This window comes from Mesoplodon bidens, assembly GCF_964165515.1.
Source record: "Mesoplodon bidens genome assembly, chromosome: 14".
Lineage (NCBI taxonomy): Eukaryota > Metazoa > Chordata > Mammalia > Artiodactyla > Ziphiidae > Mesoplodon > Mesoplodon bidens.
The window spans coordinates 88,188,431-88,476,788 of record NC_138170.1 but is presented as its reverse complement, the minus strand read 5'-3'; the positions used below and the strand labels follow the sequence as shown (position 1 = coordinate 88,476,788).

General features: G+C 46.0%; 1 protein-coding gene and 1 long non-coding RNA gene across 2 annotated transcripts; one reads left to right on the top strand and one right to left on the bottom strand.

Annotated features, from left to right (window-relative positions):
• Positions 1–36,204: 36,204 nt before the first annotated feature.
• LOC308627946 lies at positions 36,205–41,003 on the bottom strand. The gene is made up of 3 exons (XR_014017476.1): positions 40,824–41,003; positions 39,399–39,494; positions 36,205–38,532 (listed from the first exon to the last, which is right to left on the bottom strand). It is a non-coding gene; the product is annotated as an uncharacterized lncRNA (long non-coding RNA).
• A 38,992-nt stretch (positions 41,004–79,995) lies between these two features.
• SNTG2 (syntrophin gamma 2) lies at positions 79,996–275,277 on the top strand (the record flags this gene model as incomplete). The annotated part of the gene is made up of 17 exons (XM_081254610.1): positions 79,996–80,109; positions 158,938–159,075; positions 171,859–171,915; positions 172,004–172,061; positions 181,488–181,531; positions 181,644–181,685; positions 191,038–191,125; positions 196,212–196,303; positions 208,834–208,961; positions 224,769–224,898; positions 226,526–226,564; positions 233,587–233,703; positions 244,897–244,968; positions 251,446–251,652; positions 260,723–260,815; positions 268,455–268,565; positions 275,146–275,277. The coding sequence occupies exons 1-17, from the start codon at positions 80,038–80,040 to the stop codon at positions 275,275–275,277; spliced, it is 1,620 nt and encodes a 539-aa protein (XP_081110736.1). The 5' UTR covers positions 79,996–80,037.
• Positions 275,278–288,358: the final 13,081 nt, after the last annotated feature.

The window sequence follows — 288,358 nt, the reverse complement described above, 5'->3', positions numbered from 1 at the left end:
GTGAAGGATCTTTGAACGTGTGTGTTTCTTTCACTAGGCTGGCGGAGAAATGCATAAACTGATATTAGAATTTCTTAAAGGCATTCTAGATAATGAGGTGAAAAACACCAAGTTTGATGTGGGAGGGATTCAGCCCCTGAAATGTTGTTTACGAATCACTGGCTGAATCTTATCACAGGAAAAGAGATTTAGTTTTCAAACACTTCGTTTTGAGAAGCATCTAAAATTCAATATGCGCCGAACCTTCAAACGCTTTTGAAGGAGGTTGTCTGCTGCAAAGCTAAATAGCAGTGAACTTAAAAATGTGCCTCTTCTAGCCCTAAATCAGGCCATCTGCTGCGGAGAAGCCAGCATACAGTGAGACCCCAGAAGCCGCGCGGGTCCTCCAGCACTGAACCACCTTGAGGACTCCTGGCTGGTTTCCCAGTAATTACGTCTTTGGTTCTGCCAAAGTGACTTGATAAATTGTGGATACAATGAGCAGTTTGAAAGGCTAGTGTGACCTTTTCATTCCCAACCACAAAAACATTATAAAATAAAGTTTCTAAAATGCTGGTGAAAATACATAATCTAAATCTATTCCATACCTGATAATGAAACAATAAATTAATCATTAATCATGGTTAAAGATGTTTGTGTATGTGCATTTAAATATATGTAATAAATAATAAATACACACATAGAAGAAGAAGTCACCTTCAGCAGCCCCATGTCTGCTGGCCTCTGTTATGAGCTCTTTAGGTCACAGGCTGTCCGGTTATTGGGAAACAATGGAGGAAGAAGATCACACACTCAGCCCTTAGTTTAGGGTCTTTGCACAGGATGTGGTCTCCTTCTGACCTGGCCTTGAATCTCATTATTGCAACTTGTGAGCTCACATTATCCTGGACGAATGCCAGGGTTCTCTGAGGATGAGCAGAGGGGACCTGCTCGTCCTGGGGATCTCCCACATGGAGTTCCTGTGAGTGTAAATAAACGTATGCATGCACACACACACACATGAAGCATAGGCACGCAGAGGTCCAGCATCTGAGGTCCTGGTCTTACTGGCTCATCAGCCTCACTGTGCTGATGGCCGCATCAGGCCATTTAACCTGATGCTATTACGTATCCAACTGGCCCAATTCTCATTCATTTGTCAGATTTTATGCTCAACAAACTCTCCAGGTACAATTTCGTGGTTACGATCTATTCTCCATTCCATGTTATAGCCATGCAAAGAAGGAGTCTTGCGCTGCCTGTTGTTTGAAGACACACACAGACACACCCACACACACAGACACTCATGCACATCTTCTGAATTTCGAGACAAGCGAATGCTTGCTGCAATGTAACTCTTTGTTAACTTTGTTAACTCCCAGGTTTCTGTGCACAGGACACAAGTTAATAAGTAGCTGGTGTGGAACAACCATCGCTTTTGAATATCAATTTACCCACAGTTAGTTTCTAACTGCTGACCACCTTTAGTTACTTAACTTTGATCTGATTTGCTTCTGTAGACTTTGCTTAGTGTATGTCTCAATTTCATCTTTGTGAAACAATAGATGATTGGCTTGAAACTCTTAATCCTAACAGTGTTTTGTATAATTTACTAGCAAATGAGAGTCAGGGACAAATATTTAAGAATTAGAACAGTAGGTAAGATTACCCACTGCCAAGTCACTCAGCTCCACAAAGGGCTTTCTAACCATCTCTCCTCCCTCCACCGTCCAACAGCTGCTCTTGGTTACTTCCTAGACCGAGATCATTATTCCTTTTCCGGCTTCCAAAGCTTTACAGCGTGTGGCCTCACTTTAGCCAAACAGCCAGCTCTTCACATCTCCCCATCCTGTCTCCTTTGCTTCTGCCCTCACTACCACCTGCTCTCCTGCCCTGGGAGGGTGGGGTGCCCCCAGCCTGCATCCAGGTTTGCAGTCACATTAAGCGAAATAAATAAATTCAACCCAGTCTCACCAAAACATCCAAAGGGCAGAGCTGGACATGGTCAGTGCCTGACGTGGGTTCAGGCCCAGTTCTGTCGCCTTTTATTTGATCCTGGGCGAGTTCCATGAGCTTGAGCCTCAGCTTCCTTTGCCTGGGAGACGGGATCGACAGTTTCCAGGTGACAGCGTGTGTAAGCGAGGCTCACACAGAGGGAGTGCCCGATGCACACCACGAAGCACCCAGTGCAGCCTGACTCCCACCGCGTGGCCCCCTCAGGAGCCTCGAGATCCTGGAGGGACGGGTGGCTGTGCCTGGAGGCTCTGGATCCCAGCGCCTGGGCATGAGGCACCTGCTCAATTTGGCCGGTTCACTGGTGAACTGATCGCCATGCATCACACATCATTAATCCATGTGAAGCACTCAGCAGAGTGCACTTTAGCTTGGCTTTAATAATTTCAAAATAAAAGGAATACAACAAAATTATACAAATAACATATAACATAAGGAATAAAGGATTTCCCTTAGTCTGTTGATTACTTTCAACGTACCCGGTTTACTCACTGTAAGCTACTCTTAAGATCTATCTTAATAATCAATAGTAACAGAAGGGAACTAGCCCGCGTTCATTATTCACTGTGACTCCAGAATCTCTGAGCATCGCCAGAGTGATCTTTGCTGACGGCGCTGAGCGTTGCGTGTCTATTACCGAGTGTGGCCGCTAGATGGCGACATGCACACTCTCCTCACGCTCCTGAGGGTCTGTTTTCATCCGTAGTTGAAGTCCTGTTCAAGCAACTGCATCTTTTTCCTCCCTGTTCCTGGAGCCGTGAATTTTTATAACATTTTTCACTGTCCTTTTAATAATCCTTGAAACTTTTTGTGCCTTCATTTAACCCCAAAGCCAGATTACTATTCAAATGGTCCCATTTGATAAAAGTATTAGGTGTCTATCCAGTAACGACAGCTTAATCCTGCCGCCCCAGGAAGCTGATGGAGCTGCGGCCTTGGGGTTGGGAGGGGAGCAGGCAGGGGTCTGCAGCCGGCAATGACCTTGAGGACGAGCCTCAGGCCCAGAGCACACCTGCTCTGCAGGATGGAAGACAGAGCCCTGTGGGTGGGATGAGAGCCCGGGAGGGGGTCTGAAGCATCCGCCTCTCGGGCTCATTTTACCCTGTCTGTAAACAATCGGTACTCTGGGAAGGGGATTTGGAACTCATCACTCCCAGAATCCTCGGCTTCAGCGATTTGCTCAAGGTCACAGAGCTGTTTAGAGGCAGCTCAAAAGCGATTTCAGGCAGGAATCCTCCTCTTCTACTTGGAGATAAATCATCTTTCAATGACAGCTGTGCTGAGCACTGGGGGTGTCGGAGAGCAGGAGGTTCAAATCCTCTCCCTCACCCGCCGACCTCCAGGCCTGGTGGGGTGGACCCGCCTGTCTCTCTCCCCTCCAAGGGTGTCTGCTCAGCACCCAGGGAGGTGGAGGCCGCAGGGTCCCAGGGTCCACGTCACAGAGCAGCCCGAGCAGGGCTCATCCCCTGCTTGAAAGACGCCTGTCTGCGCTGGACGGCAGTGGACTTGTTCCTGAGACGGAGAGGCGGCGGGTGTGGGGTCAGCGGGGAAGGAGAGGGACACAGGAGGCTGCAGAGCGAGGTCAGGAGCCACCACCGGCCGTCCCTGGTGGCACGTCTGCCTGTTTGGACTCTCTTTTCAGAAGGTAGAGGAGAACAGCTGTGCAGTTTTAAGCTGTGGAGTCCCTAACAGATCATTTTATGAAGTTTGCTCACTGTGAGAATGTGTGGAAGGGGGAGGCCGGGGGTCCCTGACTCGGGATGGGGGCCCGTGGGTGGGGTCACAGTGGGGAAGCCAGCATGGACGGGTCGTCACGACAGCACCACAGGGGACCTGAGGGGGAGAGTCAGGGGGTTCTGGGCACCACGGGTAGGGCGGAGGGGCTGGGAGAGGATTCCAGGGTGGGATGCAAGCCTGGCGTTTCGCCTGAAAGCTCTGAACGGAGGGACGAGCACACGGTGCCCTCGGGAGCAGCCAGAGCCCCTCCGGTCCCTGGGGTGCCAGGCTGCAGCAGAGCATCACTGGAGTGTGAGCCCCGGCCTGGATTTCCGAAGATGGACAGAGGCTGCTGGGCAGCCTGGATTTCCACAGCATGGAATTCGTGCAGGCCCCGCTTGAATCCCGCCGTGTCCCCTGACCTCACTGACTGCGACGGGTGGGTCCCGGGCAGCCGTTCCTGCTCCGTCCTCCGCGGTACCCGGCACCCCTCACCTCGTGTTGTAGCGAACGTGTTACCTTGAATTTCCTGGCGGTGAATCAAGCCTAGAGCTAGAAAATGCAATTTCTCTTTCCTCTGGGAGACCCACCTCACAGCCCCTCTGATGCAGGGGTGTGAGGGCTGTCAGCCTCTCTCTGCAACGTTCTTGGCCTGAGGCTTCCGGCCAAACATTGTTAAGTAAACGCAGAAACAACTTTAAGACTTTTTTTTTAACTGAAGTAAAATTGCTCTACAATGTTGTGTTAGCTTCTGCTGTACAGCGAAGTGAATCAGCTGTATGTATACATACATCTCCTGCCTCTTGGACCTCCCCCCCCATCCCGCCCATCTAGGTCACCACAGAGCACGGAGCTGAGCTCCCTGTGCTGTACAGCAGCTTCCCACTAGCTGTCTCTTTTACACGTGTTAGTGTATTGATGTCAAACCTACTCTTCCAATTCGTCCCACCCTCCCCTTCCCCGCTGTGTCCACATGTCCGTCATACAGAGTGAAGTAAACCATTTTAAGACTTTTTAACCCAAGCTTTCTAGATTCATTCAGAAGTACATGCTATTAACCAGGCTCATGAAACCAAAGTGTTCTCCCGAAACCCCAAATTTCGTACTGAATTTCCTTCGGTGACATTTTTGTTTGTCTTTTTCAAGTCAGATGAGGAAATTTTACTGTCAAGACTCAGTCTTTAAATAATGACCAAGTAAGACCTGCTTCTTCCCGGGGGATCCTGTTCCCTCTGCCTACAGACGTCAGAAATAAAGGGTCTGTCAAGTGAGAAATCTCTGAAGCAGATACAAGTTCCACGTCACTGTGAGGTAAAACCCGCTTTTGTATTTGAGAAAATGAATAGTTACATATCCATTTAGTCCACCTTTCTGTCAACACATATGTACTGACGTTTACCTGTGGAATGCGGGCCTTACTGAGATGATTCTTTTGGTTTGTGTGTGGCCCTCGTCCAACAGATGGGTGAACGGGTTCATGACAGCAAGTCCACACCAGCAGATCTATTTCTGCCATAATCAGAGGTGATTCCAGACACTTGGCTACTTTGTAGTAATTGTTTTGTTGTGTCTATTAAGATCAGGAAGAACTTTAAAGTCAGTCTCATTGCGTGTAGGTATTAAATCCAACAAACAGATTATCTTAATTCTCATAGGTAATAAAATACTTTTTTATCAAAAAATCACTTTCGCCTTTTATTTTATTTGAATGGTTAAGAAAAACACATTCTCCTTTTCCATTAGTTTCTCTTTTAGAAGTCATAATTTTCAGTCCAAATCCAAACTGTTCATTGTTCAGTTAATTAAAAACAAAATACAAGCATGTGCTCAAGCATTTGTGTCTGCAATGTCTCAAGGAACAATAACAACTGATGTGAGCAGAAATGGTCCGGGAACCTCCCAGGCGCCCAGAAGGGTCCAGGTGCCCCTGCTTCTGGAGTCCCCTGGTGGCCCTGGACTCCTGAGGGGGGGGTGTGGGGTGTGGGCTGACATCCTTCCTGTTCAAGCTACTTCCTGCTGTGTTTCTCTCATTTGCATCTAAAAGGGGTCCTGATTACTAACGCTGCCGGCCAAACCGAGAAAACCAAGGACACTTCACTGCTACCTTCAGGGTCAGAGAGAGATCCTCCTTGCCGCCTTTCCTTCCACCCACACCCGGCTCAGATGCACGGTCAGCTCTGCTACCGGACATCTGGGCTGTGTTCCCATCTTCCTCGGGGTCTGCTTATGGATTTATTAGCCCACCTAGTGTTTGCATGGGGAGTTTTCTCCCACTTTTCCTCTTCTGCTTGTATTGAAGCTCCTGGAACCGGGGCCGCGCCGCGTCCTTGTCAGCTCAGTGGACACCCCTCCACTCGACCGCACGCACAGCGCAGTCAAGAAGGGGTGTTTGGGAAGCAGGCTGGCTGGACGTGCCGGTCTGAGCCTCGGAGCCAGCACGTGCTTCAGGGATGCTGGCTGGGGGGGGCGGCACTGCTTCCCTGGGAGGCCTTGAGAGGATGGTTTTCTTTTCTTTTTTTAATTGAGGTGTAATTGATTTACAATGTTGTACCAATCTCTGCTGTACAGCAGAGTGACTCAGTTTTAGACATAGACAACGAGGTCCTACTGCATATAGCACAGGGAACAATATCCAGTCTCCTGGGATAAACCATAACAGAGGAGGGTTTTCTGCAGGAAGACATCGGAGCTGAGACCTGCAGGGTCATCGGGAACAGGAAGCAGAGAGGATTCTGAGGGGTGTCCGAGTCCCAGAAGGGGGTCACGGGGGAGCCTTCTGTACAGGTGTCTTCTGGGCCCCGTGAGGTGGGCCCCAAAAGAGAACTTGCACCAGAGTTCCAGGCCAAGACCCCACTGGCCTTGAAAGGTAGAAAAATCACTGTGCTTTTTTTCCAGCATGTGAGGGACGTGCATCAGGCAGCATCTTGTCAGAGACATTCAGATTTTTAACCCCACTCCCAAATATGAAACGTCACTTTATCTCAGAAAAAAGAATGCTGTCAACATTCAAAAATCAAGAAGGGAGTCTTTCAGGAGGCTGCCTTAGAGACCAGAGGCCTCGCTCCTGCAGGCCTGCCTGACTGAAACGATTTGCCCACAGTTGTCCCCTTAGCTCCAGGCATGGAGCTGGGGTCCCCCACCGGCTCTTCCGAGGTCGATCCAGGGCCGTGTGGAGGTCAGACACTCTTTCCCGACAGAGGTCAGATCGTCTCCTGGGCTTTCCCACACATCCTCTTGGGTAACAAAATCCAAGGCACACGATGCCTAGCTGTATCATTTCTCTGGAGCAGAGTTGTTCTCTAGGACGAAACCACAATTTGGAAGCTTGAAAGGTGTAAAGCAAACAACCAAGAAAGGAAAGGAGAAGGTGAAAACAGACAGGGACGGGCTTCTGCGCTCACTGCCCTGGCAACAAACTTCCAGAAGCCTGACGGTGCCTTGCGATGTGATCGTATTCCTGCCCTTTATGATCGTGAGAGAACAAACCCAGCATTTTCAGTGTGTTTTACACGACAGCGGAAAGAAATGCTGTCCCCCTGTTAATGACGCTGGGAATCAAGATGCAGAATTTTAGTCATCAGAGATGCAGATGATCCTTTTTTCAGAATAATTAGAGTGGGAGCCAAGAGAGTCAGGGCGCAAGGGTCCCCGTGACAGGAGAGGGGGGCATTCAGACATGACAGCCCGCCTGGCGCTGACATGCGTGGACGAGGGGGTCTCCAGAGCTGCAGGGAAGGTTGCAGAGGTTTCAGCCATCACGAGAAGGGGTCCCTAAAAGCAGCATGAACTTTCAACCATTTTCTGTAAAAGCTTGATTAGGGACCAAGTATATTGCAGCAGCAGAATCTCATGCTTCCTTGTCTTCTAAGAGATAACAGTTGTTGTTTTCCAGTATATGAAAGGAGCACAGATTCTGACTTTAGCGATGACTTCCGTGCTGTAGAAAGGAGAGGAGTGATGTGCTTCTTTGGCAGCATCAGCCCTTTAAGATGATGGTGATCTTGAAGCTTCCAAAGAGGTCCGGGGCTTTTGGTGCTTCAGTGAAGGGTGGGCCAGCCCCGCAGTCCTCAGCACCCCCGAGCCATCCCCACCATTGGCTGGTGGGTGCAGACTCAGTTTACACCCAGCACAAGTCATGGTTTTAGACTCACCTGACACAGAGGTTAACTCGATCTTAACACCAACAGAACAACCACACACGTTTCCCCCAGAACAGGTTACGGACCCCGTGACTGGAGGTTTCCACATGTATAGAGGCTCCCTGGACCCCAAGCCTGCACGGACCCCTTCACCCTGCCCACAATGTCTTCACAGGAAACTGCCCCAACACAGAGCCCATGGTGGAATCCAGTTAACCTTCCACCTGATTGCATTTAATTACCAGTCGACAGTGATTTACTCAGAGCCAGTGATGATTTCCAGGAGGGTTAGCTAGGTTAACAGTGCATTATTCTTCCAGTGCTTAGATCAAATATTTTTATCTTCATATTTTCTCTATTTTTTCCTTCCTCTTAATGTGAGAAAAGGAATCTAAGTATTGGGGCAGCTGGTCAACTGGCATGTTTTGACATTAACTTTTGTCATGTTTAAAAGGATGGGTTTGAAAATAATACTTAAGTTTTTATTTGTGCTCTGGTTTCTTCTGCAGAGCAGTTGGAGAAGGACTGCATGGAAACGGGGTAATCTTGCCAGCTCAGTAGAATACCACTGAAGAAAGAGAAGTGACTTTTATTTTAAGAAAATGCTTAGAAGTCTAACAAAATGCAGAAAACACACAAAAGCAATGGAATGTGACGAAAACGTGACTCTGGGAAAGAATGGGTGATTATATGACTTGTAACGGGTCTTGCAGATGGTCACGTGCCTTTCAGATCTCATGGTTCTCTGGAAACAGGTAGGATTTGTCGTGAGTGTCTACAGGCCTGAGTTACACCAGATAACAAGGAACAAAGGAAGCATTTTCGATTAATGAAAATGCATCTTTGTTTGTGCTTTAAAAAATTGATGTCTAAGTCCTGCCTGCCATATGCCCATGGGAACATATGTAATGCTTGAAACTGTATATTTAGTTTGACTAGGTTAATTTCAAAAACAATGACAACTGAACTTAAAAGATCAGCCTATAGGGCCTCCCTGGTGGCGCAGTGGTTGAGAGTCCGCCTGCCGATGCAGGGGATACGGGTTCGTGCCCCGGTCCGGGAGGATCCCATATGCCGCGGAGCGGCTGGGCCCGTGAGCCATGGCCTCTGGGCCTGTGCGTCCGGAGCCTGTGCTCCGCAACGGGAGAGGCCACAACAGTGAGAGGCCCACATACCGCAAAAAGAAAAAAAAAAAAAAAAAAAAAAAAAAAAAAAAAAAAAAGATCAGCCTATAAACAAAAGGAAGTAGGAGTACAGGTTGTTAAAAGACAGGTATAAAATAATGCAGAAGAAGTGCTGCTTCTTTCTATCAATCAGGCTCCAGTGATCCTAATTCAGCTCAAGCTAGTTTTCCATGTTTGATTTCTTTTTATTATTTTAAGGAGCAGATTTTGACTTGCCAGATGGATTTTTGAAAGCAGTTCCAGTCTTTTCTTTTTTCTTCTTGGTTTTCCGCAAACGCAAAGGAACAGATGTCTTTGGGCTGATGTGTCCTTTCCAGGTTACACCCTTAGGATTCTGCCATCTTGGTACCAAGTAAACTTTTAACTCAGTGCTGGGTTATAGAACACAAGGTATGGACGGGATGGGGTATTTTCAGGGAAACTATTTCATGTTGTTAATTTGAAAAGAAGTACTAGGCTGATTGCGTGCACTTGACAAAGTGCTTCTTTTGTTTTAATATGTACAGTGGTAATATTCTCAGAGGTGATCTTTAATTTCTATATTGTGGTAAGTCACTAGCTTGTTCTGATGTAATTGAAATATAAACCTGTATGTTAACCATACTCAGTGAATTCTTTGGTTTAATATCTGCTTTCAAAATAACATGGCATCCCAGAAAGTGATGTATACTTTTCTGTCATTTTGTCAAATTTCAAGGTAATTCCATTTAAATAATGTGAAAAAATGATATATTTATTTATAAAAATAATATTTGGAGATAAGGTATATAATAGAAGCTTTAGGGCATACATTTTTTTAAGATTGCATGGTAAAATAGGATTACTGGGATGGTTTTTAGTTTTGAAATGAAAGTCTCTGATGATAATGCTAAGAGACGTGGTCATAGAAGTGTCTGCTCACAACCCCGTCCTGCATGCTTGCCCAGAGAATGAGTGCATGCTCCACTATGGGAAACATGTGCAGCTATTTTATTTATTATAACTTTTTTTTCTGTGGTATTAAAAGTTGGGAAAAGCTTACGTGTTTGTCGTGAGTAAAATAGAGCCTATGTGTGCCCTGGACTACCACTCCACGATCTGGAATAATGAACAATGCCTTACATGCAGCAACGAATTACATCAGAAATAAGAATCAAAATGATGTGCAATACATACAATAGTAAGTATGTAAATTAAAATACACGAAGAACATCACATATTTTTTCACACACAAGCTGGACTGCCAAGACATTCATTAATTATAATAGAGTGAGTGCTTATTGGAGGGAGAGTAAAGGTAGGGAACAGGGAATAAAAGGAACAAAACAGAAAATACAATCTCATAACCGAGGGACCCAGCCTGGACCTCTGCTGATCGGCTTCCATCAGAGCAAAATACGAAAAATCAACTTTTTCCTTTTAGTGTCTTGTCTTTATAATGAAAAATATAATAAAGTGAAAAAGAACGTAAAATCATGATATCAAAGCTGGTGTTGGATTATAAAAATAGATGAATTACTATTAACAAAGAACATTTTAAATCAGATGTATTAAGCAGAGGCTAATTTTTTAATGCTACCAATAGATAAAGAAGAGAAGTACCTAGAAAAAATAATCATATGTTTTATTAGATGATTAAATAGGGTCTGGACAGTCATTGCACAGAGATGTTAAATCTTCCATTATTTTTTGACAGACTGGGAACTGTAGAGACTCTTTAATTAAAATATCATCAGCTATGACGGAAAATCCACTAAGAATTTGTGAGTCAAAATGTGATTTGAGAAGATGACAATTTCCTTAATAAAATGGCAAACTTCAGCCCTAACATGTCACTATTTACATTAAATGAAAATGGTTTAATACACCAATGAAGTTAGAGGTTGTCAGAATGAATTTTTCAAATGACCGACAAAAGATGTTTAAGAAGAAACTCACTTCAAATATAATGCCATATGTACGATCAAAACAAAAGGATCTAAACAGATGTACTCTGCAAATCTGAATTTTAAAAAGGAGAGGACTTATTATATTAACAACAGATACAGTAAACTTTAGAGCAAAAAAATTACCAGGGACAAAGATAAATATTATCCGTGGATAAAAAGATTGACCTGTGCAGAAGGCATAGCAATCCTGAATGCGAATCACCAAACACTGCCTCCAAATACGTAAAACCAGAGCTAATGGATCTGAAAGAGAAGCGGACAAATCCACGCTCAGAGTTGGCAACTTTCATCAACTGACAAGACTCTCAGAAATTCATCACGGGCGAGGAAAGCTGACACCCTGAGGCAGCGGGTCTAATGGACATTTACAGAACCTCAACTCACATACACGCCATCCTGAAATCCACAGAACACGCACCAAAATACACCATGTCCTCGTGTATATGAAAAGCCAAACAACTTTAAAATACTTGAAACCATACCAGGTGTGCTCTCTGACCACAATGGAATCAAAATAGAAATCAACAAAATAAACATAATACAAAATTTCTGAACATATAAAAGTTAACAAAACATTCCTAAATAATCCATGTGTCAAAGAGAAAATCTCAAGGAAAATAAGAATAAATCATAAATAAAAATTAAAATATATTAAAATACGAGAAGCAGCTAGACCATTGCTGAGAGAGAAATTTTATACCACTAAATGCTAAATTAGAAAAGATGAAATCCTCAGATAAATGGGTTAAGCTTCCAACTCAAGAAAATATAAGAAGATAAACTCAAATCATGAAAAAGAAAGGGAATAGGAGCAGAAATCCATAAAACTGAAAGCAAGAAAATAATACAGATCATCAATGAAAGAAAAAGTTGGTTCTTTAAAACGATAAACCTCTAGTGAGACTGAAAATGGTAAAAAGAGAAAAGATACAACTTACTAATATAGGGAATAAAGCAAGATATATCACTGTAGATCCCACAGATTCTAAAATAATAACATAAACAATTCTGTGCACATGAATTTGAAACCTTACATGAAATATATCATTTCCACAAAAAAACGCAAAAAATCACTCAACATGAAGTGGATAATTTGAATAATCATATAAATATAATGTAAATATCCTATAAATAAATGTACTGAGATAGGCCAACTGACATTATCCAGTTTGTGGAGCAGGAAGAAAAATGAATGAACACACGTGAGCAGAACCTAAGGGTCTGTGAGATACCATCAAGTGGACCAACGTATACCACATACACAAATATATAACACACACAAACATACATACACCATTCACACACAACATATGCATGCAACACACATACACATAAAACATACACACGCAACATACAATAACACAACATACACAAATATATACACATACAAAACACACATACAACATACACAGAATACAAAAGGATACAAACATAAAGGATAAATGAATCCGCCCCCAGAGAGACAGAGCTGGGGTGTCTGATGTAGTGCCTGCCCGACAAGAAATGCTGGAAGGATTCCTTCTGACTGAAATGAAGACCCAGGGCATCACTGGCACAGGGTGTATCAAGATGAGACCTGAGCCATGGGAAGAAGGAGGGACATTGATAAACATTCGCGCACAGGAAATATAACCACCGTTTTGTAAGTCATCTTCTTCTTTCCATGTGATTAGAAAGACAAATGTACAAAAAAGCAATTTTCGACCCAGGTTGAAGGGCACACATGCTAAACATGTAATTTTTGAGGGTAACAACGTAGAGGAAGGGGTGGAGAGATACAGGAGCAGAGGACATATTTGCAGATACCGTCTGAAGTGGGACTTGTGTACAAAAAATACAAAGAACTCTCAGAGTGCCACGTGAAATCGAGCAATCTAATTATAATTAGGAAAGATGCAAAAGACCCGGAGAGATATTTCACCACAAGGATATAAGGATGGCAGATCGGCACACGGAAATGTGCTCACATCTCATCCACAAGTGAAAGGCAAATTAACACCACAAGGAGACCCACTGCTCACCTGTTAAAACAGCTTAGTTTTTTTTAACAAGTGACATTCTAAATGCAGGGAAGGATGTGAAGAGTCTGGTGAGAACATAGAAAGACAGAGCCACTATGGAAAATAGTTTGCCGGAGTACATGATTATTTCAAACTAAAGGTTAAAAAATAAAGAGATAGACAAAAAGCAGTCTTACGGGGTAGAGAATGTTAATATATATTGCTGAAATATTAAATTCATTAGGAACAATAAATAATTCTGAACAATTTGCATCAATTAAGTTTCCTCAGTCAGTCTGTACAACATACACAAATTGATGGAACTCCAAGATTTAAATTTCTCTCAATTTCGTTGAGTCCAACAAATAAAACATTATCAAAGATCCAAGATTTAAACAACACAAAACCTTTATTCCTTGGATATACATATTCAAAATTAGAGAATTGACACTTTACAACGCCATGTGGACACTATACAAAACTTACTGTATATATGCTTTGCTGTAAAACAAGACTGAAAAGGGTATTTCTGACAAAATGTCGTCGTATTACCCCTGCTCTATTCACTGTCTCATGGGAGGGGTTTTCTGTGCAAATGTTAACTTCAGGGCAGCCTCCACCTAGATTTCCACCAGAATGCATCAGCACCCTGCATCCTAGGAACCTGAGTGGTGGGGTACTCTGACCATCCACGATGGCCGGTGCTAAGGACACAGCCCAGGGAGCTGTCACACATCCTAGGTGGCTTTAGTATTCCCTTTTGGGAAGTAACCCAACAGAATCCGGTTAACCTAAAATTCCTAAAAGGAGATTCTGACACATTCCAGTACTTTCCTAAGATGACTGTGGAATCCTTTTCCAGAGACTTTTATTATTATGGAAGATTGAGTAGATATATAAAAATAAGATAATGTCCAACCAAGTGATTAATTTTTGCCAACTCTTTCTCGTCAGCTGCAATCTGAGACATTTTCTGACCCTAACATTTACTTTTCAGAAGCGTGCGTGGCAGCTGTGTTTACAAAGAACCCGTCACACCTGGGTGTACTGATTTCCCACCTCCGTTGTTTCTTGCCTGAGCATCTGTTCTAATTGTTTTTTAAAAAAAACAAGGTTTTAGAATTATTTTAACACCTGGAATATGGAATTTGAATTTCTCCAACGGAGAATTAGGTGTCTCATCATCTGTCCCACGAAATCACATTGATCCCTCTCTTTGAAAAGATTATATTTACTGGTGCCTTAGCTGCATTTTTTAAGCAGCTGTTTTTAATAATATATTTTTAAAAGGGTGTTTATAAATATTTATCAAGAAACTTAATTTGGGAAGTCAGCCCCTCCTCCCTGAGTGAACACTAGGCTTTGAAGAGCGTCATAGAAAACATTTATCTTTCATTTGATTTTCAGCTGGATTTTAACCCATTGCTTGTTGTGTTGGTGTTGGGTAGGGTGAGGTTGAATACATGAAAACAGCCAGATTTACCCTCGATGCCCTTTGCCGATGCTCTACTTTTAGCACTTGCTTGTATTATTCCCCACAAACGATAGAAAATCTTGGTAATTCCCATAGTGCCCAGTGGGTCGTACACTGTCCTTTGAGGTCAGGCATAGCTGAAATAGACCGATGGCGAGACCTCACCTCTGAGGCTGGTGCTTGACCCTGAGACAGGGTCTCAGAAGGGTCAGGCAGCAGGTCGTGCAGGAACAAATATTGTTCAGAAGGAGTATGAGGGCTTCCCTCGTGGCGCAATGGTTGAGAGTTCGCCTGCCGATGCAGGGGATGCGGGTTCGTGCCCCGGTCCAGGAGGATCCCACATGCCACAGAGTGGCTGGGCCCGTGAGCCATGGCCGCTGAGCCTGCGTGTCCGGAGCCTGTGCTCCGCAACAGGAGAGGCCACAGCAGTGAGAGGCCCGCATACCGCAAAAAAAAAAAAAAAAAAAAAAAAAAAAGGAGTATGAATGCTCTGAGGAACGCGCCGGCCCCAGCACAAGATTCTTCATCATCAGAACTTTCATGCCCAAATCAGCTTAAGGCTAATACCAAGTTAACAATTGGCCAGTGGGTCTGCCATTGAACCTCTGGCCACCATGCAATCCGACGGCATCCCAGTCTCACGTCCCTCCATGTGAACAGACAGCCGGGACGAGGGTGAGGGGTGATGCTGCTGCCGGAGCAGGGGCTTTCCTGGGGGGCCTCGAGCTGCCCTAAATTCTTCCAGCGCAAAGCCAGGGCATCCGGCGATGCAGGCTGTGTTTCCCAAGGATCCAGGACAACAGAACGTCTTAGTTGAATCTTAATACCCTTTTGTGCCATGGTGAGTAGAGTCCTTTAGAGAATGGACCTCGCATCAGGCCCAGCCCAGGCCTACGATCATCCTGGGGAGATGACCACAGAACGTTTAACTCTGCCTGTGAATTTGTCACTCAGAGAGATCACGGGTTATTGTTTAATATACAGTTTTTGATGATATCTTGATTTTTTTCCCCAACTAACTATATTGCGATCAAACTTGTTCCTCCTAATCTTTCTTTTCATTGCTGCCAAAGAAGTTTCTCTCCCAACCTGCTTCCTCTGAGCCCTGAAGGAAGGACACAAACATAGCAAATCTGATGCTGTAAATTACAGCTGCCCTTGCTTCTCCCCGACAGTTTTAATTAGCAGAGGGTTTTCCTACAAAGTAATTTATTATTCATAGAAAATCTTTGATGTAAAATTTATTTTTAATTGAGTAGGCATAAATTTTAACCTGGATTTTAATTTTTACTTTGATTTGCTTTCAAAGTATATCAAAGTTGACACCTTGTTAAGAATCTAATCTCTTCTAAGATTTCAGAATCTTGTGATTAATTTGAAGAAAACAAAGAAACTGTAAAAGTCTTGGAGTGTTTTATGTTCCAAGTGACACTATAAATAAGCTCCCCTTGACCCTCACAGCCCCCTAAACACATGTACCTAAATATCTAATGTGGCACCTGGCAAGCCCTGCTCATTTTACAGAATCAGAAAACTTCAGAGTAAAACTTGTATATTCTTGCAACTGTGATTCCAAGAACTTCTGTGCAGAAACTATTCCCTTTCCCTCTACCGTACCCAGCTTCAATTCGACATTTGAAAAAGCCAAAGTGGGCATCACCTAGTGTTACACGCTCGTGTCGAGAGCCAAAAGGAGCAGGGACAAGGCGCTCAGTGAGGTGGGCACCTTCTTCCTGCTTCAGGAAAAGCGGAGTCATCAGTTCTGTTCCAGGCAACGTAGAGTGACAGATTTCCTTGTGTTTGGTACAGTTTTGTGAACTGCTGCTTTCACTGCCTGGATGAAGCAGTAACACAGTTACTACGTTGAATTAGCACCTGCCAGGCCGTCTCTACATTCGCCATCACACCTTCTTAGAGTGGAAGGTGTGGGTCTCAGGTGCCGGATGGAAGAGGAATAACCGAGTGTGATGCCGTCACCGAAGTAACATGCGAGCGTCTTTACGCATGAGATCCGTCAGGCCTCTTACAGGTTCACCTCCTGGAATTCACAGGCTTAACTTTTTCACGTGGGACTGTTTGTCCGAAAGGCATCCTTAGGGCTTCCCTGGTGGCGCAGTGGTTAAGAACCCGCCTGCCAATGCAGGGGACACAGGTTCGAGCCCTGGTCCGGGAAGATCCCATGTGCTGCGGAGCAGCTAAGCCCATGCGCCACAACTACTGAAGCCGGAGCTCTAGAGGCCATGAGCCACGGCTGCTGAAGCCCACGTGCCACAGCTACTGAAGCCCACGCGCCTAGAGCCCGTGCTCTGCAGCGGGAGCGGCCACCGCAGTGAGCAGACCACGCACCACGGCGAAGAGTGGCCCCCGCTCACCGCGGCTAGAGGGGACCCGTGCGCAGCGACGAAAAATCAATAAATTTATACGTATTAAAAAAAAAGGTGTCTTTAAAAAGTATACAGTCCTTCTGCTTTTGGTGAAGGGTTGGAACTCGCTGGCTATTCAGGCAGCGCTGCCACAGCTTTTATGGTGTGTTTAGTGGACGATCGAGGCCTTTTCCAAGTGGAGCAGCTCAGCTGTGACACTTCTGTGAAGTACGGCAGACCAGACAAGGTGCGTCACTGCAGTGGTGCAGCATGTGAAGAAGGCACAGTTTAGAAAGTTGTAAAAACCCCAGTTTCCTTTCTGAATGTGCCTGGACCTCCCAGTTGGCTCAGAAGGTGAATCACAGCCTGGCAGAGTCTCGCTTGGACTTGGTGGCCAGAGTTCTCTGCGGCTTGAAGGATCCTGGGCCCGACTGGCTCTGATGGGGGAGGGGTCTCTAAGGAAGGGGCCGCCCCCGGAAAAGGCTCCCCCCGCTTGTGCTGGGAGCTGCCCCTCCACCGACACCCGCGCCCCTGCCCCCGTGAGCGGACGCCCACGTCCCGGGACTCACACGCCGCCGCGTCTCAGACGGGTTTTCAGACACCCTTCATTTGCCCTCTTTCTTGCCTGAGACGGGATTAAGCACTCAGTTAAAATTTCCCTAAAGAAAGAGAAATATAATGAGGCTTATATGTTCAGTTGGTGGTGAGATGGCTTTAATTTTTATTTCTATACTTCATAATGATTTTCATTTCAGATTGGCAAATCATTGTGCATAATTTTCAGGAACTTATGGGAAGATGTAAAATATTACATAATACTTAAGCCATATGAGCTGGACTGTGACTTTTTTGTGTCCAGAGGTACATTTTTTTCAATACTTCAATTGTAATAAAAAGTATGACTATTCATTATTAAGCACTGGACTGGTGCCTCAGAAACATTAGTGTTTTGTTTGAACTTGCTATAAAGAGCGGTCATTCTCCTATTAGTCTTGGTGTATTTGAGATTTCTCAAATTAGCACAACACCAGCTATGACCTCTTCTTGAAGACGGAACAGCCCAGAGATCATTTTCAAAAGTCAGCTTTTCAATTAGCTGCTTCTCCTGGAGATGCAGTGGTAGAAGCTTCAGAGGTTTTCTTATTACTAAGCTCTGAAAAATGACTGAGCCTTTTCTCCAGTTTCCGATACATTCAGTTACGACAATAATAATAGGGTCTAACAGCTGGGGGCCCTACAAGAAGCAATTATTTTCCAGAAGGAAAGAAAATGTGAGTAATTTTGCCCAAAAGTGAAGAAAAACATGGAATCATTTCCGTCTCTGAAGTAACAATAGAGCGACCATGGGTTGTTTTTTTTTTTGTTACTTAGGTGACTATTAATAACACATTTTTTTTAAATGAAGATTTAAAAAATTTCACACAAAACAGCCGAGAAGGAAACACATCACTGTTAAAGTGATCAATATCACATACAGGTTATAGATTAATTAATGCACAGCTAGTAAGTCAATCAGCTTTGTTTTATTTTATCTGGTTAAATATTTCTAAGTCGTAATCACCTTATAGCATTGCTGAAGGAAATATTTTTAAATGCTTACCAGTTTTTACTTCTGTATGATTCTATTAAAATATGTTTGTATGTGTGCAGTTTTTACATACTTGCATCTACAAAGCCTAGTATGTTTTCTGTATTTTAATGTATTCAGTAAGGACTTCTCCCTGTCAGCAAGTGAACATTATGTTATGTATGCCCAGTGATTTGAATGTGAACTTGGAGTAGTGTGATTTCTGATTTTGCTCCATTTTTAATCTGTGTTGTCAGGAGGTGCAGGATGCTAGTCCAGTGATTGTTGGGGCGCTTCAGCAGGGCTGTGATGGGGAGGAAGATGTGGGAGGAGAGTCCTGTGTGGGCAGCGCCCCGCTGCGGATGCTGTTTGGGGCCCGGGGATGGAGGGGAAAGCGTGGGGGGCTGCTCCCAAAGGCAGGGGAGAAATGCTCCAGCTTCATGGGTTTCTGGGGTTCTGCTCACCCGTTTGCCCCCGAGACAGGCTTGATGTGCTTCCGTATTTGGGAAAGTAACTGCTTCAAAATAGACATTGGCTACCTCAGATCTGTTATAACCGTGTGTCCTGTCCGGTAAGCTACAGCTTACATTTGATGGGAATTTAAAAATTTGAAGAGTTTTAATATCCCCAATTCATTCTAACTTATGATATTTGTGCTTTATCATAAAAGATTGCTGATGCTTTTATGTATGATAAATATTCATGGTTCTTTCTCGAATGTCAGACCAGGAGAAAATACCCTTTCCACAGACATTTTGGCTGTTTTGTTTCATTATCCCATTTCTCCCCTTTGATTCTACCCTATGGTTTACCAGCAGGCCCTCTCAGCACCTTGTCATTCTACGTGCTTAAATTGTGCGCAGTCCACGTGCCGGACAGCTTAGTGGAGAGACGGGGTGCGGAGAGCATGCGGTTCGAAGGCCTTCTGACTTGCGTCACTGCCCTAAGGCTGCACCGGAGGGACAGTCTCAGAATGCAGCTGCTCCAACTCCCAGCTCCATCTCGCTGTAACACGCGAAGCAAATTAGAGAGTTACGAGCACAGGGTGGCCTGAGCACTCACACGTTGTTCTTGAAATGAGGTCGCTTTCTTCAGCAGAAACATGAGTCTGTGTAGAACGATCCGTGTCCCGTGACAGCAGCGAGGACCGAAAGGAACGACGGGATGTGCGGCCGGTGGCTCCTGGGGACAGTGGATGGTGACACTGTTGATGTTAGCGACGTTACACAGGCTCCTGAGGGACATTCCCTAGTGACGTCTGTGCTGCGCGGATGTCACCTGCTCCTTTTACATTTAAATGCCGACCTTCCCTGTGGTCCACAGGTCAGCACAGCAGGAAGGATCACGGGGCCTGGTGCTCACTTAGGCCTTGCCTTCACCAGCTCCAGGCCAACTGGGGCCAGTCAGCTTGGGCAGTGACCACAGGGGAGGTGTCCCCACTGTCCTGAGCTTCACTGAGGCCTTTGCACTTCAGGGGTCCCATTGACCCTAGGAGCATCTGGGGCCTTTTTTTTTTTTTTTTTTTTTTTTTTCGGTACACGGGACTCTCACTGTTGTGGCCTCTCCCGTTGCGGAGCACAGGCTCCGGACGCGCAGGCTCAGCGGCCATGGCTCACGGGCCCAGCCGCTCCATTGCATGTGGGATCCTCCCGGACCGGGCCACGAACCCGCGTCCCCTGCATCAGCATGTGGACTCTCAATCACTGCGCCACCAGGGAAGCCCCTGAGTTGGGTTTTTTAATTTGCAACCAAGTGTCCAAATAGGCATAAGCCCTTCCTCCACATAGGAAGTGGACTGGACACAGTTTAACAGCCGTGGCCAATGAGCATGGCTCTTTCAGCCTCAGGTGGACAATTCCCTGACCCCTGGGTCACATCTGATGGTACCGAGGACTGACAGATGGGGCCGTGTTCACATTCGGGTTCAATTTTGATGATAATAGTGATGTTAGAAGAAACTTAGGCTTGAGAAGGGCCTCCACGCGGGGAATGGTACAGAGTCCCCTGGGTCAGAGGCGCCCCTCTCTCCACGGTTAGGAGTCCAGAGGGATGTGTGAGGCCGTTTGGGGGTACAGCATGACACAGTCCACGCACGCAGGTACCAAGTCATCCTGTGTGGAGCCTTCTGTGCCCCGAGGCCACAGGCCATCCTGAGTCACCAGGCTGGACAGGCAAGGAGATGGCCCTGGTCCCCATGCGGTGCGCTAGCTGGGCCCGGAGGCATCGTCTTCCAAGGGCCGATGAGTGAATGACATCCGGACCCCAGCTCTTCCTGCCCAGGGGCCACCTCAGCCTCACCTGGGACCTGACCCACCTCCCCGTCTGCCACGCTCGTCGGGGGCTGGGGGAGCGGCCGCTTCCTATTTTCACCCCGCGGTCGGGGCACTGGGCCTGGTACTCCGTGTCCAGGGCCTGGGCCGCTGGTGCCCGCGGACCCCCAGCCTCTCCTGTCACAGCACGCTGGCTGCGTCAGAGCAAGAGGCCTCGTCTTCCCTTTCTCCTTCCGCCCCGAGGACATCCTTCTGGGCTGGACCTGCTCAGCAGTCACGGTCACCTCTGGCTTGGGCTGTGCGGGCGGACCTGCTGGCAGCCCTTGTTTCCAGAACCCTGGGCCTCGCCTGGAGCCGCCTAAGAACCACTCCTCGTGGTCAAGTGGCCCCTCCAGGCGATGGGCTTCCCCGTGGAGCCTCCGCCCTGTTGGGGAACTTGACAACTTCGGGGTCGAGTTGGGTTTCCTGACTTCTCCTCCTACCGTTTCCAACACGTGGTGCTCAAGTCCATTACGTTCGGATAATCAGACATGAGTCATAATAGCACAGAAGCTAGTTACTGAGTGTCACGCTATTGACTCTGGAACGTGTAACCAGGCAGCCACATGGGGATGGAGGGGAAACAAAACCTCCCAGGGTGCGTCAGGTGGAGACGGGCTGGGAGCTGTGGGTGAGCAGGGTGCCATCAGGGGGCGTCCGCGGGGATGGGCTTCCCTCAGCTCCCCCACCTCCTGGGGGTCCTGGGTGCTGACTCACTTGGCTCCCTTCTGCCACCAGGACTCAGGAGCCCTCAGCGGAGATTTTCTCTCTCTGGGGCCATAACTTCCCAGCCCCAGGGCTCCACCTTCCAAAGATGCTGAGAGGGAGGGAGCGGAGGCGGAGCCGGTGAAATCACAGGTTTGGGGGGGGGCAGACGAGGGAGAAGCAGCCGGGGGGCAACAAGGCCCTCCTGTCACGGACGGAAAATCCAGGGTGCCAGCTGCCCTCAGAACCTCACAGAGCGAGAGGCCAGGAAGGTGTTGTCTCCTGTGATTCCACCTCTGAGAGAACAATGTGTTAATATAGGAAAGGGAATAAAGGAAAGAAAGTCAGGAAGAGCTGATGTTAGGGCTTCAAGGTAAGACAAGAGAAATCCTCCCTGGGACGTTTTGCATTTGGTGGCTCCCAGAAAATGCTGACCCGACGGGTCCCTCAGATGCGTCAAAGTCATGCAGAGAACGGTCTGTGCAACTGGACGGGCAGGGGGATGATCACAGGAGTGAAAAGATTAATACACTTAGAAACACGATGATAATGGGAGGACCGTGCTCTTAAAATAGGAAGAAGGCAGGCACTCTGGAGGGTGTGTCTTAAGACACATTTTGAAATAGATATTATGAACGTTCAAGGGAATTGATAGACTTGCAACAAATTCTAGGTTCTTTCTATATTTCTGCTTCCAGATTGTCTTTCACTGAATCCTCCACCAGGTTGTCATGTTCCCTGAGAGTATTCAGTTCAAAGGGTGCCCACTACATCAGAAATCCTCGGGGATCACTAATGCAGGGGGCGGTCTTTTCCACATGACTTTCTAGGACTTAATGGGTTATAATTGGTTGGAGGAATGCAAACTGACACTAAATTTTCACTAGGATAACGGTCATTTTTCAGTAATTGCTCCTTCTTTTTAATGGAACTAATTTCTCAGCATTGTTTCTTCCTAGACATTCTATAGAAGGCCAACATGAAGAGAAACACATTAACCGATGCTTGAAATGGTTTCTTCTTTGAAAATAAGTTTCAATAATATCTGCGTTTCCAATAAGCTGAAGGAGTCATGACTGACCAGCAGGAAGCCTTGCTGAGTGACAGCTGCGTGCAGAGCCTACCTTACCTCACTCCTCAATGCCCCACCGGCACCAACGCTGCAGGTCTGCCTGGTTTCCAAGTCTTCCCTCACCCACGTGCTCATCGCTCCTCCAACCAGTGACCTTCTGTGCGTCCCTGCTCCGCTCCAGACGGGCCTTCCTGCCTGCATCGTCCATTTCCTGTTGCAAACTGCCCTTACCCTTCCTAATGATCTAATCTCATAACAAGCTAATCTAATAACCTCATCTTGGCCATTAGAAGCTAACTATGAAAAGAATAAGTGTTGTATACAGATTGGGAAGGCAGAAATAAATTGTGTTTGCTCACAGAAGACAGACTATCTGTGTAGAAAATCTCAAAGAATTAAAAACAACAGCAACAAAGACCTCCTGGAACTAATAAGTGATTAAAGAGTTTTAGGATTTGCACTTAATATACAAAAGTTGATCACTTTCCTTTCTTGTATGCCAGCACTGACCAGTTGAAATCTGAAATTAAAAGCACAATACCAGGGCTTCCCTGGTGGCGCAGTGGTTGAGAATCTGCCTGCCAATGCAGGGGACATGGGTTCGAGCCCTGGTCTGGGAAGATCCCACACGCTGCAGAGCAACTAGGCCCGTGAGCCACAACCACTGAGCCTGCGCGTCTGGAGCCTGTGCTCCGCAACAAGAGAGGCCGCGACAGAGAGAGGCCCGCACACCACGATGAAGAGTGACCCCCGCTCGCTGCAACTAGAGAAAGCCCTCGCACAGAAACAAAGACCCAACACACCCCAAAATACATAAATAAATTTATTTTTTTAAAAAAAAGCGCAACATTACACCTTCACAAAAATTAACTCAAAATGGATCATACACGTAAACATAAAATGCAGAACTATAAGACTCCTAGAAAATAACATAGGAGAAAACCCAGATGACCTGTGGTGTGAGGGTGTCTTTTTAGATACAACAACAAAAGGATGATTCATGAAAGAAAAAAAAAGATAAATTGGACTTAATTAAATTAAAAACTTCTGCTCTGCAAAAGACACTGTTAAGAGAAAGAAAAGGTAAGCCACAGTCTTGGAGAAGCTATTTGCAGCAGACATCCGATAAAGAAGTGTTATCTAAAATATATAAAGAGCTCTTAAAACTCAACAAAAAGAAAATTTATAATTGGGTTGTTTGTTCCACATCATATGTCATCAGGGAAATGCAAATTAAAACAACAGGAGACCACTATACACTTATTAGAGCGAATAAAATCCGAAACACTGACAACACCACATGCAGGTGAGGACAGAGCAGCAGGAACTCTCGCTTGTTGCTGGTGGGATGCAGAATCGTACAGTCACTTTGGAAGATCATTCTGACAGTAAGAGTAAACACTCGGACCATATGATCCAGGAATCGCACTCCTTGGTATTTATATAAAAGGAGTTAAATTTTTTATGTCCATACTGAAACCTGCACACAGGTGTCTATAGCAGTTTTTGATAATTAGCGAAACTTGGAGCCTACCAAGATGCCCTTCAGGAGGTAAATAGATTTAAAGAGCTGTGGTTCATTCAAACAGTGGATTATCGTTCAGCTCTAAAAAGGGATGAGCTCTCAAGCTGTGAAAAGACATGCAGGAAGCAAAAATGCATATTACTATGTGAAAAAAGCCAATCTGAAAAGGCTACACCCTATATGATTCCAAGTATGTGGCATTCTGGAAAAGGCAAAACTATGAAGACAGGGAAAAGGTCTGTGCTTGCCAAGGGGTTGGGGAAGGGAGGGGTGAGTAGATGGAGCACAGAGGATTTTTAGGGCAGTGAAAACGCTCTGTGTGATATTATAATGGTGGATACATGTCAGTATACATTTGTCTAAACCCAGAGAATGCACAGCACCGAGGGTGAACCCTGGTGTAAACTATGGACTTTAGTTAATAGCAATGTCGGTATCGATTCATCAGTTATAACAATGCACCATAGTCATGCAAGATGTTAATAACAGGGGAAACCGAACGTCTATGGGCGTGAGGGGTATGTGGGGACTTTCTGTACCTTCCCCTCTCTATTTCTATGAATAACCTTACCTCACTCTGAAAAATAAAGCCTATTAATAAGAAATAAAACGAAACAGAACAAAGAAGCGTATCTAGCATAGACCTATGTACTCAGCTTATATCTAAAAACATTGCCCAGTGAATATTTTTCCCTGTTAATTTACCCTGCAAGTGGACCAAACACACCCATGACCAGATTCAGGTTCAACATCAGCTGTGAGGCATCAGCGCCTCAGGAGGCAAATTCTGCTAAGTCCTAACACGCCTCGGGAGCTACGTGTCAGAAGGACAGTCCCAGCTCCAGCTGGACTTAAAGGTCGCGTCTCTAACAACGCAGGTTTTCTGGAGATCCTGACACATCTTGTAATCCCTGGTTTTGTGTTTGAAGTGACCTGAGGGGTCTCAGCGTGCGAGCAGCAAAGAGGGGAAGGGATTTCAAAGGTCACAGTTCTGATGACAAGATGTGGGAGTGTCTGCTTACTTCTGCACTGGGGTCTGGGGCTTGGGAGTCATCGCCAAGCTCACACCTGCACCCTCTCCTCCTGGCCCCTCCTAGGGTCCCTCGGCACCCCCCAAAAACCCTCCCTGGTGCACCCACACTTCCCACCCAGTCTCAGCATTGGCTGCACCAGTGTCTGTCAGACTGTCTACGGGGAGGACTATTTTAATTATTATTTCCGATATGTCACGGGCCGATACATGTGTCAAAGACAGCAAAAAGAAATGGCTAAAAATCTGAAACTGAAAATAACAGACATACAAAATACAAACTCAGATATCTTTTGCATTTTAATACATATATAACAAACAGAACATAGAAAAAAGAAGCATTTTGTTTAAATGTATATATTATTCAATTAAAGCTTTCATATAAGTGATTAACATAGAGAACTGTTATTCACAATCCCAACTTTCTGCTTTCACATTTTTAACTAAAACATTACTGGAGTAGTGATTCTCCACTGTGACCCCTTATAAGCTCACTTCGAAGGGAATGCACGTATATCAATATTTAAAGCATTAGCTGACAAGTGAGCTTGCTTCTTACTTATGAATTTATCTTCTCTTGATTGAATAGCAGTCCTACAGCAAGGGCAACGGATTTCTAAAGGACTCCTGTGACTCGTTTTAATGTCCCTGTGTCGAAGCTGGTCACCGGTTATGCTAACAGGAACAGAAGGGCAGATGTGCAGGCAGTTTCTTCAAAGTTCGGGGACTCATGTTTAACATTTATCCACATGAAGCCAGGGTGACTGCATTTCCAAATATCCTTTTCAACCGTTTTTCAGGGGCCAGTTGCAACAAACTCTCCTGTAACATCGTAATTGATTTAATTATCTGGCAGTGAAAGACATGGATTCTATATTTTGTACACTTCAGGGTTAAAGTTGACAAACTCACCCTAAATATCGCATCTTGTCATCTGGTCCTCCAGGCACAACCAGCACACAGCTCGTGCTATTGGCAGATGTCCTCCTGAAGTCCCCTGCTCTGGAGGGGGGCTGGGAGGAGGGTCTGCTGCCCCCAGGCCTGGACACTCCCCCCTCGTCCCTCCTCCACCCCCTGGGGACCGAGAGCACAGACACACATCACCTGTCACGGAAACTCGACTGTCCAAGAGAAGAGAGGCTGTGGAGTACTGGACAGTGACTGGAGAGCAGCCTTGGTTACAAGGTTCTCACATTTGCAAGTGAAGAGTGTGAAAACAACTACCTTCCAAGAAGGCTGGGGAAGCAAGGGGGGAGGGGTGTAAGGTGTTGAGAGAATATGGAAGGAGGGAGGGAGGGAGGGAAAGAAGGAGGGAGGAAGCTCTATTTATTGTATGAAACTTGACCTGAGAACCACGTCATCAAAAAATAAGGGTTTAACCTCATTTTCAGTCTGAGCCTGTACTGGTGACAGGTGGCCCAGGGCTGTGAGGTGTTCTGAGGACGCAGCCCCGTGAGGGGTAGCAGGCAGGCTCCAGGCAGGGAGACCCCAAAGAAACAGAGGAACCCGCTGCCCCCGCCCCACACGTCCTGAGTCAGGACACCAGCGGGTCCAGAAGCCTTGACCGCGGGTCTGGGGGGTCAGCACCCCCGTCTCACGCACATCCGTAGGCACCACTCTTGACACTGTGCGTTGTGTGTTGAGGACTCAGTGATGACTCTCCTTCTAAGGGGAGGGGCTGATGGCTGCTTATTTACCAAAGTAGTTTTCTGATGCTGACGAACCAACAGCCAAGTTTGGGAGCCTTGATTAAGTTTCTACTCAGCGCCAGAGAAACGAGAATTACTAAGAAGGACAAAAACATGCCTGCCTTTCCTAATGGTAGAGGACTCTGACCCTGATATTGCTGTGATGTTTCAAATGATGGATTAAGAGAATCATTCCTGCATCTGAGATTCTATTCATTTACTGTCATTTTTATTCCCAAGTTGCATGTCTGAAAGTTTCCATTTCTCTTTAACACTAGGTCCCTTGGAATTCTGCTTCCTTATGAAGATTGATTACCTACAACTTGAGGCAACTATTTCTCAAACAAGTAAAGACAAATTTTTAAAACTAGCTTTGCTCTTAGAAATCCCCTCATTATCTCATTTCCAGAAATACGAATAATCTCCTGAGTAATTTATGATCTCAAATATTAAGACCACGTAGTTTGGCTGATTTTAACTACACAAATTTGGTTATACAGATATTTTAATTATAGTATTTTGAGAGTGTGATTGATACCTGTTAACGTTTAACAGAAAGTATCTGAAAAAGGACAGGTAAGAAAAAATGCATAATGATGGGTTTTCACATAATAAACTCATGATATTAAATAGGTTAGAGTTTGCATTTAGTTTTTAATTAATTTCCTTATTCCTATAGGATAACAGCAGCCTGAATCGGAATCTCTTTACATACCTTCCCGAACCACAGAGCTCAACGCAGACAGTAAATAAAACCCTCTTAACGAGGTCGCCTTGTTACCCTCATATGGGAAATAGTTATGAAGTTTGGTCACAGATTTTATTTTGCTGCCTCTCAATCATTTAAAAATGATTATCGAGGTGGGAATATAAAATGGGTTTCAGGCACCAGTTTCCTCCTTGATGTACCCTTTGAGCATCTAGACATGTGGATGGCAGGCTTAGTGGCAGCCTGTGCATGCTCTGAGGTTGAGGGGAGGGCTGTGCACCCAGGCCTGATCCCCGGAGACCTGGGCAGGCAGCGACCCCCTCACCCACTCAAGCCTTCAATCACATCCCTTCAGTCAGTCTCCTCCCTGCACTAATTATAACTTAATCAACACCCACAAAGCATTTACTATTTACACTTGCTTCAGGCATGCTGTGTCCTATAATCTTTAAGAAAAATTTTGATCTGGTGATTATCATAAAAGAGAAAAGTGCAAAACCAAAATACACAGTCTGGAGGCTAATTTAAAGGCAGCAAACTGCAGTGGACCCAGAACCCTAACTTTCAGCTTCAGACCACCCTCCCTCGGGGGCACAGCTGCGCAGCCCCAGGGACCCTGCCTCGGGGGGGATCCTGGGACACCCCGTCCCCTGGGTCCAGCTCTGTTCCGTGTGCCTGTCTCCACCGGCATCTTGTGTCTTATGTGGCTCCTGTTTTAGCAGAGAAAACGACTTACCGTGGGGGCTAGGCTTAGTCGGCTGGACTGTGGAGGGGGACCCTGCAGAGGAAGGTGGGTCCCAGGCAAGGAGTCCAAACCAGAGGAGTCTGGGTGGTGGGGGAGGGAATGAGCGGGAGTTTGGGGTCAGCAGATGCAAACTGTTACATCTAGGATGGATAAACAACAAGGTCCTACTGTAGGGCACAGAGAACTGTATTCGATATCCTGTGATAAACTACAGTGGAAAAGAATATGAAAAAGAATGTATATGTATATGTATAACTGAATCACTTTACTGTGCAGCAGAAATTACCACAGCACTGTAAATCACCAATATTTCAATAAAATTGAAAAAATCTATGTGCTATTGCCAGTAACAGGTTGTAAATCTAAAACAATGATTTCTAAATAAAAAATGCAATCTTAAAGAAAACTAAACAGAAACCAGAGGATTTTGACACATCAGAGCTCAAGGCTGTGGCTGGTCCCAGGGAAGTGACGGCTCTTGGTCTCGAGGGGCCACTGATGCTGTGAGACAGGAAATGACAGCGCTTCCTGCGGGGCAGGTGGGGTCACAGGTGAGCCCTGAGAGGCCAGGTGACGGGCAGGAGGAGGGTCAGAGGCCCGCAGGGATGCTGGGGATGCGCTCACGGCAACCGTCCCACCGTCCCTCCCCACCGGGGGCTTGAGGGGAGGCCGCTCTCGCCCCAAACCTTTACCCTCCTGGTGTTGGGGGTTTGCAGGCAGAAGGCAGGTACAGAGGTCAACCCTGGCCCTGCCCCCAAGCAGCGGGAGACGGGGGTGCAGGTCAGGCCCCCGGGCCTGGGGAGGTTGTGTTCTCTGGGCACCCAGCTCAGGATCCTTCCTGAACCAGCAAAGGGACAGGTAGCTGCAATTTCCTCAGGGCGACAGCTTTCCTCCACCTGTGCATGCATCAGGGTCATGTCCACGTGGGGTTAAATTCACAGTCTAGAAGGACAGAAAATAACGATAATAAAGTTACTGAAACGACAAGGGTTGAGCGGTCTATCCACCCCTACACCCTCAGTGTCCTGAACGGAGGAAGTGGGTCTTTGTCAGATCCTGCCTGTAGCTTCCATTCAGCTGACACATGGTCCACAGTACATTTATTTAAAATACTCTGAGTGCCGTGAAGGTGGTGATTATAGCACAATGCCCGCAGCGTAGATGACAGGCTGCTCATTTTCTGCACAGAGGAGTTACTTATTTTGGAGGAGCTCTTTTTATTCTCTTCAGAGGGAGGAAAAGGAACGTTTTGGGGACCCTGGAAACCAGATGCACCGTGCTCTGATTCTCTTAAATAAATAATTTAACGTGTGATAATATAAGCATTCTGTTTTCAAAAATATTCCCTCGTACTTATGCCTGCAATTCACTGCCAACGTTCTCAAGGTTCCTATTTTTTCATTTCCACCTCAGGGATGTGACTTGAATATAAATTGTATTTAGGATAATTTGTGAGTATGCAGTGTAATTTTTTCCCTTGTCGATTGGCGCTGTTGACACACACAAAATCGGTGCTTTCGTGTGGGGTCCATGGGGCGGATTAAACTCGGGGGGAACCAAGGGACCACTTCCTGCCATCGCTGGGGCCAAGGATTTGCAAATGTCCAGGGGTCCTCTTCTCTCCAGACCCCGGGCTCTCAGGGCAGGGCGGCACCTCTTCAGCCTCTGGGGACAGGCGCCCTGTGTCCTGTTCCTCGGTGCCTCCCTTTCAACATCGCGGCTTGTCCTGAACTCTCTGATTGGGAAGCTTTACCTCCTTCTGAGGACCTGCCCGGCCCGCTGTTTTCTGGCTTCTCCCGAATCCCGGGGGCCGGCGTCCAGGGCTCGTCCACCACGGACCCACCGTCCTCCTCACACAGCCAAGACCAGGTTTAATCTCTGCTCTAGTCAATAGCCTGTTTGACTCTCACTGATTTTTGTCGCTGCTAAGATCCCACAGAATTCGCAGCCTGGACCTCCAAAGAGGAGGGCAACTTCTGACTGTGTCATATTTGGCTTCTTCCCTAGATGCCCACCTTTCTCCACCTGTGCATCCCCAGGACCCATCACAGGGTGAACTGAGAGGCCTGGAGAGGGCCCATGTCTCTGGATTTCAGCATGGACTTCGGCAAAGTCTCCAAAAGTAGCTTTACTCCCCAGAAAGGTGTATGAGCTGCCTGGCAGCACATGGGAAAGTCGTGGGGGGGCAGATGCTGACGGGGGGGAGCGGGAGGCTGCTTCTGAGACCTGGGGTGAGAGCCCGAGATTTTCACGTGTCCTGATCCGTCGTGAGGAGGAAACGTTTTCACACTTCTCAGGCCCGTCATTGAATGCGCAGCTTCAGGGACACTGGCTGTTACTCGGTTCCCCGTCCTGCTCGGGCACCTTGGGTGTGACGAGACAGTGACGTCATGAGGCTGCACCGGGAGGAAGCTGCCCTTGGCCGTGGCCCCGACACAGCCGCCACTCCTGCCCTGCAGTCACCCCACGCGGCTCCGTCCCCATGTCACGCAGCCCAGCAAGGGAGCGTCCTCGCTGGAGGATCCTTCATGACGGAGGGAAGACAGAAGCGTGATCGGAGGCTGCGCTCCTGGCCAGACCACATCTGCTCGGGGAGAAACTTGTCTCGAGATGAAAAGATGCCTTTGGACATGGGAGGAGGTGCTGACAGCCACGCCGCGGAGGATCCGGGTCCTTCACATCTCAGCCGTGAGAGGCTTCTGGGATGCGTCTGGAGCAGGACAGCAATGTATTTTTAGCCTCATACGTCTTAGACTTAAATAGATCTTTTAAATTAGAGTCAACATAATGGATATTACTGATTTCTGAGTCTATTATGTTAAATTCCAAATTATACTGTGGCTGATTATTTAGGTTACAGCTGGGCATGATTTAAAATTTACACTTGTTAGGTTTAGCCCCTTTGATAATTAGGACTGAGGAGTCATGTTGTGCTTTATTTCCGTTTTGGTTTTTTTTTTTTTTTGATGGTGCCTCAGGGCCTGATAAACAGTGAATTTGGAAATTCACATTTCTATCAGGAATGTTTGAATGTGTCTAATGCTACACGCTTTATTGCCTTCTTCATAGTTGATTTTTGATCATGACAGTGATGTGCAGGTGGGCCAGGCCGTAATCTGCACACCACAGGGGTTATATTTCAATAAAACAGTGAATCCGTACCCAGGCCTTCAGATGACAGGCAAGCTCAGGTCCCAGAGGATTTGCTGAAGAGCCGGAGGTGTTGGGGCAGGAGGGGGCGGGGCCCGCAGGAGTCAGAACAGGGATGAGAAACACCCTGCTGAGGGATGGTGTCCGCAAGGCTGAAGGAGGGACCCACCTACAGGGCTGGGCAGGTTGCCGGAGGAGCATCAGTTACTGAGAGCGGTTATTTTTTATGGGATAGACACTGATATGGCAACTTTTCAACGGAACAGTTACAACAACTGATAACTGTCATTAGATCACTTATTTATCAGAACTTTTGCATCAACATCATTGTGATCGTCCCAGTCAGGCCGCTGCCCCCAGACCATCAGAGGGGGGGGTCGTGCGTTAACAGCTCAGCAAGGAGAAGCCCTGGGCTTGGAGGACACAAAGCACTTCACATGGGAAGAAAAGCTTTATTTTTATTATGTGAATGCTTAGATTTGATTGCATGGGAGATTTTCAGTGATTTGATGTTTTAGCTTGGCTTTGAAGAAAAAAAAAGGACTTTTCAAAGGCAAAGAAATAGGAAAAAAGTTGTTAAGTGTGAGTGAAAGGAAAATGAAAGTGGATGTTTATAAACACACCTTCCTTCCACTTCTCCAGCCAGGGGCTTCCATGGAGACAGGCTCCCAGGCCCACCCCCCTTCTAGCCTGGTGCCGACCCCACCACCCTCTTCCTGCCCCTCAAACCCCACAGCACGTTTCCTCCTGGGGCCTCTGCACCTGCTGGTCCTTCCTCCCGGCTCCTGGCATCTATCCAGGTCTCCACCCAACAGCACGAGGAGGTCAGAGCAAGAACGAGGCCTCAGCCCCTAAGGGCTCACCTCCTCACCCGAATTTCTCAAGCTCCAGCCTGGATCTGAGGCCTCTAGAAATAAGAACTTGGCAGATGTCCCAGGTGGTGAGCATGGGTCTGGGAGTGGACGGAGGCTGCAGCTCTCACGTGCGGGTGGTGGGCTGAACGTGCCTCCTGGTGGACCTAGGAAGGGAGCCGAGGCAGCCATAGTCCCCAGAGCTGACCACAGCCTCCGCCATGTCCTGGCCACAGGAGCCGGGTCTCAGGATGTGCTGAAGCCTCCCCGTCACCATAGCAACAGGAAGAGCTGGCTACGCTGGGTGAAAGATGGGGAATTTCAGGTAAGACCTGGAAACTTAAAAGGAACCAAATTGGATTTCTAGAAGTGAAAAATCAAGTACCAGATATTAAAAATTCCTTAGATGGGAGGGTGGGAGGGAGGGAGATGCATGAGGGAAGGGATGTGGGAACAGATGTATATGTATGACTGATTCACTTTGTTATAAAGCAGAAACTAATTAAAAAAATAAATAAATAAACTTAAAAAAAAATGGAAAAAAAAAAAAATTCCTTAGATGGAATTAAAAGCAGATTGAGCAAGAGAAAAAAGAACTGGTAAAAATTGAGGCCTATCTGTACTTGTTACCCAAACTGAAACACAGAGAGAAAAAAATGAGAAAAAAGAACAAAGCCTCAATCCCCTGTGAAGGAACAGTATAAACAACTCAAACGTGTTGGTACTTTACGCCCCAGGAAAAAATATCAATGAAAAAGAATGGACAGAAAATATATTTGAAGGAATATTGGCAGAAAATAACCCAAATTATCTGAAACAGCAATCTGCAGATCCAGAAAACACAGCAAAACCTGAACAGGATAATGACAAAGAAAGCCACCCAAGGTCCCTGGGAGCAAGTTGTTGAAAAACGAAGATAAAAAAGCAGCCAGATACAAAAAGGGATTTATTCCACATCGGGAACAATGATAAAACTGTCAGAGGATATTTTGTCACAAAAATAACAATAGCGTCAGAAGAAAATGTCACTGAATAAAAACTCTGTCAAATTAAAAATAAATCTAGCAAAACCATCTTTCAAATATGGAGAATAAATAAAGATATTTTAAGATGAATTAAAGCTAAATAAATCTGTCCCCAGCAGATCCGCACCTCAAGAAATGTTAAAGGAGGTCCTTCGGGCTGAAGAGAGATTATACCGGAAAGAATCACGGTGCCCGGAAGTATAACGAACACTAGAAATAGTAAATCTGAGGACACGGGAAAGCAATTATTTCCCTTTCTTCTGTTACGTTCTTCAAAAGTTAACTGACTATTTAAAACAACAATAGCAACAAAATATGGTGAGTTTTACCACCTAAAATGTAAGTGGAGGAGACCAGCAGACAGGGAAGGAGAGCCTGAGAGTGATGTACAGCGTCCTGAAGGTCTTACGTGACAGACGTATAAGGCTGCCTCAGAGAAAACCGTAAAAACACAAAGATGAATGTCGTGGTTTTGAGGGACACCACTGAAAGGGAACTAATACAGCCCCAAAGTCAATAGCGGGACAGAAAGGATAATAAGGGGACACAGGAGCACGACTGCGAAAGGACACAAGCGCTGGATGGGGAGGAAATCCCGCCATACTGAGAGGGAGGCTCCTTGGCTGTGAGCCCCTGAAAAGGCGCTGGGGCTGCAGACTTGGCTGTTGACAACCCCCCGCCCGCCGAGCCTGCGCTGAGAGCTTGGGAAGCGTGTGACTGAGCCCCGGGCAGGGAGGATGCTGGGGTCTCCCAGCTTGTCACTTGCATCCAATAAGCCACATCTGAAGAGTCTTTAGACGTGTATTTTTGAGCCAAAAATGCCCATTCTAAATGAAACCAGCACAGTTACTCAATTCCTCTGCCCCAGAACACACACACACCTGTGTCAGATTCACACCAACACAAGTGCCTGTGATGTGAACGCTGAACACATTTTCAGATCACGTGCAATCTCCTGTATAGTTTACCCATGTGCACTTACAACTTCACCACGAAATACAGAAGGTTTAAGTACGTTTGATGACAAACCGACACAACACGTGAATGTCCTGACACGGATACGGAGCAGCTCCCTCCCAGGGTCTCCACACCATCCTCTCAGGTCACATCACTTCCCACAACTGCTCACCTTATTTCCGTCAGTTTATTTGCCCATGTCTCGCTATTTAGATATCTGAATTGTTTCCAGTTTCCCACTCTGACCAGTTAAGCTGCAGTGAACGTCCTCTACGTAGTTCCCCGTGACTGTGCTGGTGTTACTCTAAGGTAATTCCTACAATTGGAGCTGCTGTTTGAAAGCAGGTGCACATAACAGTTGTAATGGACACAATAAAATAGCTCTTCAGATGGGCTGTGTAAATTTATACTCCAATAGCCTGTTCGTAAGATCCACATCCTTGACAATTCTACGTTCAGATTTGTTCATTTTTATAAAATGATGGGCTATGAACTGAGAAACTATGAACTGAGAAACTGGAACTGAGAAAAACTTTGGGCAAAAACTAAAGAAATTTGAAAAAGTATGGACTTTAGTTCATCATAATTACCAATGCTGTCCATCAATCATAACATACACTACCCCACTGCAAGATGTTAATAATAGGAGAACCTGGGTGTGAAGTGTATAGAAACTCACCCAAAGATCTTTGCTACCTTTCTGTAAATCTAAAATTATTCCAAAATTTTTAAAAGTTTATTTTCTTTTTTTTTTTTTTTTGTACGCGGGCCTCTCACTGTTGTGGCCTCTCCCGTTGTGGAGCATAGGCTCTGGATGCACAGGCTCAGCGGCCATGGCTCACTGGCCCGGCCACTCCGCGGCATGTGGGATCTTCCCGGACCGGGGCACGAACCCGTGTCCCCTGCATCGGCAGGCGGACTCTCAACCACTGCGCCACCAGGGAAGCCCTAAAAGTTTATTTTCAAAAGTGGTTTATGATCTATAAAATACTTTACAAATATAAAGTACTCTATAGCCCATTATAAATTGATATGGAGTTTATAATCCCTTATTGTTTGTTTTTGCTATAAAATCACAAATGGATTAGTGTAAGCTTTCTTAAAGTTTATCTTTTTAATGTACTGATTTGAATTTCATTTTACTGTTACTTTTCCAGAGGCTGACAAGGGAAAAAGAAGAATTAAAATTTTTGTATATCTGCAATTTTCCATAAATCGCCAAGTAATAAAAACAGCAGCAAAAAATTAAAGATAGTAATTTAGTCTAGCTTTATTACTAATGCATGAGAAATGCATTTAAGCAATTTAAATTAATAGCATAAGTGTTACAGCAATAAAGCTGTTCCCTTCTTTCTAAGTCAAATATATACATTTTATAACAGAACTGTAGCATTTAGAATTCATAGTAGACAACTGTTAAAATCACTGTGGAGCTGCACCCAGATTGGATAACATTTCACTCCCTCCCCTTCTCAGCCCTGCCATGGACTTGTCAAATGGCCTGGCCTCTGGATTTCTATGATCTTTGCTCTTATAACTTAAGAGCAAACAGCTGGGTTTAAATTTATTAGATTTCTTGAATTAATATAATTTCTCTCTCCTATGCAAGCTAATAGGTCAACAAAGAGAGGAAATCTTCCAGAAAGTCCAAGTGGAATGTATTTGTGTGCATGCATGTTGACACCCACAAATGTTACTGCACACCGTGTTTCTTCCTTTACGGACGTGCCTTCAGCCCCTCCGGATTTACAAAGAGCATCAGGAGGCCGGCTCTGCACGATGTGAGTTAACAACTCTGACGAAGAAAAACAAAACAAACCTCCCTCTGCAGCTGAAGTCAACAGAGAGCAAACTGCTTCCTGGCTGCCCTGTGCGTGGCTGTGTTCTTATAGGTGGGACAGAGACCCTCCTCTAAGGCCCCACCTCCAAATACAGTCACATCCCGGGGTTAGGACTTCAACACACACATTTGGAGGGGACACGATTCAGTCCATAACCCTCTGGCTCTCAAATTAAGGCCAAGAATCCATTTTTAAAAACAATCCCTGGGCTTCCCTGGTGGCGCAGTGGTTGAGAGTCCGCCTGCCGATGCAGGGGACGCGGGTTCGTGCCCCGGTCCGGGAGGATCCCACATGCCGCGGAGCGGCTGGGCCCATGAGCCATGGCCGCTGAGCCTGCGCATCCGGAGCCTGTGCTCCACAACGGGAGAGGCCACAACAGTGAGAGGCCCGCGTACAGCAAAAAAAAAAACAAAAAAAAACAAAAAAAAAACAACAATCCCTGTACAGTCGTGTTTATTGCTTCAAACAGACAGATGTTGCCGCTAAGTAACAGTTCCCACTAAATATTTAGAACTGAAAACCAAAATGTTATATGCTTCTGAATACAGCTATTTTACAAGCAAAGTATCATTTCTGGTTCCTTGTGGAGATCAGATCTGTTGTACAATGGGCTCATTCCTTCTGTGAATGGGGCTTATTTACAGCCAAATGACAGAAGGCGTTGAAGAGAGACAAATAGCAGGAGGACAGGTGTTCTGCCCTAAATCAGATACATAACAAACACGAATGCTGCCTACATTCATCAGAAGCTAAAGGTAATCTTCTATTTTACTTTTTTGACATAATCGCATGAAGTAATAGTAAACAAAATGTTAGCATAAAGACAAATGGACTCAATAAAGTATTAATTCCCCAAATGCTGATGCTCTTTACCCTCTTCTAACAAAATGCGTGTTTCCCTTTAAAAACATAAATGAATATATGCCCAGCTTTCAGGCTCCTCAGTCAGCCAGCGACCTGGGAAGGCATCTCGGCCTTTCAGAGACCATCCTGACACTAACTAGCGGACAACGTGTGGGTCTTAAGATGCCCGCAGCCTGTCGCCTGCCATTTCAATGTACTCCTGTGAAACAGATACGAGTGTTTGAGAAGATATCCTTCTGCTTCCACTTTAAGGTGAATTCTGATACATTTGGGAGAAAACATATCTCAGTTTCATCAGGGCATTTGGGAGAAAACATATCTCAGTTTCATCAGGGTTTCAAACTCCAGTGTTCAGAGCCTAAGTGCAAGCAAGACAACTTCTGAAGCCTCATCACATCTTTAAAGCACACCCATCTCTGCTGCGGTGATTGCACTGAGCCCTTGGCTTCAGCCCCAGTAGAGGCTGTTTGTACAATCACCACGGGTGGAGAATCTACACGGAGCCTCAAGCTCTCAATTAGAAGCACATCTGCCATAAGGAAGCACCCCCCCCCCCGAAGTGCTGGGTCCCAGGGATCCTTCCAGAGAACTAGGAACATTCACAGAGGAGCATCCTCCCCAAACAGAGACCACGAATGGACACACCAGTGCTGCTGTCCTGGAGGTTCTCTTCAGAGGATATCGGGATGAAACTAAGGCGCCCAAGTCCTAGATTGAATTCTAACAGGAATCATTGAACACCTGAGGGCTTCCAAAGTCAACTGATAAAACCACTTGGATGAGAATCTGCCACAAAGAGAAAAGAAGTCCAGGAATCGAATGTCGGAGAAATCTGAAGGTCCTGCAGAGGACTTACGCTCCCTCGTTTCCACACGCCCACAGGCAGGTCCTGCTGCCACTCCATCCTCACGGACACCCAGTCCAGCCCACCTCCCTGACACGCATCCACAGCCTCCCTCACCCCTCCCTGGATGGGGTCTCTTCACCGTGCCCCTACCTGCAAGTGTTCCACAAACCAAGGAGAGTGAACAGAGCCATCAAGGCACGCCTCTCCCACGTGCCAGATCCAGGCAGCCTTTCCTGAGCCATCAGACACAGGCTAAGTTCATCACCCCACCTGCTCAGCCCAACGCCCCCTATTTTCTGCTTCACCCCAGCTTCTTGCTGATGTGTGTGTGAATCACCGACCTGCTCCCAGTCGGAGGCTGAGGTTTGCTGTCCCCTCTGCCCAAGATGCTCTTCTCCACCACTCAGTGGCTCCCTGGTTTCCCAAAGGTCCCCTCCTCCCAGGATCTGGGCATGAAATGCGAGCTCGAAGTCCTAAAGTGGTCGCAAAGCCACTGTGCTGGCAGCTTTCTGTCTCACACACATGGCTCACGAGAGCCATGAACTCAAGTAACTCTCCCAAGATAACACCGCAGTCACAGGAGTGTGATGAGAAAACGTGGGGTAACCACCTTGGTGCTTCTGAGGCACCCCCCTGACGCTACTAAGACAGGGATGTGTGGGTAGAGGGCAAGCAAGTCGACGGCGTTGCTGCAGGTGAGACGGGCATCTGGTCTCCACTGCATCCCATGTCCTTTCCTGCAGCCTCTGGGTAACACTGCCATGACCAAAGCATTTCCTCTTGTCTTTCTTCCTAATGCAGTTTTCAGTGTGGCTTTCTGTACAGGCACGGCTGCTGTGTTCCATGGTGCTCTGTTGAATGGGGTTTTATATATAAAAACAATATATGTATGAGTCAGGAATTGGTAGCATTTTAAAGGCTGCCAAATCTCACTCTAACCAGGAAGAGCACTGCTGGAAATTTCAATGCGGAAGAGAAATACACTGATGAAATGATTCTCTCTCCTCAAATGTACACTCAGTATTTCTTCTGCGGTAGAATTTGTCACAAAATCACTAATGTCCTTCTGGAATGACTTACTCTCCATCTGTCTGCATCTCCTTATCCCTGAAAGGCTAGACCAGAGGGAACCTCTGAGGGTCCGGTGCAGAGAGAGGAGGGCGCACCGGATAGGAGGCTGCTTTGTGCACAGAAGTGGGGGGCTTGCCCGTTCTGACCAGGACCCTCAGCCCAACAGCTGTGGCTGTGCTGAATGTCAGGTGGGTCTTCAGGTGTAGGAACGAGGCGCCCCCAACCTAAGGGTGTAGGAAGGCGGCCCTGCCAGCATGGGCTAGCGCAAAGGGCCAAGCAGGTAACTGGATGGAAAAAAAACGCGTTTGACAAGCCTGTGTGTGGTAGGAGAGTAATGGCCCCCAAGTATGACCAAGTTCTAATTCCCGAAACCTCTGAATATGTCACCTTAGGTAGCAAAAGGGAATTTTCAGATGTCACAAAGGATACGGACATGGATACGGGGAGATTATTCTGGTGGGTGAGTTTTAAAAGCAGAGGTCAGCTGCGGTCAGAGAGAAGTGACCACAGAAGAAAGGTCAGAGGTGAGGGGCGTTGTTGACTCAAAACAGAGCCAGGGACTTGAGCCAAGGCTGCGGGCGCCACTGGAGCCCAGGAAAGGCAGGAAGACACCCCCAGAGCCTCCGGGGGCCAGCCCTGCACACACCTTGGCTTTAACCCAGTGAGACCGAGTCCAACTTCTGACCTCCATGACTGTAAGATGACAAATTCGTGTTGTTTGAGCCACTAAGTCTGTGGTTATCTGTTAAGGTAGCAAAAAAACAAACACACATGATGCGAAAAATACCAAAAAATACATATGATATAAAAGAAGCGGGTACTTTGTCTGATTTTTGCTAATGCAAAAACAGAGGCTAAATTTCATCATGAATCTAGATTTTTAGAGAGGTCATAAATATAAATTTTATATGAACTACCTCAATTATTAAATATTGGAGGAACGCTTTGGGAAGGATCAATCATGATGAGAATCAAACAAAACACATTTGCACAGGGTTGGTTACCAAAACCAGGAAATGTCTGCTTCACGGTCTTAGTACAGTCCCTACTTTGTGTCACTCCTTGACTTTCTTCTCTTAAAAGGAGAATATTTTTATCTAAGTGCATGCAGAAAATCTGTGAAGGACTCTTCTTTGTAACTTGGCACATCTGTTGTAGTAAATGAAACTCTCTGCTGGAAAAAGTTCTAATGCCTTTGAAATTAAAACATTTGGTCAAACCTGCAAGAATCTTTAGGCGCTGTCTTTAATCACAGGAGTATAAGATGGTGTATGCAGCTTACAGAAGGATGACAGAGCCCCAGGGATTCTTATAAACTGGGGACTCCAGGGACCCAGATGTGCCTGACCCAGGGGAGAAACTCATCTCCTGGATTTTAAGGAACACGTCTATTAGCAGGTGCTTAGCTAATGAATTTTAGTAAACATGTTTATCAAAATTTATTTTTAAAAGTGTAATATTTTGAGAACTTGTCATATCTAGTTAATGACAGACTGCTTACGCCTCCTGCAAATTATGTGAATATTGCTTCAGTGCACATGTATTCTCTTATCATAATCTCACTAAGAGTGGGAACTCTGTCTCTTATTCTTTTGGTTTCTCTTGAAGCGAAGGATGTGGGGTTCTACCTGAGATGTGTTAAACTGCTTGGTCACTAAACACACGTGCACGCACATGACCTCTTCCTTCAAACATTTTCTTGACTTTTCATTATCAACAGTTAATTAATTCTCTCTAGAGCGGCCATGAGGGGCCTAAATTAAACCCTCGGAAGGAACTAGTATTTACTGCAAATCAAGCCTTCGGCTCTAAATCACAAACACCATAGCAATTCCCCATCATTTGGGATGTGACGTGTAGTTGATTCCCAGTAGAATTCCCCTCTGAAGACCACCCTCCGCTTCTTCTGGCCCCTCACTCCTCCCTGCCCTTTTATTTCTCGGTCAAGGGCACAGGGTGCTCCCCGTGACAACGGCTGGACCCCTCAGAGGCATCGGCTCCCTCCCTCTGTGCCCCCAGCGGCAGCTCACGCATCACACCTTTTCTCCCTCTCCCTCCCAGGCGGCCTCACCGCTCACGCGGCTCCGTAGCCCCTCCAGAAACGATGCGGGTCACAGCCACGTCCTCCAGGGAGCTCTCCTGCCTTCATCAATGATTTCCAGGGTTTTGATTATTTTTGAATGAATGCTCACCAGCTCAGTAGCCTAACGGATAAAACCAAGAGAAGGAGAGAGCCTCCGGCTGAAGCCGGGACGGTGGGAGGAGGGCTGGGGGAGGGGGTGGGAGGAGGGTCAGGGGAGGGGGGTCACCCCCCCCGTCGGGCCGCCGCACAGGCCCGAGGCCCCGGGGTAAGGCCGGCCCTCCGCTGCACTCGCACCGCCCTCTGCCTTCCGCCCCGCCCGGAAGGTCCCGCCCCGAACCGGGCGAGCAGGGCGCCCGCTCCTCCCCCTGCGCCTCCGGAGAGGAGACCTGGCGCTTCCCGCTGCGGAGTCCCGGTCCGTGGAGCTCGCGGCCGCCCTGTGCCTCCCCGGCCTCGCGTGCGGACCCCGGACACTCAGCCTGTTAGAGCTGACTCCGGCGAGACGGGGCGTGAGTAACAGGCGTTCTAAATGTGAGGAAACGGACACACAAAGGGATGTTCCGACCGCAGAAGGAGGCTGGTGCGGACGCGGGCCGTGCGTTCCGAGTTGCCCCAAGTGCCCTTCGTCCTTCTGCAGCGTGCTTCTCAAATTCTTGCACCGGAATTGCTCTTCCATTTTCCTGGCCACGTATGTTCAAGGCGTATGGTGGAAACGGGACGTTACATTCTGACACAAACTGTTGAGGGGCCCCTCCTGCTGCTTCTGCACCGTTCCCGGCATCCCAGCCGATGCCATGAGAGCATTCCGGGAGCACCGTCACGGAAACACGCCACGTGGGCGTCCTGTCCAGGGTGGAAGTGACAACGCAGCCGGGATGTGAGCCGTTCTAACGTCTGCACGCCGCACGCCAGGCCAGTGAACTGGAGACGAGGTGTTGAGCAAGGAACGCGACTTCATCCGGAAAGCCGGCGGACCGAGGAGATGCAGACCAGTGTCTCTAAATAACCGTCTTAGCGGGGTCTGGATGCCAGTTTCCTTTACAGAATCAGAGAGGGGGAGGAGGTGAGGAAGTAAAGTAAAAAGGCCGTAAGTTTTGCAAATATCCCCTGGAACGGCCAGCCTCGGGGAGGGGATGGGTCCGTTTCTTCTTTCTTGCAGCCATCCGCAGGGGGCAGGGTCCAGATGTTTCCCTGAACAAAGACACTTTGGTTTAACATTCAGGCAGAGGGGCGGGGTTCCCCGAGGCAGGTCATTATGTATAGACAGTATCCTTTCAGTGAACAAAAGCCGCGGAAAGCAAAGGATAAAGTAAAAGAAACCGATCCAGCATGTAGTCAGATTGGGCTCTTCCCTGTTACATAACTAGTAACCAGATTTACACACATTTATGGAGATTGTTTCCGCTCGGCACCACAACTGCACTGGCTTTGATTTATTTCCTTTGCTGCCCCTCTTCCTGCTTCAGTGAACAAGAGATTAGTTGCCGTGAAAATGAAAGTCAACAGCATCTTTGCTAAGGTTTTCATTAAACTCACGACATATGGTGTAGAATGTCTACAACTTAAAACTATCAGTATATAAAACCAGTTTCCTTAGGTGCTGATTTTAATTTGAAGAGAGCTCACCCCTTTTATTTTCATGTAGGAAATGGAATTGTGGGATCAAGGTACCCCAATTATCCCCTCCTGAGTGGCTGAGGGACACAAGCCTCCCCCAAGGTGTGAGAATGATAAGCACTCGATCCTACAGACACTTCAAATCAAATGTTAATCACGTTCCATAAACTATTTTGAGTTGAACTCTATTTCTCAGTAAAAAGGAAGGAATTTCAAGGTGTGGCAACAAGTTGGCAGTATATGTCCTTTTAGGTTAGGAGCCGATCAGTTGTACTTGGTCAAAATGGTGACGTCTCCATAGTGATCTGTGAGCCCGTCGTCTGGACCACACACAGCAGAGAGAAGGTGGACTTAAGGGTCAGCGCTCTCTATCCACCCCCAACGCAGCACCTCCAAGATGTGTGACCCTGGGAAGTCGTGTGACCCCTTTCGCCTCTAGGTTCCTGGTGGAGAAGATGAAGTAGCAGCATTTGTCCCGGTGGAAGATTGAGAGAATTAGGTAGTGATGGAGGGGAGCATGTGCCTGACACAGGGCTTAGCACAAAGCAGGGACTCAGGACCTGTTAGCAGTCGTCATGACAACCCTGATTTCCACAGGGGCAGCCGTAGGGCTCCCTCTGTCTCTCTCTGTCTCTGTCTCTCTTTATCTCTCTCCCACTCTGTCTTTGTCTCTCTCTGTCTCTCCCCAGGATGGGCTCTGCTTCTGCACAACTTCATCTGAACCCTGAGAGAAGCAGTTTAGAAGCTCCGAAATGGAAGGTGGATTATGTAGGGGCCACATCAATTAAACGTGTCACAGTTTCAAGTTGCTCATTAAGCAACTTCTGTTCTAGACTAAAGTTCTATTTCAGGAAATAAAGGAAGAAAGGGCATTTTATTTCAATCTAAGCCAAAGTTGTAACCACATAGATACAAATTGATTTCCTTTTTACCGGGGGAGTCCTTCATTTGCAGCCAGCCGTTCACTGACATTCTCAAAAGGCATTGAAGAAAATGTTTAATCAAAGAAAAAATGGTCATAAATATGGCTCTAGACAGGCTTTTAAAGAAACGACTTCATAACCAGTTAAATGGCTCACAAACTTATTTCTTTATATACAAACAGAAAATTACCTTTTCCAATTGCATTCTAAAATGTAGTCCTTTTTTTCAAGCACAAAGTATTTTTGTGAGCAGTGGTCCCAGTTGCTAACACTACACAATTGGCCGTGTGCAACTTTAAAATGGAAGAGAAAAACACATTTTAGTTTGATTTGAGCATTTGTTTTCTAGTAACCTATAAACCAGATTAAACATTTTAGAGTATTTCTTTTTTTGCAATCTCTGATTTATTTTGGACTTGCAATCGTGTACATGCAATTTTTCAATAAAAATGAAATTTCCAGCCTTCTGGACAGTGACCACTTCAACTACTTAAGTGTGACAGCCTGTGCTTCTGCCCCAGAACGAAGCTTCGTAGTAACTAACACTGGTTAGAGGTGGCATCGGAGGCTGGTACTCAGATACCGCTTCAATCGGCTTCCTCGCCGCCCATCCCCCGCCAGCTGCAGATCCTGCTTCCCCAGCAGAGCTGTCAGCCCTTTACTTGCAGATTCTCCACAACCTTATGCAGCATCTCACACAGCCTGGGTTGGGTCTAAATACGCATATATTCATCGTCACAGTAAGAATTCATTAGCTGGGGGGAAATGGGAGAAAAGACACATGAAAGTCAAGTTTAAATGGTTACAAGGTCTAGAAATTAGTGAATTCTAGAAATGCCCCCAATAAATTAGTAAGTGACCAGCCAGAGTCCATGGAGAATCACGTTAGAAGTTTTAAGAGTCTGCAATGATTGCAACATGCAACAGTGCATCTTATTCAAATACTTATCGTCCGCAGGTTTTGATTTACCCCCATCTGCCTTGCAGGCCTCTCTGAAAACCAGAGATGGTCTTGTGGAGGGAGCACTGTTGCCCTTGACCCCATTGGACCCAGTTGTGCAGGATTCGCCATCCACTGTGCACTGGCCTGCGCCCTGGGGGGCTTCCTGACACCCAGAGTCCTGAGGCTGGGAACGGGGTCACCTGGGGTCATTTGCCTCCAGTTTGGTCCACCAGACACAGCAGTTGGGTAAACCATCTAATCCTTGGAAACTTTTTGTTTAAACTAGTCAGAGTAGTTTCTGTTGCCTGGAATTAAACACAGTTCTGTTTCCACCTTTTGTCTGTCATGGATACCTTTCCGTGGCCCCGTTTCCTGATAACAGGAAGCAGTAAGGCAGCAGCACTAGACGCACAGAGATCTAATCTCTAGGACACCGAAGTCCCTCATCCCCAGAAGTGGGTTAAGTAGGAAAATGTGTAGACATAAATTACAAACAGACAATTTTCTAAGAGGATGCCAGAAAACATATAAGTTTTTTCTTACTTTACAAGAATTCCTATCCCAGTGTTAAAATCTCAAAATTTTGAGTACTTCTGGCCTTGAGAGATTCTATAAAGGAAAAGAGAATGATAGAAAGAAAAACAAAAAGGGCAAATAAACATCCATCCTTGGTGTCATTTTGCAAACGAGCTACACAACATGAGGTGTGTTTCTTCTGTTCTTCCGTTTGTTTGTTTTCACCCCGGTCCCCTGATGCATAGCCCCAGGTGAACCCGAGCCCTGTTTACCCAGAAGAGGCCCTCGGCAGGAAGGGGCGAGGGCCCTGTTTACCCAGAAGAGGCCCTCGGCAGGAAGGGGCGAGGGTGGAGCAGCCCCACACTGTCTGCAGGCCGAGGGTCGCGTGGTGACACAGGCCCTGAAGGCCGCGCAAGGGTCCTGTAGGAAGACAGGCCTCTTGGTGCCACAATGGCGTGTCTGCCATCGAGACACTTCTCCAGCTGGTCCGATTCCATCCTTGTCTGGGAGCTGCAATTACTCTTTTTTTTTTTTTTTTTTAACATATTTTAAATATCTTTATTTTCTTTCATTATCAGAAGGCAGATTATACCAACAAGCATTGTAGTATTTGTGTGTTCTGGTACATTACAATTCTCAAAAGAGATCATCCCAAGTAGTAATTTTTTTTTTAGAATGGGATGGGTTTACTTTTTTTAAGTTTTTTTTAATTGAAGTATTATTGATTTACAATGTTGTGCTAGTTTCAGGGGTACAGCAAAGTGATTCCATTATATACATAGATAGATAGATAGAGATATATATTATTTTTCATATTCTTTTCCGTTTTAGGTAATTACAAGATATGGAATACAGTTCCCTGTGCTCTACAGCAGGTCCTTGTTGTTTATCTATTTTATATATTGTAGTGTGTATCTGTTAATCCCAAACTCCTAGTTTATCCCTCCCCCCACTTTCCCCCTTTGGTAACCATAAGTTTGTTTTCAATGTATGTGAGTCTATTTCTGTTTGTGTATAAGTTCATTTGATTCATTTTTTAGATTCCAGATATAAGTGATATCATATGATATTTGTCTTTCTCTGTCTGGCTTACTTCACTTAGTATAATAATCCCTAGGTCCATCCATGTTGCTGCAAATGGCATTATTTCATTCTTTTTTAAGGCTGAGTAATATTCCATCGTATACATACACCACATGTTCTTTATCCATTCCTCTGTCAATGGACATTTAGGTTGCTTCCATGTCTTGGCTATTGCTGCGAACACTGGGGTGAATTTATCTTTTCAAACTTGAGTTTTGTCTGGATATATGCCCAGTAGTGGGATTGCTGGGTTGTATGGTAGTTATATTTTTAGTTTTTTAAGGAACCTCCATACTGTTCTCCATAGTGGCTGCACCAATTTGCATTCCCACCAACAGTGCAAGAGGGTTCCCTTTTCTCCACATCCTCTCCAGCATTTATTATTTGTAGACTTTTTGATGATGGCCATTCTGACTGGTGTGAGGTGATACCTCATTGCAGTTGTGATTTGCATTTCTCTAGTAATTAGGGATGATGAGCATCTTTTCATGTGCCTCCTGGCCATCTGAGTGTCTTCTTTGGAGAAACGTCTGCTTAGGCAATTGCTCTTATCCTTCCCTTGCACTAGGATCCCTCTCGGGTCCTGAGACAGCACAGCAGTGACCTCGGCCAGCACTCTTGGCCTCGGTGTTGGGCCACCTGTGCAGTGCAGACGTCCAAGGGGGCCAAGTTCTTAAGGACAGAATCACCCAAAAAGGGCAAATTCCTAGGGACACCTGTGGACCATGTGTGCCCCCAAGGGTGGAATCACGAGCAGCTTGCTGGAATGATCATGACTAAGCAAAGGTCCAGGGGCAGTCGATGGAAGCAGGAATTAGGGTCAAGGAGCACAATTCACATCCTGGGTCCCTGCTTCTCGGCTCCATAATTTTGGACAAGCGAGGGGGCGCCATGCTCTCGGCGACCAGTTCTCCTCTCTTGACCTTGGCAAGTCAGGGTGGTGAGAAGAGGGGCAGAGATCCCAGCCCCCCAGACCCTGGACCTTCTGCAGCCCTGGGGCTCCACCTTTGGAAGACCCAGCCTGGACCACTGCCCCAGAACATCTCAGGGTCCACAGGCTCTCAGATTCGCCCTCCACCTCATCCTCATCTTCCTTTCCTGAGGACGACGGTCCAGGCCAAGACTGAGCAGCACTGCCGGCTCTTGGCAGATGCAGAGCAGCGGGAGGGCACCCTCAGGGCATCCTCGCCCGAGCCCCGAGCCCTGGGGACGTTGCTTGAGGCCTGACCCTGTGACCACCTGGCCTTCTCACCTGGATGGTAACAAATAAGACAAAAGCCTCCAAAACTAAGTGGTGACACAGGAGCTCTAAGCCTTGAAGGGCTGCTGTCCTATTCTTTAAAGTCCTATTTTATTGGGTTACTTATAAGAAAAGACACTTCCATTTTAATTACAATTGCTTTATGGATTCACTATCACAGTGATTACATGAATATTTAATGCAATTTTATGGTGTTTACCGACAGTATCTTGAAAGTTAGCGGCTGTGTATCAATAGGCCAATGTTAATAATTTATATTCATAAATGCAGCTTGAGTCTCATTAGCAGAAAAGGCTGGAAAATATGTGAGCACGTCACTGACAATGTGTGGGCGCTGGGAGTTCGTCGACGTAATTCTTTGCACAAAATCCACAAACAGCTTAAATGCATGAACATTTCTTAGGTAAAAACTTCTTCTGTGTCATGTTGATTTTTGGAGTGTTGGCAGTTTTAGAAAATTATGTTTCCATTTGTCATCTACTCGCCGCTCCTGGTCCCTGAGTCTGTGTTCGTCGCACGCAGGCATCAGTATAATTAGATACCCCGTGCATTGGGCTTTGAGTGGCTTGATTTCAGTGTGGTTTTCCATTAATGTTTCAGCCTTGTAAGAATTTCCGGGGTGGATAAAGTTTACTTGTTTGAGCCTCGGTGGTGTTTCTCCCGCGTGACAGCAGAGGCGCCCATGAACTTCCACAGAACTGGATGCGGGTCAGAACGAACGTGGGTGTCTGCCCACTGCGCCAGCGCTCGGGGTCACTGCCGCCCGGGGCCCACGTTCTGACACCACCTCTGTGTTTGCAAAGCCAGTCTGCCCTGCGTGTGGGGAGCTGCTCTGTGTCACTGCCTGCAACTCCGACTGGTCTCCCACAGCCCGTGCTGACAAACTGACAAAGGGGCAACGCTGTAGGACAGGCCGTTCGGTCCCGGTGCCCGCTTCCCCGGGGAGGGCATCCCCGCGGCCGACCGCGGTGCCCTGGCTCGGCTGACAGCACAACCTCCACCCCACCCCGTTCATCCCCACTGCACAGCACGTCCTGGCCAGGCGCGGCCTCCGGCTCCAAGGGCCCACCCCCCAGGGAGATAGAAACGGGCCACACAGGACATACAGCCGCGCTGGAGTCTGCCCTGTGACAGCGGGGGCTCCCGAGGCTGTTTGGGGGGTCACCGTCCCCTGAGCAGCTGCGGGATGTGGTCCCACTACAGGGACCCCTGGGGTCACAGTGATGCACTGACACCAGCACACGTTCAGCCCCTTGGGGTCCCCACACCGATACCCCGGCCCCCTGGACGCTCATCTCAGGTCCAGATTTCAGACCAAAGTCTGAGAGTAAGAAATAGTCACTTAGCAACGTTCACATTTTTTTCTGAAGAAAGGTGGGGATAGAACGAGATAATATAGATAAAGTGCCTGCCCCGTACTATGTGCTTAATAGATTTTACCATCTGAGGTCAATTTAGAGGTTCTCTGTGAACAGAATCCCTGTCTTCACGTTATCCAGCCCCCCAGGGGGCCCCAGTGGAGGGTCCCAGGGTCAGCGGAGGACATGGCACTGGGACTTGGGCCCAGGACTTCTCAGCGGACACGTTTCTAAGGAAAAGTCAGTGAAGGATTGACCTGAACCTTCCCTTGGCCCGGGTAGGGAATATTGATGACCTTGGGCTCCATCCGACTTGGTCACTGCAGCGACTTCCCAACCTTGATGGGACTGCCAGTTTAAAAAGGCAAGAAGTACTTCTGCATATTTCCTGTTTTGTGCAAGTAGCTACATCTCTTTCATTTCTCTGTACTTTCTTATTCTTTATTGTTTTCATTTTATTTCAAGAGATGGAATACATTCATGCTCTGTCAAGAGAGCCCCAAGGAATTTAGAAGCCTTTTTATGTGAAGGAGAAAGGCAATAGAAAATAAATAAATAAAAACTTGGGAAACTTTAAAATTCTACTTTTATGATGAGAGAAGCTGAGAGAAGCTGAGAGCAACGGTACAGTGAAGTTTGCATCTCTGTCCGTAAGTTATGCCATGTTTTCCCCCATGTCCATAATGCAAATAATCCAGCAAATTAACATCTCACAGGAAGGCTTGTTTACCTTCCGTTGAAAATCTAGCAGCTCTCATGCATTTTAAGTGAAGCCTCTGGTATTCTGTCATCAAGCTCCGCTCCTCACCACCCATTCATCACGGGGCATTAGATAAGTTTACTCCAGCTGCCCCCCTCCCCACCCCATAAAGGCTGACTGTGTGCTTCTGACCAATGAGGAGTGTCCTCTGAGGTCTCTGAAACATCCTCTGGTGGTGAAGCCCTTGTAGGAGCTCAGGTAAGTGGGTTGCAGGCCACGTTACTGATTTATATGTGCTCTTTGTTTTTATGGGATCTGATTCCATTTTGGAAATTGACTTGTGGGGCTGGGTTCCCGCACAGACACGAGCTCTCAGCTGCAGACTAGGGTCCTCCTCCTCCTCCTGGGACGCCAGCCCATGCTGGTCATGTAGGGCAGGAGACCCAGGCCACCACAGGGATGAGACATCGCAGTCCACACCTTGGGAGCCCTGCTGTTTGGGGAGATTTCAAACTGATACAAGGAAACGGTGCCCCATACACGGTGAAGGTCCGTGCCCCGGGCTCAGCCCTGGTGGTTGGCGAGCAGGCCAGGAGATGCCTTGGCCAGGATCTGACTCCCAGTCCCTGTGACCTGGGCACATCACCCACCTCCCCTGGCCTCAGGTTCCTCACGTGTGAAAGGGGAGAACACCCAGATCAGCTCCGTAGCAATAATATTCTTTCTGTTTAATCGTGTCTGTTCAGGTTCAGAGCCAAGACGGGCACAGCGGGATAGCAAACAACATAACTTTCTTCCCAATGTAGATGACACTCATGAACAGATGTGGAGCATTTCAAGGAGAAGGGGGTGGAAGGGAGCTACAGGTCCCCGGGAGGACCGAGGGAGAGTCTTGAATTGTGAGTCTGATTAAAAAACACGAAAGTGCTGGTGACACGTGTGGTGTTGGTGCCTCGATGGCATCGGGTTTGATCGCAACAATCATCCTGCAGGGAACACACAGACGGCCGCCCAGACCCCGGGGAGCCTCTGCCCTACCCAGGGACCGAGATGCACGTGAGCAGCGGCTGGAGGCCCCGTTCCCCCCGGACTTGGGGAAAAGCCCCTGAAATAAGGAAGATGAGGGCACCCAAGACGATTCACGAGCTTCCTGTTTCTGAAACCTCCCCAGGGAATATCTCTGGCTTTCACAGAGCTGTGGTCTATGCTGGTTGTTACTCTTTTCTGAGTTGAAAAAAAGCCCTAATTTCAGTAGGAACAGAGGACCCATCAGCATCAACACGAGATGCCTGCAGAAAAACAGGCCGAGGGTGTTTGCCCCCAAAAGAAGCAACTTCCTGGATTTCCCTTTATAAACCAAAGAGAGGGGCCCCAGTGTCCCCCACGAGGAAACCTTTAACTCCTATTTTCTCTGGAAGAGGATCACATCTCTGTGGAATTCTGGATTCTCCTGAGACCGGTTTGCTCTTCACTTAGGGTGAGGGACACATGGCCACCTATTAAGGAATTGTTTGGTAATACCTGCTGGTCTGCAGTCTTTTCAGTGGAAACTCACGCAGTAAGTGAACATCATAGATACCGTGTCTGGGCCGTGGTTACCCTCGATGAAGCTGCAAGGCAGTGGGAGTTGATGATGTTCTCCTGGTCTGTGCAGCCCCGTCAGATACGCTGCAGGGGCCTGAGTCTCAGACATTCTTCAGTGTTTTTGTTGGAAAACCACGTTGCCTTTTCCTGACAATAAATACCTTTATTTCTAAAGGATCCTCAAGGTTAATATTTCCGACTTTTCTAAGACAACTATAAAATGGGTCTGTCATTAATAAGGAAGGTGACACTTCATTAACCAGTCCTGTCACACACCTCAACCTCAAAGATCCCCCCTCTTCACGGCTCCCCACCTCTTCATTCTCCCGAGCAGCCAGGGTCAGCGTCCAAAGCACAGGAGAGGCTGGAGGGCAAACCGAGAGCTGGAGCTGAATCCTTGTCAGGTCATCAGACACCCACCCGCAGCCAGAACGGCCAATGGTCAAGAACATTCCAACATGACAGACAGCACAGCAGGGACACGGGGCCCAGATAAAGCCCTGTGCCCAAGCGCTGGCCCTGCTCCCGGGCAGCAGCGCAGAGCTCCTCGGGGCTCTGCGTCCATCCCCGGCACCCGGAAAGCCAAGATGTGCCGACGTGCCCATTCTCTGCTTTCCAGGGAGAATGAACTCAGCCTGCCCGATATTCTAGGCTGTGTGACCTGCGGACAAGAACACAGGAAGAGGTCAGAATGTTCCTGTTGTTAATCGCATTCTTTTGCTCACTTGCAGCAATCGTTCACTCGTTTGAGCCTCACAACAACATAAGTTTTGTGGACGTAACTTTATCGCCCACTTTAGGCCGAGGCCCAGAGAGGGGAACTAAGTGCCCAAGGTCAGGGCCGGGTGGGGTGTGGCCCTAAGCCCCAGGGCTCTCTGATCCGGGCACCATGACAGCCACCGAGGCTGAGGCTCTCAGCTGGTGAGGAGAGGTAAAGGTGAGCGTTTTGAAACACTAAAATGAAATTGAAAACTGAGAAGAAGTTTTTTCAGGTAATTAGGAGGCGTTTGGCAGATCAATGCAATAAAACGGGTAGGGTCTACTTCGCACACTGTGTCCTCGTGATCACGATGAAACCCCTCACGCGCCTTTAAGGCCGGGTGGCGTGAGGGCTTCTTTACATCCCAACAGCCAACTTCTCCCTTCATCTTGAGAGCAAAGGATATCACTGCTCACACATCCTGCGATGAAGACATAATGAAGCCAAGGCCATTTCCAGGGGACTTAAAGTCTGAAATGCATCAAGTCCTTTAAATGGAAAACTTGCCCTTTATATGATAATTAGCTCAGTTCAAAGAACAACTCCACTGTCTACAGGATAAGAAATAATTGAGAAGATATATTAGACACTTCACGGCTTAAAACGAAACCCCTGGCTTGCAGGGGACTCGGAAGCCTGTCTCTGCTCCTGCCGGCTAGAAAGAGCATTCCATGGAATAAAATGAAATTGGTTTATGTTTCCTCAGTAATCATATCTGACAGAATAATTTTTCAGTAGCAAATGGAAATGGTAAACATTTAGGCGATATAAACAATTCTGAAGTACCTACCCACAGCGTCACCCTCCCTCCTTGGAGGAGCTTTGGCTTCTATTTTAGAGCCACAAGTGAAGTAAATTCTTTATAGAAAGTCAGCTCACAATATCTTTATTAATTATGAATGGTAAGGTTATATTAATGTTTTGTGTTTCAACGTATTACAAAGATATCTCCACTCTAAGAGAATGTTTCTGTGGATGAACTTGGACGTCCTACAGCTACTTAGTACTTGGAAAGAAAGCATATGTGAGCCTGTGCCTGTCCTGCAGGAAACCCAGAGTTAGAGCTTGCTCTGATTTCAACAGCCATCTTCACCCTGTATTTATTTTTAGAACAACTGGTTTTCTTTTTTCACGATGTGATTCTTAGATTCTAAATAGCTGAATAAACTTTTACTGAAAATAACGTGTTATAACATAAACACATTTACATTTCAGCACCATGCAGCACACGCTCCTCCGCATGGAACCTTCCCGATCCCACAACAGAGGACCAGTCCCGTCTGTCCCACTGACCGTGCTCCCTCCTTGGGACATGCCTGCCCGTACGCAGCTCTCCCTGTAAACTGCTTTATGGGAGCCTTTGGATCTGGCCCTTTTCTGATGCTCTGGCCAGTGTTCTTTCCCCTGCGATCAGAGATGATTGTGCCTTTTCTCCTTCCCGTCCTGATTCTCTGGAATCACGTGTGTTAATCAGCATCCTTGGAGAGACCACCTCTGTCATCTTAATCCTGGTAAATCATGAAAATCCCCTCTTCCTGCGAGGTCTGTCCCCACGACACTGATTCTGTGTGTCTGCGGTAGGACTCGGGGACCTATTTTAAGAACAGGTCTCCTCGGGGCTTCCCTGATGGCGCAGTGGTTAAGAATCCACCTGCCAATGCAAGGGACAAGGGTTCTAGCCCTGGTCCAGGAAGATCCCACATGCCGCAGAGCAGCTAAGCCCACAAGCCACAACTACTGAGCCCACGAGCCACAGCTACTGAAGCCCGCACACGTAGAGCCTGTGCTCTGTAACAAGAGAAGACACCACAACGAGAAGCCCGCGCACCACGACGAAGAGTAGCCCCCGCTCGCCGCAACTAGAGAAAGCCCGCGCACAGCAACGAAGACCTAATGCCACCAAAAATAAATAAACAAAAATTAAAAAAAAAAAAGAATAGATCTTCTCGTCAAGGCGGGCACTTCACAGGCGGCTACAGAGCCACCTTAGCCGTGATTAAGCGATGATTCTCATAAGTGGACACTGCCAGGTGGCTTTCCTTTTCCATCTAACTTGCAGCGAAATTATTTAAGTTTGGAAGAAATACAATGATTTGGTATAAATATGTCTTTTACTACTTGACAATGAAAATGCAAGTGACTATTTTAATGACTATTTTATTAGTACTCACACAAAGATTAGAATTCCCTCAGTCACTGGACGGTGTCACCTGATTATAAAATACAAGCAGGATTGCAGGAGTTTGGGGATCAAAATCCCGAGCCTTCTGGGGTCCAGGCTCAGTGTTTGCTTCTCGATACCCTAACTAATAGCCACACAGGCTGAAGTGCATAGATTTCGACAATTGTGAAATTAATTTTCCCTGAAACTGCCCAGAAGATTACTTTACTCTATCAATTCTTCATAAAAAGTCATTATGATTAACTTTTCCATTTATTTCTAGCTGTGCCTGATGCATATTTCAAAACAGGCGCTTGAACTGATTTTGTCCTATGAAGCCAGCAGTACTTCAAAAAAAATATGTAATATAACCTGTGAATGTCTATTTTGGGCCATGATTTCTACCCTCAGAAAAATATGGTGCATTCAATATGGCTCTTGAAAGCATTTTTAAAAGTTCTTTCTCTCTGGAAAAAAAATCTCATAACTATGAATAATCTCTTTTTCCATTACAGTGGCATGACATCTATCTTTGCAGATTAAAAATGGGAAACAGCTGGCAACACATTGCTCAGGCAAGACCACAGCTGTTTTAGCAGAATGTCATTTGCTAAGTTTGAGCAACAGGATCGGGCCATCGGAGCCAGTGATACCCTCCCCCCGCCCAGAGCATCAGGAAGACCCCACTTCTACACTGACTCACCCCACTTCCCCCATCAAAACAATAACCAGTAAGAGTCCTCCATGGCATTGAGGTGAGACTTTTTTAGGCTACTTATACAAAATGAACATAAAGTGGTAATACTTTTCCACCTGTAAAGTAAAATACTTTCTGATGTTCAAAACTAGTCTTTGTAGGGCTGGGATTGCTTGGGGCTTTGTGGCTGTACACACTTTTCCTGCAAATGGATTTTGAATGTATTTTAAGTGACTCTTCAACCAGGAAGAGCTACACCCTCACAGTGCACCTGCCAGAGGTGTCAGGAGGAAAAAGCCTGATTCTTGACCCTAAAGAGTCACCACGATCCTTGTGGGGAAACAAAACGTTCACACACAGAGAGTCACAGGTCAAGGTGCAGTAAAGAAGGAGGGGTCTGCTCAGCCAGACGGGTGGGAACCACCAGTGCTTTTCACTGAAAGCTTTACTGGCCGTATGGACATTACGAATCCTCTAGACATGACCCAAAGTCTCTGATAGAGAGATAGACGTCGATAGATCAATAGGTCGATAGGTAAATAGACAGTAGGTAGATGATCAACAGATGATAGCTACATGGGTGGATAGGCCGCCATAGGCACTGATGTACCGAACCCCACGGATGCTGAGTCGGAAGTGGCGCTGGTCTGGGCCTTCCGCAGCCACAGCGCTGGGCAATCTGTTAACGGGAGTTTGATCCCAGGTCTCCTAATTCCGCGCCGAGTTCTGGGCTTGGGGGAGGTGAGGGAACCTGCCCATCCGGAGCCTCCCCTCCCGCCGCCCCACCATTCCCTCAGGCCTCCAGACCCTGTCCCCCGCCCGGCCTCCTCCTCCCCTCCCCTCCCCGCTCCGTGTTCAGTCTCCTCTTTCCTAGCTCTGCACCCTTTTCGGCACAACAGGCCAGGAGGCAGTCAGGTAAGAGGCCCTCCAGGAGAGCCCCCTGCAGCGCAGCCGCGGGGTGACCGCATCTCTGCGCATACTGTGACGTCCGTCCAGATCCCCCATCTCCTGCGGACTTTCCCCCTGCGGCGGCTCCAGGATGCCCTCCAGGCTGTGCTGACCAGGATTGCGCCCGGTCTGCGCCACGCCAGGAGCACTGAACAGGCCACGGATGGGCTCGAAGTGTCTGAGCCAGAACTCAGGGCACTGGGCCGTCCCACCCCCTGCGAGGACTGCAATGCGGGGCGCGGGCCTCGAGGGGGAGCGCCCCCCATGGACCCCGAGGACAACGAGGGAGCGGAGGGATTCCACGCGGGGGTCGCGGGCGCTCTCCTCTCGCTCAGACGAGTTCCCGCAGTGACGCGCACAGAGGAGCCGTGGGTGAGCCTCAGCCGTGCCTGCAGCTGGAAACCCGCTCGGGGACCTGGGGGCCTCTGGGCCTCCCTGTCCTTCCCTAGAGCGCCAGGCGCTGCAAACGACTCTGCAAATGTCGGCAATGTAAGGTATTAAAAAAAGGGCGTTTTCCATGTGTGTCACCTGTTCTCTGTTCCCCCTGTGGAGACCCCGGGCCCCCAGCATCCCACCCGTCCAGTCAGCCCAGGGCCCTCGGCCAGAATCAGACACTCTCCTCCCAGACGTTTCCAACACGCAGCCCTCGATTCCTGTCCTAACAGGATATTTGAAAGTTACCACAAGACTCTTGGACCAAGTTAGGCTAAATTTCATTGTGTTTAGTGTTTCAATACCTCCACACTTTATTTGCTCCCTGTGTATTTACTATATAATCTTCCTATTTTTCCACGTCTATAGACTAAATTATTGCTAAATCACTTCAAGTCACAGCAGCCTAAGAATTGACTTTCATCTTTGGACACATCTCCCTACGGAAGGGTCCACATTTTCCCATTTGGGCTCAGTGATGGCGGTTTGGCTGATATACACGTGTTGGAACAACTGCCAGGAGATTGTTGTGCAGAATTAGGGTCATTGCTGCAGTTCCCTTGGACTCCTTCTGAGCTGTTCACTCACTTTGTCCACTCACTTTTGTGAACAATTTCATTTTAAGCCATGGTCAGCACATTTATCCAGTTTTCAGTAAACACAAAGCTGGGAAGCCTAGTCTATATGTCAAGTGACGGTTATCACTCATGAATTTTGTTGCAGATTAGAAGGATGTGAGAAAATGAAAAGATAAAATAACAGGGCAAATGTGAAATCCTATGTTAACATGAAAAAACACACAACTACAAAATGGAAGAAGCTGGGTTAACTCACATTTCAACTAAAAGAATTCATGCTTTTTTTAAAAAGTGGGATCAATAGAAATAAAGGATGTTGTGACAAGAAAAGGAGAGTGCCGGCCCTGCCCATCTTAGACCCAAGTAACAGAAATACAGATAGAGAAAATTCAAGGAGAGGGTGGCACTCAGCATGGATCAGTGAGTAAAGCCCTCGGCAAAATAATTAAACAGGGACGCAGGTAAAACGCCATGAAAAGTGCTTAGTACAATGTCTTGGAACCCATGATCCTCTGGGTAGATCTCCCTAGAGCCATCTGAAGAGGACTTCGTCATGAAATTCTCATATAAAAGACTAGTGCTGGGATCTGGTGGTATTCACACGATTCCAGCTGTCATGCTGGTGATTTGAAAATTCATCTGGTAGTGGAATACTCAGGGGTCTTAGACCGGGAAGACCCAGGAGACAAGGCAGCGTCACCTGAGAAATGCGACGTAGAGCCTTGCAAATGTGTTCCCAGGACCATAGCTGCTGTTTTCTCGAGAAAAAATGCCATGACAAGAAACAAATGGAAAAACAAATCCTTTCATGACAAAGAAAACGTTGCTATTTTAGCTCTACCACCAGCATTGCAGAAGCCATTGCAAAGCTCCCCCTGTGCTTACATTTGATATTTTGTACATAAGGCCCTTGAGAGCTGTATTTTTGGTTCCTGAGTTACTTAAGATGTGGCAGCAAATAAGCCTCAGTTCTGTCAAGGATGAATTTATCCAATGTGACTTAAACAAATCCATTTTAAAGTGTAGTCATACCTCCAGAGGTAGCTTCCAAAAACCAGTAACTTTTTAATTTATCTGCAGTTGCATAAGTAAAGTCACCTCACTTGAATTCTGGAGTTTGCACTATTCACTCAACAATTCAGCAGACAGTTTCTGAGCACCGACTATGTGCAGAGTGTTTATTTAGTGCAACCAACGATAGAACCACAGGTGCTTTTCCTTCCGGTGTGGTATAGAATAGATGTATGTATACAAGTAATATCAAACTAGAGACAAAGGGATAAATAAATTTAGAGAACATGAGATCCGCTTGAAAGGAAATCTGTTTCTGGATGAAATGCCCTGAGCAAGGAATTTAAAGTATGAGCAGCTCCTGGACACACAGAGGTACTGGGCAAATGTCACCTAAGACTACTTACTTGGAATGTTCAAAGAATCACGCCTAGGGATTCTCTCTGTAACACTCCTCGAAATTGCCAAGGGCTGGGCCCACCTAAAGCCTCTGTATTAGGCAGAATCCTCGAGAGAGAAACAGAACCAGTCGCTATCAGGACACACACAGGATACACATGACATACAAAGAGCTGTAAGGTAAGGAACTGGCTCGTGTGATTTTGGAGGCTGACGAGTCCCTGGATGGTCCGGGTGAGTCAGCAAGCTTGCGACTGAGGATGAATGGATGTTTCAGGAGGAAAAAGCCCGTGTCTCAGAGTGAGGGTCGCCAGGCAGGAGGGACTCCTTCTTACTTGGGAGAACATCAGCCTTTCTGTTCGGCCCAGGCCTTCAACTGATTAGATGAGGCCCACCCACACTGGGGAGGGCCATCTGCTTTACTCAGTTAACTGTACTTAATATCATCCAAAAACACCCTGCCAGAAACCCCCAGAATTACACTGGCCCAAACATCTGAGTACTCCAGGACCCCATCATGCTGACATGTAAAATAAACCATCACAGTATTCAACAATATAAAATGAGTTAAATATCTCATGTACATCCTAAAAAGGGAATTTTATGTAGCAGTGAAAATGACATAAACTTAGAATCACATAGACAAATGTTTAACTATATTTTAGTTGAGAAAGCATAATAGAGAGTGGGCTTCAATGTATAACAGCACACCTGTAGTATAATCATATATATTATATTTAATGTAAAGTATACTCACACTCACAGGAGGAATAATATTTGAGAACATTTACACCAATGGTTATAGTTGTGTAGCAGAATTTTGAGTAACATTTCTCTGCATTTCAAAATATCTGGATTGGCTCATTTTTCTTCAAATACCTTGGATGACTTATAAGAAAAAAAAGGGGCTAATTAGGTAAAGATAACCCAACCTCCTCCATGGACACTGAGAGACATGGAGGTTTCAGAATCATTCCCTGGGCATCAAGATTTGATGAAAGCAGAGGACAGACGATGTTCCAAGGAGGGATTGGAACAGAGAGTTGCTACGGACCCTAATGGAAGCTGGAAGAGGTGCAGAGCCCAGATCCTGGTCCAGACAACGGTAGGATTAACTGTGTCCTGGAAGAACCTTTTACCAATTTCCTATGCTTTGCTCTGTACACAGCCCTGCTCTGTAACTAGTCCTGTGTCAAGGGTTTATTTCTGAGGAAATATATTCCAAACTCCTACTGAGCGTCCAAATGTGCTGAAAAGATATCCTAGTGTGAGTTCGCAAGGGCACAGAATCTTCTCAAGGCACCAAAACATTGTAAATAATATATTGCTCATTTCTGTGGTACTGATCTCACCTCCATCTGGTAAAGATAACTCATCCTAATAAAACAGCCCTGTGGCTACATCGTAAGCTCTCTAAGGGTAAGGACACAAATCAAATCAATCTTGCTTCCATTGGATCTGTACCACCGAAAACCACTCTCAGCACAAAGTAATTACTTTAAAAATATGTGATAAATTAATACAATATATTTTTAGTATTACTGTTTAAGCTCTAGATTTTCTAAACATTTTATTTACTTTTATTTCAATTCTCACAGTCCAGATGTAACAACTTGCCTCATTAATGTATGAAAAAGAAAGAAATACTATGTGTTTATTTATTTAACAAATATTCTCTGTGATTTTATTTCTGTGTTAGGTATATGCTAATTAATGAGTCTATAAAGATGAATTCAAGGGCTAAAATACTTCAAAGGCTTAGTGTCCTGAGGAAATCAACACATAAATGAACAATTACAGCACAACCAAAATCTCTTACTCAGTTCTCAGGCTGCTCAACAAATGGTACACGTTGGTTTTCTGCTTGTGTCCAAGAATTGGAGAACGGTACTGAGATGAGTGATAAGATTGCAGTTCATCCTAATGGAAGGTCTGGTCTCGCCTCCTAAAGAAGGTGTGTACGTGTGGCAGCCCTGCCCCAGTGCCTGTGAGGACAGATGCATCCCGTCCACCACCACCTCCAGTCACCTGGACCTGGTAAAGCATCAGACCAGAAAGAAGGAAATTAGTGGCACTATTTCAGGTGGGGCTTCAGGAGGTGATATGCGCGTTCAGTTTATAACTCAGTGTTTGCTGGTAAAATACCCTGGTCTTCCATCCCCGAGGGCTCATGTTCTTAACATGCTATATATCTCCTGTCTGTCTTTCTACGTACATCCGCAAGCTGCTGGAAATATATAATGAGATAAGATATATGAAACGGTTTTGTATGTGTGTGTGTCCATAAATTTGACATTTTCCAATAGTACAGATTTGATATTTTTATTTTTTCTTTGACATTTCCATTAAATCAGAGTGAAAACCTCACACTGATTCTTCTATTTATTTATTTATTTATTTATTTATTTATTTTTGTGGTACGCGGGTCTCTCACCATTGCGGCCTCTCCCGTTGCGGAGCACAGGCTCCGGACGCACAGGCTCAGCGGCCATGGCTCACGGGCCCAGCCGCTCCACGGCATGGCATGTGGGATCTTCCCGGACCGGGGCACCAACCCACGTCCCCTGCATCGGCAGGCGGACTCTCAACCACTGCGCCACCAGGGAAGCCCTGATTCTTCTATTTAAATGTTGATACTTTTAAAATAAAGTCGTGCAAAGCATTTGTAGTGAAGTCTTACTTAGTAAGGAGATCAAACTTCCGTTTGCATGAGATGAGGCAGATGGAGAGTTGTAGGCATTTTAATAAAGCCAGATATGCTTCAGGGCAGTTGGCTAATATTTGCAGAACTCCTTTTGGCTTTGGGAATTTCTCCTAGCAGTTTAACTCTATGTCTTATAACAGCAAAATATCATCAAATCAATCTTTTTGGAACAGTTTCCTTGCTTTCCTGGAAAGGGAACAGTGTTACAACAGTTACTGGTTGTAACAGCCGCTGTCAAAGGCCCAGGAATTTGACATAAAATACCTTGTGTTGGAAAACTAAAGTGAAAACATAAAGCCCTTGTTTGTTAAATGGAAAAGGTCAAAATGCTTGTGAGGATGTAAACAAAAAACACATATTAGAACATCAGGCAAGTAAATCAAGGGTTAGGGACCTTCCTTGCTCTGAAGGATATTTAGCTTCAGTGAAGTAAACTTAAGGGCACTCAGCGTGAAAGAGAGACATTTCCTTAATATCACATGGTTAACAGAAGCGGCATAACAGAAACTTCCTTCAAACATCAGCAAAAAGCCAATTTCTCCCCTAAAATGCTGTCCTGAGCAATAATAATTAAACAAGCTCAGGATTTAGGCTTTTTTTGTGGCTACCAAATAAGACAAATCAGCCTTCAAAAATCCTTGTCGAAAAAGTAAGCTATATTCCCAGATTGAGAAGGTTTATTATCAAAAAGCCTGAAAGTTATTGTCAGTTCTGGGTAAATTGTACGCCAAATTCAATCATTTGGAAAATTGTAACCACTGAACTGGGAAATCCATCCCAGCGATTGGGAGACTTGTGCTCATTGTAAGCTCTGATCCTGAAAACTGTTCACGCTGCTGTGGGGAGACCAAGGTCTACCCCCGCTCACACTGTTTCCATATTTCAAAAATGAGCTTCTACTCTGACATTTCAGTGGAACTGCCAAGTGGGAACTAATCAGGAAAAGAACCCAACACCAGCACTGCCGCCCTGGACCTCGGAGGACACCCCGAGGCAGCCGTTCCTTCTCCAGAAGGCATCGCTATTCACTGTCACCACGATGGGAAGAGACACTGATTCCCCATCTCAGCTAGATCACGATGCTGGTCCAGCGAGTTCCTCCACGCTCCAGGGCAAATCCCCAGCAGTGCAGAGGATGCAGTGAAGTCAGGATAACCCTCAAAACAGAGTCAAAGGGGCTCTCTCTCTCTCTTCTGGCCCTTAAATCTGGCCTTCCTCTGTCCAAAGCATCATGTCACTTTTCAGTATCAGTAAGACCTTTGAAGGGTTAACTCTCCTCTCTTCCCGGCTTCAGAGTTCGGGAGGTGGTGAGTGAGTCTCAGCGCCCCTGGACGGAACCAGACTAAACTCTACCAAGAAACCATTACACTTTTCCTCCCCAAAGACAAAATAGCCCAAATCAATAAACTTCCTTCCTATGATCCCCTTTGCCCAGTGAAAGAACATCTATTTCTGTTAGTCTTATTTGCAAAGAATTACTGAACAAACAAATCAGTGATTTTATCATAAAACATAGGGAGAGAAGAGCCACAAAAATTAGGGGAATAGAAAATAGCAAATCCATCAGATTCTTTCCAGTGAGGCTTTAAAACATAATATTGGACATTTAATTTATCCCAACTTTTTTGAAGAGATGCAAGTGGCAACCATACGTATATACTGCATATGTAATCAGACCAACAGCGGCAGGAGGTGTGAGGGCTGCTGACATCTGAGCACTTGCTCCATGACACGCTTATTTCATGGCTAAGTGCTTTGCCTGCACTCTTTCGTGTCAATATTTGAAAATCTCTATGAAGTGGATTTGCCTCCATTTTACAGGTGATAAAACTAAAGGAGAAGATGTGAAATACATTAAGAGCACAGAGCTGATAAGCCGTAGCCCTAGGAAGCAAACTCAGGCCCGACTCCATGCAACTTACCAGATAGAAACTGTAGTCTGTGGTGAGAATGAAGTAGCACAGGCCAGCAGCCGGGGTTGGGGGTTTCAGGGAGAATTTCTTCTTCTTTGGGAGGCCTCCCACCCACGTTACGGAGGAAGGTCTCCGTCACTCAAAGTTCGCTGGTTGCGGACAAAGGGCCTTGGGAGCCACAGCCCGAGCGACGCTAGGCCTGCCCTCCCCAGGCTCCCTCGCCGGTCCTTGGTCGGGTGTAGCTGATGAGTTGTTCTCAGCTGGGGGCAGCGCAGGACGAAGAGCCAGTTTGTGACGAGGTCCGTCGGCAGCGACAGTTGAGGATTTGCGAGTCTGCTGTCTGGTCTGTGTCTGGGCAAGAACGTGTCTGGACACTGCGGAGAGGGATGCGGACCTGCCTTGCGGTGTGTGTGTGTTTCTCCACCCCAGGCTGAACTTGAGGAACCGGAGCCGCTGCAGGTGCCCTGCGAGTCTGCACACCTCTAGTCGGAAAAAGGCCTCACCTGCCAGTGTGAGATCGTCCTGCCTCCAGAGTAATCAATAAATTAGACTATGGGGCACCTTGAAACAAAGGAGCCCTTCTGTGGCTGGTTTTAGACTACTAAGTGTTTGCATAAATCTAATATTCCTTGAATTCCAAGAACATTTACAAAAAAAAAAAAAAAACGGAACTGCTGACGCCTGAAGTGTACTAGACTTCAACGAAAAAAAATAAAAAGAACAAACTTTTGAGAAACTGCTAACACAAAAGTATTTGTTCCTATAAGAAATTGATTCAAACATAGATAAGCCTTGGACAGATCAATTTGGTTTGATAATTTTGATTTAAAAAGTCTGTGCAGGGGGCTTCCCTGCTGGCGCAGTGGTTGAGAGTCCGCCTGCCGATGCAGGGGACGCAGGTTTGTGCCCCAGTCCGGGAAGATCCCACATGCCACGGAGTGGCTGGGCTCGTGAGCCATGGCCGCTGAGCCTGTGCGTCCAGAGCCTGTGCTCCTCAACGGGAGAGGCCACAACAGTGAGAGGCCCGCGTACCACAAAAAAAAAAAAAAAAAAAAAAAAAGTCTGTGCAATATATTATAATTTTTCACTTAAGCTGTCATGAGGTCTGAGTTTTCTCATGACAAATCTAGATAATTTAAATTTTCTAAATTTCTTACACTGATTTACTCTGGATAAACTAATAATACACCTATATCATCTTTAAGATTAAAAAAGATGCACACTTTCAATTAAATGCAGTTATGATTCCAACATACGCTTTTATGGCAAGAGTAATTCTGTATTGTGGTGCGTGACCTTCAAAAGAGTTGTCAAGATCATCAGTTAAGCAAAGATCTTGGAACAATAGAATTCAGTTTGCGTTTGTTTTTTTTATACTGTAAAGGGGCTGTACCTCTGGGTCATGCTAATGAATGCATTCACTTTTCTGTTTCAAGTAGGTATTAACAAAATGGGTTTGGCTGTAAAGAATGAGATTAAGTGAAGAGTTGTCCACATTCCAGGACATTTTTGCTGATCTTCCCATTTGTGCATCTGCAGCCCTCTGTGGTTTTCAGAGTCCTCACAGCCACACCCAGCGCTCTGCTTGCTTCCCCACCGGCAGCCTCAGAGGCACCAGTTAAAACTCAGGTAGGGAGAGTGGGAGGGAGACGCAAGAGGGAAGAGATATGGGGACATATGTATATGTACAGATGATTCACTTTGTTATACAGCAGAAATTAACACACCATTGTAAAGCAATTATACTCCAATAAAGATGTTAAAAAAAAACCAAAAGAAAACTGAACTGGACAATGATAGCTCTAAAATTTCCGAAACTGAATTGAATGCTTATTTCGACTGTGTTTTGAGGCTTCCAAATATTATCAGGAGCCTAAAATTGTCTCTCTGCAAAATAAGGTTTTAAAATTAACTGAGGTAAACAAATGTTTAAAGAAAAATAACATGGCTTCCAAAGCTTCAAAAAAAAAAAAAAAACCAGACAAGCTGTGCAGGGTCCAGCCTCGGCCACGGATGAGTCGCCAGCCTCTGTGTTTCAGGATGAAGTTCTCGCCAGTGTGTTCCTCACCACAAATCACTTGATGTCAGTGTTAATCTGGTATCTGGAAATCACCACCTTGATGTATGTTGTGGATTGATCTGTGTCTCCAGGAGAGATGTTGAAGTCCTCGCCCCTAATATCTGTGGATGCAACCTTATTTGGAAACAGGGTCAACGGAAGTGCTGTTAGCTAAGATGAGTCACACTGGAGGGACGTGGGCCCTAATCCAGTAGGTCTGGTGTCCTTACGAGAAGCCGCGTGAAGCTGGAGCTATGCTTCCCAGGAGGTGTCCCCAGAAGGTCGGAAGGGGCGGGTCGGCCCTGCCTACACCTTGATTTTGGGCTTGTAGCCTCCAGACTTGTAAGACCTTAAGGTCTGTTGTTCTAAGCCGCCCAGTGTGTTGTGCTTTGTTAAAGCAGCATGAGGACACGAAGCCAACACAGAAGGCAGAAGACAACCATTTAGAACAGGCGCCTTTTAATGAAACCTCCCCTCCCAGAGCCTGGGGTGCGGAAGTTTTCTGCTTTCTTTAAAAGGTATTGCACAAAACCCTTGAAAGAGATTCAGTCCAGGGCTTGTTCCCAAAGAAAATTTTTGGTAAACAACTTCCATTCTTTATCTTTAATGTCTGTTCTCTCTCTACGGGTCTCCTCCTCCTCATTTCTTACATCTGTGATGTAAATTTGTAAAGCTGGAGGGGTAAACTTCTACCCACCAGGCCGTGGATCATGCAGTAGAAATGACTGTTTCAACATGGCCACTGTATGAGGGACCATGAATTACATTATGGCAAAGGTTAGCTCCTTCCCTAAAGAAAGAACAAGCTGTGATGAAGAGAAGTAATATCCGTTAACTACGTTTTCCGTATTCACACATAAAAAAGAGTTATGTAAAATAAAATTCAAAGTAAAGGTAATTAGTACAATTTGAAAATAAGAGAAGTAAGAGCATAATAGATTCACAGTTGGGTAAAAGAGAAATAATAATGAGATCTAAAGTAAATGAGCTTCAAGATAAAAATCTAGGAACTCAGTAAATAAATGATACAATATTATAATTAAATAGTTAGAATATTAATGAAAGAAACATTAAAATGAGAACAGTGGGTAGAATTAAAGATTAAAAACAGGAGTTAAGAACCTTACAATTAAGACGGATTAAGGAAAACGTACCTGAAAAAAATAGAATAAGAAATTTGAAGATTCGAGAGATCAGTATACTAATTGAAATCATGTTATGAAAAAGAGAGAGAAAATAGAATAAACTGACAATAAAATCTATAACGAGAGCAGAATGATAGTTTTAAACGTTACTTAAAGAACTAAAATATTGTCTTAGCAAAAACAAGGTGCCAGATGTGGTGTCATTAGTGTCAATGTCAGATGGTGGCAGAGGGGCCCATGACCAGATCTGGGCAAGGATGCGCATTCAGGGCTGGTGTGAGTGGTGTCAGGGCTGTTTTCCTCTGGTGAGGCCCACACGCATGTACATGCAGCCGGATCAGGAATTAAATCTTCATTGTGTGAGGGATGCAGATTTGGGGGTGGTGGTTAATACTGTAGACCTACCCTGACTGAAATAGAAAATGGGACCACAAGTGGGCTGTCCATTGAGTGTGGTCAAAAAAATATATATTTTAAAAGCCTGGAGGGAAGGAAGCAAGTGCAGGTGGAATAACTGGTCCCCAAACACACCCACGTCCTGCTCAAGCCCCGTGGTTATGTGTGTAACGTGGCAAAGCAAGTGAAGGCTGCAGACGGAGCTGTGGCCAGTAGTCAGCTGACCTCGAGAAGGGAGGTCATCCCGGACTGTCGGGGAGGGGGTGCGGGCAGTGTGATCACAAGTCCACGTATGTGATGAGAGGGTAACATGTCAAAGTCCAGGTGATGCAGGTGAGGCAGCACTCCTGGCCCAGGTGGGAGGAGGGCCAGGACGCAGACAGCACGGCAGCCCCTGGGAGCTGGACCCTCCCCTGGCACCTGTGGAAGGAGGGCAGCCCACCAACACCTGGCTATTAGACTGTAAACCCCCTTGGACCCTGGCCTGCAGAACTGTAAGAATTAGATCTGTACTGTTTCAAAGCTGATGGAGAAGGTAATTGAGAAGCCCTAGAGTTGTCCCGGGCAACTGGGGCCCCTCACCTCTGACCCTGGGATGTTTGCACCAACCCCACCCTAGACACAGCCTCAAGGTCGAGGCCGTCTTGACAGTGAACCTGATGGAACCCAGGTAAGCCCTCTATAAACTTCTAAAATCTGGCGGTGGGTGCAGATAGCCACTTGTCTTGGGGTCTAAGGCAAGCCTCATGAGTAAGCCCCCTGCAGGTTACACCTGCCACCCTCCCCGTCTGGAGGTCTGCCAGTTTCTTCGGTCTCTCCCTGCCCTCTTGGGGACGGGGCCAGTTTATGAAGCAACGAAAGCCACCAAGGTTGTGGCAGTCTGTGACGGCGACCATGGGAAATTGTTCTGCAGTGATGAATGCTTAGAAAGACCGTCACTTACAGAAGTTGGAATATAGATAATTTTAGCGGCCAACCTGTGCTGCACAGCCTGGCAGGGAGGTGGTTAATTTCAGTAGGTTGGGATGGTGCCCTCTGAGTCTCCTCAATTACACGACTGTCTCCAGGAAACGGGTTAAGGATGTGGTTCCCACACACCTGCTGGGTGGCCCTAATACCAGAGTGTGGCTATTGTCGCAAGGATCCCCAAATAAGAAGCTCGCCAAGTTTGAAATAGTTGATTGTAAAAGAAACCCTGAGCCTCAAGAAGGTCTGTGAGTGCCAGAGAATTTAAATGATGTTCGATCCCTCTCCCACAGCGGGGCAGGCTGGGGGGAGGCAGGTTGGGGGTCACAGGCCGCGCCGGAGGTGAGGATGCAAAACCAAGGGCATCTCCAAAGTGCAGCCACAGGTCACATCCAAAAGGGAGTGTCTGGCAGGGAACAAAATGGGGGCTCATTGAGGACATTTCCTCCCGGGCGGAGGGCCCCGACCTGGGTGCTTCTCCCTCTGAGGGTGCTCAAGGCAGTTAGTTTGCTCCTGTCCGGCTGCACAGAGAGGAGGGAAGGGAACCTTCTCCTGTAGAAGCAGATCCAGGTCTGCAGGCTGAGAGCTGCCACAGCAGGACCTGAACAAGAGGCAGCAGCCAAGTCGGGCTTCCATCCCCGGGGTCTGAGGGGCCGTCCCGCTGTCCTGGGATGTTCAGGAGCCCGTTCAGCCTTTGAAAGCATGTGAAGCTGTGCTGCGCACCTGGGCGACTTTGGAATTGGTCACTGCCCCTGCCAGTAGGGGACAGGGCCGTGCCCGCCCGTGCAGGGAGGGGCCGCAGGACTAACCGTGGACACTGAGTGTTGGCAGAAGTGGTCGGGGTTCCTTTAGGATGAGCCTTTGATGACACTGTCAGAATCCAGTCTGTCCTCACCTCCAGGCCTGTCTTCACTTCCAGGGCACGTGACTGTGTATGTATGTGCATCCGTGCGTGTTCATGTGTGTGCATGTGAGTGTGTGTGCATAATTTACACTAACACAAGATCATGTTTAATAAGCACCAGCCTAAAGGTGTTTACAGATGGCCACCGAATGAGGGAACGAGCTAACGGTGGGAGGAGGATTTCTTGAAACCAGCCTGAATTTATCCTGAATTTCTATTCTCAATTTACAGAGCAAATGTATCAGCCATTTTATAGTTATGTATTTATTTCTAATAAAAGACCTCTCATTTATTTGTACTTTGGGCAATATTTGCCTTCAGGACAGAGCTGTGTGTTATAATCTACAACCATATATTGTATGCTTTTTCAGCTGGACTTAGGCTATTATGAAAAAATACAAAATCAAACAAATCCACAACAACAAAAACCCTCTAGGGCAGTAAAATGGCACTCCCCCACACTCACCTTAACACATGCCTACTCGGCACGTACAAAGCGTGTTGAGAAATAACTGTGCTTCGTAGTAATGCAACACCTGAAGAAACAAGCTGATGGCAATATCTAGCTCAAGAAAAGTATAGCTCAGTCCTTTCTATTTTTTCCACCATCTTAACCAAGGAAATGGGGAGAAAATGATTTTTCAAAGGTAATTCTTAAAATCAGTTAAAAAATATTATCAGGCGGGCTTCCCTGGTGGTGCAGTGGTTGGGAGTCCGCCTGCCGATGCGGGGGACACGGGTTCGTGCCCCGGTCCGGGAGGATCCCACATGCCGCGGAGCGGCTGGGCCTGTGAGCCATGGCCACTGAGCCTGCGCGTCTGGAGCCTGTGCTCAGCAACGGGAGAGGCCACAACAGTGAGAGGCCTGCGTACCACAAAAAAAAAAAAAAAAAAAAAAAAAAAAAAAAAAAATATTATCAGGCAATTAAAGAACATTAAAGGTCTCCAAATTAATCAAATCCTGTGGGGGTTGGTGCTCTGCTTATAAGCTTATCAACTCTCACAGAACAGGCTGCCTTTGTGAGCTCCAGCCATAACTAGGTAGGAGTTATACTCACAGCAGATCAGAATTACTTTCAATAAAGTAGAAGGGGCTCTAATACAGAGTCTGAGAATTACTATTAGGAAAACTTGTTTGCAAATCTCGTGCCAAATAGATAGTTTTTTTGGTCTGGTTGTACGCCAGAGGCTAATTTTTGCTAAAGCAAACACTACTTTCTTCTATTGAGTTTTCACATTATAGTTTACTGAAGGCCGAATTAGCAGAATTATCATAATACGTAATGAAATGAAGAGCCCATTAAAAGCAAAGGATTGTGGGCAACACTGTAGATTGATTTCTTTTTAACGTTACAGTACACTTTCTGAGGGAGAAGTCATTTGTGTTTAAGGGGAGAGGATGTGACACTTCTCTGAGTCAGGTCAGGACTCCCAGTCTATCTGTGATGGCAGCTATTGTGTCTACAATACGACTAATTGTCATAGCCATTGATGAAATTTGTAATAATTATAGTGAGTAAATTTATTGAGCTCCTTTTATGTTCCAGGTGACACCAGACATTTTACAAATTAGTCATTATAACAACTCTCCAAAGTAGGCGTTAGGATTTTGGCTTTGAAATCGAAGTTCAAGGAATAAAGTACGTCGACTCATTTAGTCAAGCATGCTGTCAGCACGTAGGGCTCCGTGCTAAGGCCACACACTGTGCTCCAACCGCAGGTCCCTGCTCACCAACCCTGGGCCAAAACAGGCCTCCACCCCTCATCTGTAAAGTGGGATGAGACTGGCATTGAGCTCACAGGGCTCCAGAGAAAATACGGTGAGCTCATCCACAGAGGACTCTTAGCTTCTGGCGCATTGTATAGAAAGCTCAGGAGAAACTTAGTGGACCCTAAAATCAGTTATTGTTACCACTGAAGGTATCCTATGGGGTGGTGACCTTAGGTCCACGCAGCAACAATTTCTGTCCTCCCCAGCACACCACTATCACGCATCACACCAAACACTCTGCAAAGTTTTGAAAGAGCAGTGCAACATTTCAGGCTCCACTTTTTAAATTCAAATCATTGACCACTTAAGAAAAGGAGTTAAGATTCCATGTTCTGAAGTCTTTTCACAAAAACTGTAAATACCTTTCAACATTCAAAATTCATGTCCTCCTTCTTTAGAAATAAATTTGCAACGAGTTTTCCATTGCTCTTTATTTGTTGCACTGACTCACTTTACAATCAAAGTTCCCATTATCTGAAATTCTGAAGTCTAGTAATTTGGAAGAATGGCAGCAACAGGCAAAAAGATCGCTGGGCAAGCAAAGTGATTGTTTATGAGACAGATTTGAAGGCTGGGTTTGGATTTTTTTTAATGTGTGGGAAGGATGAACAACAATAATAAATTTTGTACAGGATTTTCTGTGTAATTTGTTAATACTAAGTGATTTACCTGTTTCAAAGATGCTCCTCAGGCATCCACAAGGAGAAAAAGTGAAAGGGATTTTAATCACAATGTTGCTACGGCAGCAAAATTCATAGATAAACTACAGATTTATCCTTTACTTATCTGGCAAATAGAGAAGTAAAATAGTGGAATTTTATGAAGTACTTGAGATAATGCATTGTTTATATGTCATATTAAAGCAGCCCAATATAAAAAAAAAACAATCAGAAAATGGGCAGAAGACCTAAATAGACATTTCTCCAAAGAAGACATACAGATGGCCAAGAGGCACATGAAAAGATGATCAACATCACTAATTATTAGAGAAATGCAAATCAAAACTACAATGAGGTATCACCTCACGCTGGTCAGAATGACCATCATCAAACAATCTACAAACATTAAATGCTGGAGAGGGTGTGGAGAAAAGGGAACCCTCTTACACTGTCGGTGGGAATGTAAACTGATACAGCCACTATAGAGCACAATATGGAGGTTCCTTAAAAAACTAAAAATAGAAGTAGCATATGACCCAGCAATCCCATTACTGGGCATATACCTGGAGAAAACCATAATTCAAAAAGACACATGCACCCCAATGTTCATTGCTGCACTATTTACAATAGCCAGGTCATGGAAACGACCTAAATGTCCATCAACAGAGGAATGGATAAAGAAGATGTGGCACATATATACAATGGAATATTACTCAGCCATAAAAAGGAATGAAATTGTGCCATTGCAGAAACGAGGATGGACCTAGAGACTGCCATACAGAGTGAAGTAAATCAGAAAGAGAAAAACAAATATTGTACATTATTGTATATATGTGGAATCTAGAAAATGGTATAGATGAACTTATTTGCAAAGCAGAAATAGAGACACAGATGTAGAGAACAAATGCATGGATACCAAGGGGGGAAGTGGGGTGGGATGAACTGGGAGATTGGGATTGACATATATACACTACTGATACTATGTATAAAATAGATAACTAATGAGAACCTACTGTATAGCACTGGGAACTCTCCTCAGTGCTCTGCAGTGAACCAAATGGGAAAGAAATCCAAAAAGGAGGGAATATACATAGAGCTGATTCACTGTGCTGCACAGCAGAATCTAACACAACATTGTAAAGCAACTATACTCCAATAAAAAATAAAATAAAATTTTACTAGGTTTAAAAAAATAGTTCTATAAACATAGTAAGGTGAAGAATGTTAGAAATAGAATGATTTCTATAGCAAAATACCACACACACACACACACACACACACACACACACACCCCACTACATATTTCCAAAGAAATACATATATAAATAAATATGCATGTAAGATAGGGGATGGGCATGGAGATAAAAGAAGAGGAATTATTGTGATATAAAGAAAGTCCCTTAACAAACCAATGTCGATTATTTAAGAGGAGTTTTCTATTACCAGCTCAATCCTGTCAACCTAAATCCTAAGCAATAAAAACAATGCTAGGATATGACAGGGTGATCATTCACACATTTTCCATCTTTTTAGAAATCCCACTGAAACAGAACTATACGTAGATTAGAGAAAAATTATAATTGTAGAAATAAAATAATAAAAAAATAGTGATGTACATGTCAGTAAATAAAGGCTGGTAAATCTCTCAGGATTGAATGTGGAGAAAAGGAAACTTTTGTGCATTGTCGGTGGGTATGTAAATGGTACAGCCACTGTGTAGCACGGTATGGAGCTTCCTCAAAAAATTAAAAATAGAAGTACTATAGGATCCAGCAATTCCACTTCTGGGTATTTACCTGAAGAAAATGAAAACTCTAATTCTAAGAGATATCCACACCCCAGTGTTCATTACAGCATTATTTACAATAGGCAAGATATGGAAGCAACCTAAGTGCCCATCAACAGAAGAATGGATAAAGAAGATGTGAAATATATATATATATATATATATATATATATATATATATATATATTTATATACGCCAGACTATTAATAATGGAATATTACTCAGCCATAAAAACAGTGAAGAATGAAATCTCACCATCTGTGACAGGATGCATGGTTATAAAGAGTGTTATGCTTAGGGAAATAAGTCAGACAGAGAAAGACAAATATGCTGTGTTCTCACTTATATGTGGAATCTAAAAGAAAAGCCCAAAGCAAAACAAATGAACAAACAATACAAAATGAAAAAAGACTCATAGACACAGAGAACAAACAGACGGTTGCCAGAGGGGATGGGGGTGGGGGAATGAGTGAAGTAGGTGAAAGGAATTAAGAAGGATAAACTTCCAGTTATAAAATAAATAAGTCATGGGATGTAATACACAGAACAGGGAATATAGTCAATTATATTATAATAACTTTATATGGTGACGTATGGTTACTAAACATTGTGGGGATCAATTCGTAACGTAAATAAATGTCAAATCTCTTTGTTGTGCATCTGAAACTACTATAATATCATATGTCAACTATACTTAAAAAAACGAAAAAAAGATGTTAAAAAAATTTAATGGGAGAGCAAAACAACTGAGTATTTGCATTTGGTATATTTGGCATACATTTTATGACTTTTAAAAAATATTAATTTATTTTTATCAAAAGGACTTTTAAAATAAAAATAAATCTACTCTCACTGTCATTTTTAAAAGAGAAAGGGAATTGTCTCTTTTAAACCTCACAATTTCATGTTTAAAAATGCGTGTCCTCCATGGTCAATATTGAGGGGTTTCAGAGCCGGGGCTCCAAACGTGACTACTGGGTGTGACTCCCTCCCTGCCCTCAGAGCCGGTGACCTCTGCAACTTACCTGCATCCTTCTTCCCAGGTCACCTCACCAGGGAAGTGGAAAGTGAGGGATCAGCTCCAGGACCAGGTGGGGAATAAGCATCATGGCTGGGCCACTTCTTAGGTGGGAGTTACTTCTGTGGTGGTGATTTGTATAGTCTCAAGAGTATTTATTCAGTTGGGTGGATTTATGGGTAAATTAACCTTCGGATGTTCACAGGGGAATCAAAGTTTGTCAATATCTTGTAGCCGCTCACCATGGATCAGAGAGTTCAGAGTTTCCCGACATGCTCCAAAATCTTTGTTTTTGGAGAAAATCCCAATTGATATTCACTCTCTGTGCAAAAACATTCATGATGTGATAAATACTTGCCACTTTTCCCATATTATATATGTGTGTGTGTGTGTGTGTGTGTGTGTAGAGAGACTTACAAAATACTGATATTTTAATGAAAGTCAAAGAAAGAAAATAAATGACTTGAAATAAAAATCTGTATTTTACATAAAATTTCATAAGGAATTGTAAATAATAGTCCCCAATGAAACCGTATGCGTACTAAATCATGTTTGGAAACTTGCTGTAGAGTTCAGTTGAATATAAATTCACATGTATTTTTTCCAAAGGAAAAAACTTATTTCTGCATAGTGTTTATCATGTAGTATTTACCATATGTATACTACATATAAAGCTATATGGTACTGATAGCATATAGAACTGTATTGATATACAGGTACTAGCTTTTCTCTTTGAAAAGTGAAAACTACAAATTTTATGAAGAATGAAATAAAAGTATTCTTCATAATCACATATATTTCCAAGGCAGCCACCATCCTCTCGTCTATGCAAGTACAGATGCAAACGCGCATACACACACCACCTTCTCAGGCGCTGGTACCCTGACTGCGGCCAGGCTGCCAACACGCCTCTCCGCACCTGGAGGACTTGGGGTTCTCCTGAGCCTGCCCCAGAGCACAGCTCACTTATATGAGTTCTCTATTACATAAATCGTACTACGTTTTTTCATAAAGTGTATTATTCAATATGTACATTTTATAACTGTTTTCTCTTAACATATTGTAGACTTTGTCTACTAGACATAAATGTAAATATACCTCATTCTTGGTAACAGCTTCATAAAATATGTGTACAGATGACATTTTATTTAATGAATCCCTTTTTATGTATAAAAATGGTGTTCTGATATTTTTCTGTTTTAGTAAGGCTGTAATGAGCAGTCCTGTATCTACATGTGTGTGTGTGCACAATTATTTTTATCATGTACTATGATAAATTCTTAGATGTGGTATTGCTGAGTCAAAAGCTTACATATCAACCTCTCAAGCCCTGGTTTTTTTTCCTCAGATTGGGACTACGATATCAGCACTGAAAGTTATTGGAATGACTGGGTAAGTGCACGGCTGCCCACAGAGCTGTCCTGTGAGCAGATATGGACGCTACCTTTTCTGCCACTGTGCCTTCTGAAGACCCAGAGACCAGACCTTCTTCTCTAAAGAGGAGCAGGGAAACACCACTGACCTGGCTTAGGATCAATGGAACTGAAAGTGTGTGTTTCCCTTTGTCCAGGTTAATCCTGACTGTTGGTCCCTTTCTTAAAATTTCCAGGAAAAAGAACTCTGGTTTTCATTTTCTGAGGATCAAATTGTAACTGGGCCTTCAAGTAACTACAAAGACTTCGTCCTTTTTCATTAATTGATTATTCAGGTTGATATTCACTCAAGTTTGATCAGATCCGTGCAGGACCCTGTTGTGCTGACCTCAATGTCTGGGTGGAGGGGGGCTGTCACTGGAGCCCTGAAGGAGGCTGACTCCTGGTGGCAGGTAGATAAAGCCAGCTGGAGAGGATGGAGGAGAGCCTGAGGTGGGGAGTTAAAGCTCTTTGAGAATCTGGTTTGGGAGGGAGCTGAAAATGGACAATTCCTCCGGAGGATGAAGGAGCGGGTATGGGGGGAGGAAGGGATACTGCAGGAAAAGGCAAAAGTGACAGGTTCCTTAGCAATTGGGGCGGGGTGGACTATCTTCCATAAGGCAGGGCATGTCCCCTGAGAAGGGTAGCAGAAAGTGTTTGTGGAGGGAACAGAAGGTGGGAGACACATGAGGTAGCTCCTATCTAACTGTTTCTAGTTTCTCTTTGAATTAGAGAGAATATCTGCAGCAGAGTGAATGGAGGTGGAGGGAAAGGGAGAGAGAGAGAGAGAGAGAGAGAGAGAGAGAGAGAATATGGGAGGAAGGGAGGAGGGAAGTTGTTTTAGAGCCTGGAAGTCAAACCCACCGGGAGAGGTGGCTGAACCACAGGAGTGACTGGGCGCCTGCTTGAGATGTGGTCCTGGATGGAAACAGACCAGTCGGCAGGGCTCTGTGGTTTTCCCTCACGGGGTTCAGGTGTTTGGGGAAAGGCAAGGGACAGGTGGATAGTTGGGCTTAACCAGGTTTGTGGTTTCACGAGACAAGTATGACAGCGAGAAAAACTGGGGGAAGTTAGGAATGCTTGTAAGAGACTTGTAATGCTTGTAAGATGTAATGTAATGCTTGTAAGATGACAGTGGTGGATTTTATAATTTAAATGGAATAAGGAAGAAATTGAAGTCATTTTTGAGGGAGGGGTCAGTGGCTGCCAGCAGATTATTTGGCTGTAAGTGTAGAGTGAGACACAGGGGACATGCAGAGGAAATGAGCTGGGGGTAGGGGTACTGACAGTGGGACTGCAGGTGGTTGGTTCCTGGGGCTGGTAGGGCAGATGTGGGCGGTGAGGACCATGGCGTTGAGGGAGGGGAGACTGAGGAGACTGGACAGAATCTCGGCATCCCGCACTCACTTGCCAACTAATGCCAACCCCCTTGGCTCCCGCTGTTTCTGCTTATGCTTCCTGTGTTGTATTCTGCACACTGGACCAGAGCATGTGGTCTGTGTTACCATCGTGTTTGTCCCGTGTAGCACAAGCCTGATACATAACACAAGTCCAGTGCATATTTTTGAATAAATAAGGAAGGAGGTAAATTAATGATTATCTTATTAAATTATGAAACAAAAGAATCCCATATTCTTGGTTGTAGGTCGGTGTTTTACTAAAGCACTTTCTTATTAAAAAATATGTAGATTGCAAGCAATTTTCTGCAAGAAAAAGTAAATAAATCAGAAATTCAAACCTTTCAAAATTCATACACTTTGTACATTTCTAATGTACTTATTAAGAAAAAGAAAGGTTAAATGAGAAATTAGCCTCATAATTGTCTTTGTCACAGCAAAAGTTGAGGAGAATCGTATCATGTTGCTCAAATTTCTATTCATTTTTCTTAAGCCTATGAGAATCGAAGTATCTTAGTGTTCAGAAACGAATTCTCTCCTCCGAGCCTCTGTACACTTATATAACTCTGAAAATAAGATTTGGGACTTGGTTATGAGTCAAAACTAAATGTATTCATGGTTTATTTCTATTTGGAGACCATTCTAAAAATGCAGGTACATATTTGAATATTACAATGCCTACTGGATATATTTAATATCTTCTCCAAATATTCTTACTCAGGTAAGGATACAGTGACATAATCAGTTTTGAGTTCACTCATTCATTCTCAAAGATATTTAACACGTATGCTAAGAACCTGATTTGGGAAGGACATTTTTATTACATGGGTAATAAAATGTCTGTAATCCATCAAATAAGGGAGGCAGTAATTTTATGTCCGTGACCCACTAGACTCTGAGCTCCGTGAGGACCTGGTGGTCTTACATTCATCACATCCCCAATATCTACTAAGGCATCTAGACATCGGTCAGCAATCAGTTGTTGTTGAATGTGTGAATGATTGAAAAAAATATTGACTATTGAAAGCGGTAAAAGATATAAATATTTACATACAGTTAGAGGCATTCACTGATCACCTGCCTAAAACCCACTCTTGGACCATGACTTAAAAGCCCTTGCGTTATCCTGCACTTGCACAGGACCCAGGACCCTGGTGCCTGCCCTGGTCAGTTTCCGAGTCCTCCGAGGATCTGCCGATTCTCAAGGGCCCCCAACAGCCATGGCTCCCCTGGGAGAGGCTTCCTACAGGAATCCCCCTCCACTGCTGTGGAATCTTTCTCCCCTTTCTCCTTCTTCTCCTCCCTTCCTCCCTCCCTCCCTCCTTCCCTTCCTGTTCTTTGAGTAGCATATTAGTGTTGATTATATCACACCATCCTTTTTAATGTGAAATGTCATTTTTTCCAAAAACGTCTCAAAAATAGTACTCACTTCAACTCCTTAGCACACAAATATTAACAAGTTTCCAAAACAATATTAATTTAGCAGTAAAATTTATTATCTGAAGACTGGGAAAAAAGTGATACCTGCACTACAATGTAGTTCTTGTGAGTTTTAGTTGTAATTCATATTAATATCAGGTTTAAAAATAGAAATATGGTAATGATCATGTGATGTTTTTTTTCTTAAATAGTGTTTTTACTCTTTAGTGAATTTCTAGTTTAGACAACATGGAGAAATTATGGCGTATGCAAACACACTTCTTTTGTAGCAAATATGGTTTTAAAACACACACACAAGGAGATTCCCTGGTGGCACAGTGGTTAAGAATCCACCTGCCAATGCAGGGGACACGGGCTCGAGCCCTGGTCCGGGAAGATCCCACGTGCCGCAGAGCAACTAAGCCAGTGCGCCACAACTACTGATCCTGCGCTCTAGAGCCCACGAGACACAACTACTGAGCCCAGGTCCTGCAACTACTGAAGCCCACACACCTAGAACCCATGCTCCACAACAAGAGAGGCTGCCACAATGAGAAGCCCGCACACCACAATGAAGAGTAGCCCTGCTCACCGCAGATAGAGAAAGCCCGCACACAGCAAGGAAGACCTGATGCAGCCAAAGATAAATAAATAAAATAAATTTTTAAAAACCCTCAGTTAAAAAAAAAACAAACAAACCCAAAAACACAGTAGTTTTCTGCTCATAGGAAGATGGAGAAAGCAGTATGGAAGTACCTCGAAAAATAAATAAAATTATTATTATACCCAGCAGTCCCACTTCTGGGTGTATAACCAAAGGAAAACAGGATATCGAAAAGATATATGAACTCCCATGTTTACTGCAACATTATTCACAATAGCCAAGACATAGAAACAACCCAAGTATCCAGCAACGCATGAATGGATAAAGAAGATGTGGGGTGTGTGTACCTGTGTGTATGTATATGTACTGTGATATATATCAGATATATATGTATATATGTGATATATATGTGCCTATGTGTATATGTATGTATATTATATGTACATATAATGAATATTATTCAGCCAGAAAGAGGAAATCTTGCCATTTTGCAACCACATGGATGGACTTTGAGGGCATTCCGTTAAGTCAGAGGAAGACACATGCTGTATGATGTCACTTAAATATGGAATCTAAAAAAGCCCAACGCAGAGAAACAGAGTAGATGGGTGGGTACCAGGGGCTGGGGAGTTGGGGGCTGCAAAGATGTTGATCAGAGGGTACAAGCTGTTCAGTTATAAGATGAATACATTCCAGGGGTCTAATGTAGGGCATGGTGATTATAGTTGTCAAGACTGTATTATACACGTGAAAGTTGCTATGAATATTCCCACTTCTGAAAAGAAATGGTAATTATGTGACCTGGTGAAGGTCAGCTAACCGAGGGTGGTAATCACACAGCGGTGTAAGTGTATCAAGTTAACACTTTGTACACCTTAAATTTACACACTGTTATCCATCCATTATTTCCCGATAAAGCTCGAAAAAACCAGGTTGCCGTCAGAAAGAGCAGCGGCTCTCGTGTCTGTTGCACCGCCACTTGTCCGCCATGCGTCAGGCGTTCCATTCGCAGAGACGGGTCGCGCCGGTCCCGCCACCTCGGCTTTCGCGCTTTCCCGCCTCAGAAGGACAGCGAACGGGCTTCCGCACATGAAAGGCCGCGCGCGTCTGCGCCCCTGAGAGTTTGCGGGACCGGGAGACGCGGGACTTGGAAAGGGAGGAAAACCCACGCCCTTTGTAAACGTTGGTAGCTTGTGTGTGTGTGTGTGTGTGTTTTCCTGAGATTTATGCCAAACTTTCGTTTACGCTTGAACGAGGATGACTTGAGTCTACGCAGCCCGATACTGTCCTGAGAGAACAAGGGAATCGCCGACCGGCTGCTGCCCCACTGCCGGGAGGTGCGCCCAGCCCCGCGCCCCAGGGCGTCCCCGGGTCCGCAGGGAGGACACGGGCGCCGCCGAGCCGCCGGCCCGGGCGCGGGTGGGGCGCGCGGGCGCAAGAGGCGTCCTTTCCTTTTCTGGACAGTCCCCAGGGTCCAGCACCAGCTCCACGTGACGGGGAGACCCCGGCGGAGGGGTCCCCAGGGACCCGGCGGCAGCTGCCCTGCGCCCATCCGAGGGCGGGGAAGGGCCGGAGGCACCCGACTGCGGACGGGGGGACGCCCCAGGTCAGATCCACCGGGGAGCAGGGGTGGGGAGGAGCCGCCGAGCGGGAGGAGAGCTCGACCCCGGCCCGGGGGAGCGGCAGCACCCAGAGGCTGTCACCTCTCCCGCTCTCCCCCGGAGCGCCGCAGCCCCGGACGCGTCCCTGCCCCTCGGCAGCCGCGCTCCCCTCCTCTCCCGGCGGGTCGCGTGGGCGGCGATCAGGGCGGTGGGCGGTGGTCACGGGCGGTGGGCGGCGCTCAGGGCGGTGGGCGGCGCTCAGGGCGGTGGGCGGTGCTCAGGGCGGTGAGCGGCGCTCAAGGGCGGTGGGCGGCGCTCGGCTCCTCTCGCCGCTGCCCGCGGAGCCCGAACCGAGCCCGAGCGGCGCCGGAGCGCAGAGGGGCGCGGACGTGGCGCCCGCGGGGCCCTAGGAGGCTCGCGCGGGGCCTCGGCGCTGAGCTCGCGCGGCCCGGAGCGCTGGGTCCCGCCGAGTGGGCGACGATGAGCGCCGAGGGACCCTTCTCCCCGGCTGCCCCCCGCGGGCGCCCCGGCCGCCTGCTAGTGCCCGCGAGGGTGAGTGCCGGCCCTCCCGGCCGTCTTTTCTGCGCGCGCCCCCTTCTCTGCACCCCATTCTCCCTCCAGGCCCTCCCCTTCCCAGCGCCCCTGTCTCTCCTCCGCGCCCCCTCCTCACCCGGCGCCCCCTTCCCTCTTGCGTCCCCATCCCCATCTCCCGGTGCGGCTCGTGCGGGCGGGCGCAGACCCCCTGACCCTCCATCCTCCCGATCCAGCATCCCAGACGGAAACTTATAGGGTCTGCCTTTCCCTGTCGTGAAGGTGCAGCGGCTCCGTGGTCCGTGGGAACCAGGTTCTCCAGGGTTGGGCGTTCGGGGTTCGCCCCTCCTGTCTCCCTGCGAGCGGCTCCTGGCCTCGGGGGCCGCGGCGGGCGTCCTCCTGAGCTCAGCTCCGTCTTGGGGGGCCTCTGCCCGGTGCTGGGGTCCCCCTGGCCGAGCGCCCCGCTACTTAGGGGACAGCTCAGCTCTGGACGCCCCCTTCGTGATACCGATTCGTGCGTGCGTGTCTGTGTGACATCGCTTCTTATCCCTGCCCCAGACGACTCCCCTCCACCCTCTTACTTTTAAATAACTTAACTGTTGGGGAAAAACAGAAATGTGGCTCAGTCAAAAACGAAAAGTTCTTGGAAGCCTTCGCGTCGCCACCCGCAGCATAACCGAGTGTTCTGGAAACAGTTTAGGAACCGCAGCCGAGGCTCCCCGACTGATTGACTAATCCGGCTGTAACCGCCTCCCTTCGGGTTTGTCCTCACAGACTCCCTAAGCCCGGGAGCGACAATAAAAACCGGCGTGTGTCTAGCAATCCTTTTCAGGATAACTGAGAAATGTTTCGGAGACTATGGGTTGAAGGCTTTTATAAATTCTGTGTGTCAGGATGCTTCTAAACCAGGGCAGTAGTACTAATGACTGTATGACTTTCTTAAAAAAAAAAAAGCTTATGTAGAGACAGTTGCTTCTTCCATCAAGTTATACAATTTTGGGGTGTTTCTACAAAATCTTGAAATTACATTTCATGTAAAGTTCCGTGCTGATTGTGTAAAGCACTTTGTCACAGAGTAGTTTTCCAGCTACTGCAGGTGGAAATTAAACCGGGAAGATGTGCTTGGGGTAATCGGAAGTAAACTGCTTAAGAAAGAGAGGCTGGGAGTTCTGTCACTGCCTGGAGTCTTGCAGCCATGCCCTCGCTGGTTAGGAGCTGCCCATCTGCTTGAGGTGTTCTTGCAGCCGTCCTGTTTATAACCACTGTAATTATAGAGGAAGAACCAAGTGGATTGATCATACTGCATAACTGACCCAGTGGACGAGTTATTGGCAATAACTTAAGTTTTTAAAAAATATGTCAACTGCAGGTACTCAAATAAGTACTGTCCAAGGTGCTAAATGTTGACTACATTAAGACACTAAATTGGGGGCTCAGAAAGGGGCTCCATACCCCATTTGCTGAGGCTGTAATTAGTGCTTACTTGTAATAAGAACCTTGATTATAAGATGCATCCTATGTGCCTCATACTGGGTTTGAAACGACTTTCTTGTGTGTCATCATTTTTCTAATTAGAAGCACTAAGTTCTCCTTCTTAACGGAAATGATTAAATAACTATGTAAACTCAATGATGTTATGGATAGTTACTGACAAGAAAAGCATCAAGTGTGCATGGTTGTCTAGGTTCCAAGGATTCAAGTGAAAAATGTGTGGCCATCAGAGGTCCACAGTGCAAAGACGTTTAGGGCCATTTTCCAGCCAAGGTTCCAGCTGTGATTGTGTTCCAGCCAGGAAGTTCTGTCAGCACCAAAGGACAAGTGTTGGAATAGTAACATGGATCCCGTAGTAGCAGGAATGGTCCCTCCGGTGTCCTAAGTAATCAGGTGTGCTCAGATGCCGCGTGCTCCAGCCTACAGCAGGGCTCAGCTTCTTGCTCATTTATAACAGATCTGTTAACTGTTCTGTCTACACATGTGTCTTTTAAAACAGGAATGTTCATAGCTCACAATCATGGCTGGAACCTTGGCTGGAAAATGGCCCTAAACGTCTTTGCACTGTGGACCTCTGATGGCCATACATTTTTCACATGAATCCTTGGAACCTAGACAACCATGCACACTTGATGCTTTTCTTATCTGTAACTATCCATAACATCATTGAGTTTACATAGTTATTTAATCATTTCCGTTAAGAAGGAGAACTTAGTGCTTCTAATTAGAAAAATGATGACAGACAACAAAGTCGCTTCAAACCCATTATATTTCTAGTTGTAAACATTTTATTTTGAAGTCAGAAAAACAACATGTTCTTTATGACTGCTGGTTTGAATCATGAGAACTTGGCCACATTTGAATGTCTCTTGCTCAGGATTGGAACTTCTTTTTCCCTTTCGTTTTAGGTAGCCGTTCCCTGTTACTTGTATTCCCTAAGTTAAGCCAGTTCATATACCTGTGTCCCTGAGTCTCCTGTGTCCCTGTGGTTAAACCCCTGGGTGGAGAGCTGCCAGTGCAGTGTGTAAAGGTGTCCTGCTTTCCTGTTCAACCACTGCTGTTGGTTTGTGCTGAACGCAAGTTTCTGTTTTTAATTAACATCATTGCTTCAGTCCAGGGGCTGGAAGCCTGGGAGAGCCAGTCATATGTGAGTTCTCACGGTGAGCTTGGCGACTGGAAGGTGAGAGCATGTCAGGTCATTTAAAGTGTGCATCTAAGTAATGTCACCACTTCGTCATCTAGTTAGAGATGTGAGTTATCGCGGGAGCTAAAGGAAACAGGTAACCTCTGGGGAAGGATGTCCGTTTGTTCTATGCTTTTGTCACATGTTTCTCATCCTTGCTGACTCATCTTTGGTTTCAAGTGTAGAATTTCTGATGGTCTCTACGATGTCATAAGCAAGATTCACATATTTTAAGATGGGGAATTACCTGATTTTACCAGGAGATAGGTTTCCTATCTTGGATTGGTTTCCAAGATCCAAGTTTAATTTAGTTCCATGTCCCTAGATGTCCCAGGAGACACACTTAAGAAGGGTGACAAGAGGGCAGCACTGATGTGAGTTCCATCAAGGGAGTGAGTGGCAGATGGAGACGTTGAGCTGCTTTATCATTGGGTGGCGGGAGGGGAGCTCGTGTCAGTGAGTTTACAGCCGGGTTCCCTCTCGGTCAAACGGGTACCCCAGCGGCAGAATTACTAGAGCAGCTCGCCTGCCACCACAGGAAGCAGGTGGCGTCAGGCACGTGAGGTCTGTCTCTGTACCTCTGGCCCCTGTGCTGTCCTTCTCCGAGCAGACAGTCGTTCTGAGGCACGTGGACACGGGTGATGGGTGGCCGCTCCAGGCGGGACGGGGACGGGGAACCGTGTGTCCCCTGCCTCCCCCTCACCCGAAGAACCTGTGGTCTGGGTTCTGAGTCACTTCAGACCTGATTCCGACATCCTCAGAAACTCGCTAATTAGAATCTACCTGTATTTTTGCAATTTACCAAGGCAGGTTAAAGAAATGCTTTGGGGAGAAAAGTGCATGCGAATTTTGTGGAAAAAAATATTTGTGTTTAGACTGGCGTGTGCTTTTCCTTAGTACCAGCTGGTTACTGCATGTTGTCATTCAGATGGTACCTTTGGAGAGCTTTGGGCTTGTTTTCAGCGAACACTGGATGTCAGTTTCCCCCAGGCCACTGAGGTCCCCACTCATTCTGTGCTGAGCAGCAGAGGCTCTGCGCCCTGGACGCCCACCCTCTGGGCCTCCCCGCAGCCCTCACCTCCTTCCTCTCTTGCGTTTCATCTTCAAGGCTGTTAAAAAAGTGTGGCGAATATTATGCTGTTGTGATTTCTCAATTAAAATTATTGGTGAGACAGTTTCTGTTTTCTACGGAGGCTGTAGAAATCCATAAATTTTGTTACATCCATAAATATTGTTAACTAGCTATGTTTTAATTAAGCAAAGAAGTAGGACTTTTAAAAAGTGAATGTGTCTCTTAGCTTGCTTAGCGGACAGCTCAGCAGGCCCTGTTGGAAACCGTTAGAAAAGGCCAGTTACGTGTGGGCACCGAGCTGACCTGCCGTGGAGCCCTGGCACCGGCAATGACCTGCTTCTCCTGTGAGAGTTTCCAGAGCGGCTGTGTCTCTGCGCTTTGCACTCAGCACTGTCTGCAGGTTATTTACAGTCACACTTATTATTCTGAGTGAATAAATCTGACTCTAAACGGTTGATATTTGACATCAATTGTAGTTTTGATAGGCACCAAAATTCATTTGAAATTTGGATGAATATCATTGTATTATGGCATTGAATTGTACTATTATAAATACGATCATATAAACAGTAAGGTTCGGTGTTGTAAATCTCATGGTGTTATTAGCATTCATACTGCTTTATTTCTCGTGCTGATTTTAGTTGAAGGCTGACTCCCCTCCCCTTTGCAGTGAGTGGTAATTGCATTTAAGCGTTGACTAAAAGAGAAGTAACTGTAATTATTTATATTTTAATCGAAGTAGTTTGAATGACAAATCATTGTAAGAATCCAATTCCATTTCTAGAATGACTGTGAATGCTCTCAGCAGGTGTCTATTTTATTGTATTTTATGAATTAATATCAGTAAGAATATAACCACATGAATGCACCCAGATTCTACATTAGGACATTTTTGTTCATTGAGCTAGTGCTTAGGAGAATAATCTGTATTTATAAAGTGTGACATAACTGCCAGTTATTCCTATCAGGAATTACAACACTTTCTATTGACAATAAATGTCGCATTTGACAATGTTCGCACACATTTTGCATGACACAACTTTCAGAAACTAAGTGCGGTGGCCGTCGGGTCTTTAAAGGGAGAGCAGCTTCCCTTGCTAAGTCAGAATCCAAGAGGTGTAAGGGGAGCTGGACCCTCCTCCCTGACTCTTTCCCTCCGAGCGTGTTGCCCCTGGAGCTGTCCCTTCGTGGTCCCTGCCCCCAGCTGACCATCTTCACCTCTGTCCCTGGGACACTCAGGCCGCCGTGTCCCCAGGCCCGAGACCTGCTGCCCCCTCCTGGCTCCACCTCTAAGTGGTCTGAGCTGCTGACGGCTCACCTGGCACACCTCCCTCCCCGACCCTCTGCTTTTCCTCCTTCCGTCTCCGGCTCTTTGGGGACCTAGTTCTCTGCTCTGCCTTTCAGAGTGGGGGGTACAGACCTTCTGCTGTAGGTTCTTTTCTCACTTTATGTTTCCAGGCGGCCTCACCCGCCTCTGGTTAACCCACTGATGCCCAACACGGTGCCTCGGTGAGCCCTGCTTGGCTGTTCAGTTAACACTTCCAAGATCCTCTGCCTAATCTTAATCCCGAACCCGTTCTCTCTCTGTGTTTATGTGTCAGACAACAGCAGCACCACCCACCCAGCTCAGGTCTTTGTCTGATGTGCTCGTGTCCTTGAGGCCGCCTCAGGGCCTTTGCTCATGCTCTCGTCTCTCCCTGGACATTGACCCCTTCCCTGGCCTCTGTCCCAGCCTCCATCAGCCCTGCTTATTCCCAGTCACAGTCGCGCCCCTTCTCTCCTGCTTCCAGAACCCACCTTTGTCTGGGTATCTGGTGCCCGTATGTTTTTTGGGCCTCATCCCACCCTCAGGTGTAAATATGGACCAGCCTAAGTCAACGCTTGCCTTTGGAAAGGGCATGATTGCAGCTTTGCCAGTGAGGCTGCTTGTGAGTGAGGAGGGAAGTTCCCCTTTCTTTTAGAAAGAGACGCAAGACTGAGTAAATAAATGACATGCCTGGTATGTAACAGCTGATACTCACTGTTGAATCATAAGTATTTATCTGAATTAATGGTATGTCATGCTGTAAGAGGGAGAAAGTTCTGTTTCTGGCTCTTGTACTGAGAATTTATATTTATGATTAGCTATTTTGTAAATTTATTTATTTATTTATTTATTTTTGGCTGCGATGGGTCTTTGTTGCTGTGCGCGGGCTTTCTCTAGTTGCGGCGAACGGGGGCTGCTCTTCGTTGCTGTCCGCGGGCTTCTCATTGCAGTGGCTTCTCTTGTTGCAGAGCACAGGCTCTAGGCGTGCGGGCTTCAGTACTTGTGGCACGGGGGCTCAGTAGTTGTGGCTCACGGGCACTAGAGCGCAGGCTCAGTAGTTGTGGCGCACGGGCTTAGTTGCTCCGCGGCATGTGGGATCCTCCCGGACCAGGGCTCGAACCCGAGTCCACTGCGTTGGCAGGTGGATTCTTAACCTCCGTGCCATCAGGGAAGCCCTGATTAGCTATTTCGGGTTTGGATAAAATTGTGCCTTTATATTTTTATAATAGCTGCGTTTTGATGTCAGTTGTACAAATCAGCACGACTGTCCCTGGTAAAATGCACCGTATCCTCCTCTCGTCTCTGTCCTGTTGAACATTATCCTTAATGACTTCTCTTCAGATAACTACACTTTACCAAATGGCTCCATTCGTTGACTCTTCACGTTATAATTATCTTAAGCTTTTGTTATGTGCTGAGGAGTGTGAAATCACTCCTCATCTGTAAACCTGGGGACATTCGGACCCCATGCGGCGGCAGCAGTGCTTTGGGGAAGGTGTGTGGCCTCGGCACAGGCAGTGCTAGTCCTGTCATTGGTGACAGATCCAGGCTGTCATGGCTTGTGTGACACGGTAGACAGATAGCAGCTTCTGCATTTGTGGCCTTAGAAATGCCAGAGGTTTCCCTGCCTTCCTGCCGGGGAGGGCAGCCAGGAGAAGTGGCGCCAGGCTGGCCTTTTTCATAGCCTTGAGGCCTTTCCTGAAGGGGTCAGGACTTTATGAAGGTAAAATTAAATGTCATTTGGAAAAAAAGTGCTGTGTGGTTACAGATGTGTACACACCTGCACCTGCGTGCACACTGTTTATGCGTGCACATCGTTAACAGAGCAAAGTCTGAGCACCTGCTAGGAGCTGTGTTGGGAGCTGAGAGGACAAAGCAGGGCAGAGGGGTCCAGACACAGGTGCGTGCCGGCGAGCACCCCCCAGCTCCCCGCCCACCCCCCCTCCATGACCACTAGAGGAGGTAGATTCTGGAAGCGCAGGCTTTGGGGCGGGGCAGGGGGCCACGAGTGGTGGGCGACAGGTGCTTCCTCCCTGCCCCGAGTGGTGACTGCTGCTTGTTGCTGGGGGTACGACTGTGGCTGTGTGCACAGGAAAAGAGTGGCACATGGAAAACATGATCGCGGACGTTTATGGCTGTCTTGAGGGAGAGAGACACGACCTTCAGAGAATACCGTGTGTGTTAATCATAAGTGCTCAGCTTGGCGTCTTGGGAGCTGCTCTGGACCATCAGCTGCCCGGTTGTACCCTGGCTCTGTGACCCCAGAGTCTGGGGCCTGGATGCTCTCAGGGGACTCTGTGCGACCGTGCGCAGGTACCAACTTCTCTGTGACTCACCCGTAGGTCGGGAGAAAAATAGGGAGGATACTCATATCTCTAGAATAATGACTATCAATTAATTCTTTTTTTGGGGGGGGTTAATAACAAAAGATCCAGGTGGGATATAATTGATTACAAACAGGAGCCAGTGTGTGCGTGCATGTGTGTGTGTGTGTGTGTGTGTGTTATAGCACATTTGGAAAAATCCTTTGCCCTTATTAGTTATCTATTTTATACATATTAGTGTATATAAGTCAGTCCCAATCTCCCAGTTCATCCGACCACCACCACCCTGCCCCGCTTTCCCCCCTTGGTGTTCGTATGTTTGTTCTCAACATTTGTGTCTCTATTTCTGCCTTGCAAACCGGTTCATCTGTACCATGTTTCTAGATTCCACAAATATGCGTTAATATACGATATTTGTTTTTCTCTTTCTGACTTACTTCACTCAGTATGACATTCTCTAGGTCCCTCCACATCTGTACAAATAACTCAATTTCGTTTCTTTTTATGGCTGAGTAATATTCCATTGTGTATATGTACCACATCTTCTTTATCCATTTGTCTGTCGATGGACACTTAGGTTGCTTCCATGACCTGGCTATTATAAATAGTGCTGCAATGAACATTGGAGTGCATGTGTCTTTTTGAATTATGGTTTTCTCTGGGTATATGCCCAGTAGTGGGATTGCTGGGTCATATGGTAATTCTATTTTTAGTTTTTTAAGGAACCTCCATACTGTTCTCCATAGTGGCTGTATCAATTTACATTCCCACCAACAGTGTAAGAGGGTTCCCTTTTCTCCACACCCTCTCCAGCATTTACTGTTTGTAGATGTTTTGATGATGGTCATTCTGAACAGTGTGAGATGATACCTCATTGTAGTTTTGATTTGCATTTCTCTAATAATTAATGATGTTGAGCATCTTTTCATGTGCCTCTTGGCCATCTGTATGTCTTCTTTGGAGAGATGTCTATTTAGGTCTTCTGCCCATTTTTTGATTGGGTTGTTTGTTTTTTTTAATATTGAGCTGCATGAGCTGTTTATATATTTTAGAGATTAATCCTTTGTCCATTGATTCATTTGCAAATATTTTCTCCCATTCTGAGGGTTGTCTTTTCATCTTGTTTATAGTTTCCTTTGCTGTGCAAAAGCTTTTAAGTTTCATTAGGTCCCATTTGTTTATTTTTGTTTCTATTTCATTTCTCTAGGAGGTGGGTCAAAAAAGATCTTGCTGTGATTTATGTCAGAGAGTGTTCTTCCTATGTTTTCCTCTAAGAGTTTTATAGTGTCCAGTCTTACTTTTAGGTCTTTAATCCATTTTCAGTTTATTTTTGTGTATGGTGCTAGGGAGTGTTCTAATTTCATTCTTTTACGTGTAGCTGTCCGGTTTTTCCAGCACCACTTATTGAAGAGACTGTCTTTTCTCCATTGTATATCCTTGCCTCCTTTGTCATAGATTAGTTGACCATAGGTGTGTGGGTTTATCTCTGGGCATTCTATCCTGCTCCACTGATCTGTATTTCTTTTTTGTGCCAGTACCATACTGTGTTGATTACTGTAGCTTTGTAGTATAGTCTGAAGTCAGGGAGTCGGATTCCTCCAGCTCCGTTTTTTTCCCTCAAGATTGCTTTGGCTATCCGGGGTCTTTTGTGTCTCCATAGAAATTTTAAGGTTTTTTGTTCTAGTTCTGTAAAAAATGCCATTGGTAATTTGATAGGGATTGCATTGAATCTGTAGATTGCTTTGGGTAGTATAGTCATTTTCACAATATTGATTCTTCCAATCCAAGAACATGGTATATCTCTCCATCTGTTTGTGTTATCCTTGATTTCTTTCATCAGTGTCTTAAAGTTTTCTGAGTAGAGGTCTTTTATCTCCTTCAGTAGGTTTATTCTTAGGTATTTTATTCTTTTTGTTGCAATGGTGAATGGGATCATTTCCTTAATTTCTCTTTCTGATCTTTCATTGTTACTGCATAGGAATGCAAGAGATTTCTGTGCATTAATTTTGTATCCTGCAACTTTACCAAATTGATTGATTAGTTCTAGTAGTTTTCTGGTGCCATCTTTAGGATTCTCTGTGTACAGTATCAGGTCATCTGCAAACAGTGAGTTTTACTTCTCTTCCAGTTTGTATTCCTTTTATTTCTTTTTCTTCTTCCAAAGAAGAAGCACTACATGACAGCAGTATTTACATAGTTTCTTCCAAAGCTATGTTGCATAGGAGTGGCAAGAGTGGGCCTCCGTGTCTTGTTCCTGATCTTAGAGGAAATGCTTTCAGTTTCTCACCATTGAGAATGATGTTTGCTGTGGGTTTGTCATGTATGGCCTTTATTATGATGAGGTAGGTTCCCTCTATGCCCACTTTCTGGAGGGTTTTTTTTTTATCATAAATGGGTTTTGAATTCTGTCAAAAGTTTTTCTGCGTCTACTAAGATGATCATATGGTTTTTATTCTTCAATTTGTTAATATGGTTTATCACACTGAATGATATGCCTATACTGAAGAATCCTTGCATCCCTGGGATAAATCCCACTTGATCACGGTGTATGATCCTTTTAATGTGTTGTTGGATTCTGTTTGCTAGTATTTTGTTGAGGATTTCTGCATCTATATTCATCAGTGATATTGGTCTGTAATTTTCTTTTTTTGTAGTATCTCTGTCTGGTTTTGGTATCAGAGTGATGGTGGTCTCATAGAATGAGTTTGGGAGTGTTCCTTCCTCTGCTATTTTTTGGAAGAGTTTGAGAAGGATGGGTGTTAGCTGTTCTCTAAATGTTTGATAGAACTCACCTGTGAAGACATCTGTTCCTGGACTTTTGTTTTTAATCACAGTTTCAATTTCATTACTTGTGATTGGTCTGTTCATATTTTCTATTTCTTCCTGGTTCAGTCTTGGAAAGTTACACCTTTCTAAGAATTTGTCCATTTCTTCCAGGTTGTCCATTTTACTGGCATAGAGTTGCTTGTAGTAGTCTCTTAGGACCCTTTGTGTTTCTGCAGTGTCTGTTGTAACTTCTCCTTTTTCATTTCTAATTCTATTGATTTGAATCCTCTCCGTCTTTTTCTTGGTGAGTCTGGCTAAAGGTTTATCAATTTTATTTATCTTGTCAAAGAACCAGCTTTTAGTTTCACTGATATTTGCTCTTGTTTTCTTTGTTTCCATTTCATTTATTTCTGCTCTGATCTTTATGTTTTCTTTTCTTCTACTAACTTTGGGTTTTGTTTGTTCTTCTTTCTCTAGTTCCTTTAGGTGTAAGGTTAGATTGTTTATTTGAGATTTTTCTTGTTTCTTGAGGTAGGATTGTATTGCTATAAACTTCCCTCTTAGAACTGCTTTTGCTGCATCCCATAGGTTTTGGATCATCATGTTCTTGTTGTCATTTGTCTCTAGGTATTGTTTGATTTCCTCTTTGATTTCTTCAGTGATCTCTTGGTTATTTAGTAATGTATTGTTTAGCCTCCATGTGTTTGTGTTTTTTATGTTTTTTTCCCTGTAATTGATTTCTAATCTCATAGTGCTGTGTTTGGAAAAGACACTTGATATGATTTCAGTTTTCTTAAATTTACCAAGGCTAGATTTGTGACCCAAGATATGATCTATCCTGGAGAATGTTCCATGTGCACTTGAGAAGAAAGAGTAATCTGCTCCTTTCAGATGAAATGTCCTATAAATATCAATTAAATATATCTGGTATATTGTGTCATTTAAAGCTTGTGTTTCCTTATTAATTTTCTGGTTGGATGATCTGTCCATTGGTGTAACTGAGGTGTTAAAGTCCCCTACTATTATTGTGTTACTGTCAATTTCCTTTTTATAGCTGTTAGCATTTACCTTATGTATTGAGGTGCTCCTATGTTGTGTGCATATATATTTATTATTGTTATATCCTCTTCTTGGATTGATCCCTTGATCATTATGTAGTGTCCTTCTTTGTCTCTTGTAACATTATTTATTTTAAAGTCTATTTTATCTGATATGAGTATTGCTACTCCTGCTTTCTTTTGATTTCTATTTTCATGGAATATCTTTTTCCATCCCCTCACTTTCAGTCTGTATGTGTCCCTAGGTCTGAAGTGGGTCTCTTGTAGACAGCATATACATGGGTTTTGTTTTTGTATCCATTTAGTGAGACTGTGTCTTTTGGTTGGAGCATTTAATCCATCACATTTAAGGTAGTTTTCAATATGTTTGTTCCTATTACCATTTTCTTAATTATTTTGGGTTTGTTTTTGTAGGTCCTTTTCTTCTCTTGTGTTTCCTACCCAGAAAAGTTCCTTTAGCATTTGTTATAGAGCTGGTTTGGTGGTGCTGAATTCTCTTAGCTTTTGCTTGTGTGTAAAGCTTTTGATTTCTCCATCAAATCTGAATGAGATCCTTGCTGGGTAGAGTAATCTTAGTTACAAGTTCTTCCCCTTCATCACTTTAAATATATCATCCCACTCCTTCTGGTTTGTAGAGTTTCTGCTGAGAAATCAGCTGTTAACGTTATGGGAGTTCCCTTGTATGTTATTTGTCATTTTTCCCTTGTTGCTTTTAATAATTTTTGTCTTTAATTTTTGTCAGTTTGATTATTATGTGTCTTGGTGTGTTTCTCCTTGGGTTTATCCTGCCTGGGACTCTCTGCACTTCCTGGACTTGTGTGGCTATTGCCTTTCCCATGTTAGGGAAATTTTTGACTATAATCTCTTCAAATATTTTCTTGGGTCTTTTCTCTCTCTCTTCTCCTTCTGGGACCCCTATAATGCAAATGTTGTTGCATTTAATGTTGTCCCAGAGGTCTCTTAGGCTGTCTTCATTTCTTTTCTTTCTCTTTCCTTTATTCTGTTCCACTGCAGTGAATTCCACCATTCTGTCTTCCAGGTCACTTCCAGGTCACCGTTCTTCTCCCTCAGTTATTCTGCTATTGATTCCTTCTAGTGTATTTTTCATTTCAGTTATTGTATTGTTCATCTCTGTTTGTTCTTTAATTCTTCTAGGTGTTTCTTCTTTAATTCTTCTAGGTCTTTGTTAAACATTTCTTGTATCTTCTCCATGTTTGCCTCCATACTTTTTCCGAGGTCCTGGATCATCTTCACTATCATTATTCTGAATTCTTTTTCTGGAAGGTTTCCTATCTCCACTTCATTTAGTTGTTTTCTGGGGTTTTATCTTGTTCCTTCATATGGTACATAGCTCTCTGCCTTTTCATCTTGTCTATCTTTCTGTGAATGTGGTTTTTGTTCCACAGGGTGCAGGATTGTAGTTCTTGCTTCTGCTGTCTGCCCTCTGGTGGATGAGGCTATCTAAGAGGCTTGTGCAAGCTTCCTGATGGGGGGGACTGGTGGAGGGTAGAGCTGGGTGTTGCTCTGGCAGGCAGAGATCAGTAAAACTTTAATCCACTTGTCTGCTGATGGGGGGGCTGGGTTTCCTTCCTGTTGGTTGTTTGGCCTGAGGCGACCCAGCACTGGAGCCTACACCGGCTCTTTGGTGGGGCTAATTGCGGACTCTGGGAGGGCTCACACCAAGGAGTACTTCCCAGAACTTCTGCTGCCAGTGTCCTTGTCCTCACGGTGAGCCATAGCCACCCCCCACCTCTGCAGGAGATCCTCCAGCACTAGTAGATGGGTCTGGTTCAGTCTCCTGTGGGTCACTGCTCCTTCCCCTGTGTCCTGATGTGCACACTACTTTGTGTGTGTCCTCCAAAAGTGGAGTCTCTGTTTCCCCAAGTCCTGTCGAAGTCCTGCAGTCAAATCCCACTAGCCTTCAAAGTCTGATTCTCCAGGAATTCCTCCTCCTGTTGCCAGACCCCCAGGTTGGGAAGCCTGACGTGGGGCTCAGAACCTTCACTCCAGTGGGTGGACCTCTGTTGTATAAGTGTTCTTCTGTTTGTGAGTCACCTACCTAGGGGTCATGGGACTTGATTTTATCGTGATTGCGCCCCCGCTACCATCTCATTGTGGCTTCTCCTTTGTCCTTGGATGTGGGGTATCTTTTTTGGTGAGTTCCATTGTCTTCTTGTCGATGATTGTTCAACAGTTAGTCGCTATTCTGGCACTCTCCTCAATTAATTCTTGAAGACTAAAGTTTTAAAATATTTTTCCTTTTCCCTCAGAACTGTATTTCTAAGCATCTTTGTTTCAGCGTATTGAAAAATTCAAGTTCAAACAAACATTTTCAAATTTCAGTTTAAAATGATAAGATCAGTTTAATAAATTTGGAATGGAACTTTTTGGACAGTTTCCTTATTATTATATACTAAATATCTATTTGTAAATAAAGTATTTTTGTTGTTTAACTTTTACTCTCCATCTCATTGCAGTGATAACTGGTGAATACATAATGCAAGATTTGGATGTAAAATGTGGCTTTTTTTTTTTTTTTCGGTACGTGGGCCTCTCACTGTTGTGGCCTCTCCCACTGTGGAGTACAGGCTCCAGATGCGCAGACCCAGTGGCCATGGCTCACAGGCCCAGCCGTTCCATGGCATGCGGGATCCTCCCGGACTGGGGCACGAACCCACGTCCCCTGCATTGGCAGGAGGACTCCCAACCACTGCGCCACCAGGGAAACCCACATATTTTTAAATTCTGCAAAGAAGTGACATTTTAGTGAAGCTGGGCTGACTGAAGCTTTGTGAATTTCCTGTAATCGCTTTAGAGAAAAACTCTAAAGCCACTTATCTGAGTTGGTGTTTAGGATTTGAAATACAGTGGGAACCAGGATTTACAGCAAAATTTTCTTGTGATTGAAATCAGTGGCATTTAAAAAATAAATTGGTCCATTTAACATCCAGAGAGATGTAAAAAATTAATTTGAGCTTACACAATGTTTTAATTTTAACTTTAAGATGCAATATAAGTAAAATGTATGTATTTTATATTTTGATGTTAATATAGTTAATTAGGTCAAACATTCTAAATTGACATTCATGATTCTGGAATAATATTCACCTAAAACCATTGTATTTCTCTAAGATTTAAGAAATTAAAATCGAAATCTGAAATTGCTAATAACAAAATATAATAAAAGATGAATGATGACATGATCATTCACATACTCTTTCTCTGTATATAAAATAGATTTGTTCTAACTACCAAAATGAAATAGGAAAATGTAACTAATGATATAAATGGGAAGTGCAATACTTAGATAAGATTTAATCACATTTTAAAAATTAATTTTTAAATTGGATAATGTAGTTTAACTATTAATTTGATATGAGCATATATAACATGGTATGTTACATTAAGTAGCAGATTACTTAATAGAATGAAGAGGGAAAAGCTGGTAGCTAAGAAAGAGTGGAAGTAAAATTGAAAAGCTTTCTTGTCAGGACAAGATACAAAACCTTGGCTGCATCTAAGAGTGATGTGCCTTGTACGTTCTCTTCCTGATGTAGGTGGGAACCAGCCCAGATCTTTGAAATTTTAAGTGCTTTGTGCATTAAAATTATTTCCTTCCTACGCTTTATCAAATTCCATTGTGACCTATAGGTTCTTTTCACTTTTATCAGGTGGAATCAAAATGCTTTTAGATTTGTAATTTCCATTTTCACAGGTGGGAAGGAGGAGGGGCAGGTTTGGGAGGAGTCTGCACAGCTGGTTCTGGAATAAGGAGCCCAGTCCTGGGGAAAATGAGACACAGTGGCTCAGCCGGGAGAGCCCCACGGGACGGACACGTGGTGGTGTCACCACGTTGGCTGTGAAAGCCTCAGGCTGTGCTTGGGTTGGAGGGAGGAGGGGAGGACTGAGGTGACAGGGGATGAAGCTGGACATCAGAAGTGGGGTCACAAGGCCCCGCGTGGCAAGCATGTGGACGAGGCTGCATTGAGCCCCCTCTCTGGTCCTTCCTTGTGGGATTCTGGCTCTTTCTGTTACCTCCTTTGGTTTAAATACATTTGTTTCACATTTTGGCATTTGTGTGAATGGTAGCATAATATTCCTGCCTCAGTGTGGAAAGTGTGTAAAACATTGAACAGCCTAAGAAAGAGTGTGACCTGGACATATGTGTATGGCTAGCATTTCATACACCTCTTCTGGCCTTTTTTCACTATGTATCCTATTAGCTAAAACCATCCTTTAGATGCACTTTTTGTCCTGCATTTAAAATTTTCTCACTATAAAAATGATAATTTTCACACTTTTTAGACACGTTCGTCAATATTGTTGAATCTCTGCTCAATATTCTATTGTATCAGCAGAGAAGCTTTGTGGCTATTCCCATAAGAAGGGATTTAATGATGAATGTCTGCTTTTGTGTGTGGAAATCAGCACCAGCCCTTCCAGATCCTTCTTGCTGGCTCACTTATCTTTGGCTAAGCTGACTGTTCCTTAGGAATCCATGTTAGCACTTAAGTTTACTCATGGTTTATAATCCCATGAGGAGAAAATTACATATTTCTAAATCCCACAAGGCTCACCAGTTCGCAAGCTGTTTGTTTTCATTTGTCAGAAATGCATCAATAAATTATGTTTTCAGGGTGGATTTGTGTGGTTCATTTTCTGATTCTGACATCTCACCACTGACTATGGAGGGAAGAAGGCAGTGGGATGGTGCTTTCCAAGGTGCTGATGGAAGAAGAAACATCGTTAGTCCCACCTTTTATACCCAGTGCAACTGCTCATCAAAGCTGAAGGTGCGATAGAAGCAGGTCCATGTGGACGAGAGGGGAGAGAATAGGTTCCTGGAAGGAGACCCTCGAGGCCACGGGAGACGAAAACCCATCGGCTCCAACCCACTCGTGCCCTGCTTTTGACATGATGTGTGCTCTCTCCTTTTCTAACTTCAGAAGTCAGACTTAGGACTGCTTTTTCTACAAGCTCTTCCCACATCTTGTGGTTTTCTCTGTGCTGTTCCTTTATTATCGCAGGCATTCCTTCTGGGATCCCTGTTCTTCCTGAAGAACATCCCTAAAGGTTTCAGTGGTGAGGGTCTATTTAGGACTGAAATCGCTCATTTTACCACACTCTCTTCCTGAAAAAGTTACAGAATTCTTGTTGATTTTTCATTGGTATTCTGAAGGTACTATTTCCTCTGACTCTCACTGTTGCTGTTCAGAACTCGGCCATCAGTGGACTTGTCCTTCTGGTCAGGTGACAGTTTACACTCTGTGTCTGAAAGGCCTTTTCTCCTTCATAGTCTTCAGTATCGTGGTGCTGTCTGCATTAGTTATGAGCAATCCTCTAGCATTTTCTCTGAGAATTCTGCCCCTCCCCCCAGTGCCTGTTCTCTTTGTGGGGAATTCCACCTGAATGTGATGGGATCTGAAGCATCCTCCCTGTCTGCGCCCTCTCTGCTTGTCCATGGAGCTGGGCCCTCAGCTCTTCCCTCAAGAGCACCTGGCTTGCTGCCTCCCCGCCAGCAGGGGTCCTGGGGCAGGATCCCCTCACAGGCACCTTTCTCAGGTGCCCTGTTGTCTGGGATGTTCAGAGAGCTGTGCTGGGGTCCCAGGCTCGTGCTACCCACCCTCCTTCCTTCACCCCTCGCCTCACAGCCCTCAGACCCTGACTTCACACCAAGCCCTCTCTGCCTGCTCTCGCTCCTCCCACCCCTCACAGGTGTACCTGGACCGCTGGGTGGGTGTCTGCTTCTAGAAGGGACTGAACCAGCACACTGTCTCTTTTCCCCACTTCTCTGTCTCTCTGTGCTGTGTTCTATGTAATGTCTTTAGTTTTACTTTCCTGGTCGTCAAAACTGGTTGGTTTTGATAATTTTTTATTCTGTCATTTCACTTACAGTAACTTCTTTTATATGTTTAAATCTATAAATGTACTCATTTTATATTCTGCACTTAATAATTTTAACATCTGTAACCTTTGATTGCCTGATTCTGCAGTTTGCTAATTTTGCTTAACTCCTGGGTTATTACTTATTTTCTTGTGTTTTTAATAATTTCTCTGTGTTTCTTGGAAATCTGATGGTGAGCATTCTTTGATGAATATATTCCTTTAAACTTTGTCTCTGAGGGTTCTAAGATTTGGAAAGGCTTTTATAATGTAGAAGCCATAAGGAAAATGTGGACAAATCAGATTACGAAGAAATATTTTTTAATCTTTTAGGAAAAAAATAGATAAATTAGAAAATAAACAAATTCAAAACAATGAAATAGAAAATTATTTCTAATACAAATGATAGTTGAAGAGGTATATTTTAATTTAAAAAGACCTTGTGAAATTGCAAAAAAAAAAACCCAAGAGAAAAAAATGTACAAAGGATTTAAACTTGCCTTTAAAAAAAAAGAATTATAACTAGTCATAAATATATGAAAAGACACATGCTGTCCCAACCAAAAGAGTGGGAGAATCATAGATTCTGTGGGACTTTTTTTGTTATATTGATGATCGTGTTGTCTACAAGTAAGGATACTATTATTTCTTCCTTCAGAATCTGTACTCCAGTATTTATTTATTTTGTCCTAGTACAGTGGGTGGGACACAGGTACAATAGTGAGCAGAAGTTGCCTTGTTTCTGATCTTTAGGAAAAAGCTTCAGTTACTCATCATTAACTATGTTAATATATGCCTTTTGTAGATGCTTTTTTCGGGTTGAGGAAAATGCCATCTCTTGGTTTATTGAGATTTTTATCAGAAGTGGATGTTGAATTTTATGGAAAGTCTTTTTCATCTGTTGAGATGACATTATGCTTTTTAGGCTGTTGATCTAGTGAATTACATTAGTGATTTTGAAAGTTGAACCAACCTTACATTCTAGGAATGAATTCTACTTGGTCACTATCTTATCCTTTCATTAATCACTACATTCAAGTTGCTAAGATTTTGTCAGTGTATATTTGTGTCTGTGTTCACGATGGGTATTGGTTTGTATTGTTCTGTTCATATAACACCATTTGTTTTTTTGGGTTTTTTTTTTTTTTTTTTTTGGTTTTGGTATCCAGGTATCAGTGTAATCCTGGCCTCAAAAATGAGTTAGGAAGTGTTTTTCTTCTACAATTTCATAAACTTTCTGTGGTTTTGTATTATTTTTCTGTTGAGTAAAATTCATACTGAATAATTCATGTGAGCCTGGGGTTTAATTTGTGGGATGCTTTCTGACTGCAAATTAAATTTCTATAAAAGATAAAGCAGTATTCAGGTTATCTGTTTCTTCTTGGATAAATCGTGGTAGTTTGTGTCTTTTAAAAAATTTATCCTTTTATTTAAGTTATAAAATTCTTTGCAATAAAGTTGTTTGCAGTATTTCTTTATTAATGTTTTTGAAGTCTGTAGGTTCTGTAGTGCTGTTCCCTCTCTCACCTATAATACTGGTGACTTGTGACTTCTCTGTTTTTTATCGATCAGTCTCTCCAGTGTGCTATCAATTTTAATGTTCTTGACAAAGACACAGTTTTAATTCCATTTTTTTTTTTTTTTTAATTTTGCGGTACGCGGGCCTCTCACTATTGTGGCCTCTCCCGTTGCGGAGCACAGGCTCCAGGCGCAAAGGCTCAGCGGCCATGGCTCACGGGCCCAACCGCTCTGCGGCATGTGGGATATTCCCAGACCGGGGCACGAACCCATGTCCCCTGCATCGACAGGCGGACTCTCAACCACTGCGCCACCAGGGAAGCCCTCCATTTTGTTTTTATCTTCACTGACATGGTTCTTCTTATTTTCTTCCTAGAACATGATTTTAGGCTTCCTTTTCTTATTTTTTCTTGGTTCTTAAGGTGGAATCTTAGACTGTTGATTTGAGACATTTTTTGGCTTCTATTATAAGCTTTTTATTCTACACATTTGCAAGTAACCGCTATTTTAATTGCTTCCCACAGGTTTTTACATTTTGTGTTTTTACGTTTTACAAGCGTCAAGAGAGCAGGTCTGAGACTTCTGGTCCCTAGAAAGGTCTTCTTGCAAGAGAATCAGACCCCTGCTGGCCCCTGGGGATTTGTATTTCAGGGTGTTGCTACCCTTTTCTTGCTAATAAGGGCAACTCACTGTTTCTGGGCTCCTTGTCCAAACAGCACGACTTCTGTTGAGCACTTGCTCTCCTTCTGGAAATCTGGAATTTTGGTGTGTGGCAAGCAGAGGCTGCCTACGTGACCTGCCCCCATAGGAACCTTGGGCTCCATTCTCTAATGTGCTCTGGATGCAGAAGGGTCATATGAGGGCTGCATCTCCTTTGCTGGGGAAGAGAGCATACCATGAGCCCCTCGGGATGGGGAGAGTATACGGGGGTCCTCTGCACTGTACCTGTGTGTCCCTGGGACCCAGCTGTGCATCCTCCCAGCCCCGCCGTGATGCTTCTTAGCCATGAGCATGACTACATCAATACTTATGGTGAACCTTCCAACAAGAGTGGTCCTTGGGTATGCAACACATGTGCATTCAGCCAAAATATTTTCTAATTTGCTTCTTGATTCTGTCAGTGACTTACTGGTTTACAAGGAAATACATAGTTCACTTTCCAAATATTTGAGGTTTTCTTGATACTTATTTTTAGCTTAATTCTGTTGTGAGTGGGGACATACTTTTGTCCACCCTTTGTCAGTCCTTTTATATTTGTAGAGATTTGTCTTAGGGTCCAGAATATGGTTTATCTTAGTGAGCACTCCATGTGCACTTGAAAAAATATATATTCTGCCGCTGTTTGTTGATGGTTCTGTAAATATCAAATAGATGAAGTTATTTGATAGCGTAGTTCATAGGTTCTGTTTCTTTTTCTGTTTGTTCTAGTACTTATTCATCTCTGGAAATAATTCTTATTCTGAAGTCTACTTTTTTGGTATTAATGTATATACTGCAATTTCTATCAGTATTTGTATTATATATAATTCCAAATTTTTCACTTTATTAAATGAAAATTATAAAATGAAATCCATTCATTATTTATTTATTTTTTGATTAAAGTTTTTATTTATTTATTTATTTTTTAATTTTTTGCTTTATAACAAATTTAATCAGTTATACATATACATATGTTTCCATATCCCCTCCCTTTTGTGTCTCCCTCCCACCCTCCCTATCCCACCCCTCCAGGCGGTCACAAAGCACCGAGCTGATCTCCCTGTGCTCTGCGGCTGCTTCCCACTATCTATCTACCTTACGTTTGGTAGTGTATATATGTCCATGCCTCTCTTTCGCTTTGTCACAGCTTACCCTTCCCCCTCCCCATATCCTCAAGTCCATTCTCTAGTAGGTCTGTGTCTTTATTCCTGTCTTACCCCTATGTTCTTCATGACATTTTTTTTTCTTAAATTCCATATATATGTGTTAGCATACAGTATTTGTCTTTCTCTTTCTGACTTACTTCACTCTGTATGACAGACTCTAGGTCTATCCACCTCATTACAAATAGCTCAATTTCATTTCTTTTTATGGCTGAGTAATATTCCATTGTATATATGTGCCACATCTTCTTTATCCATTCATCCGATGATGGACACTTAGGTTGTTTCCATCTCCGGGCTATTGTAAATAGGGCTGCTATGAACATTTTGGTACATGTCTCTTTTTGAATTATGGTTTTCTCAGGGTATATGCCCAGTAGTGGGATTGCTGGGTCATATGGTAGTTCTATTTGTAGTTTTTTAAGGAACCTCCATACCGTTCTCCATAGCGGCTGTACCAATTCACATTCCCACCAGCAGTGCAAGAGGGTTCCCTTTTTTCCACACCCTCTCCAGCATTTATTGTTTCTAGATTTTTTGATGATGGCCATTCTGACTGGTGTGAGATGATATCTCATTGTAGTTTTGATTTGCATTTCTCTAATGAGTAAAGATGTTGAGCATCCTTTCATGTGTTTGTTGGCAGTCTGTATATCTTCTGTGGAGAAATGTCTATTTAGGTCTTCTGCCCATTTTTGGATTGGGTTGTTTGTTTTTTTGTTATTGAGCTGCATGAGCTGCTTATAAATTTTGGAGATTAATCCTTTGTCAGTTGCTTCATTTGCAAATATTTTCTCCCATTCTGAGGGTTGTCTTTTGGTCTTGTTTATGGTTTCCTTTGCTGTGCAAAAGCTTTTAAGTCTCATTAGGTCCCATGTGTTTATTTTTGTCTTTATTTCCATTTCTCTAGGAGGTGGGTCAAAAAGGATCTTGCTGTGATGTATGTCATAGAGTGTTCTGCCTATGTTTTCCTCTAAGAGTTTGATAGTGTCTGGCCTTACATTTAGGTCTTTAATCCATTTTGAGCTTATTTTTGTGTATGGTGTTAGGGAGTGATCTAATCTCATACTTTTACATGTCCCTATCCAGTTTTCCCAGCACCACTTATTGAAGAGACTGTCCTTTCTCCACTGTACATTCCTGCCTCCTTTATCAAAGATAAGGTGACCATATGTCCGTGGGTTTAACTCTGGGCTTTCTATCCTGTTCCATTGATCTATCTTTCTGTTTTTGTGCCAGTACCATACTGTCTTGATTACTGTAGCTTTGTAGTATAGTCTGAAGTCAGGGAGCCTGATTCCTCCAGCTCCGTTTTTCGTTCTCAAGATTGCTTTGGCTATTCGGGGTCTTTTGTGTTTCCATACAAATTGTGAAATTTTTTGTTCTAGTTCTGTGAAAAATGCCAGTGGTAGTTTGATAGGGATTGCATTGAATCTGTAGATTGCTTTGGGTAGTAGAGTCATTTTCACAATGTTGATTCTTCCAATCCAAGAACATGGTACATCTCTCCATCTATTTGTATCATCTTTAATTTCTTTCATCAGTGTCTTATAATTTTCTGCATACAGGTCTTTTGTCTCCTTAGGGAGGTTTATTCCTAGATATTTTATTCTTTTTGTTGCAATGGTAAATGGGAGTGTTTCCTTGATTTCACTTTCAGATTTTTCATCATTAGTATATAGGAATGCCAGAGATTTCTGTGCATTAATTTTGTATCCTGCAACTTTACCAAATTCATTGATTAGCTCTAGTAGTTTTCTGGTAGCATCTTTAGGATTCTCTATGTATAGTATCATGTCATCTGCAAACAGTGACAGCTTTACTTCTTCTTTTCCAATTTGGATTCCTTTTATTTCCTTTTCTTCTCTGATTGCTGTGGCTACAACTTCCAAAACTAGGTTGAATAAGAGTGGTGAGAGTGGGCAACCTTGTCTTGTTCCTGATCTTAGTGGAAATGGTTTCAGTTTTTCACCATTGAGGACGATGCTGGCTGTGGGTTTGTCATATATGGCCTTTATTATGTTGAGGAAAGTTCCCTCTATGCCTACTTTCTGCAGGGTTTTTATCATAAATGGGTGTTGAATTTTGTCGAAAGCTTTCTCTGCATCTATTGAGATGATCATATGGTTTTTCTCCTTCAATTTGTTAATATGGTGTATCACGTTGATTGATTTGCGTATATTGAAGAATCCTTGCATTCCTGGAATAAACCCCACTTGATCATGGTGTATGATCCTTTTAATGTGCTGTTGGATTCTGTTTGCTAGTATTTTGTTGAGGATTTTTGCATCTATGTTCATCAGTGATATTGGCCTGTAGTTTTCTTTCTTTGTGACATCCTTGTCTGGTTTTGGTATCAAGGTGATGGTGGCCTCATAGAATGAGTTTGGGAGTGTTCCTCCCTCTGCTATATTTTGGAAGAGTTTCAGAAGGATAGGTGTTAGCTCTTCTCTAAATGCTTGATAGAATTCGCCTGTGAAGCCATCTGGTCCTGGGCTTTTGTTTGTTGGAAGGTTTTTTATCACAGTTTCAATTTCAGTGCTTGTGATTGGTCTGTTCATATTTTCTATTTCTTCCTGATTCAGTCTTGGCAGGTTGTGCATTTCTAAGAATTTGTCCATTTCTTCCAGGTTGTCCATTTTATTGGCATAGAGTTGCTTATAGTAATCTCTCATGATCTTTTGTATTTCTGCAGTGTCAGTTGTTACTTCTCCTTTTTCATTTCTAATTCTATTGATTTGAGTCTTCTCCCTTTTTTTCTTGATGAGTCTGGCTAATGGTTTATCAATTTTGTTTATCTTCTCAAAGAACCAGCTTTTAGTTTTATTGATCTTTGCTATCGTTTCCTTCATTTCTTTTTCATTTATTTCTGATCTGATTTTTATGATTTCTTTCCTTCTGCTAACTTTTGGATGTTTTTGTTCTTCTTTCTCTAATTGCTTTAGGTGCAAGGTTAGGTTGTTTATTCGAGATGTTTCCTGTTTCTTAAGGTGGGATTGTATTGCTCTAAACTTCCCTCTTAGAACTGCTTTTGCTGCATCCCATAGGTTTTGGGTCGTCGTGTCTCCATTGTCATTTGTTTCTAGGTATTTTTTAATTTCCTCTTTGATTTCTTCAGTGATCACTTCGTTATTAAGTAGTGTATTGTTTAGCCTCCATGTGTTTGTATTTTTTACAGCTCTTTTCCTGTAATTGATATCTAGTCTCATAGCATTGTGGTCGGAAAAGATACTTGATACAATTTCAATTTTCTTAAATTTACCAAGGCTTGATTTGTGACCCAAGATATGATCTATCCTGGAGAATGTTCCATGAGCACTTGAGAAAAATGTGTATTCTGTTGTTTTTGGATGGAATGTCCTATAAATATCAATTAAGTCCATCTTGTTTAATGTATCATTTAAAGCTTGTGTTTCCTTATTTATTTTCATTTTGGATTATCTGTCCATTGGTGAAAGTGGGGTGTTAAAGTCCCCTACTATCATTGTGTTACTGTCGATTTCTCCTTTTATGGCTGTTAGTATTTGCCTTATGTATTGAGGTGCTCCTATGTTTGGTGCATAAATATTTATAATTGTTATATCTTCTTCTTGGATCGATCCCTTGATCATTAGGTAGTGTCCTTCTTTGTCTCTTCTAGTAGTCTTTATTTTAAAGTCTATTTTGTCTGATATGAGAATTGCTACTCCAGCTTTCTTTTGGTTTCCATTTGCATGGAATATCTTTTTCCATCCCCTTACTTTCAGTCTGTATGTGTCTCTAGGTCTGAAGTGGGTCTCTTGTAGACAGCATATATATGGGTCTTGTTTTTGTATCCATTCAGCCAATCTGTATCTTTTGGTGGGAGCATTTAGTCCATTTACATTTAAGGTAATTATCGATATGTATGTTCCTGTTCCCATTTTCTTAATTGTTTTGGGTTCGTTATTGTAGGTCTTTTACTTCTGTTGTGTTTCTTGCCTAGAGAAGTTCCTTTAGCATTTGTTGTAAAGCTGGTTTGGTGGTGCTGAACTCTCTCAGCTTTTGCTTGTCTGTAAACGTTTTAATTTCTCCATCAAATCTGAATGAGATCCTTGCTGGGTAGAGTAATCTTGGTTGCAGGTTTTTCTCCTTCATCACTTTAATTATGTCCTGCCACTCCCTTCTGGCTTGTAGAGTTTCTGCTGAGAGATCAGCTGTTATCCTGATGGGGATTCCCTTGTGTGTTATTTGTTGTTTTTGCCTTGCTGCTTTTAATATGATTTCTTTGTGTTTAATTTTTGACAGTTTGATTAATATGTGTCTTGGCGTATTTCTCCTTGGATTTATTCTGTATGGGACTCTCTGTGCCTCCTGGACTTGATTAACTATTTCCTTTCCCATATTAGGGAAGTTTTCAACTATAATCTCTTCAAATATTTTCTCAGTCCCTTTCTTTTTCTCTTCTTCTTCTGGAACCCCTATAATTCGAATGTTGGTGCGTTTAATGTTGTCCCAGAGGTCTCTGAGACTGTCCTCTGTTCTTTTGATTCTTTTTTCTTTATTTTGCTCTGCAGCAGTTATTTCCACTATTTTATCTTCCACCTCACTTATCCGTTCTTCTGCCTCAGTTATTCTGCTATTGATCCCATCTAGAGTATTTTTTATTTCATGTATTGTGTTTTTTTTTTTTTTTTTTTTTTTTTTTCTTTTTGCGGTATGCGGGCCTCTCACTGTTGTGGCCCCTCCCGTTGCGGAGCACAGGCTCCGGACGCGCAGGCCCAGCGGCCATGGCTCACGGGCCCAGCCGCTCCGCGGCATATGGGTTCCTCCCAGACCGGGGCACGAACCCGTATCCCCTGCATCGGCAGGCGGACTCTCAACCACTGCGCCACCAGGGAGGCCCATGTATTGTGTTTTTAATCGATGCTTGATTCATCTTTAGTTCTTCTAGGTCCTTGTTAACTGTTTCTTGCATTTTGTCTATTCTATTTCCAAGATTTTGGATCTGGGAAATAGAATCTTGGATCATCTTTACCATCATTATTCTGAATTCTTTTTCAGGTAGACTGCCTATTACCTCTTCGTTTGTTAGATCTGGTGGGTTTTTATCTTGCTCCTTCTCCTGCTGTGTGTTTTTCTGTCTTCTCATTTTGCTTATGTTACTGTGTTTGGGGTCTTCTTTTTGCAGGCTGCAGGTTCGTAGTTCCCGTTGTTTTTGGTGTCTGTCCCCAGTGGCTAAGGTTGGTTTAGTGGGTTGTGTAAGCTTCCTGGTGGAGGGGACTAGTGCCTGTGTTCTGGTGGATGAGGCTGGATCTTGTCTTTCTGGTGGGCAGGTCCACGTCTGGTGGTGTGTTTTGGGGTGTCTGCAGACTTTTTATGATTTTAGGCCACCTCTCTGCTAATGGGTGGCGTTGTGTTCCTGTCTTGCTAGTTGTTTGGCTTAGGGTGTCCAGCACTGTAGCTTGCTGGTCGTTGAGTGAAGCTGGGTGCTGGTGTTGAGATGGAGATCTCTGGAAGATTTTTGCCGTTTGATATTATGTGGAGCTGGGAGGTCTCTTGTGGACCAGTGTCCTGAAGTTGGCTCTCCCACCTCAGAGGCACAGCACTGACTCGGGGCTCCTCAATTTGGGATGATGTGTTGTCTATTTATGTATTCCACAGATGCAGGGTACATCAAGTTGATTGTGGAGCTTTAATCCGCTGCTTCTGAGGCTGCTGGGAGAGGTTTCCCTTTCTCTTCTTTGTTCTCACAGCTCCTGGGTCTCAGCTTTGGATTTGGCCCCGCCTCTGCGTGTAGGTCGCCGGAGGGCGTCTGTTCTTCGCTCAGACAGGACAGCAGGGTTAAAGGAGCAGCCTCTTCGGGGACTCTGGCTCACTCAGTCCGGGCGGGAGGAAGGGGCACGGAGTGCGGGGCGAGCCTGCAGCGGCAGAGGTCGGCGTGACGTTGCACCAGCCCGAGGCGCGCCGTGCGTTCTCCCAGGGTAGCCGCCCCTGGATCCCGGTACCCTGGCAGTGGCGGGCTGCACAGGCTCCCGGAAGGGCGGTGTGGGCAGTGACCTGCGCTCGCACACAGGCTTCTTGTCGGCGGCAGCAGCAGCCCCAGCGTCCCACGCCCGTCACTGGGCTCCGCGCTTTCAGTCGCGACTCGCGCCCGTCTGTGGAGCCCCTTTAAGCAGCGCTCTTAATCCCCTCTCCTCGCGCACCAGGAAACCAAGAGGGAAGAAAAAGTCTCTTGCCTCTTCGGCAGCTCCAGAGTTTTCCCGGACTCCCTCCCGGCTAGCTGTGGCACATTAGCCCCCTTCAGGCTGAGTTCTCGCCGCCAGCCCCAGTCCTCTCCCTGCGCTCTGACCGAAGCCCGAGCCTCAGCTTCCAGCGCTGCGCGCCCCGGCAGGCGAGCAGACAAGCCTCTCGGGCTGGTGAGTGCCGCTCGGCACCGATCCTCTGTGTGGGGATCTCTCCGCTTTGCCCTACCCAGGTATGTGGGGGGTTTCTTGCCTTTTGGGAGGTCTGGGGTCTTCTGCCAGCGTTCAGTAGGTGTTCTGTAGGAGTTGTTCCACGTGTAGCTGTATTTCTGGTGTATCCGTGGGGAGGAAGGTGATCTCCGCGTCTTACTCTTGCGCCATCTTACCCGGAAGTCTCCATTCATTATTTTTAAAGTGGCCTCCTGTAGATATGATAGAGTTGAATCTGGTATCATTTTTTTTAATTTTTTTTATTAGTTTCCGCTTTATAACAAAGTGAATCAGTCATACATATACATCTGTTCCCACATCCCTTCCCTCATGCATGGTATCATTTTTATTCAGTCTGATAATCTCTGCTTTTTAATTGGAGTGTTTAGACATTTTGCATATGATGTAATTTTTTATATGGTTTAGTTTAAATTTATCATCTTGCCAATTTTCCATTTGTCCCAACTGTACATTTTTCTCCTTTCCCCAACTTTTCTTGCCTTCTTTTTGATTAAATGAGTATTTCATGATTTTACTTTACTCCATTATTGGATTATTAAGTATACCTTTTTTTTGTATTGTTTGTTCAGTGCACATCTTTAACTTCTCAGTATGTACCTTTATGTGATGTTGTGCCATTTGGGGTACGGCGTAAGGATCTTACAAGTCTACTTACATTTCTCACCCCTCTTTCCTTTTGCTTCTATATTTTTAGGAACCACACAGTATATTATTTCTCATCCTTTAACAGTTCTTGCAGTGCTGGTTGGCTGCCATTAAATTCTCTCAGCTTTTGTTTTTCTGAAAATGTCTCTATATTATTTTGCCTATGTATTTGAAAGGTATTTTTGCTGAGTATAGAATTCTGGGTTGAAAGTTTTCATTTCGGTTTTTCAGTAATTTAAAAGTGTCTTCTGATTTGCTTAAAATGCTCTTAACTTTGTTCATCTGTATCTAATCTTTGTCTTCTTCTTCTTTAGATACATTCAGGGATTTCTCTTTACCTTTGGTTTTCAGGACTCCCTTGCATATAGGCTTGGTATTTTTTTGGGGGGTGGGAGATTATCCTTATTGGGACTTTCTAGGTTTTTGGGTATGTGGCTTATCTTTTATTAATTTTATAAGATTTCCTTCATTAACTTCTTAGATATTCCTCTGCCTCTTTCTTTTTTAACTCTACTCTTTCTGGAACTATAATTACATGATGTTACACAGTTGGATATTTTCCCATAGCTTGTGCATGCCCTATTGTTTCCTTCATTCTTTTTTTTTCTTTTTTTGTCTTTCAGTGTGTGTAATTCTGACCTGTCCTCGAGGTCACCGACTCTGTCCTTACTTACCTGTGTTCATTTGACAGATAAGCCCTTTGAAGGGATTCTTCATCTGTGATGTTATGTGTTTCTCTCTTGCATTCCCTTTTGTCTTTTATTTTACATTTCCCACTTTTTGCTGAAACTCTCCATCTATTTGACAAAGAAATCATAACAAAGAAGGTACTATGGGCTCTCGTTTGATGTCTCATGTCTTTATTTTACACAAAAGACAGAAACAAAAGCAAAACTGAGCCCAAATCCAAAGCTAATCTCTTCCAACTTCTTGACTCTTACATTTTAGTTACTCTGCACAGAGAGTGTGTGGAGCACACGTAGGAGGACAGCCGCTTGGGTCCTGGTGCACACGTGCACGTGCAGAAAGTCTGTTCTCTAAATCGTAGGCTCTGAAAATTCTCCACGAATGATGTCAAATACATCTAAAATTTCATATATAATAGGCTCTAAAAATTGATAAATTAACGAATAAGCAAATAAAACCCAAAACAAACCCTAAACAACCTCTTCTACACATGCACATACTCCCACAGTTTTATTGTTGACAAAAATACACAATTTAAAAAAAAATAATGAAATAAACATGTTCAAAGACTAGAATTCATTGTGTGTTCACCTTGAACGTATTTAGTACGTTTTGGCCTTAAATATGTCAAATTTGTTTTTCAAACCAGTAAGTTGATAAGAAAGGTTATTACTCTCTATGGGCACAGCCCTCATTATTACTCATTTATTCTCCGAAGATATTCTTGAAAATTTTATGTTACTGGCAGTAACCTTTATTAATGTGCTATAAAGATGCCCTAGTATGTGACAAAGAAAGTACAATGGTCTCTCATGTAATCTTGCACATCAAATGAAATCTAGACAGAAGTTGTCTGGGTTGCATACAGTCATATCACACACCAGCAGAATGAACAACTTCTACTACTGGCATTTTTTTTTCTCGAAAGAGGAGCTTTTGGCTTGAACTAAGAATAAATTGGAAGAGTTGTATGCAGTGGCTTTGGGGGCACAGAAAATGGACCTGGTGTCTGTGGTTATTACTATCATTGAAATAATTAGAGGCAGAATATATTTAGGATAAATATAAGAAAGAAACAGTGAGTCTTCTGAAAGGGAAATTTCTATAAACTCTAGAAATGTTAATTACAAAATAAACATTTTTTGAGTAGTATTTTGTGGTATCAAGATTTAAACCATTAATAAAATGGTTCAGGAACTTTTTGAAAAGTTCCTTTCTACAGAATTGTGAAATTATCACTTTTTCTTTTGAATTTAGTGGGTAAAAGCCATCTGATGTTTTTCAGGGACCGTATCCAAAAGGTTAACTCTTGTCCAATAGGGAACTTGTCTCCAAAGTTAAATAAAAGGGGCGATTTTTGTGGATGTCATAAACTTAACGTAGCCTGAGTTTACCCTGCCTTTTCTTTAGTTTTCCACCCCAAAGCTATTAAGATGCGAATCTTTTGCCTGACATTTTTACCCTGCTTTTGGCTAAGCAAAGCTTCCCTGTGGTCTGTGGCACTCACATGAGCTAAAGGTCATTGGGAAAAGACTTTTAAATTATAGATATTTTGACCCATGTGGACGTTTGTGTGTGTGATGCGTGTGGTGTGCACCAGTACCGTTGTCCTGAGATTCGAACACATCTAAGCAGAAGGATGAATGGGCACTGGGCAGGGCGGGAGCCCGGACCCTACACTTACGCTCTCCACTCTTGTAGACAATCCCGCAAGCTGGGCTAGATCCCTTACCTTAGCTGTGCTAGCTCACTCATCTGTAAAGTTGTTTACAAGGATACACCTGGTTGGTGGTGTTAAGTTGGACTGTTGAAGGCTGCGTGTTCACGGGGCACCTGGTGCGTGGCTGCTCCGTGCCAGGCGCTGGGGATCCATCAAGGGCCCTCTCATTACCTCCATCTCAGGGGAAAGGCCTGAAGCATAACTCAGAGTATCACCAGAAACCTGTGATGCGCTGGTCCCCTGGCTCCCAGGGCAGATCCGCGGGAGGGAACAGGCTGGTTCGCTGCGTGAGCCGATCCTTGTAGGGTCAGTGCTGTGCGTGGCCGATTTCAGGCTGCCAGGGTTTAATTCCAGTCGGCGACCTGCCTGCTCTCCTCTGCCGGCCCAGTGACGAATTCAGCAGGATCATCGGCCACAGAAGGGGCAGGGGGAGGGCCAGGTGGGCTCCCTGGGTCTGGGGGCAGGTGGGAGCCTCCTCACCCGCTCTGTCTCACCGACCCCTTGACCCCGTCGTCCTGCCCGCGACTCCTTGTCTTCTGGATTGTGGACTAAACGGGGTATCTCTGTCACTTGCCAAGTCACCTTTGGGCAGCTGGACTGTGTCTGAAACATGCCCCGGGGTTTTGTGCTGAGCAGTATCTTCTTCAAAAAGTGGTTTTAGGAAAAGTGCACCATTGCCTGTCATTTTTTTTCTGTTCTCCTTTTAAAAGATATTTCCCTTTCTCAAAACTGCAAGAATAGGAACAAATCAGTCCCACTTATTATGCAGATATGTGGGTTCCTTTCAAACAGCTGCTAGAGCAATTTTCCACTTAAAGATCTTTTAACTCTTAATGTCATATTTGCAACTTTCTAACCCATTGAATGCCCTCAGAGTGCTGAAGCCTTTTAACCAGATTTTTGCTGAAATTTACAGAAAGACTCTCATTCGATTTAAATTACATTCGATTAAATAACTTTATGAAAGTATTGTACTACTTTTTTGTTAAGGATTAAGTCCTTATTAATCCTTAATTATAATCCTTAGTTATATGTCATCATTCAGAATTTCTAGTGGGAGAAATCTTTCGGAAGTCAGATCATATGATGTGATGCTTCGTATGCAGTGTCCCTCACCTCCATGGGACTTGCAGGTTTGAATTACAGCCTGTCTCAAATCCAGAGTGATCAGATTAGCTTCCTTTTTATTTATAGTTAATTCTTAATCTCTCACACACACACCTACCAGTCTAACCAAGTGTTAGTGTGTTAAATGCTCTGGACCAAGTTTTCAGTCACAGCTCAGGCTTAGGGTCCCTATTTATAGGTGAACAGATGAGAGAGGATGATTTTCATAGTAAACACTGAAAACAGAGAAAGTGTCTAGGAGTAAAGCAAAAAACATCTGAAGATGAATAATTCATGGAAAGTTCTCTGTTTCCTACAGATCTGGGGGAAAGGCATTACCTGAAGGAACTGTAGTGTTTTTGAGCCACTGGGACTCCAACACAGAGAAAACAATACATTTTGGATGATAATATCTGCCTTTTCATCCACTGTTTTATATTTAAATTTAAGATAAAGTGAAATTTTGGTTTATCCTCTATTTTACCAAGAATACAGTGGTTTCTGCAGAGCTCATATTTTCTACCAGACGTTTATCTGGAATTTTAGCCTCATGAGTTGTCTGATACAAGTGTAATAAATGGATTAATCTGGTATTATTTACTTTTTTTTTTTTTTTTTGCGGTACGCGGGCCTCTCACTGTTGTGGCCTCTCCCGTTACGGAGCACAGGCTCCGGACATTCAGGCTCAGTGGCCATGGCCCACGGGCCCAGCCGCTCCGCGGCATGTGGGATCTTCCCGAACCAGGGCACGAACCCATGTCCCCTGCATTGGCAGGTGGACTCTCAACCACTGCGCCACCAGAGAAGCCCTATTTACTTTTTCATAAATAAAAATAAAGGTATGTAATGAAACCTTGACTTAATATTTGACATCACAAAGGGAAAATACTTCTGGTTTCTCTTGGAAGGCATTAACAGACGAGGTGCTGAAGGATAGCAAATTGGTTACCAAATCCATCTTTCCCTCCAGGCCCTGGACTAAAGACTGTTTCATTATCCTGACAGCCGGTCAGTGGCCTGGCTCTTTCCTTGTTTTACATATGGTTTCCCAAGGTTAGAGCTGTGGCTTTCAGGGCTGGGATTCCAGCCACCTCTGCCCCGTCCTCAGCTCAGCTTTACCACCATGGCATCTGCACCCACCTGTGGAGTGAGACCCTGGGCAGCGGGCGTGAGCAAGTTATGGGGACAAATTCCCGTTCTCCTTGAGAACCTGCGGCATCGTGGAAGGGAGTGACGTGGCCTGGACAGGCTGCTCACAGGACGGATACTTCCCCTGCTGGTCTGATTCCTGTGTCCAGTTCTCTTCTCCCCCCGCCTGCTTTTTCTACCTGTTAGGGCCACAGGCATGCACACACATGTGTATACACAGGCATGCACACACAGGCATGCACACATGTGAACACAGGCATACATACATACATACATGCACATGCAGGCATGCACAATGCATGTATAATGCACACACGCACACACGTGCACACACACATACAGGCACATGGAGGCATGCACACATGCACAGAGGCACACATGCATGTATACATGCACACACATGCACACAAATACACACATGCACTGCAGACATGCAACACATGCACAGACACACATGTATGTATACATGCACACACAGAGACATGCACACAAGCACACATGCATGCACATGCAGGCATGCACACACGCACAGAGACACATATGCGTGTATACATGCACACACGCACAGACGTGCACACAGGCATACATACATGCACATGCATGCATGCACACACACGCACAGAGACACACATGCATGTATACGTGCACACACACATCCCCAGACTTGTCCTTGGGCTCCTCATCTCCTAACTGAACAGCTGTCTTCAGACATGAATTCCAGTCTTTGCAGAATCGAGCAGGGTTACTCGCCTGTGTTGGCATCACCCTGACTAGAACTCCAGTCTTCTCATTCCCATGAGTTTTATTTTTAAAATTCACATAAAAGTCACTATACTATATACTATATATATATATATATATATATACTATATTCATACTATATAAGATTGTTTTAATATAAAACAAGGCTTAGAGTTACTTAAAAGTTAAGGGGGGCTCCCCTGGTGGTGCAGTGGTTGAGAATCCGCCTGCCGATGCAGGGGACACGGGTTCGTGCCCCGGTCCGGGAAGATCCCACATACCGCGGAGTGGCTGGGCCCGTGAGCCATGGCCACTGAGCCTGCGCATCTGGAGCCTGTGCTCTGCAACGGGAGAGGCCACAACAGTGAGAGGCCCATGTACCGCAAAACAAAACAAAAATTAAGGGAATTAGAGTTGACCCTTGAAGAACAAGGGTTTGAACTGCATGGACCCCCCTTTGTGGGAGGCTCTTCAGCGGTAAACACTGCAGGGCTGCGCAGTCCAGGGCTGGCTGGATCGAGGATGCGGAGCCTCGAGTACAGGGGGCATCTGTGAGTTACACTTGGAGTTTGATGTGCAGATGGTGGGTCTCCCTAACCTCCAAGTTGTTGAAGGATCAGCTGTAGTTTCCCCCACTTTTCTTTGAGAATAATGGACGGTTCAGAGGTGCGCTTCCTTGGATGCGTTGTGTACACCTGGGTGTGGGGATGATGAGAGCTAAGCCCAGCGCTCAGCTCGCTGGTACCAGTGAGCCTGCAACATGCAGGAAAACCCTGTGGGTCTACGCTGCTTTTCTAGATCATCTTTGGTCCTGTTCCCTCGGGGTTGGGAGTAAAAGTGAGGAGGAAGTAACACACTTATGTAAAGTAGAAAATGCTGTTCCAGCCGAAAACTTCTTAAAATCGTGAAGCTTACGCCTTAAACACAGCCTATGACAAAGTCAACAGTTCATACATTTCGGTTTCATTCTTACATTTCAGCCTGGGAGGGGTGCTTCCTCCATGCAGGCTCCCAGATTGCTCTGACTCGATGGCAGCCTTGCTGTTCTTGTCGAGCTTGCTGTGCGGCCCCTGCTTAGCCCGGCGTGGCTGTAATCTGGTTACTCAGGGTGGATTTGGTCACTTGGTAGCCGGCTCCCACCTGAGATGGAAGCCCCCGGCGCAGGAGCTGTTTTCAGATCTGAGGCTCTGGTCCCTGAGGCTCGTCGACCTGTTCCTCGCACTGTGGGGAGCATAGTGAGGGGAGAGACCGCGGTCATGCGCAGATGCTCGTTCCGTCTGCTCGGTCTAGGGAGCTAACTTGCTAAAACCCCTGCGAGCCCCCAGCGGGCGTGCTGCGGGAGCCCCCAGGCTCAGAGGACCAAGAAGAAGGCCGGCGTCCTGGTGCTTCTGCCCGTTCAGCCCACAATCTAGAGGAAGCAACCGGAATGGGACGTAGCCTCCTGAGCGGGGCCGGGGAGGCGCCCCATTTCCAGCTCATTTCCTGCCGCTCAGGCAGGACCTCTGTGTTTCTGTCTGTTCGGACCACAGTTGGGGCCTCCTTCCTCTCTGCCGGGCATGACCCACCCCCTCCATTCTCAGCGCCTTGCCCCCTGCATCACTGGCTGTTCCGTGCCCCATGGCTCTGTGCTCTCACCCCGCATGGCCTCCTGCAGACCCGCCTCTGCTGTGGGCATCCTCTGTAACAGGCAGCGTTAGGTGGGCAGAGCCTTGTCCTGAGGATGAAGGACAGTGCTGGGTATGTCAGCAGTTCTGAGCAAGGAGGCAGAGGACAGGGGTCAGTCACATGGTTAAAGCTGAGGATATAGTAACGGAACATCTGAAGATACAGGAAACATGAACCTCGTTTTCAGTTCCTGATCCCAGACCTGAAGTCTGCAAGTCCAGTGCCGATTTTATGATAGGAGAGAGGGAATTTTAGTATCAGAATTTAACAAGGATTGACGTGGACCTTTTTGTTCCTCGTACAGGGTTTTCTTCAGTAACAGTAGAAAAGAGATGTTATAAGCTACACAATTTGCTGGGAGAGATTTTCTGGGCACAAGTACATTATATGTCATTTTTGTTCCCAGGAAACTTCTGTTCATTTTTTCCTGAAAGCAGTCACCTCAATTTGTGAAGACACAAAATCCAATCATCAAGTGTTGCCAGAGAACCAAGTGTATATAAATCACCTTCATTCTTGGACACAATCTGGTTTCTAAAGAAAAGAAATGTCTCCTGAAGAAAACTCCAGCTCCTATAGAGTAATTGCCTTTTCCTCAGTGAATATATATCAGATTCCAAAAAAGAAAATCTACCAAAACATGTGTGCCTGTTTCCATTAAACATAAAGGCTAGTTGCTTTTCTTTTCTTTTCTTTTTCTTTTTTCTTTTCGGCACATGTAGAAACTGGCAGGAAAGCATTTCATGCTACAGCAGCTTCTGTAATTAAGATATTTCCTTCCTCCAAAATAGCATGGTTTGTGTTCACTGACAGATGTGTCTTTCTGTTTCTCTCAGTAGACCTTTTTTTTTTCTAGGATGTGGCAAAACCAGATTCTCGACTTGAATGTTGGGGCCAGTGCTGGTGACAGCCATCACCCCTTCAGCTCGCACAGTGATGGTTCAGGCAGAGATGTCCCCCAAAGGACTGAAATCTAGCACCCGAGGCCATTGTGTGATTTAACTTCAGAGCATGTCTACAGAATAATTTTCTTTTAAGACAGAGACTGACTCCTGGTAAATTGGCCTCTCAGGACTCCAGTCAGAGCCCGGCTGTCTGTGGTGATGTCACAGGAAGGCTTGTCCGTCCCCACAAGCCTGCGATGACCCCTCGTCTGTGCAGGACCCGGGGCCTTCCCCCAAGGAGCCCTTCTTGGAATTGACATAAGTGTTGCTGCTTTATCATGAACCCTCGTAACTGCTTACCTGAATTTTCTCACAAGAATTATTAATACTGATGCAGGCAGGTGTTATCAGAACTTCATGGATGGGAAAGACAGAACAGAGAAAAAGGTCGTGTTCAAAGACCCAAACTAAGCAAAGCTGAGGAAAGAGGAGAGAAGGGAAAGTGCCTCTTATCTGTTTGTTTGCATCATTTCCAGTGTGTGTGTGTGAGTGTGAGTGATTGTATTATGCATTATAAATTATAGATATAAAGTATGTGTGTGTATTTTCCTGCAAATAACAATAAAATCATATAATTTTTTTTTGAGAGAGAGATGGAGCTGAGAGAATTTCGTATTTGCTAAATGTCCACTTTCCTCTCACACCCCGGGCTGGAGCACTGGGGCAAAGCGCAAGGACGTGTGGCCGCGGGCAGGGTGATGTCCGCTCGCTGCCCCCTCGGGCATGAGCTCAGCCAGGGGATCTCCTGGGATCTCATAGCAGGGATCTCCTGAGATCTTCTACCACGGGATCTCCTGGGATCTCATAGCAGGGATCTTCTGGGATCTCCCAGCCACCCTTCTCACAGGCTCTAACAGGGTTGTTTTGGAGAGAGGAACTTTACCCTCGGAACAAGAGAAAATCGCACATGGGATCAGGTTTCTGTTTTCATTTTCATGTTTGTGAAGACGCCCTGTACATGAGTTGGCCTGGACTCAATAGCAGATAATGTAAATAAAAATAATTAAACAGTGCTTTCCATGGAGAGGCTGGTGTTTATCAAATGCTCTGAGTGAGGCCACCGTGCTTAGTTACAAGGAAGGAGACGAGATGAAACACATAGAGCAGTATTTGGGCAGCTCAGGACGAGGCAGGAAGAAATCCATTGGCCGGGTGGTACCTGGGGCGGGCATCTTTTTAAATAGCCCCAGATCCTTAAAGACGCTCAGTAATTCTGTGAGAGATCCAGGGAAAATTGCTTCCTTACTGAGCGGGACATTTTTTTCTTCCTTAAATAAAGGATTCGTTCCTTCAGTAACGACAAAATGTAGCACTGTTCGAATTAAAGCACAGATTGTGTTGTTTAAAGAAAATGTCCTTGGCATTCCTGAAAGATAAAACATGTTAGAAAAGCCAATAAATGCTTAGCATTTTCAGAGTGAATAGCTAAGGGCTAAATTTTACAGAATATTCCTAAAATACAGTAGCTCTTCCTCATTAATAGCTTTATATTAAAATTGAAATTTTTTTTGTAGTTAGTAAATGAGTGAAATATATTATACTATACTATATAATATATATATAGGTTTACATATATATATATATATATATATTTTTTTTTTTTTTTTTTTTTTTGCGGTACGCGGTCCTCTCACTGTTGTGGCCTCTCCCGTTGCGGAGCACAGGCTCCAGAAGCGCAGGCGCAGCGGCCATGGCTCACGGGCCCAGCCGCTCCGTGGCATGTGGGATCCTCCCAGACCGGGGCACGAACCCGTGTCCCCTGCATCGGCAGGCAGACTCTCAACCACTGCGCCACCAGGGAAGCCCCACATATATATTTTTTTGACAAATAATTTTTGGACACAAAATTTTGGAATGTTGATTATTTACTTAACACTGTGCCACATGGTTTGGAAAATGCACAAGTTATGGAAAATATGGTCTGCATCCCCCGGGAGATGACACTGCCTGGCCAGGGAGGCATGTCTGAGTGACAGTCAGTGACACAGGCTCAGTTGGCAGGGCCAGGATGTTCTGTGTGAGTCAAGAAGAGTTGGAGTTTTGAAGCCAGGAATGGTTGTGTAAGGATGGTCTGAGAAGGGACTGTAGGGCCAGGTGGTAGGTTTGATGAGGGACGTCCACGTCCTAATCCCGGAACCTGCGAATATGTTTCTTTACGTAGCAGAAGAGTGTTTGCAGCTGTGATGAAGGATCTTGAGTTGGAGAGGCCATCCTGGACCATCCAGGGACCCGAGGTCACAGAGTCCTGTCACAGGGGAGGCAGGAGGGTCAGAGTCCAAGAAGGAGAGGAGAGGATGGACCAGGGCTCGGAGTGAAGCAGCCGTGAGCCGAGGGATGCGGCCGCCTCCAGACACTGGAGGAGGCCAGGAAGGACCTTCCCCTAGAGACTTTAGAAAGAACAAGCCCCCCAGTACTTGCTTCTGGGGCTTCTGTGCACACAGGAAAAATTGTATAGTTTTATAAATTCTGACAAATAGATTTGGGGAACCACACCATGACCAAGATAATCCCCGAATTCTCTTGTCCTTTGCAGTTCATCCCCTTTCTCCACTTCCTGGCCACTGTTGACCTGGTTTCTGTCCCTACAGTTGTGCCTGTTTCATAAGATCATATATGTAAGAGTCTGACGGTGTGCAGCTTTCATGGTTGTTTTGGTCAGGGTTCCTTCACATAACACAATGCTTTTGAACTTCACCCAGGAGTTTGCAAGTATCAGAAGTTCATCCCTTCATTGCTGGGTGTCTACCACTGAATGGAAATACCTCACTTTATCTTTTCACCAGGTGATGGACTTTTAGTTGCTTCCAGTTTGGAGCAGTTACAGATAAAGTGGCTGCAATTCTTCACGAGCAGACTTTCTGCAGACACACATTTTCGTGGTTCTTGGGTAAATTCTTAGGAGCATGATGGCTGGGTCTTTCCTTCGATGCATTTATAACTTTACAGGCAGACTCCAGGCTACTCTCCACGGGGCTGGACGACTCTGGTCCCCAGCGATGTTTTCTGCCAGAACCTGACCCTTCCAGCTTCTTGGTTTCAGCTCTTCCATGTGGTGCGTTGTGCTACATCCCTGCGGTTTTAATCACGTTTCCCTGATGAACTATGACGTTGAACATATTTTCAGTGTAAGTTGGCCACATGGGTAGCTTCTTTCATGAAGCATGTTCACGTATTTGCCCATTTTGTGTTGCCTTTTTGTAATTAAGTTGAAAAATATCTTTTCATATTCTGATGAAAACACTGTATTTGATTATCTTTTACTCATTTTTTATTGGTTTTTTTTTTCCTTATATTGAGTTCTAAAAGTTGTCTGTATGTTCTGGATGCAGCTCCTTTCTCAGACCTTTATTTTGCAAAATTTTATTCCAGTCCCGGTCTGGTCTTTTCATTTCCTTAACTGTGCCTTTCACAGAGCACACACTTTGAATTTTGGTGAAATCCAATTTATCAGATTTTTTTCTTCTCTTTTTTCTTTTCTTTTCTTTTCTTTCCTTTCCTTTTCTTTTCTTTTCCTCTCTCTCTTTTCCTTCCTTCCATCCTCGTGCTCTGGCTTCTCTTTTTTGTGTCATGTCTAAGAAATATTTGCCTCACCTAATGTCATAAAATTTTCAGTTTTGTTCTTGAAATTTTATAGATTGAATTCTTATGCTTAAGTCTGGGATCCAGTGTGTGCACTTTATGTATAATTAATGAGGTGTGGATTGGGATTCTTCTTTCACATATAGCTCTCTAATTGTTGAAGCAGCATTTTTTGAAAAGACTACCCTTTCCTCATTAAATTTCTTTGCCACTTTTATTAACAATGTATTAGGCACATCTGTGTGGGTGTGTTTCTGGCTCTGTCTCACTTGTCTGTGTGCATTTTCTGATGCCAGTAACACACACTGCCCATTACAGTAGCTTTACAGTAAGCCTAGAAATCACTTAATGTGAATTATTCAAGTTTATCCTTTATTTCCAGTATTGTTCTGGGTATTTTAGATTTTTTGCATTTCCATATAAATGTAGAGTCACTTTCTCCATTTCTACAAAAAAAAAAAAAAGCCTGCTGTAATTTTAATTGAGACTTTTGTTGAAAGTATAGCTCAATCTGGGGAAAACTGATATCTTAAAAATACTTAGTTTTCCAACTAAGTAAGTGCATGACATATGAACATGAAATAGTTCTTATTCAGGTTTTTCAAATTCTGCCAGCAATGTTTTCTAATTTTATGTCTATTCAATATACTTCATCCTATTGTAAATATTTTTTAGTTTCAATTTACAAATTTTTCTTGTTTTTAGCATATAGAAATATAACTAATTTTTGTATATTTCCCTGCAATCCTGTAACCCTGTTAAATCAACTGATTAGCTTTAGTAGCTTTACTTTTAGATTGGTGGGGATTTTCTATGTAGGCAGTTATATTATCTGTGACAAAGACAGTTTTAGTTCTTCTTTCTTTACCAGTGGGTGATTTTTTTTTCCTTCCATGTTGCAATGGCTGGAATCTCTAGTAAAATGTTAAAAAGAAGTGAAAGGGGATATCAAAGCTTTATTTCTGACCTTGGGGATAAATACTGATTGTTTTCATCATTAATTATCACATCAACTATACAGGTTTTCTTTATCAATTTGGGGAGGTTCTCCTTCCATTCCTAATTTACTGACCATTTTTATCTTGCATGTGTTGAATTTAGTGAAAAACTGGTTTTACGTCTGTTGAGCTGTTCGGATGGTTTTAATCTTATAGTCTGATGGTCCATTGCACTGATTTTCAAATGTTTATGGAAACTTGCAATACTGGTATAAATCCCAGTGGACATTAGGTATTATTCTTTTAATAACTGCCAAAATTGATTTGACATTAGTTTGTTGTGGATATTTGCAGCTGTGCTTATGAAGGATATAAATCTAATTTTTTCTCTTTTAATATATTCGTTTGGTTTTGATATCTGAGTAATTCTGGCATCGTAAGATAAGTGGGAACATTCTATTCTGTTATCTTCTGGGAGCTTTTAAAAGAATTTACCAGTAAAACAACTGGGGCTTAGAACTTTCTTTGTAGAAGTAACAATTCCTTTAATAGACATAGGGCCATTTGGGCTATCTGTTATTGAGTGAATTTTGGTAATTTGACTCTTAACAAATTTGTCCATTTCATCCATGTTATTCAATTTAATGGCATAAAGTTGCTCACAATATTCTCTTATCCTCTCAGATCTTTGGAACTTCAGTTATGTCCATCTGTGAACCCTGACTTTGGTCATGTCCCCTCTCTGCCTCTCTTCCTCTTCCTCTTTTTCTGGATCATTTAGCTAAAGGGCTATCAATTTTGTTGATCTCTTCAAAGAACTCTCTTTACTGTTTTTCTCTATTTTCTAAAAAATGCTGATCTCTGTTTTATTTTAACTTATTTACTTTTTGTTGCATGCTTTAGGATGATTCTACTTTTAGTTTCTTTTTTTTTTTTTTTTTTTTTTTTTGCGGTATGTGGGCCTCTCAGTGTTGTGGCCTCTCCCGTTGCGGAGCACAGGCTCCGGACGCGCAGGCCCAACGGCCATGGCTCACGGGCCCAGCCGCTCCACGGCATGTGGGATTTTCCCAGACCGGGGCACGAACCCGTGTCCCCTGCATCGGCAGGCGGACTCTCAACCACTGCGCCACCAGGGAAGCCCCTACTTTTAGTTTCTTAAGAGGAAAATTAGATCACTGATTTGGGACTTTTCTTTGTTTTTAATTTAAATATCTAATTCTATTAATTTCCTCTAAGCAGTGCTTTAGTTGCATTTCACAGATTTTGATACGTCATTTAAAAATTTTTATTCCATTCAAAATGTTTTCTAATCCCCCTTATGATTCCTTCTTTGAGATATAGGTTGAACATGGTCCTTTTTGGTTAATATTTCACGTGCACTCAAAGGAATGTTTGATGTTACTATAGCCGTTCAAGCTTTTGATGGGTGTTTGACAGTGTACACATTCCGGTCTTTAACAGTGTGTTACGGGAGGACTTATTGAAGGCGTTGAAGGTTTGAAAACAGTAGTAGGGAGGATGGGGGAAGGGAAGGGTACTATTTTAAGGTTCTTACATTGTATGTGAGGTCATATATTACCTGAAGGCAGACTGTGAGATGGTGGTAAGTTACAGATGTGTAGTGTAAATCCCAAATCAGCCACATACACATTTAAAGAAAGAGTTATAAACCTGAAAAGCCAAAAACAGAAATAAAATTAAATAGTAAAATTACTGAATCTAAAAGGCCGGAAAACAGGGATAAAGACAGATGGAACTAAAAAGCAATTACAAAACCATCAGGATAACTACGTTACATTCCATTTTAATGGCTTCAACTCGTAAATTAAAAGACGGAGAATGACAGATTGGATAAAAAGGCAAGATCGACTGCTTTTGCTTTAGACAGTTATCTGTTAAGGAGATTATAAAAAAGAAAGCCATAGCTCACGTATACCCTTATTTTCGTCTTTCTGGTGCTCCGCATTTCCCTGTGTGGATCCACATCTTCCGGCTGTGAATTCTCCACTTTGTTCAACTAACACAGCTCTGCTTTGCCTTCACTTTGGAAACACACCTTCCTTGTGTGGAATCTGGTTTGATGCCTCCTCGTTTCCTTTCTGTGCTTTGATGGCATCGCTGGGTCATCCTCCAGCCTCACTGTCTGGGGGCCGTGCTGTGAGTCTCATCTTTGTTTCTCGGAGTGGCACTCCTTGTTTCTCTGGATCTTTGGGTGTCAGCAGTCTAACTATGATGTATCTGGGTATATTCTGCTCCATTTTTCCACCTTGGTGATCTCTCTTTAAGGTCACAGATTTTTCAACCTTAACTGTTTAGTGTGTTGACAACTCTATAGAAAATTTTTTTTAAATCTGTATTACAGATTTTTCCTAGAATTTCCAGTGGACTTGTTTTTTTGTAATTTCAGTTTTTTTTCTGCCGAGATTCTCCTGTTCATGCACGCGTCCAGCTTTACCAGTGGATGTTCCTAACTTGTTCACCCAACTCCTTTAAGGCCTCGTCCACACTCACAGGCACGCGCCTGTATGTTCCACTGGTGACTTTATGTGGTGACAATGGCTTGTTTAAATCTCTTGCTTCTGTTGGGAGGAGGGCGGCCTTTTTCATGGACTGCTAGGTACTGAGCAGAAGAAACCGAGATGACTATTTCCCTTTCCCTGGGCTTGGCAAGGACAGGGGAGCTGACCCAGCCGGGGTTCGGCTCTGGGTTTCCCTCTTGCCATGGTCACTCGCTCTGAGGGCTCAGCCAGCCTGCGGCAGCGGTGGCTGTGCTTCGCGCCGGGTGTGATGCCCCAAGCGCCCCTCCCAGCTCCCACCAGGACCCCGCTCGCTGTGCATGGGGCGCCCCCCCCCGCCTTTCTCTGTGGTTTGCCTCCTTGCCGTGCTCCTTCCAGAAGTCTCTCGAGGGGTCTTTTCTCTCCCTTCTCCTTCACCGCACCCGCCTGCAGCCCCAGTCTCTGAAGCGCTGTGCTTAGACCCCCTCTTGGTGTTGCGGCCCTTCCCCTCTGGCAGCAGCATCGGGGGTGTGCTTCCCCCAGAGGCGGTGGCTTCCCCGGGACGGGGGCGCCTGGGAGGTCTTCCTGTCCCTTCACCCAGGGACAGATGGTTCTGCTTCAGGGGAGAAAACAGATGCCGGGGGCTCCTCATCCGCTTAGCACAGCTGGGGTTCAGGAAAGCCCTGGAGGGCACCCCTCCCCTGCACCCTGCTCAGCTTTATGCCCTTGTTGGCATTTCTGGGTTTAGTTTTTCCTGGTTTTATTTCCAACATCTTTCTTCCTGGTTTTTGCCAAAGGCAAAAAGTTGATGAATTCCACCTGCACCCAGGGGGGCCTGTCATCCTGCAGCTTGGTCCCGGGTGCCTGGGAGCCTCAGCTTCTGTGCTGGCGTCAGAGCCGTGGGCTCGTGTGTTCTACGTCCTGACCAGAGGGGATTCTGTCCTAGTAAGCTTAGTTATACATAGTGGGCATCTTTTTCCTTGGTCAGTTCCATGCATTGCTGATGTGCATCTTTTTATTGAAATTGAAGACAGAGCACATTGCTAAACTACATCCAATAAAACTGCTGTATAGTAACTTGTTTTATAATATTATTTTGGAAATGTCATCCTAAGCTGGAGGAAAAATTTGGTGCCCTTTTCCTAATTATGTACTTAATAAATTTTGTATATCCTTTAGAGTAGTGGTTCCCCAACGCCCAGGCCACAGACCGCTAGCAGTCTGTGTCCCGTTAGGAACCGGGCAGCACAGCAGGAGGTGAGCGGCGGGCGAGCGAGCGAAGCTCCATCTGTATTTGCAGCCGCTCCCCATCGCTCGCATCACCGCCTGAGCTCCGCCTCCTGTCAGATCAGTGGCAGCATTAGATCCTCATAGGAGCGCGAACCCTACTGTGAACTGCGCATGTGAGGGACCTAGGCTGCGCGCTCCTTACGAGAATCTAATGCCTGATGACCTGAGGAGGAGCTGAGGCGGTGATGCTGGTGCTGGGGAGCGGCTGCAAATACAGATTATCATCAGCAGAGAGGTTTGACCGCACAGAGACCATCATAAGTCAATTCCTTTGTATAATTATTTCATTAAATATTACAATGTAATAGTAATGGAAATAAAGTGCACAATAAATGTAATGCACTTGAATAATCCCGAAACCATTCCCCCTCCTCTGGTCCATGGAAAAATTGTCTTCCACGAAACCGGTCCCTGGTGCCAAAAAGGTTGGGGAGCACTGCTTTAGAGACTCCATGTAGATTGAATTTATTTTCTGGCATTTGACTGACTAATGAGGAAATCTGCTTTTAAAGTCATCGACTTACTTTTTATTTCTGCAGACCAGGAGGAAGGTGTAGCTTATTTCATAAGTGAGATTTGTATGGTTTTTCATTTTACCACAGTTCACTGTCCTTTTTTTCTCTCTCCTATTTACTCATTGAATAGTTACCATCCAAAGACTAGTAACAACCTTCAGATATGCTGATGGTACATGCCTCTTGGCGTGCTGTTGAGAAATCTTGCTCTGAATTTGCATGTTTCTGCTAGTAATCAGATAATTTTATACTAAACACAGAGAAAACTAGATGATGGTTTTATTGTTCCTTAGCTTTAGGGATTAGAGCTAGGTCTCCCTGGAAGTGTGTTCTAGCTATTAATATCTAATGAATTTCAGGGATGAACGCGAGTACCTCCGAGAAGTGATTCAGTTTCCTAAGTCAGGCATAACTGTTCAATCCAGGCAGCATGTTAATTGAAGTTCTCGGAGAAGTGGGGCTGGATGAGGGAAGGTATCATTTCTGTAACATCCGAAAACACAAAGCTGTGACTTTAATTCCAAACTGACGGGAGAATATAATGCTTCGCTCTCACATCCTGCCTTCTTGTACTGGAATATTTATAATCAGCAACTCACTAGAGTCCTTCTGGCTTATTTTCCACACCCCTCTTATGGCTTTTGACTTAATGATCATGTGTTGGGTTGTGAGACAGTTTTCCCCCGAATAATGACAGTCGCATGAACCAGTGCTGTGCGGCTGTGAAAATGCACCTGCTGTACGTAACATCAGAAACAGTACAGCCCATGAGAGCGGGTCCCCTTGGCCGCTCACATAATGTGTGTTCCCTCTAGAAAAGGAAAAACACAAGCTTCTTCTGTTTTCCCAGGAACGAATTTCCTTGCTGTCATCATGAGACCAGGCAGCAGTTGTGAGAAACTATCCCCCTCAGTTGATTATAACCACTGATAAATGATGAGAAATGTCCTGAGAGATTGTACACGTCACATGACCCATAAGCTTAAATTTGGGAGGGGATTCACTTTGCACTGAGACGGACTAGCAGGGAGAGGACGGAGCCCCTGGCTTCATTCAGCTCACCCACTGTTCAGGGAAGGAACCAGAAGCAGGAGTGACTTTGACTCAGTGGGCATGTGTCCACGGTCAAGGCAGGCCATGCAAACGCCAAGGAACATCCAGCAGGATTTCCCACAAAACACGACATGCTTTTATATAAATGATCAACACCAAGTACCAAACTGAGAAGCAGACATTTGACTGCTTTATAAAACAAAAAACTTAAAATGCAGTAGCAAAAATAAATAAGCAGAAAACAGACAGCCGTAGAAACTGAGTTAGAGATACTGAGAAAGTTACTGATTTCTGTCAATATGGAGGAAAAAGATATACACAAATATGAGAAAAGTAAAAGATATGGAAGGCAGAACAAATGATAGATATTCCTGTTGAGAAGCTCTAGTAATGGGACAGATGCAAGAAGCTAATTATAATTATAATTATAATTAATTATAATCTAATTATAATTACAAAACGTTCTTGATTCAGAGTTTACTTCTGGCATCTTCAGAGATACACTGTTGACATTAGGAATCTCAAAAATAAATAGAACACTTGGGGAACTCCTTCAGGGCAAAATAAATAGATCAATAAGATAAAAAAGGAAATAGATTATCATCAACTGAACAAAATTCACCTTCCCTTAGAATTTGCCTGTGAAGCCGGACCTTTCACCTTCAATCTCAGCAGCTCTCTGCTGTCCCAGGGCCTCTGCTCGTGCCCCTGCTCTGCCCCCAATTCTCCTTCCTCTCCTCCTCTGCTCTCAGGTACCCGCCCCTGCTGCTTCCTCAGAGGAGCCCGTCCAGGACTCTCTGACCTGGTCTTTCCCTCCCAGATCCCACAGCAGAGGCCGGGAGTCAAAGGCACGTGTCTGTGAGGTCATTCTAGTCGCTGGAGTCGAGCCCATGGGGAAGCTGTGCCCTTTCTCACTCACCTTGGTGCCTGGCATGCCCTGAACGCTCGGCACATGCTGACTGCATAGAAATAGTAGGTCCCATCCTAGTAACAGACCACTTTCCGGAGGTCGACACTTAAGAATGCAGATGGCATCAGAGGAGGTGAGGCTGGAGAAAGGTTTACAGAGCAGGTGGTCCCGGGCAGCCGCTGAGGTGTGAGGTGCTGGGATGAGGGCTTGGGCGTCCTCAGCCGTGAGGGCGTCAGACCCATGTGGTCCCCTAAGGCTGCACAGCTGACGTGAGGCCAGCACATCAGCCAAGAGCCCAGAAGCTCTCGATTTTCTTGGGATGGTACTGCCACCTCTATTTCTGTTTTTTTTTTTTTTTTCTTTTTTTCTTGCAGTACGCGGGCCTCTCACTGTTGCAGCCTCTCCCGTTGCGGAGCACAGGCTCCGGACGCGCAGGCTCAGCGGCCATGGCTCACGGGCCCAGCCACTCCGCGGCATGTGGGATCCTCCCGGACCGGGGCACGAACCCATATCCCCTGCATCGGCAGGCAGACTCTCAACCAGTGCGCCACCAGGGAGGCCCTCTATTTCTGTTTTAATGAAGTACAAAGACATTCAGCATTTCTGTCCACGTTTGGACAGGCTTCCTTTCTTGTGCCTTAGTTTGGGTGTTTTGACAGGTGAGAGTGAGGGAGATGACACTCCCAGGGGTTTCCCGCTTGTGAGGGGGCCGTGCCCTGATCCGTCAGTGGTCGCCCCCACCCCCCTTGTGATGGGCTTGTACACATCTCTGTAATGGTGCCTCTTAGTTCAGTTTGAAAACTTTATTGCTCAAGATGCACACTTAATGTAACTTTGTTGAAACACCATTTTTCTTTGTACATAGCCTTTTTATTTATCAAATAAGCAATTGTGAATTGTTATGCTTCTTGCTTTTATTTACCCCTCAATGTATACTGTACTGCACGCTTCTAAATTCCCAGTGCAAACTCAATGCTTCATTTTAATACCTGCCATGACCTAAATGGCTTTGTCTAGGAAGTGAGTTATTGCAAAGCAGATGTTGTTAGAAATGAAACTCTGCTGCATAGTAATACTCATGCAAACCCCCCCTGAAAGATACAACATATATTAATTTTAATTTTTAGAAAATGATACCTTGCTTTATATTTAATAATAGTGCTTGACATTACTGTCATGTGACAGAAATTACATCCTTAGTCTCTGTAGCAGGGAGGTGGTTGTTCATAGGACTTAAATTTTAGTTTTAACTACTGAAGTCCTTAGGCTTTTGTAGCAAACTCAAAATGATCCGTGCTCTTGCCATGTAACAGAGGAAATTTTCTCAGTAAACCAAGTTTGCGAGGTAAAAAGCTTGCATTACACTCATGAATGGATTTCTGAACAGTTTCTCTCTGCATGGACCAGTCATGTGGTGTTTCAGGTCTGTTGATACAGTTTTATTGTATCTGTCACTTGGTCTCTCTGGTTAAACACTTAAAGGCTGATGTGCTGTGATTATTGTGGCTCTGAAATCTCCTGGGGGTGTGTGTCTTATAAACACCAAACTCCCATCTTCAGTTGCCCTTTAAAAATAAAGGTGAATTATTTCCTAATATGCTTGAAATCTCTGCTTAAAAATAACACCTTTTCTTAGAGACACAGATTTAGAGAGCAAACGTATGGACACCAAGGGAGGAAAGTGGGGACGGGGTGGTGGTAGGATGAATTGGGAGATTGGGATTGACGTATATACACTAATACTTATAAAATGGATAACTAATAAAAACCTGCTGTATGTAAAAAAAAGAAAACTCCTTTTCTAAAATAATTACATGAGATTTGCAGTCTAAGGATTGAAACCTAGTTAGAATGACATTGATCCTATAATACAAGAATTTTTTTTTAAGTTTTACTAGTTATCGCCGACAATGTGAGTTTTTAAAAATAGACATAGCACTAACTTTCCTGATATACTAGTTGGTGGTAGGTATGAAATTTGGTTGTGAGTGTTATTGGACTTTGGTTTTAGGTTGTGGGTACTTTGTGTTTTACTTGAGCGTAACTGGGTCTGCACTGTTTATATTGGTGAGCCTGGTGTGTGGCCCGTCCACTGCAGAGTGGACCTCAGGACTGTTTATTACATTCAGGACAAATGACAGCTAATAAAAATGGATGTTAAGTTTATCTTACAGTGATTTCCAAGGAGGATTCTGAATTTTATTGGAGAAGCTTCCTTGCAGCATTTTTTTCTTTAAAATCCATTTGTATTGTGCCCTGAGTCAAATCTAGGTCAAACTAACATATTGATCTGTGTTTCTGTAAGTAAAGTTACTTTAGTTATTTGGAATTTAGTATGTTTATAACCTTCACAATCTCTAAGTGGATTCTAATAATCTTATCTCTTTATTTTATTTCACATTGGTAGATTAGTATTGAGTATTTATAGCCATTCTTGATTATTTTCAGTGCTTCACAAAAACTATAGTCATTTCTGTAACAGTTTTATCACTTTTTTTGAGATGCACAAAGAAGGATGTTCAGACAGCCCCCATATAAAAATCATCACTTACCAATATGTAGCTCTAGTACTGTGAATATTTTCAGTTCAAAAACACAAGCTATACTGAATCAAGTACCAGAATTACAGACCAAATGCCTGGGTGTCTGCATGACTGAACAGATTTTATTTGTTATTTGTCAGCTTCACGGACCAGGGATGATGTAAATCCTCATTTAATGTTTTAGTTACAGTTTTGATTGTGGAAAAAAAAATACAATGATAAGAAAGGACATCTGATTTGGAGAAGATTTGGATAGTAATTATTTTTTCTTTTACATAAAAATACATACAAGCTTATGAATTACATATATTTAAAATTGTTCTTAAACTTGATTTTTTAAAGTTTCCCACTCAACATAATTTTCAGTTCAATCTTTTTTGACAGACTCTAGGTGATATAATAGTGCATGTGACAGAAAGCACTGTTTCAAGTTAATAAATGTCAGTGTGGCAGGAAAGAACAGCATTTATGACAACACAAAATTGCACACACATAATTGTCTTTCAAATTACCAGCCTTAAGAAGGAAAAGACACACTGTTTAGAAAAAAAAAAAAAGTACCTAGGAAAATCTGTTTTTACAGAGAGACTACTGTTGCCGGGCAGTCAGCTCTGTGGCTGTCACACCTGGCCCTGGGAATGTGTGTGCCTGAGCCACACCTGTCACCACAGAAGACTCGGCTGCCCTGATATTGTCTTCAGCTACACACATGCGCGCACACACACATACACACGAGTTTATCTTCATTTCAGTTTTCCTAATCTCAGGTTTATGGTAGGGAGTGAGGGTCTCTCCTCCCACCCTCTCTTCATTCTTTCAGTTCTAAATCGGATGCTCTGACTAGCGGGGAAGAAGCCCCGTTAGGATGGTCCCTGTTCGCCGCCGTCGTGACTGGTAGTGAAGCGAACTTTCCTGGCTGAAAGGCCAGGGCTTTTGCCGATGTCGTTGTGTCTGAAGTAAGAGGTGATGGATGCGCTGTTAGAAGACAGACGAGGGAGCGGCCGGCTTGAGGCGCACAGGACACGCGGGCTGGAAGCAGGCTGTGTCCCAGGAGATGCGGGCCGGCCCCTCAGCCCTGGACCTGGTTGTCGTAGGCACCAGCTCCGGGGAGATAGCAGACGCCATCACACATGCCTTTTAACAGAAAAACACACACATGTGTGTACATCCGTGTTTATGGTATCAGTGGAGATGTCATAAATCTAGTGTTGGATAAATAGACACACATCATAGTTTTAAAGTTTGCCTCTGAGCTCACACATACCTGAAATAATTAACAGAAGTCAGTGGCTTTGTCCTCCTAGGTTTTGTTCCCCATCACCGGGAAGCTCTGATCCCTGGCAACTGAATACTGTCTAGTAGGATTGTTACGAGCATCAGAGATAAGATACACGCATAACCTTCCAGTTTAGAACACGTGGCAGGCGTTCTGGGAACGGCCGGGTGTGAGTCAAGTGCTGCGATGAAGAGGCACGTCTGTGTCCGGGCGGGAGGTGCCCCCAGCCCCACCCCCGAGCCCTGTGCACCCTCACCTTCCTCTTAGTACCCTGATGTGTTTCCTGGCGTGTATACGGCTTCCACACATAAGACATAAGTAGCTACTTGTGGGTCAGTGTATTATTTGGAACAGACGTGAAGCTGTGTGCAGGGGGAACCCTCAGTTGACTCCCTTGTAGGACTGCTGGGCTGTCAGGGTTTGAAGACGACTAACTCACAGGAGCTTTTAGAATCCCCTTAGAGCGGGCTGAATTCTGAAGAGGCTCTTCAGTTCTGCTGAGAGCACCAGAGAGAAGGAGCCAGGAGGGGCGTTCCTGATGGTCCCACAGAGACGGTCTCCCAGCCCCATCTCAAGCGTCGCTGCTCCTGAAGGATCTCCTGGGATTTAGGGAAGTGGCCGTGGATGTGCGAGGAGTGGAAGTTGGGAGCAAGGGGTGTCAGGTGCCTCTTAGGACCTGCTGGTTGGAGGAGAGGGGATGGTGTGGGGGGATGCCCAGGCTTTCGGCCTGAGCCAGGCTGGGGTCCTGGGCCAGTCTCCACAGCACAGGCTGCAACCGCAGAGCCGGCGGCGGGCCTGGCTCTTCCGACCCCACACCTGGCACCTGGATGGGCCAGACGGCCACTGAGAACACGCCGGACGGGTCAGACAGCAGCACGGCTCTGGAGGGCGTCTCCGCAGGGCCACGGGGTGACTCGCTCTTCCATGGGAACTGCTCACAAAGCGTTCCTCACCAACACCGTGTAGACGGGTCTGGTTGTGCTAAGTCCACGTGCCGATTCCTGCGATTTTTCTCCAAATTCGTGTCGATGAATATTTGCTGAAACAGAAACGTTGAAAAAATAATCCCAGTAAATGCCCGTAAACCCACCGCCCAGATTCCACATCCATATTTGTATATACTTTCTTCATCCGCGTGCGTGTGTGTTTTGCTTTGTTTTTGCTGAACTGTTGAAAAGTCATTCACGTATGTTGTGAATTTCAGCCACAGTCAGGTCAGCCTGCCCACCTCGCTGGCAACTCTCTTATCCCTGATCTGAATTCCTGACTTGGTTCAGGGCGGGACTCTGATTACTCTGGCTTTAACAGTACAACTTTTTTTCTTTTTTCTTTTTTTTTTGCAAATACTAAGTGGTGGCACCATGAAAGCATACTGTTCGCCAGCAATTTTTCAATGAATGGATTTATCATTTATTGATGATCCTTCTGATGAGCTAATCCATTGAATTTGGCCAAATGGTGGTTTTCTGTTCCATTTATCAATGGCCTCTCTCCTCTAAAGAACAGCTTTCTGTCGTCGACTGGAGAAGCACCACTGTCCCTCGTGAAATGTCGGGGTTGGTGCTTGTTTCTGTCTCCTGAGTCACAGCTTTCACGGGAAGGAGTGGAGATGTGACCTGACCCCTCCCGTGGTGGTGCTCACTATCTCCTGTGTCTGCCTCTCCACCTCTTTCTCTTTAGCCTCTGAGAACCATCGTGGGTCCAGGTCGCACGTTTTTTCCGTGAATCACAGTCAGGTACATCTCTATGAGATGGTCATTGGAGGGTCCGCAGGCTGGTTTCCTTTAACCTTCGGGCAGGTAATGCTTGTCGTTTTGACGATAAAAGATTATCTCAGGCTCACCCTTGTAACCTCTTCATGGATCTCCTGTTTCCTAAGGACTTGGAGTTGCTCTTTTTTTCATTTTAAGTTGAGTTTTTAGAAACCAAAAGCTTCCAAGACCATTTCCTGGACAGAGTAAGAGAAAATATTTTAAAATTTTCATGACATGATATTAATAGTGTTTACTCAAATTTCACATGACAGGTTTCTTCCCTAGACTAGGTATTTTTCTTTTCTATTTTTTTTTATTTCTTCAATGAAGATCTTGAATTCCATATATATGTGTTAGCATATGGTATTTGTCTTTCTCTTTCTGACTTACTTCACTCTGTATGACAGACTCTATGTCCATCGACCTCATTACAAATAGCTCAATGGCTGAGTAATATTCCATTGTATATATGTGCCACATCTTCTTTTCCATTCATCCGATGATGGACACTTAGGTTGTTTCCATCTCCAGACTATTGTAAATAGAGCTGCAATGAACATTTTGGTACATGACTCTTTTAGAATTACGGTTTTATCAGGGTATATGCCCAGTAGTGGGATATATGGAATTTAAGAAAGAAAAAAAAAAAAGTCATGAGGAACCTAGGGGTAAGACAGGAATAAAGACACAGACCTACTAGAGAATGGACTTGAGAATATGGGGAGGGGGAAGGGTAAGCTGTGACAAAGTGAGAGAGAGGCATGGACATATATATACTACCAAACGTAAAATAGATAGCTAGTGGGAAGCAGCCTCATAGCACAGGGAGATCAGCTCGGTGCTTTGTGACCACCTAGAGTGTTGGGATAGGGAGGGTGAGAGGGAGAGAGACGCAAGAGGGAAGGGATATGGGAACACATGTATACGTATAACTGATTCACTTTGATATAAAGCAGAAACTAGCACACCATTGTAAAGCAATTATACTTCTTACAATAAAGATGTAAAAAATAATAATAATAATGAAGATCTTTAATCCTAATAACCTTTTCATCCTTACTTATTAACCCCATAAGTACATTAAACATTTTCAAAATTATATCAAAATATGAACTCTAAAATTATTGATCAAATATTTATTTATTGCTCATCTTTGATCTTTGGAATGTAATCAGTTATGAACATACAGGTCAGTATAGTGTTCAAATTTTTTTGAGATACTTATTATCTCTCTGTAGTTTATTATGCAATTGGCTTTAATGTTTAAATTATTTCTAATATTTGAGTTTTAATATTTTTCTTTTCACTTAATTTAATTTTTGAATTTGTAAAAATTTACATTGTGAAACATTAAAACTATAAAAAAAGCAAACTCAGAGAATTCTCACTTCAGTCCCTACTCTCTCAATCCTGACACTTCCTGCACCTGTTGGTAATCATTTTGCTTATTTTCTGGGTAAATTTATGTTTATGATACTTACTTTTGAAAAAAGTAAATATGTATTTTCTTCCTTTTCTTATATGTTCCTTTTCTTCAGATGCAAGGTTATCATACTCTGTCGACATTGCCCTGTGCCTTAGCATGTCTTGAACTTGACTCCATGCTGATATGCTGGTGTCCCCTCATTTATGCTGGGCTGCACAGTAGTCATTGCGTGACGGTACAGTATATGTATTCATCCAGTCCCCTATAATAGACACTTGTATTCTTCCCAGGCTTTTGCAGATGCAAACAGTGTTGCAGTCAGTATCTCCGTGCATATATTGTTTTCTGTAGGTGACGGCATCTTGAAGTTAGAATCCTAAAGGAGGTGTTGCAGGGTCAAATGATAAATGCGTAGTTTGTTAGGGGATCGAGTTTCTTTCCCTGGGGTAGTAGGGTTTGCACTTAGCTGAACAATTTATTTCCTTCAGGGGTTCACCAATGGGACTGTGGTCACATGTTTATGTGTTTATGAATCAGAGCTTTGATACATGGCTTTTCAGGTGTGGGCACAGGGTTTGTGCTTCTGGCTGAATGTGTGTATTTTCACCTTCCCATGCAAATGTACATTTACAGTATTATCTGTCTCCTAGTTACGCTTCAGATATGGGCTGTGGGTAATTTTACCTGCTCTCCTTGTTAACCTCTAAAGTTTTTGAAAGATGTCTATCAATTTAAATTTTAAAAGCTACAGTTTTCTATTGGGAATCTGAGATTAATTCTCTAACTTCATTGTGGAAAGGGGTTTTCCCATATCTATGGTAGCATTGCTATGATACTATCATTTAATTAAATGTTGACCAAACATGGCTCTGATGATAAATGTCATTATAGAAGGTATCATCTGAGGATTCTGATGGCTAATTCACTTCCGTTGCATCAGACAGCAGGGAATTCCTGCTTCTTGTAAGGCCGCTGTGGAGTGCGGACCACAGAGGTGATGGAAATCCGTCATCTTCCAGGGAATCTCGGTAAGAACTTCCCAAGGTGGCTTTTGCTGTCAGCCTGTGTTCTCTGCCAAATATATTCTCAGGTACGAAAAGTCTGCTCTGTGCTACCAAGTCGAAGCACACATTTTAGAGTTGGTAATTATGTTTAGTGTACCGTTAAGGAATTAAGAAATTTCATTACAGTATTATCTCTGGATAATTAATTGAGCAATGTTTTAATTTATATCATAACATTATAAGCGATAAAGTACAGTGAAGTGGTTCCAAAACTTGCCATTAAAACTTCAATTTGCATTAGGTAGTAATTGGTCTCTACTTAAAAAAGTGTTCAAAATTTGCTATTTTTTGAATTCTACTGAACCACTGTTTTTAATACTAAATGATAATGAATTATGCAAACCCATTTTTGGAATTCAAAATTATGGTGATTTGCTGACACATAGTCATACATAATTAGTAAATTCCTTTGAATTTAGACCGTATGATTTTTTGTTGTATACTGTCTCATAGGAGTTTTATTTACATCACACAAAACAAGCTTTCAGGATGTTGGGAATGGTTTGGGCAATCATTTCTAGAACATAGGGAGTTTGGGGATATCCAACCCCACCCCCGTGTTTATATAATTAGCTGGCACAATGAAATAATTTTGGCATCGATTCTACATTTGTACTTTGTACTTGAATGACATGTATTTGGAGAATAAAAGCTAGTATGTTAATTTCATATCTTATATCCGATTTATGTCCATAATTTTTGTTAAGAAAGAGTGAGTTCTCTAGTAAGAAGCATGATATTACATGAAGGAAAAGCCCAAGACTACAAGTGTTACAGTCAGCGCCCTGGGATATTGAATTTTATTTTTAAAGTAAACTAGTGAAATGAAATATGTGTGGTTAGTACCACGTGGGCACAGTGAACTATTTAAATGGTTTATTGAAAGTTAAGGGGGAAAAATGTCTAACATGAAGTTCTCTAATTCAGTGTCCTGAGAGATATGATAATATCAGTCTTGAAAATTAGCTGGATTTTCTCATGTAAATTTTCCCAAAGAAATTAAAGAAACTGTATAGAAATTTAGTGACAAGTGCTTGCTTCTAAATATAGCAAAGGTTCATAACTAAGACAGTGTCTCCAAAAGAAAGAAAGCTATTTTTCATGACATTATATTAGCTCACATTATCAGCACTTCAAGTCAGGGGTTGTAATGATGTTAATTGGGAAAAAGTTATTCCTTCTTCCTTCAAGTAAGAAAAACACACATTAGATTTCCTTCCTTGGTTCAGTTCTGATTTTACAGATGAACAGACCGAGTTTTTGCAGAGCAAACAGCCAGTTCAGTGGAGAAGCGTCAGCTAAAGGTTGCTGAGTCAGAGCAGGTGGGTCCTGGCCAACAGCGTCCTTCAGGCTGTAACCCCGGTTTCCGCCACGTGGCCCAGGTCCCCACTGGCCCACGAGAAAGACCCCTGAGTGTCTGGGATGGACTTACCTGCACGATGACCCAATTTGATCAGGCAGCTCACCCTTCTAGGAAGCAGGGTCAAACCAGGCCCCCTGAGTGGGAAGGGAGGGGCGGTGGCCCTGGCTTGGTCCTGGGGGGACAGGGCTGTGTTTGGGCGCGTGTGTCGCGCCGTGTGTCTGGAACGTGGGGAAGCTCCGGCGTGTTTAGATCAGCGCAGGGTGCGTGCTTGGGGAGCCGTTTCCCCGTCGTGCGAGGACCACACACCCTCCTCCCTCCTGGCCTGCACTTCCTACCCTCGGGTCCCACCTGCCCCCCAGAGTCTGGGCTTGACGAAGCGCATCTCTTCGCCATGGAGGTGGAAATAGACCTGCAGAGCGAGCCGCCAGGGCACCTGCACAGTCAAGGTTTCCTTTAGGAAGAGAGGAAACTAGAGGAGGAGCCCGGGGACCAGCTGGGCCCGTGGGGCAACAGGTGGCCCTGTCTGTCTGCTGCCGCCACCGCGTGAGCTTGGACTCTGGTGGCGGGTTTACTGTGTCACTTTATGTCTAAGCCACTACCAGTGACGACGCGATTCGCTTTCCTTGCTTCTACCACCTGCGCTGTTGCACAGGTGGGCGTTGGGCGGGGTTCACCTTGCTTTTCCGCTTGGACTGAGGAAGGAGGCTTGAAGTTCGGAGCCTGGATGGTCGCTTGGCCCGGGGGTGTCCTCCCCTCAAGAGCGCCCCCCCCCAGGGAGGGGAAGGGGGACCAGTCTCACTCCTGGAATGTTCTTCTCCATTTAAACAGCAAGAGGTACTTTAAATTGGGTGACTTGCCCGGGTGTGCTGGGTGTGCATCTGGACGGTGGGAAATCTATTTTTAAAGCAGTTCTCTGCAGTCAGAAAGTGCACATAGATGGTGCTGAGTCTTTGTTTTGGAACACGGAGATTAAACAGCTTTAATTTTTTGGTTAAACACAATGTTTTGTTAAAGTATAAAATATAAATTTATGCTTCAGGTAGGTAGTAAGTTACTGTTAGAATGTTCGTGGCATCATAAATCTGAAAGTTTGAACGGTGGGTCGTGCCCTCAATCCGATGGCCACTCAAAGGGTTGGCCTCATGGGACAAGCTGTCAGACCGATGGCCCCGACCCCAGTGATCATCCCACCTGCGGACAGCACCACTCGGGTGACCCACGTCATCCGGGCAGCTCTGGTGATGATGCTGTGGGACCAGCGGGCTCAGTGTCAGCGGTTCCCTGGGAAGCCCCCGTCACTGTGCCCGCACAGTGTCCCAGGTGTGACTGCATCTCAGCTCCACGACCTCTGCTTCCCGACCAGACCCAGAAGATGCTCTTGGAGGTTGGTGTGCGAATCGGTAGCTGGTGATGTGGGGAAGGTAGCGTGTGGTTTGCATTAGTGGCAGCTGTTTAGGGCAGGGGTTGGCAAACTCTTCCAGCAAGGGGCTGGATAGTAAACATTTCCCGCTGTGTGGCCTCTGAGGCAGGGACTCCACCCTGCTCCTGCAGGGGCACAGCAGCCGCTTTGGATGGAGAGTGAATGAACAGCCGTCCTATGTGCCAATAAAACTACTCACCCGTGAAGTGCGCCTTTGCTTAGCGTTGTGTGCAGCGAACTGAGTCAGCCAGAGAGAGTATTTTCCGTGAGTTCTCTCTTATACATGGGATCTAAAAAAGCTAAAACCAAATACACACTCATAGATACAGAAAACAGAGTGGTGTCCGCGAGAGGCCGGGGGTGGGGTGGGGGAGAAGTGGGTGAACTTGGTGTTTTTTAATTTAAATAAATTGAATAAAAATAGAACAGGTGAATCCTCACAAAGGTACAAAGCAGAAGGTTTTCAACAGGAGGATGAAGAAAAATTGTAACATTGGAAAGGTCGCAGGTAGTTGGTCTCTTCCCAGAGTGAACAGGGATGAGTTGGTGGAGAGTCTGGGCACTGCTGTGCGGGGTTCATCTCCTTGTTCTGCGCAGGCGTCTCGGACCCCTGCCGGGCAGACGATGTCCACTCCTCCCCGAGGCGCTTCTGTCCTTCATCTCTCCCTCCTTTGACAGGTTTTAAATTTCAGTTAAATCAGTCTTTAAGAGTTTGTTAAAATCACTGCTGGTGTTCAGATGCTGTGTCTGAAGGCTGGATCTCTGCTGCTTCACGTGTGTCCTTCCTCATGTCTCAGGAGTTAAGGCGTCAGGGGTCACAGTCTTTCCTTGTGTTTGCGTCAGAGTTTCTACCTTATCCTTGGAGACATTTTATCATCTTTACAAAAATATCCAGGGCCTCAGGATCGATTTGTGTATATATATATACAAATATATGTATTACATATATATATATATAAATCAGGATCGATCCAGTCATCAAAACCTTTACAAAGGGAACTGTTGTCATCTTACTGTAAGGATATTTGTGCATTATTTATTTCCCTTAGAAAATTTAGGCAAGATTGTTTCCTTTGTAACTACATTCTCACAGAGTGAATCTGTAAGTTTCTATTACCAGATTGGAAAAAATACAATACAATACATTATTGTGGCATAAAATACAATACAATACATTATTGTGGCACAAAAAGCAGTTGGGGCACGGCTGATTCTGCATCTGAAATAGATGGCGACTTCTCAAGTATCTTCTTGGAAACCCTTCCCTTGGAGGAAGTCATGTGCTGCCCTGCCCTTGACCTCAGTGCTCGGTGGAGCCGGTCCTTCCCATCAGCCATTCTCGTGCTCACGTTTAGTAGCGTCCAGGCTAGGCATTTGTGCCATTTTCCTTTGTGATATTGTGAGTTAAAATGTAAAGAAATTCAGTATAGTAAAGATGGGTCTTAGCTATTATACAGGAAGATCTGTCTTCTGAAGAACTCGGTTATTAAATGTCTCAGCTGTATGATGTTTTGACACGTGCAACTCAAGTTTGCTTTGTAACAAGTTTACAGAACGTTCGAGTTGATGCCGCGAGGACTCTGCTAAATTCAGTAACTAAGGTTTTTGTTATTTAAAGTGAGAAGCGTGTACCTGATTTATTCAGATGTGAAGGACATCTCCACTGAAATGCGGGGCACACGTAAAAAATTTAGACACATTGAGCTTTTTCTCCATCTCCACCGGCTGTTTGCTCTTCCCACATGAGCCCGTATTTGTGTGTTCGTACCTTTTTGCAGAATGAAGTCTTCACTCAGACTGTTCACCTTGACAGTCGGCTCCTCTTTGCAAGTCCGTAAGTTCCTGTAAAGTGTGCAGAGCTGGTGCAGACCCCTTGCTGAAAGTGCCAGTCTCTATCTAACGCGGTAACGAGAGTCTTCACTGCCACTTTTGGACGCAGAGATAAATCCCCTCTTAAAATACACAAAGACTTGTTTGGACAACTTTGGGAACAGTGTCTGAGGGACTGAGAGCTGAATCTGGTAATGAGAAAGGGCGATTCGTTTATTTTGTTGTGATTGTTCTAATGTCTTTTATGACTTTTATATGTGTATACAACGTTTCTTTTTCCTAAGATTTTTTTCACAATTAGACTTCATTTTAAAATACAGTTTAAGGAAGTAGATATCTATTTTAAATAACGTTGAAATGTTTTTTGTGTGTCAAATCCAAGTTATTCAAATGTTATGCCATTTTGTTGCGTCTTTTGATCTTTGGGGCTCATTATAGCAGTCTATTTTTGCAGAATTAGAAATCATTCAACAGCATGGAGTCCTACCTTTTTTCCCTCAAAAAGTGCATCCTAAGTAGGTCATTATTGACAGATCTTGCTTGTTTCCTTTGATGGCTATAAATTCACTGGGATGATGGAATCAAGCAGACATCTGAGTGGCAGTTTCAAGGTCAGTATCACTGATCAAAGTTTGGCCCTAAACAAATTTTCAAACAGAAGATTAAAATACTTAACATGACCATATGACCTTTTCCCTGGATTTTGGGAAAATATAAGCCCTGCTTCTCACCGCCACTGTGCAGCCGTGTCTCTGGGCACCACTCTTCCTACCGAAGGACCGGGTTCATGTTCAGGTCTCCCGCGACCTCGCGTAGACTGCTGGGGGCACTTGCTGCTCAGCCCTGCGGCCCGTCAGGCCGTGTGGGGGGCTGTCTGGATCTGAGCCATCAGGTGGATGGAGGGCGTGTCACGGAGGAAGTGAGGGTGCTTCAGTCAGCCCAAACCTTCCCCGCGGGGCCCTCGTGCAGACCCCATGCCCGTGGTGGCCATCCCCCTCCTGCTTTTCATCTCCAGCCCCCTCGGGGGACCTCTCGCCGCCTCTTCATCCTCAGTTTCCAGCGGGGTCGTTCTCAGACCTTCCTGCCCAGTAGAGTCACCCAGGGAGTTTGCAGACCCCTCACCGCTGCCTGTGAGGCCAGGCTCTCTGGGGGGCCCCCGGAGGCAATGGTTTCCCAAGCTCAGCCGGGACCCCCCCCAGCGCCCTCTCCTGAGCTTCTGGCCTCAGCTCTTCTCTCCGCTCTCCTCCTTCAACAGCTTGGCTCCCAGCCCTGCCAACTCGATCACCCCCAGCCTTTTCCCTGTGGCTCCTGGGGGCAGCCCCGAGGGCTCTTTGGTCCTACAGCTCAGAGAAGTGCGGGGGCTCCATATGGAGTTTCTATCGGCCGTTGCCGAAGTCGGGGTGGATCCACGGATTGCACGAATCTATCGGTGATAGGGAACCGTTGTTTCCTAAAACATTAATTTCCCTTTTTGTGTCCCAGATTAAAATAATTTAGAGATTTTCTTTGAAATTAATATCGTACCTGATGGCATGTCTCAGTTCACAAGAAGTGATGGAAACCCTCATTTCTGAGGAGGCTGGAAACAGTGAGAGTGTGGGCAGTGGAGTAACTGCGCGCTCCTCATCCGGCCCCCTTGACCTTGACATTCTTTATGCTTCAGAAGTGCGCCTGTGAGACTGAGCACGGGTGTGCCCACAAACGAGCGTTTGGTTTCTGAGTTTGCTTCGTGTTCACTTCGCTTTTTCTGTCGACTTGCAGTCAAGCGAGTGGGTGGATTTTCAGCAGAAACTGATATTAATTTAAACTCAGAGGCTTTCAGAAACAAAAGTGAGCATCTGTTGTCAGGTGAATCCTGGGAGGTAGTCGGGGTGAGCTTCCTGCATTGGTCCCGCAAACCTGCCCACCTGTGCCGTGTGTTCCAGGCTGAGTTCTCTCCTGGGTCATGGTCCCTCTGCCCAGGGTTGGTTTGTGTCACCATCAGCGGGGTCCTTGGATGAAAGAACATTTAACCGTAGTGTATGCAACAGTTTTTCCCCACTTAGTTTTGGGTTTTGTGCCTTGTTAGGAAAGCCTTCCTGAGTCCCAACCGTCCAGAAGATATTTATTTTAAGTTTTCAATTTCATCTTTAAGGCACGCAGCATAAATAAGGGTCCAACTTACAGGTTCCTTGTGGAGTTAATCCGTTGTCCCAGCATTCTGTATTTTTGTTCCTCACTGTCAGCGGTGCCGGCCGACATCCATTCTCCGTGTTCAGAGGGACTCTGGGCTCTCCTCTGTTCTTCTGGTCATTTTCTTCAAACCCTGTATCATTTTTTCCACAGTTTTAATTGTTATAACTTGGTGATGCCGTATCCTTCAATTATAAGATGCAATTAACATCAACGTACCCCGTTATTTTTTGTACCACAAAGAACATCCATTGTAATATACACCTTGATTTCACAGATGCTAAATTATGAACAGAAATCCATGTTAGATCCAGTGGCAAACTTCAGATACTGGTATTTGACAGGGGGAGGGTCCCACCACTTCTTTTTCTAGTGATGCTCTAACTCTTCTTGGCCTTGTTTTCCTTTTAATCAGCGTCTTTCTGTCAAGGTCTAAACTGATTCAGATTCTGGTTGGAATACAGTGACTGCATAGACCGATTTGGGGACAGTTTTCCCATCTACAGGCATTTCTCTATTTAATCATTATTTCTTTAATGTCTTCAATAAAGGATTACATTTTCTCCTTTGAAGTCTTCAAATGTTTTGTATATTCCTGGGTATCTAATGGATTTGAGGAAGAAAGATTATATTCTTAAATTTTTTCTCCTGGTTCTATTGTATAAATACATGAATCATATTGATAGATTGCAATTTTATCCAGCCATATTGCTAGATGTTCATGATTTCTAATATGTCCATAGAATCTTTGGGTTTATTTGTGGATATGAATACCATCTGTGAATATTGATAACGCCATTGAATTTTTATGCCTTTTTTCTCCTGTCTCATGGTAAGCGAAGGTAAACAAAATGATGTTTACTGGAGGAGCTGTAACCAGCTGCTCTATTACAGATTCACAGAATTAGTATTATTCGTCCTGATTTTGGAGTTCTTTATATGTTCTGCATCTGAGTCTTTATCAAACATGTGATGCCGAAATCTCTCACTCTGTGGGTTCCTTTTTGCTCTCTTAGTAATATGTTTTATTGAACAGAATTTCTCAATTTTAATGCAGAACACTTTATCAATTTCTAATTTATGGGTAGAACTTTTTGCATGATGTTGAAATAAACTTTACTCCACGTTCATGAAGATATTTTCATTTGTTTTCTTTTAAACATTTTATTATTTGCCTTTCATTTAGATCTTAAGTCCAATCAGATTTTTTTTTTTTTTTGGTATGCTGTGAAGCAGGGTTCCAGGTTCACTTTTCTGTGTGTAGCAAAGATGATTCTTTCCAGACCTCACTGCAGGGCCACGTTCACGGCCCATGACGTGATCATGTGTGTGTGTGTATCTCTTTCTGGATCCTGGATTCTCTCTTTCCCATTGAGCTATTTTCCTTGAGCAAATGCCCCGTTTGCTCTTGTAATAGTTCTTGATATCCGGCAGTGTACGTCTTAAGCTTTGTTTCTCTTTTCCAAGATTTCCTTGACTGCACTTGAGTCTTGTATTTCCATTTAAAATTCAGAATCACTTTATCAATTTCTAGAAACTTGCTGAGGTTATGATTTTCTATTGTTTTGAATCTTAGATTAATCTTGGGAGAAGTGACAACTTGACGATATTAATTCATCCACTTCATGAGCACGATCTATTCTATGACATTTAGGTCTCCTTATATCCTGTTAATAATGTTTTTAAAATTTTCAGAGACCTTGGACTTCTTTTCTTTTTTTTTTTTTGGCTGTGTTGGGTGTTCGTTGCTGCACGCAGGCTTTCTCTAGTTGCGGTGGGCAGCAGCTGCTCTTCGTTGCAGTGCGCGGGCTTCTCATTGCGGTGGCTTCTCTTGTTGAGGAGCACCAGCTCTAGGTGTGCAGGCTTCAGTAGTTGTGGCACGTGGGCTCAGTAGTTGTGGCTCGTGGGCTCTACAACGCAGGCTCAGTAGCTGTGGCACACGAGCTTAGTTTCTCCACGGTATGTGGGATCTTCCCAGACCAGGGCTCAAACCCATGTCTCTGCACTGGCAGGCAGATTCCTAACCACTGTGCCACCAGGGAGGCCCCAAAACCTTGTACGTCTTTTATTAAATTGATTTCTAGATGTTGGTGACTTTTTTTGTTAATATCTTTATTGGAATATAATTGCTTTACATTGTTGTGTTAGCTTCTGCTGTATAACAGAGTGAATCAGCTATACGTATACATATATCCCCATATCCCCTCCCTCTTGCATCTCCCTCCCACCCTCCCTATCCCACCCCTCTAGGTGGTCACAAAGTGCCAAGCTGATCTCGCTGTGGATATTGGTGACTTTTAATGCTGCTGTAAGTTGTATCTTCTTATATCTTTCAGTTGTTATACTTATTGCTGATGTGTTGACATGTACTTTCAAAATACTGACATAGTATACCATTAACTGATACCTTTATTAATGCCATGACTAATCATTTATCTATTTTCATACTTTAAGATTATCTCTGTGCTCAGTAATGGCATCTGTGGAAAATGCTTTGTTTTTTCCTTTCCAACCTTCAGGCCTTGTAAGTACACAAAGGCAGATGCTGGCTGGGAGCTGCAGGGCGTGGCTGCGGGGAGGTGGCGGGGTGAGCATCTATTTCTCAGTCCCCAGGAGGAAGTTCTCCAGGTTCAACACTGAAGGCCACAGATGCTCTGAGTCTTTCTTAGAGGTTTTCCGGAAGGTCAGGGAAGGTACCTTTTATTAAAAGGCTTCGTTGTGAATGACTTTTATCAAATGGCTTTTTGAGACTTGCTCACGGTCACGGGAGTGTCTCCGTGTTCTGAGCCTGTGACGGGTTGCCTCCCAGGATCCCTGTCCGCCTGCCCTGTGTGGTCCTGTCCCACTTCTGTCCAGGGCTAGTCTGCGTGTCCATAGTGTTGGGCTGATGTGGTGATACTCAGTTACAGAAACCCTGCTCCATCTTGGGGGCAGGTCCTTTCTGTCTCGGATCACACTTTCTGGGGGATGCTGTGTTGTGAATGGCCAGCTGGAGAGGCCCCAGGGCCCAGACGGGGAGCTCCCGGCCGGCAGCACAGAAGCGGGTGGCGGCCGACCTGTCACCCGGAGCCCACTCCCACTTGACTGCTGCCCCCATGGCTGACCGCGGCCGCAGGGGACCCGCATCCAGATCCCAGAAGCTGTGAGGTGTTGGATGTCTTATTATGCAGAGGAGGTAGGTAACTGTTACATGGAGGTACAGTTACTTTCAGATGAGGAACTACATTCCCTTCCTTGATTCACTTGTTCAAAAAGTATTTTCCTTTCAATATTTTTCTGGATTCAATTTGGTAACATTTTCTTTAGGATGTTTACATTTATGTTCAAGAGGGTGTTTGGTAAGTAAATTTACTTTATTATAACCTCCTTACCGTGTTTTAGAACTAGCTTAGCTTGGGGTTATAAATGAGTTAAATGGTGTTCCTTTTTTGTTTTTCTGGAAGAGTTTGTATAATAGCATTATTTTTTCCTGAAATATGTGGAATTAACTGCTGAAGCTATATAGGCCTAGAGTTTACTTTGTGAAAGATTTTTAATAGTGAATTCAGCTTTTAAAACATGTAGTAATATTTGCATGAAAACAGTGATGAACAGGAGTAACCTGGTGGGTGTGGCTATTCCAATAAAACTTTATTTACGGAAACAGGTCTTTGGCTGCCCTGTGACTAGATCATTGATTTTCAACAGCTTTTTAAAAGTAAATAATGCATTAAAAGATGTAAATTTTCTTTGAAACACATTTCAAAGAGTTGTAACTTCATTATCCATTCAAAGTACATTTCCACTGTGATTTTTACAACGTTGATCTGTGGTAATTTGGAAGTAGATTGCTTAACTTTGAAGGAGAGGAGATTTTATGTTATCTTTTTTGGCTCATTTTCCACTGTAGAGTATGTGAAAAGGACACAGTCTGAGTGATTTTGACCCTTTGACCTCCTCCCCCTCCTCTGTCCCCCTCCCCTCCCTCCTCTATCCGTTCCTCCCTCCTCCCTCCCCCTCCCTCCCCCTCCCCTCCCTCATCTCTCCCTTCTCTCCTCCCTTCACCCTTCCCCTACTACCCCTCCCCTCCTCTCTCCCCTCCCCCTCCCCTCCCCCACTTCCCCTCCCCCTCCCTCCTCTCCCCCTTCCTCCTTCCTCCCTCCCCCTCCCTCATCTCTCCCTTCCCTCCTCCGTCCACCCTTCCCCCACTACCCCTCCCCCTCCTCCCTCCCCTCCCCTCTCCCCTCCTCCCTCATCCCTCCTCCCCTCCCCCTCTCCCTCCCTCCTCTCTCCCTTCCCTCCTTCTCCTCCCCATCCCCCCTCCAGTTGTCCACATCCCCATGTCCCCTCTTGCTCTCTGGCACTGCACTGAAGCTCATCCTTACAGGGTTTAACCCACACTTTGTTGGCCTACAAGCCCCAGATCATCAGATTACCCTTCAGGACTGTGTGCTTATATTCAGAGAAACATAGAGTTCCAAGTCTGAGGAATTCTATGTCAGTTGTCAGAATCTTTCCTCATTTTTTGCTCAGTTTCACAGTATTTTGAGAAAGTCCGTCTTGTGCTGTGATCTTCAGCTGTGCCATTTCTTTATTTCATCGAGGAGGGAGAGGGCTCGTCTGTGTGTTGCTGGTGGTGGTTCTGAGGGGGGAGTGGAGCCAGGTGGTCCCTACGTCTCCTTTAGTGACGCCTGCCTGCTGTGTAAGTGCTGCGCCCTCACTCATAGGCGGCAGTGGGCAGTGCACGCCCACCTCCCTGACACTCTGGGCCCCCTACTATGAGGCCAGTGATGTGAACAGATGTGGTGCCTGACCCTCTGGTGCTGACCTTGTGGTCAGATGCGGGGACCACGCAGGATGAGGAGATGCTCCCCGGAGCCTGTGGTCCTGAGGGCAGCACCTCTGGCCCCAGCCTTGCTGCTGGCCCCCCCGGGAACCACCGTCTCCTGGAGGCTGACCCGGGTCTGTGCCCTCTGCAGCTTCTGTACTATGAGTTACCTCCTCAAAGGTATTTGGAGGGCAGCCCTCCTGTTGCCATGGAAATGTTTAATTCTTCTGGGATCCGAGTTTTTAATGCTCTGACTCTCTGTTATAAGTAGAGGGCTGGGGTTTTGCGTACAGACAGCACTTTGATGAGCTGAAGGATCCTGGGAGCAAACCTCAGCCCCCACTGCAGTTTCCACTGGTCCTTCCAGCAGGACCTGAGGTGCAGCCTGAAGCGGGTGGTGATGACGAGCCTGTCTGGATGTGAGCCTGTGTGAGCCCTGCTGGGCCCTGCTGGGTCCTGGTTGTTGATTTCATGAGGGATTTTGTAGAGGTGATGTGTTTCCGTAAATCCTCAAGTACAAAGCAGCATTAATGACCCCCGTAGCAATGAATAAATCTTTTATACAAACAAGTAGGCAGTAATATCACATTTCTTATGTTATCTGAGGTTGAATTGATGTATTTTATGGATTTTCTTAGAAGGTACATTTTCAGTTGAAGAAACTAAATTAGGAAGACAGACAGGGTAAAACTGAATCATATAACTCATTTCAATTCAATAAAAGTTCACCTGAAATACATGTGATAAAAATTAGGCATTTTCAAAGTTAAAACAATAATACCGCCAAGATGAGCTGTTTTTTCCTTCTTCTTGATCCCTTTCATTTTTATTTCATTAAAAAGATGTTTGTTTCGCTTCCTCTCTGTCTAGCCTGTGTAGGTGCCAAGTACCCCAGACTGTAAGTGCTGTCACAGGGTCCTCACGTTATCAGACATAATCCAGGACCTCACTTAGACCGTGCATGTGCTGACTTTCACTGCTAACCAGTGAGAGAAGTGTGTCTCCTGTCTTCCACCAGCATCCATGAAATCCCAGCAGGTCACTTTGCTATCTTTCAAGCTGGGTCGAACCTCAGAACCTCCATCAGCGTCAGTGATAAATTTCCTGAATTTGATCATTAGAACGGAGTGATATAAAAAATGTTCATTTTAGTATTTAGATATATAATTACACACTTATGTATTATTTCATAATGTCTTTGTGTAACCATAATGAAACATAAATATAAATTAAAATAGTACATAGATAAAATGATGTATTTTGGGGTCTGTGACATGTGGAGGTGACCCATGGGAGACCACAAAGGACAGGAGGGAGTCGGAGGTATTACATTCTTACACTGTTCACGAAACGATACTGCTTGGTGGTAGATGGTGATACAGGAAGACGTATGTTTCCATATCCAGAGAAAACACTTAAAAATAGAACAAAGCTATATGGTTAAAACAGTTTTTTTTTTTTAATTGATGAAATGGAAAACTAGCACATACTTAAAATTCATCCAAAGATGGCAGGAAAGAAGGAAACAGAAGGATGGAGAGCAGATGCCCAAACAGAAAACAAGACCAAACATGGTGGAAATAAGTCAGACCATGTGGACAGCCATCTCCAGGGCGAAGTCTGAGGGTTCATTTAAAAAGCTGGAAACTTGACAAGACCCCACTTTGCGCTGTTTACAGGGATCGCATTGAGAGAGACACAGAATGAGAGAAAAGGGTCTACTCAGACTTAGGTCCAGCTCCTCTGAGTAGGATGGGGCTGGGGGTGAAGCTTCAGCAGGGGGAGGGCACACACACGGGGCCTGATGACCTCTGAATCAGTCTGTCCTCGCGGGTGGGGAGGTGGCTTGACAAACCCAGCTTATCCTGCTTCTGCTGAGAAGTCACCTTGGTGCCAGCGGAGGGCCACTCCCAGGGTCACGTGTTCAGGAGCTGTCGGGCACCAGGTGTCCGCACACCGCAGGGAGCCTGGAACTCGCTAGATTGGCCTTTTTTTAAACAATACTTTTCCTGCCAGTTGAGTTTACATGTAAGTAGATGAAGAGTAAGATATTCCTCTGCTCTCTTGAGTGCCCTTCCTGTTCCACACGCTCAACAGGCCCCAGGAACACGATGGAAATTAGCATGCTTTCCACATCCAGGGTGTTGCAGTCAGATGAGTGATTAAGGTTATTATTGTAATTGCTAGTCCTGGATCCATCACGGCATGACTGTTCCTTATGTGCTTAGTCTATACTGTTAGTGATAAAATGCTGTAAAAATCAGAAACACAGTAAAGACAATGGCAATTAGATGTTCTAATTTTCACAGCCATTTTCTGTTTTGTTATTTTCTATACATTGACCTACTACCAGGTTTCAGCTCCAGTGTTCATAACAAAAACCGTTTTGGCATTTGCTTAAAAATACACACCACTTACTTTAAATTCTTCTGCTGACAGTACTGGTGGAAGGCATGACATGGAGACTTAATGATTTTATTTATACATTCGGAGCTGCACGTGGATGATGGTAGTGGATCATGTGGAATTAGCTTGTGACCTACTACAGCGTTCATGGTAATTAAACAAGACATTCGCTTTCCAGGCATTAAGATCATGTAGCTTGAGAGCCAGCTGTTTACCACTGAATCATTGCAAGGACACTGCCTTCACTGGAAACGGCAGGGGTTTTCCTTGGGGCTGTTAAGAACGAAGCTTCTGAACCAAAATGTGCATTTTATTTATTTATTTTTACATCTTTATTGGAGTCTAATTGCTTTACAATGGTGTGCTAGTTTCTGCTTTATAACAAAGTGAATCAGTTATACATATACATATGTTCCCATATCCCTTCCCTCTTGCGTCTCCCTCCCTCCCTCCCTCCCTATCCCACCCCTCTAGGTGGTCACAAAGCACCGAGCTGATCTCCCCGTGCTATGCGGCTGCTTCCCACTAGCTATCTATTTTACGTTTGGTAGTGTGTATATGTCCATGCCACTCTCTCGCTTTGTCACAGTAAGCTGTGACAAAATGTGCATTTTAAAAGACAGACATTGTAATATCCATAACACCTTTATCAGTGCCATTACGTCTGTTTTATCATTTTGATGAGGAGTGTTCTGCAGAAGCTTTAAGGTGGAAAGTGCTTATTGTAGTTGATCATAAAAAACATATCTGTGTTTGAACTTATATTCAGTATTTCATAAAATGCTAAATACCTTAACAAATAAGTCATGACATAAAGTCCCATCCTGCGACAAGACTGTTACTTTATCACATGCTGAACACAGACAGATGTACCCAAGTGTATGCGATGGACATTCAAATAGCCTGAGTGTCTCTTTATATGTTTAGAGTTTTTTATGTAAGTTTATGCAAGTGGAAAAATCTTTGTCTTCTAGTTTACATCCTAAAATTGTCTGATCTGTCTGTGAAAATGAACTATATTCCCATCAAAGTCCTGGCCACCGATTATGAAAGTGGGAATGGTGAGTGTGGGCTCGTCCTGGAGGGCACCCTGAGTCTGGGAGAGCACCACGACCCAGGCCCCTGGAGGAGACTGATACCACTGTGGCCACCATGGGAGGGCGGATGGGTGTGGCAGGTGCTGGCTCTGGGGATGTGGTACCCAAGCAAGCTCTCCTCTCTCTGCCCCACTTTTCTGGATGAAGGAGGAGGAGGTCGTTGGCTAGAGAGATATCCAGCTGCCTGGTGGCAGGTGTGAGGCAGGCAGAGCTGGGTCCATCTCAGATGAGTGATGCTTCCATGTGCCTTACCTGTGGGAAGGGTGGTTTATGGGGGTCTCATCTGCAAAAGGGGCCCTGCACACCTCCCGTTCAGCCTGGGGCCGCCGCAGAAGACAATACCTGTGAAAACAGCACATTGTAAGCTCTAAAGCACTGTGACCTCACCAGCTTTCATGGGTTTTTTTTTTCTCCTGACATTTCTTTTTTGGCCAAAATATACTAAGTTAAGTCTGTTCCCCCTGGGAACTTGGAAGGAGTGGTTAAATGAAGCGATTTTAGGAGTGTCTCTATTTTGTAATTAACTGCCTTTAACCTATAAACATCCCTAAAGAATTTAAAGGTTACTGTATATATAAAATGCCAAACACACCCCTACAATTTTACATTATAACTTTCTCAGGAAACATTTTTCAAGAGTAAGTGCAGTGTAAATTTAAAGCAGCTCAAATCCTGATTTAGCAGAACTTAAATAATTATTATAACAGGTACTGCTTAAATCAAAAGTCTAGCTTCAGCAAGAATGTCCTAACAGAAGCAATGTTGACAGTGTATCCCTTTAATTTTTATTGTACTTTGAAGTGTTTGAACCACTTTTATGTGTGTGATCTTATTTAATTCATTATTGCATTGCCATGTGGGTCAAAGATAATGTCCTTTTAAATCAAAATGAATAAAATAATCATGGAATCACATGTTAACACGCAGAATGGACCATAAGGGTCCACTTCTCTCCCAATATAGATGCCAAAACTGATGGCCAGAGAGGAGTGATAACTTACAGAAGGTCATGTAACCAAGAAAAATAGGTCAGGTGAGCATCTCCGATTAAAGCTGCAGATGTAGCTTGTGTGTGTGCATTTGTAAGTTAAACCCCACCTGTCCGAGGCACTGCTCGAGTGATGAGGACGTGACCTCATGGTGATGAGCTGCCTGGGGCATCCTCCACAGCAAGTCTCAGCACATGACCCAGCTTTCCTGGGGATGTCGTTTATGTCTTTAAACTTCAAACTGTTGCTTTTGTGGGGCAGAATATTATCTGTTATTCCAGTGTAAAGCTTTCTTTTCTGTTGGTTGGTATAAAATGAATGCCTTAAGGTCCGGCTTTTCTTTACCCCTAGGAGGCAAGCAGTAGTTGTTTTGTTGTATTTTTAGGGGAATATTGCCTGATTGTCATTTTTTCCCTCCATATCTGAACTGTTTGGGGACATTTGTTTTTTATTTAGTTGTTTTACAATGTTGTGTTAGTTTCTTCTGTACAGCGAAGTGGAGTTCCCTGTGCTATACAGCAGGTTCTCATTAGTTCTCTATTTTATACATATTAGTGTATACATGTCAATCCCAATCTCCTAGTTCATCCCACCCCTCTTTCCCCCCTTTTCTTTCTAAAATCTTGGTTGTGGATTTTCCTGGTGCGGATGCTCTTCCTGGTTGTCTGCCCATTGATGCCTTGATCCTTTCATTTTGTGTGAAGAGCTGCAGGACTAACAAAGTCGATTTTTTCTTTCTGGTACCGAAAGTGGCTTCATTTTTACTGATATGTAAATACTGTGAAAAGATAACCTACTAGGAAAACCCCTGGATTGCATTCACCTTCTGCTGGTTTGAGACAGGCTATTAGAAACTTTCACAGGTAATGTCTCCTTGACTCATTCTATCACCCAGGGAAGTTGGAATGATCTAATTTTACCCATCAGGAAACGGAGGCTCAGAGGAGGAAGATGGATGGTCCAAATGTGTATGGCCAGCATGTGACAGAACTGGAATTAATTTTTATGTCCTCTGATGCTTTTTCTATGGCATCACTGGACTTCTCTACAGGAACTTTCCATTTTTCACATATTGCAAAAGTAATTGCTCAAAAGTACATAAACCTCACGGTTTCAGTTGTACCGTGTATAGAATGTCTACAGCCTTTCAGGGAATATTTTGTATGATCTTTCATATTTGTTAGACCCAGTAAACCAAGATCAAAGAGACAATATTAGAAGTTTAGAATTCTTTGTAACAAAGTACTACTTATAATGCCCTTAGGTATGTATTGCTAAAAACTGGACTAAATTAAAAATCTATCCCTGTCTTTCTCCCTGTGAATAAACTGCTAAGGGATACAGATAGACTGTCTCCCTCCTCTGTGTGTTTTCATAGCTCTTTGTTTTTATTTTATTTTTGCACTTGATATTCATTCTTTAATTTATTTGTCAATGATTCAGTGAAGAAAATATGCTTATTTCTGAATAAACAAGGAAAATGCATTAAGACTTCTTGTGAACATCTCTGTATTGTAACTTGTGTACAGTGCTCTTTGGTAGAATAACCATGAGCATCTGGTGAGTGAGAGGTTGTCCACCGTGCTCTGTTACAGAACAGGCTTCTGTTTTGCCTGGTTCTTCTGGAAACCTTCAGCTTTGCCGCACTCCTAACACATACATCACGGAGTGGTTTGAGAGGGGTGTTCTTGGTTGTATAAGTAAATTAAAAAGCTATAAAATAGTTAACTTTAGTTTTTATGATTTTTAAAAAATTAGCAGGCAGACTGCTTCATGCCACCTCCACTCATATGAAGGGCAAGCCATTTTAGCAGTGAGTGTAAGAGTGGCCAGATTAAACCATCCATAATAGGTGATACATATACGTATATGAGAATTGTGGACGTTTACATAAAATGCTGGTTTTTTGTTTGTTTGTTTTTTTCTCCTTTTTTAAAACATCTTTATTGGAGTATAATTGCTTTACAATGGTGTATTAGTTTCTGCTGTATAACAAAGTGAATCAGCTGTACATATACATATATCCCCATATCTTCTCCCTTTTGCATCTCCCTCCCACCCTCCCTATCCCACCCTTCTAGGTGGTCACAAAGCAGCGAGCTGATCTCCCTGTGCTATGCAGCCGCTTTCCACTAGCTATCTATTTTACATTTGGTAGTGTGTATATGTCCATGCCACTCTCTCACTTCGTCCCAGCTTACCCTTCCCCCTCCCCGTGTCCTCAAGTCCATTCTCTACGTCTGCATCTTTATTTTTGTCCTGCCCCTAGGTTCATCAGAACCTTTTTTTTTTTTTACATTCCATATATATGTGTTAGCATACGATATTTGTTTTTCTCTTTCTGAGTTACTTCACTCTGTATGACAGATTCTAGGTCCACCCACCTCACTACAAATAATTCAATTTCATTTCTTTTTATGGTTCAGTAATATTCCATTGTATATATGTGCCACATCTTCTTTATCCATTCATCTGTCAGTGGACACTTAGGTTGCTTCCATGTCCTGGCTATTGTAAATAGAGCTGCAATGAATATTGTGGTACATGACTCTTTTTAGATTATGGTTGTCTCAGGGTATATGCCCGGTAGTGGGATTGCTGGGTCATATGGTAGTTCTATTTTTAGTTTTTTAAGGAACCTCCATATTGTTCTCCATAGTGGCTGTATCAATTTACATTCCCACCGACACTGCAAGAAGGTTCTCTTTTCTCCACATCCTCTCCAGCATTTATTGTTTGTAGATTTTTTGGTGATGGCCATTCTGACCAGTGTGAGGTGATACCTCATAGTGGTTTTGACTTGCATTTCTCTAATGATTAGTGATGTTGAGCATCCTTTCATGTGTTTGTTGGCAATCTGTATATCTTCTTTGGAGAAATGTCTATTTAGGTCTTTTGCCTATTTTTGGATTGGGTTGTTTGTTTTTTGATATTGAGCTTCATGAGCTGCTTATAAATTTTGGAGATTAATCCTTTGTCAGTTGCTTCATTTGCAAATATTTTCTCCCATTCTGAGGGTTGTCTTTTTGTCTTGTTTATGGTTTCCTTTGCTGTGCAAAAGGTTTTAAGTTTCATTAGGTCCCATTTGTTTATTTTTGTTTTTATTTCCATTTCTCTAGGAGGTGGGTCAAAAAGGATCTTGCTGTGATGTATGTCATAGAGTGTTCAGCCTATGTTTTCCTCTAAGCGTTTTATAGTGTCTGGCCTTACATTTAGGTCTTTAATCCATTTTGAGTTTATTTTTGTGTATGGTGTTAGGGAGTGTTCTAATTTCATTCTTTTACATGTAGCTGTCCAGTTTTCCCAGCACCACTTATGAAGAGGCTGTTTTTTCTCCATTGTATATCCTTGCCTCCTTTATCAAAGATAAGGTGACCATATGTGTGTTGGTTTATCTCTGGGCTTTCTATCCTGTTCCATTGATCTATATTTCTGTTTTTATGCCAGTACCATACTGTCTTGATTACTGTAACTTTGTAGTATAGTGTGAAGTCAGGGAGTCTGATTCCTCCAGCTCCATTTTTCTTTCTCAAGATTGCTTTGGCTATTCGGGGTCTTTTGTGTTTCCATACAGCTTGTGAAATTTTTTGTTCTAGTTCTATGAAAAATGCCAGTGGTAGTTTGATAGGAATTGCGTTGAATCTGTAGATTGCTTTGGGTAGTATAGTCATTTTCACAATGTTGATTCTTCCAATTCAAGAACATGGCATACCTCTTCACCTGTTTGTATTGTCTTTAATTTCTTTCATCAGTGCCTTATATTTTTCTGCATACAGGTCTTTTGTCTCTTTAGGTAGGTTTATTCCTAGGTACTTTATTCTTTTTGTTGTAATGGTAAATGGGAGTGTTTCCTTAATTTTTCTTTCAGATTTTCTATAGTTAGTGTATAGGAGTGCAAGAGATTTCTGTGCATTAATTTTGTATCCTGCAACTTTACCAAATTCATTGATTAGCTCTAGTAGTTTTCTGGTAGCATCTTTAGGAGTCTCTATGTATAGTATCATGCCATCTGCAAACAGTGACAGTTTTACTTCTTTTCTGATTTGTATTCCTTTTATTTCTTCTTCTCTGATTGCTGTGGCTAAAACTTCCAAAACTATGTTGAATAATAGCGGTGAGAGTGGGCAACCGTGTCTTGTTCCTGATCTTAGAGGAAATGGTTTCAATTTTTCACCATTGAGAACAATGCTGGCTGTGGGTTTGTCATATATGTCCTTTATTATGTTGAGGTAAGTTTCCTCTATGCCTACTTTCTGGATAGTTTTGATCATAAATGAGTGTTGACTTTGTCACAAGCTTTTTCTGCATTTATTGAGATTATCATATGGTCTTTATCCTTCAACTTGTTAATATGGTGTATCACATTGATTGATTTTGTGTATATTGATGAATCCTTGCATTCCTGGGATAAACCCACTTCATCATGGTGTATTATCCTTTTAATGTCTGTTGGATTCTGTTTGCTACTATTTGTTTTTTGAAATCCTGTCATTCTAAATTTTCTCCATGCATTTCTGTACATTTATATTTATGTACGAACTTAATTTTTTGTATCTTAGGTACTGCGTGCTCTTTTGCTCTTCAGGAATTGATATCTGTGGACAGTTTTCTTGCCAAGAGGTACAGAACTGATATTCTAAGTCCATCAGGTGTGTTAAGTCTGTTAGGCTCATGCTTAGTGTCACATCAAAGGGTGACGCACTCTAACCGTGAAGAGAGTGGGGAACAGTGGTTTGCATAACCCCCAGGGCAGCTGCCTGGCTGCGCCTGTGGGTGGATTCCTGGAGGCAGAGACACCCGATTTCAGATCAGGTATGACAGACGCCCTCGTTATCCCCGGACCTTTTCCAGGAGGCAGGTGGCACCTGCACCAGCCACACGTAGGCCACCTGCTCCTCCAGGTCCTGTCCACACTAGGTACTGCTGTTCTCTTTCAATGTTTGCCTATCAAATAGTTTAAAAATCATGAATCATTGTTGAGTAATTGTGAGTCTTTGGGTTCCTGGTGAGCTGGCATCTCTTTTCAAATGTATTGTTCATTTTATTCCTTCTTTTGGGAATTCCTTTTCATGTCTTTGACTCAGTTTTTATAGGATGTTCACTTGTCCGTCTTCGGTTGTAAGACTCTTCCTGTTAACCTCGTGTCTACTATATGCATATATTTTTGTATATGGAGTCCTTGTCATACAAACTTTTATATTTCCATGTAGTGAATTCCATGAATCTTTTTCTCAAGAATTTCTGGCTGTTGAGTTAAGCTAACCTGGTAGTTTTTCCTCACACACACTAATATTTTCTTCAAGAAATTTTGTTTTTCTATGTTTTTACAAGGGTTGATCTCTCTGGGAGTGTTTTTGAAATAAGGTATGAGAACCATGTTTATAATGATCAAAATCACTAAGCAATAGTCTTAGGATATTTTTGGGAATTCCATGGTGGTCCAGTGGTTTGGATGCATCACTTCCACTGCCGAGGGCCTGGGTTCAATCCCTGGTCAGGGAACTAAGATACCGCAAGCCATGTGGTGAGGCTACAAAAGCAAAAGAGATTATGAACTATTTCCAATGATGTAATTAAACTTTCTGGAGCCTTCCTTTGCCTCTTGCATCCGACTGCTTAGCACCACAATATGTGGTGAGCTTAATGTTTCATGGATCAATTATCTTCCTGCAGCACCAGTCTTATTTCACAAAATGTAACTTTAGTGTTATCCTGGTAAATTTCACAGTCGTCTTCATGGATTGTTATTGGAATTGCATGGACGTGAAGATGCATTTGTGGGAAGAGGGTGGCCTTCCTATTCCACTTGTTTACAGAGCATGCCCTGTGCCCCTGGCCGATGGCTTCTGCTGTGAGAGCTGGGAACCCGGCAGTGAGGCCAGGGCCCCCCGCCTAGGATGCCTGGCTCCGGCACGAGGCCCACAGTCCCGTGGGCTGAAGGGAGAAGATGAAGCAGGGGGCAGGGGTTAGGGCCCTGTGGCCGGTGGGGAGGTCTGTCCACAAGGCCAGTCTCAGCCAAGACCTACAGGTGACGAGAGGGGCCGCGTGGGACTCGGAGGGACCAGGGGATGCAGGAGCCGAGGACCAGATCCTGGGCCAGACTGGGGGCCACCGCCGGGCTGGGATGAGGACCGGGGCCAGAGGGAGAGGGTCTTCAGGCAGCGAGCGGCCCTGCGGTCCTGGGAGGCCCTGTCCGGAGGATGGATGGCCCGTGTGGATGGTGGGCTGACAGGGTCAGCCTGGGTCGGGCAGGGCTACAGGGGAGAGGGCGGCAGCCCAGGTACTGACTGCAGCGTGGGCTCTGGACGTTTCGTAGGCAGAGGCTGCGGGATGGGCCTCTGGACTCACCGTGCGGGTGAGGAGGGCAGGGCACAGGGGCCGCCGACGGGACAAGGACACAGCGAGGACTCACCCCTCACTGAGGCGGGGGCCCCGCATGGGCAGGCGTTCGTTTTGTTCTTCATTTGGGGGGAGTTTAGGTTCTTAACATTTTTGCTTTGGGGTATAGTTTTGTTCTTAATTTTTTGGCTTTTGAATGGCAAAGACCAACATGTAGTTTAAAGAAGTTGTTTTATTTCCGAGAAATGTGTGTTCAGTTTGTAAAGGGGGGACCTGCTGACCGTGTCTGGTGTGAGGGAAGAGCCCGGCTCGGCGGTCTGTCTTCTGTTCCTGCCTCTGTGCCTCTGGGCGGGTCCCCTGAGGACGGTGGTGCTGGGATCCCGGGAAGGGGGCTGCTATGTTTATATTACGGGGATATTCATCTCTGGCGCACTCATGTCATTTGACAGAAGAGGAGTGATTTTCTAGAAGAAAGTGATGAGAAGAAGATTGTGATTTTGAGTGGAACGCTGAATGCTCTCCAGTTTGTTCATGGTCCTGACTTCATTTTTCAACATTTTGAGCAGCAGTTGGCTTTACTTCGGGCAGCGTCACGGGGTCAGATGGCACCTTAAGACAACAGACGACTCGCCTTAGTTCTCCACGGAATCCCTTTGCTTTCAGTAGCTGACTCGTTAAATGTCTAGCACAGTTTAAATACTGTGTTTAACTTGTTAAAGCTCTGCCACCCTTCCTTTCGCCTCTGACCTGCGTTCTCCTCGTGGGCCGGGTGGAGGGGGTTTCGTCACCAAGACAACTGACTGGGAGAAACGTGGGCTGGCCGTGCTGAATTGGCTGGAAGTGAACACTGTGAGTGAGCGCGCGCTTTACACGTCGATAGAAATGGGTCGAAGTTGAGCCTCTTTGATGTGAACCGGAAACGGTTCTCCCTCTAAACGACATGCAGGGATCAGCCCTCTCCCTGCGGGGCTGTCCTGGTCTCGGGTTCCCTTGGGTGCTGGGTCCCTCCAGCCCTGGCCCCGCCAGCAGCCACCCCGGGTCCTCTCCTGAGTGTCCCCACCGACTCCACGTGGCCAAGGCCCCCAGGGAACGGCTGTTCCGTGCGGTCAACCCCACAAGCGTGTTCGTGGGCACATCCGTGACTTGGGAGCCGGCGAAACTCCTGTTCCCACCGAGACGCCACGTCCTGCTGGATTAAAGCTTGTTTTATAAAAGGATGCATGATGACCTCTGACCCCGCAGTAGGAAAAAAAAACGCCTCCTTGCAGACACTGCCTCTTAGTCTTTTTTTTTTTATCAGCCTTTGGTTTTACTTTGAGTTCAGGTTTCCTAGTTCACAACTGAAGGCCTGTCTGTGTGAAGCCAAACCTCATCTTCCTGCCCTGATTGCTGCACACTGACACAGATGCTGCGTGCCTTTGCACATTATGTGTGCGTGTGTGCATGTGTGCCTGCTTGGACGGCAGGGGGAGAGGCCTCACCTGGACACACCCTCACTCCAGTGAGCCCTGGGGCCGTCTGGTCCTGGCCTGAGGACCAGACACCTGCGGCCTTTCCCCGCATCCCGCCCCTCCTCCCCTCCTCCTGGCTGCAGGGCTGTGTCCGAGGCCGTGTTGGCCGGAGCCCTGTGCAGGCACAAGAGGGACAGGAGGGCCGTCCAAGTGCTCGCCCGGGACCCGTGCCCACCTGGGACCTGTGCCCACCTGTGTGACCGGGCGCCGCTCAGCCGGGGGCGGGTCCATGACTTCACGCGGACGAGGTGACTTCTAATTTATCCGAAGGTGCCTTTCTGACTCATCCGTTCCTCACCTGCTAAAAACATGTTTTATGCAAATCCTATAAAGACTACTCAGGAAGAAATATTTAAAATTCCATTATTTTGTGTTAAATTAATCAATTCCTAGTCAGATGCATGGGTATGTGATAAATACACAGGCGTGTTTCAGGAGGTTGTGAACAGGGGCAGGCGTGTTTTGTCAGGGTCCGTGCTCTCCCATCCTCACACCCTCTTCGCCTCTTTTGTTTCAGACTAAAATCGGGACTGCCTTGTTGCACGATGAAAGGTCTGGACATGCCTATGACATTCGCCTGAAGCTAACGAAAGAGGTACTGACAATTCAAAAACAAGATGTCATCTGTGTTAGTGGCAGCAATCACAGTGCAAATGTAAGTGCTTCTGCGTCTGCAGGCCCCAGGGGTTTGTCTCTGAGTGTGTCTCGTAGATCAGCCCAGAGGTCTCCCCGGACGAAAGCCCCCTAAGAGTGGTCCTGCAGGACGTGGCCTGACAAGGTCCTCAGCCGTATCTAAATGTCCCCATTATTGCAAAGCAAAGCATCTTTTCAAGTTTGTATTGTTTACACTCCCCCTGACTTTCTTAATTTCTTCATTAATGTATTTTCCTTGAGCAGCTTTATATTAAAAATATCCCCAGACACCACAGCATGAGATTGGACATATTCACATTGGAAACTAGAAAGACGTAACTTGACAGATAATCTAATTCCTGAAAGAATAATAACTTGAGGGTTTCCATCTAGAACGACAGGCAATGAAAGATACAGCAGGTGTTTTTCAGTATCAACCTGGTCCCTGCCTCTGTGGATACAAATAGGGATTTTCACGTAAAGCTTGGTTCCTTCTCAGCTTCAGTCAATTACAAGTGAAATTTTCTTAAGGGTAAGACACTTATGTATTAGATGTGTTCGAATATTGAATAAAGATGAGGGGAAAACGCTTTTGCAAGTTTTATCTCCAAGTTTAACTTGGGACTATTGCAAATGATGTATATATGTATACAATATATTATACTTGAAATTTCCTATTTTCCTCCCAGTGGACTTAAATGGCTGTGGATATACATGTGCATTTTGTGTTACATGTCTGCATACATGGTTATATATAGAAATTATCAACATCAGTCCTTACTTCTTCCTTTTAATAGACCTTCCCATTAGCTATAAAAATGATGAGCAAGAAACCATGTAGAGGATAGGAGGTTCCCTGAAGCTCTTCCATCCCCAGGTCACGGCTGGCTCTTCTGGAGGCTCTGGAGACCCTCATTTGTGTGGGTTTCTGGGTCCTCATGACCTTTATGTTGGAGATGACATAAACAGGTGCATCCGCAGTCCTGCAGTCAGCGTGTCCTCAACAGGTTCCCTGACATCAGGTGACCTTGCCTCTGTGTCCACACACACACGGCACTTTATGACCCTCAGCACTCATGTCTCCACCTGGATGGCATCCTCCTCCTTCTGTCCTGGAGCCCAAGGCCAACCTCCACCCCCCGTCGCCCACCTGCTGCGCCCATTCTGGCCGCCGGCCTTGATCAAGGGCACCCCTCTGGGTCCAGGACAGTGGAGCTACACAAGGAGGGCGAGAGACAGGACACCATCTTTCCCAGGGCTCCTCCCTGGAACCTCAGGCCCGGATCCTGCATCCCGACCTCCAGAGCCCCCGGTGCACCCTGCAGAACCCCACCCCGGCACCAGCTCTTACTAAGACTCCCGCTGGCCCCAAGTCTGATCTCTCTAGGACAGATAGAGCAATTTTGTGCTCACCTTCTCTGACCCCATCACTGACCTTCCCTTTGCTAATTTCCCTCCACGTGTTCTAAATACCACACGGGATGGGGGATAGTGGGGAGAGGGAGAAGCAGGGGCGTTTTGTAAACACTTAAGTGTCACCCTTCTTAAGAGTGAATTTGTACTCTACAGAGAATCGCAGACAAGTTACAGTAAAAGCAGGTAATGTTTCTGTGCTGTACTGTCCAGGAAAAATAAATTACACTTTTTAGGATTCAGCGTTGGATTCTCTGCCCAAGGTTATATTCTTGATGAAAATTATCAGCTCCTTCATAAGAAAAATGGGTGAGTGTTCAGACCTATAAATTTATGTTTACAATTTCAAGTGATTTATTGGTGCCTAAAGCTTGATATTAGAACTCCCTGCTCTAAGTTAGAGGGTGGGTCACGTGGATTTGTTCCCGGTCTCTTCCGGCTCCATCTTTACTGGTCTCTGCTGCTTCCTTAGGAAGCCCTCCTTTGTAGGAGAGGAGTGAATATCTCCTTGAATAAACATGCCTATCTGGGCTGGATAATTGGGGGGGGGGGCGGATTCCGAGGACATTTTTGTACCTAGAAGAACATACTCAGCTACTGAGATCAGAATGTCTACTCTACCCCAGATACAGAATCACATTGGGTTCAATCCCATTACTTTGAGGAACAGTTGAAACCCTGTGTTCTTCAGATGATTATAAAAATAAAGCTAACCTGGACATGGGGGTTTATCATGTGTTTGGAGAGTGAGAAAGATGACTCTTAACAAAGGCCACGGTTGTTGGTACAGAATCAGGACACCTCTAAGGGGGTCGGACCATAGTGATTCTCTTATATTCATATTGTTGAATGTTTCCACGTTAACCTCCACCAGAGAACCTGGTGGAAAGTGGTTATTTTCCATTTAAAATATTCTGAGGAGCAGGAAAGGAAGATGTAATGATGATGATTCCTCAGCTGATCAGCAGAAGAAACGAGTGTGAATTTTACTTCTCGCCAAACCTTGAGTCCCTGGGATCCCAGGAGATGAAAAATGTATCATCAGATTCAGTTCAACACACATTTACAGATGGTAAAGTCAAGCAGTACCTGGCTTGTCACTGGGACCCCAAGGCCCAATTAGTGCCTTAGAACAGGCACTTCACTGTCGTGTGGACGGCTCACACTGGTGCTTTGATTTTCAAGATCAATTTTCTTAATAGAAAATAATACTGATGATCGATTCTTACATTTCGAGCTCTGTTCTCAGTGGGAGGTATATGCTTGCTTCAAAATCAACACACTTTGTGATCCAACACTTACTCACAATGTGAGCCTGGAAGGAATTTGGTTCTCTCAAAACCTAAGACCGTTTACACTGAACTTTACACCTTGGGTTGCACTTATATTCTTTTTTTTTAAAATTATTTATTTATTTTGGGCTGTGTTGGGTCTTCGTTTCTCTGCGAGGGCTTTTTCTAGTTGTGGCGAGCGGGGGCCACTCTTCATCGCGGTGCACGGGCCTCTCACTATCGCGGCCTCTCTTGTTGCGGAGCACAGGCTCCAGATGTGCAGGCTCAGCGGCCATGGCTCACGGGCCTTGTTGCTCCGCGGCATGTGGGATCTTCCCAGACCAGGGCTCGAACCCGTGTCCCCTGCATTGGCAGGCAGATTCTCAACCACTGCGCCACCAGGGAAGCCCCTGCACTTATATTATTGATTGTTTGAGAAGTCAGGATTAAGGAGTAGACTTGTATTTTGTTTTCTTGAAACTGCTGAAAAAATAAGCATTATATCAGTTAAGGATGGATGTTATTCTTATCAGGAAAGAGGGAGAGGAAACTCAATTTATTCTTTAATGAAAACCAATAGATTCTCAAATCTGCTGATTCATTATCAGAGTTTAGAATCGGTGACTTCATATTTCATTTATATTCCTATCTGTTCAGATCACCATGGCACTTTGAATGCTTAGTAGAATCTCCGGGTTTTCTAATTATCTCCTAAAGAGAGTGTGTGCTTTGCAGTTTGAAAAAGCTGGCTTGTTCTCACATTTCCGAGTTTCTGTTTAGGTTGCTTTATTTTTGACATATTTTATTTTTCTAAACTGTAAGTTTACATTTGTGGTTTGAGTGTAGTGAGGGAGTTACATATAAAGAAAAAAAATTAGAAGATCTCTGTGTTGTATTTGGCCCTTTAAGTCATGGCACATTTATGGTTGGAAGGTATTCTGGAGAATTCCATACCCTCATTTTACTGTTTGGGAAATGAAGATTCAGGAAGAGGAAGTTGTTGGTCTGAGTTCACAAAGTTAATTACAGAATTAGGCAGCATCTTAGCTACTCCTCTGCTAACTTATAGTCCAGGGATGCTGCCTGGTAATTTCTCAGCACAGAGCAGTGCAGACCGTCCAGGGAACCACAAGCAGCACTGAACCCTGAAAATGCTGGGCGACCGTTCACACAGTGTGAGCTGGACTGGGTTTGCCACCCCACGCGAGCTGGGTACGGCCGTCGGAATGGACATCAGGAGGCAGCCTGGGGCCGAGCCAGAGGAGGGGACACACCGGACTCTCCTAAGCCCCGCCTGGAGGAAGAAAGCCCCGGGTTACAGGTTTAGAGTGTGAACTTGAAGGGGCAGTGAGAGTTCTTGCCTGGCTGGGATTGGCTTCAGAAGGAAGAGGCCCAAACCAGACGAATGTCCCCTGAGGACCCCTCCCCGACCTCCGCCCACTTGGGTCTGGTGCTGGCCTTTACACCTCCCATGCGGCATGAAGAACCTCAAGCTGAAAACGAAGTTCGAGGTGGTGTCAGGTGTGAGGGTCCCCAGGTCCACGCGGAAGGAAGATGCAGGTCCCTTCTGGAGGGACACACTTTTAGGTCTGAGACGACTCCCAGCTGCGGGTTCACAGGGACCTGCGGGGATGAAGCCACAGGGAGGAAAACCACCGTGAGCCAGAGACGCAGAGATGGGCCTGTGGCGACTCGGGGTTCTGAGAGGCTCAGGTGCGCTGCATGCAAGGTGCACGTTCATTACATTTGAAGACTAAACGGGAGGTTCTAACAGTCGGACAAAGGAAGGAGGGTTGTAAAAAGTGAGCCAGCCAATGCGAGACCAGCCACAAACGGTCAGTGAAATCGGAATTTCAACGTCCCAGTTAAATAAGAAACAAATAAACGAAGCGTCCAAGCTGTGAAGTAGATCTGAAGAAATCTCCGGAATGAAACATCAAGAGCTGGAGCACATAGGCGAGTGGTGTGGAGGCCCCGCGGGCAGCGAGGGAGCTGGTGGGTGGATGCGTGGAGACGCAGGGAGAAGATCGGGTGAGGGGAGCCAGGACCAGACGCCCCGCGAGTCCCTAGTTGGTGAAGGACCTGGATCTGGGGTCTGGGACCCCAACAGATTCCAAGAGGCGGAGGCCTGCTCTCCTCTTCTGTCCCCTGCTCCTCTGGTTTGTGATCAGGGGCCTCGCACAGAGCTGGACGTGTCTGCTCTGGTCTCTTTCTGGAAGCGTGTGTGTCCTGTCGGTGTTCGGTCTTCTTCACGGATCTGTCTGGCTAATACCACGAACCTGCGAACTGATTGTAGAATTCAGAATCGGGCCTGGAAGCTTTTTGCTCTGTGTTCCAGGCACTGCGTACGCTGGCCCTGACCTGACCTCACGTCCTTCCACTTGCTTGTTCCCTGTGAACACACGTTGGGTCGTGGCCCCTGTGCTGCTGACATGTGGGCGTTTGCAGACGTCTGTGTGCTGGCCCTGCCTCTCTCTGGGGCTGTGTGCACCCTCCCATCCAGGAGCTGGCTTGCTCCCTCCTTGGTTTCCCACTTGCATCTTTGCACCTGTGTGGCAAGTGGTGTTTGTGCAGAAGTAGATGCATTTCCAGTCATGTTCGTGAGGATCGCTGAGCGCAGGTGATGCACCGATTGGTGGCCATGTGGTCCTGAGCCCACAAGAGGCCCCGGTACATCCCAATGGTCCATGGAGCCTGTTAAAAGCATTTTTAAAAATTAGGTTTATGGCTTATGTAACAAGTCCTGTGAAGAGTATCAGCAAATTGCTATTTTAGTGTATTTAGTGTAGTGATTAAAGAACTAAACTTGGATTAAACTTTCTGAGACAGATGAATTTGTTATCGTGACAGTGCCCAAGTGATGGCAGTTTCTGATAAATTCTGTACATAGTACACAATACACACAATTCTATACTTGCTTTTTTGTTGTACAATAAATGCCTTATTACTACTTTTATCCACTTAAATTGATACCCTTTCTGTAATCCCCTTTTGCTTCCTATTCTTTGGGTCCATAAATCAGGAGTAGGTACCACCTCTATCTATTTTAGTATCTAATTAAAAATTCTTTTGAATTCTTTAATTTGAATTAAATTAATTGAATTTAATTTCTTTCATTGAATTTAATCTTTATTACAGTATTGTATTTTCTTACACTAGTAATTATTGATTTCCCATCAGGCGTTTTGTCATTCAGCCAAAGTACCAGTGACCTAGTAACAAAACACTCTTCTGAACTCATTGGATACATTTCCTCAGCTTTATATATTTCCCTGTTCTTGATATCTGTTTACTGACAAACATTCATTAGTTTCTTAATTTTTTCCATTTTTCCAGGACCTCAGCTGAAAATCCATTTCCTTTTAGTTTTTGAAAATTGGTTTCTACTTGTACATTCACACTGTAAACTGGCTCTGGGTCTCTAAGTGCTGCCTCCTGGTCTTAGTGAGTTACTGGTCCAAAAGTTTCCTGCATTATCCTGCTGGGGAGGAACGAGCCCCAGTTAGGCCTGTGAGATGCAGGTCACTGGACCCCTAGGCCATTGCTCCAGCCAGTTCATTGATGCAGGGCAGATACTCCTACTTGCAAAGTGAAACACCACATAAGAAGGATTGGCGATCGTTCCTATAAACTAGGATAACAAAGGCAAAACCACCTTCTGAGCTTTCATTTTTCAATGATTAACCCACTAGTTGAAGAATTATATATGATCTTTGGAGTGGGCCTGTATGAAAAAATTAATATGAATTATTCACTCATTATTAGTACTGTTTTGTCCCAGAGGAAATCTCTCTCTATATATATTCTTGTGATTGACTGGCTTACTTTCAGTTGGAAGAAATCCTGCTTATGGAAATCACTAACTAGCCCTCTACACGTGTTGGTGTTAACGATTTGTTCCTGTTTGAAATCTGTGTGTAGTGGAAAGGCCGCTGCCTTTTTTCTCGGGAGGGTCGTTTCCAGAAGAATCCTTTCCATAGCTGAGGGCTGGGTGGTGAGAGAGGGTGCCCTTGTGTGGAGACAGATCCAAGACACAGAAGGAGCCCTGGAGAGTGCAGGTCAGTCCTGAGAAGTGACCTGTGAGCCGTCTCAGGTGAGGAGGTGGGACCCGTGGAGTTTAACCAGTGCTGCCAAAGTCGTACCCTCAGGAGGAGGGTGGGCAATCTCTTCCAAGAGGCTCCCAGACAAGCACCGAAGTGCAGTTGTCAGCAAGTAGCCAGGAATTCCCTCTTGCCGCCAGGACAGTGGCTGACTCCTGACTCTTGTGGAATTCTCTCGGGCCCTGGCCCTCAGTGCTGTGCGTTTGCTCATTAAGATGCTTGCGGATTTGACCCGTACTCCACTTCACCGCAGTAGGATAGTTCTGGCTTTAAAAATATGAAAACCTTGAATTAGAGAATAGATGGGGCGAATTCGTTACAAAGGTTTATACCACGACTTAGTTGAATAGTAGAATAATAATTTATACGTGTTTGTTTGTGTTTGTGTGCACACAAGCCACTGTGTAAGGAAACTGAATGCAAAAATATGTCATTCAATGAAACTTTGAATAACTAAAATCATAATAGCAGTGTATTTTGCATAACCTACTGAACATTTTTATTATTCTTTCCTTTAATTATGTAATTTTTCAACATAGAAAAAGTTGAAAAGTAATAAGCAGAACCCCATGTAATTATCATCCATATTTACCATATACCAACATATTTGCTTTAAATCTCTCCACTTTTTTTAAAGAAATGAAATGTGCAGATACCTCTGAAGCCCCGCTATACTGATACTCGAATATACTGTTCCATTTAAAATTTCCACAGCCAAATGGTGCTTTTCACATTTATATGAGCGGAATAACATTGTTCCTTCATTTGCAAATATTGTGCTTTTTACACTTACCCGTGATACTATGGAGACATGATACCTGTGGATGGTTACTTCATCCCTGTAATGACTGCAGACTCCCCTGTCCATAACCCAGAGGTGATTGATGCCTTTCCTGCACATTCTTATTTGGATTCAAGCCCCCCAAGAAGGGTTTGTGTTTTAAATTCAGCCAATATTTTGATCTCAGGTAACCTTACTTCCCAATAATTCATACATTCTCTCAGAATCCATCTTTGACCCCAGTGCGGTGAACTCTCTTTGTTGAGGTTTTGAGGGATGAACAGGAAGACGATGGTGCAACGTCTGCTCAGCTGCCCCTCAGCTTCGTGTGAATAGTAACCAGCCGAGCTCAGAGGAGCTGGCCAATCGGATGCCAGGGCTCAGAATAGCCAGTCAAGGCAACAAGTGGACAGTGACGGCTGAGCCTTTATCACTTGCTCTGATTGCACAGGCAGAGCTGATGGGGAGGAGGGGCAGGGCCCCCCATAGCTTCTGATGTCGGCTGGCTCTGGGAGGGTCAGGTGGATGAGCCCGGGGTGGAGAGTCCCTGCCCACTGGAGCCCTGAGCAAAAAGCTCCTGTGTTTCATGGGTCCCGGGGGTGTTTGGGGTGGGAGGGTCCTGGGTGCTGGGCCAGCCCAGGTGGAGCATCTCCAGGGCTCCCTCCGCCACAGCAAGGCCTGGCCGAGGCTTCAGATGAAGGGCCCCCGCCGACGTGCGGGGCAGGGCGTGCAGAGTTGCGGTCGTGTAGGAGCCCGGCCTCAGGGCGCCGCCGGTGCGCGGGTCTGGGGGGTGGAGGGCCGCTCTCCCGTCATTGCCGTGGTCAGGCCTGAAAGATCACACGTAGCGTTCTGGCAACTCCTCCCGAGGCTGGACTACTATAGGGGTTTTCGGTATTTTTAAATTCTAGGAATTGCGGTACATTTTTGGAAACTCCGAGTCTGGTATATTGATTTTTAAGTCCTCCTAAGGCGGATTTGAGTCTGTTACCGAATTGAACAAATATGCACGAGAGTTTTCAAATAACTATTATTGTTTTGAAATACTTACCACAACCCATGGAGGAATAATTTACTTACTTCAAGTGGCAAATCCAGACTCTTCATAGATTGAGGGAATTTCGCTTGAGTGGATGGTTTAAAAAGAGTGGAGAGAGGCCACGGCCCTGTCCTGAAAGACGTCTTCCAGGTGTTTGCTCCCTGGAGAATCCCAGCCCTGTGGACGGAGGCCCCTGGGGTCTGACACCCCTCCTCCGAAACCCTCCTCAACATCAATGTCCAGTAACACTTTATTTCCTGGAAAAAAAAATAATTTTTAAAGTATTTATGTTTGTGTGAGAAATAAAATACTTCAGAAAATTCTTTCCCTAAGTTGCTAATTTTAAAAGTTGCTCTTTCAGGCCCTTCAATTATGTCATGGAAACTCAGGCTCATGCCTCTGTCACTGTTTTCCCACCTGCTCTCTCCTTTCCTCCTTGAGCAGCAGATGTGGCTCAGGTGGTCCCGAGGGGGTGCAGGTGGGAGCCCCTGGGGAGGGGCACAAAGGCCGCCCTTGGAGTCCTCCACTGATGGGAGGTTCTTGAGTGAAGAAAGCCCAGGCCGGGGAGAGGGTATCGGGCCTGCTGGCACAGCCCCGCAAAGGCAACTTTTATTTTAACAACTGCCTGAAACCCATCTTTCTGGAGACGGCAACATTCAAATCTGAACATCTGTTAACAGCTGTAACAAATTTGAATTTAGCGTTAAGTCCACACTTTAAATGCCTGAGTAAAAACGTGTGGCCAGATCGTACATATGCTGCAGCAGTACCTGAAGATCAGTATTTTAGAACAAGACAGAGTAGGAAATCCAGCTTTCAGTGTCCCCAAGTCACTTTCTCTTATAATAGGTAAGAATTGTCTCAAATTGTTTACAGTCAGCAGATAACGTGGGCGTAGCGGAGTCTTGCTACAGTGATGGCAGCTCCAGGATGCAGATGTGAATGACCATCAAACATAGCTGGGGATTAAATGATAAAGTGCAGAAGAATATTTGCTGAAGGACCTTACTTATGTTTGTGAAGAAAGAAGAGCGGGACTGAACTGAAGAGAATTGGTTGGATAGTTACCTTAGGTTCCACAGTTCATCCTCCAGAAGTTTCATCAGTGAGTCTGGTTGTGCGCTGGACCCTTGGACTGGCGGAAGAGCCCGGATTACAGGGAAGACGCATCTGAAGGGAGAGGAGGCCCCTCCCACACTGTTTCCTCTTAGAACTGAGCCTCTAGTTGGGTCATATCTGGCTCCTGATCTTTTGGGCAGTTGACCCTGCAGAGTGTGTACTGAGTAAACTAACTGAAGAATGACTGCTTGGTTTAATTAGAAGATGCCTTTGATAACATGAGTTCTGTCTGGATCGCTGACAGAACCACGATGGAGCATTCTACGCAGGACCTCAAGTCAAAAGGATCAGCTCTGCCTTGGCTGTGAGGTCTTGAACGTCAGGACACAGAAGGAAGAGTGCCTTTGTCTGGGCTGTGGTGTAAAAGTTTCAATTAAAAGCTGCAGAACTTTTGTTTCCTATTTAGTTTTCACCATCCACTAATTTTTACAAATGGTGTTTTGAAAAATAAGGTGCTTGTATGTGATAATGTCCAACTCTTTTAGAGCCTTAGTATCGATAGTTATGGAATCTTCATTGAGGAGAGCGTGGATTAGCTGAGCCTCTCCTCCCGACTTTAAAATGTTAGAATCTGTGATGCTTGAATGAGGGGGTTTTAAAAGATAAGGAAGAACAACTTTTCATAGAAGAGACTCAACATCCCGGTGTTTTTATGAAACTCGATGGTTTGCAACATTCCTTCCCACAATTCTCTTGCTTGGCCTCTGTCTTGTCAATTCAGGCCACCCTGACAACATACCGCAGACGAGGGGGTAGACGAGGTGGGGGGGGGGGCGTGGAGCTTGAACAGCAGACGCTTCTTTTTCTCACCATCTGGAGGCCAGAAGCCCAAGGTCAAGGTGCCGGCCAGGCTCCGGCCAGGTTTCTGGACGCCCTCTTCCAGACGTCTGTCCTCTTGCCATGTCCTTTGTGTGTGTAGAGAGGGCTCGGGGGGCTCTTGCTCTTCCTGTACCGGCCCCAGTCCTGTAAGACCAGCCCCTCCGTGCCTCATTTAACCTTAGGTTAAGCCTCTGAAAGACCCGATCTCCAAGTACAGTCAGCAGAGGGGTAGGGCTTCAGTATAGGGATGTGGGGCACACAGTCCGGTTCACAGCAACTTCCTGTGTAGGAAACTCAGAAGCGTGCAGAAACTCAGCTTTGCCGAGCTTTAGATGCCAGCACCACATGTGCTTGGAAAGAACATCTCAGCAGGTTGCACAGAGCAAGTATTTGAATAAGCAGTGCTCTGGCTTGGCCGGAATAAGCAGCGGTAGGCTCTTTGAGCTCTCTTAAACACACACTAAAGAGCTTTATGGCATAATTTCCTTTCCTGACCAGTTAGGCACATTAGAACAGATTTTTGGTGTGCATTAACACACTTTGCCACAGTTGACCATTTCTTGACATTTCCTTTAGATTGTCTTCCCAAGATCGATACATGAATAAAATGATGGATTTGAAAGGTCATTTTTTTGGTGAGGTCAGTTGAGGCAGAAACCAACTTACTCCTTCTCAAAAGATATTTTCACCAGTATTTACTCTCAGTGAGGTTCAAATGCTTATATTAATGGCTAAAATGAAAACCATTATCGAATGTTTTGAGAAATGCCGTAGGGATTCCTGGTTAATCTCTTAGCTAATCCAACTTTCTCATCTTCTGATGCTCAGGAAGTTTCCCTTGGAAGCATCGGTGTGACTGCATCACACGTGGGACTTCCCTGTCCCCACTTTGGGCACAGCTGGACCCAGAGGCCCCCCTCTGCCCACCGTGTCGGCTGTGCTTTGCCTCTGTGTAGATGACAGGAGTATTCCTGGAACGTGGTCTCGATGTCACATGGCGTCCCTGTCACACGAGTGTCACCTGGGAGTCCAGCCCAGGACCAGGGAAAAGGCAAAACGATTCTTCCAATGCAAAAGTCCCGAATTATAGCTCTTTTTCCGTGTATGATTATATAAGCATTTCACCAGTTCAAAAAGTTACATGTGCGGAAGAGCTCAGAATTATAAAATGTGTTCCCCGTATACACTTTAAAATAGTTTTATTTGCTCTAATTTTTGGTTTCTTTACTTTAAGCTTATAATGTATCCACTCCTGAGAATAAAATTACAAGTGGATTTTAAATACTAAAATAATAAATAAAAATAATATGATAAATATAAATAAAGCAATACAAATAAAAATTTGTAATAAGATTACAAGTGGCTCTACAGTTTCCGCGTCTCTTCTCACTGGCGGTGAGCAGGCCCCAGGCTCGGGGAGGACCCCCGGCTCTTCCCGGACCCCTGACTCGCCCTCTGCTGTTGCTTTGCAAACACACAGGCTTTAGAGTCATTGGGTCTAAAAGCGCTTATGCTTTCCCTTAATAATCACAGCAACGCATGTCCCTGTTTTCTTCCGATAGTACCTTTTGGAGGTAAACACACTTTCTACACCCCTTCATCTAACCCCAGGCCGCCCTATTCACGCCCTCAGCCTCACAACTAACAAATAGTCAGTTGAGACCAAAATAAAATACATTACATGATTGAGCATATAAGAGATGGAGACCCTGATCAGCCCATCAGCCCACAGGGGCAGCGTGGATCTTGGCTTTTCATCAGCAGCGACACCTTTAAGCAAGGTCGGGACGTGAGATAATCGATCGTTCATGAGTTAACATTGATTTCTTAACAAGTGGACTAAAAACGACTGAACTGTACAGAGAAGTGTGGTGCAAAGGGAGCCCGCTTTGGGATTAGTGGAAAGACAGGTTTGAGAAACAGAGCTGAGCGCGTGCTCTGCAGTCTCACCATCTGTTACCTGGGGAACCAGGGCCGGTATTTCCCTCGGGGGCCTCAATTCCTCAGACAAAATGGGGGTAAGACGACCCCAGCTTTACAGGAATTTTGTGTAAAGAATGCACCTAATAGGGTCTGTTTTTATCAGTATCTTTGTTTCCGTGTAATACTGCAGGTTGGAGACTTAAAGTGGTGTAGTAGTTAAGCAACATCCCTTTGGAAGTATAGTCACTAAAGTTTTAATTAAGAAGTTATGTATACATTTTGCATTCACTTTCTGATTGTGCATTTTAACCTAAACTGGGTTTGTTTTCTGAATTTTTTAAAGCACAGAACTGTTACGCTTCGCAGACAGCCCGTGGGCGGCTTGGGCCTGAGCATAAAGGTATGAATGCACTGGATTTTCCTCGACACGCTTGTCCATGAAGGTTCCCGCGCTGATCTTAACCGCGCTCCTGCTTCCTGTCTTGCAGGGCGGCATGGAGCACGGGGTCCCGGTCGTCATATCGAAGATATTCAAAGACCACGCAGGTAAAAGCCTCTGAGTGACCGTGAGCATGGCAGCACTTTGGAAGACAGTGCACGACCTTAAATGAGAAGATAGCGGCTGCGTGTGTTGCTCGGTTATCTGCCTGCCAGCTTGCTTTGTAGCTGTCCGCTCTCCCATCCCTGGTGCCATGCCGCCCTTTTTCATTTCCCCTGATCCCGTGAGCCCTTAAGAGAGATACGGACTCGCAGCGTGGTGTCAAGTCATCCCCAGGAGACACGGACACGGCAGTGGTTTGAGCTCTGGTTTCTCAGGAAAGACAAAGCACTGGGGGGATGCAGTGTGCACATGCGGTGGTGATGAGGTTTCTGGTGTAAAATGGCATCACAGCCGTGAGCGAGAGGCCTCCGCGGTGCTGACGGTAGCTCGTTAATCGCTGACACAGTGAACCAATGGCTTTGGGAGCAGATCAGTGTGTGTAGAAGTGAGAGTGGGGACGGGATTCCTTCTTGTAATGGGCAAGTGGAAAGTTGTACAAACCAAGTGCAACAGTTGTACAATCAAGCACTGCAGTTGTGGAATCGAAAAGCTTGCAGGAGCTCAGAGGTCCCTGCGTTTAGAGTGAGGGTCTACGGGGAGAATGAATCAATTCGTCACTGAACTCTGAGTGTTTAATCATTTCTGCGAGTCCATAACCACCTGGCTGGCTGATTAACACTTGAAGGAAGGGTTGCTCGAATCCGCTTCTGCTCCTATAATCCTTGTGAGCATCCTGAGTTCTTTTTTATAAGTAAAGTTTTAAATCTGTGGATATGAATATAAGTTTCAGAAAAGAAAGGGAATAAGATTAAAATCAGAAAAGAATTTCATGCTCAGTTCAGGAAGAGCATCTACCTTCTCTGTAGAGGTGTGAACAGGCCAAGGAGGCCGCACACGGTGACAGGTGACAGGCTGCGCCTTCTCCATGGGCTGGGGGCACACTGGGCTCCCGGCCCCCTCAGCAGAGTCCAGTCGTGCGGATACGACTCTCTCTTCTGAAACGGAGATTCTGCTCTGCATCGTCTGGGTCGCATCTCGAGCAGCTCAGACCCAGCGAGTCCCCAGACCAGGTCCCCATCTCCCCCTGCGTCTCCTGGCCCCTTGTCTCCATCACCATGTCCTTCCTGGGGCCAGGCTGGCCAGCAGGCCCTCCCCCTCCCTCTGGGGTCCTCTCCATCCGCTGCGGCCAGAGTTAAGGTGTTTCCCACTGATGTCTTCCTTTCTTCACTGTGGGCTTCTTCTACACCCGAAACTCTTGCGTTAAATGCTCAGTGAACTGTGAGCTTTCAGGGACCCGGGCTTGGTGTAACTTAGTTCGTATGTTCAGGATCTGGCTCAGGACGTGTGTCTTACAGGCAGGGAGCCCCTTGGCTGAGCTGCCGCGCACGTCGGTGTCAGGAGGGACCGTGGTGTGTGGGAGCCTGGGCTCCGGGAAGCTGGCCACACACGGGAGGGAGGCGGGGCGCACGGCACTGGTAACCTGACAACCATCACCCCAGCCAGCAACCCAGGTGTCAGGGTTTCTCCTGGGAGGCGAAGCGCTCAGGGGAGGGGACGGGAACTGGGGTCCCTACTGCTCCTGCGGGGGCAGCACCCTGCTTCGCTCCCCCCCACCCCGAGGAGGGCAGATGCCCAGTCGTCCCAGGAGAACAGTCCAGAGGTGGAGAGTTTGCCTCCAGCGCTCACCGTGGGGACCAGCGAGGTCGGCGGCCTGCTGTCCACCTGGCGTTGCGTCTAGGAATCAGGCGGCCGTGGACCGTTAGAGCAGAGCAGAGTGTAACCCCTTTATTCAGTCATTCATCCACAGACGGACCTGGCCGCCTTCGGCAGCCACCGTGCGGAGATTAAACTCTGGTCTGGGCATTCAGGGCGAACGCTGCCCGTTTTCTCCCACCCGTGTCCCGTGGGAGAAAACAGGCGGTAAATGAACAGATCATAGTACGCGTTCAGACAATACCAGCTGCTATGAGGAAAATTAATCAGTGTTGGGGTGCGGAGTGATGGATAGAACATCGCGGTTTTATAGGGCGCTCGGTGGGAGTCTCTCTGTGGGCGACATTCAAGCAAATATTTGAATCACCCAGAGTAAGGGGTGAGCAGGCCCCGACACGGCATCCTGGCCCCGGAAGGGAGGAAGGGTGACAGCTCGGTGCAGGGAGGGGCGTGCTCGCTCAGAAACAGGAAAGCCAGCGGGGCAGGGGTGACTGAGGTGGGAGGCGAGGGAGGGGCGTGAGATTCGGGGTGGGGGGAGCTGCAGCAGGTCCTCGGGCCTCGCGGTCCTGGGGCAGGACTTGGATTTTCTTAAGGAGGTAGAGGGGTCGTTTGAGGACGTCCCAAAGCAGGGTCATAAGATAGGTCTTACGTTAAAAAAACACTCGGGCTGCTGCTAGGAGAATACGTTCCAGAGTCCCGGGTGAGTTAGGGCACCAGCAGAGAACTGGCCTTGGAGTCTTGAAGGAAAAGCCCAGTGAGGCCCTTTGCCCAGTTGTGGCTTCACACTCCTCATTGCAGGGTCATGTTTGGGTCAGGTCGTGGGGTCCTCCTCGCTGAGGGCAGGGAGGCTCCCCATCTTGGCCGGGGAGCCGGATGTCGTTCCTGGGTCCTCAGGCATCACAGAGGCTCTCAGATGGCCTTGTGACCGTCCACCCAGAGACTCTGCTGGAGAAGCAGGTGATGGTCTCGTCTTATCCCCGTGAGAGCTCGGCCCCTGGCCGGGCTCTGACCAAAGGCTCTGCCCGTCCAGGCCCTGCTGGTGGTCCGGGGTCCTGCTGTTTCTGGAGGATTCCAAGGGGTGCAGAACTTGTTGCTGGCAGTCCTGGGTTCTGTGTGAGGTCCGGCTCAGCTGCTGGACCTGTCAGTTCTCAGGGGTGCACCCTACACACCTGCAGTCCCGCTCCTGCAAGGTGCTGAGCGCACCTGCCCAGGCCCAGCTGCTCCAGGGACAGACGTCCTTGTCCACCAGGGTGTCCTGCCCATGTACCCAGCAGGGCCAGTCACCAGGAATGCTATTAAAACCCTAGAACCACCAGGGGCCATAGGATTTAATGCCAGTCTAGAAAGGTCACTGCCTAGGTTTTGTGTGATTGTGGTGCCCATCCTAAGAACGCAGGCTTATGGCCTCTGTCCACATTCTTTGAACTTAATTCTTCTGTGTGGCTCTTCCGTCCCCTTGCCCAGAAGTCTCCCCTGACCCTCTGCTGCTTACATGTTAAGTGCTCAGGCTGGACATCTGAGCCCTTCTCTGTGTTACTGGTGATTCTGCAAACCCAGACATGAGCCCTGCCCCCGTGTGAGGCCTGGCACCCCGGTGCCCCTCCTATCCCCCGCCTTCGTGCCCACAGGGAGCTCTGCTTCCCGCACACCCGACCTCACCTGCGAGGCTGCATGCGTGCTCTGTGATAAGTACACGACGGGCACACACACACATGCACACGTACACGTGCACACACATAGGTGTGAGGTACCTTGAGTTAGACACACATCTTCTTAATAACATTTTATGTTTCTGGAAAGCAAAAGCAGTGTTGGGCCGTTCTCCAATCCTCCTTTTAATCGTTGGTCACAGCGGCTTGCTGTTAGTAATTACCACTTTGTACTTTATAAAAATAAGCAAGAATGAGGAGATTTTCTACAATTGAATGAAATTTAAATATATTATTTCTAATACTGCAAAAACGTAGAAACCCAAAACAAACTGTATACAACAAATAAACGATGAAGAGAAACATGGATGACAAAGAGGCTTAGAGTTAGAAATTGTCATCTTAACAGCAATTTCTTACATTGAAATAATGCTTGTGTGACTTTCATTTTCTTTTTTTTTAACTTTTATTTTATATTGGAGTATAGTTGATTAACTATGTTGTGTTAGTTTCAGGTGTACAACAAAGTGATTCAGTTGCACATATACATGCATCTATTCTTTTTCAAATTCTTTGTGTTTTCATCGGGTCTTCATGACTGGACAAGGCAGGTGTGGCTGGCTGTTCACACTCGTAGGTCAGGGAACAGAGAAACGGTGGTTCGCCCAGTCTCACTCTGCCAGGAAAGGGAGGCTTAGTTATAAACCAGATTTTTCTGTCTCTGAACTCAGTTCTTCCTCCATACCATGTCATCACATTACGTACTAGTAAAATCCGTTCACAGCCGAGGTTTAATTCAGTTACCATCATAATGTTTCAGTAAGGATTTGGATGGGCAGGCTGCACCCTGTGACAGGTTCGGTGCTTGTATTCAGGAGACAGATGGGACAATTAGAATATATCCAGAAAACTGAACTAAAAAGTAGGGAGGGGGGAAGTTTGTCCCATTAGGAGGGTAAAAAGAATTAGGATCCTTTAGCCTTTTTTATGTGGAGCAGTCATCGTTACCTGCAGCTGGATGGTGGGATCATAGAGGACATTTCTGTGACAGCTGAGTGTGGATGGAAATGGGGCGGCTGTGTCCCTTGTGAAGACGCTGCACGTTTGCACAGAATGACCGTTACTATCGTCCAAACACAGGTATCACCCCAGGGTGAGGGGACCAAGCCCATGCCTAGGAGCTGCACGCTCACCCCGACCGGCACAGGGCCGGAGGGGGGAACCTGAGTGCAGGGGACCCTCCGCCTTTTGAAGCCACAAGATCCGTCGAAACGGGACTCCTCACACTTACTGAGCCAATTTCAGGGTGAGGTCGGAGCTTCCTGGGGTGTGAGGTCCCCTGAGACACCCACTTTTTATTTTTCTCTAGAATATTCACCTGTATTTGGTGTCTTACAGCCGTGAAATGCCGCCGTTATACAAGATTTGTGATTAACTTCTTTTCACATCTATGACATTTCATTAATTTGATTTTGCTGAATTCAGTGGAAACCTTTATCTTCCCCTTGATCCTTGCATCCCTCTGGTTCCCTCTCCTCCGTCTACACGTCAGCCCCTCATCTGTGTTAATTCTGAGGCCACTTAGCACCCCTCCCCACTGCATAGTCCAAATGTGTGGTCCAGGCTTAGGGAAGCAGAGGTTGCAGAGCCCGGGCGACCTTTTCAGAGAATGCGACCGTCTTGCTGCCTGTCCCACTGGTGTCGGGGGTTCAGACAGCGGGCCTTTGCCTCTGTCCGTGTTAACTGCAGCCCCTGACCCCAGCAGCAGGGCCTGCTGTTGCCCCATCTCATTTTTGTGCTGCAAAGGACATGGCTTTGGAAACGTAAGATCTGACGCAAATATTCGGGCCAGTGTGTCTCACCAATAGTTGCTAACTTCTTTCTAGACTCTGTTAATATTTAACAGAGTCCTGTTTTAGACGGTGTAGCCTGAATCTGACTGAATTTGTGTAGAAGTAGAGAGAAAGTCCTTTCACCTCAGGAAGAGATTGTGGAGCCAGATTTGGAATTTTTAGGTCAGGCTTTCCTGACCCTGCTTCCTAGAACAAACCAGAATCTGCTCCTTTTGCCACAGGAGCTGGCTATAGGGTGAAAGGAGACCCTTCCCACACCCTGGATCCAGATGGAAGTGCAGCTCCTTGAGTGAAGAATATTTCAGCATTCTTTCTCCTTCATTGTTAATGAATCAATGAAAAATGTGCTTTGAAAGCTATCAAAGTAAGTAGAACTTGGAACAGACAATAAAAATTGACTTTGTAGCTGAATGAGGAATGTTGGAACCTGGACAAGACATACTAGATATATCAGAATCTTGGAAGGATGCACATTAAATGTTGCAGGTTTAATTTAAATTCCACGTGGGAAGAGCCTTCATCTTCGGTAGCTGATTGCTAAGAGCGAAATGCAGCAGAGAATTTGGCTGCCAGGCTGCCAGCATGTTCTTACTGTTGAAGGATCACTTGATGTTAAGATCAGAGGGAGGCAGGTTGGCAGCAAAGAATCCAGTTGCTATGGCTACAGAAGGTGTCTGAGAGGCTCTCCATACAAGTCCTTCTGTCCTGGACCCACTTTGTCTTTGCTCCTTGAATCCTCCTAACACCATCCACTGTGTCAGCTTCCACAGTTGAGGGCCATCCTGGAAGATGGAAGTACTTTTTCTTTTTTTTTTTTTTTAAAGCTTTGCTTATCTGCTGGTGCCTGACTTTCGTCCTCCCCTATGTGACAGAGGATGTCACAAGCCTGCATCTGATATTAATTTATTTTTTATTCATTTTTGCTGTGTTGGGTCTTTGCTCCTGTGCGAGGGCTTTCTCTAGTGTGGCGAGCGGGGGCCACTCTTCATCGTGGTGCACAGGCCTCTCACTATCGCGGCCTCTCTTGTTGCGGAGCACAGGCTCCAGACGCGCAGGCTCAGTAGTGTGGCTCACGGGCCCAGTTGCTCCGCGGCATGTGGGATCCTCCCAGACCAGGGCATGAACGCGTGTCCCCTGCATCGGCAGGCGGACTCTCAACCACTGTGCCACCAGGGAAGCCCGCCCCAGTACTTTTTAATTTTAATTTACAAGATGCTTTGAAATGGCTGAAATATCTTGAGTTACTTAAAGAATTTAACTCCCCCCATTATCAATAACACGTAACCTCCCAGGGCCCCTGTAAGATGGGAAGAGAAACCTTGTTAGCACTTCCATGGACCAACATTTAATCCCCACTGTCCAGTGAGGTGATAGGATTATCTCCCTGTGCAGGGGCAACGGAAGGTTGCAGAGGTCTAGGGATTGAACCAGAGCAGAATGTGGAAATGAATCCTGTGCCCCCGAGTCTGCTTCTGAGGCAGAGTAAGCGGCTGGCCCCTCGGAGGTCTCCCCAGGGTGGGGTCAGCCCCGTCTCTCTTCCCATGGCCCGCTTGGTGGTGACAGTGTCCACACGTGGCCCGTTCTGGGGCATAAAGGACTCAGTGCTTGTAAAGGATGATGAAGAGGGTTTTAGTCATTATTAATCCAGGTGTTCAGTGCACATGAGACTGTTTAAGAAGTGTTCTCGTTTTCTAATACTACCCAGAAGTTTATGTGAATGAATATTTAACAAGCGTCTGAATTTTACAAAGACTAATTAATTTGCAAAAAGAACAGTTTCCGTTATAACACAATTGTATTGCAAACAATGATTAAATTTACACAGTCTCACATAACACTATAGTAATAGCGATTAATTTGACTTGAAAAGGCAAATATAACAAATAGAAAACATCTCATTGTAGCTAGTTTGCATGTTTGAATGTTTATGTGGGTTAAAATACATGACGCTGTATTTCCATCTTACATCCTGATGTAATGGCAGGATTACCACAGAAATAAACTAGAGCCGTTTTCCAGCTGAAATCTCCGAACCTAGCTTCATCTCACCAAAGAGTTTATTTAGGAACAGTAATTAAAATTTTAAATTAAAATCAAATTTCCGTGGTTTTATTTTATCATCCACTTTACCACTTTTTAATTTGTTTCTTTAGAACTAAAAGTGTCCAACAAAGAGAAAACATTTCAAAGATTTAACTGGGAAGTCTTTTTAATTAGCTTTGCTTTAACGACAGAGAGACAGACAAGAGACAGAGAGAGACAGAGGCAGAGACAGAGAGAGACAGAGTGACAGAGGCAGAGAGACAGAGAAGACAGAGAGACAGAGACAGAAAGAGACAGAGAGACAGGCAGAGAGAGATAGAGACAGACAGAGGCAGAGAGACACAGACAGAGGCAGAGACAGAGAGAGATAGAGACAGAGGTAGAGAGAGACAGAGGCAGAGAGAGAAAGACACAGAGACAGAGGCAGAGAGAGGCAGAGGCCAAGAGATAGACAGAGACAGAGAGAGATAGAGGCAGAGATGGGGGAGATTCTGAAAGGGCCCCCCTGTGGAGCTAGAGGGAGTGTAAATCTCACCTAATGGGTGACGGAGGTTTTCTGGGCAAAGGCTCAGTGTAAATGAGAACTTTATTAGTTACCTAAAACCATACCATTAAATTCATTAATATAAAGACTGTACTTTATTTTCAACAAAATTTAATACTAGTTAATGACTAGAACTAATATTAACAATTGACATTAAATATTTACCTGAAATTTAAAGAATTCCAGTGTTAATAACTTATTATTTGGTTTCGAATATTTAACCAAAGACCTTATAAATTAAAACAAGTCTAGAGGAAGGCAAAAATACCTGTGAAAATGTGTTTTCTACAGGTCTCAGCCTGTCTCTAACCCGTGCTGTGGCTGGACCAGCCCTTGTGGCTCTTATGGTCATACGATGCCTTCAGCAGTAGCCATGAGGGGACTGAAAAAATAAAGGTTCGTTGCTGACAGGACCTGGAAATCACACAGCACCCCTGGGTCACACAGAAAGAAGGAGGCTGCCAGCAGAGAGTGAGAGGCCCGGGGTCCTGCTTTCACTGGGGTCGAGGCCGGGGTCTAGGGTTTCCCGGGATCACTCTTTATTGGTGAATTTAAACATAAAGGTGGGAATTTAAAGCACAGGAAGAGGAAAAACAAGGGGCCAAATGGTCAGTTACTGAAGTCAACCAAGGTCTCTAAAGTGCAGGGGCCTCACTGCGGCTCAGGGGCCGGGGCCCTGGCTCCGTCTGCTGTGTGGTTGGCACTCGTTGAGGGGAGCAGTGCTGAGGTCAGGCATTTGCGTGACAAAAGAGGAAAAACAGCTGTCAGGGTTTACACTGCAAAATGCTTTACGTTTGGTGCGAATTCATTCAGTCTTATTATTGAAAGGAGTTATCTTTCTGCCCCTATGAAAATAGAAAAGTGAAGTGGAATAATGTTGTGGAGATTATACTCAAACTTTACAATACAAAGGTTTTCTTTCCTTTTTCCTTTAATATTCTGGGCACATTTTCTTTCATTAAAGCAGTCTATGTAAATGTGTTACCGAGAAAGGGGAAAATGCTGAGTGGCTTCTGGGATTCCTATTTTATTGTCTGTGTCGACTTAGTGAAAAATGGGGATCAGACTTTCCACACATGTAATGAAATCCTTCATTAGGAGGAAGTGACATTTGTGCTTCTCATTGAACAAGGCTCTGCGTTTACAAAGTAACTCTCTTAATGTGCTTAAAATTAGCTGAATGTTTAGCTTCACTGGCTGGGCGAGGGGGTTGCTGGGGCTGTGCTGTTGGCATTTACCCACATTGTGTACACACGTGCACACGCACACACACAGAGACACACACGTGCTCACGTGCTCACATGTCACACATGCGAGCATGTGCACACACATATGCACATGTTCACCCACAGAGATTCCTGCATGCACACACATCCACGCACATGTGCACACACATACTACACATGCACACGTGTGCGCGCACACACACGTGTGTGCACACATACTACACATGCACACGTGTGCGCGCACATACCCACACTCCCAATGCACACGTGTGTGCAGACTCACACTCACACCTGCACACACACAATGCCAATTGCTGCAAACTCTAACCCTAAACCACTGCCAGGAGGAGCACGATGTCTCTGAATCTCTCTTAACACTGTTGCCCCTTTTGCGACCCTGCAGCCCACCAGACAGGGATGTTATTCGTAGGGGACGCCCTCCTCCAGGTCAGTATTTTAAACTTCAGTCCTTGGCTCTGTTGCATGTTAGTTCATGTTAGTGTTGAATTAAGACTCATCAATTATTATCCTTAAAATTCTTAATTTGTCATCTTTTCAGGTTAATGGCATTAATGTAGAAAATGCAACCCACGAAGAAGTGGTAAGTGTATGATATTTTATGGTTTTTGTTCTTTTTATTAGATAGCCTCTCATTCTCATTATTTTTTTCTCTGAAAGTTCATTTCACGGAGTATATTCATAGACACAGAGCTTCAGAAAAGCTTAGAAAGTTTAGGAAGTTGTGTTTCGAAGGGGCCTCTGTGCCACGTCCCTTCACAATCCACACGTCATGGGTCCTCTCTGATGCTGTAAAAGATAGATTTGGTGGCTGCTATTTTAAAGATGGGAGGGTTAAAATTCAGGGAGTGGGGACCCCGCCCAGGTGACCGGAGTGGAGCCTGTGAGGGTCTGCGCACCGGCTCCCTCTGGCTTTGTGTGCTTGTCGCCTTGGAAGACGTCTCAGGACGCTCGCCTCTGGTGTGTGTCTGGGATGCTGGCCTGTGGACATGGGGGTCACAGGCTCTGCCCCAACGCCCCTTTCCAGACATGAACCTTGCCCAAGGTCAGGTCAGGCTCCAACACGGCATATTAGTAGGTCGTTAACTAGGTGAAGAATTATTTTAACTTGCTCCAGGCACAGAGGAAAGATTCGCAGGCGGGATGACCTGTTTCTTGGCCTCAAGGGACTTGTAGTTTTAGGTTTAGGTTCAAATGGATGATGTGCTCTCATCTATTTACTTCCTAAACTTAACATTTGGGTTATTTTTCAATCTCTGCAAAAGTTTTCTTTCTTAAGGTAAGAAAATACATAGTAATTCAAAAAGAGACAGTGTACACCTAGGTAACTTTATCCCAGCCCAGGGAAAGTGAAAAGCATTCATCTGAAAAGAAAGACTTTTCACTTAAGTAAACGATGTGTAAAGCTTATAAATGGAGTTATTCCAATACTTGACTGATACAAATATACTTTTTGGACCAAATTATCAAATTACAAGTCTACAGTCTTATGTGACACACAAGCCATGATTGGAGCACTGCTAATGACATACAATCTCAGCTTTTCAGACTTATGAACTTCATAAAAATATTAAATTTGTAAAAGACCTCATAAATCACAGTTGCACACTGTGAAACTCATTTTTCAGAGCAAATTCTAGATTCACTTAATCCTAAAAGAAAAAAAGTCAGTTCTGGGCTTCCCTGGTGGCGCAGTGGTTGAGAGTCCGCCTGCCGATGCAGGGGAAACGGGTTCGTGCCCCGGTCCGGGAGGATCCCACATGCCGCGGAGCGGCTGGGCCCGTGAGCCATGGCCGCTGAGCCTGCGCGTCCGGAGCCTGTGCTCCGCAACGGGAGAGGCCACAACAACGCGAGGCCCACATACCGCAAGCAAAAAAACAACAACAACAACAAAAAGTCAGTTCTGCTCCACACAAAAGATCTACAAAATGAGCCTCATCCTGTATATTTTCTCCTGCTTTGGAAAATTTGTACTGCTTTTGGGCAAAGAAAATGTGTTTATTTCCCCCTTTTTAATACACCGTGTGTCCTCATACATATCGTAGCCAACGTAGCAGAGAGTAAACTTTCCATAATTTTATTGGGCAAATTCTGAGACATCTCACTATTCAGAGAGGAAGGAAAAATGATGTTTGGAAAATCACTCAGTGTCACCTGTGTGCAGAGGTTAGTGATGCCTGGCGGGAGGTGGTGTGGGGGCAGCTGGTCCCCCTGAGGGACCCCCAGGCCCACACGTATGGCAGGAGACCTGGAAGCAGGGTCCCCACAGCAGAACCCAGACCGATGTCCAGTGAGAGTCAGAGCAGGGTCAGCACTCCGTCCTGAAGGGTCTCAGAACGAGAAACATTACAGAACTTCATTTTTATGCAACATGCTCAGAATTTCTTTTTAAAATCTCAAATGTTAAATTAATTTCTAGTCCAGAATGGCAGGCCAGGGTTTTAAGTCCCATGAAAACCATTGATTAAAAACTGCCCTAACTGATAACACTTCACAGACTTGTTTTATGAGGCCTCCTTTTCAAGTTGAAATGAGTCCTTTTTATACACATTTTATTCATGCCCAGCAGCTTGGTTATCACTAAGATCTCAGGACAGATTCTGAGTTCTGGTGATTTTGAACTCGAGAACGCTTAGAAATAAAGTCTTCACTCGTGTTTAAAAAATGGTAGAAATGGAACCTTCCAGGTCTGCTGTTCCAAGCAGCAGCCAGGCCGTCACACCCCCAGAACCCCCGCTCACAGCATCTCGTGGGCCGTCACTCAGCAACTCGCAGCTAGAAGGTGTCCTGAGGGAGCTGAGGCCGGTCGCCTGTTTCTCCAGGTCTTTCGGCAAGTACGTGTGGACCCTCCTTACCCTGAGCATCCACCAGGTGTCAGCAAGGCCTCTGCCCTCGAGGATGAGCCTCCGCTCTCGGTCCCTGGGCTGTTCGGGCTTCCTCTTCCCCGCGGCAGCCGACTTACTCCCGGCCCCCCACCTCCTCACATCTGCCCTCCTTGGGCGATGGTCACCTTCACTCAGTCTCTGCTCATATGAGAAACTGTCCCGAACACAGGAGGTTAAGGCAGCGTTCCATCTTGTTGGAAGGAACATAAGTGCTATGGAAAGGCTGGACTAAGTAGGTTAGGTAGAGGGAAGATGGATGGATAGAAGGTAGGTAGATAGACAGGTAGACAGACAGACAGACAGGTAGCTGATAGAACATGGGTGGGTGGGTGGATGGATAGAAAAATAGAGATAGAGATAACCGACCAACAGTGTTTTCTCGTGCACGAGTTGGAAAATTGTTCAGAGACATGATTCTCAACCCCGATGTGCACGAGAATCACCTGACACCCGCAGAGGTTTCAGTGGATAGCTTTGGTTCAGCATCACTGCTCCCTAATTCCCGGGCCTCGAAATTAGCAGGGTTCACAGTTGTTGGAATGGGAATCTAAACTCCCAGTAAAGCCACCGGTGTGCTTTGTGGGGCGTCGTTGGTGCAGTAGCACCGGGGGCAGGGGAGTCTGGCTCTTGTTCACGTGCTCACATCCTCCCCTGGGGCCCGGTCCAGGTCGGCCTTGTATAAACTGCTGACCTTGGTAGCAGAGATGCATGTGTCCAGCCCCTATGGCCTTGGGAGGCAGAGGACACTCAAACTCTGACGCACGGGACTCTGTGTTGTAGCATTGACCACAGTCGAGCATCCAGACCCTACCTGAGCCCAGTAACCAGGTAGGAGCTTTTCCACGAGGAGAGCAAACACAAAGGTATGTGTGTGATTATCCCACTAGCCTCCTCCAGACACTACCTAGAATCCCATCTGCCACGGACACTTCCGGCGCCTGAGGTCTTTGGGCGGCGGGCCCGGGTAGCAGGGCGCCTGCCTGGGGCAGCGTGGATATAGTGCAGAGCCATCTCCGCGTCAGTAGCATGATGACCGTGGGGTGCGTGGGAAGAGCAGCGTGTCCAGCTGTGGGCCACGCCCCCATCGGGATCCAAGCCAACCACCAGCGGGCCTTCCGTCTTGGTGGCAGGGGCGCTCCTGTGGCAGCTCGTTCTCATGTCACAGGTGACAGGCCTAGCCCCCGTCTGTCTCTTGGGCCACTTCCTGCTCTGGCACTCCTGCGTCTTCACAGACTCTCTAGGGTGTTGCCTTATGTCCCCTCAAGTTGAATACACACAATGTCATGATGCAGCTGACCAGCCGGGGGCCGCGAGGGCTGGTGAGATGCTGGGGGCGGGATGACAGAAAGACGGATGACTGGCCTGGCCTGGATGCAGGAGAGTCAGGGTCCACTATTGCTGCTGCTTCTGCTGGCGTTTGCTGACAGCCAGAACCTCCAGGAAAGTGAAGCTTTGGCTGTGTCTGTAGTTGTAACTCAGGTACCAGGAACGTGTTCTATTTGTTCTGGGAAGGAGAACGCATCTGGAGCCATGGTTGTCATTGTAGTAAAAGGTGTTTCCCGACTCCTGGAAGGACTCGCTCCTGCTCTCAGACCAGGGCGGCAGTCCTCCAGGACTGGAAGGGTGTGGAGGGTACAGTCCAGGCGAGAGAGTTCACGGGTCCTTTGATGAGGGGGTGAGGTCGCTCACTCGCCTGAAGCAGTTCTCTCCAGAACCGCACATGAGTGAGTCCCTTGAGCTCCCTTGCCAGCCAGCAGGACGGGCACCTCGGCCGTCAGACACTAGGCAGCTCACCTCCCCGTGGCGCTCGGGGTTGTGAGTGGGGTTGATGCTGGCTGCGGGGGGCCTCAGCTCCATGAACTGCTGTGCTTTGTCTCAGGAGACCTTCCTGCTCACTGTGGCTGTAAGTACAGACGCCGAAATTACTTACAGCAAACCAGCCTCAATGTTTAAAGTGTCCTGGTTCTACAAATGAAGCATTTGAGAATTCATATGGCAAAGAGGCAAAATACTGTTGAGAAAACACCGAGCTGCATGCGGTTCACCACGCCAAGCAGCTGGGAGGATCCCTGGGTTCTCACCACAGGCACTGCCACCTGCCGCTGGGGGCAGAGGGTGTGTTCAGGATGATGGCTGGGCCCCTGTACATCTGCAGAGAAGGTCCTGGATGCAGATGGGCAGGCGGGGGAGGCTTGATGAGCCTCAGGGCCCACGTCAAAAGGCCTGTTCCCAGGAACTTGTCCGTGAGTGCAGAGTGGACCAGCCCAGGGGTCTCTGGGTCACTGTCAGGTAGAAGGACACTCAGACGGGGCTGAAAGCGCGTGTGCCGCCAAGGCTCTGGGGACAGATCTGGGGATTTAGTGGAATAAGGCGGTGCTGAGGGCATCGGCACCATGAGGGCCGGGACGGCGGAAGTTACCGGCAGGCGGTAGGTCTTGGTGGAGCCAAAGAATACGTCCGTGGAGCTGGAGGTGAGAAGGGCAGGCGTGGGCATCGGGGCTTGGCGCGGGGCGTGGAGGCAGCGGTCCTGACGTCGACAGTGGCGGTGTTAGTGGGAGGGTCGGGGGGGGACCCAACCCCGCAGATGACCGCCAAGGGGCTGGCGGGCCGGCGGGTGCAAGTGTGTGTGTGTGTGTGTGTGTGTGAGTGTGTGTGTGGAAGCCTCTGTATTCGTATGTGAGTGTGTGTGTGAGCCTATGTATTTGTATGTGAGTGTGTGTGAGCCTATGTGTTTGTGTGTGTGTGAGTGTGTGTGTGTGTAAGCCTCTGTATTCGTATGTGAGTGTGTGTGTGAGCCTAGGTATTTGTATGTGAGTGTGTGTGAGCCTATGTGTTTGTGTGTGTGTGTGGAAGCCTATGTGTTTGTGTGTGAGTGTGTGTGAGCCTATGTATTTTTATGTGAGTGTGTGATCCTATGTATTTGAGTGTGTGTGAGCTTATGTGTTTGTATGTGAGTGTGTGTGAGGAGGTGTGAGCCTGTGCATATTTGTCCCACATAAAACCCACATTCTCTCGAGAGCATGTGGAACATTCACAGCAATTGTTCAGGCCACAGAGGAAGCCAAGAATAAGAATAATATAGGTTATGTCCTCTAAGCAAAATGAAAACTGCTTTTAAAACTTTTCTACATATCTGGAAACTATAAAAATAGTTATACTTGTGTAAAAAGAAATGCTGAAGGAAAAAATACAGACACGAACAATGTTGAAACACTTCATATAGAAATTATGGGAAACAACTAAGTAATGTTTAGGGGGAAGATTAACAGTTTTTAAGTATGTTCATTAGAAAGCAAGGAGGTAAACAAAAAAGAGCCCTTTTTTACCTCAGAAGTTTGAAGAAAGAGCAACAGAATGACCCACAAGGGTAAAGAAGGAAATAATAAAGATGAAGGTGCACATTTTTAAAGAATCACAAAACGTAGAGGACAAGTAAAAGAGACATTCAAGATACCGAAAGTTTATCCCAAGTTTGCTCTTGTAATAATACAGGACAGAGAAGCTCTGAAAAGAATTCTAGAAATATTAGTGAAGGTGCAGTGGGGCTAGTGATGCAGGGGGTTGTGACCCTCTCAGCAGAGACACGCGGGTGGAGGGTGGAGGGGGATTAGTCACTGGACATCCGTGAAGTGCAGCCCACCACCCGTGTGAAGGAGCAGGACAGGTCTGCGTGCGGACAGGGGTGAACTGCAGATTTGAGTTTAGGCAAAGAGAGTGATTCGGCTAGTGGACATGGTTCCACTGACGTGAAAACAGGGCCAAGAAGAGGACAGACAGCACACGTGGTGTAGTGTGCTTTCCTGTGTGTGCCTCTTTGTTCCCACATGGTCCTGTACCTACACGTGTGGGCCCGGGGCCAAAAGGCACACAGATTGTGAATTCTGCTAGATGTCACCAAAACGCCCTCAAGAGAGAAGGCATTCTTGCAAATGCATAGATGATTTCTGGAAGGACACGCAAGATACACCAGTAGCCATGTGTCTGAGGTGTCCATCCAGGGCTCTGGCATGTGAAAGACACCCACGCTTTCATCGTGTATCTGTTTGTTACTTCCTGTTCTAAAATATCCAGTCATCATATTTCAGTTACAACATTTTAAAGCTGCACTGGCTCCTCAGACATAACCATATGGGATGATTTCTTCACTCCTTGGAAGGCGTCCCGGGTGAGACAACTTCGGAGACTCCCTGGAGAAACTCCTCTGAGGCCGCAAGGCTGCCAGCCCCTGTCCTGGACCGAGTGTCTGTGCCCCAGATTCACAGGTTGGAGCAGTAACCCCCGGGTGATGATGTCAGGAGGAGGAGCCTTTTGGAGGAGAATCCAGGGAGATGAGGTCATGAGGGTGGGGCCCTGTCCAGTAGGATTAGCATCCGTGGGATGCTAGGGGAGGACACCAGAGCTCGCTCTGTGCCCTGTGAGAACACAGTGAGAAGGTGGCCGTCTGCAGCTAGGATGAAGGCCCTCACCAGAGCCCTGACCCGGCCGGCACCCTGACTGCGGGCTCTGCCTTAGAACTGTGGCAGAGAGTGTCTGTCATCCAAGCCGCAGCCTGTGGCTTTTTTGTTGTGGCAGCCCAAGTAGTTTACCTGAGACCCAGCAGTTTAAGTGGCTCGAGCGGCATTTTAAAAGCTTGGGGAAGATTCATATGAGAGTTGAATCATTCCTAAAAAAGAAATATGTCTGACTCACCGGTAAAACTTGGCGGCCCAGCAGGTGAGTCAGAGGTGGGAAATAGGAACCTGCACCTACTTTGTCAGAGCAGAGCAGACGTGCCCGGTGACGGGGACGCAGGCGGGAAGATGCCGGAATTGCTGGTCTTAAATAGATGCAAAAGCAAGTCTGTGTCGCTCTGAGGCAGAGTGGGGGCCCCGCCATCCAGAGCCGAGCGTGGAGTCAGGCTCCCTCCCGACACCCGTCAGTCCGAAGGTCGTGGTCTGAGGGGTAGACATAGCTTTGAGGTCATTCGTTGAATTCGGAGGCATTAATGGTCAGTAGTCAAAATATTTTCTCAGACAACACATACATACTTTGAACTAAATTGAAAAAAAAGAAACTGGTGATGAAGTAAAACCTTTTCCTTGTCCAAGCATTTCAAAGTTTGGAAGCATCAAGGCAGAGTAGACACTTGGGATTTGAAAAATTATAATACATTGAAGTTAAGCCCACTGTTTCATCAAAGGTGCACCTGCCTCACGGTTTACTGTTGTTCCCGGATAAAATTAACTTGTCCAAAGTGATGTTTCTTCAAGGGCCTGAGGAACAACGCTGAAGGACTGAGCCATGTAAATATGTGAGCAAGTCTTCTGGGGGCTAATTAGCCTTTATTAGATAGATTTTAATGCTTTAAACTCCATTTTATCTCCAGGAAGACTTGTAACGTTAAATATATGCTCACTTATTGAGGTAGGGGTGTGTGTGTGTGTGCGTGTGCGCAGGCACGTGCGGGCAGACCCGCATAACAGAAGCAGCGGGAGAACTTGACCACAGAGCGGGGCACACATCCCAGGCTCGTGCTGTCCACGTGACACCCTGGTCTTAAATTTAAAGCTCCATGAGCCCCCAGGACGAGGCAGGTTCTTTGGTGGCCGTCCCTTACTCAGATGTGACCCACACCCTTGCAGCAGCCACATCCTAAGAGGACGGCGCTGCAGCTCGGGGTCCCTTCGATGCAGGAGGAGAGGGCACAGTGACACCACAGTTTTGTGAGACGCCCTGGGTCGCCCTCGGAAGAGGAGGCGCGTGGGCCCCGTTGCCCTTGACGGCCTGGAGGAGCTGAGGCGATGGCCATTGTCTCTGGGGCCTCGGGCCGGCTGGAGGGTGGTCCTAGCTGGGCCTCAGCTGTTGAGTCGTCCAAGCAGAGCGTCCGTCTCATGGCCGCGTTGCTGGGTTTGGTGGGAGCCTTTGAGCCCTTCCCTTCTCCCTCCCGTGGGCGGCAGCCCTGACTTCAGGAAGACAGCCCCTGGGGCGTTTCATCCCATGTCTGCACCTGCACCCACCCAGCAGGAGACGAGGGGGCTTCGGGAAGGGGCGCTGGGGTAGGCCCGCCTCAGGGTTCCCGGGGCGCCCGCCTGGTGAGGCGTGAAATGGAGAAAAGGCCTCAGGGTCACGAGATTTGATACGTGGAAGAGACACTCCAGCGCCCGTGGCGCAGGAGGCTGTGGACGCAGGGCCTCGGGGAGAGGGGGACAGACGGGTGCGTGATGAGCCGGGGGCGCCCGTTCACGTCGGCTGGCCCGGGCTGGGGCGTTTGGCGGGTTTCATGGGCCGAGGCAAAGGGGAGGAGCTCAGGCTCGGGGGACACGGAGAACATCCCCGGGGTGACGGGAAAGGCCCTTCTGTGGCTCTCCAGGCAGAAGCAGGTCGTCAGCAAGGGTGTGTTCAGGGGAGGGCCGGGGCCGCGTGGAAGCATCACACGCGTTCCCAATGGGACGCCGGGGGCGCGAACACGTACAGCTTCTTACTCCGGGCTTTGGCTAATGTGTCTGAATCACGTTTGCTTAAACGGGGCAAAGGTTGAGCATTAAAAGCTGACCCTAGAGCTAAAGGAATGAGCTGTTTGGGCTACAAGGGAAGGGCCTGAACCGTGGGGACGGTGACACTGCAGCCGAGAAGGGCGAAGTGATGCCCGTTGATTTCTCCAAAATTAAAATGTCGTTTAAATTTTGAAGCTCATATTTTCGGTTTGCAGTGTCACAGTTAACCAGCTGGCGTGTGTTGCCAGCGTCTGAAATTTGTCAGTTTGCGCGCCACGTGGGTTTCTCACGTGACCTGAGTTTCCGGGATGGCGGGGGTTGAGTGTGCAGGGAGCCTGGCCTCTGACCTCTGCTGACATGTGAACATGTGTGTAGCTGAGGCGCCGGAGTCCTGTACCTGGGGACATACAGCCATCCTTTTGTTACGGCGGGTAAGGCTCGCAGGACTTCCAGAGTTTCGAAGGTAATCGTGAACACTGAATTCTCGGGAGACAGACGAGACGTGTAGGGATTTATTTCTATTTCTGTTCTGGTCACTTTGTGATGGTGAAGTAGCTGTCTTTTGTCACATTCACAGGTGCATCTTTTGAGAAATGCTGGCGATGAAGTGACCATCACTGTCGAGTACCTCAGGGAAGCGCCATCATTTCTGAAGCTCCCATTAGGTAAGGGGGAGGGGAGAAGTTCAAGGGTGTCAGGCAGCACATTATTTATCCAAACGATATGGCACTGGCAGGAGTGTAGATCGTTTCCTGAGCTCACATTCTGAGAGAGGAAAGACACGGAGGGCGCCTCAGCATTGCATGTTCCTAAGACGTCCTGCCCTTTAATCCGTCCACAGACTTTTAAAAGAGGGTGTCCCCAGATGGCGCTTTGTCAATGAATTAACTAAGTTGCCTTCCTCAGGTCTCCTCACTGTGACTGTATTTACCTACACACACACATGCACACATAGAGGAAGGAAGTCTGTATTTAAGATATCTATGTTGACATGAGAAATGTTTAATGTAAAAGAGGAAAGAACAGTAAATCTGCACTGTGACGTGTCACCGTCGCCCATGTTTTCCTGCAGAGCTTGTAATTCTCTATTATACCTGATGTGATCCAGCAGGGAAGTGGATCAAAACAGGTATTATGACTGATTCTATTCGGGAGGATGGCTTTACGGAATTTATAAAGTTACTGTCCTTCCTTGATTTGGCGGCAGGGCCTCTGTTGGGTGCTGACCTTGGAACCAGAGGGACTCTGGGCTGAGGTTGGGCCCAGGGGCTGCAGCTCTGCCGGCGGCTCAGCTCTGTCCAGGCTCACGGGGAAGTGGGGCCCCCTCCCCCCGCGGCAGCCCCTCTCTTCTCTTTTCCCTTCTCTCTCCGGCTTTTTCTCTCACATGAAGGAACAGCTTCTCTCTTCTGGGCTGACCTTACGGCTGGAGTCTTCTCTCTCTTTTCCATCGTTCCCCTGTTGTCGGAGCCTCTGCTGCCGCCCCTGGGCCTGGCCCAGCTCTCTGGGGCCACGGCAGCTGCTGAGACCCGATCTCACCTTTGAATCCACGGTCACAAAAAGGGCCATTGAACTTCTGGCCCTGCTCCCCATCCATCTTCCTGAGTAACCGAGCAAATCGGTTTCAGCAGCTCGATTTTTGTCCCCATCAGACCTCAACCTGGAAACCATGCTGCTCACTGATCTAAGAAAAACTGACGATCCCCCCATGGGTATGAAAATACATCAGTAGGATTCATCACCCGTCCTGACTTCTAAAAAGACCAACATGAGAAATCAGGCCACAAGTTCAAAGAGAAATAAATGCTATACACAGCACAAGAGATTACTGGGGTTTCACAGTGATTCTTCCAGAATAGGGTAAGAGGCCCACGGACAGCCAATCCCAAGCGTTCGCCTGGGGCCCAGGTGTTTGGCACCTGTGAGTTTACAGCGTCGTGTAGCCGTGGGGGGCGTGTGTACAACTCTGCCTAGACATCTCTCCTGCGGGCACCTCTGTGTGTAGAAAGCGGCGTCACCTGACGGTGTGTCTGGGAGGGCACAGGAGGTGGGAGGGGTCTCCTCTGGAGACAGTCAGTGCCGACTTTGATTATTTTGCATAAATTCAGACTCAGACTTTTTATGAAATAGAATTCACATAACATAAAATTCACCATTTTAAGGTGCATGCTTCGGCAGTTTTTAATTTTTCACTGTGCCGTGCAGCCATCACCACTGTCCCATTCCAGGATATTTCCATCACCCCAAAAAGGAACTTTGTACCAATCATCCCCTCCCCCAGCCCCTGGAAACCATGAATCCACTTTGTGTCCCTGTGGATTTGCCTGTTCTGGACGCTTCACGTAACTGGGGCTGTGCAGTGTGTGGCCTTTCGTGTCAGCTTTCTTCACTTGGCATGTTTTCCAGATTCATCCACATGGTACCCCGTGTGCAGGTGTTTCATTCCTTTTTTTAACTGAATAATTTCCATTATTTGGAGAGACCACGTTTTGTTTCTCTCTTCACCAGCTGACGGGCAGGTGGCTTGTTTCCATCTGGGGACCGTTGTGCCAATGCTGGTGTGAGCGTTCATGTATAGGTCTATGTGGACGTGTTTTCAGCTCTCCCGGCCACACACCTGCGAGTGGAGGTGCTGTGTCATACCGCAAGTCTGGGTCGGATTGTTGAGGACCTGCCATGCTGCCTCCATGGCGGCTGCACCATCTAACACCCCACCAGCCCTGCACGAGGTCAGTGTAGCTGCTATAGATCACGGCTCACTTTTTTAGGTTACGTGTTTTTGTAAATACTCATTGAAACTATTTGTGTTGTATTCTTGTCCAGTAGTTGTTTTTTGACACTAACTATTTTTATTATTAATAATTATTGACACTGATTTTTTAAAAAATAACGGGTTTAAGTAGTGATAAGCAGAAACAAATATTACAATGTTCAGATCTCTCTTTGGGGATGTAGATGAAAGGATGCTCATTCACCAGCAGTAAGTTGATGGGAACCTAGAGCGCATGAGTGACGGTCAGGCTACAACCCACTCACTCGCTTGCTCGCTCAGCCCCACCTTGGGGTTGACTTGGCAGAGTTAGTGTCTCCAGTGAGAGCATCTGGAGAATGAAGGAAATTAGAAATATTTTGATTTCGCTCCCAAGTCACTGATGAGCTAGTTATGGAAACAACACATGTGCCATCAGGAAGGAGCTGCAGATGGAAGAGGTCGTAAGAAGTAGGTGGAGCTGCTGGCAGAGCAGACTCTGGGTCCAGAAGCAGTTCTGTGCGTGGGGAGCTGGTTGCAGGATGCGTGGGGGGTTAGGAAAACGGGCAGGAAGCCAGGTGGTCAGATGCAGTGAGAACTAGTGTTCAAGCAGAGTTAAGTTGCTGTCATGTTCTCAAACCTCCTTGGAGCTGTTCAGTCCATCTCTCCGCCTGCAGGGATGCGGTATGGGGTGTTTTACAGACGTGTCGGGCCTCACAGACACTCTGGACACGGGGGTGGGAGTGGGTGCACGGAAGTGCATCCATCGGATTCCACGTCAGCTTCACGTGCTTCTTTCCTTAGGAGTGTGGAAGCGGGAAGCATTGCCTACTTGTTACGACTTGTCCTGCTGCCGGGCCGGCCTCAGTGTTTCTTTCCCCTCCTCAAGCACCCAGGTGACGTGTAACAGGCCCTGGTTTTGCTCAGGGGTCAGTAAGGGTCTCCTTTACTGTATTTCCAAGATGCTTCTGCTTCTCACAGCAGGGAATTTGCACAGTCAGGGTGCCAAGTGTGTCGCAGCACCCCAGAGAGAGTGGACGGAATCCTGCCCACGCTCATATTCTGGCCAGAAAACATTCGGGTGGGGTCGTAAGGACGTAAAAGAGCACAGCCTCCCTCTTGAAGCTGTTTGCCGACATTGGAGGTGGCCTGGAAGCATCAGTATGAAGACCCATGAATTTATCTGATTTTGTTGAGAGGTTGAAAGCTCTGGCTGTCCTGTCTAGTGTTTAAAGGGAAATTAGGTTGATGGAGCACCTGCTTTACCTGAACTGTGCCAGCTGCTTTGAAGGTGAGCCCATAAACGCATTCACGACTTTTCAAGGAGAAAACTGAGATCACAGAAGTAACTTGCACGATATCCCACTAGTTTTCCTCATCTGTGAACTGGTGATGATAATAAATAACAACCACACCTGAAGCTTGTGTGTCAAAGTAGTAAACACAGCGACATCGCGAGGCTCTCAGTTCCGTCCTCAGTGACACGGATGCTGGTGACACGTGTGCCGCAGACCCTCAGACCTGACGGTGAAGACTGGGCAGGACAGGACGAGGTGGGCCCGGGGTCCCTGCTGTGGAACCCCCTCGGCTCCAGCCCTTTACTCTCATTTGGGAACTTTACCCCAGTAAAGTTTTTTGTCATTTTCCAAGAAAGTGAGAAATCTGGATTTTTAATGCAGTGTCTTGGCTTTGATCAGACAAAACCGATCTGCAGATCAGACTGAGCTTCACCTGCCAGTTTGGAACCTCTGCCTAATGTGATTTATCCCCCGAGTAGTTGGCTTTTGAAGGCTAACGCTAGCTTTGAAATTTTTCAAGCTAAAAGAAAATGAAGGGCCCGTGTATCAGGCTGGCACCCGCTTCAGCCGGGGCGCCCCTGACCCTACACATCCCATCGGGGTCCTTCCCGTCGCCCATTTTGATAATGGGAGATGCGGGGTCACTGGCTTCTCCCTGAAATTGCTGACTGAGTCAGGAGGGCAGCGGGTGAACCTGTCCATGGCGGCACCTGGGGCCACCGAGTCGGTCTTGCTGGTGCGTCATGGTCAGGAGGAGGGCTCCCTACTCGCGTAGGGGGCACGGACTTCCTTCTGCCTGCTGCACTGGCGCCCGTCTGGTGTCCCGTGAGGGGTCCTGGGCACGTGGTCAGGGCCGATGTGCACTGAGGGCCCGCTGCCACTCCTGCTGTCCACCTGGGGCGCTGGTCTTTCGGGCGAGGCTTGGGGGCAGCTGGTGCTGCCCCACCTCACCTGGCGCATCCAGGGCCGCAGTGGAGGGCAGGGCGGGGGCTGAGCGGTGGCGGAAGGGTGGGGACAGGACCTGCCTGGTGCTGGAGCGACAGGACAGAGATCCCTTTCCATCCTGTACTTCCTGAAAAGAGGACTGTGCTCGGGAAGGGCCCTGACTTGCCCGAGACAGACACTCGACTCGGACCCTCTGTTCATCCAGGACCCGTGTTCCAGGCCCAACGGCAGCTCCCTGCTCCCTCCCCAGTCCAGAGCTGCTTCCTCTTTTTATAAATATCACTTTCCTCAAACTTACCTGATTGGTCTTTCTATTTTTCACTAAAGCAACTTGCAGTGCAAAGATAATCAGAAAATGTCAAACAAATAATGTAAAAATTAACATCGGAAAGTCAAGAATTAGTGTGGGAAATTAGCATCGTTATCCCAGCGGTGGGGAGGGCAGGTTCATGGAGCCCCCGGGGCCAGCGGACCGGCTTGGAGAGGCCGTTGTCTCTCTGCACCTGGACCTGGTGCAGCCCCGGCAAGAAGCCGGTCCTGCCCTCCTTCTGCCGGGCGTTTTGCGGGGTGCAGACGGGGGCGTCCACATGGTGGGCGGGCGGCGAGGGGCCAGCGCTGGCTGCACAGCCCATACCAGCAGCTGCTTCCCCCAGGAGCTTGTCTGGGGACCTCCCTAGGTGACCCCCGTAGGTGGACCTGCGGGTAACGTGCTGCGACTCCTCTGGTGGCTCCATCTGCAGTGAGTCTCTGTTTCGTTTTCAGGGTCCCCAGGACCGTCTAGCGAGCCTGGCAGCGGGACCTCCTCACCCCTCTTTGACAGCGGTTTGCATCTGAACGGAAACTCCAGCAACACAGTAAGCTCGCTCCTCCTCACCTTTGATTTAACCAGAAGCTCCCCTGGCAGATTTAGAAAGCCCTCGCTGCCCGTTTCAGAGGGAGATTCGAACATGGGTGTAGGATGTGCTTCCGTGTGCGTTATTCCCACGTGGACGCCTGGTCTTTCACCGTAGGGTACTTTCAGCTCCGAATTCACAATATCTCGGGAACAGGCCTGAGTACATAATTTTGAGGTAGAATGCGGAGTCGTGGCTCCAACTTTCATCGGAACGTGACGGTGGGAACTGCCAGGGTTTGTCCTCAGGAAGCTTCCTCCAGACTCACAGGAAAGGGGTTCATTCCCAAGTTAATGGAATCACCTAGGAAGCGTGATGCTGTGTATTTACAGTGAGTTTCCATCATCCTCCAAATCTTCACCTTCCCAAGAAAACCAGAGTTGAGCAGAAAGAGAGGGCTGCAGGTGACCTGGGTTTGGACGGCTGCCCCCTCCCCCAGGGAGGCCTGGCCTGACCCAGACCCCGGCTGGGTGGGCCCTTAGAAGAGCCAGCATCCAGGGTGTGGTCTCATCAACCACTGAGCCGTTAGTGGATACAGATTAGACTCCTGTAAGCAGCTTGAAAAAATGTTTTCTTGGAAATCATATCCACTCGCACCTTCCGACCACCACCTACCTGACCGGCAGGCGGAGCCAGAGGAAGTGATTCATGTTTGCACAGTCCATTCTTAAAATACCATTCTTTTCCATTTTTAACCCTTTAATATAGTTCTTAATATTTAAAAATTGCGTTTAGGGTCTACGTGAGTTATGAAACAGAATAATAAAACAAATGTCCCTGACCTCAAGACTCAAATCGGTACTAGGAACATTGTCCCCAGCTTATACGGCCGCCTGTGTGTCACTCCCATATCCCATTTTCTGGCCTTCCCAAAATAAACGGCATCCTGAATCTCGAGTTTGTCACTGGCTTGATTAAAAAAAAAAAAAAGTTTATCCATATGTATAGATCCCTAAAATATACCATTTCATTTTGAGGCTTATGAAATGTTATTCTGTCATAGCCTTCTGGGATTTACATTTTTACCTGCTATTATGTTTTTGAGACCCACAGATGTTATGTATGTCCCTGGTTCTTTTCTGCTTGTTTGTTTTTTTCTGCATTACATTTAATTGTGTGAATATACTGCAGTTTATTTACTGATTATCAGTCATCACTAGACACTTGGCTTTTGTTTCTTCGTTTACTCTAGCCTGCTGTCACTGAAACCAGGCTGCCATGAACATGCTTATAAATATCTCGTGGCTACAGACCTAGAGCTAGAATTTCTGGGCACAAATGATTCCAGTGTCTGATTTTCAAAACAACGACAACTTATTTTCCCAGGCGGCTGTCCCAGGTCACCATCCCAGCAGCAGGAGGCATTCCAGGTGGCCATGGCTTCTCAGGTTTCCATGCTCTGGGTGCATTTTTCCAAGCACAGGGGTATTTGGTGGCTGCTCCCGGGTTGGCTGAGGAGGTCTGTTTGCCTCTCCTGCTTGCGGTTACTTTGCTTTCTCCCCTTCCGTGACGTGCGTCCACTTTCACCCCTTTACCTGTAAAGCTGTTTGTCTTTTCCTTCCTGATCCCTTGGGAATCTCCATACACACTTGGGATTAATATTTTGTTGAATTTGGGTCTCAAATCTCTGCTCACAATTTACAGCATGCGTTTCGTTATATTTATGCTACCTTTTTTTTAAAATTATTTATTTATTTTATTTTAGCTGTGTTGGGTTTTCGTTTCTGTGCGAGGGTTTTCTCTAGTTGTGGCAAGCGGGGCCACTCTTCATCGCGGTGCGCGGGCCTCTCACTATGGCGGTCTCTCTTGTTGTGGAGCACAGGCTCCAGACGCGCAGGCTCGGTCATTGTGGCACATGGGCCTAGCCGCTCCGCGGCATGTGGGATCCTCCCACACCAGGGCCCGAACCCGTGTCCCCTGCATTAGCAGGCAGACTCCCAACCACTGCACCACCAGGGAAGCCCCTATGCTACCTTTTGATAAATGGAAGTTAATCTCTGTGTAGCCAAGTGTGTCCATTTCTTTCTGGTAGAGGTTGTGGTTTTAGGATCTGGTTCAAGACATCCTTTCTTATCCTAAGATCATAAAGATGTTTCCTTGTATTTCTTTTTCTAAATATTTTTAAGCTTTGTTTTTCACTTTAGGTCTCCAAAGCATATGAGGCTTATTTTTGTAAAACACGTGAAAGGCTGGGACTCAGATTCATTTTCCAGGGTAACCAGTTGTTCTAACCCATGTCCTCAGTCACTGTGATCACAGCACATGTTTCCTGGTCTTGGGTTTATTGCTGAGACCTTGGTTGTATTCTGATGGCAATATCAATACCAGAACCACACTGCTTAGTTACTCTGTATTTATAGTAAATTTTGTCACTGTAGCCTATGCTGTCTCACAACGTCCTAAGTCTTTGTATTTTTTTCCATTCTCTCTCACTTACCTTTTTCTTGTGGACTATATGTAATCCACATTGAGTACAAGGAGTGACCACAAAGTTTTAGTATTTGGAAGACTAGGATCTACCATATCTCTGGATTGGAGAAGAAAATGGGCTCCACTCTGCAATTTGTTTTATCAAAGGAAATGAGTTGGAACCTTCCTCAGACACAGAGGGTTTAGGCAGTTTTCGTTGGCTGCACTTTCAGACATGCTCACATCACTTTCCTTCTCCCAAGACCAGACGTGATGGAGCAAGAGGCAGAGTTTGCCAAGTTCAGAGCAGCTTTACAATCACAGGAGCCCTGGAGACTGGGTTTCCCCTTCATGACTGTGTGCCCCTGACCCCCAACACATTTGTAACCCCTGCTTGTGGAGTTGGGGGAGCCGATAGAATGCGTTTTCACTCTGTCTGGGATTTCCAGAGCCACTCCCAGTGCTACCTTGTGTATTTGACAACTTCCCTGGGTTCTCATTTGACACTAAATTATTAACTGCTCCCTCCCCAGGTGCTACATCTTCTCTGTCTTCTCTACCCTCCATGAGAAGGAGTCTGCTCACGGCTTCACCCCCAGGCCCCACATTCTCCTCCAGACCCAGGAACGGCTCACACACCTTAAGATTCTAAGTTCATCACTCATACTGCACTATTTTCGTGTCAGAAAACTTACTGAATATTTATAACAACAAAAAGTCTCATTCACATCAGTGTCACTCATCTCAACTGAACGTGTATATCGTCAGGTCCTTCTCTCCCTCTGCCCCTGTTTCCACACTCCTGCACGTCCCATTCTGGCTCCCTTGTTAGTGGGTTAGTGTTCATGTTTTCCTTCACAGAGGGAACATAGAGGGGTTATTCCTTGATTACCTGGTTGTCCAAAAATGTTTTCCTTTTTCCTGAGAGATAGCTGGTGCTTTCACCTGGTGTGCTTGGAACTTGGGTGCTGACCCGGTCCTTTGAGGGACTTCAGATGCCATTGTCTCTGCTTTACACGTGGCAGATGCAAGGCTAAATTGTGTCTGACAAGTTTCCCTTTGTCAGAAAACTTTACCAAAAATAAATAAGGAGATGCAATTAAAAAAGAAAGAAGTTATGACAGTAAATGCCTGATTTTCTGAGTTAAGAATTTCAAGAGATTAACTCAGAAGATTAGGGTCATTACAGAGAATTGAATGCTCAAAATTGTACAGGAACTATATATCAAAACACAAAACAGGGGCTTCCCTGGTGGCGCAGTGGTTGAGAGTCCGCCTGCCGATGCAGGGGACACGGGTTCGTGCCCCGGTCTGGGAAGATCCCACATGCCGCGGAGCAGCTGGGCCCGTGAGCCATGGCTGTTGAGCCTGTGCGTCCGGAGCCTGTGCTCCGCAACGGGAGAGGCCACAACAGTGAGAGGCCCATGTAACGCAAAAAAAAAAAAAAAAAAAAAAAAAAAAAAAAAAAACACAAAACAGAAACAAGATTTTACAGAAATTATAAGGAAACAGATACGAAACTTATAAATAGTAGTTGCAAAAGAAAAGCAGATATAAGAAAAATAAACAATATATTTTAAAATATTAAACAAATAAACACATAAGTTAAACATGGAATTGAGTCTTCTAAATGGAAGGAGGGATGGTCTCCCAGGCAGAGATAATGAATGAGTGAATGATATTTAACTGTTTAATTAAAGTATAAGGCACATGCAGGGAAGTGTACACCTTTGGAGAAACAGCTCAATAAATGTTAGAGCACCCTGGTCAAAATATAGCACATCACCATAATCTCAAACTGCTCTCTCCCTCAAAAAATTACTATTATTTTGACCTCAGTTACCTCAATTAGATTAATTTTACCTGTATTTGACTTTCATGTGGATGGGGTTGTACTCTTCTGTCTGACCTTGTTGCCAAAAGTCAATCTTAAAATCAACTAGAGAAAGCATAGATCACTTTGAACAATGACAATTTTATTAACAGCAAATTTCTCAATAGCGACAATGGAAGCTAGATAACAGCCCAATAATATTTTCAAAATCATGGAGACAAGAAAAATAACTATTAGTCTATCTTTGTGTTCCTCACAAAACCATCCTTCCAAAACAAGGTAAAAATAGACTTGTTCATAGGAAGAGAATCTGAAAGAGTATATCACTAACAGAATTTCTAAAGACCACATATCAGGAAAAAAAAAAAAAGATCCCAGAAAGGCAGTTGGAGATTAAAGGAGGGGACTATGTATGTGAATCTAAACAAATGTTCTCCGCAGAAAGTAATAACATCACTTAAGTTAATGTCTAATATCTTAGGTTAAGATAAGAGAGCAAATACAGAATACTGAAAACAATGTATGTGGTTCAGAGTGAGTGGACGAGATGTAAAGCATTCTAAAGTCCTACTGTTGTTAAGACACTTCACAAATTAATAAAACACCAGTAAAAATAAAACATCAAATGAAAAAAAGCAAATCAATAACAAAAAAATCCTTAACTAAAATGCATTAAGAAAAAAAGAATAGAAAAATAAGACAATGAAAGAGCCAAACTTAAGGATGTAGATACGAGTACAGACATAGCAGTAATAAAATCAATATACATAGACTGAATTTACTGGTTATAGTTAAGAACCACAGATTTACTTCAATCTTTAAAATGATTCAAGGGCTTCCCTGGTGGCACAGTGGTTGAGAGTCCACCTGCCGATGCAGGGGACACAGGTCCATGCCCTGGTCCGGGAAGATCCCACATGCCGTGGAGCGGCTGGGCCCGTGAGCCGTGGCCACTGAGCCTGCATGTCCAGAGCCTGTGCTCCGCAACGGGAGAGGCCACAACAGTGAGAGGCCCGCGTACCGCAAGAAAAAAAAAAAGATTCAAGTCCTGTCAAGCATCTTTTCTGACCACAGTGGTATGAAACTAGAAGTCAATTACAAGAAGAAAACTGAAAAATCCACAAATATATGAAGATTAAACAGCATGCTACTGAACAACCAGTGGGTCAAAGTAGAAGTCTCAATATCTTGAGACAAATAAAAATGGAAATACAGCATACCAAAATTTATGGGAAGCAGCCAAAGCAATTCTAAGAGGGATGTTCATAGTGATAAATGCATATGTTAAGAAATAAGAAAGAGCTCTTATAAATAACCTAAAACTATAAATCAAGTAACTAGAAAAAGAAGAACAAACTAATCCCAAAGTTAGTAGAAGGAAGTAAGTAACAAAGGTCAGAATGCAAATAAGTTCAATAGAGACTAAACAGACAATGGAAAATATCAGTGAAACTAAGAGCTGGTGGTTTTTTTTTTGAAAAGATAAACAAAATAGGCAAAGCTTTAGCTAGACTTACCAAGAAAAGAAGGCAACACTCAAATAAATAAAAGTAGAAATGAAAGAAGAGACATTACAACTGATACACAAATACAAAAAAATCATAAGAGACTTCTCTGAACAATATTATGCCAACAAATTAGACAACTTAGAAGAAATGGATAAATTCCTAGAACATAAAATCTAAAAAGACTGAATCATGAAGAACTACAAAGTCTGAACAGACCTATTACTAGTAAGGTGATTGAATCAGTAATCAAAAATCTCTCAGCAAACAAAAGTCTAGGACCAGATTGCTTCACTGGTGAATTCTACCAAACATTTAAGAAGAATTAATACCAGTCCTTCTGAAACTCTTCCAAAAAATTGAAGAGGAGGGAAGAATTCCAAACATATTTTACAAGACAAGCATTACCCTGATACCAAAACCAGACAAATATGTCACAAAAAGGAAGTTACAGGCCAATATCCCTTATAAACATAGATACAAAGATTCTCAACAAAATATTAGGAAACCCAATTCAACAATATATTAAAAGGATCTTATGCTATAATCAAGTGAGACTTATTCTGAGAATGCAAGGATGGTCCAGTATCTCCATCAATCAACATGATGTACCACATTAACAAAGGATTAAATCATATGAGTATCTTAATACAATAGATGCAGAAAAATCATTAGACAAAATTCAAAATCTTTTCATGATAAAAAAAAAAAACACTCAGGGGGACTTCCCTGGTGGCACAGTGGTTAAGAATCTTCCTGCCAATGCAGGGGACGTGGGTTCGAGCCCTGGTCCAGGAAGAACCCACATGCTGCAGAGCAGCCAAGCCCGTGCGCCACAACTACAGAGCCTGCGCTCTAGAGCCCATGTGCCAGAACTACTGAGCCCACGTGCCACAACTACTGAAGCCCGCTCTTCTAGAGCCTGTGCTCCACAACAAGAGAAGCCACAGCAATGAGAAATCTGTGCACCACAATGAAGAGTAGCCCCTGCTCACCACAACCAGAGAAAGCCTGCATGTAGCAATGAAGACCAAACGCAGTGCCCCCCAAATTAATTAATTAATTAAAAACTCAGCAAATTGTATATAGAGGAAACATACCTCAATATAATAAAGGCCATAAATGACAACTGCACAGCTAACATTGTACTCAATGGTGAAAAGCTTAAGGCTTTTCCTCTAAGGTCAGGAACAAGAAAAGGCTGCCCACTTTCACCTCTCCTATTCAACATAGTACTAGAAGTCCTAGCCAGAGCAATTAGGCAAGAAAAGGAAATGAAAGACACCCAAAGTGGAAAGAAAGAAGTAAAATTGTCTTTATTTGCAGATGACCTGATACTATATTGAGAAAACCTTAACGACTCCACTAAAAAACTCTTGAGTACTAATAAACAAATTCAGTAAATTTACAAGATGGAAAATCTATTACAAAAATCAGTTGTATTTCTATACACAATAATGAGCTGTCAGAAAGGGAAACTATGAAAATAATCCAATTTATAATTGCATAAAAAGGAAAAAAATACCTTGGAATAAATTTAACCAAGGACATGAATGATCTGCACCCTGAAAACTTTTAGACATTAATGAAGGAAATTGGAGACACACCAACAGAAATCTGCCCATCTGAAGAACAGGAAAAAGACTGGAAAACAAGGGAGCACCAGTGACCTGTGGCATAACTCAAGTGGACCAAGGCTATGTGTACTTGGAGTCCAGAAGGAAAATGGGAACGAAGACAAAGCTGGATGAATACAAAGAAAACTATACGTCAGCAGATCCCAGTCAAACTGTTGAAAGTCAAAGAAGAGAAAATCTAGGTAGAAACCAGATTTTTTAAAAAGACATATTATTTACATAGGAACAGAGAAATGAATGAATATCTATTTAGAATTCTATATCCAGGGGAAAATATTCTTCAAAAGTGAGGGGATACAAACATTTCAAAAGAAATTTAAGCCGAGAGAAAATATCACCAGCAGACCTGCAGTACCTGAGATACTAAAAGATGCTCTTCAGGCTGAAAGGACAAGACACCAGATGGAGACTTACAGATACAGGAAGAAGTAAAGAGCAGCATAAATGGGAAATAAGTGGGTGTGTGTATAAAATATCTATTTTCCTTATAATTTCCTTTAAATATAAATACTTCAGAGGACAAAACGATAAGACGGTAAAATGGAGTTGATAATGCATGTTGAAGCAAAAGGTGTAGCAAGAATAGCACAAAGGATGGGGTCAGGTAAATTGAATTATTCTGCTGTAAAGTTCTTATATTTGTGACATGAGGTGTAGGAACAATGATGTGTCAGATGGGAAGTTTGCAGTGATACAATATAATAAATAAGCATTGATAAATTAAGAATATGTATTATGATTCCTACAACTAATGAGAAAATAAAAGAGAATAATGAAAAAGTATTGATCAACCCCTTAAAAAGAGTATGTTCAACAGAGCAGAAAAATCAAGAGGAACAAATAACAAATAGGAATTAAATAGTAATTAAACCTAGTGACATAAGAATTACAATAAATGTAAATGGACTAAATGTTCCAATTAAAAGGTACAAGTTGTCAGACTGTTTTTGATAAAAAGAAAGGTCCAACTCTATGCTTTCTACTGAAATTATAATTTAAACATAAAGATGCAAATAGGTGGTGATTAAAAGAGTGGAGAACATATATTTTATAAACAGAAACCGAATAATTGTGGCTATATTAATATCTGACAGAGTAGTCTTTAAGGCAATGAGTGTACAAGAAACAAAGAGGAATGTTGCATTATGATTAAAAGACCAATTCATCAGGAAAATGTAATAATCCTGGATGTAGTCTGCACTTAGTAACAGAGCTTCCAAATATAAGAACCAAACCTGGCAGAAATGGCAGAAAGAGACAAACTCATAGTCATAGTTGGAGATTTTAATCCTCTTTGCTCAGAAGTTGATAGGACAAGTAGACAAAACATCAGTAAGGAGGTAGAGGATATATCCAACCTTATGAGCCAACTAACTGACTCACAGCATACTGTGTCCAAAGTCTGTAGAATCAACGTTCCTTTCAAGTGAACATGGAACATTCATCAAGATGGATCACATACAAGGCTATGAAAGACAGTTCAGGGCAACAAAGGCTTATAGAAAACTCAAGTATTCTGTAACTGGTGAATCCTATCAAAGAAATAATATGTCAGCTTCACAGACATTTTCGGAAAATAGAAGATTTGATGCATCCCAGCTAACACTATGAGGCCAGAATAATTTTACGAGAATCTTTCAAAGGCGTTACATGTAAAGAATATTACAGACCAATGACCCTCATAAATGTAGATGCAAAAATCTTCAAATTTATGAACAAATCAAAGGAAGAATAATGTGTCATGAGCAAATGAGGTTTATCCGAGGAAATGCAAGCTTGGCACCCAAGTTTAACCGACCATACAGCACTTTGATTTATATTGTTCTTAAACTGGGAACGATTCAGATCTCCTTCAGCAGGTGAATGGATAAAGACATGCAGACAGTAGACGACTACTCAGTGATGAAAATGAATAAGCTGCTGAAATACTCAGTAATGAGGATCCTCTCACAGACCTCCTGCCGAGAGAAGGAAGCCTCACACACAAGTATGTCCTGTATGATTCTAGGCATAGAAGTCCTAGAAGACTCAAAGTAATCTATAGTGACAGAAATCAGATCAGTGGCTGCCTTGTGCAGGAGGGGAGACGCCTATACACAGGTGCAGGGAACTTTTCTTGGTGGCTGGCGTGGAATTATTCTGTATTATAATTTAGGGCTTGGTTGTGTGAGGTGGATACATTTGTCAAAACTCATCAAACTGTGCACCTAAATCAGTACATGTCATTATATGTAATTGACGCCTCAATATAGTTCAGTTAAAAATAGAAGAATAAAGTGGAACGTCCTCAACCATTCAAAGCAGAAATAAGGTAGCAATACCTAAAAAGTTGGCTTCAAATCTCCTAGTTAAACATCAAGTATTGAACAGTGAACATTTTTCATGAAAAAGATGACTTAAAGACGTATCCCAGCACCCAAGAAAGGAGACAGGTGAGGAGTGGAGGATGCACAGGTAGAGCATTTGAGAGCAAGGAGGTCCGCCCTCACTGGTTTGCTGCTCATATTCGTGACTTCGGGGAAAGCATGATCGTGGCTGTAATGCAGCATCCTTGGCTGACACTCACTCCTTCAGAATCCTCTGTGGTGCGTAGCCCTCTGCAGGCAGTGAGTTCCATGGGGAGCGTCCCGTCATGCTAGGGATCCCCCAAAAAACAGGTGAGATGCTGTCCCACGAGGTAGAACCTCCATTGAGCCATCTCAACTCAGAATCTGCAGCTCAAAGAAACTAAGGTGTCCTCGCGTAAATGGTCCTGTGAGTTGATGGGTCACGTATAAATGCTGTAGAACCAGGACGGCCTTCTCTTCCTCCCTCCTCTGACACCTTTGACTGCATCATACATCAAATGGAAGGAAACACGTCTTGTCCCGCCTCCTCTAAAATCGATGACTTGGGTGGTGGGTAGCAGTAGATGGTGTCATAGACCTGAGTTCCCTGGGCTGTGCCGCACGATCAGGAGAGCTGACGGGTACAACCCACGGCGTTTTGGTTCAGCTGGGGGGAACACGCCTCGTGATCTCTGCAAGCTCTAAAGCTGATGTACCACTTCGGGCTGAAATTAGAATCGTGATGTTCTGCTTCCTGTGGGTGGTGAGCCCCCCTCAGACGGGGACTTGCACACACAGGGGAAGCCTGCCCAGCCCTCGAGCGGCCCCAGCCTTGACCACAGGTTCTGGAAGGTCTGTCCGGGCACAACTTTACTGGTGTCCCATCAGGCGTGGCAGCTCCGGGCTCCCGCAGTGCTGGGGCCCCCAGTCCGTTTTACCCCAGACCCCAGGGCTCGCAGCTAGAGAGGGCAGGCAGCTTGTGTCCTGCAGCCCATGGCAGGAGTCCAGGGATGGAGCAAGCTTGGAGGGGACCCCAGCCAGGCTCCTCCTCCTTCCCCAGGCATCCCCTGAACCCACCATCAAGGAGGCCATGTGAGCATCACAGAAAACCCCACTGATCTACGGAGACCTGGTGTCCTCCTTCAGCCTCATGGGTCTCAGGATTATACAAAGTATTTTACCAGAGGAAACACTGGTCAAATCTGACATGAAACTCTGGGCTTGTCAGTGGCCCCTGAGGTAGAAGCTCTCCAAAGCAGAGGGAACAAAAAGCTTCCTTTATAAAGTTATAGTCTGTTGCTAAAATGTGCCCAATAGGTTATGAAATGCAACCTGATTTTATAAAGGAAAAACTTGTTTTCCTTAGTGGGGAATCGCTTTTTATCCTACATTTTGAAAAGTAAATTTTATAAATTTATTTATTTTATTATTTATTTATTTAGGCTGTGTTGGGTCTTTTGTTGCTGCACACGGGCCTTCTCTAGCTGCGGTGAGCGGGGGCTACTCTTCGTTGCAGTGCACGGGCCCCCCACCGCGATGGCCCCTCTCATTGTGGAGCACGGGCTCTAGGCACATGGGCTTCAGTAGTTGTGGCACACAGGCTCTAGAGCACAGGCCCAGCAGCCGTGGCACACGGGCCCAGCTGCTCCACAGCATGTGGGATCCTCCCAGACCAGGGCACGAACCTGTGTCCCATGCACTGGCAGGCGGATTCCCAACCACTGCACCACCAGGGAAGCCCTGAAAAGTAAATTTTAAATGATTTTATTTAATAACTACGCAGCCTTAGCCGTCCTAGTAAGAGCCCGTTTCCAGTGCTCACCATCGCCGCCCTGCAGGCCCTGCCTTCCTCAGCGAGACCCTTCCCCCATTCCCAACGACCCCTGGCAGGACAGCACAGAAGTGGCCTCCCTGAGCTGGGGGCCTTTCCAACGCTCTCAGGCAGATCCAGCTTTGCCGTCCTAACTAGTGCGTCTGTTTGCCTGTGCCCCGGGGATTCGCACCGTCCCTGAGCTAGAAGGTGCCGGGAAAACCTGCCCTCGTGGCTGGAAGCCACGGCCGCCGCGAGGATGCTTCCGTGTGAAGGAAGCCGGCGTCCCGTGAGGCGCGGCCGCGCGGGCCGGGGCTGTCTTCTCCGCGGGAGGCGAGACGGGCCAGCGTCCGACCCTGTGACTAACTGGGCACGCACGGTGTCCTGTCTGGCGACCTGGCTGTTTGCGTGGCTTCATTCAGGCGTTCGAGCGTCTTCCTCTTCCCTGCAGGCCCCGCCGAGGAGGGACCGGGCCACCCCTCCCCACGGGCTCCCTCTCTGCTCACCTTGGACAGACAGTGGGGACTTCGCCACTGATGAACAGGCAAGGTCTTGTGACCTAGGCACCCGTTAGCATGTCCTCAATATTATTATGCATTAAACTCGCTCTGATTTGACCTTCCAGGTGGAGGTGGTCGTTCACAGCCTTCCTGGACTCAGAGCCTTCGTCGTGTCCCTCAGGTTCCTTCCAGTTTTAGCCTCTCTCCCTGTCCCCTTCCCTGGGACTTTTCTGTCTTGGGAGCAGTATGTTGTTTAAAAAATAGAGGAAGAAAATCGTTTACGTTGAAATAGAAGAGCACTTATTTCTTTCCAGAGCCTTGAGAAAACGATCACATGTGCTCTTGCAGCAGTTGAAATGCGTTTCATTTGGGTTTGGGGAGCGTGACGTTTGGGCCTGTCGGGGCCTCCCCCTGGATTTGGTGCCTTCACCTGATCCTGTGACCGTTGATTCTCGTCTGTTTTGCGCAGGCTCCATCCTCACCTTCTTCGCCCATCGCGAATGAACCAAAATATGAGAAGCGCTGGCTGGACGCCATGTCGCTCCCTCTGTCCATGGCTCGGGTCTCACGGTGCAGAGCTGGCGCAGAAAAAGTAAGGTGTGTGACCGATGTGTGGAGTGGGAAGCGCCGATAAACCCCGAAGTGCGTGTCCTTGTCTCCAGGTAGATTTAGCATTTGCAGAAATAATCATAATCATAATAAAAGTCAAGCATCATAAGAAAGCACTAGTCAGAGCAGGAGCTGATTTGTCGTCAGGAGGGTTCTGTCTGGTGGTGACTGTGTCTGTTCTTCTGAGACATGGTCGTCAGAAGAAGAAATCGTATTTTCAGTTTTAACTGTTAACAGAATTAGATTGGAAATAAGACTCTACTCTTATCCACGCTGCATACAATCACAGAAAAGTCATTTCAACCCCACGGGCCTCGTTTTCTTCATTAGTAAAATGAGAAGGTTAGACCAGCACCAGTGTTCAATAAATGCTCACTAGTTTTCGAGCCCGGTTGATGAAGTAATTTCAGAGTTTCATCTGTAAGGGTTGTGTGTCCATCACTGTTTTGTGGATAAGGTAGCATTTTCCCTCCAAGTTGATACAATGTGTCCTCTGTGGCCAGCTGTGCAGTCTGGTCCCTGTGGAAAGGCTGAGAGGTAAGTAGGTGGTGAGTTTCCTTTCATTCTTAAGAAGGTGGGAGAGAACGGTGTGAACAAAGGAAGAGTGCTTGTTGTCTTGGAATTGAGTACTTTCTTGATGAGACACGTGTGCCCACGGAGGCCGTGTTCATGTGAGCACAAAGCGTCGGAAGAAGGTGCCCCTGGGTGGTCACATGCCCCTCCTTTGCCCTGGGAAGAGCTGTCAAACCCTAACAGCAAACCCAAAGCTTCCATGTCGTTTTACGGAAACAAACATATCTTATGAGCTTTGCTGACTCTTTCATGATTTTAATATGGGCAGGAAGGTGCAAAAAGTAAAATGAATGACTAAAATTCTGCATTTCATCACGTGTGTGTGTCTGACTCACATCAGTATTAACGTGCATGTTTAGAGGGGATGCTGTTCCCTCCCCTGCCCTGTAGCCCTCTGGTCCCACGTTGAAGAGGAGGAAGAGGAGAGGAGGCCTGAGCGCTTGGCCTCAAACAACCGGAGTTACTTCTGCAGCTCCTGTGCTCTCTCCCGAGGGACCCTCGCTCTGGGGTGTGCAAGGAGCTGTTTAGAAATTGCCAACTCTAAATCAAACGCTTTTTAAAAGCTAAAAGCCAAAGCTCTACTATAGCTTGGGCAGGATTTTTAGGAGATCCTTTGAGTGGATAAAAAACAAGTGGGATGAGCATGTCAGAGGTCAGTGTCCTGGGCTTCCTGTCATTGTCCAGTTGTAGGACCAAAATTTGTCACCAGCTGCTCTGCGCTTTCCTTTTTTTGAAAGTACAGTAATTCAGCCAGTGGTGGTTGAGGTTCCTTCATTTTCCGAAAATGTTTCAAAAGATTCTCTAAAGAGTAGACACGTATTTAAACCTAATATTTGAGATACGCATTGAAATGATAAAACTCAGTTGTAGTGAGCATGACGGTTACCATGTCCCGTCGCCTCCGGGGCTGCAGGGTTGTCCTCTGCCGGGGGCCTCTTGCACCTGTTTGCTGTCAGGTGGACGTTAGTGTCAGCGGCTCTTGGGCACAGTGGTAACTAAGCTTTTACATAAGTTATACGTGACTATTAATGAAGGTCGAATCATTGACTGCCCAGGACAGGAAAACATGGTTCCATAAGAATTTGAGGGAGAGCATCTTGATATTAAACGAAAACAGGCGTAAAAACAGCACGATGCCCCGTGAGGGTGACAGGCGACGCCTTACAAAGTAGGGCTGCTCCTCGAGTGCTCCCGTAGGAAAAGAGACCATGTCTGCAGACACTGGGAAGTAGCCACGAGACATCACAGATTCCTCAGCAGAAGCTCGTGCTTTTGGCTATTAGGTAGTTGTTAGCACATTTCTCTGACACTGCGAGGAGGAAAGCATGCTTCCTGGGGTGACTGACGGTTGTGAAGAGGGCGAGAGTTTTCTGAGCAGGACCTTCTCCATTTTCCGTTGCTACATAACCGGTTAGTGCAAATTTAGCTTCAAAAGTGTGAGCGTGTCATCTCACAGTCTCCACGGGTCAGCTGGGGGGTGTGTCCCGGGGTCTCCAAGCCGATGCTGGGGTGTGACCTGGCTGCACTCTCACCTGAAGCCGGGGCCCTGCCCAAGGTTCTCGCTGGTTGGTGGCAGAATTCAGGCCCTGCGCTGCTTTCTGTGGTTCTGCTCAGATGAGCCCTTCCCAGGGCTCTTGTTTGATGTTGGCTTGAAAAAGTGTAAGGAGTCACTTATCTCGTTCCTTTTTTCAAAGGGATGGAAGGAAACGAAAGCTTTAGTTCTATTTGTCCCACATCTTTCATATTTGTGAAAATAACTGTGAAATGACGTCTTTTCACTGACAGTAATACCCCATTTTGCTTTGTAGGAGGTCCACTTAGTTCAGAGTAAAGAGCATGGAAGGGACCAGGTGGGCTTTTCGGCAGCCATACTGGAGACGTATTGCAGATAAGCACGTTTTCAAAAATGATGCTACAAGTTATCCTGCTAAATACTCTGATGTGTTTTGCAAAGGATGGTTTCATATTTAGATACTTGTGCCGAAACCCCCCTCCTGTAGTTGGGAAATCCTCAAAGTGCAGCTCTCTGGATGCCGGGGGTCGAGCAGAGCAGGGTAGACAGAATCCCAGGTCCGTGGGCGTCTCCACAAGAAGAGGGGCTTCTGCGGGGTGGGGTTCATGCTGGGGGTGCCATAGCAGGGTCAGGAGCTCAGGGTCTGCTCTGCACTGGGTGCTTGGAGAGTGGGCCCCCGGGGTCATCGTTGAGTTTGACTTCATCCGGGAGGATGCAGGTTGGGGTGTCTGGGCGCAGGGCCGGGCCTGTCCTGGGGGAGCCCGGTCGTCAGGGTGGGATGAGGGAGGGTCTTGGTGGCTGGACACCCTTTGTGTTTTCGTCTGCTTGGGCAGGAGTTTTTCGATTTTCTGTCTTGTTCCTGGAGTTCAGGCAGAGCCCTCGCCTGCTGTGGGCGGGCTCGGAACTGTTTATGCTCAGCAGAAGAATCCCACAGCCAGTCTGGGAGCTGTCGGGCGTCAGGCTAGAGTGGAGCGGGACCCTGTGGTCCTTCCCCAACCCCCGTGTCCTCCGCCTACCTTTTGTCTGTAGAAAAACTTTAGTCAAAGAATAAGTTTAATCAGATAAGTGAGAAAATGCAGAAGCAAAGGAAAACAAACAGGACAAAATAATAAGAGTCTAGTCATTAGCAGAGTCAAGGACCTTTAGTCCCTCCTCAAGGGCTATAGATCATATTCTGAGCCGTATCCTGGGAGCCGTCTTGTAGACACTGAAACACCGCCAGTGTCTGGTGGAAGAAGTGAACTCCACGATGACCAGGCTGTAGCCATGACAAAAGCTGCCACAATTCGGAGACTTGGCCTCAAGGGAATGTGAACAAACCGACCCTGGAACCGAAGCTTAACTGTACTTAAGACAGTCAAGTTGATGCTGGTCAGACCACGGCAGCACCAATTTCAAGATGACCGTCAGAGCGGACCGTGCTGTTTCTGCAGGTAGCCCCTCCCTCCGTCTATAAAAGCTCTTGCCCATGATTGTCGGTGGGGAATGGGGGGAAGTCGCCCTTTGGACAGGAGTCCACCCTGCCCCCAGGTTGCCAGCATGCAAAATAAAGCAAGCTTTCCTTTCCACTTTCCTGGCCTCTTTATTGGCTTTTGAGCAGCGAGCAGCCAGACCCCACTTTCAGTAACAAGGCTGCTGTCTTTCTCAATTCACTGCGTCTTTAGTTTTTTCTGAAATTTCCACCGTGGGGAGAGAAGGTTAGGGCGTGTGTGCTTATTGAGAGGGAATGATGCCCTTCTAGGAACGTTCCCCAAACGTCCGGGCTCTGGCCGCGCCCTGCACACGGGGCATGGACGGCCTGGGAGCATGAGGTGGGCCAGCTTCTCTGGGGCAGGAGCCGCCTGGTCGGCCGTGTCCGCAGAGTTGCGGGGAAGCCCGGCCTTGCGACAGGGTCGTGATGGGACAGTGGCTGGGGTGCCCGCGGGGCTGCGGCTGCTGCAGAGGGCAGCCTGGGGAGGAGAGCCTGCTGGGGCAGCCGTCCCGCCGTGGGTGTGGACAGAGGACGCTGCCCCTGGACGCCGGGGGAGAGAAGTGAGCCTTCCACTTCACCGTGCGTTCTTGGTCCTTGATCACCGGCTTTAACCCTGGAGGCCAGCCTGCCTTCTCTGTGATCATCTCCAAACCACGGGCCACGTGAGTCGCCTCCGTGTAGACGTGCTGCCCTGGGGCGGTGGCTTCTCACCACGGCCGGAAGGCACGGCGGGTCTGGACGGTCCCCAGCGGGAGCGGTGACTGTCTAGGTCACTGGCCGGCCCTCTGGGGCTGGGGGCTGCCGGGGGGGCCACTGCTGACACGTGAAAGCCTCAGGGCCCCTCCCTCTGTGGTTCGTGGGAAGCTCTGCCCACTTGACCCCCGAGGACTGTTCTGTAACCTTCCCTGGTCTGTGCTGCTTAGGACTCGTGCTGGGTGACCCGTGCGGCCAGGCCCCTCCTGGTGCAGCCAGTGCAGAGCAGCTCCGAGTCGCCGTCTTCGGTGCAGGTGGCAGGGCTCCCGCTTCTCTTCGCTGGGTCTTACACTTGTCCCCGGCCCGTCGTTCCACACGTGCGGTATCGAGACTTATCCTGGGAGATGCTCCTTGTCTCTGCTGGATTCGCTGCCTCGGAAAACGTTGTTTCTCTCTCTCTCTTTCCCGGTGCATCAAATGGCCGTTTCTCAATGTAGCACCTCTTATTTTACCTCCGAGGATTATTCATGGTGACCGTGAGGGGATCAGAGCCCCAGCTGCTGAGAGATGCCTCAGAGTCTCAGCTCTCGGAGGTTCGGGTCTTTTCTTCTTATCTGAGTAGGGTCGGTGTCATCACAAGTCTTCCCCTTGGAACGTTACATTGATTTTCCTTTCCTTTGTGTATAGAAATTTAATAGGCTCTCAAAGTTTGAAATGATAATAACTAGGGGGGCTTTTAAGGTGGGAGAGTGGCATCACTATAGATGAGGGGCCTCCTGTGGGTGGCCTGATTCCTGAGATCATCTCCAGGGCTGCCTGTCGCCTCCCTCAGACCCTCCATCTCCACCAGCTGCTGAGGGACCACCTGTCTGTGTCCTCATTTCACCAGCATCCCTGTCATCACAGCAAAGCAGATGAGCTGCAGTGACAGAGTTTCCTGCTGCTGAGAGGAGAGGGCCTCAGGGACATCCTTCTACCGGACCAAACTACCCCGGGCACAGGGAGCAGGCAGGCTGCTGTCTCTAGGAACATGTCCCATTGCTCCTTAGATACTGACCCCAGGCTTGGGGGTGTGCAGGGGAGCCCTGCTTTTTATGAATTCGACCAACTTTCTAATTACTTTTGAGGTCAGACTCTCAAAAACTGACCTAGTTCCGTTTGCATGTCCATTCCTGCTTCTGCCTGGCAGGTGGTCCTGGGCATGCCATGTGACTCTTGACTCTTGACCCTTGATCCCATGCCTTGCCCCATCTGTCAGTCTGCTTCCTGCCTCTTCTGACAGCCAGCAGCCCCCTTCTCCTCGTGGCCCCCGCTCTGTTCTTACCCCGAGACCACGGCTCCTTCCCCAGACTCAGGACCGGCGCTCCCCAGGGCTTCCTGGTGGAGCAGTTACCAGTGGGATTGTCAAGGATGCAGGATGCTTTCAGCTTCCTCCTCATCTTATAACCAGTCATGTCTAAGGGGGTAAAATACCGTCCTGGCTGAGTGATGTCCTGGCACGGAGATTTGTTCCTTCACTGCACTCAGCCCGGCCGCCACACTGGTGTTGGGTGTTCGGGTTAGAGTTTGCATTTCCAGTGTCTCCTTGAGATGCAGTGTTTCTGTCTCAGAAGAAAGATCTAAGTGATGAAAACTCAAAGTGCAAACAATGGTCATGTTACTAGAATCGTGGAACCATTCCAGCAGACTTAATTGTATTAAATATCAAAACAAACATGTGTTTAAAACAAAGCATCAGGTATGGAAGGAATGAACTCTGCACAGCCCTAAAGGCAGGGTCTGTGTGGTTTTACTGCACAGAAGAGGTGCCGGCAGTTTCCACGAGGTGGCCTGAGGTCACAGTTCAGACTGTGGTTGTGGAACCAGACTCTGAGCTCTTTTGGTTTGGCGTGTGCATGCACATGTGTGTTTGTGTGTGCCTGTGTGTGGGCGTGGGTGTTCATGTGCCTTTCCAGGCCCTGTGACCTTGGGTAAATTGATTGATCTGCATAAACCCTAGTTTCCTCATCTATAAAATGGTAACAATAATAAGACGTTCTGAACGGGCTTATTGTGAAGGTTAAAACCAGCAGAGTTTAAAACGTATTTCGCACAGTGCTCATCACAAAGCCAGTATCAATAAAGGCCAACTAGCTATTTTTATCATTTATTATAAATGTCATTGGTAGTAATATATGTTATCCTTTTTTGCCTCTCTAAAATTTATTAACTTTTTGACTTTAAATGTTGACATAGGAGTATAAAAAAGGCGGTATATTTTGTTAAAAGGACGTAAGAATTCATTGCACATCATCAGCCTCTTTAAAAGGAGTCAAAAAACGGAACTAAGACACGTACAGAGTTTTGTTTACTTATGTTTCATACTTTCTTGAGTTTATCATTTACTCATTTTTGTGCTTCCATAAAATCAATAGCATAATATTAGCTAGAAAACATTGACAGGAGGCTCCCTGGCGGGTAGAATTTAAGCATCTTGTGGACTAGGGAATTATTACAAATTATTACCAAGATCACTGCCCGATGTCCACAGGAAGTGGGAAGTGTGAGGATCAGAGACGGCATTTTTCTGATCTTGGGAAAAAAGAAGGTCTCGGCTCTCTTTGCGTTTACAGCTCAGGGGTCAGTCCAGGCTCACGTGCTCTGGCCCGTCCACAGTCACGGAGGCTTGTACACAGCTGTGCAGTCAGTGTGGTTTCCTTCTGCAGTTTTGGGAATGGTGCTCAGACTCCCCGTTTCCCTCTAACTGGGAACTAGATAACTTCCCTACGTTTCCTGGTCCCAGTCCCAACGTACCGCCCGCCGTCTGCAGCGTGTCCACACTGCACACCAGGACCAGGAGGTGTCACTGGGGAGACCCGGCCAGTTCCAGGGTTCCAAGATGGGGTCCCGCACCACTGCCTGGAGAAGCACTCACCCTTCCTGGTGTTGGCCACCTGCGCCCCGTCTAAATGTCCCCTAAGAACTTGGAAAGATTGAATCTCCACCATGGAACTTGTGCAGGAAACATTCCTTAACGACCATTTAGTGCCACGTGCTACAAAGGGGAAGAAACCTCCTTTCTATCATCCAAGTGTTTATATTCTAGCAAACAATTAAATTGGAAGAAAAACTTTGATGTCCGAAAGCCGTAAGGTGTTACAGTTCAAGGGTGAGAAGGACCATCAGACTTGGAGGACGCAGGTCGTTAGAGGGCCTTTGGGAAGAAGAGCTGCAGCTCTGAAGGACACGGAGCACCCGCGGATGTGACGAGCAGGAGTCGCCGGCAATGGGGGGCCTTTCCTCACACACACACGTGCACGTGTGTGTGGACACGGGCGTGCGCATGTGTGCGCGTATATACATATGTATATACGCGCACACATTTCTACATATATCCATAGGGTACACAGCTAAAAACATTAGTTCTGGCTAATTTGGGAAATACAACTGTGTGGGGAAAATGTTAATACATTAAAATTTTACCATGAGATAAAGCTATGTTATCACCTTAACGTATGTTTGTCTGGACTTTTCTATAGAGAGAGAACATTGTGGATGGGTGTCTGGACATTGGGATTTAATGAGACTTTTGTCCTGTCGGTGTGCATAGTGCTTACCCACTATTCCTTTATAATGAGACCAGGAGCTTATTTTTCTTTTAAAACATATTTTTGGGACTGCTCTGATGTCGTTATGCATACATTGTTATTCACATTACCCATCATTTCATTAGAATAGGTAGCATGGTAAGATTATGGGATGAAAAGGTTAAAACATTTTAAAGGCCTTTAAGACATTTTGTCAAACATCTAATTTACCACCAGAAGGTTCATCCCCGTGTCCATTTCTCTTGAATAAGTTCTTAAGTTAGCTTCCTATGGAATAAATAAGAAAGTTTGTTTAAAAGTCAATTTATTATGCAAATAAAACTGAAGGTTAAAAAGTGAGAAAGTGTACTGACCAATAAATCCATTGCCTGACACCAAACTTGCCTCTTTCACAAACATCCATTGATTCAGTTGCTTTCAGAGTCTAACAGGCTCTTCATTTAGATGAAAACAACAAGGATTAAGTAGTTAGAAGTATGGATTTGAATTTAGAAATAAAGGCTAATTAGCACAGGGGAAACTGGAGGGCTGTGTGGATAAAACGTGCATTTTTCAAGGAAGGAATTGTTACTCAGAGCACTCCCCAGTACAGATTACAGCATTTCAGGCAGTTCATATATTTTCAGCCAGTAATTCAGATTTTCCTAGTAGATAAATCAGCAGACGCAGAAGTAGGAACTGGTTGTAGTGTTTGCTTCCACGTGGCACCTGCTATAATGTTTTGCTGGGTCAGCGGTCACTCCCATTAGAATGGCCCCCCGTCGACTTTGAAGGAGGTATACAGGGATTTGAAAGGTTTGCTTCATGGAAGTGAAAGCCTTCGAGGGCTGATTAATCCTGGACACAGAAATCCTGAGGGAAAGACAAAGAAAATGTAGAGAGAGATGCAGTGTTTGTTATGTCTGATTTCCTTATTCATAGGATAAAGCTGCAGGTTCCATTATTCAAAACGGTTGTAAAAAGAAAATGTCAAGACTTAGAGGCGCCAGTGATTTTAGCCACCTGTGAATCTTTTAGAATGTGTTTTATTTTTATAGACAATAAAGATATTTCTCTGTTCTTGACTTACAGTATTTTGAATTTGTTCAAAGCAGTTTCAATCATTGTGTAAAGGGGAATTTTCAAATGCATGATTAATTGTTCAAACATGAAGAATTTAAGAATATAAGGAAGATGATTACACAGGTTCTGCAAACATCTTTAACAAGCACAGAGCCTGGGTTCTCTGTCCTGCTTGCTGCCTGTACCTGTGCATTGAATACAAGTATAATATTCTTATATATTTGTGCCCCGTGTGTGCCGGCTACAGCGCTGTCACTCCACCTACCTCACTGACCTGTCCCCACGGCCCAGCGAGCGGTCCTTCAGACGCCTGCTTTCAGATGAGGAGGCCACGCCCCTGGCCGGGTTGGGAGGACAGTGGTTTCTATATCAGTGGGCAGTGGGCATTGGAGGTGGGAGCCTTTCCCATCGTGCTGCGTGTTCTCCAGCATTTATTGATGTGACAAGTATTCTAGCATGCCTGCTCCGTGCAGCGCTGCAGTAGATGTTGCAGGCTGAGGGTGTGCAATGAGCAAACCCAGGAGTCCGCGCTCTCTGGAAGCTCCCCATCCGGCAGGAAATGCAGGCAGGAAACAGGCATAAGATCAGACCATCAGGGAGACCTAGATGAAGTGGTTTTTTCTCCGCTTTCTTTCAGTGGGACCCCTGGGAGGGGCTCCGCCATCTGGCTCGGGCACCGCCCACATGAGACCCTCCGCCCTCACACCTCTCAAGCCCCTGCTCCATGATGGGCGAGGGACTCGGAGGACTCGGACCTGGTCTCAGGATGGTGATCGGGGTGACAGAGGAAGACAAGTTGGCCTTTGGGGCAGCACGAAGAAGAAGTTATCTTTCTTTCCTGGACTTGCTGGACTTTTGTTGTGCCTGGAATCTTCCAGGAATAGTGACTTTTTAATAAACAAACTGATACAGGGAGAAGGGTGCCTACATTTAAATTGGGTCTCTTTGTTACTGTTTAATATGGAGTCCTTAGAGATGCCGCTGCATGGTGGGGAAGCAGAAAGAAAATATTTCTCTGGCTTCCATGAAAAAATAACACACATGCCACAGAGGCAGGCTTGAAATGTGACATGTGAATGGCAGTTGGGAGATTTTTTTCAAGTTCTGAGGAATATACACGTTTTTCTCTCATTTTGTCTAGTGAATGTTCATAACTCTCAATATGAGTAAAATAAACAGACACAGACCCTTCAGCTTCCAGAGCAGGAGGGCTTCAAGTTCATCAGAGCAGAGATGCTGTGTGCAGTCAGTCCTCCCTGGGTGCTGTCCAGGTGTAAAGGGTCAGGATTGGCCGGAACCTGGGGGCCTGGATGGCCGTGAGCCACGACTCGTGGGTAAGAGGTTCTGTGGGTCATTTTGGAAGCTCGAGTGTTTCCGTTCCTTAAAAAACACACAACGTGTTAAAAGGATGATTTATAAACTTTGAGTTCTTTTTCTCCAATGTTGAAGCTTTGAGGGGCAATTAAGAATGCTCCGTACTTGGAGCCCGATTCGGGTCATGCTGGAATTCCACGGCACAGTTGAGGTAGGTGTGGGAAGATTGTCTGTCGCCATAGGATGCGGACGTGGGATGCAGACAGGTGTCCAGCGTTAGGGCTGTAAAAAAACTGAGATGTGCTGTGAGGTCACCGGCAGCCTCCAGCAGCTGACCTGGTAAAGGTACTGGTGCAGAGAGTCTCAGGAGGGACTGTGGGAAAGTCTGGGCAGGGCTGGGGGGCTGGCGTCTGCAGGGGCGGGAGGGGAGCAGCAGCAGGATGCTGGGGGGATGCCCCCCGGGGAGCTGTCGTCTGAGGAGAAGTGGGGGGGGGTGAAGAGGCAGGAGGAGATGCAGACACCCCCCCCCAAAGGCAGTGCAGACTCCACAGTGAACTCTCAGTTCCTCAATCTTCTAGTGAGTTAAGATACACGCACTTTGAACCTCATTGGAATAGATTTCGTTTGCTTAGCCAGAAACTGTGAATTGACTCATTGCCTACAGTCTGAAACTGTTTTACCAGTTTTCTCTTTGAAAATCAAAACTCCTCTCAGGGCTCGAGGGAATCCTGGAAGCAGGTGGGCTTTCCAAAAGCACGGGCAGGGTCAGTTCTTCCCTGGTCCTTGATGATGGTGTCTGGGACTTGGCTTGGTTTCTACCCGGGAAACTCATGCACCAAATACTCTGCCTTCTCTGGGTGTAGGTTTTACTGCTGATTTTTAAAAGCTGACATGTGACCTCACAGAGCACGCTGAGTCCCAAGCAGCGGGTACTCTGGGATTTCTAGTTCTGACTGTGACCTTGACCATAGGATTAAAATCCTGAGAATACTGAGCAAATGCCATGACCGTAGAACCATGAGGCAGGATCCGCCTGTGGATGGGGGAGGGACGTTGTAGGGGAGCCTGAACACCGCACATGTGAAAAGCTGAGAACATAAAACCTCAAGAGTCAACCAGGAGACATGAATGTTCACCCATCGTTCAGGCATACACGCACAGAGTTTGTATCATTGACTCTAATTAATATGACTTTTGTACAATAAGCCAAAGTGCGAATTTGTTTTCATACTTTGTTGTTATGTTGGCATCTATCATCAGCATTCATGCCAACACTTTCACCGTTTCTGCTCATATAATGTCTAATTTGTATTGCTTTGCTTGACAGATAACCTCACTGGCAGCAATTTTTGTATAGGATCTGTGGGTTTGGTATAACCATATTTACGTTACCCCACTTGTTTCTCCCAATATTTCCATTTGTGGTATAATTGACATTTCAAGACCCGTTGTGTAGACAAGGATCTTTTAAAGGTTAGGCATCTAGCTTGTCTCACACAGATGAAACATGAACATGCTGAATTCAAAACTCATCCCTTTTCCTCAGAGAGCCGACTGTCTACACCCCCTACATGGGCTTTTGTAGAAGCTCTGTATCAGACTGAGAACACTCCCCTTTAGTCTTAGTTTGTTGAGTGTTTTCTAGCATGAAGGCATTTTGGATTTTGTCAAGTGCTTTTTCTGCATCTGTTGAGATGATTGTGTGATTTTTTTTTTTATTCTGTTGCTATGATGTATAACATTTCCAGATATCAAACTGACCTAATTCCTGGGGTAAATCCCATTGATGGTGGTATATAATTCTTAATAGATGTTCCTGGATTGAGTTTACTAGTATTTCATGGAGAATATTTGCATCCATATTCAAAACAGATATTGGTCTGTAGTTTTCTTGTGATGACTTGTGGTTTTGGTATTAAGGCTGTATTGGCCTCATAAACTAATTTGGGAAATGTTCTATTCTATTTCAGGGAGAGTTTGTGAATAATCGTTATTAATTCTTCTCTGAATGTTTAGTAGAACTCAGTGGTAAAGCCATCTGGGCCTCAGCTTTTCTATGTGGTTAGTTTTTTGGTTAAAAATTCAATTTCTAAACTTGTAATATTGTCTATTCAGATTTCTTCCTGAATCAACTTTGTATTTTCTAGGATTTCATCTAATTTATCTCATTTATTGCTTTACAGTTGTTCAAAGATTCCTTTATAATCCTTTTTGTTTCTGTAATATTGATAGTAATATCTCCACTTGCACCTCTTATTCTAGTATTTTGATTCTTCTTTCTTTTTTCTTGGTCAATATAGCTAAAAGTTTGTCCATTTTGCTGTTCTTTTTAAAGAACCAGATTTTGATTACATTGATTTTCTCTGTTGTTTTTCTCTTCTCTGCTTCATTAATTCCAGCTCTAATCTTCATTATTTTCTTCCTTCTGCTTTCTTTATGTTTTGATCTTTATTTGTATGTATATACTACATATATATATATATGTGTATATACACATATATACTTAAAATCATTAAAGAAATGTAAATGCTTAATTAGAAGATATTCACATACTATAAAAGAAAGCAGGGAAAGAGGAACAGAAGAACAAAAAAGATTTGAGACACAGAAAATGGAAAGTTAAATGGCAGACATAAATCTAACTATACCAATAATAAAATTATATTTGAATGATTGAATAATCCAGTTAAAAGGTGAAGATTTTCAGACTGAGTAGAAAAAATAAGATCCAACTGTATTCTGTCTTCAGGAGACACACTTTAGATTCAGAGAAACAAATAGATTGAAAATAAAAGATGGGAAAAATACACAGACAGCAAAAACAAGGATGGAGTAGCTATACTAATATCATAGAAAAAGAATTTAAAACTGAAAATGCTATTAGAAATAAAGAGGGACATTTAAAAAAGATGAATGTTTAATCCACCAGGAAGATATAACAATTATAAATATATATGCACCTAAAAACAGAGCACCAAAAGACATGAAACTATAACTAACAGTATTGAAAGGCAAAATAAACAATTCAACAATAATAGTCAGAGGCTTCCATACACCAGTTTTAATATTGTATGGAAAAACCAGGCAGAACATCAGGAAGAAAATAGAAGACTTGAACAACACTATAAACCAAATAGATATGGCAACATTTGGAGAACCTCCATGCAGTAACAGGAGACGTTTTCTTCATTTTCTAGTTTGAGTGTCCGAGGTTCTGACAGTTTCTCTTCACTCCTTCTGTCTTACTTGGATTGCATAAACCCTATTGATCTGTCTTCAAGTTTGCTAATTCTTTGTCAGTTGGAACCTACTGTCAAGCCTCTCCAGTAAATTTTTTTTCCGTTATTATACTTTTTCACTGTAATACACTCATTTGCTTCCTTTTGTAGCTACTGTCTCTTTACTAACATTCTGTATTTGAAGTGACGTTGTCATTGTACCTTTACTTCTTTAAGCAAGCTTTCCTCTAGTTTCTTGGACATGTTTATAATGACTGTTTTGAAGTTTCTCTGCCTGATGTGACGTCTGGTCACCTCACAGACACCTTCCGTGCCTGCTTTTCCCCAGGCCGCGCGTCACACTGTCCTGTCTCCAGCAGCTCCGGGTGCAGGTCCTCACCCCACACCCCTACCTGCGGTTTGTTGTTTATTGTTTAATGACCGGCTGGATCATTTTAGTGAAGTCTGGGCACCACTCTCCCCCGAGTCCTGTTAAGCCTGAGGTTGGTTTCTTTCTGTGACCACACCTGGCTGTTAAACTTCACTCATTTCCAGCTGATTGGTCTATTATTTTCAGCAAAGCTTTGTGGTGTAAATGGATCGGCAGAATATTCCAGTCAAATCTGGGTTCCTTTGAAGAACTAGTTCCTGGGGTCGGTGTCTGAGATTTGTTCTGACCCCAGGAAAGCTCCTTCCAGCTGTTTTATTCCCAGGTTTTCTCCTGAAAACTAGCCGGCCAGCAGTTCAGCCTGTATTTGTTTAATTTATGAAACTCTTTCCAATTGCCTTTCACCGAAACTTCCACTGTTTTAGAAGTGCCCATGACCTTGAACTTCTCCAGGTTCTACTGCAAACGAAGTCACTTCCTGTGGAAATTGACCAGGAGCTGTAGGTTTTGTGGCCTGTCTCTCACCCCCTCCTCAGGTAAAATTTCTGAGCCAGGGCTCTGGCACAGAGTGCGAGGACAATGACACACTTGTCTGTAAATGAACCTTATGTTCTGATTCAAGCAGTGCTGATTAGGGTGGGAATGACACCTAGCCAGGGATATCTACTTATAAAAAAGACAGAAGGCTTGTTTAATCAGAGAAACTCTGGTTGGTAGATTTGGCCCAAGAACACGCAGGGCTGTTTTATAATGTCTCTACTTCCTTCTCCCGCCCTTTTATCCTTTCCTGTATGAGACCATGATTGAACCCACATCTGAAAGACTATTAAAACATAATTTAGTGAGAACCTTGTTTAAAAAAAGTTTGTTTTATCATTTTTAGCCTTTCAGTTGTCTTCTTAAGGACATGGAGATATAAGCTGCATGGGTTAGTGTGCATTTTTCTTAAGAGAAAATGAACAGACATGTAAGTGACATTCTTTTGCTGTAAGGGTTGTGTTGGTCAGTTCAGGCTGCCTTAGCAAAATACCAGATGGCGGGGTTGTGGGGGGGACGCGGGATGGCGCTTGAGCAACAGCAATTTATTTTCTCACAGTTCTGGAGGCTGGAAGTCCAAGATCAAAGTTCCAGAGGGTTGTGTCTGGTGAGCACTCTCCTCCTGGCTCGCTGATGGCTGTCTTCTCACTGTGTCCTCATATGGAACAGAGTTCTGAGGCCTCTTCTTATAGGGACCCCAGTCCTGTTGGATCAGGCCCACGCTTCTGATCTCACTTAAGCTTCTTTCCTTAGAGGCCCCATCTCCAAATATACCCACACTGGGGACTAGGGCTTTAACATGTAGGTTTTGGGGAATACACACATCAGTCTATAGCAATAGTTATATGGAAATTATCTCTGGAATAAAAGGCTTGCATGATAGGGGAGAACTACTGAATTAGACACAGTGATGTTGCCATTATGAATAATTTGCCATGGGTGGGTTTGTGGCAGGTTGATTCTCACGGTTAAAAATAAAGGAGAACCAACTTCTTCAAAAGCTCTGTTGTAAATCAGACATATACGTGTGATCCTAAAATACCATCGACGCTGAGGAATGGTGGTGTTTGACCTGCTCCATCATCACTGGGTCAAGAGCCTTCAGTACCATGGTAAGTGGTCTCCAAAAGAATCACTGCTAAGGACACCACAAAACAGTAACTCCAGCACTGCTCTAAGAGCAAGTGTATTTCCTACAGGAGCTGCCTTTCATGTTTTTATTAAATTAGAAATAGGAATTTCAGCGTTTTGAACTTAATTTCAGTAAACCTACCTAAGATACGGAGACAGGTTAGGCTGTGCCCATGGCTGTGAGCTGTGTTTCCTGCAGTGACTGCAGGTCCGTTTTGAGCAGGGCTGAGTGGGCGCCGCCTTCTCGCGGTCCTGGGGCATCGGATCCCAGGGGCCTCCTTCCAGCATCTCCTGTCCTCCTCCTGCAGGTCCAGTGCATTTGAGGTGCAGGCCCTGGATGGGGCGAGCTCGGGAATCCTTTGGTTTTACACCACCCAGGAGAGCGCCGACTGGCTGAGGGCCGTGTCTGCCAACATCAGCGACCTGACGCTCCAAAATGTGAGCACGGAGGCTTTCCACTGTCCCTATTTTTGCTTTTTAATCCATGAAAATAATTATGATTTTTTGTTACTTATGATGAATCCTAAAACAGTCGGTAATAACATTAAACAGAAGAATATGTACTTTTTTTCAACATAACAAACCTTTGACTAGAAAAGTTAAAGATTAAGTCATCTAAAAGTTTCCTGGTATCAGAGTGTAGACTGAATCAAACCTCTGGACACTTCACTGCTGGTTCTCTCTCTCCCTCTCTTCCTTTCCACGTACCTACACAGAAGTATTTGTGTGCATGTAATTTTATATATACTCTATCCAAATGCATTGATGTAATGTGACGTTTTTATTTGGGGAACCCAATTGGGTTAAATATGTAATTCTCCGAAACATCAAGGAAACTTATAAAGAGGCACCTCCACCACAAATATCCCTTCTCAATGGCTCACCGCAGGTACGCAGGAAAGAAAAAGCGCTCCTTCTCTTTGAGTGATCTGTTTGATGATCAAGGTCAATATGAAACTTCAAAATGAAACAATAAAGCTAGATGGGGTGAGAGTAAAACATGAATAAAGTACTCAGTTCCCTAAAGCAACTGCTGTATCCCGGCAGTAAGTTGATGGCCACAGCCACGGGAGGCTCATGCAAGGACCAGCCCTTGTCCCGAGGAGGCCGTGGACCCGTTTCCTTGTTCTCAGTCCCTGCGGGTGACTTGCCCCGTTGTCCACATTTGCACCCCAGGGGCTGCTGTGGCTCAGGGCAGCTGCTGGCAGGAGGATCCCAGGGGTCTGGATGCACACAGCGTAGCCAGCCAGGCTCAGGCCCCGCAGCAGCCCTGTTCTTCCTCTCACACCTGCCTCGTTCCTGGAAACTACTAAACAGAGGTCGCCTGAGCACTTTGAAATATCAGGGAAGCGGCAATGTGAGATTTCTATTCCAAAGACCTCAGCGGCTCCCAGCTACATAGGAGGTACTGGACCCTCTCTAAGACCTCAGTTTTCCAACTTGGCATTTTGAATTCCAAAGGTATCTGGATGGATAAAAGGAAAAGAAGAAACCAGGTGGTGGTAGCTTGATATTGGCAGAAATGCATGGTTCTAGATGAATCTCACACATTGTAGCTACTGGACAGAGCAGAGGAAAGGAGATGCAGACGCTTTAGAGCTGGAACTGTGGACTCAAAGCCACTTTCCCACTGGGTAGTCTTGACCTTGTTATTACTCTGGACCTTCATTTCCTCACTGGTTAAATTTTGTGGGATTGCTGGGAGAATCCACCGTGAACGGTGAAAACTGTAATTACCTAAGACCATGTAGTACAGAAATAATTTTCCCCCATTTTTTCAGACGTGGAAATTTAAGCATCCACTGCCCCAGAGCCTCACTTAGTAAAGAGCTGATGCTTGAAACAGTAGCGTCGATATGCTAGTCTTGGGTTTTCTGTTATGAGAGTCGTTGCCAGACATCTGTACGTGCTCTGGTTTGGTTTTCAGGTAAGAAATACCTCATAAAGGAAATGTTTCATGCAGGGACACTTCATGCAGCTAATTAAATTCAGTTGCCAGTTAGGTTGAAAAATTATGACATCAATACACTTGTCATACTGACTCCTTGCTTCCCTCTCTCTACAGATGAAAATGGCAAATAAATGCTGTTCTCCTTGTGACCAGGTAGGATTTGTGGGTTTTGTGTTGATTATACAATGTCCCTGAAGGGAGCTGCTTTCTGTGTTTGAAATTTGGTTTGGAAATTCTGACAAGAAAGCATTAGCACACATCGGACTGAAGTCAGGATCCTCACACCCTCAGTGTTAACTCCAGAAAGCTACTCGTTTGTCCTGGAAATAGTGCAGGAGGAATCGTTCTGACCTGAGTGGGCCGTGTTATCAGTGATCTATCGGCAGTTACATTTTCTAAGGAATCGTGATTAAATGATAACCTAGATATGACTGTTTAAGCTTAGAGGGGTTTGACAGCTGAGACACACCTGTGTAATTTGGAGTCTTCAGCATCGTGTGATTTTCTTAGATCACATCCTCGTTCAGGAAGTTTCACTCTGGGAGGCTTTGACTGGGCAGCTGCTATTGCAGGTGGGAAGGAAGCACCCCACCCCTGCGCCCTGTGCTGGCCTTTGTCCACCTTGAGGCCGCGTGTTCTGGTGGTGGTAGCCCTGCATCTTCAGGAGCCCTCAGCTCATTCCTTCCGAGAGCAAAGGCCAACCTGTAATACGCCTGGTTTTCTAATTCAAGGACTGCTCATGTACTAGGTCTGTAAGTACTTAGCTGTGTATCAGGTAAATACACTTTGAAGTCACTACATTATTTTTCTATTTCCTTTTTGATAAAGTCATAGTTCAAGCTGTAAGTGTGAACTTTTTAAAATGTATAGCTTCTTAGCTTTCTGGTTGTGTCTTTCATAGGTCTGAGGCAGTATACCTTGTAGGCTCAAGTTAAGCAAACTAAAGGAATGTGTTCAGTTTGCTTTAAATAGCACTCAGAGATGCTCTTTACATAGTGCTGAGTGATAAAATTTGCGTTAAAATGGAAGGCATTCAGGAGAGTAAGTACCTGCCAATCGAATGTTTCCTGAAAAAGAGAGGAAATTAGGACCGTGTTTTAAGTTAAACCCCTCTAGTCAACATTTTTAAATTAGATAAGAAACACTAAGAAAGCTTCTTCTAACTTTTATTTGTTGTAATGTTTTTCTAAATTTATGAACAGCTATTTTTGTTTACATAGCTAAATGAGGGTGGTTAGCTATTTAATGAGTAATAGTCCCATAAATGTCTTCAAATTAATGTAGGACTCATCTCATATTCTTACACATAAAATACAGCTTTTCTGCTGTGCTTAGTGTTTCTAAGACAGAAGTTTCTCTTGGACTTTTCCCCTGAGGACACATCTCCCTGTAGTTCACACTTAAAGCCTGTCTTCTCTGGATTTATTTACCAAAGCTGGTGGGACAATAGACCAAATTGGTGTTTTTGTCTCCAAGAATAATTTGCCATTTGAAATTGGATTTCTGTTGGCACAAGCAAAACTAGCAAAGTGTCCCGGGGGATCCTTTTTGTCGTGAATCAGAGACTCTTCCAAGACGGATACAAAAATCGGCCTCTGTACACGGGCACCAGATTGAATCTCAGAGACAGAGTTTGGGTAAAGTAGGAAAGAAGAGCTTTATTGCTTTGCCTGGCAAAGCAGGCCACAGCGGGCTAATGCGCTCAAAACTGTGTGTCCTGACCTGGAGTGGGTAGTGCGGAGTCTCATGGTCAAGAGGCAGGGCTGCTGGAAAGGATCAGGGTGCCTGCAGGGCTTGCATTCCTTCAATCCAGAGATCATCTGGCGTCAGGTGGTCTGTAATGGGCTCCTGTGGTTCTCAAGGTTCCGGAACTGTGACCTTCTCTGTGGAATGAATAATACTAACATCTTCCATTTGTTGGGGGTTTTAGTTCTGCAGAAGAACTCAAAGACATTGTGATGTGTATCCCTTGAGGGGAACCAGGACCCTGCCCCAAGGCTGCACTGTTGTTTCCTGGCTGCTCCTCCCTTGTCTCCACATCCCCTCCCTTCCCTGATTAGCAACCGTTTGAACCTGCCCTTTGGAACGCAGGGAGGGTCTTGGAGGCTGAATGCAGCCTATTTCCTACAAACAGGAAACAGGGAGCACAGAAAGGCTTCCATGCCCAGGAGCGACCACAGGAGAGAGTGACCTGCAGGCGGAGCCCTTCCTTCAGCTTTTCCGTGTCCTGTCACGGGAGTCGTCCTGTCCCCGACTTCCCAAACAGATCATGCATGGTCAGTGGTTTGGGAACACTCACGTGCAGGCACACGTGAATGCCCATTACCCTGAGACTTGAGCAGCTTTCACAGGACTTGAACTTGACGCATTTGGAGCACACTCTGCGTTTTTGCGGCTGTACGTGACTGCCTGGCCGGCTGGAAAGAGCACCAGTCTGGAAACCAAAGCATGTTTTGTTTTGTTTTGAAATTTAACTCCTCTTTCCCACTGAATCACAAGAGAGAGTCAAGAAGTAAGGTTCAGGGAAAGTTAAAACTATCTGAGAAGCAAAATTCCCAACACAAAGGACATGAAATGAATTATGGTTCAAAGGCCTCTGAGGCAGTGGAGTGATTTCACTTTGGTTTTATCTTAGTGACATTTTGTCATATATGAAGCCACGTTTGTGTGATGTCAGTCTTGGTGGCCTTAGGAGAATCAAACCTGGATTCTAATCCCACCTAACCCCTTCTCTGGTGTTGCAGTGGGAACACATTAACACCTGAGCCCTGGTTTCTTAATCTATAAGAGAAGAAAGTTGCAAAGGGTAATCTAAAGTCTTTTTTTAACTTTAAATTTTCTATATAACTTTGAATTTACTTAAGGGCTTGAATTTGTTTATCTGGAAAGAAACATTAGAGACAGGCCTCACTATGTGAGGTTGTAAAAGAACTAACCCCTGCCCCAATTTGCCGAGTTTTCAGTAGAGGATGCTTTCACATTTTCTCCAAAAACTAAACATTTTTTATGCGTTATAGGAGTTTAGATTTATGGTGTTGGGCCCTATTTAAAAACAGGAAGGATTATTTTTTCTCATTTTGAAAAATTAATTATTGATTTTGGTATGTAGCAAAAAATAATATTGAATAAATAAGAAAAAAGTAAAGATATTGACAACCACTGAAATTGACAAAAACCAAAGAAAACAGAATTAGAAGGATAATACAAAAGGCATAAGTATAGATTTTTAGACTCTTATATCTGGTAAGTAAAATGACTGTATAATTTTTCATCCAAACTGGGATACTTCTTTCTGGGATGGAGACTGACCTAAAAGTAACACTAAGACAACAGGAGTAACTTTAGAATCATCCCAGGAAAACCAGGACATGTGTTCACCCTGTGAAAACAGCAAGAATCTATTTTCCAAAATAAATTTCTTCCCTAAAACCTGAATTAAAGGAAATATGGGTACCTTAATCACCAAATCCAAAAGAGGCTTAAATAATTCAAGTTATTCTAGCTTTTTTCTGTGAAAAGGAACAGAGCAGTTGTACAATTATTATCTGATGGACAGGTAGGTGTTCATAAAATTATAATATACATTTCTTGGATTATGTAATCAGCCATAGAAAATTCATAATGTAAAATTTAAAATTAGCTTCCCTTAAAATTATTTATGAACTGCATATACCTAAAAAAGATTCATAAAGCAGCCAGTGTTTCCAGTAATAGCTAAGCGATAACTTATTTCTTTGCTAATTAATATAGGCAGAATTAAATTACATATGGAATTTCATTAACTTCACATCTGATTTATAGACGTTTCAGGTTATTAACAATCTGTATGTTTCCATCTTGGCCAGAAAAGGAGTTCCTAGTTCGCTTCTCAATATGTAACTCCTGTTGGATGCTGTGTCCAGCACTGTATTAACCAGATGTGGGAAGGAGAAGCAGCAAAATAAGACACTGCCCCAGCCCTGGAGGAGGAGGAAGATGGCAGGACCAAGGAGGGGTGGGCTCCACAACCAGTGTCTGTGTCTCCAGAGAAACAGGGCAATGCTCAGGCTGAGTGAGAATCAGATGTAAAATCTATCCCTTGACAACTGTCCTCACAAAAGAATGCTTGCTGCTGCTGTGCTAGAAAAAGAATCCCAGCTTCTCCATTTCAGCCTAGAAGTTACACTTTCAGCTTTCTACTCACCCTTGACCAGTCTATAATGTGAATCTAATCTACCCATCCATCCATCATATCTGTCTGCCTCTCTACCTATCTATCATCTATCTATCTACCTATCTATCATCTAGCTAGCTAGCTATCTACATATCGTCTATCTATATCTATCTGTCATCTATCTATCATCTAACTATCATCTATCATCTAGCTAGCTAGCTATCTACCTATCATCTATCTATATCTATCTATCATCTAACTATCTACCATCTATCTATCATCTATATATCTTATCATTAGCTATCTATCATCTATCTTATCATTATCTATCTATCATCTATCTATCATCTATCTATATTTCCATGTCTGTGCATATTACAGCCCTGTCTTAAATTAAGCTCCTATGTATCAGGTTCCAGTATATCATTCATCCCTGTGGAATCTACATTGCAGTCTATGACTAAGTATTTCATGAAGAGAAAGAGGACCATGGGAGATTTGTCAGCATTTGAATATATGATTAAAAAAGAAAGGAAAAACCAGCAGAATTTGTCCCCCCTACAGCCCCCTTTGAGACCCAAAGCTGAAGCTTGGTCCCTTTGGAGTTCTTGGCAGAGAACATAATGTGTTTACAGGTTTTAGGGACCCTCACGCCATATTGCTAGAGACCCGCTGAGGGCTGTTTTCTTTCCATTACTTAGTTTTTCATCCGGATGGCAATTATTTTTTATTCCTACCAGCCCTTACTAGCTTAGTAGTCTGAAAAGTATCTTGGTAAGATTCCTGGTAATAAATATAATATCAAAGCAGATTGTTGAGCTTGCTGCTGACTTAAAAATGTGCAATAATTTAGAATTTAAGCAATCTCCTATGTTTTCTAGAAATGCTGGTTCCACATTTTGAGGGTAATCAGTAAAACAAAAGGCTTCCAGTCCGCCCACCTGATGGATACGATAAGCAGGTCCTCCCTGCTGTGATTATGTAACTTCCCATAAAGTCACAGGTGGTGATAGATGAAGAGCCACACATGGTTTCTTTCAAGAAATTTTAGGGGACGAGCCCTCCCTGCCAATCCTGCGGGTGTGGAGTAGATACAGATAAAGACACAGGTCTCATCCTCAGAGAGCATGTGATCTAACGCAGACCCAGGGGGAAGCAGTGTGCGAGCCGCAGAAAAGACAGCCCTGATCCTGCTTAGAGATGCCGAGAGGATCTGACATCATGTGATGCTGAGTAGCGCCGTGCAAACGGCTGCATCTGCCCTCAAAACAGGCGTGTGCAGTGGCATCCGTCCCCTTCTGAAGATAAGGACGTGGAACACAGAGCCCTTGATGGGCTTGATGTAGCCTGACGTCCAGAGCTCCTGCCCCTGGAGCTGCTTTCACTGAGTGTCACCTGTGGTCCCCACCCCACTACTGAGAAGGCAGCCCTCTCAGAAATAGGATAACGGGGGGAATATTGTCCAGAACCACAGGATGTCTCATGAGCACTGACAAATGTACACTAAGAAAAACATATACCCATGCTGCTAACCATGCCGTTTGAGACCTACAATGATGACTGGTTTGTAAAACGTTACCAAACACCCACTGCCTCTGGATGATGCTCAGCAAGATGGTCTTGTACCAACTTAAAGTAACTAGGACGGCCTCTCAATGCCACACATCCAGTCTGCACGGAACAGAGGCTGATCTCTGAACAAATCCCTGTTTTTCACTGTGTAAAACTCAATCCAGCTGCAATTCATTGTTTTTAGTAACCGTGCTTAAAATGAATCCTGTCTTATATAAACTATACAAATCACTGTGCTCGTGCAGTGGTGAGTGTGGAATTCAAACCACCCATTGAATTTGTGTTAATTTTAGAACATCAAGGAGCTGCTGAACTAGCTAGAGAAAATGAAATGTTTCTTCCCCAAAATATGCAGAGAACTCTTAAGACTCAGCAGTAAGAAAACAAATAACCCGATTAAAATGAAGCTTGTTTTAATCATGGAAATTGAGCACATCTTATGATTTACAGCAGTATTAATGCTAGTGTTATAATGAACAAAAGTGTATCTGGGTGATCCTACCAGACAAAAAGGAGAAAAGTCAATCAGACATTTTAAAGTAATGTGTGTAATCAGTTTCAAATCCACAAGATAGTCAAAGACTCGGTCCTATTTGGGTGGTTTCCGAAGAGTTCTAATTCCATCTGAGCAGTGTGTTACTTGCCTCCTGCCTGCTAGTACTTTGGGAGGGAGTTTTCTGTGGTACAGCATTAAATTCTCGAAATTGTCATGTGAGGGAATCCTAGTCCCATTTTATGATGAGAAAACGGACCCAGAAGCATTAAATGAGTCCAAGGACATGTGAAATAAATAAATAATAAAACTCTCTGTTATAACATTAAAACTGTATCGCATTGATGCGACCCTAAGCCTTCACAAGACAATAGCTAAACCGAGAGGGAAAAGACAAGTCCATGAGCCAGTGGAGTATTTGGGTGACTTTACGAAGCTCTGTGTATCTAGGACACTGATGCACTAGACAACTTCTATTCAACACCTTGACTGGTTAGCTGTGGCTACCACTCTCCGTAGAATGCTACTCTTTAATTTTCTCTTTTCCATCACCAGGAACACTGTGAAAATAGGGTTTTTGTAAAATTTTACCGTTGCTTTTGCAACCTCATAGACAGATTACAAATACTAACCCCTGATAGGATGTAATTAAATACTGTGGTTGTAAAAATCTACATATGGGAGGCACAACTGTGAGGCAGCTGAGACGTCCAGCATTGGCCCAAACGAAGAGAACTCAGAAGCTCAAATTTTGAGCCCGGCCCAGTGCAGAAGTCTGGACGTTTGACCCCAGATATTACACATTTTTGTGGCGTCCACTTGATTGGAGGTTGGACATGGCTGAGGGCTCCCCTGTCCCTGTCTGCGTCCCGTGGTGTGTTGCTTGTTCTCTCCGCCCGGGTGGCCCTGTGCTTCTCCTAAGGCCTGGTTGTTAATTCTGAAGGTTTTGCTCCGCAGGTCGTCCACGTGGGGTGGGTCAGCGAGAGACTGGGAGGGGCCAGCTCCTCTCAAACCTGCAGATCCAAGTTCCTGGCCCTGAAGGGCTCGTCTTTCTACGTCTTCACGTCTCCTCCGGTAAGCAGGCCTCTGGGGTCTGGGAGGGATGCCGACGAGGCCATCCTTGTAAGAGAAGCAAGGATCTGGTCTAGCGCTTGGAAGAGGCCAGAGAAGGGTGCACGACCAGCCGGCCGTCCTCCTCCACCCCTACGTACGCGGATGGAAAGGGTTCCTGTGTGGACCCGCTGGCTTTTCTTACTCTAAATCCGTAAATCTACCAGTCCATGGTTTTCCTTCCATTGAACAGCCGTTAAGACATTAGAGTGTTTTCCTGCTTAAAATATCAGCTGACTGGGACGTGGGGATGTAAAGGCTTAGATGTCTTAGAGCATCAAGTATATAGCTGAAGAATCCAAAACACAAACAAAATAGAAGAAAACCCTTCTGTTAAGACATTTCTAATTTAATGGTCAAATAATGAAACTTAAAAAGTTATTTTTCCCTCATATCTTCCAAGTTTTATAAAAGTAAACAAACAGCCTGATTTAGTAGAGCCCATAATAGAAATTTAACGGTGAATGCTACAGTTTACAATTTATTTTCTAATTCCTACCAGCACCATTTCCCCCAAACTGACCAAATATAATGTTTATGCCCTGCCTCTAAGTTTGTCAATTAAAGCAATTTCACTTTCTGTGAGTCCAAACATCAGAGCTGCAAACAAGCAGCAAAACCTGATAGCTTCAGGCATCTAAAAAGTTAGATGCCGTTTACCTACAATGTTGTTACTTTTCTGCCATTAAAAATAAATAAAAGGGTTTCCTTCCTTTTAAGGCTGAATGTTATGCCACTGTCTGCACACAGCACATTTTCTTTATCCACCCATCCATCAGTGGACACTGTGATTGCATTGTGTCCTGTCTGCTATGAATGGTGCTGTGATGAACATGCGGGTGCAGGGATCTTGAGGCTCAGATTTCCTTTGGATAAATATGCAGAAGTGGAATTGCTGGATTGTATGGCACTTCTGTGTTTAATCTCTTTCAGGAACTTCCATACCATCTCCACAGTGGCTGCACCATTTTACATTCTCACCAACAGTGCACGAGGGTTCCCTTTGCTCACACCCTCACAGCACTTGTCCTCTCTGACTGTGGAGGGATGGATGCGTTTATGGCAAACATGGGGGTGATGCTTTCTTGGGTGTTTTCTCATCTTCAGATTCATCTGGTTGTATACATTAAATTTGTATACCTTTCTGAACGTCAGTCATACCTCAATAAATGGTTTAAGAAAAGATTGACAGGGAACTTGTGCACAGGGTAGGAGGATTCCTACGTAGCCTCCCTCCAGGTTTCTGAGGGCTGACCCCGTATAGAACTGTGGTCTGTTTGCTGAAGCTGAAGGATTACCAGTGACACAACACTGGGAACTAAAGCACGGATGCCACCAGACCTCACCAGTCTTCCCACGGACTTCTTTTCTCTCCCCAGGACCCAGGCCAGTATTCCACCAGGGACTCGAGCTTTTCATAATCCAAGGCTGTGAATTTACTGATGCTGGAGGGTTATCTACAGATTTGCATAATAATTGAGTTCTTCTCAAATGCAATAATGTTATTTAGCATTTGTTGCTAAATGTAACTTTCTAAGGTTTTGTCTAACAAAGTAAACATAAGAATAACCACAGATAACCCCGATGGCCTCAATTCTGGCTGCAGCAGTGAGTGACGTGGAAGGCGGCTGGGGCGTGAGTGGTGGATCAGGGTGGGGCATCGAGAATCAGAACTGTGCGGCTCCAAGCAGAGGGGCCTCCCGCTGGCCTGCGACAGTTGGGAGAGGAGGAAAGGGTCACCCTACCTGCACCCGATGTACCTGGAAGGAGGGTTCCCCCCCCGCAGAACTGGGGGAGGAAGTGACTGATGTCCCAGGTCACACGCCTGAGAGTTCTCCTAATTTTTCTTTTCTTGTTAATTAAGATTCTCAGGGTATAAGTTTTCCCTACATAGTACAACATTCTAAATTATGAGAAATGCTTTAAATATTTAATCAGATTTCTATACCTGTTATAGTGAAAGATGATTTCATCCACTTCCCATGGCAGTTTCAATTTCATGGACAGAAATTCTAATCTGGGGGGCTCAGGAGATCTCCACAGTCACCATATGGATAATGTCATCTGTATTAACACCAGGCTTGGCTTGTTTACTTTAAAATCCCAGGGCCAATCTTCTTGCATCGATCCGTGTCACCAGCAGCATATCACGCGAATCAATTGCTGACCTCAGCTGCTCGGGTTGGCCTGGAGCAGGCCTTCTGCTGCCGTAAATATCATTCTTAGAAGTTTGAAATCTGCTCAGCTCTCTGCTCTGGCCTGGCCAAGGGCTGAGTCCTCCCCATGTGCCCTCCTCGGGGCCGGGGTCCCTCCCCAGCCGGCTTCCCCGGCACCGGTGAGCAGCTTTCACAATCTACACCTCCCTTTCCTTTGGTTTGGCAACAACGTCTTCTACGTTACAGGTATTTTAGGCACACACGTGGGGTGCACGCGTCTTTTCACGGACGTCTTCCCCTCCCGATTCTGGATGCAGCTGTGGAGGTGCTCAGGTGACCCTCAGAGATGGAAAGGGCAGCGCGAGGAACCCTGGTTTCCTCCGTGAACCGAGGTGAACTGGCCCAGTTCTTACCAGTAAGTTAAAGGTCTGGGTCAATCCGGTGCTGGGCTGGCAGCTTCTCCTTGGATTGCCCATCAGCGCCTGTGCCCGGGGAGATCTTGCTCACTTTGCACATAATCCGAGCAAAGCCACTCCACTTCCCTGCAGCTGGACGTGAGCCTCCCGTGTGAGCTGATGGTTACATGTGGCCACCAGCCCTGTATCACGAACGTTCTGGAAATCTGGAGATTGCCGGTTCTGGATTATGTGGGATCCGGCAGCATGTTGTCTCTTCTGCGGGGCCCGTTCAGAATGTGTTTGCAGAAAGCAGGTGCTGTGCAGGAAATGCTTGTCTGTCTGTCTGTCTGTCTATCACTCTCTGTCTCTCTGCCCGGGGTCTCCTCCCTTACCTGATTTCTAATTCCTCCGAGACATAGTTGCATCTCTGATATGGAGAAAGGGCCACGTTACCCTGTAGTAAAGAAACACCATGAAAGAAGCCAGTCACAAAAGACCACGTATTGTATGATTTCATTTATATGAAGTATCTAGAACAGGCAAATCTATAGAAACAGGAAGTAGGTTAGTGGCGGCCTACGGCTGAGAGGGTGGAGAAGGACGGAGGGTGACAGCTAAAGGGTACAAGATATCTTTGGGGGATGGTGAAAATATTCTAAAACCGACTGTGGTGATAGTTGCACAACTGTGAACATACTAAAAAACATTGAACTGCACAATTAAAAAAAGAAAAAAGAAACACCTGCCCTCTCATCTTTTCCTATAACTGACATCTCCTTCTCCCAATAAAGACGTTTCCTGGCAGGTGCATCTTTCATTAACTTGCATTCCTAACAGTTTCTGCAAGAGATACTTTCCTCCACCGTCCCCCATCTCTTCTCAGAGTCATCAGCAGCAACATCTTCTGATAATTATAGTTTTGTCGACATCAAAAAAAGTGAGGCCTTTTTTATATATTTGGCTCATGCTGTTACTTGTATAGGAAAAGCAAGACCCCAGGGGAGTCTGGAAGTGATGTCCAGGATGCAGAGCTGTGAGACTGCATGAGCCCCACGTTCATTTACGGATCACACTGGAGTTAGTTAGGGTAGCCAGATGCTAATGTAAATTTTTCACATCCATTCAAAATTGCCTGCTAACAGATTAGAGTCTCAGATCACTGAAATATGAAAACTTTATTATCCTGAAGAAAGCCTGTAGTTTCACAATGTGATTTTTAGGTGTAAATATAAAATCGTACATCCCATCAGTATAGCACGTCGCAGCCTCTGAAGCCCTAGAACGCAGCAGAATTTAAGAAGCCCACTGAGACGCGCACACAGGTGTAGACTACTCGGTGCCTGTGGCTGTGGTTCCAGCCAGGTGGGAATGCCACTGCCGGCCCAGACGGAGCCCCACGGGGGACACAGTAGTGAGTGCTGGGGGTTCCTGAGCCGGAGACATCTAGAGATGCCTCAAGGAGATTTTCAAGTAGAGTTAGGTACCCTTGTTTCTAGTGCAGCGATGACATCTGTCTGGCAGGATGGAGTTTGGAGGCATCAGTACGTAGATGGTCCTTAATGCTGCGAGACCAGATGAGCCTCCACATCATTTCACTGGATTCTGCATGGTCACAAGTTGCAGAAGCCACCTGCCTCTCCTGAATCTGCATAATTTCTATTTTCCAGGGTAATCAATACTAGTAATTCCCAGGAAGAAGTGAAAGGATGAAGGCAGTAATATTTATAAGTATTCACTCCAAAAATTAGATTGAGTTGACTTATTTGTGTACTTCCTGATGTCTTCATATAATTTTTAAATTTCCTTACTAAATATCACCTATAAACAAGTACAAAGTAAATGGCTACTTGAGAGGTGTTGTGAGATTGAAAGATGACTTATGGAGATTTCTATTAGTAAATGCTACAAACCAATTTGTTTATTTTCCGCTGTACTGGGACCTTCTTAACGTGGCTCCCATTGAATCTAGCATCACACTGAACATGAAGAAGATGCTCCTTGGTTACTGGTTGGATAGTCTGTAAAGTGAATATTAAGTATTTAAATATCTAATATATCTATTAATATAAATATTTAACAATAAGCATTAAAGCTCTGTGGTGAGCTATGTGATTTGGAAATATCATCAAATCCTCTAAAGAGAATACAGTTGAGCAATGCAGGATTTAGGGGCTCTGACCCTCCACACAGTGGAAAATTCAGTATAACTTATAATCCACCCTCCTTATATGCAGTTCCTCTGTATCCACGGTTCTGCATCCGCAGATTCAACCAACCTCAAATCACATAGTGTTTACTACATGCATTTACTGTTGAAAAAAATCCACGTAAAAGTAGACCCACGCAATTCAAACCTGTGCTGTTCAAAGGTCAACTGTATAGAGGAAAAATCAACCCTTTAGATTTTGGGGGGCAAGTGAGGACAGTATGCCAACAAATCTCAAAACAGTTTGTGATGGAAACGCTCAAATAACAAATTACGAGCAAATTCCACAAGAAGCAAAGACATCGTGCATGAGGCCATGATCCAGGTGCCCACAGAGGCGGAGGCTTCATCCTGTGCACTTGCTATCCCTAGTTCTGCACGGCGAGTTCTCAGGTGTGGAAGTTTCCCTGCCGGAGACGGTGTGATGTTGACGCTCCATCTCCCAGACTTTTGGAAAGGTTTCCAAGAGTTCATTCATATCATTTAAGGTAAAAATGGTAGCGGTTCCATTTCTATTTTAATTAAAGAAAACAAGTATGTAAATATCTTCCTATTAAAGTCAAATATTTTGAGAACGTTTGAGTATACAGTGTTAGTACATACAAGAGTTAGGTAGAGATCAGAAAGGTATGAACCACAAAAATTTCCAAAGAGCAAGAAGGCAGGATTCTCATGGCTCCTTTTGGGGGGGTGGTGTGTGTAGATGTGTGTGTGTGTGTGATGCCATAGTATATAGTTTAGCACATACCCATTTCCAAAGGTAACCACGTGACAATAATTCACCTTGTAATTTGCTTTGAGATGAAAAGGCTGTGTATTAAACACAACATATAAAGACATGAAACAGCCTGGGTAACTTTTTTTCAAAGATTTTATTTTTAGAGCAGTTGTAGGATTACAGTAAAATAGAGGGGAAGGCACAGAGATTCCCCTCTACTCCCAGGGCCTACACATCCCCATCATTAATATCCCCCCAGATGGTACGTGTTTTACCAAGGATGAACCTACATGGACACCTCTTATCACCCAAGTCCACAGTATCCATTACAACTCACTCTTGATGTTGCACATTCTATGGGTTTGGACAAATGTGCAATGATGTGTGTCCACCACTGTGGTTTAGAGAGTACTTTCACTGCCCTAAACATCCTCTTCGATCCACCTGTTTGTACCTCCCTACCTACCAACACTGACAACCACTAATCTTTTTACTGTCTGCAGAGTTTTGCCTTTTCCAGAATGTCAGATGGAGTCATACAGAATGTAGCCTTTTCAGATTGACTTCCTTCACTTAATAATATGCATTTAAGTTTCCACCATGTCTTTTCATGACTTGAGAGCTCATTTCTTTTTAGCTTTGAAAAAACATTCCCTTGTCTGATGAAGCATAGTTTATTTATCCATTAACCTACTGAAGGACATCTTGGTTGCTTCCAGGTTTGGGCAAGTATGAATAAAGCTGCTATAAACATCCATGTTCAGGATTTTGTTTGGACATAAATTTTCATCCCCTTTGGGTAAATACCAAGGAGTGTGATTGCTGGATCATATGGTAAGAATATGTTTAGTTTTGTGAGAAACTGTCTTCCAAAGTGGCTGCACCAGTTTGCATCCCCACCAGCCATGACCGAGAGTTCCTGTTGCTCCACATCCTCACCAGCGTTTGGTGCTGTCAGTGTTGGATTTTAGTCATTTTAATAGGTGTGTGGTGGTCTCTCAGTGTTGTTTTAATTTTCATTTCCCTGACAACGTATGACATGGAGCACATTTTCACGTGATTATTGACCATCTGTCTGTCTCCTTTGGTGAGGGATCTGTGAAGGTCTTTGGTCCATTTTTACTCAGGTTGTTTTCTTAGTGCTGAGTTTTAAGGGTACTTTGTATATTTCAGTTAACAGTCCTTTATCAGATGTGTCTTTTGAGAATTTTTTCTCCCAGTCTGTGCCTTGTTTTATTCTCTTAACTTTGTCTTTTGCAGAGCATAAGTTTTTAACTTTAATGAAGCCCAGCTTATCTATTATTTCATGAGTGGTGCCTTTGGTGGTGTATCTAAAAAGGCATCACCACACCCAAGGTCATCTAGGTTTTCTCCTGTGTTATCTTCTAGGAGTTTTTTATAGTTGTGTATTTTACAGTTAAGTCTATGATCAATTTTGAGCTACTTTTGGTGAAGGGTGTATGATGTATGTCTAGATTCATTTTCTGTATTTGTATATCCAGTTGTCCCAGCACCATATGTTGGAAAGACTGTCTTTGCTCCCTTGTTTTGCCTTCGTTCCTTTAGCAAAGATCAGATGAGTCTATTCATCTGTTTCTGGGCTCTCCATTCTGTTCCATGGATCTACTTGTCTTTTCTTTCACCAATACCGCACTGTCTTTATAGTAAATCTTATAGTTAGGTGTTCTCTGGCCTCTGACTTTGCTCTTCTCCTTCAAATATGTTGCCTATTTGGGGTCTTTTGCCTCCGTATAACCTTTAGAATCAGCTTGTCAATATCCACAAAATAACTTCCTGGGAATTTGATTGGAATTGTGTTGCATCTGTAAATCAAGTTGGGAAGAACTGACATCTTGGTAATGTTGAGTTTTCCTGTCCATGAACATAGAATATCCCTCCATTTGTTTACTTCTTTGATTTTGTTAATCAAAGAGGTTTTGTGGTTTTCCTCATATATATCTCGTATGTTTTTGTTAGACTTATAACTAAGTATTTCATTTTGGGGATGTTAATATAAATGGTAATATGTTTTTAATTTCAAATTCTGATTGTTCATTGTTCGCATACAAGAATGTGATTGACTTTTGTATGTAAACCTTATATTCTGCAGCCTTGCTATAATTGCTTATTATTTCCAGGAGGTTTTTGGTTTGTTTCATTTGGTCAACTCCTTCAGGTTTTCTACAGAGAAGATCTGTAATCAAAGATAGTTTTATGTCTTCCTTCCCAATCTGTACACCTTTTACATGTGGTTCTTGCCATAGAGCACAGCAAGGACTTCCAGTTAGATGGTGAAAAGGGGGCATCCTTGCTCGTTCCTGGTCTTAGTGGGGAAGCTTCGAGTTCCATTCTCATGGTTGGAGGTTGTATTTGCCTCACATGGTCTGACGCTCTGTTGTTAGCTGTACACATGTTAAGTATTGTTATGTCTCCTTTGAGAATTGACCATTCATCTTTATGTAATACACTTTTTATCCCTGATAACATTCCTTATTGTAAAGTGTGCTCTGTAGGAAAATAATAGTCCTCTATTTCCTCTGGTTAGTGTTAACATGGACTATTTTCTCCATCCACTTGCTGTCAATATATGTGTGCTTGGGAGCCATGGTTGGCCCTGTGTCCTCCCCTCTGTTATGGATCCAACAAGAGTTGTTGATTTTTCCATCCATTCTGTTTCATGCTGATTGTTATTTAGGAGTGGTGATGCTCAAGCTCCTTACATGCAGAACCAGAAATACTGTAACTTTTTAACTAGAAAAAAAAATCAAAATTACCTCTACACAATGGCATTATGCTGATTTAAATCATTTTCCTATACTATCCAAAATAACAAAAGCATATTTGAAAATGGGGGCTGAAAGATTTTATAAGACAATGGAAATATTTACTCTGCAAGATGTTAGGAAAAAGAGCCTAAGGAGAAAAAGTTGTAAGTGAATGGTTGGAAGCTTTGGGCTGTAAACAATCTTTCTGTTTCCTGGCTGTGGGACCACAGGCACTAATTCCCCCTCTATTCAGCAGTTTCCTCAGTTTAAGGATGGGGGTGGTAAATGCTAGCTGAGTACCTCACAGGATGAAACGGAGCACTGAGGGACTTAATTTATGTATTCATAAGTGTGTCTGAAACTCCAGCGCATTTGAATTTAACAGAAGAAATTTTACTCTTAATGTTCAGCAACTTCTCATGTAAAGGCAATACACAAAATATGGCGAGTGAATTTACACCTAAATATTTGCACATGTTTTTATCTGACCTTGGATTTTTGTATCCTCGAGCTGGAGGCAAATTGCCCAAATCAGAAACAACCGTATGTTAAGTTTTTAATACATATGTTTACTGATCTCCTTTATGCTGACGTGAAATGTGAGGTCGTGGCTGTGAGGCGGACTGTTAATTAGTCACAGCATCTTCCCTCCAACCGGGCCTCACAGGCGGGCCAGTGAGGCTGGTGGGCTCTGTGTACACAGAGGTTTGGGCCACACGGGAGGGGCTCGAAGTCCTTAAGCCTCTCTGAGCTCAGGTAACATAAACAGCTCTCTTGGGAGGGCGTGGGAGGCGGCCCTCTGGTCCATTTCTCCTTGGAATGAGAATAAGTGGCTCCAGGGGAGTGAATCTACAAGTGTCCCTGCTGATTTGCTCTCAGACCTCCCCAGCCTGGGTCCCTCACTCCTCCTCCATCCCCGGGCCAGCAGTCTTTGTCGAGAAAGCCCGACCACACTCATGGAGCCTTGTGGCCAACACATTGTGTCAGAATATCTAAATGAACTTTTAAAAGGCCCAGAGATACTGTGGCAAATAAATTAGGAAAAATTAAAGAGAAAGTCCTGTCTTCAAGGATGGTTTTTGAGCTCCTTCGAGATGAGGGAAAGGGAGATGTTGAAGGCAATGAGGAAAAAGAAGGGAGAAGGGCTGGAAGACAGGAAAGGAGCAGCGTGGGGCTGGGGAAGGCGGTGGGTTTTCTGGGGCTGAGTTACCTACGAAGAGTAAACAGCCGGCGGTGGGGAGTGGTGACCCCAGGTCTCTCCTGTGTGCTGATGCATGCTGGAAAAGCTGCATTAACCCAGGATTCTCTGGCCTTTCTCATGCACTCAGCTCTCCTTCCTTAGCGTGAATTGTTATTTCTGATTTGCAAATTGGAATCTGAGAAATAATGTTTCAGCTACTCATGTTTTCAGACACCATTAAAATGTGTTAAATAACACTTATAAAACCAATTTTATAGCATCTTATAGCATTAACTTATAAATTATATAGCAGTTACCTATGAATATGCAAGAAATACTAGAAGCAATTTTAAGGATGGCAATTAGGGAAGTGTATTCTATCATTCAAAAAAATATTTACCTGGAAAGAAGTAATTTAAGTGAAGATTTGTAGACTGAAGGCATATTAGACAATTATGTATCTAATATAGAATATTTCTCTGTATCAGTTCTGGGGCTACACAAGTGTTCCACAATAATATTAAAATATGCCAAGATACTACATCTGAGAATCTACACTCTCTGCTCTATTTCAAATCAGATGTGGTCAGATAAAATAGAAAATTGTCAAGGCAGAAGGCAATGAAGAGAAAGACCTGCTTTTGAAAATTAATTAATAAACTTTGTTTTTTAGGTTTACAGGAAAGTGAGTGGCAGGTAGAGAGCTCAGGCCCCCCATCTTCCCCATTCTCACCATCCTGCCTCAGTGGGTGTGTGTGTGTCACAGCTGATGACCAGTGCGGGTACATCGTAGTGACTGGTGGCCACGTGGTCCCCACACAGCTCCCAAAGGCTCTCAGGGTGGAAGCATTTCACTTCAAGTCCGTGCAAGAAGCAGTCCATCCCAGAAGTCCGAGCATCTTCTCAGTGTCAGCTGTGTCTCTGACTGTGGCACATTCTCCTTGAAACAGACACCGTGGCCCAGAGGGTGAGACGCACGGACCGACTCACTTCCGAGGGCACCTCCACCCTGGGCTGAGCAGTCACCCACCAGGAGCACGGGAGCCGGGCGTGGAGAGGGGGTCTTCCAGGGGGGAAAGGAAAGTGACCATCAGCAAGGAAAACTAAATGGAAGGGGACAGCTCAAACCACAGATGGCCATGCAGACACACAGATAGTAGCTGCTTAACAGAAGTTAGGAGCGTAGCAGCATGGGTGAGGAGTGTCTAAATTTAACCTAAAATCGGTCCTTAAGTTAATGTAAAAGAAATCCAAAATGAATTCCTAAAATTATGCCCTATTGTGTGTAATAGATAAGTTCCGCCGTTACTGGGTTCTTGTATCAATAATGTATCTAAACATCTTCAGGCTTCAAGCCAACAGCGGGGACATGCAATTACTCAGCAAAACTTGCCATGGCACATAGTTTAGTTTTTCAACTGTCCTGCTCCTGGTTTAGAATTTAATGAAGGTAAAGACACATTGACTAGCTCCATTGTTGTAAATGTTTAAATTCTCATACTAAAACTAGCATGTGTCTTTGCATGTATACTTTAATTTTTTCCCCAGTTTTATCGAGGTACGACTGACAAAAATGGAATATCTTTAAAGTGTACAGTGTGATGATTTGATATCCGTGTACATTGCTCAGTGGTTCCCACAATCAAGTTGGTTAACCTCTGTCACCTTACACAGTTCCCCTTATTTGGGGTGAGAACACGTAGGGTTTATGTGTCTGTTTTATATTTCTTGCAGGTGAGCACATTAGACTGGGTCCGAGCGGAAAAAACCTATAACCTCTGTGAGGTACTATTTAAAGTTCACAAGGTAAGTTTCCTTTGCACAATAGATGCTTTCATATTAACAAGATGACCCTTTGGGCTTAAAGAGTGAGAGAAATATTTGTTTCCCACTGTCTGTTGAAATAGTAAAATAACATGAACATCTAGCTTCATCCCACAATCATTCATCAGAATTCCACAAAAGAATATCATAGAGGAACTTTTAAGTCCTTATTCTTTTTTTTTATGTAGGCACCTTATTATTTCATTCTGGCCTTTTTATATTTTCAACTTGTTTATATGGCTTTTCAGACATCTGAGTTTTTCATTTGGTATTGGGATGTCTTCATAGGACCATCATATTTTATATGTGTGCTTCATGAATAAACTATCGAGCCTCTTCTGTTTTTATCCAACATATCTTTTCAGAAAAATTGAAAAAAAAAATTGAATCAATAAACATGCTATGAACTAACTGAAATCATGAAATTAGCCAGGAGGATGGCTACAGCAAAAGCATTAAACTCAATGCAGGGTAAATAATAATCATAATAAATGTATAGCATTCAACATTTTTAAAAAGGAGATTGAATTCTGTGTCTTGTTGGGAGTCTTTAAACAGTGATCTTGGGCTTCCCTGGTGGCGCAGTGGTTGAGAGTCTGCCTGCCGATGCAGGGGACATGGGTTCGTGCCCCGGTCCGGGAAGATTCTACATGCTGCGGAGCGGCTGGGCCCGTGAGCCATGGCAGCTGAGCCTGTGCTTCCGGAGCCTGTGCTCCACAACGGGAGAGGCCACAACAGTGAAAGACCCGCATACCACACACAAAAAAAAAAAACAGTGATCTTACAAAATCTCCCCTTTTCTCAGGTGCCTTTAATTGTTGATGTTGGTCATTTTGCACGTATGAATTTTAAATTATCTGTAATATTTACTTCAGTTTTCAAAAATTGAAATACATGTATGGTTATTGTAAGAACTAGCACTTTAGTATAGAATTTTTTTAATGATTTGTTTTCATAATCACCATTTCAAAGTCTAGTCATTAATATTTAGTCCAGAAATCAAATTTTGTAGTCAGCGTGGTGTTTTTCTATGACTCTTTCTCCTCTCCAAAAATTCCTTTTTCCAGTTCTTAAAATTATGTGTCTGTATTTCACACTCACCACGAAAGAGATAAGAAAATTGAATCAATCAGACTTGATTGCAGTCGTGACTTAAATCACAAACAGCCTCCACATAGTGAATAATAAAAACACTGCTCAGGGCTTCCCTGGTGGCGCAGTGGTTGAGAGTCTGCCTGCCGATGCAGGGGACACGGGTTCGTGCCCCGGTCCGGGAAGATCCCACATGCCGCAGAGTGGCTGGGCCTGTGAGCCATGGCCGCTGGGCCTGTGCGTCCGGAGCCTGTGCTCCACAACGGGAGAGGCCACAACAGTGAGAGGCCCGTGTACCACAAAAAAAATAAATAAATAAAATAAAGTAAAAAAAAAACACTGCTCAGCAGTGTGGCGCCTCCTGCATAAATATTCCCTCTCAGCATAAGAATATTCCGTTTGCATTTTTCAGTGGAACCAAATTTACTCATATGTTTGGCAAAGGATCTTGATAATAATACCTTATCTTTGCTGAGTGAGCCTCCTGCAGCCCTGTTAAGTGCCCCATTTACATCCTGAGTTAATCCTGTCCCCAACTGAGGAGTTAATCCTTGTCATCTCCATCTGACAGCCGAGACCCAGAAGCACAGAGCGGGAGTAAGTTCCAGAAGCCTCACTGGAGGCAGGTGGGGTCCAGGTTCCCTTGGCCTGAAGCTCAGCTAAATCCGATTCGATTTTTTTTATATGTACAATATTCTTTTTTCCTTCTGCAAATGGAAGCATACACACTATTCCACACATCACTTTTTGCTCTACAGTTTATCTTGTGGATCTTTTTTCAATATACACAAAGAGATGATCCCACTTTAAAACCACTACCTAGTGTGCAATTCCATGAATGTATCATATTTTATTTTACCAAGCCCTTATCAAGGGGTATTTAATTTGTTCCCATTTTTTTGCAATTACAAACAATGTAATAACACGTGTGCAAGTGTATCACCAGGAAAAATTTAGAGAGGTGGAATTTCTAGGTCAAAGGATGTGGACTGTTTACATTTTGATAACCAACAGGGACCTACTGTAGAGCACAGGGAACTCTGCTCAATACTCTGTAACAACCTAAATGGGAAAATAATTTGAAAAAGAATAGATACATGTGTATGTATAACTGAATCTCTGTGCTGTACACCTGAAACTAACACAACATTGTTTATCAGCTATACTTCCATATAAAATTAAAAAAAAAATTAATAAAAAAAAGAAAAGAGGGCCTCCCTGGTGGCGCAGTGGTTGAGAGTCCGCCTGCGGATGCAGGGGATACGGGTTCGTGCCCCGGTCTGGGAGGATCCCATATGCCGCGGAGCGGCTGGGCCCGTGAGCCATGGCCGCTGGGCCTGCGCGTCCGGAGCCTGTGCTCCGCAACGGGAGAAGCCACGACAGTGAGAGGCCCGCATACCGCAAAAAGAAAAAAAAAAAAAAAGAAAAGAAATGCAAGTGGAAACCATGAAATAATATGTTTGCCAATTCGACTGTCAAAGATGAAAAGGTTGGTGACAATGCGAGGAAGGGTCTATCAAAATGTAAACAGTTCACGACCTTTGACCTGAAATGCCACCTCTCTAAATCCTGTTCTGCCTCACCTGTCAGAAGCACTGGCCTCGCAGGAAGCTCTCTGGAGTGTCCTCCTGTGACCTGTTCTCCAGCTACCTCTCAAGTGTAGCCTTGTGAATAAGGAGAATACAATTCTCCTCAAGTCCTGTCAGAGAAAACCTGTACCCATCGAAGTAAAACAGACAAGGAAGACGTCACTGGGGGCAGAGACCGACCTCAAGTCCACTGAAACAAAAGGCAGGGGTCCCCGAGCTCGGTGAGGGGTGAGTGTGGCCCAGGTGGCCCCCACCCACAGGAAGAGGAACCTCTCTCCCATCTTCGTGGAGGGAAGTAGCTGTGCAGCCTGGCCTGGGTCCCGTGGAGGGAGGCTCCCGCCCGCAGAGACAGGAAGTTGGGCCCCATTCCTGGGCATTCACGCTCCAGGGGCGTGGGTGGCACCCCGGCTCGCCCTGTAGAACCGGCGGAGGCTTTAAAAAGATCTGCACTTCCAAGGGGCAGAGAGAGGGTTTAGAGGGATGGGTTTCCTACCGTAAATGCTCCGAGGATGGCAGGTGGGGGCCCAGAGTCAGGAAGGGGCCTTTGCAGCTGGTCAGGCTGCGGGAAGTGATTTGGGAGGTGCCTCAGTCACTCGCTGTCTCCACAGCAGCTCAGGGACCTTTAATTTTGTAATCGCTCCTGGTTTTTAGTCTTAACGATACATTGCATGAGAACTGAGTTACTGTTTCCAAAAGAAGCTACAGAAAATATCTGGGGAAATGAGCTGTGTATGGATCAGTGATTTCACTCACGTCGCAGCGTTTATAGCACATTATTTTTTGTGAAGCTCAACAGTTTGAGGTGCAGAAAGTAACCACATCTATGAAATCCTTCAGTGTCCTTTCTTGGGATTTCTCAGGTGGTTCAAAGGTTTTGTTTTGTTGTTGTTGTTGTTTTTTGTGGTACGCGGGCCTCTCACTGTTGTGGCCTCTCCCGTTGCAGAGCACAGGCTCCGGACGCGCAGGCTCAGCGGCCATGGCTCACGGGCCCGGCCGCTCCGCGGCATGTGGGATCTTCCCGGACCGGGGCACGAACCTGCGTCCCCTGCATCAGCAGGCGGACTCTCAACCACTGCGCCACCAGGGAAGCCCTCAAAAGTTATGTTTAACCCTTCTATTTGTTCTTGCATGTAGAGCTGAGGTTTGTCCATTCAGATGAAGAGTCACAAACACTTCAGTGCTCGATCAAACGAGCTCACTTCTCAGAACTGACTCAAAACAAGGAATTTGCAAGAGTCAAATAGCTGTGTGCATGGAAATATTTCATGATATTCTTAAGTAGTGAACATTGGGAGAATTGTCAGATGACCACTGAGAAATAAAGACCTAATAGGGTCGTATATTTCAAGTGCGCCATTAAAATCACATTACACATTTATAGAATTAAGTGTACAAAGAGACACTGCATGGAGGAAATATAAAAACAAATTAGATGACAAAAGATAGATCATAATAGAATGATCTGTCTTTTAAATTTCCTGTATTGTTGCTATAATTGTCTCAAATAAATAAATAGAAGTAGGAAAAAATCCAGGTAATTTTCCAAAATAGTCTTTGCATTTTGTTTTCTGAAAAGTGAACCCAGGATGGTTTCTGTCTTCTCACAGTCTGGGGCAGGGGTCCACATCAGGAGTGGGCAGCTGGAAACGTGATGCTGGATTGTGTAGTCGCTGACTTTGTCGGGAGACAGTTCGCTGTACGTTAGACATGGAAGTTCAGTCTACGCCACGACTCAGCACTGCCTGTGGATGATGGGCTCTATGTAAACAGAAAACGAGCCACATGGGCGAGGATGCAGGTGCTACACGCTTCATCCGTGCTGTCCTTTAAGCCCATGACAACCTTTCTCTTACACCCATTTTATGGTTCAGATATTTAGGCTTAGAGAGAAGTGAAAAGCTCAAGGTCAACAGCTGATAATTGGCCAAGAAGGTCCCAAGTGCTGTCTGTCTGACTCCAAAGCCTGTTTTTCTCCTACAGCAGCACACAGCCCCCCACCTACACCAGTACAGGAAAGAATATAGCCGTACCATCGACGGTGCCACCTGCACAAACACTTGCTAAGAGTCCTTCTTTGGTGGTCAGTCCTGACACTCAAGGTCAGTAGTTATGGACGGAGTTTGAGAAGTCAGGCCAGTGACTCACATCTTGCTCTCCTTGACTTAGAACCCGATATCCTATTTCCTGAAGGGTTTCTGTGCATGCCAGTCTGAGGTCAAGGATCTGGCGGCTCCAAAATCCAGGTGCAGCCTCTGTACTGTGTTCATTTAGGATCAGGACAGATGCACCAGGCACACACCACACCTGTGCGCACACACGCACGCACATGCACCCTCACGTCGCATACCACAAGGCAGCAAGTGTCTAAGTGACGCGTGAGGACAGGTCCCTGGGCAGTGGAAGCGGGGACAGCGCGGATCGGGGCCTGCAGAGCCGCTGCGAGGCCCTGAGAAGGCAGAGGGCACCCAGAGCCCGTGCGCCCCTCTCCACCCCCGTCAGCAGCCACTGCTCTCACAAGCCTGGGCCCAGAAGGCAGAAGCGTATTTCACATAAAACCAGACCAGCCCACAAGGTGGGTCACGGGGATTCGGGGAATGAACTCTGGCCGCCAGTGTGAGTGGTGGGTGTGGCTTGGCGGGACAGCCCGTGTGCATCCGAATAGCTCGGAGTCGGGTTGTGAAGGCCCGGCCTGTACGCAGCCTCTGTTCCTGCTGCCACCGGGCTGTGGCTCATGTCATGTCTCCTCAGGCTGCTCAGCAGCCCTGGCAGGATGTCCACCTGCTTCCCCTTCCCCGGGGAGGCCATGCAGGCAGAGGCCACCCTAGTGCAGGGCCTGGCACGGACTCTTCAGGGTGTCTGTACAGCGAGTGGGTAAGCGGGAGACGAAGACGGACGTGAATCTCCAGGGGACAGAGACACAGAGATGCAGAGACACACGCACACAGAGACAGAGAGACACAGAGGAAGGTAAGAGCAGGCTCCAGCCTGAGATGCGGACTCGTTTGAGGCCCCAGGCTCCATCTCTCCTGATCCCTGAGTGAAGCCTGACGCAGCTGCTCCTTGGGTGGGCGCGTTCATGACTCAGGCGAGGCTGTGGCGGAGACCCCCCGCCCCGAGGCTCGGAGCTGCCGGGACATCCACCCGGTATGTCTGTGATCCAGGGACGCACTGAGGCTGATTCACATCTTCTGCTTAAATGTTTCATCAGGAACTGAACGGCTCTTTTTTCTTGTTTCAAACTTTGCTTTTGAAACTATTTCTAAAACACGTCTTCTGTGTGGCCAGGACCCCTGGGTTCACATAGTTAGGTCTCGGCGGCCCAGTGTCCCTGGGGGACCCCAGGTGCTCCGCACAGGGCCGAGGAGCGGGGACCCTTCAGGGACCCTGGCAGAGCGGGCAGAGTTGTGAGGTCTCGCTGTCTTCAGTGTTTGCTGATTTCGTGCTCAACTTAAGCACAAACATCTCGTGACTTTTTTGTCTTTAAAGCTAAGCATAGAAACAGAAGTTGTGGCCACTGATGGTTTAGGTGCAAGATGCTTGCAGAGCATTGGCAGTTGGACATAACTGACTCCCAGATATTGACTTACGGGCCCGTCTCCACGGCAGTGACGTCGGGGGACGCTGCTCCTGAATCCAGGCGCGTGGCTGGGAGGTCGCCTGGTGGCGTGTGGCCCCAGCCCCCAGCCTGGAAGAGGCCCCTCTGTCCCGGGCGCCCTCCGTGGACCAGTCACCCAGGAAGCCGTCCCCTCTAACCTGCGTGCCCTCCTCTCTGTTTCAGTTCTGGCTTCCGGATGACAGCTGGGCCCAAGCCAGCCTCTGTCTGGGTCTCCAGGACCCCAACTGTGGGGAGCACAGGCCCTTCTGCTTCAGCGTCCTCGTCGGCCACGGCAGGAGCCACATGTTCAGCGTGGAGCTGGGGAGCGAGCTCGCAGCATGGGAGCTGTCCTTCCAGAGGGCCACCTTCCTGGACGTGCAGAGGACGGGGGTGAGCGACTCACTGTCGTCTCTGATTAAACCTGCTTGGGCACCCGAGATGTAAATTAGAGCAGCTGTAGCAAGCATTCCAGAAAACAGGAGTCGTCGGGAGTTGGGCGTTTCTCGTCGGGGTCCCTACATCCACTGTGCCCAGTAGATGAAATGGGTGAATTTAGGGAAAAGTGAGGCAGAGCTTTCATCTCGTTTACATCAGTCTTTCTATTCAATGTGAGGAAAGGGCCTCCAGTGCCGTGTAGAGGAAGCGCCCTCAGCCAACGGCGCAGTCAGGTCCCTGGTGTTTGCTCACCAACCGTGTTTACTGTGAACTCACCTGGACCTTTGTCGTAGTTTAAGGCACTTAAAGGCCCTTCCTCTCAAACTTAATGATCCAACAGGAACATAAAACAGCTCATGTGTCTGGGTCGCTTCTCCCTTTTCAGGACAGCAAATAAATCTCTCCCAGATTGGGGTGTGTGTGGACTAAATGGCTGAGGTAGAGTGTGTGTCATAATCCGCATTGTTGTAAGTAGCAGCTGCCTTTCACGGCGGAATTCGCATGGCTAGAAGTGAGAAAACAGGTGCAGCATCATGGGGTAGGTTTAACTCCACACGGAAGTTCTGGGTTCCTTCTCCTTCCTGGCCTGGCGTCAGTCGCTCTGGGTGAGGACCTGGGAGCAGCTCCTTCGTTTATCAGCACTGCTTTGAATGTGAAAAGATTGTCATCATTTATCTCTCGTTCAGGATGTCAAAATGTACCGAGTCCCCTGAAGCTCAGTGCTAGGAGGGAGCAGGGAGCATCCCCACAACTGTGTGATGTTCTCTGAAATCTGTGGTCCACACGGTGGGTCCCGCGCAGACGTTCACGGAAACCAAGCCTGGTTCCTTCTGGGGCCCCGAGATACCCTTGCTCACTTGTAGTCGTCTCTGCTGATGTGAACATTTCCCAGGAATCTGTTATTCATTTACTGCTCATCAACTGACAGCTTTTTCAGTTGGAAACACTGTGGATGTAAGAAAGTGCGACTGCGTGCTTTTGAAGTCAAAACTACGGCCAGTATGTTGAGGAAGCCAGGCTTCAAGGTGGGCTAAGTGGCATCTGTGCAGGAGGCTTTAAAATTCTAATCCTCCCAAATTCTACCAAACAAGAGACTCCAGCTTCTGTATCTGCAGAATCTCGTCCCGCATAACTCACTGTGGCTCTCCCTGGCTTTACAGCACAGCCCTCTCTGGAGCATCTTTCCAGCCCGGGTGTCTTTAGTCGCTGCTCCTGGAGTGTTTTCCCCCTTCACAGCCAACCCCGTCAGCAGAGCACCCCTGCATTTCCTGGTGTTGCCTCTACTTTTGTTCATTAAAGTGAGTCGAGCCCCCTTTGCTCATCCCTTTACCACAAAGAACTTGCACCTCCACTTTCCAAGTTATGTTTAAAATATAATCAAGATGCTCAAAATGCAGACGTTAAGGCAGACTTGGCCGTAATAGGTCTGTGGCTGAGCTGAAAGGAGCACCGGGGCTGGGTTTTCAGATCCTCTGATCCCGGGGAAGCTGCTGCCCAGAAGGCAGCCCGTCCTCCAGGCCTTGCAGATGCCCCCGAGCCCCGCCGCAACCAGGAGGATGGCAGACGGTCTGTCCCCTCCCCCGTGCTGATGCCCTGAATCCAGGTCTTCCCGAGCATTCGAGATCAGGCTGTGGGTCAGGGTTCTACCACCCTGTCCTCCTGCCTGCCTGAGCCCCCCGGACCTCCACTCTGGCCTGGGGGTGCCGCCCAGCTGTCCTTTGGCCGGAAGCACCAGCGCACAGCAGGGAGACCGTCCCAGGCTCCTGTGTGTCTCCTCTCCACCCCCAGATCCTAACCTTACTTGTCAGTGGCAGAGAGCATGCGTCCTCGTGTTCCTGCAGCCCCGTGTCAATGCAGCCGGGGACAACACCGCAGGCAAGTCCAGGCCTGCCGCTCGGGCCCACGAAACTGCCTGGGCCCTGGATAGACTGTGGGCCACGATCCTCGGGGCACACCGACCACCCTGTGTTGCGCCCCTGACCCTCGCGCACTGCAGCACCCACACAGCTCCTTCTGCATCTGCAGCCCGTCCTCCGCCCACACCCTATTTTTCCATGCTTTCCTTTTGGATGTAGTGTGACCCCCAGGCCTCAAGGACACTGGTCACCCTTGGCTTCCACCCGTGCAGGACAGATAGCCGCTGAGCAACGTTTAGGGATTCAAGTGGGCTGCAGCATCCATACCGTTTGGGGATTAAACAGTTAAAGAGCCCGTGTTCTTTCTCCAGCTGTTTGAATACAGACAGAGCCACTGATGAGAAAACATATCTAGACTACTGGAGCTGTGCTCTCCTTGGAAATTTTGTTTGAAAACTCTAAATTGAGTAATCTCCATGGTAAATATTTGAAAGTCTCCAGAGTGAATCGCCGACATCTGTGTAATTGTGAGAGGTGCTATTTAGTGCTGTTCTTGGTCCAAATGAGCTCTTCTGAATATTTCCCAGGAAGATGCTGGAGTATGGATTAGGTTACAGCTCAGCAACTCATTTCTCTAAAAACCATCACAGCTTAATTTAATTAAATGGGAACTCAGAGCGCTGCTCGTAACTTTTCTATTTCTGCTCCTGAATTTATTTCAGGGTCAATCTAGTCCTCCAATTAACATTCCCGTCATGGAAGAGCACAGCCAAATTAGCTTTTATTAATTGTTCGCATTTTAAACCTTCCTCCTTCCAGGCTGTAACCATTCTGGTTCTGATGGATGAGGACAGGAAGGGAACGCCGACGTGACCTGAAAATGTGGCTGAGAATCACGAGTCCAAGCATTTATCTGGAATCCAAGCTCAATAATGGGGGGATCCTGTCCTAGTTTTTCACTTTAAACCCAGAGTCTCCAACATATGATATCACAGATCAGCTGCCTCCCAAAAACTTATAAAACATTCTAAAAATAGGGTACGTTCCTTGACATCTACTTCCTTCTGGCATAAGACTCCAAACCACTTTCTTTTAAAGGTTATGTTTGTATCCCTAAAAAAAGAACTCCATGTAATCTTGAGTAAGACAAGACTAACTTGGGTTTATCTTTTAAGATTTCACTTAGAGGTAAGTTTTCAGAAAACAAGTAGAACATTAAAGGCACTGTCAACAAAATCACCAATTCCAAATACTGCATCCATACATTGTCTTATAAAATAAACATTTGTTTTTGATGGAAACATTCAGCTTTATTTGTAAGTCACACAACTCAACACTTACTAAACATTCGCTGTGAGATGTTCATATATATATATATATATATATATACACACACACACACATACATATGCACTAGCACTGGGATAGACCCGGTCCTGTGGCTCCACAGCTACGCCTGTGTCTCTGAGTCCCTCCCCTCCCAGAACTGCTCTGTCACTGTTATGTTTTGATTCCCTTCTCTTTTTTGTGTGTGTTTCTGAAGATATTGGGTTTTGGTTACCATGAAGTTTATGTATATATCAACATATATATATATGTGTGTGTGTGTGTGTGCGAGTGTGTGTGTGTCTGTATGTGTGTGACAGTGCATGTGTGTTGCAGTGTGTTGTGTGTGGTGTGAGAGACTGTTGTGTTTGTGTCTGTCTGCGTGCATGTGTTGTGTAGTGTGTGCTGTGTCTGTGAGTGCATGAGTGTATGTGTGCTGAGTGTTATTTTAAATTGATGATCTCTTAAGTTGAATGCATTCTATCAACCCTGCATTTTTACTCCATCCTGCTATGTTTAAGGTTTTTGACATCATATTTTACATTCTTTTGTTTTGTGTATCCCTTAAGTACTTACTGTTGATATAAATGATTTTACTACCTTTTAAAAATCTTCCTACTAGCTTTATAATAGTTGATCTACTATCTTTACTGTATGTTTGCCTTTACCAGGGAGATTTTTCCTTTCATAATTTTCATGTTTCTGTTTGTGGTCTTTTCTTCTCCACTTAGTGAAATCCCTTTAACATGTCTTGTTAAGTGGTTTAGTGGTGCTGAACCGTTTTAGTTTTTGCTTGTCTGTAAAGCTTTTGATTTCTCCATCAAAGCTGAACGAGTGCCTTGCTGGATGGAATGTTCTTGGTTGTAGGTGTTTCCCTTTCATCACTTTAAATGTATCATACCACTACCTTCTGGCCTGCAGAGTTTCTGCTCAGAAATCAGCTGATAGTCTTCTGGGGATTCTCTTCTATGTTACTTGTTGCTTTTCTCTCACTGCTTTTAATATTCCCTAACTTTAATTTTTGCCATTTTAATTACAGTGTGTTTGGTGGTGGTCCTCTTTGGATTGATCCTGTTTGAGACTGTGCTTCCTGGACTTGGGATGTCTGTTTCCCTTCCCAGGTTAGGGAAGTTTTCAGCTATTATTTCTCTAGTTATGTTCTGAGCCCTTTTTCCTCTCTCTCTCTTCTCCTCCTGAGATCCTTATCATGTGACTGTTAATATGCTTGATGTTGTCCCAGAGGTCTCTTAAACTGTCCTCATTTTTTAAAGTTCTTTTTTCTGTTCAGCTTGGGTGATTTCCACTATTCTGTCTTGCAGTTCACTGATCTGTTCCTCTGTATCATTTAGTCTACTGCTGATTCCTTCTAGTGTATTTTTTATTTGTTCTAGTATTCTGCAGCTCTGTCTGGTTCTTCTGTATATATTTTCTAACTCTTTGTTAAACTCCTCACTGTGTTCGTTCTTTCAGCATCTTTATGATCATTACCTTGAACTCTTTATCAGGTGGATTGCTTATATCCACTTTGCTTAGATCTTCTTCTCGGGTTCATCTTATTCCTTCATTTGGAACATCTTCCTTTGTTGCCTCACTGTGCCCACTTCTCTATGTTTACTTGTGTGTATTAGGCAGGTCAGTTCTTTTTCCCAGTCTTGGAGACATGGCCTTATGTAGGAGACATCCTGAGGGTTCTAGCAGCACACTCCCCTCTGATCATCAGAGCTGTATGCTCTAGTGGTGCCTCCGTGTGTGGGGTGTTTGGCTGACTGCCGTGGGCACAGTCACAGGCTGGGCTGGTCCCTGGCCCGGTTGGCTGCCATGCCCTGCCTTGTGCAGAGGTTGCTGGAGGCTGACGGTGGGTCTGTGTCCCGATGCAACTAGGTGTAGAGCCTGGGGGTGCCCAGGGCTGGTCCAGGCCTGCTTGTGGTGCCAGGTCCCTTGTCGGGACCCAGTGCTGGTGCTGGCTTTCTGGTGGGTGGGCCTGGGTCCCCACAGGATTGGCTGCTCAGCCTGGAGGGTCCCAGGACTGGTGCCGACTGGCTGGTGGGTGGAGCTGGGTCCTGGCACCAATAGACTACAGGGAAGACTCCACAATGGCACTCACCAGCGCCAGTGTTCTTGTGGTCGAACACGCTCCCAAAAAGGCTGCGGCCACCTTCCCCGTCCCCAGGTGAGCTTCAGCCTCCCTGGAGACTCGCCAAGATCAGCAGGTGGGTCTGGCCCAGGCTCCTTTCAGATTAACAGCCCAGGCATCAGAGGGACAGACGCCACAAACAGCAGATCAATGTGTCCTGGGCCAGCATGGCACCTGCGCACCGAGGATTCCGCTCCCCGCTTAACCGGATAACATCAGCTTCCAGCATAATTTCCCCAAAGGATGCAGAGACTTATATGGGGAGAGAGACTCTTTTAAAAGGAAATGTCCTCTTCAATAAGTTACCCATCGGGCTTCCCTGGTGGCACAGTGGTTGAGAGTCCGCCTGCTGATGCAGGGGACACGGGTTCGTGCCACGGTCCGGGAAGATCCCACATGCCGCGGAGCGGCCGGGCCCATGGGACACGGCTGCTGAGCCTGCGCATCTGGCGCCTGTGCTCCGCAGCGGGAGAGGCCGCGACAGTGAGAGGCCCGCGCAAAAAAAAAAAAAAAGTTACCCATCTTCCTGCCTCAAGTATTCCTTAGTTTTAACTTTCCCAAAAGGCATTATATAAGGACATGGAAAACGCACCCCCGAAGTGCCATGACAGGAGGAAGCGCCTCCTGAAGTAGAACTTGCAGGAGGCGTGGCCCCTGCGGGGGTGGAGAGCTCAGCTGCAGCTTCTCCCTAGCGAGCGTGGCGGTGTCTGACATCACCCACCACCGCGTTAGGGTCCATTCACCTAGCTTAGAATTTGACAGACTAGCACCCACAGAAGCCTTCGCTCACGCGTCTGGTGCTCACACTTACCAAGCTAAGTATGAGCTACGCAGGTACTGATCACCTGATCTTCACAAAATCCGAGCATGCTGGGGCCACCGTCACCCCTCTGTTTAGGGGACGAAGTGCAAGCAGCCCACGGACCACCTGCCTGTCTTCCGGGGTGGCCCCTGTTTCCTGAACCCCCTGCGCTGTTCAGCCACCCACTGACCTGCCCGAAGCGCCCTCCCTGGATGCCCTGCCGGCGTGGGAGCCCCGCTCGGAGGGAACGCGCAGCAGGACGCACACCTGCCCAGCCCGGGGTCTGCAGACAGATCACGTTTCTCAGAAAAGCACGGTCTTCGGAGAGTGTCACTAGTTACAGAGCCTCACGTCAGAAGAGGGCTGAGCTCACAGGGGCGGGAGTGAAGGGGACATGCCCCCAGCCTTCCCGCTCCGAGCCCAAGTGCAGGACACACAAGGCGATGGACACTCGCCCCAGAAGCGGGTCAGAACACGGCCCACCCAGGGCTCCCGAGACGCGGTCCTCACGTGACACCAGCACCGGGTCCCTGCCCAACGCGGAGCCTCAAGCGGCAGCTCCGGGGAAATCAAAGCCGCCTCGAGCTTCTCCCTCCGCGCCTCCCCCGAGGGGGTGGCTCGTTCTGATCCACCTTCATGAACAGAAACCTGGTCGTGATTACTCCTGCCCGCTTCCCGCTACGTGTGCCCGTGGCAGAGGAGCCGGGCTGCGGGAGTATCAGTCCTTGCGTCCTGGACGGCGTGCAGCGCTGGAGTCACGTGAGCGTACAGAGCTGATGTCACGTGAGCGTGCAGAGCAGACGTCACGTGAGCTGCAGAGCTGAAGTCACGTGAGCGTGCAGAGCAGACGTCACGTGAGCTGCAGAGCTGAAGTCACGTGAGCGTGCAGAGCAGACGTCACGTGAGCTGCAGAGCTGAAGTCACGTGAGCGTGCAGGGCAGACGTCACGTGAGCATGCAGAGCTGATGTCACGTGAGCGTGCAGAGCTGAAGTCACGTGAGCGTGCAGAGCAGACGTCACGTGAGCTGCAGAGCTGATGTCACGTGAGCGTACAGAACTGAAGTCACGTGAGCTGCAGAGCTGACGTCACGTGAGCATTCGTCTTCACGGGGACGCGCACGGCTCGGCGTAGCTGCATGACCCCCGTCACTTGCTCTGCCGCTGCCGTCCTGCGAGTACCCCGGTCAGGTTGGGTCGGGGCTTCCCTCCGCCACTGTGACCTTATGCTCACGTGACCCCATGCGCCGGGCTGGACGCGGCCCCCAGCTCTGCCAGTGCTGTTGGGGGGCCGAGTCAGGAACGCCCCCGGGCTGTCCGTGGGGACCACGTGGCCGATGCCCATCGCTGCCCAGCAGGAGAGGGAGCCCTGCGTCTCCAGAGACCAAGCGGGGAACCCGGCTACAGGGCGGCCCCCTCCCCTGAGGAAGATGCGTCAAAGAAAGTCGGGTGGAACAGAGGGTTTAGAACAGATTAAGGGTCTCGAAATTCAAAAACAGCCAGGTGTCGATCGACAGCCACTGCTCCTGCCAAGAACCTGGAAGATCTGGAATGAACGGAGACGACCACAGAAGCCAACGTGGAGACCATAGGAGGTTAGAAGGATCCACAGGTGCTTTCCAGCAGCCCTGATAACCGCGCTTCCAAAACAAGAGCCAAGACGTTGAAACGGATGGAGACTGGGAAGTCTCAGCAAAGAGATCAAGGCAGTGAGTTATAGAGCAGACACAGGGAAGCTTCAGGGCGAAAAGCAAGATCACTGGAGGCAAGGCTCAGGAAGTAAAGGGAGGGACGGGGGATGAAGCCCCCGTGTCATCGGAGTCCCCACAGAGGAGACCAAGGGCAGGGCTGAAAAGACAGTGACTGACACTCCCCAGAGCCAGCAAGTTACAAGCCTGTGGGTTCAGGGGACGGGGCACTGCCGCGTCTTCCTGTCCAGACCGATGGTGAGGTTCCCCGCTGAGTGGAGTGTTTTACCTGCAGGTTAACCTCAGGGTTGTAACCACTGTGCTCCCGGGACCTCAGGGTTCCCCTTCCTGCAGTCACACCTGATGTTAAGAGCGGTGCCCGGACAGTAGAGCACAGGCCTCTGTGTTTCTGTGCTTTTGCCCGATGTGGCTGGAAGTGTGGATGTGCGCCCGCGGCCTGTGTGCACGTGCGTGTGCATGTGTGTGCACATGTGTGTATGTGCCTGCGTGTGCCCACGTCCTCACAGCGCTGGTCCCTGGAAACCAGGCTGCCCGTGGAGTTTGGTTTGGGCCCATAGAAGTTCACGTGACAGCTGAGGCCGCCCTACCTGAACCAGCCCCAGAGGGTGGGATGCTGGCCCCCTCACAGCAATCTGCCACCTGTGAGGGGTCCTCGGTCCTTGGTTTGGGTTTTGGTGATGTCGTTGCTGCCATTTTTTCTGTCCTTTGTTCTCGTTTTACAACAAACTCCTCTCGGACGGTTTCCCAAGAACAGCCGCGTCTAGGTTCTCCTGGACACACTTCCAGCCTGGCCTGTCCCGAGGCAATTTGTGGGAGCAAAACAATACCCCCCATTTGTGTAACAGGGATGGTCCTTCTGGAATGAGTCACAACAGGGATTTACAGATCTGGGATGTGTTTCAAAGAGGCTTCAGCAAATGGAACTCTGTGTCCTCTGCTGGTTTATTTCTAGTTAGAGTGATGCCCGTGCAGATGGTCCAACTTCTACAATTTGCTGACAGACCAAAAGCTAGGGACACTGCCCGTGTGAGCTGTGCCCCAGGTTTCGTGTGACCGCGGGCCTTCAGGTTCCCTCCAGGTGGTTTACACGTTAACACTTTAAAAAAAATAGGTTTTGACTGGGGGAAGTGTTGTAACTACCTGATTAATGTTAAACCTCATTATAAAAGGATGTTTTCTCACAATTAATACTTTTTTCTAGTCCAAAACGTACATGTGCAGTTGGCAAGGAGACACTCTGTGCTTCACGGTGGATTTCGCTCTGGGATTCACCTGCTTTGACAGCAAAACAAAGGTAAGGGCCAAGCATCTGGGGGTAGGCGCCCATCAGCGGTGCGTTTTGTTCCATTTCAGGGCCGTTAACACCTGTGTGCGTCTCAGCCGTCACCAGCCCCGACAGGCTCGTGTCCTGTGCAAGTTATCCTGCGTGGTGGACCTTCTCTCAGAGCTCAGGGTCCCAGGATCTCACAAGCCCCAGAGCCGGGCAGGGCTGACACCACACCACGTGATGCCCGTGGGCAGGTGCCCAGGGGTCTGGAGTGGGGAGGGGGAGGTCGGCAGGGCTGTCCCGCTCAGGGGGGAGGACCCTCCGCACCGACTGAGCCCTTTGGGGAGACCCCTCACCCCTGCCGGACCTAACACCTGGGTTGTTAGGTTGGGGGGTCGATGCTCCACACCTGGTGGAGCTGACCAGGTGCTGATTCCACACCTGTGAGCCGTGACGGGATTTCAGTTTCACTGGACATTAAACAACCAGCGTGAGGGATGGGAAAGGAGACCCACTCCCATCGCACCTCGAAGGGGCCTGGGTGTTCACCCAACCACACAAGTGCTGAGAATTTTGTTGCAAACATGAAGCCAGTATTTTGTCCTTCGATATTTTTTAAAATCCATTGTCTGCTAATTACGAACAGAGGTGAGGGGAGAGCACCGGTGTGATGGGAAGAGGAGTGACACCTGTCAGGGACACGGAAATGTCACGGCTTGGAAGGGAGTTGCTACCAGCATCTAGTGGGGAGGGGTGAGCGATGAGGTCAAACATCCGCAGTGCACGGGGCGGCCCCGCAGAGCGAGCAGGGAACCCCGTTCTGGGTAGGAGTCCACACCCTTCACAGAATTCTGGACCGGAAACCCACTGTGCTCTTGTCACTTTCCTTCCTACCAGGAAGATGGTTACGATGTTTCCCCAACAGGGGTCCACAGACCGTTTATAATGACGAGAGGTCTGCTTGCATAAAACTGGAGTTGAGAAGGCTCTCTTGTCTGCGATCCGGCATCAAGGTCACAGAGGGGACCAAGGCTCCCGACCCCGTGCGGGCATCCTCCCACGTACCTGGTCCACCCACGGTTCCCACCAGCTCGGGCTCCATGACTCGCCGTTCATGCTATTTGGCCTTTAGCCAGACATGCACGACCTCCTTCCACGTGACCTCGGAGACAGGGAAGTGACAAAGCACCTCCCCCAGAGAAGGGAGAAGCCCTGAACACAGCTGTTAACCAGAAACCCTGATTTATAACATCTGTTTCTTGCTTTGTGGTTCAAGGAATCCTGTGTGTCAGGACATCTAAACCGAGACTTTCCAGAGTTCGCCTTCAGAGTGCGTTTCTGAAGCTGGTGCCCATTCCCTGGCTGCTCCGGGCTCTGTGCAGGCCCGCCTGCTCAGTCCAGGAGCAAAGAAAGCCTCCACTCCTTGTCAGCTTTTCCGTGGGCAGGTTGTTCCCAGCCGGCAGGTCTGGTTCTTTGGTCACGGTTGGCATAATACCCAGCGCCCAGTGAGCTGTCCGGGGTCACCGTGTCTCCCGCGGGGTTCCCGCTGTGTGGTCTCACTCTGTAGGGGCCGTACCGCACCCACCCCCCGGGGCCAGGCCAGGCCCGGGAGGGGGTGTGAGTGACTGTGAGAGGTCGGAAGCGAATGCCTGGCACTCTCCCTTCAGGGGACCCCGAGGCCCAGATGCTGATGTTCCCAAGGCGCCAGCAGAAGACCCCGCTGGCACGGCGCCGAGGAGGGGAAGCCGCTTCCCTAAAGGCCCCACGTCCCACAGGCCTGCAGCCTGTGCAGCCGGGTTAGGTCTGGCTGGGTCGGAGTGGCTCCCCCGGAGCCGCTGCGGGGGGTCTGGGGAGCCCATGGGTGGCTTGTGACGCCCACACCCTCTCTCCTACCTGCCCACTGAGCTTCCCTGCCTCCCTGGCTGCCCCGGGTCTTTCTGTCTTTAGGGCCTCGCCCTATGCGTGTCCCGCTGTTTCCCGGCAGCGGGCAGAAAGGTCCAGGCCCGGGGCCCTTGGGAGACTCTTCCCAGCCCTGAATCCCACACGTTTCCCCGCTTCGCCCTCACGCTAATCGAGTAAGACTTGAAACAGGCGCACTATGTTCTTACCGCCGCGCACAGCCGGGCCGCCGTGTTAAATATCCTGGTAACCGAACCGCGCAACTCGACGAAGCTCTCCTAGTTGAAATAGTATTTATCGGTGGCCCTGCCCGCCTCGCTCTGCCCAGCACACTGGGCTGCCCCGCGGCCCCCCTGGTGGAGAGCGAGCGGCTTCTCCAGCCGCCGGGCTTGCGGGAGGCGTGGGCAGCTGCGGGTTCCCGGCGGGCGCATCAGGGCTGAGCCACGCCTGGAGCTCACCGGCCGCAGGTTTCAGGCACCGCGGGCTCTGCGTTCCTGCCGCCCTCAGCGGAGCCCTCACCCACTCACGTCCGGTCCACTCTTGTTCAGTCACGTTTTTATAAAGTTCCAATTAAGCCTTCTTTTCGCTCATCTGACCCTCTGGTTCAGACGCCAGAACCCTCTCCTGACCCGTTTCCCTTTCAAGGTGAACTCTTGACTCCACATTTTTCTTGTGATTACTTCTTTATTTCGAGAAGTTCTGGCCAGGGCTTCCCTGGTGGCGCAGTGGTAGAGAATCCGCCTGCCGATGCAGGGGACACGGGTTCGTGCCCCTGTCTGGGAAGATCCCACATGCCGCGGGACGGCTGGGCCCGTGAGCCATGGCCGCTGAGCCTGCGCGTCCGGAGCCTGTGCTCCGCAACAGGAGAGGCCCGCGTACCGTGGGGGGCGGGGGGGAAGAAGTTCTGGGTTAAACTTATACGTTTATTTACACAATAAACAGTAGACAGTAATGGAAAATGAAACCAAAAAATGACAGAAAAAAAAAAGAAAGTTATTCTGGAGGCTTGTTTCATGGATTCTTTTTGAAATTTTATTTTCAGAACTTACAATATTTGAATTTTGAAAAACAAAGCTTTCTCAACCTAACAGTGAAGAGTATACCAGTGGGTTGTAAATATATAAAATATTTATAATTTTACTTCACTTGATGTATTTTCAGTCTTTTAATGTAGGATGACATTTGCAAGTCCAGTACTAATAGGATTTCAATATTTCTAGATTGATACGAAATAATTATGAAAATAATTAAATAATTACTGAATATGAAATAATTATGAACATTATGAAAATGAGGTTTTCTCCATATGCCCTTTATGTAAGTCATTATGGAAAAATTTGGGGGCCCCAAAATATTTAGATTGGGATTTATCACGCTTATTTTCACAAAATAATTAGCACTCCTATACCACATTACACTGTTAGACCATTTGTGTATGATGTGTGGGTAAAACTAAATACACAACGTGGCAGTGCTACTTACTAACCAAATGCTTTAAAAAAGCCCCTAGAATTCGATAACAGCCCAAATTTTGATGCTGGGCATCTGCATGGCACCCACCTCAGAAGCACGCATGAGGTCACATTTCTTAACTCCCCACCCCTGTGCCTGGCAGAGAAGAGCTGAGCAGTTATTTCCAAGCATGAATTCATTCACCATCAATTCTCCTTTTCAACATTGATAAAGATGAGTTAAGCTGAGAAGATCTGAAATCACAGGGGAGAAGAAATACGTTTGACCTGGAAATTTTTTCTGCACTTACAAAATAAGAAAGAAGATCATTATCTAATATTTTAAAATTTCCAAGCTATTTTTAAAATATTAACCCAGAATAAACTAGAACGCCATTCTTGGTGCCCCCCGCACTTCCATGATAGATCTCTGCCCATTTCCAACTGACCTATTTCTTATTGATCCCTCTGGTTTAGGGCTAACCAGTGCCCCATCTCTGCTGTAATTAAGCAGAAGTGGGAGAGGACGTAACAAGACTTAGAAAACAGCGTGTGGACATCAGAGCACACGTGGACGGGGCCACGGACCAGCCCCTCCTCCGGGCTGCATGTCCTCCATGGGCCGCAGACTCTGGTGCTGCCCGTGTGCACGGCATCAAATGTTTGGGACCTGGAAACAAAGGGAACTTCTTTCCATGTTTACTTATTACTTGGGGCATTCGCCTTGTCTCTAAATGTCAACGTGCATCCACATTTTCTTTTTACCTTCTGATGGTCCCCATGCATAGCGGAAAACTGACATCTCTGTATCAGGGTGATGGGGGGTGGTCCTCGTGCTGGGCCTCATCCCCTACGTCACAAGTTTGTTAGGCTGAATCTTGATGATGCTGCAGGGCTGAGCTGAGACCGAGGTGGAGGAACAGAAAGAATAGTTTTGGGGAAAAAACAGGGAATTGACTTTCTCATAGGAGGGGAGATGAAGAGTTGGCTTTGGCCTGACTGGAGGAGTGAAGAAGGATTCCACAGGACCGCGCAGGAAAATGCCAACCCGTGAATCTGCTCTAGTGCCTCATCCTTTTCTCGTAAAGTCTCTGGAACTGCTAGTTGGGTTATTTGTTGAATGTTTTAATAATTATCAATTTATTATCAAGTTATGTTAATTATCCATTATCAGTGTGTAGTAATAATTAAAATAATTCAAATTTGCTACAAAGGAAGGTTATCATTAACCTCCTGCAGTCATAAAAATAAAACATAAACGTTAGCATGTTTCCTGTAACACTCGCTTAACTGTAAAACTGTTCTTTAATTACTGAAATGCTGGAAAGACTTTTTCTGTCTTCCAAGATTGAGTCCTAGAGATCAGGGTTCCCTCCAGCCTTCAGACGGCTGGCGGGGAGACCCAGGGCCCCTACAAACACATCCTGAGGCTGCTGAACCAGCCAGGACATTGCTGGGCTTAGCGGTCAGTCAAGGCGGCATCTCTGAGCTGTGAGTGGACAGCGTGTCAGGTTCTGGCCTGGAAAGTCCAGTCGTGCAGAAAAGCTCAGAGTCCTCAAGTTAGACTGTTACCTGGAACCACTTGTAGATAAAAAGTGCAGAAATGTCATCCATAATGGCAATGGAAAATTCTTTTTTAAAATAAAAATTACCGTTTATAGGTACTTAGAAGTTGAGAAGGAGTTCTGAGAGGCACCGTTAGTGACTTGAAGGTTCCTGAGTGTGGGAAGACGAGGGGCCGCCCCCGAGGCTGTCCTCCCGCTCCCACATTTAGGACACCTTACCTCACCCCAAATGGGCCACCATGTGACATGAGTGCATGACTTTAAGCAAAGGAGCTGTGTGTGTACGTCTCACAAGCTGCATTTCCCTCATATCACCTTGCAGGACAGGTTCAGTCTAAAAATAATGTACCAAACAGATAACGATGATGCAGCTAAAGGACTTCATTGTAAGGACCACTGTGGATTCTTTAAACGATAAGCAGGGCTTTCACATAGGGATTTCTGCCCTTTTTTGTCTATACTATTTTTTTCCCAATATATCCTGCCCGTAGTTTCCTTTATTATTAACAAATCACATTAGTATGGTACATTTGTAACTATTAATGAACCAATATTGATAAATTATCATGAATGAAAGTCTATATTTTATTCAGATTTCCTTAGTGTCTACCTCATGCCCCTCTTCTCTTCCAGCATCCCATCCAGGATACCACGTAACATTTAGTTGCCATGTCTCTGGGTCCTCTTGACTGTGACAGCTTCTCACACTTCCTTGTATCTGATGATCTTGACAATTCTGAAGAACATTGGTTACGTATTCAATATTCTGTAGAATGCCCCTCCATTGGGATTTGCCTGATGTTTTTCTTATGATTAGAATGAATATTATTAATTTTTACCTTAACCGAAATTATACGTGTACAAAGTTTTAAAAGGCTTATTAGTACTAACAGATGTATAATGGAAAAGCAGCCCTCTGAACTGTCCCTTATCACTCTCACTCCCCAGAGCACCCGCCTTCAACAATTTTAGCTGTTTTCTGGCATTTGCTGCCATATTTCTAAGTCCTATGCTGATCTTGCCTTTTTTTTTTAACAGCCATTTATGATACTATGTAAATGATAATTAGGTAGGTTATTCCTAGAATCTTACGACTACTGAGCTGTTCTTCTTCATAAGCAAATTTGAACAAACACCAGGTGATGTTCTCAGAGCAGTCAGGGTCTTGCTTATTCGGTGAGGAATTTCGCAAAACCATGATATCAGATGCCTCCAGCTCCTCTGGATGCGCCCCTTATGATTACAGGTTCCTGGCAGGACAGCTGGAGGGTGCGTAGTTTTAAAGGCAGGTGAGATTTGGGCTGTTTTCACAAAATCTTAGAGGCTGAAATGACAGTCGTCTTTCCCTGCCCTCCAAGGGCAAGCCGGGGCGACGCCCTGGGAGATGGGAGCTGCCCGGGAGGGGGCGTTGCAGGCAGCCTGAGAGCTCTCCCCACCGCTGCTGGTCTCATCACTGGTGCTGGGCCCTCCTGGCTGGGCTATTGCTGTTGCTGTGGTTCGTTTCTCTGGCTCATCTCAGTGTACCAGCAGCCCTTCTGCAGCCTGCTACCTCAGTGGTGATGGAAGCAGCTTCTGAGCAGTCTCATTCTGGGTCGGTCCAGTGATTCCGACCTGAAAGGGCCCTGGTGCCCGAGTGGGGAGCAGGGCACAAGGACCCCAATGACTTATCGTGAAAGTGGAAGTACTGGAGTCACAGTTCCCTGAGACCCCACGGGATTCCAGCTTCTCAGCACGGAGAAGGAACATACGTGGTGACCCTTGACCATGAGCTGCAGAGCCTCTGTTTGGCTGCAAGATTCAATATAAAAGAAAGATGTGTCAGGAACCTCGAGGCCCGTGTGGGTGTGAATAGATGGGCCAAGGAGCCGATGGGATAACAGCGCCTCTGAAATTCTCCCCACGTCCCAGCCTCTTGGCCTTTTGTGATACTTAGAGAAACGTATGTTCATTATTTCAAAATAAATGCATTTAATACAAACTTATAGCTTGCTAAAAAAGAATTGCCGTTCTCTATTGGGATTTTTTCTGGGAAGATAAAGATTTATCATCATAAAGAATCTATAATTATAGACTATCTTTTATAAAAGGCAGCCATTAAGTCTTTATTTGCTGCAGCCTTTTTCTTTTAATTGAAGAGTAAGCGTTTATAGAGTACACATCATCTCTAAAGTACCTTAGCAAACATTAAGCACTTGTTGCACTAGTATTAAGAGGTAATAGCACCTACGTTTTTCAGCTTGGTTCAGGAGAAACCAACGTTGAGTGATTTGAACTTAACCTGGGGAGGGGGCGGGAGAAAGGTTTTCATTTTCTCTGCACTGCTGACCATGTCTCATATACTCTATGTAGCCAGACCTGGGCCTTGGAGTGGATTCTTTTAAGCTTTACAAGAAGAAAAGGGAGCAAAGTGCTTATGATGCTTTTAAACGTAAGGAAAACCCAGGAGAAAGGCGATGCGGGTAGCATGGGACTGAAGAGGAGACCGCAGGGACCTGGGCGCTCGGGCACCAGGACAGGCTCCTTGGAGCTTGACGGGAGGGACCCCCAGGAAGTCTGGTGGTTTGAGGGGGTCAGTCTCTTATACTCGGAAAGAGAAGGTGGAGTTTCTAAGTCACCACGTGCTCAGTGTACATAAGATAACGGAGAAAATGTCTGCATTTATTTAAATAGATGATTTAACATATTGACATATGTTAATTAAAGAAGTGAGCTCTTGTGTCTAAACCACTAGATAATTGCCTTCCTTTACAGAATGTGCTCTGGAGATTTAAATTCTCTCAGCTGAAAGGGTCTTCAGACGATGGGAAAGCTCGCGTGAAGCTGCTGTTTCAGAATCTGGACACGAAGCAGATCGAGATGAAGGTAGGAGCTCATCCACCTGAGCCCAGCCTCACCCGAGCAAGCCCAGGTGTCTGAGGGTGGCCGTGCCGTTCCACCAGCCTAGGGAAAATAATCAGAATTGGAGTGTGAACCCTCCTCAGAAATCAGCAAGGATGTCACAAGAGCCCATAGTATGTCTCCTGTTAGAGGCTTTAATCTCCTAAAATTGTAATCATTGAAACATTATTTGATTCCACTGAAAATCACAATTTGCTTAGTCAGTATTAGCAGGAAAACAATATTTAAAAATACAGGGGAAGTCAATATTTAAAGGAAGAGTTTTACAAACTGCATTAAGTGATGGATTGTCTGTGGTATTAGGAACAAACTACTCTGTTAGTTCAAAGGGTCTTGACATAACTTACAAATTCATTGCATTGAGCTGTCATTTTACTATCAGCAACTGTTGATTCTTTGCATACTTTATGTATAACTATGTTGTCAACAACCCAGTTTTAATATAAACTAAAGACAAACTGAAGGATAAGTTCCATACACAAAACCAAAAGAAAGAGAAAACAAAAATGCAAAACCTACGAACACATATTGTTTGGAAACTGATTGTCAGCACTTTTCATGCACTTTTTGATGAAATTCATCAGAGGGACACATCTCATGTGACATTGTTATATCCAAATATTGTGTCAATTTTTAACACCTCTTCACTGCGGTTAATGATATAAGGCACCACATCTACTTTTTAAGTACAATTGAGATTGTGCAGAAACGCTTGACATTATTGTATCTAGGGAGTGAATGAAATCAAAATCAGACTCTGTAACCACTGTCAAGGCTTTGGTTTTGGAGGTGTACAACAGGGCAGCCAATGGGACAGTGATGCTGGCAGGGACACGGGTCTCTGGGCTGTGATGGCGAGGTGGCCACGCTCAGTCACGCCACCCTGAGCAGAGTCCAGTGGACACTGCCACCGGCAGACGGGGGTCAGAGGAGAGCGGGGAGAGGGAGGGAGGCTGGAAGTGATTGTACTGTGTGTTTGGTACTTGATCTGCACGGATGCGGCTAACACAGCAGTTCCTCCTCTGCTGATGTATTGATTTGCCCTTTGCCCTAGGGACTGCGGCCGGGAGGAGCCCCAGGACCCCTTCCAGGCTCAGGTCCTGTGCCGTCCGTGTGAGCCAGGGGGACACTTAGGAAGCTAGCCCCCCAGTGCACCTTGGGTTCCTGTGCTCACGGGTTCCAGGGACTTTGCCAGAGCACCTGATGTCCCAGGACACGGTCACATGACACCTGGATTCCCTTTTCACAGGGACTTCTGTTTCATTCGGTTTAAAAGTATTTATTTTTATTTTTTAATGTTGAGTCAACTCTTGGTTATCTGTGTTGATAGAGGGAGTAGAGGCATTGGATGGTCTAAACCAGACAGTTTGAACAGGTGACGTAAACTTCGGGGCACGTGTGTTGAAACAGACGCGGTTTCTTTGTGGCCCTCGGTTTAGACAGCTTCAGTTTCCATTTTCAGGAAAAGAGAAAGTCCTAGAAAGTTGTGGAGGCCACAGGGGCGGATACAGGGTTTGCAGAATTGAAGCTTAAACAGTCTGCAGGTGTCTCTTTATGAAAAAAATTACAAAATTGCAAATGCAATAAGCTAACTAGACACAGAAATGAGTGTGAGACGCATCAAACCTCCCAGGAGACCCAAACTGAACCCATGTCCACATGAACCCTCCCCCCAGATCCCAGGACCTCCGGCAGCCCCCCTCTGCCTTCCCTCCGGGGCCCTGGGGTGCGAGAGTGTAGGGCACGGGGTCTCAGCCGGTAGCACAAGGACCAGGGGCCCCTTGCTCAGGCCCCTCCCGGGGGGGGGATGAAACTGGGGACAAAAGTAGTTTCCACGTTGTCACACGGAGCAGGAAACATGCACGTGGAGAGCCTCTAATAAACACGGGCGGCGGTTTGAAGAAACTGCTTCAGGCTGATGTTCTGCGTTTATTACAGCTTGTGAGACCGAGGGAAGGTTGGAAACGCCAGTCAGGAATCTAGAACCCGTGAGAACACCTGTAGCTACCGCTGGATTTAAACCAAGAGCCGGGCACTGAGTTCTGAATAGGAACCAGGGCTATGGCCAGTGGAAGGGAGAGCAGCGTGACGTCATCAGTGAAGCAAGAGTTTCAGAGAAAACTATTCCTATTAATGGAGCTTTTAGTTATGGGAGTAATGGTCGTGGAGCAGTTAACCTTTGAGTGTTTATTGAGAATCTTTCTGGGATGTTTAACTGATCGCTGCCTCAGGAATGAGCGTAAAGAGAAAATGCCGAGTTGTGCTGACGCCCGGGGGAGGACTTCTGGGGCTTCAGGAGCACAGAGGGGAAGTTATGTTTTCTCTCCATTATTTACAAAAAGGTCACGCAGTTCCGGGACTTGGGCTGACCCCATATAGGGAGGCCAATGGCTGGAGCTTTGGGGTTGCAGTCTTTTTTAAAGAAAGTATTTGTTTTCATGTTTTCTACATCTTTCTCCTAAAAAAAGAGTGTAGCATAAACAAGCTTTCTGAAATGAAGGATTTACTTGCCTACTGATCTGCTTAATAGGTTATAAGCGAATTATAGTTAAGTTACAAGGACTGAATTTGGGGTCCACTGCAGGGAGGGACGGTGCCCTTCTATCCCCCGACCCCTTTCCTACGCCCGTTGTTTGGATTGTACGCGTTCCTCTATGATTTCATTTCTGCCTCTAGACTGAGCCCTCAAGGGCAGCTTTCTTTAGCTTTTTATCTTCGGAACTTAGTAAATGTGTTTTAAATGAACAAATTAATGAAGAAAGAAAGAGCAAGTTAGTATTGAAAGAACTACCAGATACACTCACAAAAATTTTTATCAGTTTCCAAGGAAAATATTGTTCCCATTATCGTGAAAATCCCTGATGACTACAGACCTCTGCACACGAAGGTTTCTGGCGAGCCCAGTTGAGAATCCACGAGGCGGACATTGGTCGTTCAAGGCAGCGCACAGCGTGATGAAGAAGAATTCTGTCTTTAGGAGGAACAGAGGCGGGTGTTCTTCACTCTGTGATGATCCAGGAGGATAAACTCCACTGGAAACTATTCCTGGGCGTCGTGAGTCGCGCAGACGGTCAGATGTGGACGGCGGGGGCTGAGCAGGGGTGCATCACGCCACTGCCGGCTTCAGCAAGTAACCGTGGCGGCGGCGGATGGTGGAGAGATGGTGGAGGGAGACAAGGCCAGGTTCCTCCTGAGGATGGAGTGAAGCGGGGCCTCGACGGAACAGGGGACACGCGAGTGCAGCCCCTTCCAAACATGGGTCTGAAATTGTCCTTAATCTCTTCTCCCGGAAGCTGGAACGGGTCAGAGCTTTCCTTTCTTTGCTCTTCTTTTCCCTTCCTCCCTCCCTTTCTTCCCTCCTTCCTTCCTCGCAGTTCCCCTGCACGGTCGATCAGTAAGGTGCCCCTCCTCCGCGTGGGGACAGGGAAGGTGCACCAGCCGCATCCTGCCTGCGTCCGGGTTAGAGCCCAGCATCACCCGGCCGCCTCGCCGTTTCTCACCTGCTGGCCTTTGACTCCGCTTCTCAGCTTTCTTCCTGGACGTGTGCTTCCCGTAGACATTTGCTTGGAAAACATCGGTCAAAGGTTTGCTGTGTCCGAGGGTCTCTGTGCAGGGGTCGTCTTGGTTACGACACCTGCTTGGGGACCCACCCCTCCCTCCGAGCCTTCCTGGGCTGTCGGGCCTTCACCGCGGCCCGGTGGGCGGGGGGATCTTTTATCGCACCCGTTACGTTACAAGCCGCCGCTGTGCTCCGTCCTTCATACGCACGACTGCCTCATCCCCACAACCAGCCCAGGAGAGAAGCACCGGCATCACAATGTATGTTGACTATGGCACAAAACAGACTGTGTAAGTTGGCATAAAGTTTACGTTAATTCACGTACCAGCCAGACCTCAATATGTGAATGTTTCTTCCACCAAGAGAGTCAGCCTGTCCTTGAAGCTTCGAAGCCAGGAGTTGACTTCTCTCCAGCTATGCGAGCCCTAGGTGGCAGTACTTCCAGTGCAAGGCGGTTCTGTCTGCATGGAAGATCAGTGGTTCAGTGTAGCCGTGCTATGAATTATCTTCTCTGGATTGCCTGGATGACTTGCTGCAGCTTCTACGTCAGCGATTGCTGCTTCACCTTGCACTTGAATCCTTCTCCCTGCCCGGCTCCACCCGCTGCATGTCTGCTGGATGCCTCCAGGGCAGCTCAGCCCCCAGCCAGCCCCTCCCCTCCACCCACACTCGGGCCCCAGCCGCGCCCACTGGACGTGTCTCCTCTGGGGTTAATGAGGCCCGGGTGCCTCTGCGAGGTGCCACCCTGCTCCCTGAGCTCCTCCAGGACGACCTCCCCTCTGCAGAGCCTCCGTCTCCGAGGGACACACAGACCACCAGGCACCAAGGGGGATGTGGCCTGAGAATCTGCTTTTCCAGGACGCTCCCAGGATGTGCTGATGCCTCAGGACCGCTCAGTGTAAGAGCTAGTGCACTAGGTTTCTTCTGGAATGTTTTGTCAGGAAACAGCGAGGGCCCATTGGACCAAAGTTTGTCCTGGATTTCTGTGCCAGCTCTGTGACTAGTCAGCCTTGTCACCTCGCAGAAGTTACTTAAAACCCTAAAACCTCCATTTCCTCCTCTGGAAAATGAACTTGGCGCTTCACTCGGGATGTCCTACTTCACTTTTGACCTTTGAGGGTGATGATGCTCTATTAACAGATGGCTTGGAGAGGACCGGCATTGGCTGGGTACCGACGTTGTACCGGAATCCATGTTTTCCCTCCACGGCCTCCTGTGCTGGCCGTAGAGGGAACCACTGCCCCTCCACCTGGCCCGGCTCCATCCTGGGCCGTGTGGGTCACACCCCATGGGGAGCCACTCGGTGAAGTTTCAGGAACTTTGCCAGCCTTTCATCAGTCCGTGGGGAGTATTTACAAATACCACAGCCATCAGCAAATATGCTGCAGCTCAGAGGCCCCGGCACAGCACTGCCTGGGCTGCAGAGTCCCCAAGTGGGACACCTGTATCTGATCCCCTCAGTGGGCCTGTCTCCACACTCAGTGGCTGGCCCCCGATCTGAGTTCCCTGTAGAATAACACACGGTAAATTGTGTTCTATGCATGGCTATCCCTGCTAATTGTCAAGTTCAGTTATACTCGTTTGGGGCATTTTCTAAGGGAAATTACGGCACATATTCACTTATTCTAGAGACTTGTTCATTTATTTAGCAATCGTCTCTTTCAAGTATAGCTTTGATCAGCTTCCATGTTGAATTCTTTGGGAAGGGCCGTGGTTAAGGCTCCCTTTGAAATACAGTCTGTGTCTGAATTGCTACCGCTGAGTGGAAACTGGTCTCTTCAACGGTTACAAACTTTAAAATTTCCCCCTTGTGCACTGGGCCATTAGATGACAATTAAGGAAAACTAAAAGCCCAGGATGGCTACCGCTCCTCGGAAGGGCTGTCTGTCGTCTCACAGACAGTTTTTGACACGTGTCTGCAGTTTGCGCAGCAAGATGGAAATAGGGGTAGTGTCATAAGGAAATGTGATTTCTGCGCGAGGAGATGTATTGAGGACATCCGGGCAACGTTAACACTTACACGTTCATTGAAAGTGTCACCCTTGTGATAGATGGAACATTCCTGAGAGTAAAGATTATAAAAGAAGAAATGTTTTCTCAAGTTTGGGTGACCTCAGTCTTCATAGTTTGATGAGCCCAGTATAGACCCTCATGACTTCCTGAGAGTTTTAGCTAATTAAGGAAAAGATCAAGGTTTTAAAACACTTAAAATTTGATAATTATGCCAAGCTGTAGGTCATATTTAAAATCAGTGTTTCAGCCACCATGAAATGTTAAAAGACTCTATAAAAATCGAGGTCATTGGGAAAAATAAATTGCAGAGGAAAGTAACTGGGTGACAGGGTTCCGTGGATGAAACTCACAGAACATGAGACGGGACTTGCTGGCCATGTGCCCCAGCCTCTAGCTGACCCGCTGAGCACGCGGACACACACATCCATGTGCATGAACACTTACAACACACGTGTGCATGCATGCACACGGGCACACATGCATGCACAGCGTACACACATGGGCACATAAGTACAGGGCACGTGTGCACATACGTTCACACATGTGCACAGGCGCACGTGCACACACACAGGGTCTAGCATGATTCGTTCTGCTAAATTGGGAATACGGTGCGCCTTGTCGTGTGAGAGCTCTGACGGGCTTCAGCGGAGGCCGACGTCCTGACCTGATGCTGCTGGCCAAGTGACTGAAAACCCGGCACAGATGGAGTCAGGATGCCGCACAGAGGACCTGAGTGCTAACCTATGTTAGTTACAAGAAAATCAAGAATTAAACCCAATTGTCAGGATATCAATGCAAAAAACCCAGAAAACCAGTGTGTTCATGTTTACAGCCACCTTTCTTCGTTTGTGTGTATTTGTACTTACTTGAGTAACTTCCTTGTGGTTCTAAGAACATAGAATCTGTTAAATTTTCTGTAATGTGTTTTTCTAATATTTATAATATATAAGTACATTCTATTTTTTCTTGCAGGAACTGGAGTTTCAGGATCTGACGGCTGTTCTACACTGCATCCACTCCTTCATAGCAGCGAAGGTGGCCTCAGTGGATCCGGTATTTATAGACAGTCAGAGTATTGCCAGAAAATACATGTATAGCAGCTGAACAGTGCGTCTGTTGAGTACTGAAATTTAAATTATTTTCTTAAGAAATGAATATTTCCTGCACAATATTGCGACTTTGTGTGATTTTATAATGATCCTATAGTTGTGATACCAATAAAACATGTCACTAGTTTCCAGAGATGGATTGGACTTGTTCCATCTGACAAGGAACACAGCCTCTGCTCAGGCAAAGCTGTGGCTGAGAAAACTTGACTTACCTGTGAAATAAGCCGTGTCACCACAGTCCTCCAGATCACGTGAAGGTGCCAACAGCACACACTGCTAAAACCCACATTTCATTTCCATTTCTATTTCCTTACAATCGAAAATCCCAAGAGCTCACCACTTTTATTTTCCCCAAGAATGGAAAGTTTTCCTTTGGATTTCCATCATGGTTTATCCCAGGACATTGGATATAGTTCTCTGTGCTATACAGCAACTAGGGATGATCCTACTAAGTGAAGTAAGTCAGACAGAGAAAGATAAATACCATATGATATCACTTATATGTGGAATCTTAAAAATGATACAAACAAACTTATTTACAAAACAGAAACAGACCCACAAACGTAGAAAACAAACTTATGGTTACCAAAGGGGAAAAGGTGGGTGGGAGGGATAAATTGGGAGCTCGGGATTAACAGATACACACTACTGTATATACATACACACACACACACACACACATATACATATAAAGAGAAAGATAAAAAGATGCAGTGGTCGTTGATGGCCAACTTGATTTCACTCAGAAAAGCGTTTTCTTCTCAGTGGCCAAGACCCTGCTGGACACAGGGCTGTGGACAAAGGATTCCCATCTCAGGAGGCCTTTCTGCCCACCATGGCCACCGTGGACAAGTGAACACTGGGCCACTCGGCAGCCCTGCAGACTTGCAGTCGGGGAAAGGGACACAGGCCACCCATCAGAAGCATAGCTAAGCCAGAAAGATGTGATTGGTGAAAACGCACCCTAGAAACTTTGTAAAGCTCCCAACTGGCTAACCCTGGGATAAAACTAGCACAGTGTGTGTTCTGGAAGATAGCACTACACTGAAGTTAAAAGACTCTAAATCCAGGGAGACAGGGTCAACAGAGCTAGTGTGAGAAAAACATGGAGGTCTGAGGTGAACAGCTGATGGTAGGTTTATTTATTCAACAAACACTTGTAGAAGGTTCTTCGGGGCAGGCACTGTGGCTGGTCCTACAGCCACAGCAAGAGGAGGCTGAGGACCCGGCACAGGCTGTGGGCTCGGATGAGGCCAGGTGGCCTCAGGAGGCCAACGTGACAGGTGACAGCGGCCGACATAGCAGCCGAGATCCACCCTTGTGGGTCAGTTCAGACATGGGATGTGGCCTTCATGCTTCCAGAAGAACGTTGGCATATTGGTTCCAAACAGACATCATTTTGTAATATAACACGTTTTGTATAAACTATACCACAGGTTAGGAATTCTAGATTTTTGTATAGTAATTAGGAAGCTGGTTTACTTTAAAGCCCTGGACCACTCATAAAGGTGATGGTAATTGTACCACGTTAGCAGGTTTCCATAATCTGGCTTATAGTGTTCTTTTTTGTGTGTTTTTGTTTTAAAACTCAAAGACGATACCCACATGACTTAGAATTTCCTCACTCTTGATAGAACACTGCGTACTTGGAAATTTGCATAAGAGTGAGTGTCTTATTCCGTTCTGGCTGCTGTAACAGAAACCACAGACTGGGGGCTTATAAACCACAGACATTCATTTCTCCCAGTTCTGGAGGCCGAAGTCTGAGATCAAGGTGTCTGCAGACTCTGAGCCCTGTTCCCGGTTCAGATGGAGTCTTCTCGCTGTGTCCTCACCCAGAGGAAAGGGTGCTATAAGGTCACCAATCCTATCATGATGCTCCACCCGCATGGCCTCATCAGCTCCCAGAGGCGCTGCTTCCAGACACCAGCACCCTGGGGGCTTGGCTTCCGTACATGAATTTGGGGGGAGAGAAACAGAGCCATAAGAACACAAATGGAACCGGCTTTATACAGCTTTAGTAATTTTCTTCTCAAAGTGGTGAGAGTCTGGACAGACTTTTGTGACTGACGTGCAGGTGACTCAGTTCTGTCCTAGAAGACATTCTTTTATTTGTTCAGAAAACACTGATAAATCCCTACTACGCTCAGGGCCATTAACCATTAACTGCTGTAGGTAATTCAGACACAGAGAGTTCGGGGTCACGTATTCACAGTTGTAGGAACTACCCGCCCAGCCTTCAGTCTCACTGTTATTCCCCTTGTCATTAGTTTCTTTTTTTTTAAATTTTGTTTTTCTCAGTTTTTTTGGTGTCATTAATTTCAAAGGTCAGTGGATAGTTGAAGTTCCCAAACCTGAATGTATTCCAACACGTGCACTGACATACAATTGTTGGTGATGAAGAAAACCCCAAACAATGGTGAGAGGAACATATATAGCTTCAGAATATTCAAGGAAAATATAAACGGCGTTCTAAAAGATAAAGTAAGCTGCTACCTACAGTATGTCTACAGCATCCATTTCAAATTCATAAGTAATACGCTGAGTGTGATAAATTAGCATCGTGTTTATGCTGATAGGTATAGAAATGCCTGTGTCGGCTTAGAGCTCTTTTCTCCCCTTGGGAAGAAAAACCACCTTTGAAGACTCTTCAGCCGAACGGAAAAAGCAGCTCCACCGTCACCCAGCTGGCCTCTCTGTTTCTCTCACCCTTTCCCTGCCCATTGCATGCATTCGGGACGCAGGTAGAATAATGCTGAGAAAACTCAGCTGCACAATCAGCAGTCTTCTCCCTGCTCAGGATTTCAGAGCCCTCCAGGGCTTCAGCTCACGGGGTTGGGGGTGAACCGCTCTCAACTGGATTTCTGCCCCTAATCAAAGAGTATTCTAGAACCAGGACTGCAGCGGTGAGCCAAGCAGACAAAAATCTTTGCCGTGTTCCCCAAACTGGAGCCACAGTTCCGACAGGGAGTCCTGAAGACATATTCTGGATGCTCTGAAACAAGGGAGCAAGGACTCCAGGACGTTGAATCAGCAACAGGCCTCCTCGGACAAACTGCTCTCGGGGTCAAGGCTTCGGACGCTCTCTGCTTCACAAGGTCACGAGGATCCAGTCTGGACAGAGATGTTCTTTACGCACAAACTGCTGGAATGCGGGGAACTGGAAACCCCCTCAAGTCCAGTTCCTGTGCTACAGCCGTGTCACCAGCTCCTCCCTGGCGGGGACTTCTGGTCACCTCCATCAGAAACCCTCCTACCCCTCCGGCCACGGGACAACCCCAGCCAGCCCCAGGCTTTTGTGTGTGTGTTCCTTTTTGTTTTCACTCACTCGGCTGAAGTTTTGGCGGAGTTCATCTTTTGTTGTTAGTCGTGGATAATGAATTTTCCAAGTGTGTTACAGACTTACCAACCCACGACCTCTCAGGGAAACCATCCCTGCTGTGTTGGGCTTTTCCTATCTAGTAGAACCAAATGTTGGCCCTTTAAGGGTCTAACTTTCAGCAGAGAATATCTGAAAACATTTATGCAACATTATTGACAGAGGAATTCTTTGGAAAGAACAGCACACCTGAAAAGGTGAGCCCTTTAATTTGTAGATTTTAAACATCGAAACAAAAAGATTGATTAGTGAGTTTTTTTCATTTTTTTTCCTCATTTTAAAATTTTAAAAAGAAAAATTATGATGAAGTAAATTGCATCAAATTACTTCCCCCACAAATTGCTGCTAGAACATGTAGAAGACAGAAAAAATCACACTCTTAACTTGGGTCTACGTTAGCAGAGTAAAGTGGTGAATTAAACACTCGTCTTCATAGTGGAAGAGAGGCTCTAGTTTGGTTTACAGCATCTACACAATCGCATGAAAATGTATTCCGAGGCAGGAATTACTCAGTATTTCCAACCCTACAGATCTGTCAGGCTTCGGATTCTAAATTCTATTTCTGTTTTTTGTTGAAGCTGCATACTAACCGCGATTCTGCTATATTCCCTTGTTTTGATAAATGGCCTCAGTTCCAAAACGCAGCATGAGGTAAAATTAGAGCAAAGATTTGGCCAAATCCGGAAGGTGAGGAAAAGTAGATGAGATGAGGACCCAGGAGGCTATTATCAGTCACAGGTGACGAGTGTTTCCCTCAGTCCCTTGGGAGTGAGGTCCTGAGTCTTTCCTTCAGGACGCTTATGTCCCTCGAGTGTGTCTCCTGGGCATTGGGTGCAGGCTGGGCTCTGACAGGTGCCTCCTACCCTGACTGGGGTGGGAGGTACGTCAGCTCACAGGTCCCCCTACACCGGGGAAGAGAAAGAGGAAGGAGGCCCCGGCCCTGCCGTCCGGGGGCCAGCTGTCCACTTAACTACAGCCCGCCCCCAAGGCCCCTGGAAGTGGGGTGCACAGCCCCCTTCCACCCGCAGGGCCAGCCTGTCCTCCCCAAATGCCTGCCGGGAGCGAAGCCCAGCTCTGACCTTCAGCCGGTCGCCCAGTGCCAAGTGCTTTTATAAAAAGTGTGCCCCTTTTCCACTGCTTGCAGGAGGACGCCGCCGCACGAATCCACACAAACGGGATTGAGAGGCCTTTCTGCTCTTCAGACAGTCCACGAGGGACATTCCGACAAGTCTGTCTGATTTGAGCAAACCAGTCATTAAGGGGCTTTGGGTCGTGTCCTCAGAGGTTCCATTTCTGCCTAGAAATGACCCGAGATGGCCTTCCACTTACAATGGAGCAGCGATCCTCCTGGACCTGGGCCGCATGTCTGTGTCGCCCGCAGGGCACCGGACACTGTCAGCGCAGAAGGGCCAGGGGTTGTCAGGTGATGCTGCTCCTGCCAGGGGGGCCCAGAGTTGGCCAGGTGCACAGCCCTACTGCGCGGCCAAGGCCCAGGCCATAAATGAGCAGAGGCCGTGCCTTCTGAGCCAAAGCCAGGCCTGAGCCCTCCTCCCCACTCCCCCTTTTTCCCCAGAGTTGAGAATAAAGGCATTTAACCACAGGTAACATTCCGAGATCAATCAATGGTATTTCAGAACTGAGCAAACTTAAATGCCTCTGGCAATGAAAGAAAACCAAATGCACGTTTCTAAAAAACTTCCCGAGGGAGGGCCGTGGCAGCATGACAGACAGCGGTACAAAAACACGAGCACAGCTTTCCTGGAAAGTGGTTTATATACTGGCAATGACAAAATAGATAGTACAGAATATGGTTGGAAAAAGGATATATGCTTTATTGGTACCTAACAGTAAATTTACACCACAGTAAGGGACAAGAATATTAAATAATACATACTTTTCCTGAGAAAAAAGTTTCTCCTAGAATAAACTGTTCCTTTAAAACTGGAATTCAAAGCGAATGCAAAACAAAAAGAATATCTACATGTTTCCTTCAGGGAAATCAATACTCCCAATTTCCTCCAGGTAGAGGTTGTTTTTTACCTTGACTCACACACAGAGAGAAAACCCTTCCTGCCCTGAGCACAGCCTTTGTCTCGGATTTGGCGGGAGATTCATGAGCTCCACAAGAAGAATATGTGCCTTCACGTGTGTGTACCATATGTATGTGTGTGCACAGATGTGTGTGTTCCTGCCTGTGTGTGCCTGCATGGGAGCATAAGTGTGTGAGCGCATGTCTACGTGTGTGGGTGTGGGTGTGCATACATGTGTGAGTGTGTGCACGTGTGTGTATGGAGCAGGGGGAAGTCAATTTCAGAAATAAACATGGATTCTGTTTCCAGAACCTGGAGAAGTGAGCTGAGGACACAGCAAACATCTACCAGCCCCACCCCTTCCCCGGGGCAGACCCTCCGTTTGAGGATCTTCTGAGAAACAAAAACAAACAGTCGCCATAGGGTCGTATGACGTGAAGCGGCTCGGACACCAAGGGGCTCACAGTCACAAAGCCATCCCTGATCCGTGGGGCCAGGCACACCCTCCAGGTACGGTGACAAGCAGGTGACGGGAGAGGCTGGGGAGAGCGCGGGGGTCAGGCTCGAGGGCCCCTCCTGCATCAGTGCCTGGAAGCTGACCCCTGGGGAGCCTGGCTTCTCCCTCTGAGCTTCCAGGACTCGGACGGCAGGGCTGGGATCCGATGCCCTCGAGGCTCGCTCAGCCCTAATCTTTGACCCCTGTGGCCAGGGCTGTGGAGCGTTCCACTCCTGAGGCTGGAGGCTCAGCTGCTGCTTCCTCGGGCTTTTATTCTGGGAAGTTGGGCCTCTCCTGGGTCAGCAGACGCTATCAGCACTGAAACGGCCTCAGGTCATTGCTGACAGTGACCAGGGTCAGCAGTGACAGAGACAAGATCAGTGTTCACAGGGACGGAGGTCAGCGGTGACAGTGACCAGGGTCAACAGGCACAGTGACAAAGGTCGGTGCTGACAGTGACCAAGATCTGCAGTGACAGTGACCAGGGTCAGCGGTGACCATGAGAGGGTCAGTGCGGACAGTGAGCAGGGCCAGCAGTGGCCACGTGGAGGGTGAGCCCTGTCAGCGCCAAGGGTTGGGGCTGGCCTGCGGGGGGATGAGGCTGGCGTGTGACCCCGTTTCCCCGTCGCGGCTGTCCTTGCTGGGCCTGTCTTGAGGCTGAGCCCTCCCCGCTCCCCGAGGCAAAGCAGGTGCCCTGGCCGCTCCCACACCCGCCGCGCTGTGCTCAGGCCCCTGAGGGGGCTCCGGGGAGGACCCTGAAGCAGCAGGTGTCCGGTGCTCCCTGTGCACTGGCCCGTCCTGGAGGAGGAGGGTGGAATGATCTAGGGCCTTTCCTCAGGGGGCGGCGGGAGCAGGGACCCCAGCAGGACGACGGGGAGGGGCTTCCCTCGGGGAATTAGGTTCTGCGTTGGTAAGAAGAGAGCTCGACAAAATAACTCTTAAAATTAATAAATGCAGCTCCTCTGATACAGGAGCGTGAGAACAAGCATCCCCGCCCACCCCTGGCCGGAGGTTCCTCCTCCCGTGCTGTGACTTTGGGTCCCCAGACCTCCTGGAGGCCAAGTTCAGCCGCCTCTCCTAGACCTGCCCGGCCAGCTCCACCGAAGGCAGGACAGGACCCAGGGGTCAGCCGGTGGGGCTTGAGCACACACGTGGGGAGCCTTGGTCGCCACGTCACACGGGAGGACCTCTGAGGACACAGGGCCAGGAATAGACTCAGACAGGCACGTCCCTAACCGAGCTGTTGGGCTGAGGGCCCCTTGGGGACGCTCAGACTTTGGGGAAGGGATTGCACCCTGGCAAGTGCCCACTGGACCCCGTGGTGGGTGCGGGAGGGCTCCTGGGGTCTGCGCCATCCCAGAGGATGGGCTTCCCGTGACGCAGGGGATGGAGGTGGGCCCCGGGGCCGCGCCCTCGGATGGATCCAGGGCTCTGTTAATCTCTTCCTTTTAACCATGAGTTCGTCTGGTGAGCTGCGTCTCACCCGTGTTTTGAAAGAGCAAATACAAGCTAAGACACTTGATCCTCCTGCGGTGACGAGGGGAGAGACGCCCCCGCTTCCTTTTTCATGGAGCATCGACTTCGGAAACCTTGGAATTGTAAGTTCTTTCTCCTCTTTGAGATGTAGATAATTTCCTTTTAAAGCTAAATAAGCCTTCTTGCCAGTTTTACAGCCCAGGAACACCTTTCTCAAGGGCCTGGAAACATCTCTGAACTGTAAGGTCAAGGAATAAGCCTTGTCTCCCGTCCTGGGAGGGAAGAGCCCAGCTTCAGAGGGCCTCAGAAAATAACCCTGTTTATTTAGTTCCCTGCAGCAATCTTCACCAGCTGTACTGTCTCAACTGCATTCACAAATGTGCGAAGACAAATGCTTTGTCCCCCTGAGCTAGTAAAATTCACTTTTCCCTTATACAATGAAAATTGTGAGCTTATTTTATATACAGATACTTTCAGCACACAAAGTATCAGGTATTTGCCATCACATTGAATAAAAGGGAATGCAGGGGCTTCCCTGGTGGCGCAGTGGTTGAGAGTCCGCCTGCCGATGCAGAGGACACGGGTTCGTGCCCCGGTCCGGGAAGATCCCATATGCCGCGGAGCGGCTGGGCCTGTGAGCCATGGCCGCTGAGCCTGCGCATCCGGAGCCTGTGCTCCGCAACGGAAGAGGCCACAACAGTGAGAAACCCACGTACCGCAAAAGAAAAAAAAGGGAATGCACATTTTGACTCGCTATTCTATTGTTCATTATTAAATAACCCATGGGTTAAGTCGGCAGAGGTAAATAAAAATCACCCTTGACCCCCCTCCAGCCCGCTGACGTGGGGAGCTGCGGCCTCGTTATTCCACCACGAGAAACAGCAAAGAGGCAGGTGCTCGCCGTGCAGGTGACGACGGTCACTCAGAGAGTCACGCCGGCACAGACGCGTCCTGATGAGGTGGGAGCTGCCACACTGTATGCCACGTGGTCAGGCCAGGCCGCGCGGTGTGGTGTCACTGGGGTCGGCGAGAGCCCCCGGGGGCAGGATGAAGATGCCCCAGGAGCCGGGAAGGGGGGCTCAGAAAGGACGCGGCTGTGAGAGGGGCGCCGCCCGCGGGCCACGGTCGGGCCCCCGCGTCGCTCTGGGCGACGTGGAAGGCAGCCGGAGGGGGCGGAGCCCAGGGCAGCCGACAGCCGCCCGCTCTGCTCGTGACCCTTTGCTTCAGACCCAGCAGCGACTGGGTGTCTGACCGTTGGCAGGAACTTCCGCATCTCCGAGCCTCAGTTTCTTCATCTGAAAACAGAAACGAGGGCAGGTGCCTCGTAAGGATGCTACAGGGGCTGCACAGTCACGTGTGCAGCGTCACGGCCTTTATCCAGGTGCCTGACCTGGGAAAACCAGTGCTTCCGTGTTTGCTACAGCATGTTGTCTCTGCAGATTCTCTGAATTAAGTGATTATTATCGCTTACCAGGAAAGTTACCCCCTTTTGCCACAAGAAAACACAACCTGAAACGCGGGGCTTCTGGCTGGAGAGCCCTTTTCAGCCTGGACGCCGTGGACTTTAATTTCCATCCTTCATACAGCACATGACCTTCTGTCCTTGTTAGCAAGCTTCCTACGTTCAGAAAACTCATTTTGCAAAGTTATTAAAAATTGGTACGGGGACTCCTGGGTTACAGAAAACACGTACAGTTGTACCTGAAAACCAGAAATATTTGTGACTTGACTTTGCAAGTGTCTGAGAAGAACCGCTCCATTATAATGTGCGAATTCGCCCAGCAGTCTAAGTGAACATGTAAATTTACTTCATGTTTCAATGAAACGGATGATGCGTTCATTGTAGGTGTGAGTTTGTTCAGGATTTTTATCGGCAAGAATCAGATGTTCACACAGACTCTCTTCATGTCTTGGCAAGTCAATCACTAATGACTAAACCTAAAGGAGAACTTTTAAAAAATTCCTCTTATCTTTAACAAAAATATAAGTAGAGAGACCGCTTTCTAGTCATGTGTCCTTGTGGCAACACCTGCGAGCGACAGAATTAAAATGAAAAGCCCTCTCACAGAGTCTTCCTTGTCCTACCCGCCCTCGGGCCTGGCGGGGACTCTGGCTGGTCCCCTGGGCCCTGCGCTGTGGGCGTCTCTCTCTCCTGGACAGAGCGTCCTCCTCCTTGTCTGAAAGGCAGAGAGCTTCGGTACAGGTGCCCCTGCATGCAGGAAGCGGGGCTGTGAGATCGCAGAGGCCTCCAGCATTTGGGCCCCGAGTCGGCCCAGCAAGGCCGCCTCTGGGGATGACTCAGCACCAATGTCCCCAGAGGAGAAGACCCTGCACAGCTGCGCCCGTCCCCCGCTGCCCGTGCCACATGACCCCCGGCCTGCTGGCGCCCAGGAACACCTGGCACCTCCAGCGGGGACTGGGATCTGCCACCCGAGGGCACGGCTGCCACACCCCCCTCTAACCCGGCCACCGGGCTCCACCCAGGGACTATGTACGTCTCTGCAGTGACAGGGCTCTGAGCATCCGTCTCTCAGGGTAAATTCCAGATTCCTCTGCAGGGCCCGGGGGAGGGTCGGGGTTGGCCAGAGTGGGGAGCCCCAAGGCAAGCCTTTGCCCAGAGGCCCTGCTGAGCTAGCAACCCAGAGGACAACGCACAGCGGGCAGGCAGGAGGGCCCTCAGGTGCTCGAATCACAGAGCCTGTGTGGAGGCGAGGCCCCCAGCTGCCTCCGCCGAGTCTACACCTGTGGTCCCATCAGCTAAGTGGGCACTGAGTGCTTTTCCCAATCAAAGCCCTGGGCGTGGACCACTAGCCTCACCCAGTGTGTAGACCACTGATGTCCCCAGGCTGGCTCTGCCCACGTGGCCTGGGGGCCAGAGTCTGGGAGGCTCTAGTGACCCGGGCAGGACCACACCGGCATCCCACAGGAGGCCACCCTCACCGTGGGCGGGAGGGTCAACCTACCTACACATGGCAGGAGGCCACGCAATTCCCCGGCACAGACCGCGTCCAAGAGTCACACGTGAACTGGAAGCAGAAGACATGGGGCCCGCGGACACATGTTTCTTCACACGGAGTCCAAGTGGGCGGAGCGGCCACGTGTGGCCCCTGGACCCAGCTGCCTCGCGCACCCTGCCGTGAGGGCGCATCTTCTCCTTGGCGGGTAGGAACGTGAACAGCAGCTCTGCTCCCTTGGGTGCTGGAGCGAGAGGACTGGGCTCCTGCACGGGAACCCAGCGGGAGGGGGGCTGGCCGCACCTCATTGCAGCCTGGAGGGGCTGCACCGTGTCCCCCCAAAGTTCACATGCCAAAACCCTGACCCCCAGAACCTCAGGATGTATGTGCAGATAGGGTGTTTAAAGAGGTAATTTGGGTAAAGTGAGCTCTTCAGAAGGGACCCCAGCCCAGGAGGACAGGTGGCCCCGTAGGAAGAGGAGGTCAGGACGCAGACACGCAGACACACAGAGGAGGACAGTGAGGACACAGGGAAGACACCGTCTCCAACCCACGGGACACGACCCAGCGCCCTGGGGTCCAGGAGGGAGGTGAGGCCACGTCTCACTCTGGACCCGATGTTTTCAAAGGAGGCGGATCGTGTGACCCCGTCTTCATTTGGAAGGTCGTGGACACAGAGTGAATATCCAGATGTATTTAGTTGTCACCTCCCCCCATTTCATATGGGTTAAGTGGACGACAAAGAAGCATCCACTTCTCCAGGTGTAGAGATGGAGAGTCACACACAGCGTGGAGGGGACCCAGGTCCTGGGGAGACGGATGGCGGGCAACACAATTATTAATGTAGGACAAATCCTTCAGGAGCTTCAGGACACACGTCCTGGGGCTTTCATTTCTGTGTACGTGAACATGGGCAAATCATATGCACCGTGACTTTGAAAATACCTTTAGAAAGACGGTCACATCAACAAATTCCAACAGTCCTCGTGACTGACTGGGATGTGTGCGTATGTGGTGAGGGGCTGTCAGGTCTCACTACCTGAAGCTGGAGAACATTTGATCAGAACATTGAAAAGGGCACATGCTCTGGACCCTTCAAAGGCAGCTGGAAATGCAACGAATACCTCTCAAAAGTGCAACCCTGAGCTGGTTTTTCCAGACTGACCAAGCAGATAGGTTTCCTTGTGTACTTGTTACTTTAACAAAAACTAAAATGTTTTCTTTATTTCTTTTTAAAAAGGGCACAATTGCTTTTTAAAACTCTCCCAAAAGATTCCCTTTCCTAGATTGTCTTTAAGCAGTTAGTTAAATGATACAGGTATCTCAGGAGAGTCGTATAGTTTTTTTGTTTATAACTCACCAAATATCAGTGTTCTTAATGCACAATATAAAACTGAGGTGGTCAGAACATTTAATAAACCAGAAAAGCACATTACCGACTTAACACCCACTAACATTTCTATCATCCCTTGTAGTGATTTAAATTCACTAAAGAAAGAATAATGATGCGATCTTCTTATGTCTCTTTCCTGGAGGAAGAGGACCTTTGTTTGGGACCCTCCACTTCAGGCTGGGAGGGTGAACAGTAAAAGCCTCAGAGCACTGGCAAGGGCGAAGTGTCAGGGTCCAGGATTCCATCTCAGTCTAATGTTTTTTGCTCAACCCTGTGTGAGGACTTGGGGTGGGAACACCAGTGAGCTGGAACCTCTAGAAGGCTCAGTGGGACATGGGTGCTTCATCCCCACAGGGCATCACGCAAACTCCAGGCTCTGACGTGAGTCACGGAACATCTTGGGCCCAGTCGTGGAGGGTGACTTGAGCACAGGGACCCGCTGTTCCTGGGTGCAGCCAGCCGGCACGAGATGCCTGTGGAAACGGTTACGTCAGGGCACCGGTGTCTGAGGCTGTGTGCACAAGGCCACCCGTCTGAGCATCTGCCCTGAGCCAGCCAAGGACTCAAAGGAACATCCGGCCGTCTGAGCGTCTGCCCTGAGCCAGCCAAGGACTCAAAGGAACATCCGGTCTCCACTGGGATCGTCCTCACGTCCAGGGCCCTAAACACAGGCCGACACCAGCTGGGGTCCCAGTAAAGAGGCTCCTCTGGGTCCCTGCGTTCTCTCTGAACCACCCCGTGTGTCACATCCAGCTGCCTCATCTGTGTTCACGTCCCTCTTCAGGCAAATTCCACCCAAAGTTCCAAAAGTGTGTTTCCAAATGCTGCCAGCTGGCTGCCTGTGCACAGCTCCAATGCCTCAAATCCAGCGTCCCAACCCGAACAGCTACCTCTGCGCCTCTCCTCCGGTTCCCCTCCTTCCCTGGCTTCCCCAGGGTCAGAAGCGGGATCTCCATGGCTTCAGGCCACAACTCAGCCTGCCGGGGCCCTGGCTCTGCTCCCTGTCTGCTCCCAGGGAGGCAAGTCACCAAGTCCCTGCTTTGCTGTGAAGGGGCCTTGGAGTCTCGCCCTTCCTCTCACCGTCTCAGCCTGTTACCACCATTTCAGGGAGAAATGACCGTAACTGTTGACGATTCCCCACCTGCTTTTCTAACTCACTTACTGTGTTACTTTCAGACGGATCTTTCCTATGCTGATCATGACATTCTAATGCTTCAAATATGCCCTGATGTCCCGATGCCTTGCATACGTGTTAGCATCGAACCTCAGCTTTCCTGGAGGGAGCATCCTTGAATAAGGCACCAAGAGAGGGAAAAAGAGCAGGAAGAAGAGGAAGATGATTTCATGT